This window comes from Myodes glareolus, chromosome 13 (assembly GCF_982192425.1).
Source record: "Myodes glareolus chromosome 13, mMyoGla1.1, whole genome shotgun sequence".
NCBI lineage: Eukaryota > Metazoa > Chordata > Mammalia > Rodentia > Cricetidae > Myodes > Myodes glareolus.
The window spans coordinates 63265093-63553450 of record NC_142038.1 but is presented as its reverse complement, the minus strand read 5'-3'; the positions used below and the strand labels follow the sequence as shown (position 1 = coordinate 63553450).

At 43.6% G+C, this 288358-nt stretch overlaps 3 protein-coding genes and 2 long non-coding RNA genes across 15 annotated transcripts; 2 read left to right on the top strand and 3 right to left on the bottom strand.

The window, feature by feature from the left end:
- Positions 1 to 51692: 51692 nt before the first annotated feature.
- LOC125405859 (uncharacterized) lies at positions 51693 to 55265 on the bottom strand. Of its 3 annotated transcripts, XR_015005427.2 has the most exons (3): positions 54470 to 55265; positions 53619 to 53665; positions 51693 to 52709 (listed from the first exon to the last, which is right to left on the bottom strand). It is a non-coding gene; the product is annotated as an uncharacterized LOC125405859 (long non-coding RNA). The 3 variants fall into 3 exon arrangements; XR_015005426.2 differs by having other exon boundaries at positions 53619 to 55265; XR_007233700.3 differs by lacking the exon at positions 53619 to 53665.
- A 109-nt stretch (positions 55266 to 55374) lies between these two features.
- Mapre2 (microtubule associated protein RP/EB family member 2) lies at positions 55375 to 195679 on the top strand. 3 transcript variants are annotated; one of them, XM_085700060.2, is made up of 8 exons: positions 55375 to 55445; positions 75712 to 75773; positions 138337 to 138464; positions 156141 to 156286; positions 160367 to 160580; positions 179411 to 179550; positions 185115 to 185273; positions 192610 to 195679. In XM_085700060.2, the coding sequence occupies exons 3-8, from the start codon at positions 138344 to 138346 to the stop codon at positions 192682 to 192684; spliced, it is 855 nt and encodes a 284-aa protein (XP_085556186.1). In that variant the 5' UTR covers positions 55375 to 55445; positions 75712 to 75773; positions 138337 to 138343; the 3' UTR covers positions 192685 to 195679. The 3 variants fall into 3 exon arrangements, with proteins under 3 accessions (XP_085556186.1, XP_048298588.3, XP_048298587.1); XM_048442631.3 differs by lacking the exon at positions 55375 to 55445 and adding an exon at positions 56835 to 56965; XM_048442630.3 differs by lacking the exons at positions 55375 to 55445; positions 75712 to 75773 and adding an exon at positions 105860 to 106091.
- Positions 195680 to 244256: 48577 nt separating this feature from the next.
- On the bottom strand, positions 244257 to 259676 carry LOC146891809 (uncharacterized). The gene is made up of 3 exons (XR_014996956.2): positions 259189 to 259676; positions 246111 to 246543; positions 244257 to 245906 (listed from the first exon to the last, which is right to left on the bottom strand). It is a non-coding gene; the product is annotated as an uncharacterized LOC146891809 (long non-coding RNA).
- Positions 259677 to 268538: 8862 nt separating this feature from the next.
- Positions 268539 to 288072, top strand: Znf397 (zinc finger protein 397). Of its 5 annotated transcripts, XR_015734731.1 has the most exons (6): positions 268539 to 268754; positions 270111 to 270586; positions 270799 to 270940; positions 273461 to 273973; positions 278916 to 279044; positions 285021 to 288072. XR_015734731.1 is itself a non-coding variant. In XM_087896225.1 (5 exons), exons 2-5 carry the CDS (start codon positions 270173 to 270175, stop codon positions 278966 to 278968), a joined length of 1122 nt encoding a protein of 373 aa, XP_087752351.1. In that variant the 5' UTR covers positions 268539 to 268754; positions 270111 to 270172; the 3' UTR covers positions 278969 to 279993. The 5 variants fall into 5 exon arrangements, 4 of the variants coding, with proteins under 4 accessions (XP_087752351.1, XP_048298580.2, XP_048298577.2 ...); XM_087896225.1 differs by lacking the exon at positions 285021 to 288072 and having other exon boundaries at positions 278916 to 279993; XM_048442623.3 differs by lacking the exons at positions 278916 to 279044; positions 285021 to 288072 and having other exon boundaries at positions 268541 to 268724; positions 273461 to 275132.
- Zscan30 (zinc finger and SCAN domain containing 30) lies at positions 276504 to 285354 on the bottom strand. 3 transcript variants are annotated; one of them, XM_085700056.2, is made up of 4 exons: positions 284950 to 285354; positions 284496 to 284655; positions 280494 to 280772; positions 276504 to 279585 (listed from the first exon to the last, which is right to left on the bottom strand). In XM_085700056.2, exons 1-4 carry the CDS (start codon positions 285352 to 285354, stop codon positions 279452 to 279454), a joined length of 978 nt encoding a protein of 325 aa, XP_085556182.2. In that variant the 3' UTR covers positions 276504 to 279451. The 3 variants fall into 3 exon arrangements, with proteins under 3 accessions (XP_085556182.2, XP_085556181.2, XP_085556183.2); XM_085700055.2 differs by having other exon boundaries at positions 276504 to 280772; XM_085700057.2 differs by lacking the exons at positions 276504 to 279585; positions 280494 to 280772 and having other exon boundaries at positions 284525 to 284655; positions 284943 to 285354.
- Positions 288073 to 288358: the final 286 nt, after the last annotated feature.

Genomic DNA, 288358 nt, shown 5'->3' with positions numbered 1-288358 from the left:
GTAGGTTTCATCTCATAGAGCAAGCCTTAAATCTAATCAAAAAGTAGTTTATTATTCCCAAAACAATTGTGCCCTTATTATACTAGTATATCTTGTAGTCAGGTCTTATTGTAGGTCTCAGCATTCATATCAGAGAGAGACTGACGATTGCTTTTCTCCTCCAGGAGCATGTGGAGTACCAAGCATGGCCAGTAATATGAACACTAGTCAGTAAATCCCTAGTTGGGCACCAGCCCTAAGTGGACCTTCATCAGATTTGGAGGATAACCAATCGCACTGGCAATAAACTGGGATATTTTGGGGAGTCTAGCGGACCCCTTTGGCCAATATTGCAATAAAACATATCCCATTCCTGGCACTAGGATTTTTATTTGATGGTATTGATATAACTGGAGGTTTCTGGTCCTGCCTGGTCCAACAGCCACTTTTAACATTACTACTCAGAGGCTTAATATTAGTTATACACTGTTTGGTCTATTAGTTTATATTTTACCATGAGGCTTGTGTCTTGTTACCTCACATCTTGCTTCCCCAGCAGCTGCTTACATCTGCTTGGACTCTGCCTTCTTTTTACCTTTATCTTTGCTTGGATTTCCCACCTGGCTCTATTCTGGCTGAGTATTGGCCAAATCAGCTTCATTATTAACCAATGGTAATAAAACAAATTGACAGCATATAGAGAAACATTCCACATCAATTACATAACTATCAGAGGTATTTTCTCCCCACCATATGGTAATTTCATTTAAATTCCTTTTATATATTCTGGGGGAACTTCTAGAGAAGAAGGTTTACGTAGGTTTTCAACAGGCCTTAAGTGTTAGTTATTCCCATATTCCCTCCTTTACTCTGTCCTCCCATTCCCTTCCTCATTAATCCTTTCTATTCTAGCTTCCCCTTCTGAAAAAAAAAGATACATTAAAATAAATTATATTTAGAAATTTTTTAGTGTTTTGTGGAACTTTTTATGTTTTTACTTTGAATTCTGTTTTGCTTGGTTTGGGTATTTAAAAAAAAAATAAGGTCCCAATCTGCAGGCAAGGTTGGCCTATGGTGGGGGACAATTCTGCATTCTGTCAATTATGTTTTAAATAAATGCTGATTGGCCAGTAGCCAGGCAGGAAGTATAGACAGGACAACCAGAAAGGAAGTAAAGGTGGGGAAATGAGAACAGGAGTATTCTGGGAAGAAAGAAGCTCTTCCTGCAGTCCTGTCCATACACCAAAGAAGCAGGATGTGACCTGCCCCACCAAAAGAGGTACCGAGCCATGTGGCTAACATAGATAGGAACAATGGGTTAATATAAGTTATGAGAGTTAATAAGAAGCCTGAGCTAATGGGCCAATTAGTTTATCATTAATATAGACCTCTGTGTAATTTCTTTGGGGGCTTACCAAATGTGGGAACCGGGCAGGACAGAAACCCCAACAAGCAAGCCCACATGTTACAGGCCTGTAACTTACTGTGTAGCCCAGGCTGGCCTCAAGCTCATAGCATTCCAGTCTAAACCTCACAAGTGTAGGAATAGAGGTGTGAGCCACCTTTCCCTGTAGCTGCCAAAGGAGAAGGACACACCAGAATCTTACTAGTATACCACAGCCTTGTGGCGATACACAAATTAGAAATCGGTTAATTTAAGATGTAAGAGTTAGTTCATAAAAAGCCTGAGCTAATAGGCCAAACAGTGTTTTAATTAAATATAGTTTCTGTGTGATTATTCAGGTCTTGGCAGCTGGGAACAAAAGAGCAGTCTTCATTTACAAAATGGCTCCAGTGTGGGACAAGAATTTCCACATAAAGCCTAAAAAAAAAAAAAAACTTTTAAAAAATGCTTCTAGACCCACAAAAACAGGAGTCAATTGGAGCTTCTTGGTAGCTGCATTTTTTTAGATAACCTCTGTTTACTGGCAGCAAGCAGAGGTACGAGCAGCTTCTTTAAGAGCTGGATTTCTGGTTCGCAAGCACAAATGGCTCTGGCTCTTTTGGGAGGTCCAGCTATGGAGTATTTAAATGGAGTTTGTGAGCAAAGTGCTATAGTTTGCTTAATGGCAACATAGACCTGCTGCATCCCTGGAGCTGGAGCAGTGAACATGACTCACAGAGGCAGTGAACATACCTTCACCATGCTAGACTAGACAGAGCAAACAGGCAGGGCCACGGACTTGGTCCTAGCCACACCCACTTAGCACTTTTTTAAAAAAAAAAAGGCACTCCTGGTCAGAAAATGATTTCAGATACATAATAGGGCAGATTCCAACATAAAAGGCCTTTAAACATGTCACAGAGTGTTTTTTTAAAAAAAGTATGTAGCCTTGTAAGAGAGAGGAAAAAGAGTGTAGACAATTATAAAAGGAAGTAAATGGTTTTAAAAAATAAAAGTCTTTAAAGAGACAGTAAAAGTAATATAAAGAGTACAGACAGTCCTGGATTAAAGGGACAAAGAAAATAAGCCACATAAAAGATTGAATATACACAGAGAACCTGGATTATGTATATTATTATGTTTTCTTTGAATTGTTTAACTGCAGGGAGATATTTGATTCTGGGAGATGCAAAGTTAAATTAACAGATATATTTTAAAGATATCTTGACTTCAAAATTTGAGTCTAAGGATATGTTTTTTGGAAAAGAGGTTCTGCCTTTGTTTCCACAGATGAGAACCTGTGGATTCTTTCCAAGATAATATAGTTTGATGAAACAAGAGCCCCTGAAAGGTCTCATTGAGCCCTAAAAATACTTTACTCAACAAACATCAGGAAGCAGTTTGGAGAAAACTACAACCAAATTCCCAAAATGATTATTTATAAATGTTTGTTTTTATTTAAAGGGGCATAGGATATAGAAATGAAAACATTAGTATGGACTTTAATTTATTGGTACAAATTTAAGGACAATTTTGTTATATGTATATTTCTATTCTTGTTTAAGGTATTATGTTTATGCAACTCATTTAAAAATGTAATGAATACTTAAGAAATACAGATTTATAGATAGTCATCTATAATAGCCAACCTGTAGTCATATTAGTTAGGTTTTCTAGATGAACAGAGATAAATTTCAGATGGATAGAAATCTTTCAAAGATATACAGAAAATATGGCATTTAAAATGGTTTAATAACTTAAACTTTTCTCAACAGTGAAACATGTCTGCTTCTGGCAGCCCCAGTTACTTCAGGAGGATGATAGACATCGAAGAAGCTTCTTATGGTGCTTGCTATTCATTTGGACAAGAAAGTGCTCTTTTCTGGACTGTCTGAACTGAACATGCAAGACCCACAGGAAAAAAGTGACTCCTGAACATTCCAAAAGACGGGGTGGTCCTTCAGGATTCCTGCTTCACAGAATAAATGCCAGACATTCTGCAAGACACAGAAGAAAGTGACTGACAAACTGCCAATATAGGCAGAATCGATCTTCAAATTCTCTGCTTTATGGAAAAGTCTGCCAGATACTATGGTCCTGTAGGATGAATGTGGATGCCCCAATGATACAGAAGAACTTGGAGTGACTGTTCAGGCAGCGAGACGTTTCTGTCAATTCTAGAGTTTTGGAAGTTGCTTACAATGAATTTCCTATTTATTTAGGTAATATTATATTCTTCTTGGGTTTTTGATGGAGTTGAAGAATAGATAGTTATAACTGCAGTTTTCCTGATTTATAATAAAAGATAAATTAGATATAAAACTTTAGACCAAAAGGATAGAATAGATGATAGAGTATTTTCCCTAATTTACCAAATGCAAATGGATTAAATATTGTAACTATAATTCTTCTTGATAACTGTTTTGTTATATGCAATTTTACTATGTTAAAGTTAAAACCTTTTTTATTTAAAAAGAAAAAGGGGAATTGATATGGGATGTCCTTCTGTATATGTGTTGCTTTTATTGGTTAATGAATAAAATTGCTTTAGCCTATGCCAAGGCAGAATATAGCCAGACCGGAAGGGATAAACAGAACAGACGCAGGGAGATGCATGCCATGTAGCTGCCGAAGGAGAAGGACACGTGGAATCTTACCAGTAGGCCACAGCCTCATGGCGATACACAGATTAATAGAAATTGGTTAATTTAAGATATAAGAGTTAGTTAATAAGAAGCCTGAGATAATAGGCCAAACAGTGCTGTAATTAAATATAGTTTCTATGTGATTATTTGGGTCTGGATGGCTAGAAATGAAAGAGCACTCTCTGTTTACATTGCCCAATTGCCATCCTTTTTTTAAAAAAAAGATTTATTTTATGTGTATTAGTACTGTCCCAGCATGTATGTATATACGCACGTATGTATGTATGTATGTATATACATATGTATGTATGTATGTGGTGCCTGTAGAGTCAGAAGAAGGCATCAGATTCCCTGCAACTGGAGTAATAGCAAGTTGAGAGCCACTGTGTGGGTGCTGGGAATAGAACCTGGGTCCTCTGGAAGTACAACCAGTAATTTTAGCCACTGAGCTTCTCTTCAGCCTCTGCCATGGTGTTTACTGTTGCTAATTTGTCATCTATGCCCTGGAGGAAAACAGAAACTGCTGCTTTCCACATCCCCATTCCCCTTTGTCGATGTCGCTGCTGTCGTCCTACCCACAACCTTGCAAACCTCGGAACATCGCCTTGACTGACAAAGGGAAGATCCCTGTGGCATTGCTAGCATACTCACTCAGTGACGTCCAAGTCCTAACTCTACATCTCTAGAAATGCTACCCAACCCTAGCTCCCAGAAAACCCTGATAGACAACAGCAAAATCGGGTCACACTTCTAATCCATTATTTATCAGATTATGCTCCCAAATGTGTCACCATCACCTCCACTTTAAAGGAAACAACAACAACAAGATTTAAAGCCTACTGCTAAAAGAGGTATTGATTTCAAAAGTCCATCAAGAACACTTCTCTTAGAAACATAATCAATAGTGCTGCTGGATGAACAGCTCAATCCGATAGCGCCTGTATGCCACAATTAAGTAAGGTCTTGTGGTGTCACTTCCTACTGCTCACAGCAAATTCCTGAGAACTCATATTACTTGGACACCTACCATAGCCAGGGTTCCGCAGGCGAACGGTCAGTAAGTATACTGCCAGAATAGATGTACGCTTGGTAATTAGGCTCAAAGCTTGCTGCAGTGCTGCAGGCAGTAAAGTACCAGTGGATTTTGCTTTGGTTTGCTTTAACTGCTTACATTTTATACGATAGACAATGACTTCAAACACGTCACAATACAGTTTGCAAGTCCTTTCTTTCACAATGTGAGCCCTTTCTAGGAACACAGTTTTTTCTGAACGCAGTCCACAGTCTGACACACCCCCTACAATTTTGAAACTTTCTGGAAATTTCTTTCCAACACGGATTTTTAAATGAAAGCCTGTCGTGTATGTGAATGTTAGGGTTAAGTGTCATTCCAGGTACACCTTGTTGAATATTCTCAATACCCACTTTCTAGTACTTTCGGTTCAAGGCAAATATATTTTTCTACTTACCTTCAATTCTTACCAGACATTTTCCTGTTTTGATAATTTCTACTTCTCGAAATGTTTAATTCATATTAAGAGAAACGGTAATCTCATTTTTACGTTTAAAATATTTTCTCTGCTCTGCTTCTATGGATTTTGTTGTTCTTATTAACTTTGGTGTTTTTAAAGACAGGTTCTCCCTCTGCAGCCCAGCAGCTTAATTCACATCTATAATGCCAAATTAATAACTTGACAGTTTGTCTTCTCTCCCCTCCTAAAGCCTTTTTAAAAGTTTCATTGCTTTCTCTGATCTTACATTCCACTCACTCTGAAAAACTAAGCAACCCAGTGATTTCCACCAACAATGTAGGTAATCTCCCTCTACATTAAATAGCAAATAAAACATGGACAGGATTTCAGTTCAAATTATTAATCAAATGATTTTAAGAACTATCATCCATTTATAGTGATAATGATGTCAGTTTAAACTTGGAACTACAACAGCAGTATGGAGACATTCTGACAGAAATACATTTCTTAGGAAATGCAACACCTATACTTTCTAGGAATCCGTAGGGCCTGTCTTTAACATATGTACAGAGGCACTCATTTAGTCAATAATAAACTTTCAAAGAAAATATTTTCAAAGAAAAATTTCATGTTACACAACTCTTAAACAGCTCCGATGAAGGGATAGTTAGACTATATATTTTACATATTGTTTCCTATATTTTCCCAACAATGTATTTCCACGCTGTAAGTCAGAGAAAATGACTAACTTAATGTGTAACATATATCTATACCACTCAAGGGCATTTCTTTCAAGAATCCCAAATTACTTTCAAACAATGAAGCAGGGTGTGGAAAAATTTTTAGGCATTTAGGCAATTGTAAACTGTCTTAGAACAGAAAGAGTCTGGTTGCAAATATATGTTCTATAGGCAGTGTTTTAACAAAAGCCAGTGCAGAAGAAAGAGAATTCCCAACACATCTGAAACCACTTATACCTCCCACACCACAATCAAAAGACCAATGTAAAATTTACTTGAGTCAAAACACACACGTCCAAGAAGTCCATTCATGAGAATATTTATAGACATGCCCAAGCCCTCAACCAATATCTGTGCTTGTAACATCAAACTTCACCAAGTCCCTTAACATTAAGGTTTGTCTGTTGACAGTTTGTCACAGCCTTCCTTGGGAAAGAAATGCTGGCTTATAAAAAGTGCCTAAGGATACTAAAGACCACTTTAGAAAAGCCAGTTAGTAAAAATGCTAAGTGAGAAATTTACCTCAAATTGTTTCCATATGGCAAATAGATTCTCAAACCATCATTGACAAAGTCTGAAATAGTTTAGTAATAGATGAATGTCTCTTTTCCCTTCTGTATAACATTCGTAAGTTTTAGTGATCTATTATGTTTATAACCAAATTTTAAAGACTGCAACAGGGCTAGGGAGACAGTTCGGTAGGTAAGCACACTTGCTACACAGACAGGAGGACTTGAGTTGAAACCCCCAGCAATAGAAAACCGGACATAAGAAGAACAGATTAGTGCCTAGCCCAGCGTCGTCAAAGAGACTTCATTCAGCAACTGAAGGCAGCAGACGCAGAGACCCAGAGCCAAACACTAGGAGGAGCTTGGGGAAGCCTGCAGAAGATGGGGAAGAAACACTGTAGAAGGACACCAGGAGAACACAACCCACAGAATTAACTAAGCAGGGTTCGTAAGGGCTCACAGAGACTGAAGCAGCAATCACAGCATCTACATGGGTCTAAGCTAGGTCTTCTGCACATATGTTATGGTTCCATAGCTTGGTGTCTTTGTGGGATTCCTAACAGTGGTAGTAGTGAGGGGGCATCTCTGACTCCTCCCTGCTCTTGGGACACTTTTCCTCCTACAGGTTACTTTATCCAGCCTTGATAGGAGGGTTTGTGCCTACTCTTGTAACTTGTTATGCCGTGTTCAGTTGATATCTCTGGGAGGGAGGGAGGCCTGCTCTTTTCTGAAGGGAAATAGAGGAGGAGAGAATCTCAGGGACAGAGAAAATGGGGGTGTGGCAGGAGTGGAATGAGGGATCTACTGTATGAGGGAAGAATAAATAAAATAAATCAATATTTTTTAAAACTAACCAGATATAGTCATGCCTGCTCCTGTAACCCCAGTGCTGTATGGGGCAAATACAAGAAGCTGCTGGGACTTGCTGGCTGAAAAATTAACTCTAGATTTGATGAGAGATCCTGATGCAAAGAAATAAGCTAGAGAAGGACAGACTAGCACACCCAACGGCCTCTTCTGGCCTCCTCAAACAACGTGCATGGATGCACACACACATGCACGTAAAGCACACATGTATACCACATGTATACATATACACACATACATAAAAGTAAATTAAAACAATAAAATGGAAGAGCATGTCATGCTTTAAAAGAGTAACAAATGGAATTCCTGGGATATTGTCATTGGACTTTTAATGACAATTAGGCCAATTTTAATGCAAGAAATTACATGTGCTGAGCATACAGCAGTCATACCAAGCCCTAGTTTTGAAAATATAACACAATAAAAGCCCTAGCAGAGAACAGTGGCTTCGCTTGCTTATGCCCACCTACACACCCAGAAACCACCTTCCCAGCACCAGGCCCCAGGACCTCCTACACCCTTCTCTTGTTCAGGCCCAACCTATACACCAGGAAGCATATGTCAGGCCCAGGCCCAGGTCATCATGGCCTTCTACACCAGGCCCAAGAATTTTGCTTCAGGAACACAGCCTGTAGAGGTCCTCTGCCTAGACATTTATATCCTACCCTGGGACAACATTCCAGACACTATTCATCAGTCATTAAAGCTTCCTGAAGTAGCCCTATCTACTAGGCTCCCAGGAATTTTTTTCTGGTAGCCTACCCCATACACTTCCCTACAACTACATAGGAACCCAGGCTATGAGCTGTAGTCAGAGTTTTTCTTTCCTGTCTGTCAGTTCTCAAATAACCAACAGAGAGATTTAATATTATTCATAAATGCTCAGCCAATAGTTCAGACTTATTACTAGCTAACTCTTACATTTAAACTAAACCTTATTTCTTATCTATCCTCTGTCATGTGACTCATGGCTTGGTACCTCATTTTCTATGTATCCTGTTCCCTCTGCATCTGTTAGCATCTCTTCTTCCTCCCAGAATTCTTCTCCCAAAATCCTAGCTATTGGCCAATCAGCTTTTTATTAAATCAATTCAAGTGATAAATCTTTACAGTTTGCAAAAGGATTATTGCACAGAATTTCACCCTTTTTGTCTAACTAAAAGGGAAGGTTTTAACTTGAACATAGCAAAATTATATACAACAGAAACAGTTATTAAGTAAGAATTACAGTTACAATATCAATTTTGTATTTGACAAATTTAGAGAAAATACTCAATTATTTATCCTGTCTTGGTGAGTCTAAAATTTTGTACTTAATTCACTTCCTATTCTAACTAAGGAAAACTTTAAGTCTAATTATTTAAGCTTTAGTTTCAACAAAGCCCCAGAAGGGTATAATGTTATCTAATAACAGGGACATCTGACTTCCTGGATAGTCATTGGCCTACAGGCCTAGTATAGTGATGTTTCTGAGAAGCAGGGAATTTTGAAGGACTATCCTACCTTGTCTTAGCAAGGTTTGATAGTCGCTTTCTTTTGCATCCTGCTTATCCAGTTTGAACAGAATATTATCAGTAATTGAGGCTAGGTGAGTGTTTTGCTCAAATGTATAGCTTTTACCATAAAGAAAGCAAACTCCACATGGAGTTTCTTCGATGCCCATCATCTTCTTTCAAAGTAAATAGGAGCTGTCAGGAGCAGACATGTCTTACTGTTATAAAAAGCCTTAAGTTATTAATCATATTGAATACCATATTTTGTGGGTCTTTGAAGTGTTTGGTGGCCTCATCTATATATCTGTTTAACTGTGAAAACATACCTAATAAGACTACAAGTTTGATTATTATAGATCTATTTTTATAGAACTATCAAACTGTATTTTTAAATTATACATTACATTTTTAAATGAGCTGTATAAGCACAATATCCCAAACAAGAGTAGAAACAAACATATAGTATAGAGAAATAATTTCAAATTTGAATCAAAAAATAAAATCCATGCCACTGTAAAATATTTTGAGATTGGTAGTTGTTTTTTGGATTAAAGTAGATTCAATAATCTGCCCTTTTATCTCATCATTTCTATATCATATCCCCCTTTTTCCTTTAGAAAGAGGCCTTTGAATTTAACTCTTTTTGCTTAGTTTTTTCTGACTATGATCATTAATAACTTGCAACCAATCTCCCTCCTCCTGTTAAATGATAGCAAACATCCATAACCCTCTTTTGGGAATGTGGGCATTGTTTGCCTCAGAATGCTTCCTGTTGCCTGAGAGTGTTGGCCTCTTTGAGGGAATCTTTAGAAAATTAGGATATTTGTTAAGTCTTAGGGTATTCTGTGAGATCATCTCAGCCAGAAACCTTGAAACTCTTTTGGATGTAGAATTTTGAGAAGACTATAACAGAGGCATTTTAAAATACTGGATCACATGGATCATCTATCTTCATTGGTGTTTGCCCCCTTACTCTGAAAATATGTAAAAATTTAAAAGTAACTTACATTTCTTTATCAATGCAAGTATAGATTGTGTATTGTACACAAGTTAGCCAATTTTTTGCTGTGTGTTTGAGCAGATAAAATACACATTATGTGTTTTGCAGTTTTTCTAGGTTTATTTCTTTGTTTTTGTAGTCAGAATTTTCAGGGGGGTCTTTCTTGATCAAACCTTTAACCTGAACACATTCTTAAACTTGAAATAAATTTACAGCCTCTCATTTTCTGTGGAAATAAAAGCTGAATCTTTCTCCCAAAGTAGCATATCTTTTGACCTTCATTTTGAAGTTTAGACATTTTTAAAATATATAGAATGGTTTAGTTCAGCAGTTTTGATAATCCAATGTGTCTTAGTAGCTATTGTTCCTGCCCTAGCAATCAGAAACTCTAAAGGCAACAAGAAAACATACAGAATCCAAACTCTGTATATTTCCCATCTTTATATTATATTTTTATATTATATTTTTACTCTATTCCTTTTTTAAGAACTTTATTATTTTCAAAATATTTTTAATCTGTGACTATCTCTACCCTTTCGCTTTTCTCTTCCAAACCTATGTATATTTTTAAACATACTGTAACCCATTTAGAGTTTTTCCCCATATAGACCTGTCTTTGCTAAGCATCTGTATTTATTTTATCACATGAGATGAATCTAAAACTGCTGTATTAGTCACCAGTGTGGTTTAGCTTAGCACAAGGCATTGGCAGCTGACTCCTCCCCACCTTGGTTCTCTGACCAAAACTTCAAATAAGAACTTCAGAAAAACCCCACTGACCTACTCAGAGATTATCTGCAATTATACCAGACAGTAATCTTGAAACTTAACCATCATTTTAGTTTCTACAGGATCCCATAGAACTAACATTGTCCTCATGACAGCCGGAAGTAATTCTAGAAAATGACATCTGCTCTCCCAGCAAAGTTTGTCCTTGGGGTTAGAGACAATTGTCATCTGTTAGGGGTTGGTTATAAGTGGTATAAAGTTGGGGGTGAAAATGAAGTAGGCTCAGGGATCTATTTTTTAAAAAAATAAAGGAATGGATGGTATTGGATAATAGGTAGATTAGTGTATCTACTTGTGAGTCATTAGTTATAGACAATTTACATTGGTATAGATTTCTATATAGTGATACAAATTCAAATTATATTTGTTTTGCACCTATTTCTGTTTACAATATTTGTGCACCTATGCAAAGTTATTTTGTGATATTATATGTGTGCATGTTTCTACCTCTGCTTAAGATATTTTGAATATTGATATGATTTTAGGATATGTTTATCATATTGCACTGTATGTTTCTAACTCTGGTCAAGATACCTGGTCAGTATACTGTGGACATCATTGTTTAATAAAGAATCTGCTTTGGGCCTATTGCAGCACAGAATAGAGCAAGACAGGAATTTCAAGCAGATAGGGGAGCAAGAGAGTAGGTGGACTCAGTGAGATATCATGTAGCAGCTGCAAGAGAAAGACGCCAGAACCTTGCCGGTAGTCTATGACCTAATGGTGATGCACAGATTAATAGAGATGGGTTGGTTTAAGATGTAAGAGTTAGCTAGAAATATGTATAAGCTAATAGACCAAGCAGTGATTTGATTAATATAGTTTTGTGTAATTATTTCGGGTCTTGGTGGTTAAGAAACAAACAAGTAGCCTCTATCAACATATTTTGAGGTCATTTTCCTCATTTGCTACACATTTGTTTAAAGATTGTTTAATTTTTTAATGTGAAGCCTTAGCCTTTAAGCTATATAAGTATTAAGAATTACAGGTCACCCATGCCGGTCATACTTACAGTTAGACTAGTCAAGTTCTTTAGATGCATAGAGATTATATTCTGCATAGATAGGCACTCCTCAAACACTTCAAAGAACTGTAGAATGTAGCATTTAAATAACAGGTTTCTGTTGACATGAGACACAATTGCTCCCTCCAGATCCAGCAATTCCACTCTTAGGAATATACCCAAGAGGTGCCCTATCATACCACAAAAGCATTTGCTCAACTATGTTCATAGCAGCACTATTTGTAATAGCCAGAACCTGGAAACAACCTAGGTGCCCCTCAATAGAAGAATGGTTAAAGAATGTATGGAATATATACACATTAGAGTTTTACTCAGCAGTAAAAAACAATGACATCTTGAATTTTGCATGTAAATGGATGGAAATAGAAAACGCTTTACTGAGTGAGGTAACCCAGACCCAAAAAGAGGAATATGGTATGTACTCACTCATAAGTGGATTCTAGCCATAATTAAAGGTCTTTGAGCCTATAATTCGTGACCCTAGAGAAGCTAAACAAGAAGGTGAACCTGAAGAAAATCATATAGTTATCCTCCTGGATATTGGAAGTAGACAAGATAGCCAGGCAACCTTGGGTGCACGGGGGGGGGGGGGTGATTAAGATGGTTAGAGAGAAGGGAGTAGGGGAGGATTGGGGAAAGCTTGGGGGAATGGGATTGGGGGGAGGGAGGAAGGATGAATAGGGGAACAGGGAAGTATATATCTCAACTAAGGGAGCCATTTTAAGGTTTGCAAGAGACTTAATTCTAGAGGGATTCCCAGGTCCAAGGAAAGATCCCCAGATTGTTCCCTGGACAGCAGAGGAGAGGGGGCCTTGTACCATAGCCACACTGATGAATATTTTGCATATCACCATAGAACCTTCATCTGGCAATGGATGGAGATAGAGACAGAGACCCACATTGGAGCACTGGACTTAACTCCCTAGGTCCAAATGAGGAACAGAAGGAGGGAGGACATGAAAAAGGAAATCAGGACTGCGAGGGGTGTGTTTACCCTCTGATACAAAGGGACTGATCTAATGAGAGCTCACCAAGGCCAGCTGGACTGGGACTGAACGAGCATGCGATCAAACCGGATTCTCTGAATGTGGCTGACACGGGGACTGTCTGAGAAGCCATTGATAATGGCACTGGGGCTAGCTTCCTCGGCGTGTACTGGCTTTTTGGGTTCCTAGTCTGTTTGAATGTTCAGCTTCCTAGACCTGGAGGAAGCGGGGAGGAACTTGAATTTCCCACAGGGCAGGAAACCCTGACTGCTCTTAGGACTGGAGAGGGAGGAGGAGGAAGTGGGGGAAGTGGGAGGGTAGTGGGAGGAGGGGCAGAAGTGGAAATTTTTATAAATTAATAAAAAAAACTGAAAAAAAATTGAGTTTGAAAGTGTTGGCTCTATTTCTATTTTGCAGAATATCTTGAGGGGTGTTAGACATCAGGGACTACCTAATACTGCTCTTTTCTTTGCTGAGAAATATTTTGTTGTTCTAAAGCTCAGTATTTGTTATTGATCTGTTCATATTTCATATTTTTAATTCAATTGTATATAAAATTTTAGAAATGTATCCATTTCTTCTATATTTTCAATATATTGAAGGACAAGTCTTCAAAAATAAATCCTAACAATTCTCTCAAAAAAAAAGATTCATAGATGAAAATACACATCTCTATTTTACTGATATAATCCTTTCCTAAGCATGGTAAACACTTCCATTGAAAGAAGAAAGGCAGCTTGAACGAGAGAGAGAGAGAGAGAGAGAGAGAGGGAGAGAGAGAGAGAGAGGAAGGAAGGAAGAAAAAAGAAAGAAGCGGTTTGGATAGGGAGAGGGAAAAAGCAAACTCAGCCAACAAGCTGCTCCAGATGGGCACGTCCCAGCACAGAAAGAACAGGATAACCAAGCTAACATGTATCCTCCTCAAATTACTAACCCCATAATAAGGGCACCTAATGGAAATGAGAAGAACTACTCAACAAAGAATTCAAAAGAATGACCTTAAGTATGTTCAAACAATTCCAAAGTGGGGAAAAAGACAAAGAGATGAATGAAATAAGAAAATCAATCCAGTTGTGAAACATAGATAATTGCTGGTAAAATCCAAATGCTGGATATTGAAAACTCAATAAACCAAATAAATGTAATATAGCATAGGATAAAATGTAATATAACATAGGATAAAGTAGGTATTTTGAAATTGATTTTGTATCTTTGGACCATTGTGTCACCCAGAACACTCCTCTCCCCCATAAGCTATTTCTAGCCAAGATATCTCAGCTTAATACTCTCATCTCTGAACCTTTAGTCTTGAATCCTAACTGCCCTGTGAAGCCTGTGTTGTGGAACTTACCACTCTGACACACAACTGTCTACTTGGTAGTATACTCCAGCAGCAAGAAGGCTCCTTATGGCCAAGCCTATATCTCATTTACTCTGTATTTCTTGCTCCTAGATTCTAATAGGCAGTCAATAAACAACCATCAATTACTATTCAATGGTAGGTGTCAAAAATGCATATCATATTAATATAAGAGCATATGGGCTGCCACCTGAAACATATACCTGAACATATGTATAGTTCACCTGAAAATTAGTTCTGTCGTTACCCATCCAATTTTGAAACAAGTCAAGGACTTGGGGAAAATGGCACTTCAGGAGTCCTCTGACGTCTCAGACACACTCCAAATGGTTCCCACAAACCTTGTTAATAAACTTTGTTTTTCTACATTAGCATAATGAAGCACAGACATAAGCTAAGTTTGTGTTGTGGACTCTTGCATGGTAGATGCCATTTATTTTTCAACCTGAGTTTTTCCAGGTGACTAACCTGCCTATGACTTCTTCTTGGATCCCCTACTAACCCTCCCATCACCTTTAATGGACGATACCAGTTCCTTGAAAGAGGCTTTGCTCAACTTTGCCATTCCACTCCGCCTTCAAGTTGTCTTGCCACATTTCTTCCTTATTCCTTTCTCCATAATCTAAGATGAAACAGTGTCTGTATTGGTTGCTTTTCTTGTGGATGTGACCAAACGTCCAACAAGCAACAACTTAAAGGAGAAAGGGTATGTTTTGTTTTACAGTTTGAAGGCTTCGTGAAGGGGAAGAGGCGTGATCACAAGTGACTCCATGGTGGCACGGTATACAGCTTGACTTCCTCTCCTCATCACAACTTGGTAGGACAGGAAACAAACAGAAAATAGGACCTGGAGCCCGTCTACAAAGCCTCAAAGTATGCCCCACCTCCTAAAGTCTTCACAATCTTCCAGATAACATCCTCAGCTAGAGACCAAGTATCCAAGCCTATCAGGTACGTTTCACATTCAGATCACAGTAACATTCCACCTCCTACACTTTGGACTACTTTTATGTTATCTGGCCTCTCTCCATCAGTTAAAATGACTAAAGTTAATCTCAATGGCTTATTTGTGTTTGTAGTTATATTTTCACTAGTTCTTCATTTTCCCCTGAATTAAGAATCTCCTACTGGGACTGGAGAGATGGCTCAGAGGATTAAGAGCACTGGCTGTTCTTCCAGAGGTCCTGAGTTCAATTCCCAGCAACCACATGGTGACTCACAACCATCTATACTAAGATCTTGTACAGGCAGGCAGAACACTGCATACATAATAAATAAATAAATCTCTAAAAACAGAATTTCCTATTATTCATGATAGATATATTCTATAAAATATATCCGAAGACACAGCACAGCTTTCTCGAGTTGAGAGAAGACAGTACTCCAGCACTACCCTTGGTCAGGTCTTCTAAAAGGAACACTGTGATGATTAATATTAATTGTCAATTTGACACACCTGGGAAGAGACTTTCAACTAAGGATTGCCTACATAGGGTTGGCCTATGGCTATGTCTGTGGGTAGTTGTCTGAATCAAATTAATTTATGTGATGAGAACCAGCCCACTATGGGCAGCACCATTGCCTAGATGTTCTGAATGTGTTCTGAACTGCACAGTGGAGGGAAGCCAAGCCAAGCACAAGTAGGTATGTATGCATCCATTCATTTCTCTCTGCTCTTTAGTGTGGGTGTGATGTGACTAGTTGGCTGAAGTTCCTGCCTTAACTTTGTCGCAACCATTGCTATAATCTGTAACTGTAAGTCAAAAATCAATTCCGTAAGTAGAATTTGGTCAGGGTGTTTTTATAATAATCATAGAGATGAAACTAAGACAGACACTTATCTATAATATGGCAGTTAAGGAAAAAAGGCAGAACTTTGCCTTAGGTGTTCATCTGGGGGCATCGTATCAGATATCAAATTTTTGTGTTACTTAGCACATATCCACAAAGATGGTGAAAACACAAAAATTAATTATTTGAGGATTAAGAATAAAGTTTAAAAAGCATACAAATTTATAAATGTAGAAAGTGATGGGAGGGATGGATATGGGAGCAGGGAAGGAGATATCTTAATTGAGGTAGCCATTTTGGGGTTGGCAAGAGGCTTGGCCCTGAAGGGGTTCCCAGGAGTCCACGGGGATGACCCCAGCTAGGACCCTGGGCAGTGGAGGAGAGGGTGCCTGAACTGGCCTTGTCCCATAATCAGACTGAATATCTATCTTGAATATCACCATAGAACTTTTGTCCGGTGACGGATGGAGATAGAGACAGAGACCCACATTGGAGCACTGGACTGAGCTCCCAAGGTCCAGTTGAAGAACAGAAAGAGGGAGAATATGAGCAAGGAAGTCAGGACCACAAGACAGAGTGCCTGATCTAATGGGAGCTCACCAAATCCAGCTGGACCGGGACTGAATGAGCATGCAATCAAATCGGACTCTCTGAATGTGGCTAACAATTGGGACTGACTGAGAAGCCATTGATAAAGGCACTGGGACTTGTCTCTACTGCATGTACTGGGTTTTTGAGATCCTAGTCTATTTGGATGCATACCTTCCTAAGCCTGGATGTAGGGGGAAGAGCTTTGGACTTCCCACAGGGCAGGGTACCCTGACTTCTCTTAGGACTGGAGGGGGAGAGGGGATGGTATGTGGGGGAGTGGGAGAGAAGTGGGAGGAGGGGAGGAAGTAGAAATTTTGATTGGTATTATTTATAAGGTAATAAGAAATTATATATATATGAGAAATTACATATATATATATGTATATATATATGAGAAAAGAAAGAAAGAAAGAAAGTGATGGGGCCAGACCGATGGCCCAGTGGTTAAGAGCATTTGATGCTTTTGCAGACAACCCAAGTTCAGTTCCTACCACCCACATGCCAGTTCAGAGTTACCTCTAAATCCAGTTATAGGGGATTGATCCAATGCCCTCTTCCTCCCTGAAGGCTTCCCTGTGTGCAGGTAATGCAATCGATACTCCCAGCCCAGGCAAACATATACACATAAAGCAAAAATAAAGTGCATCTTTTATTTAAATGAAGATGATGGTAATTTGTCGAAACGCATGCCTATAATAATAATAAAAAAATTGTGGATCTGAGTCTGGAATGCTTGTAGTTTCTAACTGGATCAATGAAGCTCAAGAGTGGAAAAGATGTTGGGTTGACATGCAGCCGGCAGTCTCGTGTAAGCCAACAATAGTCATCAGATTATTCTCTATGTAAGTTCATTTGTATCCACAGACTGGTGCTATCTAGAAAAATTTTATTCAAAAAGAAAAATAGATATGAATAAGGAGTGAAACTTACTTAGAATTTCACAGACTTAACAGTCGTTTTTCTGAATGCTTTTTGTCACAAACTATGCAGTTCATATTTAAAATTGTGTCCTGTGCCCTTGCTCCCTCATAAACTTCAACACAGTATGTTTGTTCGCTGTGTGTATAAGTGTGTGTGTGCCAGGTGTCATGTACCCACAGGTATGTGAGAAGATACGTGCGGCTAACAATGCATGGAGGATGCTGAGAGTCCTCTAGCTCTTGCTCCCTTGTTCTCTTAAGTCAGGTCTCACCTGGAGTGAGACTGGCAGCCAGCAAGCCCAGCAATTCTCCCATCTCTGCCTTCCTCCCAACCTCCCCACAGCACTAGGGTTACTGTACTCCCAATGGTGCTCAGTTTTCAACATGGGTTCTAGGGATTTGAACTTTTGGCCTCATACCTATACAGCAAGAGTTTTCACCCACACAGTCATCTCTGTCTTTAGGACTTACTAGTATTGATAATTAGGTCTATAGACCTAATACTGACAGGGTCCCACAGGGTCTGTACCTGGAGAAGGATGGTACAGACTTGCCAGCAAGCCAATAGAGTTTCTGTAACACTTCGGAATTGGCTTTGAAGGACAAGTTTAACCTGCTCAGCAAAACCTTGCCCATCAGCTCACATACCTCCTCTTATGAACTTAACACATCCAGAAACTCTTCCAAGTTGCTATAAAGATCACTTAATGTGCCGTCATAACTGTCAAAGAATAGTATGCCTATAAAGAGAGCAGAGAGAATAATCCCACTAATCTCCCATCCATCACCTGCCCAAACATCTATAATATACCACGCTCTTATTTTTACTGACATTGTGCATTTTGACAGCCAAGTAGCATCTCCTCATGTGGGAGGGTAAGGACACTCAGGCTCTGACCTGACTCAAAATCATTTAATCGTTCTTCGTCTCTTCAACTGAAAATAAATGCCGAGGGGAGCTTTATTCATTTTTAAATTTATTTCTGTGACATTTCAAACTAACATGTCAGAGTGGGGGGGGGAAAGTTTCAAGTACACACTCAGAGATAACAATAATGAGACCAGTGGCATTAAGGAAATTAATCAATAGACTTTCCCTTGGTGCCTCTTGGTCAAGAGACAGCCTAGATTTGAGTTCTCCATTTTGCTCCCCAAGTCACCGGTAGTCCTTTGTCGGTCGCTTGTGTGTGTCTGTATCTGTGCCTGCTTGAATGCAGTCCTGGGAATATACCCATGTCCGCATCTGCATGTATCAGTGTGTGTGTGTCCGAGTGTCTGTCTTTCACTGAACAGCACAGAAAGCATCACATGGGGAAGGAATGAGGGATGCCTCACAGAAACCTTCAGCAGAGATTTACAATGGATTAACTCATGGGGCAGAACCGACCCAGATTCTGTCTGTGAGACTTTCCACTGAGGTTTTGTTGTTTTGTTTGTATTTGCTTGTTTGTTTTGACTTATTGAATTTTTCATTTCCAGCTTCATTTCAGCTTGGGTTTTACCTCTCTATTGAATTAAAATTTCATGTCCCACACTGTTTCATTTTTCCAAGGCCATTTGCTTGTGTTTTCTTTGATTTTACTCCATTTACTCCTATTCACTTTAAGTTCAGTTGGGTGCTTATGACCTCTCTGAATTTCTTGAACTTTGTGTGATAGCATGATTTCTATGTTCTACAAGGTATAGATGTATGGTCATCACAGTACCACAAAGATCATAGTTTATGCAAAAGTATTCATATGTTTTATGTAACATTTATGGTGGCTATTCGCTTGATAAGTCTACCTTTGTGTGATTTTTCTGTTTCCTGAAAATGATTATCATGACGCACATGTACTGGTCACGGGAGAGTACCTAACTTAAGATTACAGCTATGTGTTAGCTTGGGTTGTAACAGCTGACCACATGGGAAATTCAAAGCATTTAAGGCTGACTGTTACATTGTCCTCTTAAAAGCAAGTTAAACACCATCTCTACCTTGTCTACCATGTGGTGGTATAGGTGAAGGGAAGATACCACACCCCCCTTGTCACCTGCAGGTGAAAGAGCTGGTCTTCGGGACATGACAGCAGAACTGGTCCTGTTACCACAGCAGCTGCAACAATGAATGGAGAGAGGGCCCTTACTATGTCTGGGACCAGTAGAGCTGGTCCTGGTGGTGTGGGTGCAGGTAAGCCAGACTGGGGGTGTGAGTATAGAACTGACCCCTCTCCTTGCTGCCTGCTGCAGTGGGTGAGCTAGCCAGGGCAGTGCTGGAGAGCTCACCCTGAGGGTGTTGATGAGGAAAAGCTGGCAGGCTGACTAACCTAGCTGCCACCCGGGCCCGGAACCAGGGCTATGAATTGGCTCACAAATAACGATAAAAACTTAAGGGGACACTGTGTGACTCACTGTATCACACTACAGCTTCAAAGCTGAGACTTTTCCCCCTTTTTTGTATGTTAGTTTTTGGTTTTATTTTTGTTTTAAATTGTATTTTATTTGGGGGGTAGATTGCAAGGGCAGAGGGCGAATGAGAAGGGACAGGGAGATGAATGGGATGGGATGCATGATGTGAAATCCATAAAATCAATAATAAAAGACAGGTTAAACAAGCAGAGTACAGTAGGAGGTCAGCATGAAGTCTTCAGTGACCTCAAGATTAGCTCTGGCTGTGAGATTCCACAAAAGCTCCATTCTCTTTGAATGTTAGAGTTATTTTTATAATACTGTATCACCACATGGAATTATTGTGATTCACCTACTAGAAGTAGTTCCAAATCAATTGATTTGTTTTCTCTACTATGACTTCCTATTTGCAAAGCCCTTCTTTCATTACATCTTATCTCCCTACCCCCTCCTGTTGCTTCTCTGTATAGGGCCCTATGCGATGTAATTTGGTTTTTCCAATTTTGTTTTTTCTTCTGAATTCAAATGTTTTTGAGTTTCAAATTAACTGATACACAACTGATCTTTCCAAAATAATTGTATCTAGAAATATAATTTTAAGTAAATTAAATTACCTTATTACATATTTTGGTGAAAATACATTCAAAACCTCTATAATTTAAAATACCAGTTGTGGTGTGTGGGAGAAATGTTTACCTAAGTGCATCACACTGTGAGGAGGTGGGCAGATAATTGGGTGCTCGCTGTCTGAAAGGGGAGTGATTGCTTTCAATTTTTTGTTAGTTGTTCTAGAATTTATATTATAAATCTTTAAGGTATAAAGTCTACTCTCAAGTATCATTATTGCTACTACTTGAGATGGGATTTTGCTATGTAGCCCAGCTGGCTTGGGACTTGTGATCCTCCAACCTCAGCCTCCCAAGTACTAGGGTGCACCACTATGCTAGCTTCGAGTATTACTCTTCAGTCCCACGTATAAGAACTTCACAGTTACATTTTAATTTCCCCGGCCATTATGTTAGTTTGTTTCTCATTTCTTTGCATGTTGAAAACCACAGACTACATTTTAAGTATTTTGCTAAGTACGAAATTACATACCAAACATTTTCTTGTATTTTATTTTGTTCTTGTGCATGGGTGTTTTGTTTCTCGTATTTTATTTTGTTTTTGTGCATGGATGTTTTGCCTGCATGCGTCTCTGTGTAGCATGTGGTTCGAGTGTCCATAGAGTGCAGAAGAGGGCGTCAGATCCTCTGGAACTGGAGCTGCAGATGGCTGGAAGCCACGGTGTGAATTCTGGGAATCAGCAACAGGTGCTCTTACCTGCTGAACCACCTCTTCAACCCCTCAAAACCAAGTGTTAAATGAGAATGACACTTTGCTTGTCCTCTTTTTAATTGGTTGGTTGGTTGGTTTTTTGTTTCTATATCTTATTGAGAACGCATTTTTATCACATAATATTTCCCGATTATGGTTTTTAATCCCTCTGCTACTCCCAGCTTCTCCTTAGCTCCTGATCCACGCCCTCTCTGTCTATAATTAGGGAACAAAATTTCTAAAGCATTGTTGTGACCCCTTTTAGGGTTGAACAATCCTTTCACAGGGGTCACCTAAGAGCATCTGAAAACACAGATATTTATACTATAAATCATAACTGTAACAAAATTACAGTTAAGAAGTAGAAATGAAAATAGTTTTCTGGTTGGGGTCACCACAAAATGAGAAACTGTATTAAGGGGTCACAGCATTAGGAAGATTGAGAACCACTGTTCTAAATGACAATAATAAAATAAAATAAGATAGAAGAAAAACTAAAACATTAGGCTAAGACAAAAGAAGCAGGAGAGAAAAAGCCCAAGAGAAGACACAAGAAACAGGGCAACTTGAATGCATAACCAGTAATCCCATAAAAACACAGGACTGAAAGCCATAAAATATACATAGAGGATCTTCCTGGTAAAAAAGAGAGAAGAAAAATATGAGTAGAATAAAGATAGAAAATAGTAAAGTAAAATTATAAATAGATAGATAGATAGATAGATAGATAGATAGATAGATGATAGATAGATAGATAGATAGATAGATAGATAGATAGATAGATAGATAGATAGTAGGTAGATACACAGATAGATAGATAGAGGAAAGTTGAGCACACACAGGTCTGCACCAGATGGGGTCCTAGAACTGAAGGACAAAGTGGACACAAGTCCCATCCCTAACCCAGAAGCTATCTCCAATTGATAACCACTTGAAAATGCAAATTTAGTTTTCTCCAAGGACATCTCACTGGAAAACAAACTACCCTCAAGGGCAGCCTGCAGGTCCAGCAGTAGGTGCCGACAGAAAAGGAACTCAAAGGCATCTTTACAGGTTCCCTGTCTCATGATATCAGGTCAGAGCTTCACATGTTCTCTTATTGACATCTGTGCTTATCAGATCTCCATATGGATTCAGAATTCCATCTTGTACAACTTCCTCGCTTCACGAAAGACTTCTTACATCCCTTCATGTAGAAAAACATCTGTGACTAATCACTTTAGGGTTTGTATGTTTAGTGTAATCATTTTCTCCAGGATGGATTTCAAAACTGTTTTCACCAAATATACAATCTAATTTTACTCTTTTTTTTTCCATTTAATCCCATACATATTGCTTTTCTATATTTAGGGTCCATTGCAAGCTTTTTGACTGTTAAATTTTCAAACCCTTCAGTTGTTTAATTGCTATTGTTTTTTTTTAAAACAAATCTAAGTTCCCAAAAATTCAAACTTCATACATTAAAGTTACTGACATTTAAATGAACATTATCATGGGATATTGTGTGGTGTTTTCATACTTTTATACCTTGTATAATGTTCAAATGAGAATAGCACACAAAGTTCAGGGGATTTAAAGAGGTCACAAACATCCAAGTAAACAGGAATAAACTGGATGGAATCACAAACAATGCAGACAAACGGCTGGCTGAAGTAATGAAGACAGTACGGGATGTGACATTTTAACTCAATAAAGAGGTAGAAAGACCGAAGAAAATCCAAACTTAAATGCAATTGGAAGTGAAAAATTCAATAAGAAAAATAAAAGAAAGAAAACTTTAGTGGAAAGCCTCATGAAGAGAATGGACCACAACGACGACAGAATATCAAGGCCGGAAGACAAAGGGCGGGAATAGAATCCTTGCGTTGACAACATTCTCATCCTTCCGCTATTATTAACCACAGCAACCCTTTCACCCCCTGCACTCTTAGCCATCTTCATGATTTAAATTGACAGCAAATTAATCCAAACTTCCCACCAACAAATGATTCATGTTTTCCTCCTCTAGTACTGGCTAATAAGATTTGTAGGAAGTATGGAATGCACTTATATTTGGCAGTCATCACAGTATGGAGAAATCCTCTTAAATGTCTCTCTTTGGGGCTACATTAAAGTGAAGCAGCTCAGAGACAAGAGAGGGATCCTCTAAAGTTAGGAAGTGCATAATGTAAGCTTGGAACTTTTAATTAATAGAAGACTTTACACACAGGAATGTCAAATCTATGTCTTATATTTGCATACTACAGTTAGTTGTTCATTTAGTTGACATTAAATTTCATGAGTACATAGGTACCAGGTCACAATATCTTTCTTTTATTCCCTCTGCAGCCAGGAACAAGAACAACATTCCCCCGGACAGCATGAAAAGATGGCATTGTGCTGTCCTCTTACACTTAGCCTGAAAGCTCCTCTGAAGCAAAAATAACCAGCTGTTGCAAAACATGATCTGGTTCTCTAAAGAGTCCTTTCATTGCTTCCAAGAAGTCTGCCAATGATCTCAGCTTACCCAAAGCAGGCTACCACATAACAGCCGGGTATGGAGCTGGCCATGCACACAGGTCACCTTCTGAGAATCATAAAAATGCTGCTTGGGTAATGGGTCTCAATTTCCTTATGAAAGTGACTTCACCGCATTTCAAAGTTTTGAGGGGCATTAATAACAGGAGTGCCCACCACTGGTATCGGGCAGACCAAGACTGTGTCTTAAAGAACATTTAAATGTGTCTGTTATCAGGTTGTCTTGCAAATTGATCACTTTCCAATAAAATATGTGTTATTGGGACTTTGAATGTAGCTCTGTGGTTGAGCATTCGCCTAGCATGTGCAAGGCCCTGGGTTTCATCCCCAGTATTCCAAAAAACATCTGCATATGCAAGCATGTGTCCATGTGTGAATGCATGTATGTCTATACATATGTGTGCATATGTAGAGAGGCATGTGTAAATGTGTGGCTGTTTCTGTGTATGTTCATGTGTTTATATCTGTGTGTGTATGTGCACGTGTAGATGCATGCATCTATGTGTGTATGTATTGGTGTATGCTTGTATATGTGTGACTGTGTGTGCATGAATGTGTGGCATTACTCCGATAAAGAGCTAGATGGAAGAGTCTTCAATTTTAAAAAGCCTTTCCCTGAAAGAAGCTCATGTAGTGAATGGACAGCACAAATTCAAGTTGAAAGCTTGTTTTTGTTGTTTTTTTTTAAAAGAAAAAAAAAAGAGAGAGAATACGAAACGGGTAGGGAGGTGAAGAGAGATCTGGGAGGAGTTGAAGTGGCTATGATCAAAACTCATTCCGTGAAATTCCCAAAGAATAAAAATACTTATTAAAAAAGAAAAACTCACATAAAACAAAATACTTTAAAAACAAAATTGTATCGATTCTCTGAATAAGACCCAAGGCCCTGCAGCCAGGCTTTCTTTTGCTCTCTGGTGTTTTTATTGCTGTGATAAGGTCAGTGGTAAGACAGCCAATAATTACTATTATTTCCAAATGTTTGGTGAAAGTCAATTCCTGTAGAGTCATTCATTTTACATGTGAGTGTCCTGCCTGCGTGTATGTGTGGGCACCACAGGCATGACTAGTGCCCACAGAGGTCAAAGGCAGGGAAGGGGCAGTATCAGATCCCCTGAAACTGGAGTTATATGGTTGTGAACCACCACGTGGGTGCTAGGAATTAAACTCAGGTCCTCTGCAAAAGCAACAAGTACTCTTAAAACTCAGCCATCTCTCCAGCCCCCAAAATAAACATTTTAACAATCTAGGGAATAAGAAGACTGACTATGTTTCTATAAAACTACACCGAAGTAAAAATCAAATCATACTCAAAAGAAAACACAAAAAAGTGGCAAAAAGCATGACGTATATCCTTGTAACAGTGTTTGCTGAAGTTTTGTGATGTTTATGCATCAACTGGAAGTCTTTAAAATTCAGATTCCAATCCTATAGGCTTAGGACCAGACAAGAGCCTGTCCTCTCAGGGAGCTCCCAATGCCTGGGCTAAGGACTCTGCTATGGCGGGGTTGTTTTATCATGCTGGAAGCTAACTTTTCATGGGAAAAATAAAAGAGCAATCCATCTAGAAGGGTCTTATCGCCAATGATTCAACACGCTACCCCCGTCTTCTAGCAATTTCCTTAGCCTTCAGGCAGACGTCACTACTTCTAAACTAACATTTAGCATATGATATAGAAAGAAGTCAGTCAGCTCTGGGGAGAAGGAGCAGGAGTAAAGTTTTCCACTTCTTAGCTTTTAAATGTGTGGCCTGGTTTACATTGCCCAGCTCACACTTTTGAATGGCAGCTATAACCACTTAACTTAAAGACTAAATTAAAGCAGGACGGAGCTTGAGCACCAGCTCATTCAAACTGAGTGGCGTCCCTTACTGTTCCGAGCCAGGGAGACATAATGGCTGGCCAGTTCTTTACCACTGAGGGGAAGGAATTTGGGTCCGAAGCCCATTAAATACATACATGTGTTTACTGACTTGAAATGGAAAGATGTGATGGCATCTTCTACTCTTGACCGTCTGAGCAGAAAGGATGTGGTGATTTGCCTGTCTCTGTTGAGCACTGGCGAGTGTCTTTGTCTCTGTGCTAAGTGCTCCTGAGTCTCTTTGAAGATTCTTGACTACTGCTGGACTTGTTTATAGTTCAGTCTCTATGGATGTTCTCTGAATTCTCCAAGTACAGATTGTAAGTACTAAATACATCCAGTATGACCAGCTGGTGGAAATGTTTTATCTAGGAGAATATGAATATCATGGTCCTGGCAACCTTTGCACTGTTTCTCTGGGCAATATTAATCATTCTAAAAGATAGAAAAAACTTAAGTATATATTTTAAATAAAACAAATAAGCCCATTTTACATTTATTATACTACACTGAAAATTGTATTTTTTAAAATTGGAGAGAGTAATGTTGTCCTATAAATTTGCAAATCTCCTTAAGCCTAACTAAGTTTGTAGATGACAACTGGATTCCAATAACTGTTTCTGCCATCACCCTTTCCAAACTGTGCTTTTCCAGCTGAAATATACTAAGGCCATGTGGACCCACAGATAGTAATTAGAAAGTAGAAGGCTACTTAAGAGTCTTTTCAGATAACTCTGAGTATTCTTTGTGCTGCGCTATAACCCAGAAAATGTTTGTTTCTTAAAGGGCAGTCACCATGTGGAATCCAAAATCCACCAGTAAAATCCACCTCTCCCCTTTAATAAAGATGCACTGGTCTAACTTGCCCATCTAATATAGGCTGTAACTTCATAACATCATGTGCCAGTCACTTGGAGAATGTTATAGATTAATCATCCCTACAGTATTAATTATTTCCTTTTGCTGTGATAAAGACCATGACCAAAATCATCCTGGGGAGGAAAGGGTTTCTTTGGAGCCAAGGCAGGAACTCAAGACAGGAACCTGGAGGCAGAAACTGAAGCCATGGAGGAACACTGTTAACTGACCTGCTCACCATGGTTTGCTCAGGCTGTGTCTTTATCATCCAGGACAACCTGCCCATGGGTGGCACCAGCTACAATAAACTGGGCTCTCCCAAATCAATTATTACTCAAGGAAATGCCCCCAGAGAGTTCCTTCCTACAGGCCAGTCTGATGGAGGCATTTCTAAGTTGAGGTTCCTCTTCCCAGATAACTCTGGTTGTGTCTCGTCAACAAACAAACCAGGACATCTTCAAACGCTGATACATTTCCTTTTATGTTTTTTACAATAGTATTTATAGACATCATACTCATGAGAAAAGTACTAGGAAGCTCTGGTACCATTTCAGCAGATGGGAGGTTCTTGAGGTTCTGATTTGAACTTGAAAGGTTTTTATTGTTGACAACAGTACTGCTTACTCCTTCAGCAAAGCATCCAGCTCCATTCACCAATTTCATTAAAAATTCAAAGGCCAAATCTCCAAGTCCAAATCATGATATTCATCTCAGAGAATTCTTGAAGTAAAATGGTGTATATCATGAAAAAACAATAGCTCAACTCACAGCACAGCCCACAGAAACACTTCCCCTCAAGGTAACAAATTGACTCTCCTCTAACTCCTGCGTTTGGGAGGCTGAGGCAGGGAGATTGCAGTGAATTTGATTCTCATGTTCCACATAGTTAATTCCAAGCCAGATTCCACTATGGAATGGGCCCCTATCTAGAAAAGGACAACAGCAATCTCAGTATAAGCAATAATGGTGCTTATGGGGACTTCGCATTTTGTCATGCAAATGTGATCTCAGGGATCAATAGTTAACACCATAAAACTAATAAATTTTTACTCTGGGATACTGGGAATTGAACTGAGGGCCTTATACACGCGAAGCATATGTACTACCACTGAGCTATAGCCTCAGTTTATTAAAGACATGTTTTGTTTTTGTTGCAAGTGTCTTAACACCATCAGCACAAATGTCCACAAAGTATTATTACCAGATAATGTCACACATTATTGTGAAAATAGTTTTGATTTCATAGACCCCCAAGAGGTCTCAGGGATCCTCAGTGGTCTACAAGCTACCAGTATCTATAACTGCACAATCAGCTGGAGGACTTAACACTGATAGAATTGGGGGCAGGGAAAATATCTCAGTGGGGTACATTATTTGCCGCACAAACTTGTGGAGTACCTGAGTTCAGATCTCCAGCACCCACATGAAAACCTGGACATGCTATCACTTCTCTGTAGTCCTAGTGCAAGGGAAAAGGAAACTGGGGATCCCCAAAGCTCACTGTCCAGATAGGCTAAAGCCCAATCAATGAAATAAAATAAGGAGTAATAAAGGAAGACATACATTGTCACCTCCGGCTTCCATGTTGCAATCACACACACACACACACACACGCATGCATGCACACACACATGCACACACACACACACACACACACCTGAATCTATTTACATAATCCATGCTCTGAAAAAGCTTTTCCAGTAGCCAGTCTGAAACTGGAAGACAGAAAATGCAGCAAGATTGATGACCTGCTGCTCTGGTTTAATAACCACTGTTGCCCAGTGCCAGGCCTGGCCTCTCCAGGGCTAGATGAGACAGTCCTCCTACCCTGTCTGTTCCCAAGTGGTGCAGCAGCGAAGTAGTGGGGTAGAGTGGGGAATATGTTCAAATAGATTATGTATTTGCATGTAAATGACTGGGTGGAGTCATGTATAGTAAAAGAACAAAGGAAAAGTTTTGGATTTTGACTTTGCCTTTTTAAAACTTCACAGTCAGAGGTAACTGAAAGAAACAAGTTTTTCCTTAGAATTAAGTCTAGCTTTGTTTAACTTTAACCTTTCTAAAGCTCATTGGCATGATTTACTTGATCCCTGCCTCCTGGGCATTCCTCTGGATTGTAAAAGAGAAGGTAACCCCCAGAACAGAGAAGGGCTGGGGAGGCCATGATGACAACCCAAAGAACTCCCTGTGGACACACTGCCAGTCTGCTTCATATCATCACACGGCTGTGCAGGCCTTGACTCCTCCATAATTTTACTGATTTGAGACTATGGCAAAAAGGCAAATCTGTTCACTTACCACCAAGCAAGTGGGCCACAATAGTTGACTGTGATCATGTCTAATGGCTCATTTACACTGGCTGCACATAAGCCAAGGACCCAGCAGAGATGCAACAACCATTCATGCAGTTTATATTTGTTAAAACATATACCCAGGGCTGATATGGTATTCCCCTCTGTATACTGTGAATATGTTTTATTACGATTGGTTAATAAAGAAGCAGCTTGGGACCTATGGCAGCACAGAATAGAGCAAGGCAGAAATTCCAAGCAGAGATAAAGGAGAAAAGAAGGCAGAGTCAGGGAGATACCATGTAGCTGCTGAAGAAGACAGAAGACAGAACCCAGTAAGCCACAACCTTGTGGCAATACATAAAATAATAGAAATGGGTTAATTTAAGATGTAAGAGTTAGTTAATAAGAAGCATAAGCTAAAAGACCAAGCAGTGTTGTCATTAATATAGTTTCTGTGTGATTATTTCAGGTCTAGGAGGCCGGGAAACAAACAAGAGACCTTTGTCTACATAATGGCGCCAACATGCCAACTACATCCACATAAAACCTAAGAGATATTGGGAAGTAATTCTAGACACAAAAGAACAGAATTCAGCATAGATTCTTGGTAGCAGCATTTTTTCAGGGGAGGGGGAGCTCTGTTTGCTAGAGGCAAGCATGTCTCATTTAAGAGAGGCTTTCTGACTCAGCTTTAGCTGCAAAAACCTTGCAGCTCTTTTAAGAGGTCCCACCACCAAACACGTAAATGGTATTTGTAGGGAGCCGCGTGATGCCACGCCTTACAGGTGGCCCTGATTCCTACCGTCCACCTTTCCAACGATGAATGCTCTCAGGTGTGTAACAACTCCATCTATGGCTAACGCTAAGATCTGGCTTGCTTCTGCGTTTCTGGACCTATCTGCGCTTCCACGTGGCTTGCTGGGGTTGGCTACCCAGAGGTTATTTAAGCTGCAGGCTGGCTCTGCCTGGGGCGAGAGGTTGAGAAGGAGCAAGAGGTAACGAGAGATGGTGATAGGGTGAGAAGATTCTGAATAAAACTGCAGTTAAGAAGAGTCTGATGTTGCGTCTTCATTGCTGATAAGGCGGACGCAACATTTGGTGCCGAAGCCCGGGGAACGTTACAGGGAAAGGAACATTACGGGGACACAACCTCTCGTCTGGACTCAGAACTTGCTGCAGGAGGGAAGTCTAGTAAATTCCCAGGTAAAGGGGAAGTCCGCATCAAGAGCGAGGGTTAATGACCATGACAAAAGTGGGGTTAATGACCACAAGAGTGGGGTTAATATGACTGTGACAAGAGCAGGGTTAATGTAAATGTGTACAGATGTATATTATGTTGTTTGTGTTGTCTTTTGTGGACAGGAGAAAGATATTTGAATTTAGGAACTGCTAAGAAAGGTATTTTGAATTTAAAATACGGGCCTAAGGATTTGATGTTTTGGAAAAGAGGTTCTGTTTTTGTCTCCACAGAAAATGAGAGCCTAAGGATTTACTTGAGATTTATGTGGTTTGAATCACCGAGACCTCCTGAAATGTTGTAGTAAATACCCCTAAGAATGCAGCGTCCCCATTCAGCAGGAAGTAGCCAGACAGACTGACAACGCCCAAATTCCCTAAAAGATTGTTTAAGTGGGGTCATTTCAGTGGTTGCAAAGCAGCAAGGCTGCTTCCCTGAGTTCCGCTCCACTCCGTGCACCAGTTTGGACCCAAAATGAATGCAGCTGGGGCTAGAAGGCACCTGGAGCAGAACTTTGCTAGGTGGCTGTGGTAAAAGGCACATTGCCCCAGCCCAGTCAGTGCCTAGCCTGGCGGATGCCACAGCAATGCCGCAAGCTATCAAACCGAGAATGGGAGCGGTGTCACAAGCTGTCAAATCGAAAGACCTGCAGTGTGCCTGGAACTGAGGGGCTCTGAGGCTGGAGTGGCTCCGGCTCCGCTGGGCTAAGCTGAACTGTGCTGACTTCAGGCAGGACTGATCGTAATTATCATAATAAAAGCGCAATTAAGGTTTAGACTGGCAGTTAATAGGCAGTACCGTATTACCTCTACATGGTGCAACTTAAGTTTTAAGAACTGCTTAAAACCCTTATATAGGTACAAAGAACCCCTGGATATTAAGGTGATTAAGTCCTTGACTAAACCTGTGAGAATTTACAACCTTTTACTGTGGCACACTGCATGACACCTGGTGATTGGAATGGCTTGCATGTGCGTGTTTAAACCCAGGACTGTATTTAGACTGGAGAGCCCTCGTGATAGATTTTGCTAACGAGGAAGCGACCCTGTTCGCCGCCTCTCCCATCAGCCCCATGAGCTGCAGTGGCTCCTGCACAGACCCTGAAGCGGTCTGTGCCACCTAGGTCACAGGTCCGGCACCTCCAGTGTTGGCTCCCGCCACACTCCCCACCAGCACAGCCGCGGAGAGCAAGGCTAGCCCCGTGGGGAAGGCAGGGAGGCCTGGGGCTGGAGCGGCCATGGGCTCCATAGCCGAGCAAGCCGGGGAACCAGCGGAGTGGTGCAGACTGGCCTAGGTGGCAGCGGGCAGTGCGGCTTCCCTTGAAGGGGCAATGTCTAATGGGGTTTACGCCCTGCCGAGTGTGGCCAACAGAAAAGTAAAGCCTGTAATGTCCAGCACGCCTCTGGTAGACTTCTTGATGCAGCTGGAGGATTACACCCTACGATCCCAGATGTAGTGAATGATTATTACCTGAACCGTGCTATAAATTTGTCTAAGCAATTGTCTAGTTATCTTTTAGGTAATTGGACTGGAGAATTTAATACCATGATGAAACAGCTGAGGGTGATCATCGTCACCATGAACTCTACCCGAGAGGATGCGGGAATGACTGAAGGACTCTCGTGCTGGATCTTCACTGCCATAAAACATCTAAAAGAGTGGGCAGGCTTGGAATATTAGCAGACCTCTTGGTGTTGGTCTCCCTAGTTTGCTTGTGGTGTATATGCAAGATCAGGTTTTTTCAGTAGTGCGGAGCAGCCATGATTATTAAGGCCGTTACAGCCATTGAAGCAGGACAGTCCCCCTACATGCTCAGGATGCAAGGCTACTCTTGCCTGTTGCATCTGAAACAAAAAGGGGGAACTGTAGAGAGCCATGTGATGCCACACCTTACAGGTGACACTGATTCCCACCTTCCACCTTTCCAACGGTGAATGCTCTCAGTTGTGTAACAACTCCATATATGGCTAATGCTAAGATCTGGCTTGCTTCCGCGTTTCTGGACCTATCTGCATCTCCCACATGGCTTGCTGAGGTTGGCTACCCAGAGGTTATTTAAGCTGCAGACTGGCTTTTCCCCCGGGGTGAGAGGTTGCAAGAGGTAGCGAAAGGATGAGAAGATTGTTTTAAGGGCCTGAATAAACCGCAGTTAAGAAGAGTCCGGTGTTGCATCTTCATTACTGATAAGGCGGACATGACAGGTATTTATGATAGCGGACAGCATGCTTCTTGGTGGTGGCAGAAACACTGAAACTCCATAGAGTTGTAGCAAGAAACATGACTCCCACCAGTACCTCTGCCATGAAGCTAGACTCTCAGAAAGCTAAGGAATGGGGTGGATCCAGCCATCAAAAGCACAAATTTAATCCTAGCCATAAGGCTTAGCAAATTAAAAACTCATGTGGTCAGAAAAAGACAGTTATATAGTAAAGATAGATTCAGATGAAGAAAAAACCCTAAATGGTTTTCAGTGTGTTTAAAAATATATGTAGGCTTGGGAGAGAAAGACAAAGGATGAGAGAGAGAGAGAGAGAGAGAGAGAGAGAGACTAGTTGGGTGTGGTAACACATCTTTAATCCCAGCACTTGGTAGTCAGAAGTAGGCAGATCTCTGTGAGTTCAATGACAGCCTGATATACAGAGTGAGTTCCAGGACAACCAAAGATACCCAGAGAAATCCCGTGTCAAAAAACCAAAAATTAAAAATGAAAATAAAAGAAATAAAGTTTAAAATAAAGCCACGTAAAGATGGAAAATACACAGAGAATCTGAATACTGTATGTTACTGTGTTGTCTTTTGAATTGTTTGATGACTGAGGAAGGCTCAGCAGCTGCTAAAAGACATTTGATTTGATTATAAATGCTGCTGGATGAATCCAACATATATATTTTGAAAATGCCCTGACTTCAAAGTTTAAGTCAAAATAAATGTTACTTTGGAGAAAAGGTTTTGCTATTGTTTCAGCTTGGATGGAAAGATTTCCTGGCAGCTGGGAGCCAAGGGAGACCACAAAGTCACGTCACACAGCAAACCTCACACAAGAGATTTATTGAGGGGGACAAAGAAAATGGTGGTTGCCTTCAGGATGAGAAACAGCAGCAAAGTGAACAAGATACAGGGTTTATATAGATTTCTTAGGAAGGGGGTGGAACTCTTCAGGGTGGAGCTTTCCAGGGTGGAGATTGGTAAGATTTCACATCCAGAGATTGGGCATTTTACTCCTGTAAGGTGAGGGCAGTGTCCCGTAATTGGGGCATTAGAGTGTTCTGTGGGTGGAACCTGGCCATTAGAGGTCCTTGTGGGAGTGGCCTGGCCATTCATGTGACTTGAGGGGTTTACATTGACTACTATTTAGCCTATAAGCTGTAGCCATTCAACTTGACTTTATATTGCAGAGTCTAGCAGAACACTTTGCACATACTATATGCTAACTGACAGTATTGATTTCAGTGAACAGAAACCGAATGTTTCATGTGTGAGAGCATAAGCCACCAGTGAATGTGAAATCAGGACATTGATTCTCCCTTTCCTATACACAACACAAATTATAGGCACTTTATTGGTACGAATTGTGCTTCAATATATGTCTTCCATTTGGGTTCTGGATCATCGACCTAGGCAGCAAGCTTTGCCCCTTTACCCACCGAATCACCTCTCAAGCCTCTTATGGTATATTATATGTGGGCTGCTGCAATGTGGCCATCTCACTAAAGTTCAACAGTTGTTCATGTAGAATCAGTAACCTCTCCCCAAATCTCTCCCAGATCTGCTCCTTTACATTATTTCTATCATGCTAAACATTAGAGTAAAACATTTCTAGTTCCTCTGATCCAGTCTTGTGCTACCAAAGAGTCCCAAGCCCCAGGGCTAGATTATTTGTTCTTATTCTGAAAAATACAGTTCCACTCATCCTTGCTAATGCCTCTCTAAACAAATGTCTGCACAGGCATGACTCATATTCTTCCCTTCTTCTAGTGAGCCAAGAAACATGTTTATTCTCCATCACGTCTACCTCTGGCAGTCCTATTAGCAGGCGTAAAAATAAATAACTTAGCTTAACTAGATCAGCTGAACAAATCTGTCTTCCTTAGCAAAGCCACACTTGGTAGCCAACATTTTGAGGATGCTTTTGTTTAAAGGGTTTTGACAATTTTGGAAATTCTAATTTACTAAAATTTCATTTTAAAAAATTTTCATTTTATCTAAACACCTACTATCAAATTAGAGTCAAATCCTGCAGAACAGTGGAGTAAGCCTGTGACCGTGTGTTTTTAATCCCCTTTCACCCCTAACATTTTAATGCACGTGTGTTTGGCTCCCCACTCCTAGCATCTGAATTTCTTTCCCTGGGTGCCTCTCTAGCCACTTCTTCAGGTTAAGAGAGCCATCCAATCAACATGCTTCCTACCCACCAAAGTGGAAGGAAGTCAGGAAGCGAACACCCCAGAGCCCTCTCTCCTGGAGGCCGATGATAAACAATGAGGGGTTTATGCTACATAAGTTTCCAGAGACCCTACCCTACTGTGTTTAGATCCCATTGGCTTACAGTGTAACTGGACAGATAGTACACCTCTATGTGAATCCCAGTTCTCCTCCTGATGTCTGCTTCATCTCTCAAATTAGTTTTATATACTTACATCTTTCTCCTAAGGATATTAGGGGAGTTAGTAATACAGCAAGCCCCGTGAGGCAGATCCTGAGCCCAGAGTCCAACCTAAATGATGCCCAGCTGATGACACCGAGGCCTGACACGGTAACAACCCTAGACTTCAGTGTCCACCTAGCGGCTGACCATCCACTACAATGAGCTGGGACATAGGGCGGAGAAAGGATGAGGTATTAAACAAAGCCACATCTCCATTGCTGATAGATTTGGAAGTAATGGTCATTAAAAACTGTGAAAATACTTGGCTGTTTTGTGCAACTGACATTTTGAAAGACGCTAACAACCAACAGGCTGGTGAGCACACCAGCACAGCTCCTTCCTTTGCTCCTAACCACTGAGCTCTCTTGGCCCTCGCTTTGCAGTAGGTTGAAAGTTCTGGGAATTCAGGAACTTCTACATAAATAACCCTCAGCGCTTAGATGACACGGAGACACATGTTCTCCTATGATGGCTCCCAGAATTTCCCGTTTGGCCCTGATCTCCAATTCTAAATAATGACCTCATAAAGTAAGCAATTATTGTCTGGTTTCTCCTGTCTCACTTCAGTGTCTGTTGTGTCTCCCACTTTTAAACTCTAGTCTTTGTCTTAGGGCCTTCTGTTAGAGAGCACCCAAATAAATCCGAGTGTTTGACGCATAATTAACCGAACTTCAGTATGGTTGCGAAAGAACTAGGCAAAACCATGAGGGATGTGCAGAATCTAATCAATACTGCTTAAACATTAATAAGACTTAGACCCTATTGGATAAGAAAATCATGAAATTGACTTAAGATAGATAAACTAGGGGATTAAAAATTAGAAATAAAGAAATTATTTTAATTTTGTCAACTAGTAGAAAAGTTATGAAGAAAAAATGGATTTTGTAGTAAAAGAATTTTTCAGACTTGAGTTGGCTGTAAAATTCTTTCTGTAAATGGAATAAGTGTTGTTGAAGGTGCAGAAAGCCCACACTGCTGCAGGCACTCAACAGTTCCTCAAACTATATAATTCTATGATTCAAATAAATGAGTCAGATACACAACTTGTCTACGGGGTCTTAGCAGGACAGTCTTAGCCAGACACCCTCGACCCTGGGTAGAAATCTCCTCTTGTTGTGGTTTGAATATGAAGTGTCTCCTATAGGCTCATGGGTGTGAAGACTTGATCCCAGTGGATGGGTGCTCTTTTGGAAGGGCTGGGGAACCTGCACGAAGTGGAACTCCTATGAGAAATGACATGGTGATGGCAGGCTTTGAGATTTTTATATCTAAGTCCTACTTCCTGTTCTCTACCTCCCAACTGTGGACATAGGATAGTAGTCATCTCTGCCGCCATCTGAGGTCCTGGTAGACCACATACCTTCTTATATTATGACGCAAGACAAACCCCTCCTCACTTAAGCTGCTATTGTCAGATATTTTATCATAAAATGGAGAAAGATGACGAATACAACCCCTTTTCCTTTACTTAAAGAAATTCAGATTTGAAAATACTATGAAAATGTACACATTCCTTTTGTATTACCTGCCAGAGAATATATCATAACTGAGACTAAGAGTAATAATTAAGTGACTTATCTATTTGATCTATTTGATGAATCTCCTGATTCAATATTAAATGTGCAATTGAATGATTCTTTCAGGCTTGTGATTTTAAGAAGACATGCATAAACTATAATAAGCTTATAAATAATATAATAACCTTGAGAAAACTAATACTTACATATTCTTAGTGTTTATAAATACAGCTTATTAGATTCTAAGAATAATTTAAAAACTTGTTAGGGGACTGTTTTATCAAATAAAGTAATTACTTTAAAATTTCTAATACAGTACATTTATATTTGCCCTCAAATTAATTTTTTAAATACTCTAGATATGTAAACTGAACAATTAGATTTTTAAGTTTAAATACTAAGCTCAAGGAAAAATTAGAGCTTGGATTTGCAGCATTAATACAACAATTATTAATTTTTAAAAAATGAGAACAATGGCAAGTAGGCTTATGGGAAAGTTGAGCTTAAAGGACATCCTTTATAGGTCTGGGATAGCCTTGCTAGCCTGTGCTTATTCCTACTGTGACTGTCAGTCTTATGGGAGACAATCACCCACAATTTGATGTGGGATTTCCTTCTTATGCTATGATTACCATTAATGAATAAAGAACTGCTTTGAACCTATAGCAGAGCAGGGCAGGGCGGAGCAGAGTTAAGCAGGGAGGACTGGACCTGATGCTGGGAGAAAGGAGGTGGAGTTAAGGAGAAGCCATGTAGCCTGCCAGAGACAGATGCCAGTACTTTATCTGGTAAGCCACAACCATGTGGTGATACACAGATTAACAGAAATGGGTTAAATTAAGATGTAAGAGTTAGCCAATAAGAAGCTAGAGCTAATGAGCCAAGCAGTGATTTAATTAATATAGTTTCTATGTGATTATTTCGGGACTGAGCAGCCGGGAACCAACAAGCGGCCTCCCCACCAACAACAATTGTCTTGGGTTGCCAGTACTCAATGGTGTATATTTTGAATCCCTCAAAGTTGTACCTGGGTCTCAGCTAGTGTATGCATTGTCCAATCCATTGGGGAATCATTTCCTATTCTTCCTGTGAGGGTAACTCCCCTCAAAAACACTGAGATGAACCTGATTAGACTCAGTACCTATCTGCTCTACAGCTACATGTAGTGTAACTATGAACTCTAACGATTAGAAATTGTATTGGTGACACACTTCTGAGTGTGTCCATAAGGGCATTTTCAGAGACAAATGTCATGTGGGAGGGGATGGGAAAAGACTGTCCCTGAACATGGTGGCACCACCAAATAGCTGGGGCCAAGATGGGACAAAATTTAAGGGATGAGCAAGCCAGCCCGCATTACAGCTTGATTCTTCCTGTGTCTGGTATCACCATGGGCATCACTCTCTAGCCTCGTCACCATTTCAATGTGGACTCACAAGGCAACTCTTTCACTCTTCCTGAAACTTCCAGGCCTTAAGCCTTTAAGCCCGAGTCATTGGTCTCTCTTGTTCTGAGGCTTCCAGCTTCTTGAACTAAGAAACTACAGAACCCCCTGCAGTCAGCCATTCAGGGACTACCCACCCTCTAATCATGGAAGTCAATCCAATAAACCTCCTTTTATGATTTCATCCATGAGTGTGTGTGTGTGTGTGTGTGTGTACATGTATATAATTTTTTCCTCTAGACAGCCTTGACTAAAACAGTTGTACTAAGGGCCTTCTCTACATCTCTCAATCCAAACTTTACAGTAGGAAAGGCATTTTATAACTCCATTGCGTCTCTCCCTATCCCCGAACCCAGAATATCATCTCTCCATCTCTCTGCTTCTCCCAATTAACTAAACTTTCACACTTATAAGCAGAGAAGCATCAATGTCTTTAAGTAAATGAAATGGTCTGGTGTTCAGTATTTGGGGTGTATACAAAGATTTTTTTCATTTATTTTTGTTTATTTACATAAACCATTTTCTTACCTCATTAGGTAGAGTCTTTGACCCTGTGAACTTTCTGAATGGTTGCAGTGCCATACCCAGATAAACAATACAAGGCACTAGGTGACACTTAATAGTTATATTTAACATGCACCAATAGGTTTCTAAAGAAAATAAAATACCCAAACTTTAAAAAAATTCTTTCATACCCTTTTACAACCATACTCCAGTAAGACATTTAAAAAGCAAATACATTCCATCTGTCTAGCTCACCGACACTCTTCTGTGACCCGAAGCATCAGCCAATTGATTCTTCTACTCCATAGAATACTAGGGTGCCCCCTTTTCTTCTGTTCCATAGGATTCTGGGGAGTCCCCTTCTCTTCTGCTCCATAGGATGCTGGGGTATCCCTTCTCTTCTGATCCATAGGATTCTGGGGAGATCCCTTCAGAGACTTATCAGATTAGAACATTCAAGATAGCTATTTCTATGTATAGTGTTTAGAGGGTGATTGAAGATGGGGTTCAGTAGAGACACTAGGGTATCAGAAAGTGACTCTCCAACATATTACAGACATAGCAAATGATTACCAGATTGCTTTTCTATTCTAGACATGGATTGAATTTGATTATTGCACCGCAATAACCAAAACAGAAAAATAGTTCTGCTTTGCCAGTTTGCTATCAACAAGAGAAAGATAAACAATGACTTTAAATAGCTACAAATACTCTGGAGAACGATAAATATAATATATAACATAAATAGCAGATGCTTTGAAAATGAGTGAAATGTGTGTAATGGATGCTTCTTGAATTACTGAATGAGTGAGTATTTATTTTTAAATCAGTTTCAGAAAAATAACATCATTACCAAAATGAATAAAAGTAAGGAGAAAGGAAGCTGCAGGAATAGCTCAGTGACGAAGGGCACTTGCTGGTCTTGTAGAAGACCCACATTTGGTTCCCACCACCCACATAGTGGCTCACAACTGTGCATAACTCCAGTTCCAGGAGATCTGACATCCTCTGACCTCTGAAGTATCTTCACTCACATGGTGCATAGACATATGTGCATAAACTTAAAAATAAATTTTAAGGAATAAGAAAAATAATTAACCCATTAGACAACATCTCTCAAAGTGTAATCTCTGTAAACATAACAATTCTTCATATTCACTGACAAGAGAACTGGAGTTGATGGTGACTGATTGTATTTTCAACAAATTTTACCACAGCTGCTAGTGAGCCTGTCAACATAATACTATCCCTAAATCTTAGACATGATTTTTATACATTATTATTTTTATAATTTTGACATGACAAAATAATATAATAAATATAGTTAACAAATTTCATCAAAGTAACAGTCCAAATCATTTTAAAACTTTTAACTTAATCTAAGAAATTATAATAGCCTGAAGACCTCAGTTTCATGGATTGGAGATCCATCTCACTGGTCTATCAAGTCCCTAGGCTCAATCAGTCCACAAGTACTTAAAAAAGAGAAAGAAATATCCCTTGAAATAGATCACCATTAAATTATTTATAATACAGTGTGTCCCAGCACAAAATAAGTAGGGCCTTTGAAAATCAGTGACTCACAATAAGCTGAGCTCACCAATGCTCGATTCTAGTGGAAAGAGTATGTGTGAGAGCAAGCAGGCTGTCGGGAATTAGTAATGATCACAGCCTGGAACCAAACTCAAAGACTCCAAAGCTGTATTGTATCTTTGCTAATGACACAGATCATAAACTCACACTACAGAGCTTCATTTGGCCGCAGTTTTGTTCTAGGTCACTGGAAGCCCCATCTCCACTACTAACTACTCTTTGACAAGTCTCCTGAATACAAAAGGAACATAGTATCCTCCTAACTCACAGAAAATTATGAAAATCAGCTTGTCATAGCAGAGGTCTTTAATTTTAGGAAGTATCTATTCTTAGTACATGTTGTCATTATTAAATATTCAAGTACAGAAGAATTTGAAATTACAGGGATAGTTGGTTTTGGAACCATTTAAATTCAAAGTAATACAAAACCACAGCATTCCAGAAAAGAAAATAGATATTAAAAACTCTATTACTTCTAGACTATTTCAAGCACTGCTTTCATAGTCATACACTTAATGGCTAGTGGAGGAGGGGGGGGTATTTTTCTCTTACATGGTGTAGTCACCGGCAAGTGTTATTTACTCTAGTGATTAGCTCAACACCTACATTCCCACAAAGGAAAAATACATGACAGTATAAGGGGGACTTGTTAGGGAGACAAACAAACACATCTAGGGTTAATGCCAAGGGGACAAGAAAGGGTAACCGAGAATAAGTACCATCTAAGTACAGCATTTATGACCAGAGTAAAAATATGTATGAAACTGTCATAGAGCAGAGAAGAAAGAAAATGAGTTTGTATAACTGAAAACCTAGAGGTTAGAGTTGATTTCTAGGTGTCTGTGTGCCCTGACACGCTTCCTGCGCCTCCACCTAACCCCACCCCCGCTTGCATCTCCACTCTGCAGCAAGACCTTCCATCCAGTACTCCAAGCAGGAATTCAAAACTCATCTCCCAGCCAAGCAAACCTAAATTGTCTCATGCAGGGGGCACAGAGGTCTTTGTGCCCACAGATGTTCACTAGGGTAGTCTGGGATGTTAAACACACAGGGTTGTTCCTTCAAGAGGAGGAATGCAAAACCTATTTTCTGCCCAGAAGGCTGGAGGGTACATGCTTTCTTGCCAGGTGACGTTCCCACAAACTGTGTGGCCAAAGACTTTCCTCACTGAACCCCATCCAGACCCGTTCTCTTTAACTAGTTTCTCTCAGTCAGTCTGTCTACAGAACCCATCTTTATGAAAGAACTCACATGTACTTTACAAAGAACGTCAATGTAGTCACGTCTAATTTGTATTTAGCTACTTTGTTCCTCAAAGGTTTTTAGGTGTGCCTTGCTGTGCGGTCGTGATTGAGTTTATCATCACAAGAATAGTTTTCGCCAGATTGTGCTGTGTTTAAACAAGCCGAAAGTAAGCAGCTCGGTGTCAGACTCCAGGAAGTTTGAGCCCACAGAGGCTACTGAGTCGTGTTGCACTGAGCTGCCTTCTTGCCTCCCTTGGCTCTCATCCTGCTCCTGTGAAGGTCCCAGAGATTCCTGCAATCCCATCTCACCTGAGTTATAACTGTTGGTAAGAAGATAAAAAGTATGTGCAAAAGGTCCTCTCCACCTGCCTACCAATCCAATTGTATATTCTCTCTGTCTCTCTCTCTCTCTCTCTCTCTCTCTCTCTCTCTGTCTCTCTCTCTCTCTCTCTCTGTCTCTCTCTCTCTCTCTCTCTCTCTCTCTCTCTCTCTCTCTCTCTCTCCTATCTATCTCAAAAAATAAAACCCACAGGAAAAACAATGAAAAATCTAAATAAAAAAAACAGACAAATTATTTAAAAAATGAAAATCACTAAGACAAAAAAGACCAAAACAAAACAAAGTGATGTGGGAGAATTGTCTGTATTGTGTCAATCATGTTTTAGATAAATGCTGATTGACCAGGCAGGAAGTATAGGAAAAAAAAACAGACAGGAAGTAGAGGTGATGCAATGAGAACAGGAGAATTCTGGGAAGGAGGAAGCTGATTCCCCCGAGTCCTGCGCAGACCACCGAGGAAGCAGGATGTGATCCGCCAGCTAAAAAAGGTACCGAGCCATATGGCTAAAATAGATCAGAATAATGGGTTAATATAAGTCCTAAGAGCTAACAAGAAGCCTGAGCTAATGGGTCAATCAGCTTATAACTTGTGAAGACCTCTATGAGATCTTCTTTGGGGCTAAACAGTTGTGGGAATCGGACAGGACAGAAAACCCCAACAAGCCAGCCCATCATGTTACAATAAAGTACAAAAAAGGAAAAAAATGTGGAGTCCCCTTTGTGTTGGCCAACTACTCCTGAGCAAGGAACCTGCCCCAGACTAGCTGACATGGCCAGTGATGCTCTATTCAAGAAGACTAGGCTGTGCTTTCCCACCAGGTGTCAATCACAAATTGTTTCTCATGTTCTTCTTCTTACGGTAGATGATAATTAACAGAGAGCCACAACTGGACTGTGTTCTGAGATGGAAGACTGGAGCACTCGGCACTAAGAGGGTGTCCTCTTCAAACTCCTCCCCTCAAGGTTCTATTTGGAAGGAGAGATGGAAGGTTGTAAGAACCTGAGATGGCAGATGACTGTAGTGGTTTATTATTTGTATTTTGATAAATAAATCTTGCTTGAAGACCAGAGGCAAAGCTAATGCCACTAGAGGCCAGGAAATGGTGACACACACCTTTAATTCCAGGATTTGGCATAGGGGCCTGCGAGAGGCCCCTCACAGAGTTTCCTGATGGCAAAGGAGTACCATGAATATTCCTCATTTACCTACATTCATTAGTCCAATGTCTTTGCCAGAACTTCTGCATAATCCAGAAGGGAGGGGCATTCTGAAAGGATTATTCTAAAAAAAAATTGCTTCTAGGAATATCCTGTCTACAGTCCCTTTTAAAGTGACCTTGCTTGCCACAATTATAACATTTGACATTTCAATTTTTCCTCAAACCTCTGGAAATCACCTCTCATATCCATGTATCATCATGTTCATGGGATTCTATATTAACTGTATTTTGGATCCCTTCCTCCAAAGGTGCTGACCTTGCCTTTAAGGGCCTAATTATCCTTTTGCACAGAGAATTGGCATTCTCAAAAGCTAGAGATTCAACTATAATTTGTCTAGCTTCTGAATTTAGTATCTTTCTATTTACTGCTGAAGTCAATCTTTGTAGGAGTTTTGTAAAGACTTCCTTTGATCCCTGCATAACTTTAGTAAATAACTCAATTTTCTTTCCTATTTCTTCAATTCTGTCCTGAGCATTCAAAGCTGCTTCATGGAATAAAGCCAGGGCAGAGTCATCACATATAGCCTGTCTTTCTATAGTAGCTTAGTCTCCTCTTCCAAGAATTTGGTCTTAGGATAGTTCCCTTCCTCTAGCTTTAGTTCGTTGTTCAATAATCTTAACCTCTTCTCTGAACCAGGTACTCCATTGTAATTATGCACCAGTCTCTTGAACTCCATTAACCAAATTTTTCCAGTCTTTAGAAGTAATTCTATTACAAATTGACCACAACTTTAACATTTGCTTCACAAAAGGTGAATGCATGCCATATGCGACTATTGCTTCCTTGAATCTCTTTAAATCTAACAATGGCACAAGAGTCCAGTTCGCTGTAACAGAGCCTCTGCATTTGGCAACTCCTGTAAAGTTAGTGGATATATTAAGGTTGGTTGTCTGAAAAACCTTAGGCTGTACCTCTCTATTCTTATATGCAATGCTTCTGTCTGAATTTGAATCTCTCTGTGATCTGTGATTAGTTTTTTCCAATGCCTGTATCTTAGCACTTAGATTAATCACCTTTTTTAGTGATAAGACAAAAATCAGAATGCTGATAATGTTTACAACTGACATTAGTTAACTGCCATCTAAATTAGATATCCTCTCATTTAATTGTTCCATTTCAAACTGTCTAGCATATCATCATGCAGAGACCCAAATCCCTCCATTATAATAGTTTTTTTTATTTAATCTTTAATGTAGGGGGGGAACTCTCTCTTTTAACTAATTCCTTCCTCGCTTTAAAAATTCCCAATTGTCTTATCAAATCTGCTGATAATGTTGATAAAGATGTGGGGCTAATGGCTGTTGTGTAAAACAGTGAAAGCCCCACTGGATTTCAAGGCCGCGACCTAGTTTGGCAGCAGCCTGAGAAGGGTCTTCAGGGAGAACCTGCAACCCACGGTGGATAGAGAAAGAGAAGGGGACGAGAAAGCCTAGCCTGGTGGGGCTGCACCCCCACATGCAGCCTCTGCCCGTGTTGGTGGCGAAAAAGCCTCAGGCAAATGGCTCTTTTGTGAATTTGTTCCCCAAACATTAGATCTCTTTGAGTTCAAGGCTACCCTGGTCTGCACAAGATCACAGCAGAAACAAATCCAGGTGGTGGAGGATCACAGCTTTAATCCCAGCCTTAGGGAATCACATGCCTTTAATCCCAGCACTAGAGGGGGTATACAATGGGAGGAGAGGCTTAGTCTGCTTAGTTTGCCCTCTCCCAGCCTTGGTAGAGGTAAGACTTCTTTAGTGGCTTGGCTCCCTTTCTTTTCTGGTTTTGGGTTGATTTATTCATTAAAAATACAAATACTATAGCACTAAAGATGACTCCAAAGAAACAGCCTTTTCTGACACAACAGGACTGATGCACATCTGAACTCACAGACACTGTGATGGCAAGTGCAGGGACACAGTACACGCACGTAGAGGGAGGAGAAACTTTCTGTCCTCCAGGGAAACCATTTAAGCTTAGGAAGTACGCAGCACAGTAGCTTCAGGAAGTCCTTGAAACCACCCCAATTCCCTACAAAGTGGACTCTAGGTTCTGCCCTCTTCTTTCTCTTTTTTCCTCTTTCTCACTATGTATATTCAAAATCCAATAAAAAAATTCCAGTTAAAAACTGAAAAGCATAAAAGATGAAATAGAAATCCCAACAACAAGGAGCATCACATTGTATATTAGATACTTCCCTCCTTTCTAGTTTGTGTATCACAGACTGTAGAACTTTAAGACAACTCTGAAACCATTTCTGACAACTCTCAGTACTTCCCCTCCTCTCCTGGGAACCAAGGACATAATAGCTATGCTTGCCCGTACTGAGATGTTGGGAACTTTCCATCTCCCTGAATAGGGGCAAGATAACCCTTAGGTGTTGACCCAGTTACTAATGTTTTGACTTAGTCCCTGGGAAGGGGCAAAGTGATCCTCAGAAGTGTCCCTTTACCTCATCTGATCTGGCAACCACTCTCCAGCCAATTATTGGTAATAGCCCTTTTGAATAAGCCAATCACAATAGTTAAAGAACAACCCCCAGACACCCCTTCCTTCTGTGGTTTTTCCCTTTAAAAATAGCCTGTACCATCCATTCAGGGTCTTCTAGCCTCCCGACTGCTGGAGGACCCTGTCATGATAGAATTAATTAAAATCCTCATGCTTTTACATCAGCTGTGATATGAGAGATGGTCTCTTGGGGCGACTCCTCCTCCTCGGTGATTGGACGCTAGAGTCCAACAAGACTATAGAGGAATTGTTTACTCAAATTGTATCGTACCAGAGATACAAAGTTCAAAACTTCTGAATCCTGTTTTTGTCCTTTATATAGTACAGTGATTGTTTTTATGTGCCTGCAAATATTTAGCATGGTTTTAGGAGTTATCACATAATCCATCACTCAGTTGAACTACAGTCTGCCTAACTGGTAATTATGTCTGGGATTTCTGATGACTTCTCTCTACTTTTGAAAAGTACAGCCCTCTCTTGGGATGTAAAAAGCCAAGTGAGCACTGTGTCTATAATCTAAAGTCTCTGGAGGTCAGGTCACACATGCTGCCCTTGGTCCCGCCTGTGCAGGCTAGAGCTCATTGGGATTAAACAGCATGTTGCCAGCTTGGCATCATCCATAATGGATCTGATCTGGCATCAAAAATAACATGAAATCATGAAGATCTGCACTCAAAAGGCATGTCTTTGTGGTCGAAATGCTCCCTGAGCCTGGCCCCTCAGCATTGCTGTTATAAGCATGCCTCGCTCCAAGTAACACATCAGTGCTGGGGCTTGCCCACAAAGCTCTCTAAGAAGAAAGAAAACCCACAAGGACTATAAGGAGAGGAGTTCTGAATGAGACTGCAGGGAAGCCCATCTATTTTGTTCATTCTTTAGTCCCTTTTGTCCAGTCCTAATTAGGAGACAGAACTATATGTGCACTCATGAGCCATGAACAGTATAGATTTTTTTGCGGGGGGAGAGGGGGAGGAGGTTCAAGATAGGGTTTCTCTGTATAACAGTACTGGCTGTCCTGAAACTTGCTCTGTAGACCAGGCTGACCTTCAACTCACAGAGATCTGCCTGCCCCTGCCTCCCAAGTGCTGGGAATAAAGATGCGCACCACTACCTTCCAGCCCAATATAAATGTTTTGAAGGAAAGAAAACACAGGGCAGTGAGGTAACTATGCTGCTATAACTCCAAAGCAACCTGCTTGGGACTGTCCAGCAAGACTCCCACCACTGCAGGACTTGCTCTCCATCCTTTGTTCTCAAGCTGAGCCAACTCCCCAGAGCCAATGCACAGCCATACGCGGCAGCTGGATTTCTCAGAAGGCCCAAGGGCATTGTTTCTAATTATTCAGAGTTAGATGGAGACAAACATTTTTAAATGGTAATAGTAAAGGCAAGAATTAATCTGAGGATGTGGTTTAATGTACTATTTAAGTGATCTTTTAAGTGGAAAATGGGTAGCATTTTGCTGGAACAGTTGTGAGCTTCCAGAAACTTACGTCAAGGCTGTCAGTTCTGATATTCTCATGTATGTTGTATTTCTTTTTTATCACTTATGTGCCATATTCTAACAAAAACTGTTATTTATGAATTCCAGATTGTGACTTGGCAATTAATCTTCATCTTCCTACCTTAATGTTGCAGGAGACACACAGTGTTGCTTCTGTGGTCTTCAGTATATTCATTAGCTCAAACAATAAAATATGTTTGTATAAAAATACTCTCTTAGAAGCAGGCGAGATGGCTCGACTGGTAAAGTGCTTGTCATATAGTCCTGGCAAGCTGAGTTAATGTCTGAAGCCATATAGAAATGGAAGGAGAGAACCAGCTCCATGGAGCTGGCCTCTGACTTCCACAGGAGCACCATGGCACACCCACACATCCACACCCACACAGCATACACACAGCAATAGTGATGAAAAATATTTCAAAGAAAAGTACTGTCCTAAAGGATGTTAGGGAGAGAGGAGGGAGGGGGGCTAATGAAATGCATGCATTATGGAAGCAGATGGGATAGAGCGGGACTATTGGGGAAGGAAAGGAGTCTTCTCACACTTCTAGAGGCTGAATTTGGTGGTGGGAGGTTTCTGTTGGTCAAGAAGACATCAACTGTATGTCCTACAGTTTAAGTCAGCTTTCCCACTACTTTAAAAAGCTTCAAGTCCCACAGGTCAAGGGCACAATCTCAAAAGACTAAAAATCCCAGCCTCAAATCCAAGGGCAAATAAGAACGAAGTCTAACAACAAGGATGGAAATGTCACAATGAAACCACATCTTTGCATGCTAACCAAAAAATTTCTTAGGAGCAATAGCAACTAGAATTCTTGGTGACATGGTGTATAAACAGCATGTGTGCACACTGCCTGCTGGCACCTAATCAGCAGGAGGCTGTGGATGAAGACAACAAACTCCTCTTCCCTGCGATGGTCCACATCCTCACACTTCTACTCAGCAATTTGGGGGTGAGAGGAATTCCTGTACCTCAAGCCATTCCCCAGGAAGATCAGCTCACGTCTACCATCAAAGTCAGTTCTGACACACTTGGGAGTAGCGTCAGGCCTCCCCGGTAAGAGTGTACCCTAAATGACTCTTTCCTACTTCAGATCTCAGCCTCAAATCCAGGCCTCCAGATTGTAGCTGGGTTTGTTTTGTTTCGTTTTTGTTTTTTTTCACTCTTCGCTCTTTGAGGGGCTACCACCCATTTCCTAAATAAACACACAGTGACTTATTCTTACTTATGAATGCCTGGCCTTAGCTTGGCTTATTTCTCCCCATGCTTTTCTTAACTTAAATTATCACATCTATCTTTGCCTCTGGACTTTTATCTTTCTCTGCCCTACCCTATATCCTTTTCTTGTTGCTCCGTGGCTTACTGTGTAGCAGGGTGACTAGTTCCTTATGTCCTCCTCTCCTCCTTTTCTCACTCCTCGATCTTCTCCTTCTGATTATTCTCTCTGCCTGCCAACCCTGCCTATCATTTCTCCTGTCTCGCTATTGGCCATTCAGCTCTTTTATTAGACCAATAAGGTGTTTTAGACAAAGTAACACAGCTTCAGAGTTAAACAAATACAACACATCTTTGCATCATTAAACAATATTCCACAACTTAAATGAACAGAACACACCTTAAACTAGTATTCCGCAGCACCGGATTCTTTGAACAACTATTTTAAATTAGAAATTGGGTTCCCACCATCTCCTCTCTGGGTTTGACTATTTTCTACAAGGGCTCACAGAGTTTAGAAAAAACAGTTTGCTAACAGTTACTAGTTCCCTACAGAGGAGACAACAAAGGCTACAGATGAATAACCAGGCAGAGGTTGGACACAGAACAAAATACAGAGCAAAGCACTGGAAGCTCCCCTGCTCTCCCTGGCTCATCAGCCTTCTAGCATCCCCATGCATTCAGCCACCTGCTGGTCAACCCTGAACTCCATAGTCCAGGTATTTTTATGGAGGATCCTTCATGAAGACATAATCTTTTATGAACAAAATCCTTAACTCTTCATTTGTTCCTAAAGATGAGAATGTGTCACTGAAAATCCCAATTTGTATTCATGGCTTGGTCTTTTTGTTCATCTGTCCTATCCAGGAGCCCAACAAGAGTCACCTTATTAAAGCATAGATGCTTCTGTCATCCAAGGGATAGATGCTCTGTGTTCATCCCTGGGTGGCAAAGAAGGACTATCAGAACAAGTGCCATTGGTGGATTTAGTGTAGACTCACTCCTATACTAGGAAGTAAGTAGTATTTTAGGGGTTGTCTGCTGGAAGACAAGGGCAGAGACCAGACATTTTAGATCACACTGAGCAAGGAACTGGGGGAGGTGGCAAAACGTGGCATGGGCGTATATTCACAGCTTACCAGCAACAAGTTTCTCATGGGCTATGTGGAAAAGACTGAAGATTAAGGTAAGCATCATGCTTTGGTTTCACAACAAAATAGCAAAATGTCTGCAATTTCTTTATTTATGGTTTTTAAAGATGACCTGAACAACAAGATTATAGTGAGAAAATATAGAGCAAAGTAAGAGAGAGTATCTTGAAATGAATGAAAACAGAGAAAGCCCCACAGAGATAACAAATAGTCACATGGAAACACAAAATAGGACACAAGCTTTCAGAGAGATCACATGCAAACATCACTCCAATGTTAGGTTAAACTCTAAGATTTCTTGTTGGCAATGGGCAGTGAAGGCAAGGGGGGTACTCAATAGTGTTGTCTCATTACAGATGGCAACCAATGTTTAACTGTTATTATAATGTGTCTTTAAAGAAAAAGATTGTCTTATTAAAAAGTTTTCATACATTTTAATCATGTTTTCTCCTCCCCCAACTCCACTCAGATCTTCCTCATCTCCATAGACACCCAAGTTTATGTTTTTTTTACTCTCGTTCTCAAAGGAGAAACAGAGAGAGAGAGAGAGAGAGAGAGAGAGAGAGAGAGATCAAAATAAGCAAGCAAAAATCCAAAAGGCCAAAAACTGCTCAAACAAAGCAAAATGAAACAAAAGTTTACAAAAATACTCTTCAGGTTGCTTTCTCGGCCAGCTATTCTTGGACACAGGGCCTTCCCTGAAGTATGCCTAATACACCCACGGAAATTTCATTATAGAATTTTTTTTTGCCAGTGAGAATAAACTAAGATAGCACACACCAGAACCCATCTGGTTTTAGCCTGTGCAGCAGGTCTTGTGCATTCTGCCAGAGTCTGAGGGCCTCTAACTCTGCTTCCCAGGGAGCTACATATGCAAACAAGGGGAGGATATAATTGGCTGAAATTATAATTGTTTGGTTTTCAAAGGCACAGGTTTTGAAGGACTTCTCTGAGAATTTACTAATGTTCATACCGTTTCTGCTGTCTTTGATCATTTTAAACTATCCAGTTTTACAAGCTGAGTTGGTCAAATTAGATAATGTAATGCATAAATCTATTAAGTGCTTGTCAACAACTGACAAATGGACTCTTCCTTTAAGAACTGGTAGAGAATTAAGGACACGCCTTGATGCTGTCAACCCTCCCCTCAGAGTTCCTTGAGTTTGGTCAATAGATGCCTGTGGCTCCACACACCAACTCAAGTCAGGATCAGTGTCCATCCGTACTCCTTACTGGTAAAATTCAAGTCCTCTCTACAAATTAATGAATTAACAGGACCTCTGTCTTTAATGTGCACTGTGATAAGGCAGGCCTGGTTATTCAAATCTGGGATCCCTGCAGGAGTGTTTGAGTACAAGGCCAAACTGAGTGACTGAGCAAGACCCTATCTCAAAACAACAAAAGGAAAAGGGCTGGGGCTGTAGTTTGGTGGTAGAATCCTTGCCTGGCATGTACAAGCAGAACTGGGGAAATACAGTGGGGGCAGGGACGGAGAAAAAAATCAAACAGCAGCATTAGAAATTATGCACCCATCTTATTTCTTTGTATGTGATTTCCAGCATGTCATAAAATGATAAACACTTCTGCCACAGAATGACTTTGGACCCTTCGTTACACTTTAAACAAAGCCTATGTTTCATAAACACATTATGTAGTGAGCACATTTATTCTGTTTCTTTTTTTCTTTTTCTTTTTTTTTTTTTTTTTTTGGTTTTTTGAGACAGTGTTTCTCTGTATCTTTAGATCCTGTCCTGGAACTAGCTCTTGTAGACCAGGCTGGCCTCAAACTCACAAAGATCCACCTGCCTCTGCCTCCCGAGTGCTGGGATTAAAGGCGTGCGCCATCACCGTCCGGCTTTCCATTCTGTTTCTTTATGAGGGGCATCAAAGTTGATTATGATAGTCAAAGCTAGAAGCTAGGGAGACACTTACACTGGACTTCGTGACACTTTTTAGCCAACTCACAAATATTTGCTCCTAGGTGGGACTGGATGCTGCAGACAACAGCCGGCCGTGATTCCGACACACTGCCATCTGACGGCACTTTTACTCTCCATCCTAACAAAGACCGTCAGATCCTGGTAATAGGCACTTCCTCCTCAGTCTTATTGTTATCAGCCATGTATTATAAGTGATTCTCTACAACATATATCCGGAGCTTACAAATCATACCTAAGACAATATTACAACTCAGCAAAGACTCAGGGGGGTGGAAATCAGTCAGACAGAGAAGGGACTGAGCAAAAAGTTCACAACTTAATAAATTCTGTGTCTCCTTTAGAGCCCTGTGTGTTGGATATTTGTTGAAATATGTAGTAGAAGCTGTCAGAATATTAGGGAATGGCCATATTTTACAAAGGCATTTACTGGGAAATAGTCCTATAGAGTGAAGTCATTGACCTATGTATTCAGAGACAATACAAGTTTGAAACCAGTATTCAGGTACCATGATTCAGTACCCTGCCACATATAATATCTTCTACCTGCATTGCACTCTGGATTTTACAGCAGGCCTTAGTGTTTATCTCTTAAATAGATGAAGTATGGGAAAATACAGGTGGCAGATTTAGCTAATACAGTTTTAGTCCTTTAGCAAAACCCCCAAGGTTTTCTGAAAAGCATTATATTTTCCTCATTTGTGAATGCATTTTTTACTTGAAAGGCTGTAATGCAATGTTCCCATGAACATGACCAGAGAATTCTTGGTCAAAGGCACAGTTCAGACAATCATGTGGATTGCCTGGGATGATTTTATCCTGATGACCTTCCCTCATTTTTTGTTGTTTTAAGATTTCATTCTTTACATACACACATTCATCCAAGTCTTTATTTTTTTAATCTTTTGTTTAAAAAAGTTATTGTGTATACAATAGTCTCTCTGCGTGTATGCCTACAGGCCAGAAGAGGGCACAAGATCTCATTGCAGATGGTTATGAGCCACCATATGGTTGCTGGGAATTGAACTCAGGACCTTTGGAAGAGCAGGCAATGCTCTTAACCGCTGAGCCATCTCTCCAGCCCCCCAAGTTTTTTTTAAAAAAATACCATAAGTGTCATCAAAATCAGAAAGTTGTCTTGTGTTGTTGTAGCCTTACACATTCAAGGCGGGTATGCTACCTGGGGAGCAGCCAGGACAGTACATTGCAGATGTGTCTGGATTGTCAAGGCCTGGAGTGGACTGACCTGACCTGGAGTGGACTGACAAGTGTTTCTCTTGATAATGCTGTATGACAACAGCACATTAGTGCCCCACTCCCCCCAATAAAATGCCCCACAGTACTGCAGTCACCCAACTGGTAATTCTGCAAACCTCCTGCTAAAGCTAAACTCTTTTTAGTGTGATTTTATCCCCAACTTCCTCTAAATGGATCCCTGTGGGTGATATCATCCACAGTCACAAACTCTCTGCTTTCCTCTTTCTGTTGAGTGCACACTTCTTAAAGTCTGAACTTAACATAACTTCTTTTAAACAATGAAACTGGAAAAACTTTGGGTCACCTGTGAGTGAAGGCACGCAGGTTCGTGTGCATTTCTTTCTGCTCCCTTTTCTGCTGGGTGCTCAGGGAGCTGTCCAAGGATGAAGCAGGCTAGAAAGACAATCATCTAGGCCAGCTTCCCTGGAGTCTGTCCGTGTGTCAGCCACTGAGAGTTTGGTAGCATTTGTTACAGAGGCATAGTTTGCCCTATCGTGAGGGACACAGTCTCTCCCCAGTCGTGTTCCCACGGATCATCCTCTGGGCGACAGCTCACAGCCGCTCACGTTGCTCCGACACCAGTAAGTCACATTCACAGACGAGCTGATGACAGTCACGGTTGAAGACAAAGTCTGGAGGAAATATCAAGGAAGAGCAGCAGGACAATGGCTGAGATGAATCACACTGTGTGCTCCCCACCGCCACTGGGTCCCTAGGTCGCTAGTGCGGGGCTGCCCAATGCAGACCATCATCTTGATCAAACATGGAGAAGTTATCGGTTTTATGAGAAGAAAGACTTTAATTTAGATCACACCAAAGGCTATTGGGAAATTCAGTGGAGATGCATAATAAATATTTGTGATCTGTGAATTCGAGGCCAGTCTGGTCCACATAGTGAGTTCTAGGACAGCTGGGCTACGCAGAGAGATCCTGTCTCAAAAACACCAATCCACCTCCATCCCCCAGCAAACAGAATAGTAATAGCAGCATAAATTTAAATCAAAGTTATTACAGGTGTGATCTGAGAGGTAGTACAGTAACAGAATGCGTGCCTGACACCTAAGAAGTCCCAGATTCAAACCTCAGGACCACGGCCAGAGTTTATTTATCATAACAGAATAACAGAACCTAAAGACTTCAGTGCTTAAGCCACAACTGACACCCTTCCCCCATTTTTTTTTCTGACACAGGATTTCTCTGTGTAGTCCTGGCTGTCCTGGAACTCACTCTGTAGACAGAGACTTGGGAAGATGTGAAGGATGTAGCTATGGATTCAGAAGTGATCTCCACACACTTAACAACTAAACTAAAACATGAATTAAATTTTGAAGCAGTTGGTAGAGAGGGGAAGAATTAATCTTAGAAACACCTATATTTGGGGCAGAAAGGAGGGCAAGCAAGGAATGGGGAGTATAATGACACCCCATTCATCTGAGAGCTAAGAATACCAGGCCTTCATTAATAAAGCCATTTACATTTAGATTTCAAGTTTTTTAATGAAGAGGGGAAATGTACAGCTCCTTAACAACCCATTTGCTCACTCCAATATTAAAATAGATTACCCATCCAGCAGGCAGCTGGGCATTATCTGTAATAAAAAGCAAAATGAATTTTTAATTCAGTGTCTGAGAACCAATTCATCACGATTTAAAATAGAAAATGAACTTTTTTAAACAAATGATTTGCTCTGCACTGTGACCAATTCTCATTTATGACACACATCTGCACACCTGCATGTCTGTGTACTGTGGGAATGCCCTCTGTCTGTGGGGTGACTGCCTTACTCCTATATTATCCTGCACCAGACTCCTTCTTCAAGCATGCTTGGACTTCACATCTGCTGTGACTCAGCAGCTAGTTAGCTCACACTTCCTAAGCGCTGGTGTGTTGGGCACTATGCGGGCCCTGGTTTATCCCTCCGGACCTGCAATGAGCTGGGTGTTTATGCTGTGCTGGTTAATATCATCAAACTGACGGGATCTAAAATCACCTAGGAGACAAATCTCAGAGCACAGTTTGTGAGATTGGATTAACCCAGGTAGGAAGACCCATCCTAAACATAGGGAGCACCAAACCATAGGCTGTGGTTTCAGAATGAATAAAAAGGAGAAAGCAAGCTGCCTCACACTCCTGCAGCCACTTCTTCCCTGCCATGATGGAAAATAGACACCCTCCCTCCCCTGAAGTGCATTTGCTGGCCTTTTCTCATAGCAACACGAAGAATAATAAACACCAGTCCCATCTTACAGAGAGTCAGGCAGCCAAAAAGAGCTAGCCAGTGTCAAAGAGTATGCTCTAAGCCTTGTCTTTAACGTGTGTTCCTCAAACTAGCACATCACTTAGGAGTTTGCCAGACACAGAGACTCTTCAGCTCAAGGCTGGATCCACTCACATTCGAATTTGTTCTAAGAAAATCCCCCAGCGAATCCTTCTGAACGAGTGCCGTGCTGAGGTCAACCCCTATAAGGATTTTTAGTGACAGCTGGAGGAGAGGCATTCTTCTCCTTAGTTAGCAGGGAGAGTGGGGGCATCAAGATGAGGCTGACCCTGTTCTCCAGGGACTAAAGGAAGGAGTCCCACAGCAATTTGTTTCCGATGCAGACACTGGAGAGTATTGGAAACAGCGGGGGTGGGACCACTTCCAAGAACAGCAGATACTGAGCCTGATCTTGAGGCCCTAACATTTTTTTAGTTCGTTTCATTAAAAACGGCTGCTGTTCCAGAAGGACACGTGCCCACACCAATCATCTTCCGGAGTGAACTTCCCCAGTCCGGAACCTATTTTCCAACTTGAACCCAAACATCAACAGAAACAAAAGGTAGGTTTGGAACCTTCATACAGTGCACAGTTAATAAATCGTTAATAGCGCTATCCGGCTATGAGGTGCTTCTTTTAATTAATATTCATGGAAAAAACTAGGTTGTCCCTCCCTATCCAGAAGTTCCTAGGAGTGAGTGCAAATAGTTTCGGGGTGCCATGAAGAGTCCAGGTGCAGGTACTTCATTCAGGGTGGAACATCACCTTTGGATTCTCGGCAAGCTTCGCCCTTCTGCTCCCAGCTGGCTGCAGCCATCGGCTTTCTCCATTTCTTCCCCAACCCCCACACTTTCCCCTCTGTCACCAGTTCAGCCTGTCTGACCCAGAGTTCCTCTGCGAATCGCCTCGAACCTGAGGGTCCCTTCTACTGCTGGGGTCTCCACCTGCACCCGGAGAAGAGGCGGCGCCCGGGGGCTCTCTCAAGTGGACGCTGACGGTGGCAGACGGCGAGTCACGTGAGTCTGTGGAGGCGGAGCGTGGCAGGCTGAGGGGGTGGAGAAACAAAGCCCCCAGCTGTCAGCAGAGGAAGGAGGCGACAACGCCGGAGCAGGTGAGTCAAGTATGTTCAAAGCTGTACAGCCCTGGCGCACCCGGACACCCTTTGCCCTGGGTCGGTCCCTCCCAGGCCCGGGATTGGCCGCGCCTCCCCCACCCACGCCCGGGTCTGCGATCTGCAGATCTAGGAGCAAGAGGATCGCGGGGTCTCCGAGCGCATCAAGAAGTTATCCAGCCAGGGTTGTGCACGCAGCCGCGTTCTTACGGGTCGCCCCTCTTCTTTTGTGGGGGGAACTAAAGCGGTATACCCCAAGAAAGGGAAGGGAGTCAGAGCTGCCACGCTGGCAGACACAAAGTGCACTGGCCGAAGAGTGACGGCTGGGGCCGGCCACCTAGGAGAGGGGGATTTGTAGGTGCGCGCCCTCGGAGCTCGGCCCCTCCTGCTGGAGCACTGGGACGCGGGGGCTGAGAGCCCTCGGAGCTCCTAAAAGCTGCGCACTTTGGGGCAGACCAATAAGTGTACCGCGCGCACCCAGTCTGGAGTACATTCCGGGATCCCCAAGCTCTGCTGCTGCCCCTGGTGCGTCCTGTCCGGGGACAAGGGTCGCACGGCTGGGAACGATCACTCGTGGATCCGGGACTCGGGAATCAGATGGGTGTGTGGCAAGAAAAACGGGTTGCTAGTCTGAGCCTGAGAGGTTCTCCAGGGAGCACCGGGCGGGGCAGGGGGTGCTACTTGAAGACCACCACTCTGGTTTAGAGGGGCATTCTTCAGTCTCTCTTCCAAGTGCCCCGCCTAAGCCAAAGTGCTACCACAAAGGCCCAGAAAGCTGGGTGGGTTTAAAAAGACACCACCCCACCCCACCCCGCGCGCGCGTCTCTGAACCTGAGCCTTAGGCAACGCGGACTTCCGACCAGAAAGAGCAAAAGGGTCTGGTCACCACTTAAGTCACTTTGCCAAGCCAGTGTCAAAGGAGCAGCTGCAGCCTCGGAGGAGTGGAGCTGCGGCCATTGGGCCAGGAGCCTTTGTCTTAACCTCCAGTCCCCCTTCTGCTAGCCCTCGTTGGGTCAGTGGCGCGCTGAGTAGTTAATATTCCTAACATTAATTGTCCTTTCACCTCAACACCAGACAGCCCTGCTGTCCCTCCTTCCACCCCCTACCCCCTCAGCGGGTGTTCATTACTTGCTCAGGTCCAATCCTTTCCTGGGGAAAAAAAAAAAAAAAGTAAATAAAGTAGTCCAGACCCACAGGGCAATAAGATGACCGCCAAAAGCACTACAGAGGGGTCAACGCAAAAAATCAAGGGTTAATTAAGTAAATGCCCACACCCGCGCGTGCCTCCAAGCAAGGAGTGGAGGAGTCGCAAGAACTTTCTGGATTAGCTTAAGTATCTGCCCCGCGGCCGCGGCGCAAGGCGGAGGCTCTGCCCTAGCTCAGGTACAAGGGAAGTCCAGTCTTGAGTGAGTTCTGAGCAGGACCGGCTTCTGAACTGAGAGGACAGCAGGGGTGCGACTTGGCGGAACCGGATGGACGCTAGGATGAAACAGATCAGAGATCAAAGGGGGATCAGAAAGGTAATGTGGGGTGCTTCTCTAGGACACCGGGCAAAGTGGAGGCGGTGGTGGGGAAGTGCTCGTCCAGGCAGGTAACTCCTGGCTTTGCTGTCACGTTTGTCTCCCATGCTAACACATCAGTTAGGAAAGTGTCATGTGTCATTGATTTCTGAAACAGGATGGTCTTTAGGTAAGCTTCCTTTGCGCGGGCTCCGATCGCGAAACTTGGCTTCATCATGGACTCACCTGTGGAGATTTGGGGAGTCCTGATATCTACTTCCCGTCCTAAACCATTTAAGTCAGATTGTTGGTGGGGAGGGGGCAAAAACTCGGGTATTAAACAAAACTTCCAGATGATTCCACTGGATAGCAGATCGAGAACCACTTCGATAATAGCAACGTGGTTGTGTTACGAGATATCACTTTAACTACTTGAGTGGGCGAGACAGAGAGAGAGAGAGAGAGAGAGAGAGAGAGAGAGAGAGAATACTGAAACTGGGGTGCCAGTGACTCACACCATACGGCAAATGATTGTCATCTGGAGGCCTGAAAAATTGTGGCATCTCTTTACAACAATCTTTTCCCCTTCCCTGCCTGGGGTCTGGTTATTGCTGGATGTTTTGAAGTTCGCTGTCCATGCCTAGTGTGTGCATTGTTGTTAAGGGAAACGGAGAGAAACTTTCATTCTGGCCATGACATACATGGAGCAGGCAGCAGGGAAACCCAGCAGAAATAAACTGTGAGCAGCTGGGTGAGTCAGCAGACTGCACTCCAATGCCCGCCCTGTGAATGGGAAGTAATTATGGCTTGTTATTGACACACACACACACACACACACACACGCCACTCCTCTGAAAGCACATCTTAATATCTGATCAGGACGTTTGCTTGCCAGAACCTCTGCCCCGTCTACCTGCTTTGAATAATACTAGCTGCTGTTAGCAGGGAAACCAAAGCCAGCTAGACAGCTTGTCCTTTGTGGAAGGAATATTTCAAAAGGCTTCTGGGAAAGTGTAAAGTAGTTTGGGTTATCTCGGTTATAAAAAAGAGAGGAGGGCCGGGCAGGGGTGGCGCACGCCTTTAATCCCAGCACACACGAGGCAAAGGCAAGCAGATCTCTGTGACTGTGAGTCCAACCTGGTCTACAGAGCAAGTTCCAGCCAGGGCTACATACAGAAACCCTGTCTTGAAAAACAAAACAACACAACAACGACAACCAAAGAAGGAGGGAATTTGTAGTATTATGCTTTTAATTTTTTAAAAAGGCCATATGCTATTTGATGAAGTCAATGAGCTGTTTAAAGAGAAATTAGGTGCTATTTCATTTGAAATTCTGTTTGCTATTGATCAAAACTCTGTGTGTGTGTGTGTGTGTGTGTGTGTGTGTGTGTGTACTGCCTGAGTACACCTATGCACACTGGGGATGGAACCTAGAGTCTTGTGTGCCAGGCAAGTGTTCTTCTGCCAAGCTGCATGCATCCTGAGCTCACGGGTGTTTAACTTAAAGAGATCAGACTCCAAGTCAAAAAAGACAAGTTCCACACTTCTCTCTCATACGCAAACCTTAGGCTTTAATTTTTATGTGTGTGTGTATATATGGAGGGCAGAGACATGAAACTAGAAAGGTGAACATGAGAGAAAGAACATCTTAAGAGGGGAAGGGAAAAGTGTAGTAGACTACATGGGACGTGAAGACAAGAGGACTTCGTGGGAGGGGGAAGTGTAGAAGATGCTACAGGAGGGGCAGGAGGAAGATGGGATCGAGGACCAAAAAAAAGTATTATGAAAATACCATAATAAAACCCATTATTTTGTAAACTAAAGAAAAACCATATGCTAATTTTTTAAAAGATGACAAAAAAATAACAGTCTTAAACCAGGTTCACATCTATAATCCCAGCACTCTGAAGGCTGAGGCAGGCGGATTGCCATGGAGTTTGAGACAAGCCTAGGTTTTCCAGCAAGGACCTGTCTATGAACAAAGAAGAACTAGCACCCGAAGGGTGACTCGCGGATGTTTTACTAAAATATATTGACTTCCCTCTTTTTTGTTGCTCTTAACTTTCCTTTCCTTGCTGCCATTGTGCCCCTTACGTCACCGTCATTACGCCATTGACCAAATGCTTCCTTTCCCTCTCCTCGGTTTTCAGGGGCCCAGCCTTGCCTGGCACTCCGCAGGCACTCGGCACGGTCAGATGGTGCCCTCCACCCGAACCTGGGTCACAGTGCCTGTGTGTACACCGCTTGGGACTGTGTTTTCTCGTTTAGGACGACAGGCCTTCCAGTGCGGTCACAGTGCTCTTTGTCTGAGAAATCGGCACATTTGTTCTCGAGACGATCAGAACGTGAAGGGCAGCAACACCTCCTAAGTGCATTCAGCTTCATCAGTTTCCAAGATGCATAATCTCGATATGGAGGAGCCAAGAGTCTCTTGTGGCTCTGAAATGCTACCAAATGAATAATATGGGTCATATTAGCTAATATGTTCCATAAGCTCCCTTAAGTACCAGTGTGCTTTGGGCATAGCTAATAATTGTTATAACATTGGAATCACACTCGTGGATCAAAGAATTATTTTACAGAAGTTCACCCTCTTAGAAAAAGAGCATGTCCAACTGTGAGTGCCTTAAGGAATTCATTAATCGAAGAGTCAGTTCAGAATTGGTTAATAGTTAACCTGCTTTTATTCTCGTCTGCCTACTGATTGTAAAATAGAACGTGAATGTAGCTTAGTGGGAAAGCACTGCTTAGCATATTCAAGGACCTGGGTTCAGTGACCAACACACACACACATACACACACACACACACACACACACACACACACATATATACACACACACAAGAACAAATGCATTTCAGTATATTTAAAAGTAGGGATTCCTATTTATTTTGACAGGTACTATGCCAAGTAAATAAAGGCTTATAGGATTTTCCCAAAGCTGATATGATGCAAATAGATCCATTCTTATTTTCTGAAATTTTTACTATCTTTTGGGGAGCTATAAGAAATTGAGGGGTTGAAGTGCTTAAGGATCTATGCAGAAGATGGGGTGGAAAGATTCCAAGAGCCAGAGGTGGTGTACCTACTAAAGGAAGCAGCATTTTCCAAACACAACTGGGTAGACGCCCAGATGAACTCAGAGACTGACAGCACCGACATCTCCCGCACTGGCTCACGCCAGACCAAAGTCCCAGCACAGAGAAGAGGAAGTGGGCACAAAGTCTGACCCCTAGCTGAAAAGCTGTTTGAAAGTGATAACTGCTGGGAGAGGAATAACTCCATTTTCTTCAAGTGACACTGGGGATATCAATCGTATCCCCGGGCAGTCTGCGTGCGCATGCGCAGGAGTAGTTGTCCAGCAGAAAAGGGACTCAGGCTTTCGGCCATTTTGCTCTTTTGCTGGCTTTGTTTTTTGGTTTTGTTTTGTTTGGTTTTTGACAGGGTTTCTCTGTGTAGTCCTGGCTGTCCCGAGACTCACTCTGTAGAATAGACTGGCCTCAAACTCATCGAGAGCCACCTGCCTCTGCCCTCAAGTACTAGGATTATAGGCGTGGCTCCACCATCACCCGGCTGGTTTTTTTGTCTGATGTTTGTTTTGTTTTGTTTTGTTTTGTTTTGTTTTGTTTTGTTTTGTTTTGTTTTGTTTTGAAAGAGAGAGATAACAAGAAGTTGGATGGGTGAGGAATGGGGAATCTAGGAGGAGATGGGAATGAAAATGATAAAAAAATATACTGTTAATGTTAAAAATAAAAAGTTTTCAAAACATAAATTCAATTTTCTAAAAAGAAAAAGGCCCACATAATTACTGTTAGCCGACTCTATGCCCTGGCATAAAGATTGAAGTGAACTTAAATTCACGGCTTCACTTCATTCAGGGACCCACAGTCCGTGGCCCACCATCTGTTCTTATAAGATTAATCTTTTCAGCTTCTCATAGCTAAAAGACACCTAAAGAAAAGTGTTTAGAGACCTTTGAAAATATTGTGAAACTCAAAATGTTGGATCCAAAATAAAGTTTCATTGGACTGCCTCTTACCTGTTTGTTCACGTGTTCCCAGTGGCATCTGTCCAGCTCTGCCACAGTGGGAGTTGTGTGAAGGGTGTGTCATCCACACGGCCTAACGGGAGAACATTGCAGACAGACTGGAGTTTACAGTATCTCTGTTCACTCCAGTCTAAATGAGCGCTTGTTCATCAGATCCTTGCAGCTTAATTCTTTCCTTCTGATGAGGCAGACCAAACCTACTAAACCTAGGTCAGATAATCACTAAAGATAGAAGAGAGTGTATTTTCATATTTTTGTATGTATATTTATGTTGCAAGAATGGCATATTCCTGAATAATGTGGACTTCGTTAATACAGTTAAACACGGAAATTCTAACCCTAAATAAGCCTGAACATACAATATTAACCTGCTGTTGTTCCTAGAGTTCTAGAAGAATGTAAAACCATGTCCCCTGTCCCCTTGTGATGTCACGCTTTAGCCCTTTAGTCCTGGGGACTGCCCTTTCTCACCGTGAAGTCTTGGCTGACCTAGAACTTGCTCTACAGACACAGTTTCTGCCTCCCAGTGCTGAGATTCCAGACATGCCCTACCGTACCTGTCTTCTGTGGTGTGTGTATGCTTATTGTTTCATCATGGCAGGGCATAATTTTTGAGATTTGTTCAGCTATGGACAATTTTCACCATTACTTTATATACTTGAAGTGTGGTGGGAAGCTTGGGGAAATAACACTGCTTTTCTGAAGTCAACAGTAAACATAGAAAATAATATCTGCATAATGTTCCTAATGCTGCTGAGGTTGACATTACGTTACATCATGCCAGGAACAATTGCTTGAGGCTTCAAATTCAACAATAGATAAGATAGTGTGATCCAGGAATTCATACCAGCCCTCTACCAGGGCTGGACCAATTACTTCTGATTAGGACTCTAGAAGACTTATTGAAAAGTGTAACTTCATTGATAGGAATTTGTCTCCACGCCTTATTGTGCTTCCTGACATGAGACTTCCTTCAGTTAGGGGACTTCCTCCTTTGGATGACTTGTCATTGTCACAGGTGAAGAATTTGCAAATGAGTTTCACTTCAAATAGAGCTATCATATGGTTAACTGGAGTCCTCTCTATTCCTTCCAGATCTGTCCACCTGCGATTTAGGAAACAGAGTGTCCCCTTCTTTGTTAAGTGTTAGTGTAAAATTTGGGGTGACATGAGTCAAGTCATTTCTAAAAACAAAACAAAATGCTAAATTCATTTACCCCATCTAGAGTCGTTGACAGTAATGATTGTATTCAGAGCAGCCGTACCCATTGGCCCTCCTGAAGTAAATGAGGAGCTGCCCTTCAGTGAGATCCCCAGGTGGTCCTTTAGAGACAGTAACCCTGTAGAACTGGGCTCTGAGAAGCACTTCCTAGCCCCCTAACCATTGTCTCCTCACAATGATCCAGACCCACTCATCCCAAGAGTGTAAGGCCTGTATTGTAACGCCCTTCACGAATCATTTGAAGGTCATGATAGTCTCTGCTATGCACTCTGGCGCATCCGTGGGACTTGACAGGCAAGAGTTCAAAGTCCATTGGTAGGCCAATATTCCTTTAACTAAAATATCAATGCCTGTTAAATCCCAGGATGTTTGAGGAATCAGACTTTAGGCTGATGTGAATGCTTTCAGGTGACAGGCTTGAGTAGGGGTTATAGGAAGAATATATACATAAAGGTGGTACAACAGAAGAGAAAGAACACTTTCCAGGCTTGAGCATCTAGGGACTGGAAAAGGTACACAGTAAATGCCTGAGAGATGCAAGACTGCTTCCTTCTTGAATCATAATATACAGCTTTTCCCCTATTTAAAAAACCTATTCATAAACCAGGCAGAGGTGGCACACGCTTTAATCCAGGCACTCAGGAGACAGAGACAGGCAGATCTCTGAGTTCAAGGCCAGCCTAGTCTGTAGAGCAAGTTCCAGGACAGCCAGGGATACACAGAGAAACCCTGTTTCGGAAAAAGCAAAGCAAAGCCCTACACATTTTCTACCTTTAGAATCCCAGACTGTGACTTCCTTCCTGTGTTCTGCCTCTCATCTGTGGCAGAGAGCCTCACCCTGGGGATTTCTCTCTTTCCTCCTAGGCTGTCAAAAGTGCTTTTACAGTGATGCTTCCACATAGACAGTGAAGATGCTAACCAGCAGAGCTGGAGAAACGCAGCAGTTAGGACCATTTCATTTGCTGCTCTTACAGAGGACCCACATTTGGTTCCCAGGCTCACAACCGCCTAGAACTTCAGTCAAGTTACCCAAGCTTTACTCCAGCCTCTACAGATGCTTGCATGCATGTGGTACACTAACTCACAAAAGCCCCCATACACACGTGTATCAGCTTCACAAAAAATACTAAGCAACAAAAGATCACTACGTAACTTGGCTTTTTGCTGTAGGATGAGTGTTGTGTGGACTTAGAAACACAGAGTTTGAAAGACCGGGGGGGGGGGGATGGATCAGCCCTTAGCCCCTTTTGAGTAGCAAGGGGCCAGCTTTGGAATCAAGTTGTGTTCACAAACAAGAACCATCTGTTGGATAGAGCTATTGTCCATCTTATTTGAAAGGAACCCGGGCCTCCTGGTACTACTTAGCAACATCCCTCACAATCAACCACACAGACTAAGCGGAGTGTAATTATATTCGAGGAGCCGTGGCCATTTTTTTCCTTCTTGGAGTCTATTGCTGTCCATGTCTCACTAGGGCCACCAGCCGCTGCCCATTTGTGCATCTGAGTCCAGTTCACCACCATTGGGAAAGAGAGCATTCTTTGTGTCCTCAACTTTGTCTTCTCAGAGCGTGTGGTGACACTCTTCAGGGTAATTTGTTCAGGCCTGGGACCTTGGGTGGAGTTGGGAAGAGTCACCTTGCCATCTTTCAAGTGTGCCATGTTGGGCAATCAGATGCAGGTGAGCCAGCAGCTTGGGCAGAACAATGATTGTGTTCTATACCCGGAACCAACATGCTGAGCTCACCTGAATTATATTTTCCCATGGGGTTAAGTGCCCATCCCAAGAGAAAGAAATGTTTAACTGACCACTTTGCGGGTGGCGGTATTGTTTTGGAGCTTGCTATTGGACTCTGAAGCCTCTGTGGATGTTTCCATTTTTATTTTTTACACTTTTTAGGTTTCTTTGTAAACCCATAGAGTTAAGGTTTCTTTTTAGACCTAATAACGTTGGGTTTGCCTCTAAGTTGTTGTTACCCTGATAATAATTTTCCTGCCTTTGCTTGAGAGACTTTGTACCTTCATTTCTCTGAAAACTATGTTTGTTGATCATAAGTGGAGGTACTAGAGATTTTAAAATATTGAATATCGAATATTGAAGAGTGGGAAAATTAGGGAAATGGCAGCCAAAGGGGCAAAGGAGTCTTCTACTAAAATGTCCTAAACCAATCAGGAGTCAGAATCATAAATGATCATCCCTAGCTCCCCCTCTTTGTTCAAAATACAACTCTAAACAATGATCTTGGTTAAATGCTTACTCGAGTCAGACACGAGACATTCTATCTGTTTGTCTCAGTCATGGTGAGGCAGTTTGCACGTGTGGTCCTGTAGCATGAGGGGGCCGGCTTGTTGGAGTTTCCATCCCGCCCGGTACCCCACAACCGGCATGCCCCAAAGAGAAAATCAATCACGTAGAGATCCCCACAACCGGCAACTCCCAAGGAAAATCACACACAAGACTCCATAAGATTATAAAGCTGATTGGCCCATTAGGTCAGGCTACTTATTAGTTCTTATGAGATATATTACCCCATTATCCTTATCTATGTTAGCCATATGGCTTGGTACCTTTTTCAGCTGGGCAAGTTACATGCTGCCTCTTCGGTGGTCCGCGCAGGAGTGGCGGAGGGAGCTTCTGCTTCCAGAATACTCCCAGTCTCTTTTCTCCACCTCTACTTCCTGTCTGGCTTTCCTGCCTATACTGCCTGCCTGGCCAATCAGCGTTTTATTAAAATATGATTGACAGAATACAGATAATTCTCCCGCACCATGGTCCGGAGACCTGGTTCTTGCTCTTCTGTGCGTCAAGTTGCAGCTCCAGACAGCCCAGGCACTGTGGTGGGCTCCAGCTGGAGGCGTGGGAGCAACATGCCTTTGTCGCTCCTCTGTCCACAAAGCATCTCTGTGCTCCACACGGTGGTTAGTAATTCATTTTTATAATACAATATAATGAGTAAGGTATTCTTTCCTTTGATGAATTCATAATTTATTTTCCAAGCATGAGAAAAACATGTAGTTTTAATAATCTGCTAGTGTATTGAATTATTTAGTTATACTGGAATAGGCGCAGTAGCAATAAATTTAACTATCCAGTAATGTTATATATGTAGACTGCCATGTCAGGTCCTGAAAACCCTAAAGTAGTGGGATTTCTGGCAGAGCTTATACACTGGTGTTAACATCATCCACTCATAGCCAGATGTAGCGACATGCACCTTAACCCCAGGTATTTGGGAAGTTGAGGGAATATGGTTCCAAGTCAGTCTGGGCTTCATAGTAAGTTCCAAGCCAACATGATTTCCACTGTTATAAAATATTAATCAACAATAATGCAAAAAGTCTTCTCTGAAACCTCCCAGCTCTTCACACATTGATGCCCATGCAATGGTTTCCATTGAATGGTTACCCTTAGGTCCTCCTTCATCATTCAGCTGGGCCTAGAATAAAGACACCATCAGCATTATCTCACTGAAGCCCGGGGGAGATAGGGAAAATCAGAACTAGTGACCAGGTCTAACACTGTGCTGTGTTCCCTTCATCCCTGAAGATACAGAGACGGCCAGAGAGGTTGTGTCTCATTGCCTCCTGTTACTGCTTGCTTCCCAGACGCTAACATGTCCCCTCTTAAGGCACCAGAGCATACAGGGACAAGAAGAAACTTTAAACATAGGAGTAAACCAAGCTTGGAGAAGCATTTCCTTTAGACTAGTAAAAAGGAAGTTTCATCTTTTGAAAGCTGGAATTGGGTTGTCCTTAGTTTATAGATGCCCCACATCAGTAGTGTGACCAGAGGGATAAATGGTTGCATTTTCTGTGGTCCAGAGACCTGAAAGTTCATGTCTAGTGGAGCTTAGCAAGGACATACGATGAGCCATCCTTCCCTTCCCAGGGCCACCTTGCTGCGCTCTGACAACTGTCGGGGCACTTTGCTACTTCTGCTGGGCCCAATCAGAGCTGGTGCTGTTGTGCCTGTCTTAATGACCAGCGGAATCAGAGTGTTCAGCAGGATCTCAGGGCCAGCACACAGCTCTGAGTCACACACCTTGCATTGTTCGTGGAAGAATGAAAGTGTTGGGGAGCTGCAGACAACTTAGCAGACTATCTCCTACTTCCTCCTTGTCTTCTAGATAAAAACATCCGTGGAAACACTTAAAAGTTGCCATATCTTTGCATTTTTAGTTCCTATCTTGGTTTTGTGGGTGCTTGGTAAGCCATCTTAGATTCTCCCTAGCTCCCGTGCACCTTGAGAAAAGTCAGTAAGGGTCCTCCTGTCCCAGGAATTGATTAGGGTTCCTTCTATTAAAGCTATGTCTTTAAGATCTCTTAAGATCGAGTGTTCTGGAGTCAGAGGTATAGCTTAGATCCCCTAGCAAGCAGAAAACTCTAGGTTCAATGTCCCCTAAAGGAAAAAATTTTAAAGAAATTCTCTTAATCTGTTCAAGTTATTGGAATTCCCTCAAGTTGATTCTTTTTATTACTTCTGACTCTGCAACATTCTGATCCAGTGAAGAGAGAGACAGACAGAGAAAGAGAAAGAGAAGCCAGAAGACAACCTCAGCTGTCCTTTCTCTGGGGATGTCCATCTTGTTTGTTGCTGTTGATTTGGTGGGAAGTAGGGTTGTTTGTTTGTTTGAAACAAGGTCTCTCTTGGTGGTCTAGAGCCTAAGCCAGCAGGCCTGGGGGATGTGCCTGTCTCTACTCCTTCAGAGCCAGCATTGCAGGCATGCAGCAGCACACCGGCTTTTTATGTGAGTTCTGCAGCTGGACCTCAGGTCTTCATGCTTGTGCGGCAGGCAAGCACTGTACCAACTGAGTTATCACCCAGCATGTCAACTGTTTAATAATGGCCATAAAGTTGTCTTTTCCACTTCTGTAGTCATTTATGGTTGCTAAGGAATTTTTATATACGGCAGCACAGCGATTCTTTATGTGGACACTTTATAGACCACTATAAACACAAGAGCCCAGAGTTTAGATGGCATGCCCAAAGTCACATAATTGGAGAAATGTTGAGCCCAGGGATCTTTACTGCAGTTCCGATGCTTCTCTCAGGCAGGTTTTCAAATCTCAGGGTGTCCTCGGAAGTTCTGTTAATCCATGAAGATACTGAACTAAAGCCGTGACCCAGCCTAAAAAGATCTCATGTTTCTCTCAGAAAGATGGGTAATGTTTTAAAATTGAGGAGACCATAAACAAGGGGGCCCCTTGACATTCTGGAATTCATAGGCACTTCTCTGTTTCAAATTCCCAGTGCATCAAGAGAGGGCATGATTGATTAGCTGTTCCAGATGTGGCTGAAGCACAGGCCATGTCAGAAGGCATTTGGAATCAGAGGCTTTGGGGGAAGGGTGGTGGGTCAAGTCTAGCATTCCAGGTAGCTCTGTGGACAACCTCGGCACAACTGGTTTAGAAACAACAAGGTGAAGGAGTTGAGGTTTTACTTGTTTTCTTCTGACAGATCAGCAAGTCACCTGACCATGCTCCCGTATCTCACACACTGGATATCTGTGTGGTGGTTTAAAGATGCCATTGTCCACACAAATAAATGTAAAAGAAACGACTCAGCTCTGAGTGCTTGCCTCACAAGCTTTAGGAGGAGAGTTTGGATCCTCTGCACCCTCATTAGGAAAAACAAAAAAACAAAAAAAACAGAGCCAGGTGGTGTTGGCACACCCTTTTAGTCCCAGCACTTGAGAGGCAAAGGCAGGCAGATCTCTATGATTTTGAGGCCAGCCTGGTCTACAGAGCAAGTTCCTGGACGGCGAAGACTACACAATAAAAACCTGTCTCAAAAAACCAAACAACAGCAAAACAGGCACATGCCTTTAAGCCTAGCACTGGGAAGGCAGAGATAGAGGCACAGGGCCCGGAGCCTATTGGCTAGCTAGGGTAGATAAATTAGTTCAGTGATAAGCCTTGTCTTAAGAATAAATAAATAAGGTGAAACATTGAAGACACCCATGTCAGTCTCTGGCCTCTAAGAAAAATAACAGCTATTTCATTGAAGGTACTCATATAATAAGATCCAGAGCTATCTTTTCTGGTCAGCAAAGGGGAAAGCACAGAAGTGTATTATAATCAATCTCGGTGCATTTGCAGAGTAATTAGCTAATTGAGTCTGTGTCACCTTAGACAGAAGAGAACTTTCCCTAAGGATCTGGGATGCTGGACAGATCCATTATCCTGAAGGATTAGGGATGTGAAGGACAGGGAAAGAGGCAGGAAGCTAGATGCCCCAAGGATGGACTTTCCGTCTTAATGTCTTTTCTTTCTCGGTCCGTTGTAAGGTCTCGGCTATGAATGACTGCATTTGAATCAGGATCGACTGAGTGAATGGGCCATCTGGCTGAGTATGTTAGGTTGCCATAGTAGCAGGTTTGGGAAAGAGTCTTGAGAGAGGTCATGTGCCTCGCAATTCAAGGGGTGGTCCTCAGAGCAGCAGCACCAGCGTCCCCTGGAAACTCTTAAAAGGCGGGGAGAATGCTGGGCTCCCACCCCCACCCATTGCTACTGAGTCACAGTCTGCAGTTTTTCAAGAGCCAAGCAAGTCACAGTCTGAAAAACACTGCCTTAGCTGAAACTGAGGCGCAAGATGCTCACTTTCAGAGTGAAGAACACAACACTCAGTCTCTGCACACTAGTCGAGATAATAGCAGCGATGAGTGTTTCCTGTTAGTGTGTCGCTCTCCCTGTTAGCAGTGCACTCACAGCCCTGGATTATGACTATTAAGTGTTTGTCGCCTAACTCATCTGCATGTCTGCTGGCACTATACACATCTCCTTCATCTAGCACAGCGCCTGGCTGCCCAGACCAACAAACGTGGGCTTGGGCCCCGTCCTGCCACAGCCTCAATCCACACACCTATGAGACATGGAGACGCATGCCCCTCCTGGGGTTTGGAAGGGAAAGAACTGATCCGTGTGCTAACATGGCACATGGTACACACTGGCTGTTCGTGAGCGGCACTGATTCATACGTGACTGTCAAACAAATAACATTTTAAAAAAGGGAACCTAGTGTGCAGGTCTTTTTGTTTTGGTTTGGTTTTGGTTTTGGTTTTCAAGTCAGGGGTTCTCTGTGTAATCCTGGCTGTCCTAGAACTCTCTCTGTAGACCAGGCTGGCCTTGAACTCAGAGATCCACCTGCCTCTGCCTCCTGAGTGCTGGATTAAAGGTGTGCGCCACCACCTTTCAAGGTGTTTTTTTATTCTGCAAGTAGGTAGTAATTTATTTTGTCTTAATACCTTGAAACTAATTGGAAGGGTTGATGTTTTTATTTTTACATTTTCATACATCACTGTACTGATTTCCACAGCACCGTATTAATAAAAGCATTTCATAAAGTGTGCAGTGTGTGCTGAGATGTCCCCCTGGTCCCTGCCTTGCCTCTGTGAGCCCTCCTTTCTGTTGTCCACTTCCCATGATGTTCCGCCAGACAGCTTCACTTCTATACCATTCATAAAATTTTCCTTGCAGATGAGATTTTTAATTTTTTATTAGATTTATTTATGGATTTATTTTTTTTTAATGCTGATATTGGGAGGCAGAGTCAGGAGAATTCCTGGGGTTCGTTGGTAGGCTATCTTAGCCTACTCAGTGAAGTCCAAGCTAAAAGGAGACCCCATCTCAAGAAATAAGAGAGATGGTTCTGGAGATATGACAATATTTCACGTTGACCTCTAGGTTCAGTATACATATGAACATACAGACACATGTGCCCACAGGTGAGCATATACACGCAGGCAAATATTTTCCCACTGGACGTTTTGGTTGGATTTCCTCTGTAAAACCCCTTCTCCCTCAAGTGTGACTGGAGCGTCACCTCTGGCACATCCTAGACTATTTCCTAGTTAGATGGAGCTCAGGACATCTTCCACTCAAGGGGTCGAGTTACGGATACAACTCCCAAACTTTCGGCAGTAGGTTCCTCTACGAGGAAAAGTCCACAGCAGAGGCACCAAGAGCAACCCAGGGCTCTTCACAGAGGCTCAGGCAGGAAACTCGCGTCCAGAGGCTATGCCAAGATTTCCAAGGTCCATTCACTAGCACATTTTACACACTTTGTTGAAAATAGTAAGAAAAAAAATGAGAGTTTTACAAGATTTTCCCAAAGCACAATGCAAAAGGGGAAGGCCATTAGTGTTTTAAGGGAGATTATGGCACCTCGAACACCAGTGTCCTGACATCTGTTGACCTGACAGAGCCTGTGGAGTGTTGCCCTGTAACACCTTTAGCATGCTGCTCTCCTAGCGGGCCAAGAGAACAACAGGCAACAAAGACGGGACACATGGAAAACATGTCTTTAGTTCCGGCCATGCCCCAAACACTGTGTTATAAGCTGTGATATCAGACATGAAGCTGAAGCCCTCAGGGCAGTTTTCCTGCTTTGCTATATTTTGGTATCAATCACACAAAGAACAAGGGCTATTCTATACCTACCATGTTTCCAATGTCAGATGATTAAAGATAGATAAAAGGTTTGGTTTCAATGGTGCAATTATAGAAAGCATTTTGTGGGGTTACAGTGCAGGCAACATTTCTCATGGATGCAGTTCACATTTCTCATGGATGCAGTTCACATTTCTCATGGATGAAGTTCACATTTCTCATGGATGCAGTTTGCCTGGTCTTTCTTAAAGGATTTTTCTTTCACAGCATTACTCTTTAAAAAACAAATTCTAAAATAGAAAGGGAAATCTTAAAAATTATTTTTGTCCTGGTTCATGTGGGAAGCAACAGATGGATCAATGCGGATTCTAGGAAGAGCATTATGCTGTGCTTGAAGGAGAAGAAGCCAACTTTGTAGCTATCATTTGGGATTGTCCTTTCAGTGTATGGAAACCAAATCATGCAACCCTGAGACGTTTATACCACCATTACCACCCTCAGTATTTACCGCCCAAATCCCTTTATCATAGAGTAATTTTTTTAAAGTCCTTAAATACATAGCACGGATCATTTGGTAATTTGTCTTTCTTAAGGAGAATGAGTCATACCAGACTTAATATCCAAGATCCTGTGGAACCTGACCTCCTTTGCCAGCACATACCCTCCCCCACTGGTGTTTGGTTTCTCTGGTGCGTGCTGAGCCCTGTGATTCCCGGCAGTGAGCCCCTGGCGGCTCTAGGCTTCCCCTAGAGAGGCCACAATTCCAGCCCAAGACCACTAATTGATGTGGTGCTTGCTGGAAGTTGGTATCAAGCAAGATCAGTCTCAGGATTAATAGCATGTGCCTCTCTGCTAATGTTTATAAGATGTCCTGTTCCTAGAAAGCTGTGGACCTCCCGCATGATAGACTATGATCTACAGCTGGAGCCCTTCAGCATCTCAGAGAGGAGGAGGGAGTTTAGAAGTCGGATACAGTTCATTCTGAAGACCCGGGACAGCCAAGTCAAACCCTGAGCGGAAACCCAGACTCAGGACCCAGCTGTGCCACCTTCTTGAAAAAACCAGGAGCAGCTGGGGAGACCTGATGCTGTCTCTAAGAAGGGAATGGTTTGATCTTGTGTAGATTGGAAGCTATATTGCCCAGGTACAAAGCAATAAAAGAACAATAAATTAGCCAATGGCATGCATGATTAGAAATACTTTTACATCCATGTTTCTATCCTGATATATCTCTTATGTTCCTGAGGTTTTATGGCCAGGCATAAAGACAGCAGTCATTTGGGCTCAGGGGAGGGAAAATCTTCCTAAGTAAAACAGATATTCTGCTGGCATATCTTGGATATGAGATGCTAGAATTCTGAGTTTGTTGAAAAAAGGATTAGAAACTTCTAGAGGGTATACTATGAAAGTAGAGAATAGGCTTGGTTCGATCCTGCTTATTTCTCAAGAGTTCTCAGGTGCTCAGTATCACGGAAGACCGAAAGTCTGTGTGATCTGATAAAATGAGAGTCATGTTGTGTCCAGTTTAGAAACACACCACCTGCTTTGTCCACAAAATCCAACAGAGAGTGAAATTCTATTCCTATGCAGCTAGATGTGAAATTCAGGAATTCCTGCTTGGTGTGAACGTCAGAAAATTTCGATCCATTAAGTTGCATGAAGTATCAAACTGATGTGTAGAACTCACTGGTAGCGCTCACTGTGTGGATTTGTATTGATGTTTCCACTTTCAGTTAAGACTCGCACAGGTGAGAGGCTGGACGGCTGGCTCAGAAGTTAAGAGCACTTGCTGCTCTTGCAGAGGACCTAAGTCAGGTTCCCAGCATCCTCATAGTGGCCCACTACTCTCTGTAACTCCAGTTCCAGGAGATCCAACACCTTTCTCTGATCTTCATGGGAACCAGACAGTCATGTGCTACACAAACACACACCTAGGCGAAACACTCAAGCATAAAATAAAAGAAAATAATAAAATAAAAAGTTAGAAAGGTAAATGTAGGCAGAAATGGGATTACACCAGAGAAAACTTTAAATTATTCTATCAAGGAAATGCTGGGAAGGTTCATCCGGGCGGCTTTTCTGAAAAGCTGGGCCTTTTTATGCTGAGTCTCACAAATGTCACACAAGCCATCCAGTCTGACTCTCTGCCCTCATGACGTATATTATTGCTAGCTTTCATTGCCGCTAGCTTATTCTCGTACTTGTGTCTTATTTAATCTTCAGCTGCTTGCTACCCAGTGGTACCGAGTATCATTTCTCGTGCTTCGTTTGCTCCCTGCCCTCCTTCCTCAGTTAAGTGTTCCTTCTTATTTCTTGCCCATTTCCGATTGTTTTTTGCTTGCTGTTGAGACATAGACAAAATGTCTCTCCTGGTTCATGCTTTGCGTTTATATCTACTTCACATGAGCAAACGTCTTTTTTTAAAAAAAATGGACTAATTTATCCATTTTCTTTTGGACTGTAAGTTTGACATCAAGATCAAGACTCTTGGCTAGGCCCTGGATCCTGGATCTCCTGTTTGCTTATGACTCTTTTTCCCAGCTCTTTCTAAGATATATCAAAGGACTAGCTTTTAAAAAAAGGATTTATTTGTATCGTATATGTATGTGTGTTTTGCCTGCGTGTATGTATGTGCTGTGTGTCTGCAGAGACCAGAAGAGGGTGCTGGATCTCCTAGCTTTACCATGTGGCTGCTTGGGTCCTCAGCAAAAGCAGCCAATGCTCTTAAGCATTGAGTCATCTCCCAAACCCCACAGGATTGGCTTTTAGGATTCAAGACATGAGAAGTGGAGTGAGAAGATGGTAAATAAAGTCGGTAAGGTACAGTCCCCTGCTAGCTATATATCTGACTGATTGCCCCACTCCTCTGAGTCTCCATTTTGTTTATAATAAGATGGCTTTATCTAATGAAATTAAATTAGACAAAAATCTGTGTACTGTGTAGCACATACAGGGCTCCAAAGATGACCTCACGACTCTCTAAGCTGATCTGACTCAGCTGCTAAGCAATTAACAACTGGCTGTTCTGAATAAATAGAGAAAGGTCACTTGTGTACAGATGAGGCAGAATCTTCTAAGGGCTAGTCGTCTGGTTTGTAGACACACTTGTGCTCCTGCCTCCAAGCTTGGTAGCCAGCCTCTTGGTTGGTAACTACTGGGGACTAGTTAAATAAAGAAGAAAAATGAAAATTTAATTCCGATTCAGTTAAGATTTCTGAAAAATTGGAAGACTTTAGAATGGGAGTCAATATTGGTAAGAGCTGAGTTTTGTAATCTGAATTTTAGTTTACTAAACTAGTATTAAATTAAAGAAACATATGAAATACCATCATAGAAGTAAATTCTGTTATAAAATAAAAAACAAATAAGGACATTCATTCTATCTGTTCAATATAAAATTATATATATATATTATACATATAATATATATATATATAATTATAGTGAGTTTACCTGAATTCTATTCTCAAAATCATTAATGTGAAATATTCAAACTTCCAGCACAAAATTCATTGTGCTTCGTATACACCTTGGGCATGTAGACCCAAGGTCATTTTATATATTTTAAATGGTCGTCTGATGTGGGATTCCCCTCTGTATGCTGTGAATACCATTGGTTAATAAAGAAACTGCTTTAGGCCTATAACAGGGCAGAACAGTGCTAGGCGGGGAGAAACTAAACTGAAACTGAACTGAGAGAAAGAAGGCATAGTCAGTGAGAAGCCATGGAGCTGCCTCCAGAGACAGACATGCTGGAACCTTGCTGGTAGGCCACGAGCCTCATGGTAAAATATAAAATAGCAGAAATGGGTTGATTTAAGAGATAAGAGTGAGCTAGAAATATCTACATAAGCTAATAGGCAAGCAGTGTTGTAAATAATACAGTTTCTGTGTGATTATTTCGGGACTGAGCAGCTGGGAACAAACAAGCAGCCTCCTCCAACAGCTGTTGGCATGAAACCGTGCAAGGATGTTTAGGTTTTGAAGACTTTGGGGTTTCTGACCCCTAGACTGGGGGATGCGCCCTTGTGTAACCTTAACAACTGAGCTATCACCAAGTTTTTATTCATTCAACATTTTCATTCTTTTCTTCACTACCCTTACATAAACTGTAAAAATTTGCCCATGCCCCCTTTTAAAAATCAACAGTAGCACCTTAAGAGCCTCATCCCAGATGAATCTCACTGTGTTAGATTTGCTGTATATGTGTTATTTTGTGCATGGTTGGTTCTAAATAAGGACCCAAAGCAGAGCCAGGCAGTGATGGTGCACACATTTGTTCCCAGCTCTTGAGAGGCAGGCAGATCTGAGTTCAAGGCCACTCTGGTCTATAGAGTGAGTTCCAAGACAGCCTGGGCTACACAGAAAAACCCTGTCTCGTGGCCGAGGGGAGGGGAGAGAGACCAAAATCATTCCTGAGTTGGTCATAGACAGAAAACATAACAGATGAATCTTCAGGGAGAGAATCCAGGTGGAAGGTGGGAGGGGTCATCTCTCACTTGTTGCTGAGGATGATGGGAAAAATGGGTAAGCCATGCACACATGCATGGCGGGTCACTTAGTAGTATTTAGTGGGACCATTAGCAGTCTCCCCTATAGCCTCCGCCGTGGGCCTCGAAGCCAGGACCTCCCACATCTCTTGGACTCCAGAATCGGGTCTATTCCTCATCGACTATATGGTTTAGCATGATAGTATTTTGGAGGGAATAGTGAACTCTTAGAAAGCAGATAAATTTCTGTTGTGTGTATTTTTTTCAAGTCTAGCTTGGCATTGTTTATAATGTTTATGTTGTCCAAATTAGCCAGAAATGTTTTTAGCTAAGCCCATATTGATACTAGACTTAAAATAGTCAAGTTTGAGCAAGTCCAGACTGCAACTGATGTTGGCACATGACACCCCAGTAGAGGCCCTGCTTCTGAGTTATCTGGTGGTGTAGAACTTTTATTATATCACACCATGCTAGGGAGACTGGGAGATCTTTTCTAAATCTGTCGTTATACTAAAATTTCAAATTTTCAAAGTAAAATCAGTTGGTTTTAGATATGGGGGGAGGCAATTCTTTGAATTCCTTTTTCATGACATTACTTTCTCATTCTTTTCCTCCTCCAGGGCCCCGTTTCCCAGAGGAACCATTCATTCCAACAGCCAGGGAGAGCGCCTGGATGTTCAAAGTAAGGTTTCAAGATGATCTATCTTGTAGAGTCCTTGTCTGTGGCTTAAATTGAAATGACTGGTGCTACTGCCTGAGTGACCAGCTTGTCTTCAAGATTCCGCTGCGTGGTTGGAGGCAGTGTTTGAATAAGCGTGCTCCACAAGGGTGCTGCTCTTCAAGTGATAAATCCACAAAGTCCTCTGAAGCATGGCCGCGCTGGTGAAAGCTGAATTTGGGAGACCTTATTAGTGGCCACTGGAGGGAGACATGTCAAGACATGGTCAAAAGAATCCTGTGACATTTCTAGTTCTTTTTAATAGAGGAAAGTGGTGAACTTCAGTCTTTTCATTTATTTGATTAGTTAGTTAGCTACTTTTATTTTATGTGCATTGATGTCTTGCTTGAATGTATGTCTGTGTGAGGGTGTCAGATCCCCTAGAACTGGGGGTACACACAGTTGTGAGCCGCCATGTGGGTTCTGGGAATTGAATCCAGGTCCTCTAGAAGGCAGTCAGTGCTCTTAACCTCTGAGCCATCTCTCCAGCCTCCTCTGGCTATTTTTACATAAATATCGTTGTATTTGTTACTGTTGAGAGTATAAGGTGAGCCTCTGTGAGGAGAGAGGGCATGGAGAAGAAGGAAGGCAGGGATGGAAAGAGGAAAGAGAGGAAGAGGAAGAAGGAAAAAGGGAGGGAGATGAGAGAAGGAGAGAGAGGGTCATGGGGTCAATGCACATATCATGACAAAGGCAAAGGCTTCTTTTTGTTTTCAGTGTCTGGTTTGTTTGAGACAGGGTCGTTTTGAACTTCAACTGTATCCCAGTGGTACCCTAAATCTCTGCCTGACAATGCCTTCCAAGTTCGCCTCCAGGGGCTCCCTAGAACAAAGGAACAATTAACTAAAATTCCACCAGATGGCAATATTTGGAAAGTCATTCGGAGAGATTTCAAAGCTATACATGCGCCTTGTTTATGTGGAGACTGGTCTCAGGAAGCATCAGGTTCTACCTAGGCTTCATCAAAAATGTTTTCTTTTCCTTCATAATATCAAAAAGAATGTGTAGAAGTGTAGAGGATGTGTGTGGAATTGTATATGTTATTTTAACTTCTGGAATGCTAAAACTAGAAACCCCTAGTTTTGAATGCTAAAACTTCAAATAGTTGGCTCTCTCAAAAGCATTGGTGTATGTGACTCAAGTCTGTGAATAATTCTCCAACAGGCATTAGTCTGCATTCAAGGCTCAAATCTGTGAGTGTGGCACTTTTGCTATCACCCCACTGTGAGAAGTGCTACAGGGGTGACAGACACTGTTAAGTGGCTCCTTTGAGAAAAGAAACCTGAACTCTGCCCCCACACACACACACACACACACCCAGATTACTTATCAGGTAGTCCCCTTGGTTTTACACCAAGAGAAATGTGCGTGTCCAGAACTGCCATTTGTACTGGTTTGGGATGATTAAGAGTTATCAGAGGGGATGAGCAAGCCCTTTCACCCTAGTCAAGTAGCCACCCCGACCCTGAGTGGCCCAGGGCCCAGCAGACTTTAGAACAAAGCTCATGAAGAACAGCACCTGCTATGCAAGCATGAGGACCTGATTTTTGAGTCCTAGAACCCAAGCAGAAAAACAGACATGGACTGGAATGATAACTCAGCACTTAAGAGCACTTGTTCTTGCAGAGGATCTGGGGTTGTTTCCCAACATTCACATGGTGGCTCATGACCGTCCCTAACTCCAGTTCAGAGGGATCCAAAGCCACCTTCTGACCACAGACACCAGGCACACATATGTTGCACAGACACACATGCAGGCAAAATATCCATACATAAAATCAAGTAAATTAAATGTTTTTGAAATTTAAAAACAAAACCAGCTCATCAGTCTTTAAAAATCCCCAAGGGTAGTGGTCCACATGTGTCGTCTCGGCACCGAGAAGGCAGGAAGAGGTAGACCCCTGGGACTCATTGGCCAGTCAGCCTCGTTTACTTGAGAAGCTCTAGGCCAATGAGAGACCCTGTCTCAAAGATGGATAGCTTCTGAGCAACAGTATCTAAGGCTGGCCTATGACTGCCGCACACAGGCATACCTGCACACACATGCACACTCTCCTGCCCCCCATTCTCTCCACCCCTCCTGCTGCTATTTTGTTCCCTTAGACAGTTTCATGTGTGTTTTCACATCATATACACATAAATGATTTACTGTGTCTGAATAAGACACACCCACGGGAGAAACACCTGGTATTAGTTTTTGTGAGGCAGACCTAATTTGATTAATACAATGACTTCAAAGCACATCCAGTTTCTTGCAAATGGCATAGCTTTGTCTTTCCTTCTTTTTTTAAAACTTTTTATCAATTATTTATGGACTTCACATCATGCATCCCGATCCCACTCATCTCCCCTTCCCCTCATGTCTGCCCTCTGCTTTTGCAGACCCCCCACCCCCCATACACACACACAAAACAAAATTTAAAAGTCAAACTAAGAAAAATCTCAGCCTGGAAGCTGTAGTGTGGTCCAACTTTGTCTTTCTTCATGGCTAAAAGAATTCTACCGTGTATATAAACCACATCTCCTTTACCTGCTCCTCCATTAGTGAAGAACTGGTTTGGTTCCATAGCTTAGATGATGTGGATTCTGCTGTAATAAGCGTTGAAGCACAATATCTCAATGATCTGGACCTGACTCCTTCACGTAGATGCCCAAGAGTAAGCACAGTTCTGTTGTACGGCAGATTTAAGTTTTCAGAAGCTTCCCACTAGCTTCTAAAGTAGTTGCACTAGTTTACAACGCAACCAGTGGTGTGCTGATGGTTCACTACTGTCTACATTACACCACATCTGTTGTCTGTGCTATTAGTGACCATCTGACTGGGGTGAGATGGACATTTACATTTCTCTGATGGTTAGTAAGTTGCAAATGTTTTTCATATGTTTATTGGCTATTTGTATTTCATATTCTAGCAACTGTTTGCTTATTGAATTAGTTCATTATTGATTTGCTGTATGCTTTCTTGTTGAGTTTTCGGTTCTTTGGATGTTCTAGCGGTTGGCAGGGGGGGCTTCTGGAAAGATGGCTCAGTGGGCAAAGTACTTGCTCACACAATGAGGACCTGGGTTCAGAAGTCCAGTATCAATATTTTAAAAAGTTGGCACGATGGTGGCATCCTGGGGCTGGTCGGCAGAGACAGGAGTGTGCCAGGATTCAATGACAATCAGGTTAGCCAATCAGTGAGGGGCTTCAGGTTCGTTGAGAGATTGCCTCAAAAATTAGATGGAGAAGAACAGAGGAAGATCCTTGACGTAGACCTGTGGCCTCCAGTTGCACACACACAGGCACATATGGTCATATACACACATAAGCACACACACACAAATGAAAATAAAAAAGTCTACATAGCTGGTGTGGATTTTCTCCCACTCTTTAAGCTGTCTCCACTCCATTAAGGGTTCTTCTGTAGTGTAGAAACTTTCTAATGTCACAGCGTCCCATTGGTCAATTTTAGTCTTATCTCCTGAGCAACCAGAATCCCAATCAGAAAGTCCTTGCCTACATCTGAGGTCCCTGGTTAGGTCTGATCTGTCAGCTTTATTTGTTTCCCAAGGGCAGAATTCTAGCATTGGGATTCCCAAGTCTTTGACCATATCTATAATTTTGAATCTAGTTTACCACATTTTTTTTTACCACAAGGAATAGTTTTCAAACATACAGTGGGAGGTTATTATTTTCACATTTTTAAAATGTGAAATCAAAAAGGCAATTTTATCAGAAAGAGTAAAGAATGTATTAGTAATACTATTTTGACATATATATGTATAATTTGCGTATGAATGAGCAATGTCCTTATTGCACATTTATCATGTACCTAATGTAAATGACATAGAGTTTCAATCATTAATAAAAAATATACACATAAATGGCAATAATAAAATGTAGAAAATGTGACTCGCTACAGGAGAAGCCCAGTTGAAGGATTACAGACATTTGAGAGAGCATAAGAGTGAACCGAACTGAACCATGAAAACTAGTTGGTTTCAGATACACAGGGATGATGGTGCCCGTTTCCCATTCCCTTCATAAACCTCTACGGATGCCGGCTGTTTTCCAGGCTCTATGCTAACAGCTGGGGATTGAAGGTAAACAACAGAACTTTAGCACATGCAACATGCTCTTTAGTGGAGCAGAGAATCTTAAACAAACAAAACCCTGGTTTTGGGGTGGTAGCTCAGTTGGTAAAACACTTGCTTTGCAGGCATGAGGACGTGGGTTTGATCCCCAGCACCCACATGAAAAGGTGGATGTGGTAGTGCACACTTAAAATCCCTGCTGGAGAGGTGAAGGCAAATGGACTTTTAGGGCTTACCAGCCAGTCAACCTACCCTGAGTTGTTTCAGCTCAGTGAGAAACCTTATTCCCAAACAGTTTGGGACAAAACCCAAGAATGACATCCAAGGCTGTCCTCTAACTTACAAACACACACACACACACACACACACACACACACACACACACACATACAGAGAGAGAGAGAGAGAGAGAGAGAGAGAGGGAGAGAGAGAGAGAGAGAGAGAGTAATATTCCTTAAAAAATTACTGACGTGACTGCTGCCGCTAGTCCAGGCAGAGACGGCTGCCAGAGTGTTGCAGATTCCCTGTGGCGAGCGGCAGAGCTGGCTGTGGGCAGGCAGGCAGGAGACAGAGACATGGACATGTAAAATGATATTAAAATATTTATTCAGGGGGTTATGGAGGAAAGGGGGAGGGGGAAGAGAAAGAAAGGGAGAGGGAGAAGGAGAGGGAGAGAAAGAAAGACAGAAACAGAGAAAAGGAGAGAGAAAAAGAGATGGGAAAACACATGTGCATATGGCAAGAGAAAGAAAGGAAAGAGACCAAGATGGTGATGAGGGGTCAGAAGTCACCGGGAGTGGGAGTGGCTTGTCCCTTAAAGGGACCAGAGACAAAAAGGAATAACAGAGAGAGAGAGAGAGAGAGAGAGAGAGAGAGAGAGAGAGAGAGAGATGATCCTATAAGCACATGAAGTAGGCTAGCTGTATTAAAGAAGAGAAGTGATTGGGTGAAGGAGAGTTCTTTGGAATGCGAACTTTCTGCCACTCCTTTGGAGTCAGCTGACCTGGGCAGGGAGATCCTCAGTAAGAATGCACAGGTAGGCATAGGGTCAGCAATATCTAGGATCATGTCCCTCATCAACTGATAACTGCCGAAGAATTGCAGTGTCTCTTGTGTTTTGTGTTTTATATGGCAGAAAAACAAATCTCACTTGGCAAATCAAATGGCAATCTAACTTGCTCATTTTTGAGATCAGCGTTCTGGACTGAGGAGAGCTGAGTGACTTGCCTAGAGTCTGAACTCTAAACTGGAACTCTAAACTCTGGAACTCTAAAGTGGAGCTTTAGGTTCTTGTTTCTGGGTCAGTTAATTTTGCTTAAATAAAGAGAAGTTTCTATCCACAGTTCCTTACTCTCTTTTTCCTCAGTAGTCCTGTTGGCAGGACTGAGGATTTCATTAATAATCTCTGTGATTTACTTTGAAATGGTTTATCACAGAACTTTGGAAAGATGGATGAGTAAATAAAGACAATGTGGTTAAGTGGTAAACAATTTCTCGATACAGCTGTTGGGTATGAATATACTTTGTATCCTTGTATAGTTTCCCCCTTTGTTTCAGGATATTTAAAATCTTCCAGGCCAATCTTTGAAGAAATATGTATTAAGTGTTCATAGACCTTTTACTATAATTCAATCGCCGCACAGGGACTGAAGAATATTTTGGGACTAGTCAGAGTCTCTGACCTCATGGAGCCTTAGAGGAGATGATTATGAGACAGATGGTCCCATTACCAGCTGCTGAGTGCTGGGGTGCCCCTGACAGAGGTGACTAAGCCCCAGCTTATATGGGAAGGTCAAACAAGGCTTCCAAACTCAGTGATATCCAACCTCAGTCCAAAAAGAAAAGAAGGGTGTCCAGGTGTGGGGGAGGGGGGCATTTGGAGAAAAAGCAGGGTGGTAGAAAAAGCAGCAACTTTAGAGGGCCTGTGAAGACAATGGGAGGACCATGGAGTGTGATCGAGGTGGGAAGGCAGCAGGAATGGAAAGTTAAGAAGCCCACTCTATCTCAGATCTGCCCCTCTGGCAGCTGTGTGACAAACTGGACCATGGAGCAACACAAGAATAGACTTGGAAATCCAAGTGAAAGTTAATGAGCCTCTAGCTATGGTGGCTGCCTGGAGCAAGGAAATGGATGTGAGCTAGGATTGAGTGCTTGACCAAGGAAGAGGTCAAGGACTCATGTGCATGGTCAACAGAGGAATATTCTTTAATTTAAAAAAAAAAAAAGGTTTACACTTATATTGTGTGGGCCCTACTATGGCACTCATATGGAAATCAGAGAAGAACTTGTGAGTATTGGATCTCTTCTACCATCTGGGTTCCAAGGATCAAACCCAGGTCATCAGTCTTGATGGCAAATGTGTTTACCTGCTGAGCCATCTCACTGGCCCAGCAAGGGGAAAAGTTCAGAAGATGCCTGGTGACAATGGTTGCACAATGTGAGAATACCTAATATTACAAAACTGTAAAGCTAATAAGCAGTTAGCATGGCAAAAATGTATGATATATATACCATATATTCACATATATATATGATATACATATCATATATACATACATATATATATATATACACAAACACACACTTGTAATATGCACAAACTGATTACAGTTTTAGAGAAAGACAGAATAAGGCAGGAAGAAAGACTGACTTGTGAAGATTGGCTGGAAACAGAGAAAGACCAGAGCCAAATTTAGATTATGAAAGTCAAGGAAAAACAACTTTGCAACAACGAGCAAAGAGAAGGTGAGTCCAAATGGTGCTCTGGGGCTAAATAAGATAATGACTGAAAGTGCTGCTGGTCTAGTGACAAAGAGATTTGCTAAGTGTGATTTCAATCCCGTGATCAGAGTAGAAGCCAGAAGAGAAGTTGAGACGTGAGGAAGAAAGCAAGACACAGAGGGCACAGGACCGGGATTATATGGAAGAGGAGGTAGAAAGATTGTCAGAGCCAGAGGACATGACACCAAGGCAAGAGTCTTCCAGACACAATAGAATTAATCCACATATGAACTTACAGACCGAAACACAGGACCTGTACCAGTTCAAGCCACATGGGGTCCCAGCACTGAAATGGAGAAATATACACAGGCGCCCACCCCTAACCAGAAGCTCTTTTCAATTGGCATCCACTTGCAAAGGAAGAAAATACTTTTCTCCAATTGAATCTCACTGAGTACATTAACCACACTTAAAGGTAGGCTCCATGCCCAGCAGTAGATGGCTAACACAAAGTGAATTCAATGATATTTTGTAAACTTTTTTTCTATATGTCTTTGTTTGGGCATGTTTTGTCTTACTGGCCTTTTGCCTGTATAGCATAGTTTCAGATCTTCTGTTTTTATGGGATGTGTATGTGTTGCTTGAATTTTTTCTTTATTTTTTCTTTCTTTCTTTTTTAACCCTGGTTTGTTCAGTTTTTGGTTGTTTGCTTGTTTGCTTTCTAAAGGGAGAGAGAAAGAAAGGGTGTTGAGTTGGATGGGTATGGGAGGTAGGAAGAATATAGGAGGATTGGAGAAGGGAAAGGCCTGATTAGAATATATTATATGAAATAGTTCTCATTAAGAAAAGAGATAGAGCAGGGGTTCTCAGCCTTCCTAACACTGCAACCCTTTAATATAGTCCTCATGTTGTGGTGACTCTTCCAACCATAAAATTATTTTCATTGCTACTTCATAACGTAATTTTGCTACTCTTATTAATCATAATATAAATATCTGTGTTTTTTCAATGGTCTTTGGTATCTCCCTTGAAAGGGTCGTTCAACCCCCAGGTTGAGAACCTCTAAGACGGGGGTAGATTAAAATTATAGTCAGTCTTTCTTTTGGGGACTACCAACTCCCAAATAATGACATGGAGACTTATTATTAATTATGAAAGCTTGGCCTTAGCTTGGACTTGTCCCCAACTAGCTCTTAAAACTTAAATTAATCCATTTCTATTAATGTACATTTTGCCATGTGACTTGTTACCTATCCTTCATAATGTACATCTGACTTCATAATGTACATCTGACTTCCTCAGTGTCTCCCTGGTATCTCCCATGTACCTAGATTCATCCAGAATTCCTTTCTCTGCCTAGAAGTCCCGCCTCTTCTCTCGTGTCTAGCTATTGGCCATTCAGCTGTTTTTAAACCAATCAGGTATGTTAGGCAGGCAAGGTAAAACAACAACACATCTTCACACAGTATGGTAAAATATCCAGCAACATAAGTACCCCTTAAGATGTTTGATTACAAAGATGAGGATGGTGGGGGGCCCTTAGAGAGGAGCCAGTTTAAGATGGAAGAGATCTGAGCTATTCAAATGAGACATAAAGTCAGTAGAAGAGGCATTTAAAAAGTTATGCACCGGGTCTCCAAGAGGAAGAGGCGGTGAATGAGGGCATGTGTCGCTGTTACAAAGGGCAAGAAACAGTGAGATGACTGTCCTTTGATATTAGAGCTGTTAATTGGGCAGCTGGAAACTTCAGGCTGGTCCTAGTGCCTTGAGTGGCTTCTGTGAAGTCAGAGGAAGACCTTGTGCTGAGGAGGAGAGGGTGGGAACAGGGAGAAGGAGGGTATGGGGAGAAGGTGGGTACGGGGAGAGGGTGAGTACAGGGAGAGGGTAGGCACAGGGAGAAGGTGGGTGCAGGGAGAGGGTGGGCACAGGGAGAAGGTGGGTGCAGGGAGAGAGTGGACAGAAGGAGAAGGAAGGGAAGTTCAAACACACTGAAATGAGGGCAGGACACTGACTAGAGACGAGGCGCACTGAGCCCTGGCTTCGGAGTCCATGAGGTCAGTTGTTCTGTTCTTTTGGACTGTGGCTTCTCCAGCTGGGCTCAGCAGTCCCCTTGAGAGACACACAACTAGCAGAAGCAAACTTTATAATGCTCATCTTAAAAGAGACATGAATTCTGATCGTGTGTGTGATTTAAAGTAGCCTCATACTTTATCATTTTTTCTTTAAAATTTTGTAAGCTCAAACCAACTGATTAAAGAGTTGCTTATTTGGACTGCAACAGGATTAATAATGGGGATTGAAACTAATTCACCTGAGTCCTGTGTTGACTACAGAGATTATTGAAAACTGTCTTCACATGTCTCTGAAGTCAGGCGTGCTAACGAATGTTTGTAACCCCAGCCCTCAGAATCTCAGGCACCCTATTTCATCCTATCAGAGGGTTGGAGCAGGAGAAATGGCTCAGGGTTTAGAGCACTTGATGTTTTCTCTGGCAAAGGACCCAAGTTAAATGCCCAGCACTCAACATAGGGCGGCTCACAACTGCCTGTTACTCCAGCTCCAGGAGATCTGATGTCCTCTTCTGGCTTTCTCAGGGACCCACACACATGCAGTGCGCACAAAAAAGACATAAAAGATTAAAAGCAAGGGCTGGTGCTGTAGCTCAGTGGTAGAGTACTGGCCCAGCGTGAGCAGCCTTGAGCTTGGCTCTTAACACTGCCAAACAAAACAACAACAAATTACTTTTCATTCACTGGAATTAAGCACACACGACATCACTTCCCAGTTTGCAACAAGTTTTTAAATAGTTTGCTGGGTAGCCTGGTGCTATCTCCTCCATTCAGAAGTCTGTTTGTACAGGGACTTGTGGCCTCAAAGGCACCTGCTGTGTGGCATATAGAAATAAACTTGTCAGCCGCTCAGCAAACTTTCAGTGCCACAGGTGCCCCTGTAGATTTTCTTTTGCAAGCGGAACCAGGATTCAGGTAAGCAATAGTCTGAAGTCGCTGTCATTGGCCTCTTATATCCAGGTTCTCCTCCCAAGTGAGCTGCAGCAGCAGAGAGAATGTCGCTGATTTTCACCAGCTGCTGCCTGGGTGGATGCATCTGTAAAAGCCCCATCCAAAAAAAAAAAAAAAAAAAACTGTCTCCTTTTATCTGACCCCACTTTCTGATTTTACTGTCCTGGTTGAGAGTCGGTAAAAACAAAAGAAGCAAGGGACAAATATGATAAACACTAACCATATGATGCTTGTTTTCCCCACTGGTCCCCCTAAAAGGTCAAAGCCGAGTGGTTGAGCTGGCCTGCCATGATAGTGAGCATGTTCTACGTCTGTGTTATCTCATTCGATGACCACTAGTCATGCATGGCCACTGGGGATGCCAAACGCAGCTCTCACACCTGGGAATCGTAGTTTAGACTTTTTTATATAATGATTAACTCAGTGTGATCCGTATGTGACCAGTGGCTCCCATTTTAGAAGCTATAGAAGAATGTGTGTGTGTGTGTGTGTGTGTGTGTGTGTCTATGTGTGTCTGTGTGTGTCTGTGTGTCTGTGTGTCTGTGTGTCTGTGTGATTTCTCTTGGTTTTGAGATATAATCTCAGCCTATCCTTATAGGCCAACCTGGCTGGTCAGTGCCCAGGGACCTGTCTCCAAGAACTGAAGTCCTAAGGATGCATTACCACACGGCTTTATGTAGGTTCTGGAGATCAAACTCAGGTCCTTGTACTTCTATAGGGAAAAAAACTTGCTGACCAAGCTCCCTCCCCAACCACAGAAGCAAGCTTAACTAGAACTGGAATTTTGAAAATGGATTGTGAATATAGTGCCAACCCAGGAAGATCACCCCAGACTGTTGGCCACAGAGGTCTGACCCGGTCCTGCCATCAGCACAAAGAATGGTAGTGAAGGGATCCTTGCCATATAAAAGTAAATGTCAGGGAGAGCGGCAGATCTGAGAAGCAGTATCACAGTGGGCTCACCTTCCTTTCTGCCCGAATGCCAGAGTGCTATTACAAAGGGCTAAGCGTGGGAGAACGAATTTATCTGGTGCCTACTGTGTGCTAGCATTCTGTTAATAGCTGGACGGACGCTACCCCATTGTTTCACTGACCCTACATATCTTACATGAAATCTTTAATGCTTTTTAACTGTGGAAATAGAGTTTCAAATGGATGAGTAACTTTGCTGTTCGAGGCTTGTCATTTTAAATAGTAAGTCCCGCTGGGAATCCAGGTTCGAACCCAAGCAGAGACGAATCCACACCTCATTATCTCCCACATGTACAGACAGACAGTGTCCTCAGCTAGATGCCCATGTTAGAGATGGGGCTTCTAACCTGGGACTGAGGGAGAGTAGGGAAAACGCAGTCCGGATCATCTTCCTGCCCTCTGTTCCTGTGCCTCCCCATTCATCTCCTGTCTCCTGTTCTCCCTCCTTTCCCTACCACTTCAGTCCTTATGTTAGCTCTTCTTTGCTGTAATAGAAGATGCACAGCTGATTGCTCTATTAGGGCTACTCAAGAAGCAAAGTCATATTACATCACCTTAGTTTATATCTAGGTGCTTCCATGTACTTATGTATTTCATATATATATATATATATATAATATATATATATATAGTATCATCTGTAACCATTTAATTAAGTGTCTCAAAGATTCTACTGGTTTTTTTTTGCACTTTCTCAGTGTCTCCTACATATAGGATTTTTTTCTGCTTTTATAGTGTTTACAATTTTTTTTTTTTCGAGACAGGGTTTCTCTGTAGCTTTGGAGCCTGTTCTGGAACTCACTCTGTAGACCAGACTGGCCTTGAACTCACAGAGATCAGCCTACCTCTGCCTCCCAAGTGCTGGGATTAAAGGCATGCGCCACCACCGCCTGGCTGTTTTCAAATTTTTCACTAATAAAAATAGTATAGAAGGGCTGGAGAGAGGCTCAGGGGTTAAAAGCACTGGCTACTCTTCCAAAGGACTCAGGTTCAAGTCCCAGCATCCACATGGCAGCTCACAACTGTCGGTAACTCCAGTTCCAGGGTATCTGGCACCCTCTTCTTGCTTCCAGGGACATCAGGCATAAATGTCATGCATAAACATATATACAAGGAAAACACTCACTCATACATAAAATAATGATAGTAGATTTTTAAAAAAGAACATATCCATCGTCTTAGAATTGGTTATTTGTTGCTCTTTTGTCCAACTAGCCATGAACGTCTACTCAGTTAGCATGACCTCCTACACCGTACAGCTGCATCCGTGGACTCCTGCTGTACATCACTTCTCTAGAGCCCTTTGTCCCTGCGTCTGCTACAGTCATGCATTGCATCCCTAGAGCCGCCCATCCCCTGTGTCTGCCACTGTGTGGCCTCCACTTTATGTTTGTCTTTTCACTCCATCCTCTTCCACATTCCCCTCAGCTGCTGTTAGACCTTGTGCCCATTCCAGCACTTCACTGTTTGCTTCCTGTTGTATCATGGGTAATTCTGTGTGCTGCTATGCACGTTGACAACTGCAGAATGAGACATGGTTTACAGCATCACAAACCACCGTTTAACCAGCCTAGCACTGTTTGCTGTAGGAAGTCTGTTTTAAAGTTAACTTTTATGTATTATAAACATAGGTTGTAAATAGTTACGTAATACCCCTAAGTAGGTTCAGACCTGTTCGTCCCCACATCCCCTGAGAATTCAGTTTTTATTATGCTATGAACTTCCTGATTGGATATTACTTCTGACTTTAAAAACTCTTCACATGCCTTATTTTTACTTTGCAATTGTAATATTCTCCATAGCCATAAATGATACATCCTAATGACTCTGCAGACACTGGGCACTTGGTATGTGTTTCTGAGTGCTGTAGCATCTGCACAGACTCAGCATCACATTGGCTGCTGCTTGTACTGTAGATGACACGGGCTGTCAGCATCCCTAACCTCAGATATCACTCAGCTTCAAGTGAGCACGTTCACACGTTTGTCTGTGCCCTGGCATTAGCTGTGCCTCCGTGCTAAGACAGTACTTCACAAGAGTCACAGACTGTCAGGTTAAGAGCCAGCTGCTCTAGAGGACTTAAACAGTAAAGGTTAAAAAGAGCCTGTGAGTGCCTCCTGGAAAGACTTGATTCTAGGTCGCCAGGACTTCCTATCTGCCTGCTGAATTCTGAACCCCTGCTGTGAGTGCTGGCTTATTATTCTGTTATGACTCTGTATGTGCTTGCTTGCATTGCGCTCAGGGAATTCTGGTGTCTTTGTTGTTAGTTTTCCTCCCAGGGAGTGATATGTCTCAGGCCCATGTAACATTCATTTCTTTGCTTTATAAAGTAGACTAGACTATTAACATCCTTTTCCACACTTGGTCTAGAGAAAAACTTGCCTTAATTTCCATAAAATGCAAATTGAGTGCTCACAACATTGTGTAATGGCATTATTACTTCCAGCAAGGAACCACAGACATCACTAATGGTGTCTTGGAAAGAAACTGTCCAATCGCTTTGGGTTCCTGCTTAGGGCAACACAGTCCCCAACAATAAAATAAAACTTACTGGATTTCATGACACTCATTTAAATGAGTGACCACAAATGTTGACATTTTCATTGTATATTAAGATATCAAAATTTAAAGCATTATTTTTAAATTTCAAATCTATTTAAGAAAAGTTATTTTGGATTACACTACCATAAAGGGAGAAAAGAGAATTGTGGTCAGGAAACTGGCGTTTGCTAGCGTAAAGATTGAGCTCATATGCCTAGAAGCTGTTTCACCACGCTTTTAACTGTAGAGAACAACCAGGGTTATTTTATTACAATCTTTGAGCCCTGGCAGCCTTTGTAAAGTAGCAGGTAATGAGGAGAAATGACAATCTAGGCAGAAGTCATCCAAAGGGTTGGGAAAGCAGGGAAATAACACAGGATTAAGTGAGAAGGAGAAGCTAGGGTGGGATCTAACTGTATAGAGTCTCAGACACCAGACTGTCTTAAAGTTTGTATTTTAGGGCTTGGGGTAAATTATCAAACAAAATGCAAGTGCTCTCCCTAATGTGGTAGTTTCAATGTAATTGGCCCCCATAATCTCATAGGGAGTGGCACTATTAAGAGTTGTGGCTTTGTTGGAGCGGGTGTGGCCTTGTTGGAGGAAGTGTGTCACCGTGGGGACAGGCTTTAAGGTTCCCTATGCTCAGGATACCATCCAGTGTCTCATTTGACCTCCTGTTGTCTTCAAGATGTAGGACTCTCAGTTCCTTCTCCAGCATCATGGCTGCCTGCATGTTGCCATGCTCCCTGCCGTGACGATAATGGACTGAACCCCTGAAGATGTAAGCGAGTCACCCTCAATTAAATGTTTTCCTTTTAAGAGTTGCCATGGTAGAAAAGCAAAACAAACTGGCACACACCTTTAATCCCAGCACTCAGGAGGCAGAGGCAAGCAGATCTCTGTGAGTTTGAGGTCAGCCTGGTCTACAAAGCAAGTTTTAGGACAATCAGGGCAACACGGAGAAACTCCAGTCTCGAACCGCCACCACCATCTCCCCCTGAAAAAAAAAAAGAAGAAGAAAAAAAAGAAGAATTGCCGTGGTCGTGGTGTCTGTCTCTTCACTCTTGAAACAACAGAAACCCTAAGACACCCAGCCAAACTGGCTTCAGTCTTGTCAGGTGTGGCGGCTCGGGGTACAGCAGCAGGCTGTACCTACAAGTCTGAAATCGACCTGATCTGCCGTAAGATCCTGTCTTAGACCAAAGTAAAGATAAAACCAGAGAAGTTCCATTTAAATATGGTCTTGCGTCCACCCTCTGCAGCTCTTCCACTGGGTTTGCTTTGGTCACACTACTGTGTACAGGTGTGGGAATGCCACACTGAACCACGTTAATAGTTGCATGCTGTGGAAACTCCTTCAGCCAATAGCCTTTAAGATACTGTGAGTGTACCCCTAAACAAAGACACCTTTATTATACTTCATTCTGAGCTAGTGTGGGACTATTTTGTTATCATCTACAACGGTTATAGCGAGTACATGGCATTAAAATTAAGGCAATTACTGAAAAATAATGAACCTGGGTATCATGATGCACACCAGTCACAAAGACACTACCATGCCCAGATAAAGCATCATGTTTAGCGAAAACAGCAAAGCTTCAGCGCCTCAGGTTGGCAGTGTCTGGTATGCAGTCATATAGCCTTCGTTGATTTGACTTGTGAGTTGGGACAGTACCCTGTCTCCCTGTAACACAGGCCAGCGTGGAACTTACGATAGCCCTCTTCCTTGACTTCCCTGAGATTACAGGGGTGTGCTTCCACCAGTGCTATGACTGATTCTTAGGTTTGGCTCCTCGTTAGGTCTTTTTTTCCTGTTATAAATGACTGAGGGATAAAATTAATGGACGGAAATACATGGTTCCTTTGCTTGTCAGAAGAGAAAGGAAAAATCAAAAGAAAAGCGGCAGGTCTCTGGGGACACTAGGAGATTGCCTTTCTATCTGTTTAGACACACTCAGCTGCTCACCTTGACTTCGCTCACAAAGCTGTGTTCCTTCTCTTAGTCGGAATGTGTCCTGTGTATTTGTACGGGGTGTGCCTTAAGCACAGATCCGCAACTGTTTCATAACCACTGTGAAGTCAGTTGGCTGCACTCCACAGCACCATGTCCAAACGTCAGGAAACGGTTTTCAAGTGATGTTAGCGTGGGAGGAGCCCCCTTTGCAGCGGCTTGCTTAGCCAGAGCTGAGGGCCTTGCATGCAAAATGTGAGGCTGCTGAATTCCGCTGGTTCTGTCCAAAGGGATCAGCCAAAGAAACCGGTTGTTTTGTGTTTTCGTTTTGTTTAACTTGCCGGCTAGCCTAAGCCTCCGTGGAACTTAAGTGGTCTAGTCCCAGAGGAAATAGCAAGGTTCTGAGTCCTTATGTCTCCCAACCAATGGTTCCTATGAAGTTTCAAGCTGTTTCAGGCTGCTGGGAACCTTGTGAATCTGCCTTTAATGATGTAATCTGGTTACATCATTATAGTTGTAAAGATGAGGCTGTGGCGGCGGAACAGTTCAGGCTCTCTTGTCCTCTCTCAGGAGAAAACACCGCTGTCCTGTGACGTGTACATCATTGCTTTGTTGTGTTGGTTCTCAAGACAGGAATTCACTGCGTAACAGCCCTGGCTGTCCTAGAACTTGCTCTGTAGACCAGACTGGCCACGAACTTACAGAGCTCCGCCTGCCTCTGTCTCCTGCGTGTTAGTATTAAAGGCATGCGCCACCACACACTTACATCACTGCAATTCATGTGACTAATTTGCTGTCATCTCCCTTGCTTCATAATGGAGCAACTAAAGTTCTTTCCAAATGGTACTCAGCTGACAGGGCCCAGTAGAACAATGAAGAACAATTTCTACCCAAGGACTCTTGAAAGATTCAAATAGAGGAGTCTTCGCTAGTGCTGATGTCTGGAAGTAGATCTAATGTCTCCCATCCAAAGGCCACCAAATAGTCACTCTTAATCCTATGTAGTTGGGCAGGAGGAATAAATTCTAAGGTAGGTTACTTAGGGCCAAAAGGACTAAGGTAAGACTTGGAAAGTTTATCTTGAAATGACAGGAGACCACTGGAGATTTCTTAAAAAGGAGGGAAGAGATGTAGAGGTGATGTGTAGATTCAGTCAGAAGAAAGGAAGCAGCTCTCCAGAAGGACTCACAAGCTGCAGAAGGAGGGGTTGAGGAGTAGCCTGTGAGGTGTGGGAGAGGGGAGGAAGGGATATCCAACATTAGATAAAGGAAGAGCAACAGTGATCAAATAAGGGGGGCGAAGGAGGACTGGGATATGGCACGTGACTGGGGACAGGATACAGCCTGAAAGATCAAAACTGAGCACTGGTTCTAAGTCCAGCTCAGAAGGTCTGGAAATGCCAAGGGGAGAAGAAGCCTTGCCAAATGCTGTAGAAGTCAGTGTTGCTGAGCTAACTCATGCGTCTCTGTCTTCAGAAATGGGAAATGGTAGTTAGAAATACAGATGTTGTAGCCCAGGTCCCAGGTCCGTGTTTTTACTACGTGCCTCTGGAAAGCCAGATGGAGCCTTGATTTTTCCCTCGCTGCTGTGGCAAGTCACTTTCTTGGACATTGCACATCACCAACAAGGTCTGTTTTCTGCTGACTTTCCAGTTCCTGCTACCGTGGTATTTAGCAGCATTGCAGAAAACTTGGTGTGGCCCGCAGCCCTTCACCTGAACATGGGCCCCATGCTAAGGTGACTCAACAACCTCCCAGGGCTTTGGCATTCAGACGCAAGCAGAAACGTTTCTCTCTGACTTTAGACTCTGAAGCTGTGAGGTGTGGCTGGAGAGGGAGAGAGGCAGAGCAGGGCTCTCCCTTGATGACACAGCCCACACTTAGTCTCCAGCCAGTCACGGAGTCCTGTGGCTCACGCTGGCAACCTTCAGGTCTAAGTATGCCAGTGATTTCAAGCTTGGCATACTTGAAAGTAGGACTTTTGAGGCTGACAGGGTTTTCTTCTGCGGGTTGTTCTGTCTGGTCTGAGCTTATACATCAGACTCAGGACTCAGTCTCCAGTGCGAATTTCTTTTCTTTGATATTTCCGCTTTAAAAGGCCTATGCTCTGGGCATAGGAAGGGGAAGGCAAGTCAGAGTGTGTGCGGTATGGCAGAAAGCCCTTTCCAAAGATGGCCGCTAGGGTCTCCTCCTGTTGTGGGTATCTAGGGCGTTCCTCTTTGATCCAACAGGACCTTTCCGGTTGCCTGGACCAGGTGTGTGGAAATGATGGGCTGTGATTTCTGGAATGCCCTTCTGCTTGTTCTCACCCTCGTTGCTGTGCTATGAGGGAGTCCACGCCTTGTAGAAAGCCTTGTCCAGGTGTTCTAACCACAGCTACAACTAAATTCCCAACAAGAAGACATGACTCCTCACTGTGAGTCACGAGACTGAGGAAACCTTAGCTGACTTCAGACGTCAGCTATCTCTGGACTACAACTGCGTGAGAAACTGTGGCAATCTCCCGGCTAAGCCCAGTCAATGTCAAGACTTAGGGCAACAGCAAAATGCTGGCTGTCTTAACCCGGCAGAAGTATGGTGGAACCAACGGGGTAGTGTGGCATAAGAGAACACCTCAGAGCTGGCTGGTTTGACATAAGCATTATGTAATTCTCAGTGCACAGCTCGGCATGTGTCCCTGTAGGTTGGCCTTGGTGACAGGCTTCTTCCTCAGTCACATCTTTGACTCTGTGGCACTCTGTGCAGTGTCTCCCCCTTCTTTCCTCCGTTTCTTTATGGAGTCTCCTCTTCAGGGTCTCTGTACACAGCGTGGCGGTCCCCAGGGAATCAGGCTTCTTGAGGAGCGAATGACTGCTGAGGCACTGAAGTAAAAACTGCCGCCAGGTCTTGGTCTAAATAAGGAAGAGGCTGGAATTATATCTATAAAACTCTGTTGGTCAAAACTGTAAGATCCTTCCAGATTCAAGGAGATGGAAAAAACAATCCACTTTTTTGAGGGGATGAGTTGCAAAAAAGATAATTATGACCACAGGGGACAAAGTAGAACCAAAGCTTACGTGTCAATGTGTTGCCTCACTAGAAATCTTACTTTATGGATGAAGATGCTAAAGTTAAGAGCAGTTAAATAGTTTGGCCAGGGTTGTATAACTTGCAAGTACCGGCACTCAGACTCAGATGTAAATCTGAAATCCAACCATGAATTTTCTCTACTTTGCTATTCTTTCTATCAGAAATATGAGCAATATATTATTTATGCTGTTTTCTTAATTCTATAGTGCTGTCTTTCATAAGGAATAACACACACACACACACACACATTGCAGCTCTGTACATCTCGGGCCACAGTTCTATCACTGAACCCACACTCAAAGTCAAGCTGTGCTAAACCACCAGATGCTGTGAAATATCATTTTACCTGAGCAAAGGTGTGCTGCATCTGTTTATGCTGCATTTGTTTAAGGGTATAAAGATGTGGTGCTCTGCTTGCCTAAGGCACCTGATTAGTCTACTAAAAGCTAAATGGCCAATAGCTATGTAGTAGAGTGATAGGTGAGACTGGAAGGCAGAGAGAATAAGTAGAAGGGGAATCTAAAAAGAGAACAGGAGAGAGAAAGGCCCCATAAGCAGATAGAAAGAGGAGGGGAGGAGAGGGGAGGGGAGGGGAGGGGAGGGAAGGGAAGGGAAGGGAAGGGAAGGGAAGGGAAGGGAAGGGAAGGGAAGGGAAGGGAAGGGAAGGGAAGAGAAGGGAAGGGAAGGGAAGGGAAGGGAAGGGAAGGGAAGGGAAGGGAAGGGAAGAGAAGAGAAGAGAAGAGAAGAGAAAGGGAGAAAGGGAGATACCTGGGGCTAGCCAGCCAGCCAGCCAGCACACAGACACTGAAGAAGCAGGAAAGTAAGATATTCAGAATGAAAGAAAGATTAAAAAAAAAAAACCCTGAAGCAAAACACAGATGAAAAGAAACAGGTTAATTATATTTAAAAAAAAACTAGCCACAAACAAGCTTAAACTAAGACTGAGCATTCATAACTATTAATAAGTCTCTGTGTCATGATTTGGGGGCGGCAGCCCAAAGAGAAAGCCTCTCCAATCAGGTTCAAAGAACTATTTAACTCCACAGAAGGGTGGGACAGTAATATTCTCTGCACACAGGCCTAGTTCTTATTGGTGATGATTCCTTGGACGCCGACGAGAGGGCTCAGAACTGGCTGGAATGCGGCCTGGAGGGCATTGAGAAAATGGTTGAGTTACAGTTAATCCTGAGAATTGAGATTCTGGGCTGGAGAGAAGGCTCAGTGGTTAAGGTCACTGGCTGCTCTTCCAGAGGACCTGGGCTCTGTTCCTAGCACCCACGTGGCAGCTCACAGCCATCTGTAACTCCAGCTCTAGGGAACCAGGCTTCCTCTTCGACCTCCGCAGGCACCACACACACACATGGTGCACATACAGACCAAACACTTGCGCACATGGAGTAAAAGAAAGCAATTCTTTTTTAATTAAAAGATTGAGATTCCGTCCGATTTCCAGGTCTGACTTATTTAGATAAAAGTGTGACGTGGAACCTTCTTGAAGGTAGCCCACTGTTTTTGTGTGATCCCCTCTATGAGTAGACTCTCGCATCGATGCTTACAATTTATATTTGTGTTCTGTAATGCGGGGTCAATACTGATTAAAAACACGAAGACACTGGGTGGTGGTGGCACCTGCCTTTAATCCCAGCCCTCAAGAGGCAGAGACGGGTGGGTCTCTGTGAGTCTGAGGTCAGCCTGGTCTACAGAGCGAGTTCCAGGATAAGCTCCAAAGCTACAGAGAAAGCCTATCTCAAAAACAAACAAACAGACAAAGCAGAAAACATGAAGACACTGGGTACTTCAAGATCTAATTAAAGCCATTTCTGATGAAACAAGCTATGAACACTAATTAAAACATTTCTGGTAGAAATTTAGTCTTACTTCATAATTTCCAGTTGCATTCCTTTATTTTTCCATAATGAAGTAAGATGCTTTAATTTTCTTCTCACGGATTTCATTTGGATGAGGTCAGGAATTGGGGGATTCCTCCCCCATTACTTGTGCTTCCAGCCGCCTGCCTCTTGTGGCCTTGACACACTGTAGGGGAGGCGTCCCAGTCACAACTCTGCTGAGGGCTCCACACCAGGCTCCACAGAGGGGCCCCAGGCTCACAAAGCCCTTCCCTCCTAGTGTCCTGCTCTCTTGCCCTGGTCTTTGAGTGGTTCTGAAAGTCTACAGACTGGTACCTGATACTACAGCTGCTTCCCCACTCCTCCGGGCTTCGTGATTGCATCAAGGAGTCCCTGCTCGGTTTCAACTTTGCAGGATCAGATTTAACAAATAAAGCTCAATAGGTTGGCTGACATTTGAGAACCCCTGAGGAAATCGTCTCTTGAAAGCCTTGGAATCTTCTGGAAGATTATTGATTTGTTAATGGTACTTAGAACCTCTTCATTTCTCTCCCTATTGGACTGAGCCCTGCATGCTCCTACCACTTTTAAGACGTCCTATCTAGTACCTCCATGAAGATATGTCCCTATGTTAGCATGGAAATGAGCGGGAGGAGGAAATGAAGGAATTTCATAAATTCAGACACAGGCACATTTTAGTGAACACACACATTTTAGTGAACACACTCAAATAGCCATGTCTAGAGCTGATGGGTGCATGACAACATCTTGGCGTAGTAAAAACGAAAACAGATTTAAACCTTGCCTACAAATACCAAAAAGTGCCTGTGGCCTCCTCTGCTTTCAGAGGCATCCAAGAGATGGACACTGCTAGCTGAGGCTCACACAGAAATAAACTCATTAATCACAAGAAATCAGGGTAGAAAAATCTTTCTTTCTCTCTCTCGATCACAGACACTGGTTACCCAGAACCCTAGTGTTTCTTCCTCCTACCCTCTAGCTTTTTGCTCTCTCAGCCATAGCTTGTTTCTGTCCTCATTTCTTCCAATCCCTCATCCCCTGGAGCATTGGTCTCCTGCTTAGCCTCCGACTTCAGGGCTCTCTGCCTCTCAGCCAGACCTCACTTGACATTCCTTGCTTGCTACATTCCTGGGACCTTCTGCCATCTCGCCCCTCCCCCTCCCTGACCTGGATTCCACATTCCTCCTCTCAGGTTAACCAGACCCCAGCGAAAGGTGAGCCAGGCAAGCCAGGGATGACTCTCTGACATATGACAGGCTTGTTCATGCCCAACTCTGCCACATCCTGGCTGCTGATCTCGCAAAGTCATCTAGCGAGTTACCTCCTTGACAAAAGGGACTTCAAATAGCCCGTTTCTTTGACGTTTCTTTGAGGATGAAAATACTGACACATTGTAAAGCATAACATTTGGCCCATAAAAAGCACTGAAATATTAGGTGCTGTTCTTACTACAATTTGGGAGCATTCCACATGTGTGCCCACACTGCTAACGCTACTACATATGAACGGGCTCTAGCGTTGGCGTTCAGCCAAAGACTTTTACAATGAATTTTCAAAGCCCTGCACATTGTGGCCTCTCTGTGATTTTTCTGACCTCATTTCCAACAGCTGTCTCCCCGCTCTCTGCACCACGCATGAACACACACTCCCTCTGCCACAAAGGCACCTGATTCTCCTCCTGTTCGTCACGACACTCTCCCACCTCAGGGCCTTTGCACTTGCTGTGGTCTACACCGCTCTCCCTCACTTCCAAGTCACAGGATCAGTACCATCATTGTGGCAATGCTGGCCCCGACCAGCCCATTTAATATCATACCATCCTTTCTCCCAGTTTTATATTTTCCTGTAGCCTTTACCACCGTCTGACACACTGCTTCTAATCTCTCTTCACCCCCCCAATGCACATCCTTACACGTCGGTGCAAGTTCATGAAAGCAAGGGATTTTGTCTGTATATTTGTTTCTCCAATGCCTAAGTTAGCCTGGCACATAGTAAGTCCTCAGTAAGTATTCTCCAAAGAGAGGTTAAGCCCTCAGACAAACACTGGCATCACAGTGGGCTTTCCTTGGTTTCTGCAAGCATGGTTGCTTGGTTTCTGTATTCATGTGATAATAAATTTTTCACTATGTTTATTACTCTGTATTTCTCTAGAGAATGTGTTTAACGCTCTGAGATTTAACCAGATGCTATAGTTCAAAAACACATTTTATTTAATGGACTGGAACCTGACATTGTAGATTTGATTGGATGACTGCAAAAATTGTAATGTTCTGCAAATGTTTGAAAACTGCATTCACATCGTGTTCTGTAAGTTACTCCAAAAAAAAACCTAAACCTTTTGAAAATTTAAGAAAAAGTAAATTAGAGAAAACTCAACACAGAACTCTTACCATCTTATATGATGGAATGAATAATGTATATTTTAACATCATGCAAATCTTGCTATTTTGCTGGCACACTAGAAGGAGACCTGCAAAACCCTGCCTTCTGGATAAATCCACTAAGCTATTGGCATGACTCATAACCTACATGCAAAGATCAGTGATCTCTAAAGTTGGTACTAGGGGCTGGAGAGATTCCTCTGCACTTAGGAGAACCTGCTGTTCTTCCAGAGAACTTGAGTTTGGTCTGAGAAAGAGGTTAGTCATTTGTTTGGGTCTTTTAAAAAGCACTTGTGAGACAGAGGTAGGCAGATCTCTGTAAGTTCGAGGCCAGTCTGAACTATGTAGTGAGTTCCAGGATAGCCAGAGCTACATAGTGAGAATTTGCCTCAAACCAAACCAAACAAAATGCCAGTTCTGGAGGAACAAACTCATGTAGGTTAGTTCTGAAGAGGTCTTTCCGAATCTGGGAAAGAACATTTATCAACTTTGATTAAATAAATTGTATTATCTAAAGCCAGGAGACATGCTTGTATCATGAAATTCTTACCAAGCCCATAGGAAACACCAATCAAATCCAAATTCTCTTCTGTATCACTAATGTGATTTCAGATACAGCACCACTGGCTCTCAGACCATGTGCTTACTCACTGATGTAATGTGGGGTGTGTAGCATATTTTAAGTCACTGGTAAACAGAACCTCCCATTTCCCATTTGATAATATAATAGAGCATACACGTGTGAGAAATGGCCTGTCCTAGGGCAGCAGAGGCAACTGCCAAGTGGATTCTCCTGTCTGTATTTGGAGAAGCCTCCCTCAGAGGTGGTGCAACACCTGTGAAGACCTCCTCCGATGGTGATGAAGATCAGCTTCCACAAATATGGAAAGCCTGGAAAAGGCTTGATGAGAAGGCGCTTCCAGGATGGAATCGGGTTCCTAGCCAGTCCTGGTTCACCTGGCGGGTTATGTTATATTTTGGATTTTTTAAATTTTATTATTTATTTATTTTTCTAATTCTCAAATCCAACACAATGTAGAGAGAGAAGAGGAGGGAGAGAATAGTTTCTGCCAACATGCAATTGTTGATGTCCCTGTCCTGAGAGAATAGCTTGGTGTCCTATCCGGTCATCTCTGTGTGGGTCTGGTGGATAAAGTTTGATGATGGTTCTTTTCTCCCTTTGGCTATTATCCTGCCTCTGACTCTCTGGCCTCCGGGTCTGCCTGAGAAACCCTGCTTGCCGAGCATACATTTCAAATACCTCGAGTTTTTATTTGTTTGTTTTAGCTTTTGGGGGAGTGGACACTGAAAAGGTTTTGTGCCTTGATAAACCTCTCAGCCGACACAATAATCCAAATCAGACCAAATCAAACCAAATTAGAAAAAACCCAGTGTTAGGAATATTTCTTAAAATTAGCTCCCTGCCAACGCAAAAATTCCCAATCAAGCCAAATTAAGAAATGTCCAGGTTTAGTGGGAGATATGCGTTCTTGGGTGGCCCCGCGTGGGAACCGGGAAGCCGTGTGTTCCCCTGGGGAAGGGGGGGCGGGAATCACTTAAATACCCTGGGGAAAAAAAGTGGTCCTGACCCCACTCCCAGGGAGGAGTCAAGACCTGGCCTGCTGGGATTTGGAGTCCAGACCAGGCCTGGGGGCTGGTGTAGGTGTGAGGGACAGGGGCCTATGCTCCCAACTTGACATCCAGGTTTAATGGATACTAATGCTTCCAGGCCCTCAGAGAGAAGATGGGAAGGAAGACCAGAAAACCACGTGTTTATTCTCAGGGGGCAGTTTAAATACTCTGTGGGAGTGGTCTTGAGCCTCTCTGGGGAGGGGTCATCATTTGGCGGGCTTTCTCAGAGGTGGAGTCTGGATTGAGGCAACTCCCAGGGGGAGGGGGCTTGGGATGGAACTTCCGCCCAAACACTCCAGGCCATTTGGATATATGGGTGCCAGGGGCAGAGGTGAAGCTTCCACCCAAACAGTCACTGACTCCTCTAGAGTCTGGGAGGAGTAGCAATCCAGCTGTGTGAGGCATATAAGCTGTGTCTGCGTTAGTCCCTTCCAAGATTTCAAGGAGGAGCATTGTAAGGCAAATGTTCACCAAGCCCCATTAGCTCCTGAGTCTATGCACATAACACCTTTTTCTTCCCTTTGATACTGGGTTCATTGCCAAGCTCATGAAAAATTTCAACTTTCCCTCCTCCTGGAAAGACGCCTTTCTTCAGCCAACATTGACGGGTCTGGTCTGAAATCTACCCTTTAAAAATATCTTGAGAACAAATTCCCAAATGGAATAAATGCTTCTCTCTTGGTTCTTATCTTATGCAAACTTTCTGTGACATTTGGCCCTAGAGACCTCTCCTCCACGCAAAGTCTAAGCGCACTTTCCTAGGATGTGTAGCCCTAGGCAAACTCCTTCCTTTCCTACTTTTCTCTCTTTATCGCTCAGCTTTTAAAAAATTCCGAAGGGTCTTATCTTGCTGTGTGACTGAGAGCAGCTGCAGCAACACTTTGGAGACAATTATCTGCAAATTAGTGTGTGTCCACATCAAACACAGATGATAAGATGACACACACACACACACACACACACACACGGTCAACCAATGCTGAAGGACTCACCCGTGGACTGACAGCTAATAGCATGTCCTGTGAGTTTTTTCTCTATGACTAAAACACACTTTGAGAAACTTTCTTCCAAAACAGTAATTTAATCTGCGTTCCTAAACTTGCTAATTGATATTATTATCTGCTTAGTCACAAGGCCACATGCTTGGGACCTATGTGAGATGTTTCTGTTTTCCTTCTCTGTCTCCTACCCTCAACCTACTCCCGTCACCTGGCCTGTTATCTACCAACCCCTAACTTTTATTTGAATTTCCAAATGTGTGCTTGCTTCTAAAGTCCTTTGATCGGTTGGTTTAAATCCTCACTGTTTTGGTCTTGTTTGTTATAGGTTTGGGAGCTGGGTTTAATCTTCTTCCATACCACCACCGTCATTCAGCATGCAAATGTCATTATCAGTTGCCCTCGTTGTACTTCCTGCTTCCAGATCACTTCAGATTTCAGCCAAGCTCTTTCAGCACCGCCAGCCTTAAGAGCCTCTTCCTGCTGGCCCCTGCCACTGTGCACTCTGCTTACCCTTCTACAGAGCAGCCTGCAGTGTCCTGCAGGGAGCGCACCCTTTCCTGCCTCTGTCAAAAGCCTTTCGCCTCCATCGTTCCTCCCCACTCCATTCCTCATTCTAATGACAACACTGCCTCCAGGATAAGCATCTCGGCTGATGGGCAAGAGTTCTGGTATCCATCCAACAGCTAACAAACTGTTCTTCCCCTGAAACACTCATTGAACAAATGAATGATTGCATTCATTTAGTACCTACAGCCTGCCGGGCTCGGGGAACATAGTAGTGGAGGGGTTGCCTGGCAAGTGATCAAAAAAGGTTACTGTTGTTACCACTGGTGATGGACAGCCGCCCAGAGAACCCAGACCCTCCTTCCCAGTCCCACTGTGAGTTTGGTGCTGATCTTAGCCCTTGTAAGGTAACTGCATTGTACCTGCTCATCACCCTCAGCCCCGGAAGTGTCTTGAGGTCAGAGCCTGAGTATTTTGCCAGTTTCAGGGTCAGGGGCTTTCAGGGCAGTCTGTAATCTAACCCCACAGCAACACAATGAAGCCAGTATCATTACACTGCTTTATAGATCGGGGAACAAGATCGTAAAGATATGAAACAGGTTGTCAAAATGACATAGCAGTGTATGTGTGTAAACCAAGCCCAGCCCCCACAGCTGCCTGAGCCAGAGTCCCAACTTTAATACCTGCTTGGTGAGATGAGTGCCCCCCCCCCAACCGTGGGCACCTGGAGCCATGGGATTGTAGTCTGCACACAGTTTTTGGTAATCCTCTGGGTACACAACAAAACTGTAATCCACACTTAGGTATACATAGACACTTCCTTTCATCCTTGTGACCTCCCTTAGCCTATTGGGGACTAGGGAACCAGAAAGTTTGAAGCTTGCCAGCTCCCTGTATTACAATATCTTCCAGATTAGGGACCTTTGAGCTCCATCTCTTGGGTAAATAGCCAATTTCTAAGTGCCTACCCCCCTTCCCCGAGGTCTGGGGACTGAATGGATGTGAAGGTCTTGTAGAAAGCCAGAAGGTGGGTGGGGTGGGACTGCTGGTCCCATACTACTCCTTGGATTTGCAAAATGTCTAGTCCGGCTGAGGTGGTCTGGTCTGGTGCCATCCACAGGCATTCTGTTAGCGTGTGCATTGGTGTGAAGGTGTCAGATTCCCTGGAACTCAAGTTAGGGACAGACAGTTGTGAACTACCTTGTGGGTGCTGGGAATTGAACTCGGGTCCTCTGGAAGAACAGTCAGTGCTCTTAACTGCTGAGCCATCTCTCCAGCCCCCATGGTGAACTTCTTTAGCAGCACCTACACCCTTGGCTCTGACACTGTGTCCCTGCTCTCACAGCTCTCTCTCCTATTGGAGTTCCTGTGAACTTTTAGCGTCCCTCAGTGTCTGCTGTGATCACACCCTGCCGTCACCACTATCACAACCTGAGCTTCCTGAGTGTGGTGACACTGTGACAGGCCACACCTTGTTAGGAAAGGGGTCCTCACTGTGTTACACCCATAGCTTGTAAGCATTCTGGAGTGCAGGGCTGGACCTTGTCAAGCAAGGAGGCCTTCACTGGGACAGGCTGCACCTCGCTTGGGAATAAATAGGATTAATGAGACGTTCCTTTAACGATAGCCATTTCCTAGATTTCTCAGTATGAAATGAGACCAAAGGAAGTCCCCTAGATTTTGGCTGTACCTTCAGCCTATTTGATGTCTCTTCTAGGAGACAGACTGGGAAACTAGTTGCCTTTTGATTGATTGGTTGATTGATTGATTGATTGATTTAACCTTTATCCCTGCATTCATTTGATTGGGCCCTGAAAGGATGGGTTTTTCTCTGCCTCGTTCCATCTTTTCTGTATTTTCCAATATTGAATTATCCTCTCCCAAAAGTGGAATTTGCCTTCCTCTTTCCCCCAAGGCTAGATTGGAGACTAGCTGCCAGGTAACCTGATTTATGTGAGAGGAACGAAAGGCATCTGTTTAATGTTTTCAAATTATTACCCCTGTTACCCCTGCATCTTAGAGGGTAATGACCGCTCTCAGGAACTCTCCGGGTCCCTTTATAGTAGCATGGCTCAGAGCGGTCATAGAGGAAGATTTACAAGAGCTTGAGAGTCCCTATCCCTCCCTTTTCAGCCTACCAACTACATTTTTGGCCATTGCTCCCTCCTTCCTGAACAACCGGACCAGGGTGGATAGGCAGGGACGGTGACTCTGCAAAGCAAACGGTTGGTAGAAATGGGTTTAAAGCAGTGGACTGGACATTCAAATTTTGACCAAATTAATCCTCACCATAGTACTAATTGTATCTAACAAATTTAAATATGAGATCATGCCAAAGTGAGCTCCATGAAAGAGCCCCCATTGAGAGGGCACAGTGGGAAAACAGTGCATTTGATCCGCGGGCAGCGGTATCTTTAAAGTTCAGACTACAGGAAAGGGAAAGCTTCTGAGGGAGGAGAGAAGTCAGTGGAGAAATTAGCAAGTGGGTCAAGTAACAGAAACAGCAAAAGGAAGTGTGCGTCGAAATGCCTCCTAACGGCCACAGTCCCAGCTTCCTTTAGCTCCCTTTAGCTGCCTGTTGGATGTGAACGAGACCTGGTGTGCCTCTTGTACTTAAACATGTCTTCGTGCTCCTTAGTAAGTCTTATGTCAGAATCGGATCCTGCTTGGATGAGGAAAAACAACTATCATAAGATGGATTCAGAGGAAGGAACCAGCTTTTGTCCTGTGGAACTAACTGAACAAGCAGAGAAATAAAATTATTAAAATCACTGGCCAAAAGTCGAGTATAAAATAGAAAGGAAATGGGGAGGGGCTTGCTCGAGATTATCATTACCATCTGTGCTGTGGAACATTTGATTCCAATCCCAGAAGGTTGACACAGAAATAACTTATAACTGGGGACACATGCTGCGGAATTTTCAGGAATGACAGAGTTTTTGTTATTAATATCTGTATCACACTATGGGGATGATGATAGGCCACATAGTGGCCAATGGTGGAGGAAGCCGTAACTGGGAACTTTGCGCTTTATCCTCACTCATTTGGGGCCTTTTACACCCCCAAATTTTCTTCTTCATCCACTCTACGGATGTCCAGAGAGAGCTTCTAATGAGTAGAGAATCCAGACTTTCTTCACTCCAAGTGACAGCGCTGGTCCTTGGTGGGTGGGAGCTGTTTATTATCGAAATCTCAGGCTTTGCAAGGCACTTGCAATTCTGTACACATTCATCTCTTCAGAATATTTTGGACACGTACTGAAATACTTCTTACCTAGGTTTATAACATCACAGGTCACTTGTGGGTGGTCACACTGGTAAAAAAAAAATGTGTCATTTGCTAGTCTGCTTCATCACTTCCGGTGTGATCTTTTTCTAGCTTGCTCATTTTTAAATTGGGGATAATGGTTCCTGACTTACAGCAAATTATTTGCAGATAACATTTACACTGCTAAAACAGCCTGAGCGTTGAGCTTCCAAATGTTAAATGAGATGGTCACTTGTTTGAGCCATACATTAATAAAGGACAGAGAATTGGTGATAGGAATCTAAGGGCAGGGTAAAGAATTAGGCGACAGCTGAGCCTTGGGGCATATATAATCCTAGAATTTGGTAATTTGAATAAGGTGATCATAAGTTCAAGAACAGCCTAGTCCTAACACGAGCCTGCTTTTATAAAGGAAAAAAGGTTTACACTAATGGTGATATTATAAACTGGTAATTACATAAATAATTTTTTTTAAAAAATCACTCTTGGGAAATTATTTTGCACAGAGTCATTTAATTTGTAACGGTCGTCCTCACGGTATGGTCTCAGATGTAGTTTCCATACAGGTTTTATTTTTCTGCTTCTTTTAAGCAGGAGGTGGCTGCTTTGGAGAATAGAGGACAAGGGAAAGCTTAACCCTTTTAGTCCCCCACCTTCCCTAGAAGCTAGCCTCCAGGTCTTTGTGGATTTGTCCTGCAACCTGACCACATTTCCTGTCCTGGGCCTTGGAGCTACCCCAGGCCTGGGCATGAATCCTTTTGTGTGTACAGCTGCAGGGGCAGCTTGGTCTGAGAGGAAGCAGCTAAAGGAAGAGCCGGTTCTCTCTCGGGCTCAGGGCGGGTCCATGGCAGATGCCGGCCAGCCCCTTGCTCTATAGCCTGCAGCCCCGGGCGCTCACGCTGAGCCGCTCTGCGTGAACCTAGGCAAGTCTACGAGTTAGCGGGTTGCTATGGCGACACTGGGCACGTGATCAGTCGCTGCCGCTGCTGCAGGCGCCCTGACGTGAGAGGGCGTGGCCTTCGAGGGCGTGGCCTTGGGAGGGCGGGGCCGGGCGCGAGCAGGAGCAGAGCGCGGCTGCAGAGTGAGCAGCAAGCAGCGGGGAGACACAGCCCTTCGCCCCAGCCAGCCTCCGCGTGTGTTCCCTCTGTCGGGAGAGCGCCAATGCCTGGGCCGACCCAAACCTTGTCCCCAAATGGCGAGAACAACAACGACATCATCCAGGATAACGGGACCATCATTCCTTTCCGGAAGCACACAGTGCGCGGGGAGCGGTCCTACAGGTACTGGCACGGTGGCTGCGGACGGTCCGTCCCGTTACGTAACGCGGAGGCCGGGATTGCTTGATTGTAGGGTCCTGTGTCGGTGGGGTGAGCATGGAGGCTTCCGCGGGTGAATAGGTTTGTTGCCTGCAAGAGGTCTCCCTCCATCTCTTCCCTGCATGCCATCTTCCCGCATCCCCGAAGGGACACAGGCTCTGCACTTCCTCTCCTTCTTCCCTTTTAGCATTTAAAGGAACCATTAGGTGGCGGGCACTAAAGGAGCAAACAAACGGGAGAATGGCGAGAAAGGGAGGATGGTGAGGAGCGCGCTTGCGCTTAACCTGGGAAGCATGCAGGAAAAGATGGAATCCTCTAGATGAAGCTGCAGTGTGTGATGTTAAACCGCCAGATTGATGGAGCTTTGTAAGAATTCTGCACGCTGATTGGTGCAAGGATTGACAGCAGAGGTCACAGTGTCAGACATTCACCAAAATCTCTCCACGGAAGCCCAGGCTGATTAGAAAGAGCCTAGACTGTTTCAGACCTGGGGGTTAAAAAAAAAAAAAAAAGGAAAAACAAAAACAAAAAAAACCACAACGACAAAAAGAAAGCCCACCAAAACCCAGCACTGCTACGCATTTTCTGAAGAGTTTTATGGCCTCTGCATGGGTGGAGGAGCCCTTCCTTCTTATTTACACTAGAAAGGTGATTCCTTATTTTTTTGCTGAGGTCTGATTTGAGGATGGGAATGCTATCGGTCATTGTATTGTGAGCCTTTTGATTAATGAGTTGCCTGTGTGGTTGGCATCATTTTTGCATTAACATATCTGGCAATATGTTCCCATAGATAAGCTCATTAAAATTGTTTGCATTGTTTAATAAGGATAACAATGTGATGCAGAATGTAGCTTGATCTTAGGCAGCTCAAGGCCAGACGTACAGGGAGACGGATAGCTCAGATTGTATTTCCTCTGAAGTTCTTTTGTACTGAGGTGGTTATTTTTAAATGTAACCTTCAAAACCACCAGCGATGCTTTTGCTTTAAAGTAGAGCACACGTACCTGCAGGATGCAGCCTCTGAGCCAGTGAGCAACAGGAAATAACTACTTTGAAAAGTAAGCCTGCCATCTGAATTCTCAAATAATATTATGGGCAGAATATTCTGTGTTCAGATTCTATGTGCACATCATAAAGGAGACTCCCAAACTCCCCACTTTTATTTCCTTATTGAGTAGAGATACCATTTGTTGTCTCAAAAGGAGGGAGGTGAAAGCAGCCCTTTGGCCTATTACATCTCTGGCAGTTACATAAATACTTGAAGTTAATGTTGGCTGCCCCCTCCCCTCAGATCACCAAGTCTCACATCTTATGGTTCCAATGAATAGAATTGGCACGGCACCCTCACGGATGTCAACTGATTGTTACTCCCGTAATGTAAGCCACAATTGGTCCTCTTCTGGAACTTCTGGAACTTGCCTTTTGGGAATCCTGCAGTTGGAAGGTCCCTCTCTTTTTCACCTTTCTCTTCTGGGTGAACCTAAAAAGAGAATTTAAAAAAATGAACAAAATCAAGTTGCTTTGAAAGCTCACTTATTTGAGCTATTCTTGTAGGCAATACATTTGAAGCCCTCATTTCCTGAGCATCTTAATCCCTGCTATGTCAGTAGCTGCTGCTCCTGGGATGGAGCACACATTTTACCACGTGGGCCGGAGGAAGTTGCCTCGTTGGGCTTTATTACTCATGTGAACCAACTCAACATGGTAATGGAAAACCATTTGCCAAAAAGGTCAACTGGCCCCTTCTTGTAGGGGGAAAAAAAAGATAGTGCTTTATAATGTTGTGTTTTTAATTCAAGTTATTCCTTCTAATTATTAAATGATTTCCGCTTTGCTTTTTGATGTTTTATGGTAGCGCCTTAAATTCGATACAATTAAAAAAGAGAAAAGCCTAAATTTTTGGTGAAGATCCGATTACACTGTTGACTTCTCTGGAAACCCTGTGTTCATATTTTATAGACTAGGATTGCTGGGCGGTGTAGTGAGAGATGCGTTGGCTCCGTGAAGAAAGCTGCCAGCACAGCTCCATTCCTGCTGTATAGCGTACAGGACACCCCCGGAAACAGACGCCCTGGGTGTCTCCCTTGGTCTGCTTTCTTTCAAAGTGAATGAGCAATACAATATAATTACTGCATATTTCTTTGGAGAGACCTAAGAGAAGGGAAAAAAATGTGACACATTTTTCTATCCAGGAAGCATTCCGTCCTTATTTTGGCATCCTAAGACCGGAATAATATAGCTATCTGATTGCTGAGGAAACTTGGAAGGCAATTTGGAAGCCACAACAGAGGTTTAACCAAGCAGAAGTTTGACCTTGGCTGTAGGCGAGGTAGCTTTCAACAGTGAGATATGCCTGGAAGTTTTCGGTGAGGTGCCTGGGAGAGCCTGAGTGTACTGAGGGCCCTGGCAACACCAGAAGCAATTCTGGTCCTGGCTGTTTTACTGATTCCTAGGTCGACTCCAGCAGCCTGTCTCTCAGGCTTTATTTCCTGACATGGCTTCTTACCATGAAGATTATGTAGTCCTAGTCTTTTTGGTTTTGTTTTTTGTTTTTATTTTATGTCTATTTTGCCTGTATATCTATGTACTACCTTCATATAGTGCCCTCCAAGGCCAGAGGAAGAAGGTGTTGTATTTCCTGGAACTGGTGGTAGAGACAGTTATGAGGCTCAGGGAAATGAATCCAGGTCCTCTGTGAGAGCAACCAGAACTCTTAACTTCTGAGCCATCTCTGAGCCATGTCTTAAGTCCCTTTAATTCTACTCTTAAAGAGATGTAAGGCCTAAGAGCATACGTGCAGGTCTGTAAACAGGGATGCTTTGTTACCAAAGAGGAACACTTTGGGGAGCTTAGACTGGAGTACACCTCACTTTGCTGGCATTGCAGGCAGGAGAAGGCAGGAACACCTAGGAAGGACAATGGCATTCCTCAAGGACCACTAATGTGCAGGCGGTCGCTCTGTCTTCTTTTAGTTTCTTTTGCTGTTATTTATTTAGGGTGGGTGGGTGCACATACCACAGATGAAATTTGCTTGAGTGTGTTCTCTCCTTCACCATGTGACTTCTGGAGATCAAACTCAGGCCCCTGGGCTTGGAGGCTAGCTAGCGCCTTTACCTGCTGAGCCATTCCCTAGGCCAAGTACCAGATTGTTCACAAAAAGAATGAGATGTGATCCTGGTCCAGACATCATAAGGCAGGTATCAATGCATGTAAATAGTGCCCATTATTTACAGCCTGAAGTTGAATAGGTAACAAATCATGATCGAAAGCCCTGTGCACTTTAATTAGAAAGCAGGATTCCCTTTTTTTTTTAAAAAAAAAAAAAAAATCACGTCTGTGTTACAAATTGCACTGAAAGCAGTCAGGTATCAGAATGACCCAGTAAAGCCATCCGAACACTTTTCTATACCCACTGCACAACAGAGCGCCTCCAACCCCAGCCTCCCCACTGCAGTTAGGAGCCCAGATATTTTAAGAGCAGCTTAAAAAATAAATGTGGTGAGGGCCATCCAAGGTGACAGTCTTAAATTCAAAGAGCAAATGAGTCGTGGCCTGGACCTCCCTGGAGAGGCTACTCCCTGCAAGTCTGTTCTACGCAGATGCCGGTCGGAAATGAGATTTATTAACTGGCCTTCTTCCCACAGCATCTTTGTTTGCATACTCCAGGCTTTTGAGAGGGAGCATATAGAGAGGACTATCTCAGAATTGGTTTTCCAGCTTGCAACTCGTGTGTCTGGATACTTTAAGGAAAAAAATGACTTGGCCCCAGGAAGTGAACTGTAAAGCAAAGCAAAAGCGAGCTAATGAGCCTCAAATAGTCACCTAGAACATCCAGCCTGTTTTGTTTTGTTTTTAAGTGAACTCTTGTTTAGGAGCAAAGAAAAATATCCTGTGTATAGATCTAGAAAATATAGGATTGTGACATTGTGTTCCCAATCGGTAGAAGCTGTTACAGGGTGTAGATTTCAGATGATACCCCTGCAAGAACACCAGTTACACACACGAGAGGTCTAGCCTCACCTGCCTCCATTTTCTATCTGTAATCTAATAGATTAGTGTCAAAGGAGCGGTTTACAAATACACTGATTTTGTGTTTAGTATTTGACTTAGGGCTCATAAAACCCAGGAGGCTACTTAATGTTGCACTAGGCACTCAACTTTGAGACTTCTTTTAGGGGGGCCTTCCTCAGAGCCTCTATGAAAGGGATGTGGATGCTTCTGACTTCCGGGGGAGGCTGGCCTGCGCTGTGGTGTCCATTTGTGGTGCAGGAAATCAACAGAGCCGCTGAATGAGCTCACCCTCTAGATTCAGGTTCGCTTTTCGGATGCAGCATCTTTTCTGTTCTTAGGGACCATGTGTAGGTGAAACAAATAATCTCTCAGATTCCAGGAGAGGCAGCTACTGAGTGATATAAACATTCCATTTGGATGGGGAAATTCTATAAATGTTTGATTGTCTTCTCTGGCTGTTGTCCGTGCTGGATGCCTCTTCAAGATCTCAAGGGCTAGCGAAGTTACAGGTTGGAACCGCTCATCCTCGGTCTCATCCAGATTTTTTTGTTGTCAGTATCTTGCTCAGTCAGCTAGGAGTAGTGAGTGGTTTGCATTTCCTGAGTGACTCAAAGTAAGAAAAAATATCCTCAATTTGCCATGAGAAAACTCAAGACTTCTACTCAGCAGCAATCAGGACAAGGGAGATGCGCCTCTCCTGGTGGAGAAGCAGTGAGCGTAGCTTACCTCATGAAGGGGCAGACCCTGGGGTCACCTTCCTAGCCAGCAGTTTGATTCAGGGGCTAATGTAGAGAGAGCCCTTGCACTGTCTCGATCCTCAGAAGCTCGAACAGACTACCTGGTCCATCAGTGTGAGGGATGCAGGGCGATAGGTGTGGCCCAGGCAGCTGCTCAGGCTGATCCCAGAGTCCCTCATCCTGACTGAGGTTCCAGAAGTGACCTGAAGGTTTACCATGGCTCGTCTGAGCCTGTCTTAAATTGTGCTCATTTCGCTTTCAAGGACAAATAGATTCGCAACCACTTCCTTTTTGAAGAATCATGTTTTACATGATGAATTATGTTAGAATACTTAAAACCTGGATGTGGTGGCACATGCCTGTAATCCCAGCACTCAAACTATAGAAAATAGGAGGATCAGGAGTTAAAGGCTGGCCTACCTTCTGTGAGCCCCTGTCTCAACATGGAAAAAGAAGGCGGTGGTTTCGGGCTGTCTTTTAGCTGTGTGATTATGTAATACTGATCCTGACCTGGTAATATTATATCCAGCCGTGTCACATGCACTGTTTAGATGCCTGTCTCAAACAGCACTGCATGCACACCCCACTAGTGGTCTTTGAGCTTCTTGCCCTGCTTATCTTGAGTCTGATTGCTTATCTTAGTATCTTTGGCCCTTTGTATTTATTACTATTTTGAGAAAATTCTTCCCAAGTGGAAACCCCCAATTACATATGCAATGAAAACGTACATGTTATGCAACTTTTGTTTAATGAATCAAAATTTTTGTTACTTGCATCCCCAAAGATAAACTGTTTACTTTAATGAAAACAATCAGTAAGGCTGAGCAGACTTTTATAGACCTGCGCAAAATAATTTCTCAATAAATTACCCAAAAAAGGACACGGTATTTATTTTCCATCCGATCACTCCATTTTAATTAGGATTTTGCTCACTCGAATCAAGACAGATGTCCTTAAAAAGCCTTTTCTTCCTTCTGAAGGAGGAGGGGTTGGTGGCAGCTTTTAGTGTCAGTGCCCCTCAGTGCTTAGCTAGTTAAGAAAACAGGGTTCAAATCCAGCGTTCCTCGTGTGTCTGCCCCTAGCGTGACACCATCAGGTTGGTCTTGACTTTGGGATAGAAAAGAATGCAGGTGAGGGATTTAAGAAGGAAAATAATTTGTATGCATGTGTGCACATGCATAGGAACATGTAGCTGCACATATGTGCACATGGGCAAAAGTCTGCATCTTCAGTGCCAACAGTATTGTTTCTTAAGTCACCGGCATCTGTAACATTCTATGGGACAGAACTTGGGGAAATCTAAATTTTAATTGTGCACAGGGGGCCGTGTGTGGAAGTGTTCCCTGTAATCTTGGCACTAGGGATCTTGAATTCGAGACCAGCCTGGGCAACATAGCAACTTTTAAAAAAAAGAGGAAAAAATTCTGCACAGAATTGATCTTGAGGGTTCCGGTCTGTGCTTACTGTTACAGGAGCCCAGGTGACAGTGCATCTCCCGAGAGCGCCTTGAGTGTCTGTAACACCTCTTATTTTGTTTTACTTCACTTGGAAGACATTAATTCCTTGTTCTTTATTTAGTGCCAGCCTGCCCGGGCAAAGCCCTGAGAGGTAATTTGTCAGAGGTGGCAGAGGCATTGACATCTCTGGGAGGCTCTCGTATGCCCACTGTTAACTCTGAGTAGGAACAGAGGCAGCCTTTTCTTAGGAGCCCTCCGTGATGACTACAGAGTTTTCACTTGGTGCCGCAGGAGTCACAATCAAGTGGCTCTGCTGAAATGGGCTCCTCCGCTCCGCCCTAGCGGCTCCACCGCAATGGGCTCCTCCGCCACCGCCTTAGTGGCCCTCCTGAAATGGGCTCTGCCGCCGCTGCGTTCCTTACCACTCTCATCTGGTCATTCTAGAGTGCTCAAGCACGTTTCAGCCTGGAAAGAGGGAACTATTTTGTCATCAAGTTTTACACAGTTGCCATTATGTTAATATTTAAACCCAAATTTCCCCTTTAGCAAACAAACTTCCTTCTGTTGCCAGTTTGCTCATGAGGGCCCTTAGAATACAAGGGTAAATAATGACAGTACCTCCCTGTAAGGGAGAGGCCAGAAGCCTAGGCTGCAACAAGGAGAGAGTCTTGGTGGAGAGGCCCAAAATGGAGAGACACCCCAGAGAAGACCCATGTGTTTGTTTTATCTTGGGTATGGCTAACATTGGCTCACCAGATTCAGCCAGACCTGGCCAGCGAGCCCCAGGGGTCTTCTTGTCTCTTTGTCCTCAGTTCTGAAAGTATAGGCACTCGCTGCTACACCCTACTTTACCCCATGAACTGTCTCTTTGCCTCTCCCTCTCCCCCATTTTGAAGCAAGGTCTTATGTAACCCAGGCTGGCCTGAAATCGCCATATATCCAAGGCTGGTCTTGAATTCCTTGTCCCTTGGTTTCCTTAGTACTGGAGTTAGAAGCATGTTCCATTCAGGACCAGCTACAAGTACTACTTTAAATGCTTCGTTCATTTGTTTGGTTGGTTTGATTTTAATTTTTCTAGACAGGGTTTCTCTGTGTAGTCTGGGCTGTCCTGGAACTCTCTCTGTAGACCAGGCTGGCCTTGAACCCAGAGATCTGCCTACCTCTGCCTCCCAAGTTCTGGAATTAAAGGCATACACCACCACTGCCCTGCTAAAATTTTATTTGTTATTATGATGCATGCGTGCATGTCCATGCACATTTGTGGAACTCAGAGGACAATTCTGTATAGTCTATCAACTCCTTCCACTTTTACACAGGTTCCAGGGATTAAACTTAGGAAGTTTAAACAGGGAAGCAGCAAGTGCTTCCCCAACCGAGCCGTCACACCAGCTGTGTAAGCACAGTTCTTACATTAGAGCCTCCCAAGTCACAGATACACAGTGCTCCTCTGTCATCGCCTTGAGGTCTCACACTCACTTTGTTCGGCTTTCTCCAGTGCACACTGTGCTGGTTTGGGGGGTGTGTCCAGCCTGCTTAGTATGCTCAGTGACTCTTGGCCTAACTGCACAGTCGTCCTCCGTGAGGATTGTTTTTCAGTACCCTCTTTGCAGTTTCCTTTTCTTCCTGTTTATTGAGCACCTGCTGTTTGTCAGGTGCTGTGTGGGGTCCTGACGTTGTATGAAGACAAGGAACTGCCGGTTTTCAGTCAGTCTAACCACAGTCCTCTGACCTCTGACCCACCTAACCTCCCACTTTAGGACAATTACACACACATACACAGAGAGAGAGAGAGAGACAGAGACAGAGACAGAGACAGAGAGAGACAGAGAGAGACACACAGAGAGAGAGAGATAGAGAGAGAGACAGAGAGAGAGAGAGACAGAGAGAGAGACAGACAGAGAGAGAGAGACAGAGAGAGAGAGACAGAGAGAGAGACACAGAGAGAGAGAGACAGAGAGAGACAGAGAGACAGAGAGAGAGAGAGACAGAGAGAGAGACACAGAGAGAGAGACACAGAGAGAGAGACACACAGAGAGAGAGAGAGACAAAAAGAGAGACAGAGAGAGAGAGAGAAGGAATATCAGTATCTGCCCTTAAAGTAACCCGCAGGCCCCGTGATGCTGGCCGGGCAGCCAGCCATCCACAAGGAGCATGCCTTCCTGCACAGGCAGCCTCCTCACCCAGCAGGCTGGATGAAGTCTGAGAGCACCCGAGGGACACTGCCAGTTAAGAAGGAACAAAGGACAGCTTCGCATGCAATAACTTCACCGTGCTATAGCCTTGAAGTAAACAGACTCTGGGGTGTGTAACCAGACGGACTCTGCTAGAAAAGGAGGAAGCAGAAACAGGGGTCCCAGGAGGGCCGGCTTCTCAGAGGCAGATGTGTGCAAAGTGTGGAGAAGAAGGAGGGTTTCTGGGGTGAGTGTCCGGCTCTCCTCCCCTCTGTTTTTCTTTCCCTCCAGGCAGAGTAAATTCGCTCTTCCAATAATTCTCGAGTAGCAAGTGCTATAAGCACTAAGTGAACCTAGGCTGGCTGTGGCCCCAGCAGTCGGGATTAAATGGGCCTCCTCCAGATCTCTTACTGGGGCCTGAAACTCATGATAAATCTGCAAGTACGTGGTGTTTGGGGAGTTGACTCTCTCTCCCTGGGGTTTCTGAAACGCGCACAACAGTGACTTCAAGATGTCCCCATGAACTGCACTGGCTGCTTCTGCTTCCTCTGTTCCTTTGCATTTTCTGTCCAGATCCGGCACCTCCTTCCTGCCGTGTATTGGGGTCTGTTGGGTGTTCAGAGTGCCCAGCCAGAGAGCTGCTTGGACTCTAGTGAGCAAAGCTTGGCTCTGGCATAAGACATATGTTCTCTGCCTCAGCCTCAGTCCAAACCGTATGACAGGGCAGATGCTCCCTGCCTCCTCAAGCGTCATTTCCCTACTGTACCTAGGGAGGTAACAGTGCCAACCCCACGGGGTTGTTTTGTGGACTGAATGAGCCCGGAGCATGAAGAGCTCACACTGTTGCCTGGGGCAAAAAGTCCCGTACAGAAAGCTAGCTACTAGTTAGCATCTGTGACTTTCTACCTGCCTTTATAATCTGTGATCTTTGTGTCCTAAGTACCTGGCACAATTCATGACTCTTGGCAGATGTTCTTTAAAAATCCCCTCGACTTCATTAAGAATTCATTTAGAAACAATAAACTGAATCTATTTTAAGCATGTAGCTCAGTGGGTTTGGGTAAGGTCAGTCCTGAACATTTTCATCACTGCCCCCCAAGTTCCTTGTGCCCTTTACAGCCCGTATTTCCTCTCCCCACAGCCCCGGGAACCACTGAGACACTCTCTGTCACAACGGTTTGTGTGGAATGGGATCAGATGGGATGCACGGCTCAGCATCTGGCTGTTTTGACTCAGTGTCAGGAGTTTGAGATCCAGCCACAGTGGCCGTATCCACGGCTGTACAGCTCTTTCCTCTTTACTGCCGAGTAGTATTCCATCATATGGCAAACCATCTTTTGTTTATCCACTCACCAGCTGCTGAACATTAGCATTTTCAGTCTGGGGTGGTTAAGAATAAAGCATCTGAATATTCATGTGCAAATCTTGGTGGGGACATGTTTGCTTTTCTCTGAGGTTAATGCCTAGGGAGGGAAATGGTTGTGTTTAGCTGTGTGTTTGTGGGGGTGGGATGGAGGAGGGAGAGTGTGTGCCCAAGAACAACCTCAAGTGTCCTGAGGTGCTTTCCAAATCTCATTTTTTTTACAACCGAGTCTCTCTCACTAGCATGAAACTCACCTAGTAGTCTGTTCTGATTGACCAGTGAGTCCCAGGGAGCCACCTGTCTCCACTTCTCCAGGGTTTGAAGCATGTGCCATGCCTCCATGCCTGGTCCTCTATGTGGGTGTTGAGAATGCTGGTGCCCTTTTTACCAGCTGAGCCCCCAGCCCCCAGTGTTTAACTAGAAGCATCTGAAAGCAGTTCCTCAGAGTGGTTGTACCTTCTCCCGCCCTCATCAGAGCCCTGGCCAATGTGGACTGTCCCTCTCTCAGGTTTGGGCATTTTTTGTGGGTGTATAGAGGTGTCTTGTTAAGATTACAAATTACAGTTGAGAATCTTTGCATGTGCATATTGACTGAATACATTCTTTAGTGACATGTCCAACTCTTTAGCCCATTTTTAAAAGCCGTAATACAAAAGAATCATTAAAAGTGTGTTCTAAGCCAGGCGGTGGTGGTACACACCTTAAATCCCTGCACTCAGGAGACAGAGGTTCTCTGAATTCGAGACCAGCCTGGTCTCCAAAGGGAGTTTCAAGACAGCCAGGGCTGCACAGAGAAACCCTGTCTTGAAAACTAAACAAAACAAAAAGTATATTCTAGGTGTTTTAATGTAGTCTCAGTTTAGATTTTAATGTGTGTGAGTCTTATGTGTTTAACCTGCACAAAAATCCTTCAAGAGCAAAGGATGCTCCTTCTGGCCTCTCCCCACAGGTCTGCAGTAGTGCTCATAGTCACTTTCTAAGTGCAGAGTAAAATGCCCTCAAACAAAATGCCTGTAACTAGAACCGTTTCCTGTTTCCGATGTGTTCAGATCTGGGGGTGCCTCCAGAGCACACTGCGAGGAGCATCCCTAGTCTGAGACTCTTATCTTTCAGTGCCCCCAAATGTCAGATCCTGGAGCCGTTTGTATTTGAGATGTGGGAATTAGGGAGTGCGCAGCCTGTGCACATCAAATGGTATTGTAACAGAATAATTATAGCTGTTTAGAAAAACGACTAAATCCATTTTGAAATGCCATGTGAAGGTGTTAGGTTTGGAAGCTGGCCTTTCTTTGCCGTTTTGATAGACATGAAGTGCCCTTTTACCTCTGTAGAGAATGCTGTAATTATGTAGATAATCTTCTCTTTGTGCCCTGGTTCCTCTTGTGCTAGATCAAAGGTTCTGCTATTAAGATGAAGAATAAAATGTGTGTAGAAACCGTTCAGAGACAACTAGGAACATTTGCCTGGTTTCAGAATCTCACCTGGAGAACCAAACAGTGGACGCCCCCTCATTTAAAATTCTGTGGCAGGCACCTACCCCTACTCCGTTTCCCTTCTCTCTCATTTGACTGGGATTGCTTGTTGGTTTTGTGGTGCTCGGGTTCGAACCCTTCCTATGCTCATTCACAGTGTTCTGGAAACATCCCCTCTGTACTCGGCCGCCCTTCCCTTCCTACTCCCCACCCCGTAGTCTTCCTTTTCCCCTAGACGGTTTGACTTTTATTTTCATGTCATGTGTACTCACGGATTTTGTATACGACTGACTTAATTCACTTATCACGATTCTCTGTAGTTGCATCCATTTTCTCGCAAATGATGTAGCTTCATTCTTCTCTGTGGCTGGACATAATTCCATTGTGTATATAGACACATTGTGTGTATAGATTCCTTTGTCCAGTCTTTTGCTGCTAAATGCCTAGGTTGGCTCTATCATTTAGCCATTGTGAATTGTGCTGTTTGTTCACTGATGTCGACTTTAGGATAAATACTCAGGCTTGATATTTTCAGTTTTGTAGACGAGAGCTCACTAAGTTGTCAGGGTAGGCCTTGAACTTGGGACTCTCCTGCAGCAGGCTCTTGAGTAGTTCAAACCAGAGGCCTATAGGACCAGCTTTGGCTTAATGTGGCAGCTCTGTTGTTGTTTGGCTGTCAGTTTAGCTCTAAGCCCCTGGGGGAAACTCCCTTTAGTTGACTCTGGAGAGGTCAACTAAAGAGGTCCGCATGTGCTGTTTTGAGAGGGTGAGCTTGCTTCGCCTCAGAATCCACTCACACCCAATTCCATGCTCACATCTGTTTCCAAGTCCAACGCTACAATAACGCGAAGTTCACCGGGACTTCACAGATGCCCCAGGCCTACTAAGTAAATTTTGTGATTATAACTTACGTTTTTAGTCGTTTTACATTTTGCTGCCAAACCTTTGAGGTCAAATTTCAGCAGTCTCCCCTGAGGACAGCCATCTCTCACTCCCCAGCATACAGAAGGTGGTTCTCTTTGTCCTCATTGGGACTGAGCTGGCCACAGCTGGTCATAGCCACTTACCAGTGAGTGGAGAGCTGAGCCGTCCATTCTATGAGAGGAAGCTACACTCTATCAGAAAGGACATCCTGTGATTCCCCTGATTTACTACGGACGCTTTATTTAAATACTGGGCTGGTCTTCGTTTCCTCCCTTCTGTGAAGCAGGAAGCCCTGAGTGATAGTTTCTCTTTCACTTTGAGTCTGCAACAAACAGCACACTCCCAGTCACTGCCGGACTCACAGAGAGAAAACAGTGTGGCTTTTACTTGTGCTAGTGATGATTTAACCTTCTACCATTACCAGTGAAGTAATTAATTCACTGGACAACATGGGAAACAATTAAACATATCAACATACAGTACCAGAACTGGGTCTATTGACCTACCTAGTTTGGTCTGTATACCTACACTTGAGTATAATACAAACACGACCTATGAAGATCTGAAACATGTTCACAGCAGAGACAGGCTGGTGTCACGTGTCTTCTCAGGCTCTGGAAGCCTCCACAACAGGATGTTATATGCTGGGTGCTTGAACCTTTATCCTCTTCCGCTGGTTGGTTAGATCTGCACGCAAGCCTTTGCGGTGCCACGCTCCTCCTTAGGCTCCAGGAAAGTCTTTCCTGTCCCTCCCAATTCTGGTGCCCCCATGTGTTCTGTGGTGTGCAGCTTCAACACCCAGCCTCTGCCTCTTGTTATCCTGCCTCCTTCATCTGTGTGTTGTTCTTGGCCGCCTTTTAAAGTATCAGTCATTAGACCCACCCTAACCCAGTATCTTCATCTTAACTGGTTCATTTGTAGAGACCCTATTTACACATAAAGTCACATGCTGAGGGTCCAGATACATGGGACCTTAGAAGAGGGACACTCTTCAACTCTGTGTGAGTGCAGAAGACTATATGTATGCATTGGTTATGTAGTTATGTGCAGAAGACTATATGTATGCATTGGTTATGTAGTTATGTACAGAAGACTATATGTATGCATTAGTTATGTACTTATGTGTAGAAGACTATATGTGTGCATTGATTATGTGTGTGAACCCTTTTTAAAGTTCACACTTTAAAAAATGATACATATAGAGTGAAAATGATACATATATCCTACTATACATACACAAAATTATTTATTTTTTGAGGTAAGGTCTCCTGTTGCTAGGTTCACTATGAACTGACAGTGTAGTCAAAGACCTCATTGAACTCCTGAACATCCTCACTCTGCCTGCCAAATTCTGGGATTACAAACTTGCCCTACCCTGCCTGGCTACTGAGAGAAACTTAGAAAGATAAGGGTTATGACTGAGTGAGGAAATAATAGTTCTTTTTTCGTGTTGGAAATTAAACTTTCGATTTAGTATGTGGTTAGATGCCAAGCTAATCCCCAGCCTGAATAATGGATATTTAAATTTTTTAAATCTTACCTTTTCTGTATTTTCTGCTTTTTTATAGTTCAAAAACGTATAAAATTTTTAAGGTAAGAATCTTTTTTAAAATAAAAAGCACTTTGACATTTAAAAAGTCATTTGTCCTTTGCTTTAGTAAATAATTAATTATTTTAACTTATTTAATAACTTAATCTTAGTGAATATGTTCACATATAAACATGTGAATAAATCTATTGGTGTTTTAATGAAGTGGATATTTATCGCTCTTAACATTATATTGACTGTAACAGTGACTAAGGCTGAAATAATGTAAGATAATATAGTCATTGAAACCTTGCCACAACGTCTTTGACATCAAGTCTTTGGCTCGAATTTGAAAGTCAAAGTAAGGTTTGGTTTATTAGTTAATGGTTGAATTCAAAACGAATTTCCAGAACATGTTCTAAGATTTCTAAGCCAAATGAATCCTGGAAATCTAGAAACTAGCCATGGGAACCGGATGTGACTCCTTCCAGATTGTTATGTCTTATCAGTCCACATTGGCTCTAAAGTTGAGCAACAGTTAGCACACAGAGCCACACTCCAGACCTGAGTTTATCCTCACGCCATTCTTAGGCAGGCCGGTCAGTAATTGATCCCAGGTCCTGAGGCTGCAGAGATGGCGCAGTGGCTAAGAGCACCTGCGTAAGGACCTAAGCTCGGATCCCCTGTACCCTTGTGAAAACACCGGATGCAGCTCTGATCCGTTCTTCCCCAAGCCAAGGGTCTTACCATGTGTCTGTTATTTTTGTACCTGATCCAGTTTGAAGGTGGCTAGCTCCTGCCCTCCCACGTGCTCAGTTTTAGCTCTCCTTTCTGAAAATGTTAGTGGTAATACACCCTTGCTAGGAATGTTGTAATTCTGACCTATAACTAAAATAAGAGAGAGGAGAGGAAAGAAATACTGCAAGGTGTGTGTGTGTGTGTGTGTGTGTGTGTGTGTGTGTGTGTGTGTGTGCAGGCTTACGCGCTCACGCGCTCATGTGCACATGTGTATGTGTATGTTTTACTTGTTAAATAATGTGTAAATTTTGACCTGTAGCAAGCCTAAAGAGAGGAGAGGAAAGAAATACTGTGAATCTCTCCTTCCCTTCCTTCCTCTCTCTCCCAGCCTCTGGTGTGGGTGAATTGGTGTTTCTCTACATAATACTGGTGTAGAAAGAATATTAGTGTGTTCATTCTAGTAATGCTAAATGAGTTTGTTTTGAAAGAAAAAACTTTTCTGTAATACAAAATGGTATTTGATGTCCTAAGCAAGAGCACTAAGAGGCTGGGCTAAGATGTAGTGTTAGTGGCAGAGGCCTAGTCTGGCATGTACGAGGCCTTTGGTTCGATTCCCAGAACTGCAGAATGAACAGGAAAATATGCTGTTGGTTTCCTCCTCTTCACAGTCAGTTTGACTAGAGTTAGAATTACCAAGGAACCACACTTCTAGGTAAGTCATTGGGGCTGTTTCCAGAGTAGTTTATCTGAAGAGGGAAGACCCACCCTGACCAAATGTGGACAGAACCATCCCAGGAGCTGGAGTTCTAGGTCGAATTAAAAAGGGGGGTGGGGGGAACCAGCTGAGCACCTGCATGCCTGCACGTCTGCCTCTTGGCTGCGGTGTCTTCACAGCAGACCGCGTTGAGGGAAGGATGCCGAGGTGGGTGAACTGGCACCCCCCCCCCCCCCGGCTTCAGTGCTCATCCCCACAGCTCCAGCAGTTTGGCTGAAATCCCTTACTTTGGCTCGGCTACCTCAGTGACTAGAATTTCCATTTGCTGGCGTGTTCAGGAGAGATCTCTTTGTTCATATATGTAATATGGACTGTGGTCCCTGGGGTTGTGGAGTGGGTTTGATGTAGATTATCATGCAAGGATGTTCAACCTGCTTCCTGCTGGTGACACATGGCCCAGGACGGCTAGAATGTGGCCCAATGCAAAACTGCAGCCTTACTTAAATCTTGCTTGAAACATTATGGGATGTTTTGTCTAGTTCTCTATTTCTTTCGGTAACTCGATTGCACAGGTGTCAATCCTGAACTTTGTAGATGACAGGGGACTCGGAAGCCAAAGGGATGCTTTCTCTCTCCAGGTTGGAGCTGAAAAGTTAATAGTATTCTGTTTCCTAATTTGAAGTTTTCCTTTTTGATTGAGCCTACTTTGGGAAGAATTAAGAGAGGATGGGCACAGAAAAGACTTGGGATGAGAATCTGTTACCCAATTTGGACTTCAATTTGCTAGAATATCTTTAAATGTTAGCCTGCACTTTACCATCTCATTAATAGTCTCAGTTTTATTGATACTTCATTTTCATTTCCATTTCAAAATGTCCTCACGTGTTGAAGTCATTTCTACCACAATGAAGGTGTAGACATTTGGATAGGCACCGGTCTTTGGGACAGAGATACCAAGGCTAGATTTTTTTTAAGGTTATGTTATTCTAAACACGTAGTCAAGATACCAATCTAAAGTCTTTTATTAGCTTTGAAAAAAAATGATAAGCAGTAATGTCCATTTTTACTAATCTACCACAAAAAGTAAGTTGAGAGCCTTGGCAACGAAATCCACGGTGCTAGAAATGTGAAATGTGGCAGTTCCGAAAATACTAGCGTGGCTTATGCGTTCCAGCTGCCAGGTGCTCCGGCCAGAAAGCGTTCCCAGCAATAAACTGAGAAATTTCACTCAAAGCTCCACTGTTCAGGCCTTTCTTCATGGAAACATATGTTTAAAAATCATTGGGGTTTAAGTCCAGAATGAGAAACTGGGTTTAGTGGCTGCCTGGGCTACAGAAGGAGTTCAAGGCTATCCTGAGGAATTTAGCTGAGCTACAGTCCCCAAATAAAATGAGAAACCTGGGGATATAGGTCAGTGGTGTAGAACACTCTGCCTGCCATACCCCAGGCCCTGGGTTTGATCCCCTGTACAAAAATAAGGATTTGATACAATTCCACCACCGCCTTATTAGAGGCCGCAACTCTGTCTTCACTTCCAGTTCTTCCTGGAACTTTAAAGTGTGGCGGGAAGAGGGGGGCTGGCCTGCATTGAGAGCTAAGGTGTGTGGGGGGTAGGGGGGGTTGGGCTGGCTTGCTTTGAGAGCTAAGGTGTTCCCTGGGAGCTGGCTTTCATTGAGAGCTAAGGTGGGGGACTTCTGGTTTGCATTGAGAGCAGCCATCACCCCCACTCCACACAAGCTCTGCGGCTTGATAGTTGCGACCTCACAGAACTGTAACTTTTCCAGCATCGGCATGAAAGCAGTTGTGTGGCACTGTCGGGAGGACAAGTGTGTGTTGATGATTCACTCTCAGTGGACAAGGGTGACTGCCGAGTACTGTCATGTAGTGTCTCATCCAGTTCCCATGCTTCTCCATCGTCTGCAGGCACAAGGTGACCAAGGTTGCCCAACCATTGGTGGGGGTTCTGGGTCTTTAAGCTGGTGCTTTTGGCTCCGAGGTCAGAGCCCTTCCAAATCTGCAGATTAGCAAGTGAACATTTCAGAGCTGGCGTGAAGAATACTCATGTTTATCCATGTTTTTCTTTCCTTTTCTCTTCTTTTCTTTTCCTTTCCTTTTTTCCCCAAAAGACAAATTCCTTTCTTCCACTCAACCCTAATTCGTTCCCTGTAGACTGCCTCATAACACAGGGGTGTGTTAGAACAGTTGCCTGCCTGGTTTGGTTCTGAGCATCCTGTAGCTTTCTTTTCCCCACAAAACCCTCCCACTTACTCGCTCGTTTAGCATGGACATAAAGTTTGGTGTGCTCCCTGGAGATGGGGCAGTAAAATAAAGTTCCTGCCATCACAGAGCCTTCGTTGGGAGGCAGGAGGTGGTAAGAAGACAAGACACAAGCCGACTAATCACAGATTGTGTAATGTAATAGAGTCGAGGGCAGAACGATGTCTGAGCAACTGGAGAGGCCGCCTCAGCAGGTGGGCAGGGAGAGCTTGCTGAGGACCTGAAACATGAGGTACAGGTGATGGGGCTTTCACCTAAGCCTCGGTCATCCCTTCAGGACGAGCTGGGAGCTGCCGTCCGTCACTGGTTCCTCATTATGAGACGGTTTAGAACAGGCCGCCTGAAGATGCTGACGGAGGCGGAGCAGCAGCACCTGAGCCGGGTCCCATTGCCACACACTCTTCTGCGGTGTCCTGCACACTCCATTTCACATGGTGTGGCCGAACAACTGAGCCTGACCACCCAGTGGTACCCAGTGTGCCCATGACCTGAAAGGTTAACCAGGGGCCATGCTGGGCGGGGCCGACTTGGGCCCTGACTTAAAATTACTTGGGATCCTGGGAGAGAGCAAAGGTCAGAGTGCCTGGGAACAAGGCCAAGCAGGGCTGGGAAAGTAAACAGAAGGCGTATGGAGGAGAAGAAGTGGATGTAGGGGGAGCCAAGAGGGGTGGGTGGGGCTGCTGGGCAAAAGTTGGTGCCCTGAGGAGACCAGCCAAGTCTTGTGGCATGGGAACAAGCGCTGGGTTATTAGGGTTATTTTCGGAACATGGGCAAAGCCGCCCGCTGCTTGAAACAGATGGATATTTAGGCAAATACCATCAGCTGAATGTCAGAGCATATGAAGAAACATGTGTCCGCTGTGTGTGCATGAAGGTATGCACGTGTATGTGTGTGAGACCTTAGCTCCGTTCTCACTGTGTGAAGTCAGCTTCCATTCATAGCTCTGGACAAAAAACTTTGTTAGAATTCTAAAATTCTCAAGTTTCTTATTCATTTCAGGGTCATAGGTATCAACTTAATTCTGAGTTAAAAATTCAAACAACAAAAATGTCTCCCAATATTTGGCACCCAAAGGGTTCCTTCTTTTGTGTCAGGAACCAAACAGAGGACGGACATACATGAACAGGAGATACCTGATAAAGCTGCGGGTAGCAGCAAGCCACTGAAAGGTGGAGGGCGCATAGTCAAGGCAAATTCGGGGGCCTCCTTTGGCAGACAGTTACAGAAATCTATGCATTTTAATCATATTCCGTTCTAAAGGGGGCAGGGCTGGAGAGACGTCTCGGCAGGTGAAAATGCTTGCCGCACAGATACAAAGACCTGAGTTCAAATCCCAAGCACCTATGTAAAAAGCCAGACTTTGGAGGGGGTGGAGGCAGGAAGATCGCTGGGTCTTGCTAGCTGCCAGCTGATCCATGTTCAATGAGAGACCTTGTGTCAAGAGAATAAAGTGTAGAGCTGGGCATCCGTATCATCCTCTGGCTTCCACATGCATATGGGCACATACATATGTTCATACAGTGTACACACAAACACACACACACACACAGAGAGAGAGAGAGAGAGAGAGAGAGAGAGAGAGAGAGAGAGAGAATAAAAAGTTAAAAGTAACAGTTAATTCTCAAAGGGGCAGACATCCTTAAGTTACTTTCTATCACTCTCTCCAGGAAGTGGCAGTTATTAGCAGGAGTTGTGGGTTAAGATGGCCAAGCTAAGCAGAACCCCATGCTCACACTGCTAGCATCAAGCAGATAACACAACCACCTAGAAAAACCTGGAGTGTGGCGGGCAGCCCAGCCCATCTGAAACTCGATTTCCTCCTAACGTTTGTCCTCAAAGCCCTTCATGTGGAAGCCCTTGCGCTTATTTTCTTTGCTAGTTTTGACCACAGGTGCCCCGTCTGAGAGGGAAATGTGTCTCTGTGTCTGTGGTCTAGTATTGTGCGCCGTGCCTGCCACTTCCGTCCGTATGTGAACTCAGCTCTGGGCTCAGACCTTTGCCACCTCGGAGGCGTCCCTTCCTTCCCAAGGAGTTTGATTTGCCTCTTGTAGCTCATCCCATTACAGGACCATAAAACCCAGGAAAGTAAAATCTGGGAATCTGCCCATAGCTGTGTAATTGGTACAGAGAGGCAGGGTGGTATCCTTAATTTCCTCCCTCATCATACATCAGAAGGCACACAGAATCTTTACTACCTCATCTTCAATGAAACACCCAAGGCTTTGTATCCTTTTTGGGGAATAATATGTCTTGTCAGGGTTTTTCTTTTTATGAACCCCTTTTAACCCCCTCTACTTAGTTCTGATTTCTCTCTGCCTAGGACAAATCCTCCCCCCTCCCCCGCCATGTGGGTCGTGAATGAATGAAGAGAATGTGATGAGTGAATTAATGAATGAAGAGAAAGTGACAAATGAACGAATGATGAATGGGGCATGGTCTAGAGATGCTCTTTCCTTGGTGAAGCCCCTTGGTCCCGCCTCTTCCAGCTCCTCATTTGGGGAATGCATTATACACAGCTGAATTATACACAGGGGAGTTTCTAGTTCAAGGCACACATTTACACCCTTGCTTCCTTGGAAGTTCCAGTTTATCATGAGGGATGTTCTGGGGGAGGTGGACCTGTGTGTGTCACAGGGCTTCCCACCACCCTTAGATAATAGACAGTAAAATAGAACTCACCTTGGAGTGCAGTGTGGGGGTTCTTCCATGGCCATTCTCTGATTTTTGTTATTTGAGGGGTTTTTTTTGGTTGTTTTTGTTTTTGAGACAGGTCTTAATTGTGTAGCCCTAGTTGGCATGGATTTCCTAGAACTCAATAGATCCCCCACCTCTGCTTCCAAGTGCTCAGCTTAATGGTGTGTTCCACCACGCCCAGGTGACTAAGTATCTTAATCTGTGGGCAGAGATGTACTTTTTCCTCTTTAAAATATTTATGTTAACATTATTCTAGAAACTATAACTGTAAGCATAGGATCATTATTGTATCACCTACTTGATAAATCTCTTTTAAACATAGTTGTGAATGCCAAAAAAAGTTCATAAAAGAGCTACTTTTGTTAGAATAACCCCCAAAAGACCTTTCTGAGTAAAGAGTTCTGCTGCAAATTTGAAACACAGCCCCTCTCCCTACCTCATTTGTGGAGTGCTCTAACTTTGACAGTCCTACAGTCTTTACCAAAGAATAGCCTATGGTGTGGGATCTGACAGTGCTGCCTCTAAGTAAGCCAGTGACTGGGAGAGAAACGCTGTGCTTAGGGACCACAGGTGCTTCTCTCCCTCATCACATATGGGACACTTCACAGGGCTCTCACACCCGGTCTCCCTAATTAGCCTGCAGCCAAGCACTGATATTTAAAGCTATAGTTGAGCTGTCCTGGCTTCAGATCCTGATACAGCCCTGGCAAATCTTTCTCTACAGAAACTCAAATGTATAAATTGCTCACATGAAAGAAAAGTAACATTCCCCTATATCTTTTCCAGTCTGGTCTTTGTTTCATTTATGTAAAATAGAGAGAAATTTATTTTCCTTAGACCCTTGGTGGTGGGTTACTTCTCCCAGTGATGAGAAAATTGCTGAAAATAGAGATTGTTTTAGGAAACCAAAAATGGTCCCAGGTACAGACACTGTCAGCACAAAATGTGTGAATGGAATATGTTGGCGTAGCTGGCTAGAATTTCTGAACATTTTATAGTAAACATAAAGATTCCAGTTGAATATAGACTCCTTAAGAAATAACCAAAGAAGGAGATTGAAGACCTTCATGTCTTTAACAGATATTTGTTTGTTTCTGCATCAATGTGTGTGCCTGTGTGAGTTTATGTGCACCATGTGCATACAGTGCCTCTGGAGTCCAGAAGAGGGCATCAGATTCCCCTGGAACTGGAGTTAGAGCAGGTTGTGAATCCTCTGCAGCTGTGGTGAGCACTCCTAGCCAGTGAACCATCTTTCCAGTCCCCATAATAACTTTTAAAGATTTAGCTTCAGTGTAGGCTTGGGGTGAATGTAAGCTAAACTGGGCCTCTGCACCAAGCCACAGGCGAGAGTTCATCGCATACAGAGAGCTGTTGTGCAGATGGCCGTGTCTAAACTTGGGAAGACTCAAGATTCTTTTTAGTTGTTAAAAAGAATCAAAGTAAATTCAGCATACCTTATGCCTCAGATTAATTTCTTAAATCATTCTTTTGTGGACAACCCCTTAGCAAGACCAGAGCTAGGATCCTGGAACACCTGGTGTATCATGGATGCCACTTTGGGGGAGCTGTGAAGCAATGGGGTGTCCTTACAGAGGGTTGACTGTGCATGTGAAGGAGAAAATGGGACAGTGTGGCTGTAGTGGTCCATTTGGTGGCATTGGATAGGGTAAAGAGACAGAATGAGTGACCTAAGAAACCATTTCATTTAGTATACAGTGCTGACACCGACATTTTATATATTTGTTTATATTTGTAGAACGCCCAGAAATAATTTAGAAACCTTGCCAGATTGATTCTTGGACAAACCTACAGATAATTTTGTAATTGGGTTTGAAGGTCCATGACTAGTAAGGTGGTAGAATTCACATTTTTTTTTCCATGTTTGGGGCTTGCCAAGCCTTAATTCAAGCTAGTTTGTCTCATCGACTCACAGAAAATTCCATTTGTTTTAGTAGGCAGAAATGCAATGACTAATTTATGTGGTTCAATAATTGCTACAGAGCACCAGCTTGCTGTGCCTCTCTGCCCAGCACCACCACCACATGTCAAATGCAGGGGAAACTGAATAAATCAGCAGGACATTGGGCCTTGGGGCTGTCCTTTCTCTGAAGTCGCTGTTCACAGAGAAGCCAGGATTGGAACTTTGCTTTCTGGGAATAGGAAGGGATTTCTGTTTTTGTTTATTTGTTTTTTTCTGTGTGTGTGTTGGGGGGGGGATTCTTTCCTGTTTTTAGAGGGGAAAATTGCCACCTTTCTAGAAGGACATTTATAAAAGCAATGTATAAATCCCTGATCAGTAGCCGAGGCATCTGTCTGTTACTACCTCATCAGGGCTGCTGGGGTCACAAGGTGTGCACAGCACCTGGTTTTTTATGTAGCTTTTGGGATCGAATTCAGGTCCTTATGTTTGCACGGCAAGCACTGTACCAACCAAGCTCCCCCCCCCCCCCCCCCCCCCAGCCTTCCTTGCCTGCTTTCCATACTGCTGAAGTTAACCAGGTCCTGAAGTCATAACATGGACATGGTGCTTTGACCCTTTGTTTGAAAGATTGGCAAAGAGAGCGGATTCTGTCCCAGAGGTCACATGTTACGTCATCTGATAATCAACTGACATTTCCGTCTAAAGGACCCCCTGAAGGCCCAAACTGAGCACCAGCCCTCTGCTGCCATTGCCTCTTTGTGCCGTGGCATCCAGTGTGATCTTGCTTCTTGTGGTTTGGCATTCATCTTGATGAAAACCTAAGAAGTGAGTTTACAAAGTGATATCTTGGCGCTGAAGAGATGGCTCGGCAGGCAGTTAAGAGTTTCTGTAGCTGGCCGGGGCACAGGTTCAGTTCCCAGCATCTGCATGGTGCTTCTCAACCATCCCTAACTCCAGTGCCGGGGACTCCAGTGTTATCTTCTGACCTGGTTCACATGACATACCTGCAGGCAAACACACGTACATAAAATGAATAAACCAAATGAAAAAATTAAAAACAAAATTGACCTTTTTAATTCTTATAATTTCTGTCTTCGTTGGAATGTTTGTATGTCTCTTGATGGTCCAAAGCCAGGCACATGGGCCTGAAACTTGTGTCCCCTGGTGAGCTGGAACGGTGGCCCTTCAGGTGGCATGCAGCATTCTCATTTGTGAGGGAGGACCATGACTCCAGCCCTGCTCTCCTCCCAGGAGCAGCATGGAGTGGCTTTGTCTCTAAGATGATGTCACGCTCCCTCGTACGAACCACACAACTTTCTGCTAGGCAGGGGCAAGTGCTTTCACCTTTACATTGCCATGTAGGTTACGAAGCAAGAAATTATAATGAAACCTTAGAAGTTCAGAATGTATCCATGGAAAGTATAGACTATTTAATTCTCATCTGAGGCTAATGCTTAGAAAAGCATGAGAAATATTCTCGTCTTAGTCACCTGGATAATTTCGGATTGAATATATTAAAATTGTGTCTGTAGAAAATAGTGGGACTCAGTAGAGCAAAGATGACGTCAGCGTGGAAGTAGAATCACACACACTCAGGAGACACACACAGACACACACAGAGAGATTTACACACACACGTGGTGGGGAAGGGGTACAGACACACAGAGACTTTGCACACACACGTGGTCGGAAAGGGACACAGACGCACAGAGAGAGACTTGCACACACATATGGTGAGGGGAGGGGTGCACACAGTGATTGGCTGAGAGTTCACAGGGACACTTCCTCCCAGGGCAGAGGGCACGCCAAGCCAAAGCTGTCAGGCCTAAAATCGGAAAGCTGGCGTGTCTGACTGGACAGTTAACTAACGACACCACCAAGTCACGTGATCACAGAGGTGTCTCACTGAAAGAGACTCTGAGATTCCATTTCACCCTGGTCAGCATGCCTGCATCAAGAAGACGGATGTCAGAGTGTTAGAGAGGAATGGGGTGACTGTGTTCACTAGTGGCCAGAGTATGAACTGGCACAAACATGAAGGTTTCTCAGAGGATTACAATTGAACTTCCAGCTATACCACTCCTTGACGCTCCACATCTTACCACAGAGACATGTGCTCATCCATGTTGATTGCTGCTCTGCTCATAGCAACAAGAAAATGGAACCAGCCTAGATGTCCTTCATCAGATGGGTGGATAATGAAAATGTGATTTAATACACACACACACACACACACACACACACACACACACAGCAATTTTATTTAGCTATCAAGAAAAATTAAACTTTTGGGGAAATGGATGGATCTGAAATACATTCTGTTAAGCCAGTTGGAACACACTCGCACAAATGTTCTGTTGTGTAGACCCTACTTTCAGTGTTTACATGGTGTACACATATATGTGGGTATGAGCAGAGGCTCTGAAACCAGACAGGACCATCAGGCGGGCAAATAGAAGTAAGTATTGACAAACACGGCAAAGGCAAGAGAACACATGACATGAAAATCGCTAGGAGGCCCCTGTGGGAGGAAGGGCAGTAGGGAGGGCAGGGAGCTGGGGAGTCAAGGTCCATAGGAGAATCAGCAAAAACAAATCGTGCTTGAAAGTACTATAGTGAAGTCTAATCCTTTGTATGACAGTGAATAAATAAATCCCCCCGAAGTTTGGAAGAACATAGATTATGACAATGCTCCAGTCAGCATAAATAGCTCATAGGCATCCCTATTGATCCTGTTGCTGTTGATTCGGATACTTATTGGAATGTGTTGAATGTGTCAGCCATGCTTTCTTTTAGAAAGGCTGGAGCACTCCTGCCTTTCATTGAGTCATCTTTCCTCTTGTTCCGTCCACTTACCGCTTTCCCCCACAAGGGCGTACCATGGCAGCATTTCCAGCAACTGTAGGTGTGTTCATTGGAGACCTGCCACCAGAAGAGTTAGAGGGTGGGACTGATAACAAGTTAACCAGAGATTTCTAAAGCTCACACCTGACACTATTCTCATTGTTGTGCCTTACTTGTGACTGAGTGAATGGTCAGGTTATGAAAGGGTGTTTGCCCTTGGGAGAACCTCATTGCCTAGGGCCTAGAAGGAGGTGACTCATGGCTGGGCTGCAGCAGCCCACCTGATTGTTCCCATGTATTGTTCAATCTCATCTGCCCATCATATTTGGTGTTCTTCACCTTCTGTAACTACAAACCATTTTTACTCAGTGGGATGTATTTGTCAGACATAGATCTTCCCTGCTTTGTGTTTAGTTTTGATTCTCAATCACCTGGAAGAAAATTTTCATCTCCCTGGTTGGATGCCACCGAGTTCTGGGCCTTGACGCTTCACCTTCCATCTGTCCCTTGCTGGGAAATGTGAAGGCTGCTTATTACTACGTGAAAAAATCATTAGGAAAGTACATCGAGCGCCAAAAGTTACGTCAGTATGTAAAAATCACATCAAACAGTCCAAAATGCTTTCAATTTTGAATTATTTATCCTTAGTAAGGTTTTAGATAATTTATTAAAGGTGGTGAAAGGTTGTACAAGTAAATGGTTTCACTTAGTAAGTGGTCATTAAAGAAAACAGTGGAAGCTATTGACTGAAAAACAAAAGAACCTTTAATAGAAGTATAGTCAAGTCATATTCACGGTCGCATTATCTGGGATCCAGTGCTGGCAGGTTGTTCTCAGGTCTTCGGGGAAAGAGAACTTAGACGATGTGTGGATGCTGTTTTCATGACTGTAAGCTCAGTTTAATACCTTGAAGCGGGAAGCAGAGTGGCATCAGTTAATGAAAATAAACGACTCCAAGCACAATAAACATATAGGACATTTGCAGAGAGCCTGTAAACTTTAGATTTCGGTATTTCATCTAGTCATGTTTAAAACATTTATTTCTATATAACCAAATACTGTCTGTTAAAGAAAGGAGTTGGAGAAATAATTGGTTTTAGGTCAGAAGTAGGAAAGTTACCAGTTGAGCGTAGAATATTTTGTCACAACAGAAAATAAGGAAGGACTTTATCCAAAGAACTGAAAGGCCAACTCAAATAAACACAGACACAGGCCATGCACATGCAAATATGTCTTTATCAGTCAAGATAGAAAATGCAGTAGGCTAAAGCATACCAAGTTTGCTAAAACTCATGGTTATACTTCATAAATAAAAATCATGTTGGCCAGAGAATATTCAGGATGCCCCATGACATGGACCTAATCAGGACCTGCTCGGTGCTGTGGCCATGATCTGACCTCAGGCTCTCTCAGAACAGAATTCCTCCTTGTTATCTCATCACACGTAACAAGTTAAGAATGACCAGCAGACAATATGTTAGAAGTCACTGATGAACTGTTGGGTCTACTGTCTAATAGCCTGACAAAAGGAGCCAGACAGTCTCTTGATTCCTAGTGGAATTTCAGATGCCACAAGAGGACTCTTTCACCTCGCTCCCCAGATAAGGGCCTGAAGCAGACGCAGCATGCAGATCAAATCATAGGATATAGGAAAGCAAAGACCAAGGCAACATCAAACCACACTTGTGTGTCAGTTAAACACAACGGTCATTTCAGTGTAGTAACACTGTTGTGTTGGTTACTTAGTGTTTTCTAATGTCTTCATCTTTCCAAAACTCTGAAATATCTGTAGCTGAAATGACTCAATACTTGGCACTAACTGTTAAATAATATGGCCTGAGCCAGAAATGAGGTTGGCCAAGGGCAGTTGATGGAACTATAAGTAAAGCAAGCTTGGTCAAAATTTGATTGTTGCTGACTCTAAGAAGCAGACTATCTTAGGGTTTCTGTTGCTGTGAAGAGACACCTTGACCACCTTTACTCTTACACGGAAAATATTTAACTGAGGTGGCAGCTTACAATGTCAGAGGTTTGTCCATTATCATCATGGCAGGGAGCATGGTAGTTCTGAGTAGGGCGGCATGCGGGCAAACATGGTGCAGAAGAATTCAACATCTTGATCCAAAGGTAGCAGGAAGTGCACTGTCTTACTGGTTTTGGCTTGAGCATATATGAAACCTCAAAGCCAACCTCCACAGTAACACACCTTCTCCAACAAGATCACATCTGCTTCAACAAGGCCACCCCTCCTATCAGTGTCCCGTTGGGGGCCATATTTTTCAAACCATCACATTCCACTCCCTGACCGCAAAGACTTGTAGTCATATCATAATGCAAAGATGCATTCAGTTCAACTTCAGAAGTATCCATAGTCTTTAACAGTTTCAAACTTAATTAAAAGTCTAGTTTCAAAGTCTCTTCTGAAATTCATACAATGAAGGGGCAAGGTCGATCAGTAATTAAAGATCCGCCAGACTAGCTTAATACAAAAGATACAGCTTTAATAAACAGAAGGAAAACTTACACCAGCATCCCAACGGTCCATCCATCGGGAATGTAAGGAGCCAAGTGAGAGAGGGCGGGGAAGCGCACCGCCAGGTTTATAGGTAATTTTTTGCCTTAGGGCAACACGCCCCACGGACAGAATATGATTGGCTGAACTCCCCTATCATCTCCCCCTATTTTCTAAAATAAGACAGAACAAAACAAAATACAACTATATACAATAGAAACAAATAATAAATATAAAATTACAAACAACAAACAATATTAAGCAAGAAACATATAACAAAAGACGCCATGCAGCCAGCCGCCAGGTCAGACAGGCTGAATCTCTCCCGGTAAGCCACGATCTCGTGGTGATATACAGATTATTAGAAATGGGTTGAATCAATATGTAAGAGCTAGCCAATAAGAAGTGGGAACTAATGGGTCAGGCAGTGTTTAAAAGAATACAATTTCCGTGTAATTATTTCAGGTAAAGCTAGCCGGGCAGGCGGTGGGAAGCAGCCCGCCGTTCCTTCTACAATACGATCTCTTAACTGTAATTGCCTATAAAATCAAAAGCAAAAAGCAAATCACATACTTCCGACATATAATGGCACAGGATATACATTCTCATTCTATAACACAGGGGAGGGAGCATAGTGAGGAAACACTGGACCAAAGCAACACTGAAAACCAGCTGGGCAAACTCCAGATTCTGCCTCTCCATGCCTGATGTCAAAACACTCTTCAGTGGAACCGAATAGAAGACCCAGATATCAATCCACACATCTTTGAACATCTGATATTTGATAAAGAAGCAAAAAATATCAAATGGAAAAAAGGAAGCATATTTAACAAGTGGTGCTGGCATAACTGGATATCAACATGTAGAAAAATGAAAATAGACCATAATCCCAGAGAACTTAGACAGCAATACGAACACTTATGAGAGACTTAAATAGATATAGTCTACATGGGAAGTATAAAGTAGAAAAAGACAAGATCTCCTGAGTAAATTGAGAGCATGGGGGCAGAGGAGAGGCAGGAAGGAGAGCAGAGAAAAATGTAGAGCTCAATAAATATCAATAAAAAAATTTATTAAAAAATCACCATGCACAAAACTCAAGTCCAAATGGATCAAAGATCTTAACATAAAGCCAGCCACACTGAACCTTATAAAAGAGAAAGGGGGAATGCACAGGGAACCACTTCCTAAATAGACCCCCAGCAATACAGACACTGAGAGAAACAATTAATAAATGGGACCTCCTGAAACTGAAAAACTTTTGTAAAGCAAAGGACCCGGTTAACAAGACAAAACGACAGCCTACAGAGTGGGAAAAGTTCTTCACTAACCCTACATCAGACAGAGGTCTGATCTCCAAAATATACAAAGAACTCAAAAAATTGAACACCAAAAGATCACATAATCCAATTAAAAAAAATGGAGTACAGACCTAAACAGAGAACTCTCAGCAGAGGAATCTAAAATGGCTGAAGACACTTAAGGAAATGTTCAACATCCTTAGTCATCAGAGAAATGCAAATCAAAACTACTCTAAGATTCCATCTTACACCTGTCACCTGTAAGAATGGCCAAGATCCAAAACACTGATGACAACTTATACTGGAGAGGTTGTAGGGAAAATGGAACACTTCTGCATTGCTGGTGGGAGTGCAAGCTAGTACAGCACCTTTGGATGTCAGTGTGGCGATTTCTCAGAAAATTAGGAAACAACCTTCCCCAAGAACCAGGAATACCACTTTTGGGTATATATCCAAAGGATGCTCAATCGTGCCACAATGACATGTGCTCAGCCATGTTCACATTAGTTTTGTTTGTCATAGCCAGAACCTGGAAACAACCTAAATGTCCCTTGATTGAAGAATGGATTAGAAAAATGTGGTACATTTACACAATGGAGTACTATACAGTAGAAAAAAATAACGACAGCTTGAATTTTGCAGGAAAATGGGTGGAATGAGAAAACATTATTTTGAGTGAGGTAACCCAGACACAGAAAGACAATTATCACATGTACTCACTCATAGGTGGTTTTTAAACATAAAGCAAAGAAAGTCAACCTACAAACCACAATCTCAGAGAACTTAGACAACAATACGGACACTAAGAGAGACTTAAATAGATATAGTCTACATGGGAAGTATAAAGTAGAAAAAGACAAGATCTCCTGAGTAAATTGGGAGCATGGGAACCTTGGGGGAGGATTGAAGGGGGCAGGGGAGAGGCGGGGGGAGAGCAGAGAAAAATGTAGAGCTCAATAAATATCAATAAAAAATTTATTAAAAAAAAAAAGCTCTTCAGATCTCCAGCTCCTTTCAGTTTGTTGATTGAACTTTGTTAACACACTTCTTTCTCTTGGGCTGGTTCCACTCCCTGGTAGCAGCTTTCCTCGGCAGGTATCCCATGGCTCTGGCGTCACCAGACATCTGGAGTCGCCAAGACAATTCAGGCTTCAACTTCATAGCTTCGCAAAATGACCTCTCTAGACCCCCATTCAAGGACACCCCTGACACAAGCCTGATCTCAGTGGCCATCCATAGTTATAGAGGCAAATTCCATGACCTGTTTCTTCTCTCCTTAACTTTAAAGCCTGAATCATGGGCCCTCCGTTCAATTAAATTTTCACCAGCTTTCTGTTTTCAATGGATTCCTTCAGTATCTGAGCTTGGCTGTCCTGACACTGGATCTATAGCCCGGCTGGCCTTGCACTCAGAGATCTGCCAGCCTCTGCCTTGCCTTTGGAGTCCTGGGATTAAAGGTGTGCACCACTGCCCCTGGCTCTAATCTTTTTTTTTTAATTTTTTTTTAAAATTGGAAATTTAACAGGTAGGTGGCAGCTTGCCCTGAAGTCACCCCTCCCTTTATTCCATTTCTTAATCTGTTTATCTCCTTGAACACAGGACTTAGCTCTATTCCACTTCCTGGTGCTCCTTTTCTCCGCAAATTTTACATCGTCTTGCAGGAGCAAGATGTCTTTTACATCGTCTTTTCATTATAAAACTTTATAAGCATGAACACTAGTGACCACGTGACGGAGTCTGTACTAGGCTGTTTTGGGAGTTCCTCTGCCAACAGAATTAATCTAGAACTCTTCACTTTAGCCTCAGGCAGACTCTTTGGACAAGGACAAAAACCAGCCACATTCTTCACCCAGATATCACAAGAGCAGTCTCTAGGTCACATACTAACATTCTTCTCCTCTGAAACCTCCATGATCCAGGCCCCCATGGTTCAAATCACACCAGCACCACGGTCTTCCACACTCCACCTAGGATGGCCCATTAAGCAGCACTTAAAGTGTTCAATTGCTTTGCTAATCCACAACCACCTCTAACTCATGCTTCAGGGATCCCAGCAGCTTTTACTGTCCTCTATGGGTATTACACTTACAAATGTGCGCGTTTTTCTTTTGTTTTGAGACAGTTTCTCTCTGTGTAGTCCTTGATGTCCTAGAACTCACTCTGTAAACCAGGCTGGCCTTGAACTCACAGAGACGGGCCTACCTCTGCCTTCTGAGTACTGGGATCAAAGCCGCGCACCACCACCATCCTGCAATATAAATCTTTTTTTTAAAGAAAAAAAAAAACGAAACGAGATTGTCGTGGTGCACAGTGTTGTAAGCCTAGTAACTTAATGTCCCATAAAGACTTAAAGTCAAAAGTGAGGCTCTAAATTCTTTTAGAAATGAAGAATCTCAGACCTTGAAGAACTTGAGTCTAGATGGGAGAAATATGAAGTGGACACAGGAAAAAATTACGTGAAATGTGGTCCAGATAAAAAATTAACAAGGAATTGAGAGGAGAAAGGACAGCAGGTGGGTTTGGCCGAGTCAGGGGCCTGCTGCTCTCTCTAGAGCAAGGCCTCTGAAACTTCCAACTCCAAACCCTTTTCAACTCCAAACCCTTTTCACCTGAGAATTTTTTACCTGAGCTCAGCTCGGTAGGTAAGTAAAATAGGTATGTGACTCAGACATTTATGACAGTAAATCATAAAAAATTTTAAAATAGTCCATTGATAAGCATGTGCTTTTCACCACAAAACTGGGCAAAATAGCTCACACCTGTGATCTTAGCAGTGGGAAACAGAGGCAGAAGTTCACTGCAGGTTCAAGTCCAGCCTGGCCTACAAATCAAGTTCCAGGCCAGCCAGAGCTAAATAGTGAGACCCAAGTCTCAAAAAATAAAAAAGACAAAAAAAAAAAAAAGCTGAAAGCAAATTTGCATACTAGAGATGGATGTGCTTGTTGGTCTTAGCACAATACAATCCAAAAATGCATTGTTTTGATACTTACGTGCTAAGACCGACAGCGGGAAAATATTAAAAGCCTTGTTTTCTATAATGAAGCCAGTATGTTTCTGTAAGAGCAGCAAGCTTTGTATGTACATCCAAAATAACGTCACTTAACAAAACACAGTAGTCTGAGATTCCAGCCAGGGTGTCTCAGGCAGTGCTCGCTGGCTGCTGGCCTTTCGAGGTGTCACAGCAGGCAGCCCGGAGGACGGGCAGTCGGGAGGGGCGAGGTATGTGTTCAGCATGAAGGCTGTAGCTACAACTCCTGAAGCAACATGGCCAGGCACTGCCGGGCGTGCTGTGGGTCCAGTACACAGCCGATTATGAACTAAGTGTTGGTTGTTGCGTGTTCCGAAGCCGGTTACTGTTGGCCAGATTTTTACCACCTACGCCCTTCTACCGCTGCAGGTGGGGGGTGAGGTCAGGACCCACATGAAGAAGCTTCGTTGTAAAGCTCCACCAGGAATGTCCTTCATGATGGCATGCTTTTTATATTTCTAAGATAATCTTTTCTCTTGGGAGTAAATAAACTTATCTTCATTTGTTTTATCCTAGCTGGGGAATGGCGGTCAACGTGTATTCTACCTCGATCACCCAGGAGACTATGAGCAGGCATGACATCATTGCATGGGTTAATGACATCGTCTCTCTAAACTACACAAAGGTGGAACAGCTCTGTTCAGGTAAGAGGCTGTCTTTTTAGTATTTACCCGATGTGGTCACTGGCAATCGAATGTGACTTTTAGGAACCACGCATGACATATTTGGGGTAAGACAAAAACATACATATAAATATAGCTTATGCTTGGAAAACTTGGCTATACCTTAAGAACATTGTGGGGGCGGTGTCTGAGACCATCTAAGAGCACACAGCTATCCAGATGTGTGTGAGCTGCTTCTAGCTTATTGCCGGCCATACCCCTCTGGAATGCTGGCTCCTAGCCTCCTTTCCGTGGCCCTGTTGTCACCATGCATGTGGTTTCAAACACAGTGGAGCTTGGGCTGGTGATGCAGGGCCTGAATCCCAGCTGCCAGGAGGCTGAAACAGGCTATAACAAGTTCAAGGCCTGCCTGGACCCTACAACCAGTTTAAGGTCAGTCTGGGTGACCTAGTGGGACCTTGTTCCAAAACAAAAAGCAGCTGGGGGTAGAGCTTAGAATGCTTGTCCATAGGAACGAACAAACAAACAGCAACAAAATGCACAGTGGATCTTTAGGGCTTCTTACTGCCCTTCCCGGTTCCATCACACACATCTCTCTCCCTGGAGCCTTAGCACCACGTAATACTCTGAGTTCTCCTCTTTGTGTGTGTAGTAACATCCTGTTCACAGTTTCCTCTGCCTCGCCTCCTGTTGGCTCTGGGAAGCGGTCCTGGCTCAGTAGTTTCCCTCCAACCCCGCCCCCGTCCAGGATCACACCTATCAAGCTGTCTGTGGACTCCCCAGACCCCGGAGGCACCAGGTTCTTAAGAACGGACCTGCAGTTACTTTTTGCCTAATGCCCGCACCCTACTGTACCTGACACTGAGTAGTTCTGCGGGAATGCATACTGGGTTAAACCTGTTTGGAAGGAAGATGCAATTTCAAAAAATAAAGTCTGAGTGTGTTAAAGTAATGTGCCTTTAGCTTTGAGTGTAAATCAAAATAAAGTATTGTCATTGGCAAATTAAATACTCTTGTAAGCTAATAGAAAAAGAGACGCCTTCTTTGCCTGTGGCCCTAACATGGACTTGGTATTAGGACATATAGTATTATGAATTTGTTTTTGTAAAGGTGTTTAGATGCAGAAAGTTCTGTTTTTGCCGGCTCATTGGTATCGGACTGTGAACTCTTTCCAATAGTCATACACACACACACACACACACACACACACACACACACACAAAATGATTTCATGAAGTACTATCAGAATTTGCAAAGTCCCCAGTAATAGATTAATGTTTCCTTTCTGCTTTGAGACACACTTCTGACTGGGAAACAAGTGTGAGTTCCTGTTGTGGAAAGACAGGGTCCGGCACCAATTGCATCTTCTTAGTTTAATTTTGTCTTCAGCAGTGGCATTTGGCAGGAAGAAGTGGTCTTTCTATTTATTTATTTATGAATTCGTTTATCTGCTCTCGTTCTAGAAGACTCTGAAGGCAGGTAGGACAGTGCCTCTCAGATGTGAAAAAAAATCCAAGACCAATGACCTAAGTGATTTGTCCTTATCATGCTTAGGAATGCTCAGATTTATGGAGTATAATGTCTCTTGGGTATTTATTTTGGTTCCTTGTAGCTTATTACGTGGTATTTGATTTTCGTACTGTGCTCTGGAAAGACACTTGAAGGTTACCTGTATGCGTTTCTGCAGATTATTTTCCATGCTGTCGTCTCCCCACCCCCACCCCTTGAAGACTTAAACTCCACACCTGGTGATTCCCGCTCTGCCCTTCTCCCCTCTGTTCCCAGCTAATAGATCTCCCTCAAAGCCCACGCTAAAACAAACATCAATTAGAATGGATGGAATTCTAACTGTGCAGAAGTTCACTGAGATGTATAGACTTTGAGACTAGTTACTTTGGGGGGGAGTGTGTGTGTGTGTGTGTGTGTGTTTAATTTGGAAGCTCTTTACAATAAAGTTTTAATAATTTTTTTTAAAAAATATAAGGCAAAGTAGAAAAAAAAATGAACATCAACTTTTCTTCAGTTTCCAAAAAACTGAAATAAAACTACAATGCATTTGCTTCTGAACGTTTTGCCTTTACCTGACATCTCTTTCTTCCTCATAAACATTTTTAAATGCTCTGTAAAGTAAGAGTACTGGGCTGGGGTAGTCATAGCTCAGTGGTAGAACACTTGTCTCATGTGTGCAAGGCTCTGGGTTCAATGCCCAGCACCATAATAAGAAAATAAATAAGTAAATCACATGGAAATACCTTGTAATACATTCAAAATAATGAAAATTATTCACTCTTATTTCTTGTTATTGTATCCCAAGGATGTAACTTTATGATCACTTTCTTTGAACTTTAAATCTGGGTCATGGATCTGTATGCATATTTGGATTGCATTTATTTCTTGCAAAAAACAATCTGTTTCAAGGAAGGCAGAGGGCTGTTCCATTTTCTACTGCTGGCCGCCTAAATCTGCTTTGAAATCTCGTCATGTTGATTTCCCCTCGTGGGATGGAGGTTGGGACATGAGCACATCACACTAGTTCAGCTCAGGGATGACTGTCTGTTTTCATTCAGTTGCTTTGTAGAATGTATAGGGCTTTAAAGGGGGGAATTTTGTTTGAATTCTAGACCAGTTTAGTAGATGGTTTCGAAGGTACTGAAGATGGGAAAGGTCGGTATGGTGCTAAAAGTTCTTAAAGCATCCTCCTCGACTTGAGGTGACAGAAAAGAAGTGGGCCGTGCGCAAAGGGTGGGGGGGGGGAACGGGGCAGAGGGTTGCCTCTCTTCCTCACCCTTCACCCTGCCCTACCGCCCCATGCTTCCTTTAAAACTTAAACCTACACCGTCCAACCCACACACACCCTTCATGGCTGTGTCTGGATCTTCTCTCCTAGGCGGGGTGTAACTGCAAAGCTAGCCTTCCCAGCTGGCCTTTTTCTGAAGCCTGTGCAGCCTCCCCCTCTCCTTCCCACCCCCTCACAGGACAGGAAGCCCTGGCAGCAGAGACCAGCAGGCCTTCCACACTGAAGGGGACCACTGCCAGTCTCATCTCTCAGCCTATACTGGCACCGTGGTTAGTGGAAGGCTGGGTTGTTTGCCTGAGCATCTGGGTATTGAAATAAAATGTCATTTAGATGAAAGCAGTTTTGAAATTTTAAAATATTTTTCTTGATTGACTTTTTGTAAAGGTAGAAAAATGATTAGGGTTTGGTTCGAGTTCAATATGTGTTTCTCCAGATTGGTTCAAGCTTTGTGTTGGATCAGGTTTCTGGATTTTTTTTTTCTTTTTTGTTTTTCTTATTCTGGGAAAGCTTCTGAATTTGGCTGATGAAATTGTAGTTGCATTTACAAAATCAGTATATGAGCCAGTAAAAGGGAATATGATTTGTAACACGCACTGGGCTTCTTGCAGGTGTGGCCATCAGGCATGCTTGGAACGTGGAGGATGAGCCCTCTGGGCCTTACACTGATTGGTAGTCATTCCTGTGCTAGGTAGCAGGTTCTTTGTGACCATTTTTGGCTACAGATCTGTGCTTGTTAAATAGGTTGGTTCCAGCCTAGCGCTGTGTCCCCTGGGCCTTCTCTCTTGTGTCAGCAGAGAAGCCGGGTTAGTGATGAAATCAGCTCAGAGGCTAAATTTAGTAGGGCTGATCTTACTGACTCTCTCTTATTGAAACCAAGTAAGGATATTCCGTCAGTGTCTGCAGGCCCAGGAGTTCACTTAGCTTTATAAAATCAGAGGTTTATTGTTTTCTCGAAGAAAGTGAGCCATTTCAGAATGACTGTGGTTAGGTATTGTGTGCTAATGGAATATTATCTGTGCTTAGAGGCATCCTGTAGATTTTGTTTAGGCTAGATATTTCTTTCTCCCTAATTTTATTTGACTAGCTAATTTAGAAATCCATTTACTTGGTTTCAAGCATACCAAATAATTGGAGAAGAGAGGGGTAACACGTGATGGGCCATGTCTAGGTGTGGTTCAGCCAGAGGGTGAATTGCTGCAGTGGGTAACATATTCAGGTCTCCACCAATTCACTGGCTAAATACAGCTTCTTTTTTTGAGTAGAGAATATAGAATATAAGAGGGGTCTTCCTCCCTTATAATTTTGTGTATTTCTATTATCTTGATACTTCGTTATTGAAGATAAACATAAATTGGTGGGATTGTAGGGTGTTTGTCTGGGTTCGTTTGGTTTGGTTTGGGGTTTTGCCCTGGAATTTTTGTGAGCATGCTGGTCTGCTTTTGTAATGCCCAATGCCAGTGCACCATGGAGTATATACTTACCTTGGCTTACCAAACTGCTACCTGGAATTTCTGATTTTTTTTCCCCCCACATTGGCATGTTTGATCCTGGAAACAGTTGCCACATCTCCTTGCTGTGCTCCTTCTGATCGGGAGGGTAGCTACACAACAAACACGTTTGGGCCCTGAGATAAATAGATAAATAAAAAAATCGTTATCCTTGAGGGCTTCAAACTCTGTTCAGCCGACTCCTGCCCTGCAGAAGATGAGACCACGGTGGTAAGTACCGCTGAAGAGAAATGGAAATGTGCCTGGGAGAGTATAAAATAAGGGAGGTGAGGACAGAGAGAGTCAGCCGGAAGGACATCCGACTCTCAGGACCTGGCAGGGTGCTCCCGAGTGACAGAGTGGCGGATGTTCAAGAGGTACCCCAGAAAGGTTGTCCTTCTAGTCAGGTGGGATGCCCAGGGTATAGGAGCCCACGGAGGATGCTGAGCTTCTTCAGTGCACAGCTCCCCACAGCAGGGTAGCCTGTGCCCCTGCCTCCAGGAGTGCACATAGTCATACTCAGTCCTTGGATTCATGCAGTACAGAGCACGTGAACGCGGGTTTGAAGCCACTGTGCATGTGTAAGGTACCTCCGGGAACCAGAGACTGGCTAAATTCTCTGGGAGGAACCAAACAGACCCATCGACGTCCCCGAAAACTGGGCAGGTGTCAAATGAGTGTTAGCTTTGACACCGTGTATCCCATTTTCAGCCTCCACTAGAGTCCCTTCAGCGTGATGATAAACCCCATAAATAGAGACAGATCAAAACCAAGCAGCTAAGTGAAAATAGACGGCTTGAGATACAGTATGTGTTGTATGGAAAGCTTCGTATGTGTGTGTGGTGTGTATATATGTTTATATCGTGAAACGTCAAAGGACACACATTCATGTCAAACTTAATAACATCACACAGCTAACAGGAATAAAGCAAAAATGATGACATATTATTAGAAACTTAAACTAATAAAATGTGGATTCTTAATAAGATCACAAAAGTAACTTGAGGAATTAATTCAAAGCAATGTCCTTAGTGGTGCTCTGTATTTTGTTCTCAGTATTTTCTGTTACCCGGGGAAATTACTAATGTGCGGTCAATATCAGGATTCGGTTGAGTGTCTTACAGATTCACAACTGTCCTGTGTCTGTGCTGGGCTCCGCCTGTTCCTAAACCACCCACTGTCTGATTGTGCTTAGAGAAGAGGGGCATGCTCCTTTACAGAACAGCGTGGGTTCTGGAGCTAACAGGAGCCCTGCATCAATGCCATTGACTTTCAGGCCTGAGGCTCTGACTCCAGGGCCCAGGTAGCTTCTTTAAGGGGTGTGGGAAGCCTTGGTGGAGCCAAGTACCTGTGGGTTTTGAGACTTGCTGGGTACGTAATAGTGGTTACCCGTAGGGCCCCTGCCCTGTGATTTTGTCCGTTTTGTAACATGCTTACTTTATTTGGTTGCATTTTGTTTTGAGACTGTCTTCCCATTTAGCTTAGACTGGCCTCAAACTTTGAGTTCCCCTGCCTCATCTTCCCAAGTGTGTCCTGGTGATCTAGTGGTTAGGAGTTAGTGATCTCCTGGATACTTCAATTACAGTCATATACCACCATACATGACCCCAAATACTAATTTTGTCTAGTTTTGTTTGTTTTGTCTTTTGGTTTGGGTTTTGACTTTTTTGTTTCTTTGTTTGGGATTTACTGTTGTTATTTTTGTGTTGATTTGTTGAGACAAGATCTCACTCAGTAGGCCAGACTGGCCTTAAACTTTAGGTCCTCGCATCTCTGCCTCCTGACTGTTGGAATTACAAGTGTGAGCCACCAAGCTTGACTTACAATGAAGACATTGCCTATTTTTAAATCATTCACCAGGATCTATAAAAAAAAATAATATCCTTACAAGAAAAAAATATATTCTAATATAGTGAGAGTTATTTTAGATTTTTAGAAAAATAAACGATCCAAGTTTTAGAGAAAGTACATATGTCAACTTTAAATAAATTAGAATTCACGATTTTTTTTAAAAAAAAAAAGTTCTTTCCTACATCTTCCCTACCCCATCCCCGTCATTAACTCATTTCTGCTTTGGTCATCTGACTAAACTCCTGAAGTAAATGCTGGGCAGTCCTCACGTTTACTTGAGTTCCTTTTTTTTCTGGAATTGTGCTTAGATAACAAGGTGTATTGGGACGAACCTGGGAAATGTCAATAAATCTGTTCATTATACAGCGATATTCTGTTGTGTAGTGCAGTGTGCATGGAACACCTGTGGTAGGTAGCTGCTCCCAAGTTCTCTGTGGCTGCTGGTGGCCTTTCGTGCCGAGCAGGGTCTGCTGAACTATCTCCTCTTGGGGAGCTGTGGGGAAAGGAGCATCCTTCTGCAGAAAGTGGCTGCTAGGGACACTATTGGTGTGTGTGACCCTGGTGAGCTGGACTGGGGAGGGACACTATTGGTGTGTGTGACTCCTGGTGAGCTGGACTGGGGAGGGACACTATTGGTGTGTGTGACCCTGGTAAGCTGGACTGGGGAGGGACACTATTGGTGTGTGTGACTCCTGGTGAGCTGGACTGGGAGGGACAGCAAGAGTGAGGAGCCCTGACCTGAGAGCAGAGGATAGAATAGTTCCCGCGTGAAGAGGGATGACAAGGCGCCCAGTTCCAGGGACAGGAGGAACCTGTCACTAGAAGAGCCGCCTGCAAAGGTGTGCTCTGCCGAAGTGAACTGCAGGCTTGTGCTGGTTCGTGCACACCACTCCACTCGCATGTGCTCAAGCCTCTCCGTGGAGTACCACACCTGACCCCATGGTGTCCCTGGAGTATGCTGGCAGTTTCAGGAGAAATCCTCTGAGAAAATGGGGTTCTTACCCTTAATAGACACATTCTGAAAACCAAAGCTTTAAAATGGCATCTTTGAGGCACCCTCCTCGGAGGATGCTTAGAGTCAGAAGTCAGCATTGGTCCCAGCAGCCTGCCTTAGTAACTCACGCTGACGCTCGCTGAGGCACTTCCAGCGTGCTGCTCACCTGCCTGTAACTGACACGTGTCCATACACACCCTTCAGTCTGCTCCCTAGCTTCACTCCAAATGGCCTTTGAGGGCTCCCACACGCCCACTTCCTCCTTGCTCCTGACCTTGGGGATTGAAAAAATGATGCTGTGAGTTTGATTGACGCCATCTGCGGGATGATGGCCTTTTCCTCCCTAGACGTTTGTCCTGACTCCCGTAGTATGTCTGTATCCCAGCGTTTGTTTTACACTTGGAGGGGCTGGGTTTCTGCTGGGTTTTCTGTTGTATTTTTTTCTTTTTCTGAATTTCATATTGCAACATTTTTCTGACCTTTCAGAACTCAGTTACTTGATCCTTTAAATGAGATAATTTCCTTGGGAAGAATGTTATAGGGGACTCACTATGTTGCCCTGCCTGTCCTGGAACTCATTATGTAGACCAGGCTGACCTTGAACTCACAGATCGGCCTGCTTCTGCCTCCGAGTGCTGGGATAAAAGGTGTGCGCCCCTACACCCAGCAGTGCACTAGCTTTTCATTCACCAGTAAGCAAAGGGGTGTCCCCATGTGCCACCTGTCGACAGGCATGTGCTTAGAGGTGACCTGTCACCATAAAAGTTAGGCATGGATACGCACATCTTCAGAGTCTTGCCTCCACGCCAGGTTTATCTTCATTTCAGTCTGTCTCGTAGTTCAAAAGCAAGCAAACAAAAATAGGCAAATAGAACAAACCCTTGCCCGTGAAAGTTAGGAAGCAGAACTAGAAACAAGTGTATAAAAAGCCCTTCCTAATGTGTGTGGGTGGGAAAACTGTACCCCTGATGTCATCATCGCTGTCTAGAACTTTCTTTCCTCATGGCCCCAGTAAGAAAACTCAGTCTCTACCTTCCTAACTTGTTTTTTTATTTGTGGTAAAAAAAAAAAAAAAAAACTTGTTTTAAGTCCCCCTTCCCCTCTTGAGACTCGGACTCAGACCTCTGCTTCCCGTTTCAGTACCGAGCTCCGTGGACGCCAGTGACATTTTGTGTGAGCCCCACTCCCTTTCCCCTTTCTGGGCTCGGCTGTGGAAGCCAAGTGTCACTACATGAGGCAGGATATGTTGCCCCAACGAAAATCACGTGTTGGAAATGGTGTGGAACTAAATACCTAGGACTGGCCCAATCCTTCGCGGGTACAAATTCTGCTAATGTCTCAGGCCCACAGGCTTACTCTTGAGCTGCCGGAATCTTCGTCTGTGTCATTAGGCAAGCTTGAAGCCCTGTGTTTTTCCCTGAAACATTAAGACACGAGTTTAAACACAGGGGTTGTGGGGTAGTATGGTCGTTGGATACACCATGGCGGACAGACAGATAACACTAGGGCTAGAATTGGGATGCCTGGCATGGATGTGCCAACTTTCAATGCACCGTTTTAATGGTGAGTTTCTGTGGAAGTTGGTTTTCCAAGTAACACTTACATACACAATGGCCCTCGTCCACACTGCAAGTCTCCAGCTGTGGTACGCTCTAGGTGTTTCTCTACCGTTTACCTTTTAGTGAAAATATTTATCCTACATCCCAGACAAGGACTGTTGGAGTTTGATTTCGACTGCTCTGAAATTTCCATCTGGGAGACAGAGGAGGTGTTCTGTCTTCTGTAACCTAGGCAGCACTTTAAACCACTCAGAACTCTCACTGACTGTCACATGTCACCAGGTTCACTATTGCCCGGCTAGCTGTTAGTGGCCCTCTGCACATCTCTTTGTGTTGAGGAGGAATGGGTGGGCATGCATGTACGTATGTGTTTGTATGGAAGTGCGCAAGCCCACACAGGGATACACATTCCTGTGTATGTGCAGGTCAAAGGTCAGCATTGAATGTCTTCCTCTATTTGCTCCCGATAGTTTCTGAGGCAGGGTCTCTTAGGCTGGCTACTCAATGAGCTCCATCCACTTTCCTTTTTGAGATAGGGTCTCTCTCTGGGGCTGAAACTCACCAATTCAGCTAGGCTGGCCAGTGAGACCCAGGGATCTGCCCGTCACTGCCTCCCCAGCACTAAGATTACAATCTCATGCCACAGTACCTTGGCTTTTACATGGGTTCTAGGGATTAAACTCCAGGTCTCATGATGTGATTACCCCCTTCCCCAGCTTCACCACTGAGCTCTTGAACCTTGGGTTTGTGCGTATAGAGGGTTTCTGCTGCCCTGCTGGAAATAGAACCCTGTATATGCATTATCACTTTCTGTTTTAGTGAGCCCTGGTTTCCCACAGGGACACTTCCTCCACTAGGAGGCTTGGGCTCTGGTGGCAGACACAATCCTGCAGGAGCATCAGTTTCGAGAGTGACCAGGCAGACACAAAGGGATAGCAGGCTTCTGTGAGTCTCAGAATTCCGCTGGGCTTTATCATGAGAGCTATCTAATTGTCAATATGCAACTGTTGAGATGCCGGGAAACAGTTATATTGTTAAGTATGAGACTATCAGAAGCTCAAAGAGGAGTGTGTGAAAAGAAGTCACCAGAGATGAGAGGAGCCAGTGTTCCTGGGAGCAGCACACAGGGCCTCTTGACTTCAGCTACAACAAAAGATGAGAGACCAGAAGGAAGAGTGTTGGAGAGAGTCTGAGACTTGGGAAGGCGAAGCTTCACTGTCTTCTCCGTAGCACAAACTTCAAGTAGCCTTTAAAAGAGAAGTTAACGACAGCCTGAGAATTAGATAATCATCTAATATTAGAGCTGAGGGCTTTGTCCAACCCTGACGTTTTGCAGATAAGAATATTGTTGGCTCAGAAGTGGATGATGACCTACCTCGACCTATTCAGGATGGCGACAGCTTGGGAGCCAGGGCCCAGCACCCCACTTCTCCTCCTCCCTTGCCTGCATCCTTGCTGTGCTGTTGCTTTAAGAATCCCTTTAGCTGTTAAGATTCCTCTAATGACAGATGGGATCACGTCGGTATGTCCATTTAATAAAGGCTCTAATTCTTTCCTCTCATCAGTCGTGAGGGTAATGGAGAGCCGTAGCTCAACCCCTCAGTGACTAGACTGGGCACCACTGCCTAATAGTCCCTTGGCCGGTGGGAAATTAGATGGACAACTTAGGTGGCTGCTTGTGGCAGAACCCAGTGTGACTCGATGTCATCTCGACGGATCGTGTCGCGTTTTGGCAAATCGTCTGTGAAGTTTGTTCTCAGCAGTGGAGTGGGGAGAAGAGAAGAGAGGTGGGAACAATAGGAATAAATAAAGACGCGATGTTTATTTGATCTTCTATACACACTGTGTATGCTTAGGATGGAACGCTTATGAGTCTATAACACTGAAGTAGATTTACAGTATGTCCAGTCTAATTTCCTGCCGTACAATAAGCAGACGCTTTAGCTTGCTTCCTATTGCTGTGATAAAAACCACGCTCAAAAGCAACGTGGAGAGGAGGGTTTATTTGGCTTACATTTCCCTGTCTCAGTCCATCACTGAGGGAAGCCAGGGCAGGGACTCAAGCAGGAACCTGGAGATGGGGACAGAACAAGAGACCCCAGAGGAAGGCTGCTTGCTGGCTTGCTCCCTATGGCGTGGTCGGTTTGCTCTCTTAGACACCCGGGACCCCCTGGCAAAAGTAGTACCACCCAAAGTGGGCCAGGCCCTGTCTGTCACCCCAATCATCAGTTAAGAAAATGCCCCGCAGCCTTGCCTACCTCAGTCTTACACGGGCATTTTCTCACTTGACAGTCCCTCTTCTCAGATGGTTCCAGCTTGTGTCGAGCTGACAGGAAAGTAACCAGCACAGGTCCCACACCAGCTTGAAGGATGCTGGACATTGACGTCCATGCCCCTATAATCTCAGCGAGGAGGCCGAGGCAAGAGGATTGGTGTTTGTGCCAGCCAGGCCTATGTAGTAGGACCTTGTCTTAAAGAAAAGAAGTCTGTGTGTTCTCTTGTATTCCCTTGTAATCCCTCTAAGAATCGTAATTTACAAGATTTACGGATTCTTTGAACCTTTGAGTTTTTGCTTGAAAGTGATGTTTCTGATACGCTATACATATACACACAGAGAGAGAGACACACACACACACAGATACACACATACATATACAGAGACACACACATAGACACACAAGGAACGAACGAATGAATGAATGAAACTTAAACAAAAATCCTACAGTTCAGGTCAGAGTTTAAATTTCACTTTGCTGTTGATAGCTGATAATGCCCTGAGTTTGCCCCCAAGTTGATAAGACGGCATAACCAAAAAAACAACATGTCATAAGGGTTCTGTGAGGTTTTAGGATGATGAACATCCATGTGCAGTCACTAACAGATTTTATATAAATATGCATGTTGCATCTTATATTCCTGGTATAATCTGTTCCATAGCTGTGCTGTTCCATGCTGTTTTCTCTTGCCTGAAAATTTCCATCTAAAAATGCCCATTTGCTGTGACGCGTGTTCTGCTCTTGAAGTCCAGGATCGGGTGACCGCCAGGTGGCCATGTGTCTTGTCATCTCACAGATAAACAATGCCTATCATAAATTCCCAGATCTTGTGCATAGAACTGTTCTTTTTGAATTACGGTCCCCAAACCAGTCAGTCCCACATCATGTTTGATGGCCACAGCTAAGACCCTCCGAGGACTTCAGGTTTGGCTGTAGCCTAGCACCGTGGGAAAAGCGGGGCGGTTTCCTTTATTTCTAGTGATTTCCCGACTCCAGGAGCAGTGAGCTGATGGGTTCTGAGGGTGAGGGTGACTCCTATACTCAGCCACTCTGTGGACGGGGCACCCTCCCGTTTGACTGCTCTGATTCATTTTGTATTTACATTTTCTGAAGGCTTGGTCTCTTGCAGAGGAGAACTTGCATGAGAGGAGGAGGGTCGCTGCAGGAGTCACTTGAGAGAGAAAGCAAGCCGAAGTGTGACCCAGAGCTCAAGTGCCCATCACATTGCCGTTTGATAGGAACCTTGTTTGGGTTATGCCACGGTGACGCTCCTGTCCCTGTGATGCTCTTCGTGACCTCACTGCCCTCAAGATATCCCTTTCATGATGCATTAGCGGCATGCCCCTCAAAAGGTACAGGGAACCAGGACCTGAAAGTGACCGAAGGCACGCACCCAGCTGTGACAGCAGCCTGACGTCTGCACAGCTCCCATGCCAGCTCAGGGTCCCCTCCGACGCTAGAAAAGCTGACATGTGTCATGACAATGCAGTGTCCGCATAGCACGTCCTCGCTGAAGGTGCTCAGGTGACGCTCATGCTCCTGTCCATCAGTTCCCACGGAGCATTTACCCTTCCATTCCGATGGCCACACGGTTCTGAGACGCAAAGGAAGGTGTGAAAAGCTCGGGCCTCGCAGGCAGTGAATTCCTCAGTCAGGATTCCCACCGCACCGTCTATTTTTAGCCTCTGCCTCGAGCTTTTCAAAAATATGAAATGCTTCTCAACTTATCTTTCCAGGGTAAAGGAACCTTGGTAAGAAGGTAGTACACAATGCCTCAGACAGCTCACTTGTAAATATATCCATCAAATCCTGAGTGCTGGTGAATATAAGCCAGACTGCAGGGAAGGCTCAGCAAGTGGGAATTATTCCAGAAATGCAAAGAATCCAAGACTAGAAAAAAAAAAATCAATGGATATGATTGGTCATAGCAAATTAAGAGGAAAAGATTTTTATCTCTGTTTGTAAAAATAGTAGTTAATAAAATTCAGTGGGATTTAATTACTAGGAAAATTTAAGAGTATTTCCTTAGTATTAAACATCTGTGGTCAGTAGCAGACTTGAGGGAAGAACACAATATATATATTTAATATTGGTTTATTTGAGATAGGGTTTCTCTGTGTAGTGCTGGCTGTTCTGGAACCCAATCTGTAGACCAGCCTGGCCTCAACTCAGATATTTGCCTGCCTCTTCTCCTGAGTCCTGGGATTAAAGGTGTGTGCCACCATTACCTGGGTAGAACACAGGATAGTCTGATTCCCACCAGAAGTGTATAAAGGTTCTCTTCTGGGCACCCTCATCTACATTTGCTAGGATTTGTTTACTTAATGATTACATTCTGACTGAGATGAGGTGGAATTACAATGTGACTTAATTTGCACTTCTCTGATAGCTATTGAGATTGAACATCTTATTCATACATTTATTGGCCATTTGTACTTTGGTTGTCCAGTTCGCATACAGACCAGCAGGCGACTAAGAACAGGATCCATCTATTCCCTCCAAGAAATGCGCCCCACCATCACAGACAAAAACTTCGAGATGAGAGTGACCAAGGACATAAAGGTTGTTGGAACTAGAAAGCAAACGGGCATCAATGAATCTCCACCACCTTGGGTTAGGCGGTGTAGGTGTGGAGCTCCACCACCTTGGAGCAATCAACGGTTTCTTAACTGTAACAATAAAAGCACAAGCAATTTAAGGTTAACTTGAATGAGTTCAAAGTTTAAAGCATGCACTCTGGCGATAGGGGAGCGGGGAGTGTGTGCACATCACATGCCTGTTGATAAGAGAACTGTGTCTAGAGCGTAGAATTCCTACAGCTAAGTAGAAGTGCAGCTCGGTTAAAAACAGGCAAAGGATCTGCAAAGATTCCTCCAAAGACAGAATACAACTGGCCCACGAGCATTTTAGGAAGCTATTCAGTGCCATTAGTGATTAGCGAAATCCTTCGAAACCCTCTGCCAGGCACCATGCACCCTCTAGGACAGCTAGGATCAAAATAACAGACAATAGCAAGTGTGGAGTTGAAGTCCATTGCTGGTGGGAAAATAAGATGGTGCCCGCTTTGGAAAACAGATGGGCAATTCTTCAAGATGTTTATCACAGAGACCCCACGTGACTCAGCAGATTCCACCTTATGGCCAATGAAAACATATGTCACTCAAGAACTTGCAAATGTTCTTAACAACTTTATCCAGTAGTCCCCAAATGGCCCAGATGCCCACTGACTAATGGAAGGATTGATAAAATATGGTGTATTTTTATAATGAAATATTATCTTAAAAAGGATTTGAGTTCCAATGAGCCTTGAAAGGTTTTTCTGAGTTAAAGAATGAAGCTCAATGGTCAAAAAGAATGATCCCTTTATGTGAAATCTGGGGAGATGCAGATGGATGGAAAGTTAGAAGAGTAACAGTTGCCAGGGCGGGGGGTGGGGGTACGGAGAGCAGAGAGTGGCTGCCCGTGGCTGTGAAATCTGTGTGTGGTGATAAAAATCTTCTGGAATTAGTTACCTGCTATTGGATGTACAGTCCTGTGAATGTATTGTAACCCACTGACTGAATCACAGGTTTTCAAAGGCTGCATATATGAATTGCATCTGAATGTTTCTAATGGGCTATTTTCTGTGTGCTTTTTAAAATAAATACCTTTTTTAAAAAAAAAATTTGAGAGAAGGGAAGTTGTTTGATTGTTTGGTTGGTTTCGGTTTTTCAAGACAAGGTTTTCCTGTGTAGATCAGGCTATCCTAGAACTTTCTCTGTAGATCAGGATGACCTCAAACTCAGATCTACCTACTTCTATCTCCTGAGGGCTAGACTAAGGTTTCACCATGACTTGGCGAAAGAGAAGTTGTAAAACACAGGATTTATTAATACAGAACATAGAGTTTAGGTAATTTAGAAAATAGGGCAACCACACAGTTCACGGCCAAAATGACATATTTAGCAATATGATATTATAAGTGAGTATGAATACATATATAAGAAAATATAGATATGTTAATTCCCTCTTATTTTGTTTTTAGTTTTTAAACAAAATGTATAATAGTAACAGCAGTAAGACTTCCAACTGTATACCCAGATCTCTTGTATCTTGCACATTGTGACAATTAAAAATGAGTTTCCTAGATGAGAGAGAGAGAGAGAAGGAGCCTTCAGCACATGCATTAGGAAAGTAAATCTAGTAAAGACAGTTTATTCGGTGGTGTCAGAACCTGGCTAACTTCATCGGTTGTCAGTTTGGGGCGAACATTATAGAAAGTACTCTTAGCAAGCTTATGAAGTAAAGAATTTCTAGGGAAGATGGGTTGCTCAGCATCCATGGAAAGCCAAGGTCAGAGGTGAAGGAACCTCCTTGTGCTGGGGGAAGGGGATAGTTAGACTAGGATGCTCCATTCTGTCACTTCACAGTGTCTAGCCATACTACTGCCACGGCAAACTCTGTCTCTGTATTTCTCTCATTCCCTCCATCTGATGGAGGCAGGAATATCCACAGCAGAGCTCAGGTCATGTGGAGGTAGGAAAAGGAGACCCACCTACATCCAGCTACTGTGGTATGAGGTGGGGCCCTGAAGCATCTCCCTAGGTAAGAAAGTGCCCAAATGAGAGGAGTCAAAAATGACAGCTTCCTACTAACATTTGGAATGACTAAAATTAGAACCATACTCTCTATACAAACCAAAATAAATTCCACATGGATCCAGAATTTGAATGTAAAACTGGAGATCATAAAAGCACTTACAGAAACTATGCATGCATATTTATGGGATCTTGGTTGAGGGAAATTGCTAAGCATGATGTAAATACCAGAGTGCCATTAAAGCACTGATAGAGAATATCAAATGGCCCAAAGGACCCGAGGTGTGGCAGATTGCTTGCATAGCATGTACAAGGCCCTGGGTTTGATTCCCAGCACCGCAGAAACAAGTGTAAATAAATATAGAAATAATTGCATTTAAAAACTTTTGTTGCATTTTAGTAAAAATAAATAAATAAATGTCTAACCCCACCCCTTAAGAGATCAGAATGGCAAATGCCACAATACAAGCAGGGGTTAGCTAGCCTTAGGTGACGGATATTAAAGATGGTTTTTCAACTTTCCTCACTGTGTGCTTCCCCCCCCCACAAAAGTGTTATTTATTTTTAAATTTGAAAAGTGGAGCATTTGGGTGTTTAGTTGATGAGACTGTGTAGCGTCCAGGTCTTCAGAGGCAAATTTAATGCTAAACTCTAGAAAAATGCAGCTAGCTTTACAGAGCGGGTCGTGGCAAAGCTTCCACACCTGTGTGATTATGTTGCAGGGGTTGGAGTTTGCTCCATCTGGTGACACTTTTAAAAGGACTGGATAATTGTATGTCCCCCCTCCACACACACACACACACACACACACACACACACACACAGAGAGAGAGAGAGAGAGAGAGAGAGAGAGAGAGAGAGAGAGAGAATCCTAATGTTTTCTCTTACCTCCCCAGTGTTTTGGCTTTGGATTTGCTATGCCTTGTCTTATTTTTAAGAGAAGCCATCTGCTTAGGAAGAAACTCTTAATTCACAGCCCTGACATCTAAGGGAAAGCCAGATGCCCATTGCGTCTTCTATTGCCTTACCTACAAAGAATGAGTTAGCACAGCATTTCCGGTTCCACAACCTTTCAGTTCCCAGCCTTTTGTCCCCTCTTCTCTGGGACTCCATCTCAGTAGAGGGTTTAGCATAAATTTAGCATAAATCTAATGTCCTAGCCAAAGGGGGGGCTCTCGCTTGAAAGACAAGGCCTCCCAGAAGCCTCCACGATAGATGATGAGGGAGGCCCTTCATGGTCCAGAAAGACTAATCAATAGCCTGTCATGGAAACAGAGCAAGAGAGAGCAAAGAAAGAAAAGGTTTTAAGTGTCGTGCCCCTTGTTCCTGCTCTTGGCACTTGGCTGCTCTTCTTCTGAGACAGGACTCACTATGACAGTTTCTCGTGTTAAGTGCCCTAAGTCTTTACCTTTAAGGGCCAAGGAAATGCCATTTTTCTAGCTGAGATTAGCATGTTTCAGTAGTTCTTCCTTCATGTTTAAAAGTAAACACCTCTTTGCTAAGACCATCTCCTGTTCAACGGGGTCCTAGCGAACATTTCTGGGTACTTTTCTCTCAGTCGTAAACAGCGTGACTCTGGATGCCTGTGTGTCTCAGGTGATCCCTGACCTTCCTCCTTTATGCTAATGAGGGAAGCCTGGTGCTCTTGGGCTGGAATGATTGTCAAGCAGCTGCTTCTGGTCTTAGACAACTTAGTGATAACCGTTTCCAGCCCCGTCGCTTCCCAAGATGGCTGTAAAACAGCATGAACATATGTCTTTGCGCCACACATCCCCCAAGAACCTGTGTACCTCTCTCATGGTTACATGTCCTGTGCTTTTCCTTCAGTTGATGTTGATGACAGGGAGCAGGACACTAGCTAGACAGAAGGGCAAGGTTGTGTCTCTTTCCTCTGATAGAAGCAGCAAGAGTCTTACCATGAATCTCCAGTGGAGGAATCCACAGTTGGGGCTGAGAACTGAATGCACAGTGGCCTTGGCGGGGGATGTACTGCTGCGGTGGGCTCTCTTTCCCTGGTACCCAGCCGCTGTTCTTGTAAGTGCAATGATAAAAGGGATATGTGTGCAGGAGGCGCCGCTGTGTCTGGTGCCGATCATGACCTCCATCACATCCAGGTCCAGCTAGACTCATCCCTGCCTCTCATTGTCTGTTTTCAGGAGCAGCCTATTGCCAGTTCATGGACATGCTCTTCCCAGGCTGTATTAGTTTGAAGAAAGTAAAATTCCAAGCAAAGTTGGAACATGAGTATATCCACAATTTTAAACTTCTGCAGGCATCGTTTAAGCGGATGAATGTTGATAAGGTAAGAAGCTTGCTAGTATCCCCTCAAATGTACTCTTTTCAGAATCGCTTTCGGTATTTTATTGTTTTAAAATTGTGTGTATGTGGGTTTGTACTTGTAAGCGTAGTGTCTGCGGAGGCCCTAAGAGGGCATGGGATTCCCCAAGAGTCAGAGTTACCCGTGATTGAGAGCTACCCCATGTGGGTCCTGGGAATTGAACTCCAGTCCTCTGGAAGAGAACTACCTATATCTTAGCCAGCACCCCTGTAGTAGTAAGCAAAAACGTAAAAATCTGAGACCATATCTATGAGGCATATACTGAGATATCTCACCATGTGGGGTCTGTCCATACATATACAGCAGCCCTGAGTTCCCCCATGCCTGTGAGGTTTTAGTTTTAAGAAATCCTTAACCCAGTAGCCATTAGACAAAAACCTCTTAGCAAGAGTCCTGAATGTTATAATAGTAGGTCATTAGCTTCTCTGGGTTGCAAATGAGACATTTTCTGTTTACCAGAGGCCTCAGGGTTCTTTGGATATTTTGTTCCTTTGGAAAAAACAACTTGTTAACAGGGAAACCACTCTGGGTTTGACTGTCTGGTCCAGGACATTTTCTAAGTGTCTCAGCTGGCTCCTCTGAAAGAGAACCAGGCTCTTCCTTCCTCATGGTTATGACACAGTAGTGAGCGGGTGTCTGTAATAGTGTCCAGCATAGCGCTCCTCTCAGATCCCAGCGTCCGTGAATGTTGTTTTTCTCTTTTCAAGTATAATTTTGCACAAGGTGACACAAATGGAAGTCTTGGTCCTCACGTCTTGTTCCTCCCAATAAGGGACTGAGGGGCTAAGACCTGCTGGTCTCTCAGCGAGAGCCGGGTGCTAGTCAAATGTTTGTTACTAATATGTGTTCCTTATTTAGGGCATTTCTCTTACTGGCCATGCCTCTTAGAATGAGTAAGCATGACAAGTCATGAATCTCAAACAAGGGGGAAAGAGAGAAACCAGCAGAGGAGAAACATAACTCTTTAAAAAAAAACAGTATTAATAAAAAGAATAAATAGGCTACAGGATAGAAAACAGACACTAGGTTATGAGATAAAGGTTAAAGAAAAGTTTAATAATCCAGCATGGTTCATCACTTCCCTAGGTAAGAAGCATTCTCACCAGGATGTTGAGAAAACCTGGCTTCTTCTCTTCTAGAAATGCTTGTTTTAAATTGCACAGCCTTAACCAGGTGTTAATCCCAGCTTCTCCTAAGGCTGAAGCAGGAGGATTGCTCAAGCCTAACCATTTGAGAACATCCCAGACAGCACAAGACCCCTTCTCAAATCAAAGAGAAACAGACAATACGTTTCTCTGAAAGATCTTCATTTTTATTCCTTCTGCTGAAGCTAATCTCCAAGTAACTTTTACCCCATACGCCCAGTTGTGTGGGCTCTCCTTACTTTTTAAGAGTTGGAGTAGCTAGGCGGTGGTGGTGCACGCCTTTTAATCCCAGCACTTAGGAGGCAGAGGTGGGTGGATCTCTGTGAGTTAAAGGCCAGCCTGGTCTACAGAGCGAGTGCCAGGACAGGCTCCGGCCGTAGGTTTCTGGCTGGAACTTGCTGTAATCAAATCAGAAAGCTTTGTGCACCTTTCTATAAGTGAACACACAGAAAATGACAGAGCTAAGAATATTGACAGACAAGTTTGCATGGCAAGAGACTGGCCTTGGCCTCACCAGCCTGTCAGCCCCAGACGCATCAGGACTCTGTGATTGCCCAAATCCCTAGAGACATCCTGTCATGTACCCATCATGTCTGTCATACCCAGTGCGTTACAGGGCTCACTTGAAGCTTCTGTCCCCGAAACCAGAAGTCAACAGAAGTAAGAGCTGCTGGGCCACTGCCGTGTAAAAGCCTCTCTCACACGTAGGCAGCGGACACATTGCTTCAGTTGTCGTGAAGGACCCTGTGCTCCACATCCCTTACCAGTTCAGTCTCTCCAAAAGCCAACAGTAACACTCAGCAGACGTCAGCTGTGATAAAACATCCAGCCAAGTCAGCGAAGTGCAAATGGGGTAGGGACTCTTTCCCTGAGAGTCCAAGGGAAGCGAGAGGAGGGCTATGGCAGCACCGAGCCTCCAGGGCCAGCAGCAGCTTGATGGACAGTGTCCTTCCAGAAACTTCTGTTTATTTTGTTCTGCATCTTGTATCAGTTTCTGTTGCAGCTGCACTTAAATATTTTTGGAAAATCCATCACCGGTGACCCAGCTGAGCGTGTAGCCTAAGGCGCTTCCCTCACTTTTTCTTCCAAGTTATGGTTGATACACAAGGGTTTTCTGTGCCCCCCATTGTTTCTCTTGAGATTATACTATAATTATATCATTTTCCCCTTCCCTTTCTTCCCTCCAGTCCCTCCTATACTCACCCCTCCTTGCGATCTTTCAAATTCATGGCCTCTTTTTTCATTAATCACTGTTCATTGTGCCAGAAAAGTCTCATGTAAGTTCCAAAGCGGGGAGGCAACCAACGCCAGCATGGCGGGCTAACCCCAAGAGCACACCAGTGGTACAGATACTTTTAACAATAGGAAAAGCATGCCTGATACAGGAAACCTAGCCACCTGCTCAGAGCTAGGGAAGTCAGTGATCGTGGAAGAGAGCCCCAGCCACCATTTTCTGTTCTTTCTAAAGTGGTCCTCTTGGCTTCTGTGACATCAGTGGCATATGGTTTCCAAGGTGGCAGAGCTTTGCTGCAGGGTGAGTCTCTTCTGTTTCCATTCATGCTGTCATGCTACGAAGCTGCGTTTCCTGCACACACTGGGCTCCTGTCTGAGTCACACACACGCACGCGCCTGCTTTCTGACTCACAACTTAGTTCTGCCACTCTCATAGTTCCCGATCAGTTGTCACCCTGTGTAAAATCTAGTCATTGTGCTATGTGGGGAGAATGCTGGGAGAATTCCATTTTCCTTAATAAAAACAATAGCAGTGCACTGAATAAGCTAAGCAATCAAGTCCACACACACACATACACACCTCTTTTGCTTTGTCATAATCCCAAAGATTCCTACAAGAGTCGGCAGGGAATCCTGGCTGACTCTATGGTGGAAGGTTACCCTGCAAAGCTGGTACGCATGCCATGTGCCTTCTTTGTATGCTCCCACGACCCCCTTATTGAGCCCCTTCTCTGTCTCTGCACTCCCATGAGCCTTAGCTCCAGGGCCCTGCACTACATTAGTTGGGATGCTTGTTGCTCTACATTTTAATGAGCTCTGTTCCACATGACCCATAAACTCAGTATCCGTTTTCCCTGACTTGCCCCTGGTTCCTGTGTTGTTAGCGCTAATCCTAACAAGAATTTATCTTACTGCGACTGGGCCAGGGTTTTACAAAGAAGTGGGAAAGCGCTTCAGGTTTGAGACAGCACAGCATCCCAGGCTTGTAAATTTTGTAGGGAGACTGCGAAACTATAAATATCCTTCACACAACAGAAGTCACCCGTTTTGTTTTCTCATTTTGTATGTTGGCTTTTCTGAGATGAGGCCTCCCTGTCTAGCCCAGTTTGATCTGAGACTCTCAATCCTGACCTGGCAGGTCGCCCCCTCTCGACGCCTAAGGATATTCCTTTTTTAGTTATTCGGGAAGAATTAAATTTTCCAGTACAAGCAACTCTGTTGAATTGTTTTTCTTAATCAGGTCTTGAAATAGTTAAAATTGTGTTAATTCTAGAATACTGCTGAGAAGACAGGTAGGGAAACGGTGGTCAGGAACTGCAGGCAATGGGGCCAAAGAGACAGCTCAATGGTTAAGAGCGCCTGCTACCCTAACCCTACTGAGGACTCTGGTTCGGTTTTCATCCCCAACACCTGGCGGTTCACAGCCATCTGTAGCTTCAGTTGCAGGAGCATCCTGCAACCTCTTCTGGCCTCAGCAGGCTCTCTACACACATGGTGCACAGACAGACAAGCAAGCAAACACACATGCACATAAATGCACATAAATTAAAAAATCTTAAATTTTGTTCACAAAAGAATTGCAGACAAACAATTCTTAGGATGTAATTGCACAACACTCTTAAAGAAACCTGAGATTCGTGACTTACGTAGTGACCTGACGTTGTAGGTAATTCCAGTGGAGAAGCTGGTGAAAGGGCGTTTCCAAGACAACCTGGATTTTATTCAGTGGTTTAAGAAATTCTACGATGCTAACTATGATGGGAAGGAGTACGATCCTGTCGAGGCGCGACAAGGGCAAGATGCAATTCCTCCCCCTGATCCTGGTGAACAGATCTTCAACCTGCCCAAGAAGTCTCACCATGCAAACTCCCCCACAGCAGGTACGTCTTCTCCTCGTAGCGGGTGGCTCCAACTCTGCCATGCTTCAGCCTGTACCTGTCTACAGTTGTCAGTATTTTCCTACCTTTGAATGGTGTTCAGTGTTGTCTGTGTCCATGCTGATCTTTCTGTGACCCATATGTCACGAGTCTAACAAGCTTGATTTCAGGTATTAAAAAGGCACATGCTATGTCTCTGACTGTTAAGATAATACCCTGGGGATAGATTTTGTTTTCTCTCTACTTTTTCTAAAAAATTTTGAGTAGTCTATTTAGATTTTGATTAAAATATTTTTATTGCTTAATAGCTGGCAAGGCAGACCATAATATGAACTGACATGTGCTGTTAAGTGTGCATCATTTTCTATAGGCACTCAAAGGAAATCAGTGGTCACTTTTGTATGTTAATGTAGACCCTTTGTTTATTATGCATCCCTGTCCTAAAAAGGAAAATAATTGAGGATACATACCTAGAACTTTAGGAGGTTTTTTTTTAACTTTTTTGTGGATTAAAAAAAAACTCTCTAAAATATCTTAGAAATATTCTTGCCATAAACTGCCAACTTTACTAGATAAAGTATGCACTTGGGAAATGGGGTCATGGTTATAAACACCAGCTGTCTGCTAGACCATCGACAGTGGCGTTCTCAGAAACCTTTTTCTATCCCAGATGCAGAGCCTCTTGTTCAGACCTATTACAATGCAGATTTTTTTTTTTATTCCTGCCCATCCTACTCCCGTCAGCATGGACTAGGCAAGATTAATACAGCTGCAGGTAGCTTTAGCCTTGCTTTTCCTCACTACATAGAAACTTTTCCCATCTTTTCTGCCTCAATTCATGGCTATGTCCCTGGCAATCTGTATCCCTTGGAAATCTGACTTCTTCAAACAATTTTTGAAATCTTTGTTTAAAAAAAAAAAGAATTGGCTTGGCAGTGGTGGCACACATCTTTAATACCTGCACTCAGGAGACAGAGGCAGAGATCTCTGCAAGTTCGAGGACAGCCTGTTCTATAGAGTGAGTTCCAGGATAGGCTCCAAAGCTACACAGAGAAACCCTGTCTGGAAAATGCAAATAAATAAATAAAGTTGGCGATAACAAGACCAGCGCGTATACTTCCTGCCTTGTGATGAGGTCTTCCTCACACACTGTGGAAGAAAGAATGCATGCCTCTAGGAGGTATTTAGGAAGTAACAAGCTTGGGTTTTGGTAATGGGTGGATCCTGGAGTGAGCAAGTGAGCTGCCAAGTGTGACTTCTTGGTGTGTTTTCCACACTTGGAAGAATGAGGATATCGTTCAGGAAGTACTGAGAGAGCTGGATCTAAGAAGAAAGTGTATTTAACATACTGAGTTTCAGATTTCTTTGTAACATCCAAATGATGATCTAAATAACGTGTGTGTGTGTGTGTGTGTGTATAGTTCAAAGTGTGGGCAGGAGATAAAGTTTGTATCCCCATACCTTGAAGCTGGAAATAAATACAGAACGATAAGGAGAGGGTGCCTTTAGGAATTCCTAACAGTTGCGAGTGAGTAGAGGAGACACTGCCCTGGAATGCAGGGAAGACGCCAAAAAGATTGGAAGAAGCTAAGGAGTGGTTTTCAGGGACGCAGAGGAAGGAGGCAGAATGATCTACAGTTTCTAACTCTGCGAGGAGTTAAGTAGAATGAAGCCTGGAAGAGTTTGCTGGATTGCTCAACTTGAAAATCATTCATGGAATGATGAGACAAGGACTGGATTAAGGAATGAGTTGGATAAAAGACACTGAGTGACTATCCAAGTCCAGTTTTGGAATGAATGAGCGCAGAGATAAAGAGCCCTGAAGAACAAATCGTTGGGAGTTAGACGTATGCGAAGGGAAGACTCCTCTTTTAAAAGGATGAGCATAGGCAAGAAAGTCAAGAGACCTCAAATCATTATCAGTGTGAAAGTTGCATAGACCTAGGCTATTTTTCTTTCTTCCACAATCATACTGTGACCCTAATTTTTTTGGCCTCAGCTCCAGCACTTCTCTTCCAAACAGGACTGCAGTATGTTGCCTTGTCCTCATTTTCTAAGAATTCCCTCATCTGTGGCTCCCAGAACAAACAGTAGGAAGTTTCTAGAAAGAGGGTCATGAATATTAATTGTGGAAATATGGTTTACAATGGAACTTGAAAAGAGTATGTAGAAAGCTGACTCCTAGGGCGTGATTAATAATCCTTTGGAGAACTGGTCCCCTGAGACACTGGGCATTGGAGTCTGGATCGCAGCAATTGAACAAGGCCACGTGGGGTCTGGACACGAGGAAGATCCAACCTCTAACAGCTTTATCAAGGATGCAATTGATTTAAAAAAAAAAAAAGCATTTGGTTGTTATTCAGGAGAGAGACGCTTAAGGAGGGATAGGAGGACGGTGCTCCTAGGGTTTGCTTTAAGGACAACACAAAATCACCAGATTTGTAAGGTCAGAGAAGAATCTCTAATGAGCCAATGGTGAGAGAAAGAGTGGAGACTAGAGGACCATGACCCTGAATGTGAAGGAGCAGATGAGGTGGGGGTTTAAGGGGTTAATGGGAAAGGGAAGATGTATTTTCCTGGAGCAGAAGCGAAGGGAGAGGTTGGATGAAAATTATGCCACCAGGAGACTGGGAGACAAATTTCATGCAGTTCAAGCTGGTCAACCTACTTTTGTCAGCAGCTTTCATCAGGCTAAGAGTTGGAATAGAGCCGATGCTGGTGGCGAGTAGAGCCGATGCTGGTGGTGAATAGAGCCGATGCTGATGCTGGTGGCGAGTAGAGCTGATGCTGATGGTGTGTAAAGCCAAAGCCATGGCTAGCAGAGCCGAAATTGATGTCATATTCTTAGCTGGGATTTGGGAGGCATGTGAAGTGACAGGACTCTGGTGAGAACCCAAAGCACGCTATTTCCCTTCTTAATGTTCTTTTTGTACCTGTTTCTGGTGGACAGAGTGCCTCTGAAACTCAGTTGCATTTTTTTGAAATTCTAATAATAAATCAGAATGCTTTTCTTCCACAATCATAATGAATTATTATTTGTTTGTTTGTTTGTTTGTTCAACCTTTTTAACACTTCTACTCTTCCACCCAGAACTAGGCTACACTGGCCAATCCTCTCACAAAAGCCACAGAGGAACTTGTGCTGTTTTGACAGAATGCCATGAGCCCCAAAGAGAAATCTATGTTTCCCAAAGCTTAACCTCTCAGGTGATAAAACTTGGGAAACATACTAAAGTCAATATTTAATAAATTTGGGGGTTTTATGTGTGTGTGTGTGTGTGTGTGTCGCAGAAGGTAGTGATTTCTGATACTGCTCCCATGCTTTGGTGGTGTTTATTTTTATTTAGGGAGGAATGGTATTTTTCAGGAGGCAAATTAATCATTTCCCTTTTAATCAAATGTGTCTTGAATATTAGACATTTGTGGGGCAGTAAAATTTTATTGGAGATAAATTATCACAAGACATACATTACATGTGGGATATCATTTTTAAAGGCCATATGGGAGAAAGGCCCCTAGAAATGCAGAAGGCTCTGACTTTCACCAAGTCATGCATCCAGATATTGGGAACATGGCCAAGAAAATAAGTCAAAAGTTCTCGGAAAGTCAGAGAGGTGCTGGAAAGACTGTTTATAGAATTCACGCACTTTTGTCAAGATTTCTAGGGACGTTTACAGAGTCTGTGCCTTTTTCATCGTGACATACATGTCGGAGAACATGAGGCTATCAGCTCCCAGCACATGGCAGGACAGGGCACACAGCACAAACAGCAGTGGAAGCTCCACGTCTTCAGCTGGAAAGTTTGCCAGAGTTTGGCAGCCGGGATATGTGTTTTCAATCCAACTGTTGCCTGAGTACCACAAGTGTGGGTGAGTGTGATGTCTCAGGGTTCTCTTAGAATTCTGTCCACAACTCTGAGCCATAATCTCTATGATGTGATTGCAGTGTATGACTTCTCCTTCACCCAAGACCACAGGTCTGACTTTTCTGTTCAAGACTTGATATGAATCAAAGTGTTGATAAAGTGGGTGATGACCTGTCTGGTGCTAGGTCAGTACATACAGCCACTATTCTGTTTCCATATTGAAACCTGGATCTCTTCTTAACTCTCTGTATCCTTGGAAGTAAATACTGGCTTGTCTAGTTGGCGACAAGGGGGGACTGGCACTTTGAAAGACCTAATTAATTTTGCCGTGGCTGGATCTCTCCTCACAGATATGCCCGAGGCTGATTTAACTTGCATGCCTGGCAGTTTCAAAGCATTTTGTATGACAAAGGGACCAGATCAGAGTCAGGGAAAGTGATGAGTGTAATGCCCATGTAGTGGTACTTGAGAGGACACTGGCTAGGCCAGCAAGGAAAGAAAATCCTGCTTTTCCAGCATCCATGCTTTGTGTTGCCTCGCACCAGAGATGGTTTTCTGTATAAAATAAATGCTCTCCACACATTTGGTGCATTTTTTTTTCTGAGAACATGCTAGATTTCTCTGCCATTTGAATGCAGATTAAAAAAAAAAACTCTTCTTCGTTGATATCCGTATGAGTGGGCAGCTTACCTCTACTATAATCAGCTGTAATAGAACCAGGTGTGATAAGAATGAATCACCACTGTCAGGTACTAGCAATTCTGACTAAATTTGAGAAGTCGTGTTTTCAATAGATTTGGCCTACCATCCATAGCCATGTTTAAATGCACTTGTCACAGTGATAGCTGTCTGTTAAGTGTGTACAGCATCATGAAACGTGATGTTTCTAAGTGTAATAGCTCTGGTCCTACCTGCAATGCGAAAGCTGTCTGGGGAGGTAGGCTTTATGTCTGAAGACTCCCAAAAACTTCAAAGGAAATTCAACGTTATGGTTTCCATAGCAACTTAGACACATTGCAGATTCACATTCGCTAATGTATTTAAATCAGACTCCAAATATAAATATAGTGCGATGGATTTAGAGTTGCTATGGGAATTGAGCTTTCTCTCTTCCTTAGAGACCAGTGTCTCAGCCTTAAAATCAGGTTAGGAGAGATGCTGGAAAAGTGATTTCAAAACAGAAGGTAACTAGGCAGAGTCCACAAGGTGTCAGAATAATACTCATTCAATCCACAGATGTAGACTTCAGTAAATTCTAATAGTATCTTAAAGGAACTGTATTGAGCATTGAATACTCCCATTCGGTTACTCCAGGCTGTTGGTGCAGTCTTACAATGTGACTGTGCTTCTCCGTGTATTTGCTTAGCAATGTACAAGCACGGGTTGAGCATCTCAAACCTAGATAGACATTACTTCTCGCCTTTGGGGAAAGAAGTGTTGCTTTTACTTCCTTGTGTTTTATGTTTCGTTTCTTAAGAAAGGTAATGAAACAACAGTCACAGTGTCCCTTTTACTTAAAGTATCACATGCCTGTGAAAAGAAGGTGTGTGTATGCTCTTCATTTGAGCAGTGCTTTACAAACATGTAAAGCCAAGGTGCTTGACTGTGTGCTTCAGATGATCAGTACTTTAAGGGGAGGGGCTTCTCTAGCTTAAATAATTGTTACAAAATGATTTTTAGTCTTTCTACATTGATTATGAACTTGTCTGTTCCTCCTTTTTTTCCCTTTTTTAATTGATTTCTATTGAGCTCTACATTTTTCTCTGCTCCCCTCCCTGCCTCTCCCCTCTCCTCTTGAACACTCCCCCAAAATCCCCATGCTTTCTTATACTTACGCTTTGAATGCTGTATTTTTCTTTATAATAAGGCGCATACCCACCTATCTGTCTTTATATGTAAAGTGTGTTTTTAACCATTATGTGATTGGGCCCTACCTTTTGACTCATTTTGGTAATCTCTGCCTTTTAGAGTGACCAACCCGTTTATATTTAGTGTAACTAGCAGCTTTTCTTGATTTAGATCTACTAAATTTTTTCTAGTTTCCTGTTTCTTCCTCTGTTACTAAAAAGTTTAGTTTTATATTTTACCATTTCACTTTCATTTCTGAACATTTAAGTTTTACACATAGTCTTTAAAGTGAAGAACATTTAACATTTCTTATAGTAACAGGCTGTGTGGCAAAATACCACGTAGATTTCCTATTTTCTGTAAAGGTCTTTATTGTGTACTCATTCCCAGTATTTTCACTAGACAAAGCACACCTTTGAGTACCTTAGTGATGCTGTAGCTCTAAACATGAGTGCACCACCTGACCCCAAGCTTCTTCTTCTCTTTGGTTTTGTTTTTAACTGTGATGCCTGGGTGTGGTTCTACCAGGGTTTGTTTTAGTTCCTCACCTTTCCTGACTCTCTAAGTCAGGAAAGCACCGTGAACATCTTGTCACATAGCTGTCAGGAGCCCTCGTTATGTATAGACCAGGGCTTGTGTTTCACTCAAGTCCCGACCCTTGCCGCCATGCTCTTCCATTGGCCTGCTCACAGTAAGCCACTACATTGCTAAGCTGTATGTGGCTGTTCCTTAGCTATGTAAAGGCCTGGAGAAAAAAATGTAAGGAAACACTCTAATGGCTCAGCTAATTAAATTCCTAGAGGGAATCCCCCTACTCTCTGTTAGGAAGGGGTATCCGCAGTGTGCTTTCCATTATACACATATCACATCAGAGATGACTAAGACATACCACTGAGCATCAGAATTCTTTCTTCTTAAAAGCTAACCACGCCTGTATTTTTCTAGTGTCTGTGTTTGTTTCTATAGTTAAGTAGCATTAACTCAGCTTATAACAGAAATGTATTCCTTGCAGACAGGAGGGCCAGTAAGGCCAAAAGCAAAGTGCTATAGATTTGGTGTCAGATAAAGCCTGCTTCCCACCAGCATTCTTCATAGATGACACCTCCCACTGTGTCCTGAGATGAGCGGCGGTTCCCAAGGCAAACCTGCTTGAGTGAGCTTTTTTTCTGAGAAAACTGCTTCCGTTCTTTGGTCTCTGCCCTTGTGACTTCTTCGCCTTCAAAAGGCCTCGACTCTTAGGACTGTCATATTAATGGTGCGTTTAAACATGAGGGTGCAGGGATGGGTGACAAGGTTTTACAACACAGCACCTACCTGTAATGGTCACAACACTGCAGCATAGATATGAGTAAAACTCTGCCAGACCACACTTCAGGATATCTGTGAGTTTAGACTATCAGACGTGAGAAGCAAGAACTCGGGAGTGTCAAACAAGATCACCTAGTGGTGTCTGATGCTATGAATTCATTCAGTTTGTGTTTTTTAATTATCTGGCTTTCTTGAACCTAATTTATTTACATAGTTTTTTTTTAAAACTAGATTTTTTTAAACCTGGGGACCAGAAGCTCTAAAATGTCATAACACTGTTGTCCTGTAACTCTACAAATCTCAATTTACTATGAATCAAACTTTTCCTTGAACTTTAGGAAAGTATTTACAGTATAGAAAGAACATGCATATCCATGGGTCTTGCACAGTGCACAGTGAGCACCCCTGCTACATGTGTATCCATGGGTGTTTGTACAGTGCACAGTGAGCATCCCTGCTACATGTGTATCCATGGATGTTTGTACAGTGCACAGTGAGCATCCCCGCTACATGTGTATCCATGGGTGTTTGTACAGTGCACAGTGAGCATCCCCGCTACATGTGTATCCACAGATATTTGCACAGTGCACAGTGAGCACCCACTGCTCTAAGAGCTCTATTTAGCTTATCGTCACAGCAGCCCAACAAACATATGTTACTATCAGCCTCCCCGTAGCATCTAGGAAACTGGAACCAGAGCTGCAGTAACTTGCCACCATCACTTAGGCAAAGTGAGGGACACAAGATCTGAGGTGTGACCCTGATTCCAGACCCCTTGCTCCTCATTGGACCTGCTCTCTTAGATTCACAGACACAGCCTTGGGCTCTGTATTCTGCCTTGGGCTCCACTCTGTTGGAGTGACACTCACATTTTTTAAGTCTAAACTATCCCCATTTATCTCTGCAGTCATTTTGAGTAAGAAGTATTTCACCATGTTAATAAATGCAGGAAATGTTAAGTCACTTGTTCCTAGATGTTTATTTCTCATTTCTAAGTTTTTCCATCCAAATACATCTCTGAAGTAAAGAATAAGCCCATAAACAAAATTGGCATGTAATTCTGCCCAAGAGGACAAATCTGCTAAATATACGTACGTACGTACATACATACATACATACATACATACATACGTACATACATACGTACATACAAACATACATGCAAAACAGCTCAGCTTGTTCCTCTGATACGGAGTCCGCAGGCAGCAACCCAGTAACTATGGGGCTAGGCTCTCATCAGAGGCTCCCTGGGGCAAGAGTCGCCTGTAATTGCTTCTTGCATCTATAGAGTTGAGTTTCCCTTACTTCTTATCGGCCACTCTGGTTGGAAGTCATCTGTACCATTCCATATGGGCATTTCCACCAAAATTATTGCTCTGCAGCAGCCACTTCTTTGTGAGCAGGAGGAAAATCTGCCTAGAGTTTCTACTGGCAAGAGTCCTAAATATAGCGACCAGAAGGTGAGAGTAGTGTCCACCTTCACTTTTGCCATAGACACTTGGTCACCACTCCTGCATGTTTTAGGATGAATTATACAGATGTGTAAGCACCAGAAGACAGAGATTGTTGGAATGGGTGTCGTGTTCAAGACTGTCACAGAGATTTATAGAACTCCTAATTTATAATGTGGCCGACCTGTTGGGAGCCATTGGAAGGCTGAAGCAGTGTTTGCTCTGCCTCATGAAAGCATATGTAGAAGGGCCATGCTTCCGTGTACCCTAGCCAGCTGTGGAGAAGAGAAAACGGTAGCCTGCGAAGGTGGTTGCACTGTGTGCTATCGGTACTTCAGCGAGGCACGGTGGGGTATGGGAAGTGGAGGGAAAAGGAAGGGTGGGCAGCTGTTCATGCAAACGTGTAATGGGTTGGTAGAAGCAGCAAATGCTGGTATGGAAGCCAGATGTGATGAATAGAGACCGGGTAGCTGAAGTGTGTTCTGCCCGTCCAGGTAGCTGAAGTGTGCTCTGCCCGTCCGGGTAGCTGAAGTGTGCTCTGCCCGTCCGGGTAGCTGAAGTGTGGTCTGCCCGTCCGGGTAGCTGAAGTGTGCTCTGCCCGTCCGGGTAGCTGAAGTGTGCTCTGCCTGTCCTCTCGCTTCCTGAGCTCTGACTCCTTTCTGGGAAGTCCCGATAAGATTGTATTATTGGAACACCACAGGCTCGCCACCATCAGAAAAGGGACGGTGCATGCCATCAGGGACTCAGGCTGAAACTAAAAGGCAGCACATCCAACGTAGCAGAGTGCAGAGGTACCAGAAGCAGCCATCTTACTTTATGAGCCTCCTTCTTAAACAAGTACTGCATGCCAGCAGTACAGTGGCGCCCACGATGGTGTCGTCATGGCAACGCCTATGTGTCTTTATTCTCTGTGGACTGGCTCAGTCTGCTCGCCCCATCAGCCACTCCCTTCCCTAGAACTGTAGAAAACAGGCAAGGGGCTGCTGCTGTCAATTAGTGTCGGGATGGGATGTGGGAACCATTTATTGGGGTAAAAGGAGCCCCACTGTTTTTATTACTCTGAGGGCAGCTGAAAAATACAATTTTAAACTAAGATGGTGATTGGATTTGGCATGTAATATGTTTGAAAGCTGGATTAGTCTCCTACCAAGGTGTGAGAAGCATGGAAAGTCAGCAGTTTATTGCAAAATATACATTTCACGTTGGAACGGCTATTTAAAAAGTTATGGTTTTTAAAACCTGAGCCATTTCAAGACATGAAGCACTTTCTTGCATTTTTTTTCTTTCCTCTTATGAGAAATTCTCTGAAACCAAAGTGAGTCAGTCAGAGCCCGGAAAATACCGGAGAATCACATGGTGCCTAAAAATAAAGCACAGCATCCCGAGCGGGGACAGTGAGCAGGCTGGCCGTGGCTGTATGGAAACGCTCCTACTTGGGCGTGCTCCATGAGCTCAGCCCTCCGTCCATCCCAGGGACTGCTTTGTGCAGGCTGGCCAGCTGGGGAAGGGGTTCCTGAGGGGTCCTCAGCCACTGCTTACTCCTCCATGGCAGCCACACCCTCAGCAGCAAGACTGCCTGCTTCTCAGGGAGCCTCTATGGTAGGCTTTCCCAGGGCAGAGCCGTTTGTCCTGTTGTCCAATGACCCCACAGCAGTGCCTGGGAGTGGTTGACTCTCAGCTCGGTGGTCTGGCTTCCCTTCAGCTCTCCTCTTGGAATCAATAGCACGTGCTGGCCATTTAAGAATGTTTCCGTTAACATTAACATTACACAAAATATGGATTGTGTAAAAATGGGCACCTGGTGACTGGGGTAAATGGTGTAGAATAAGGTTTTTAAACTATAGCATCACAAATACTGCCCCAAACAAAGCAAAATCCATGGTGCTTGTGTCCAAAGAAATGATGCAGTGACCTCCTCCTTATGGGTGCTTTGTGAGCCTGCCCTCATAGTCTGTTCTGAGAGCAGAAAGGTGGCCTTTGAAAGCCAGCATTAGGACATGTCCTTCTGCCCAGGATCCCGGATCCAGGCAGAAGCCCGGGAGGAGCTGGGCACCCACCGTCTAGCGTCTCTGTATTCTCTACCACAGCAACCTGATCTGGCCCCAGCGCTGGTGAGGCAGAGCCTGCATGCATTAGGCCTCCACACAGCCTGGTCTCTCCCTGCCTGGTCAGATGGCCACATCCCTTGCTTCTGTCACCTCCTGGTTTAAATCTTACCCTCCTGTTGAGGTCTTGAGAAACACAGGTGACTTCTGCCGCTTCTGTGTACTTTGCAGAGATCCTGGATGCTGTAAATTGACAGTTCTAAGAGCCATTAGCCTCTGTGAGGGGTGAAGCTTTTTTTTTTTTAATTCTTCCTCCATATATCACATCCCAACTGCACTTTCCCTCCCTCTACTCTTTCCATTTCCCCTTCACCTCTGCTGCCCCTCAGATCTACTCCTCTGTCTCCTGTAAAAGCCTCCCATGATATCAACCGGACATGGCATAACAAGATGCACTAAGACTAGGCACATAATCTCGTAACAGTGAAACTTTTAATACAAGGTGTCTGCTCCCCTTCCCCAACACACACACACACACACACACACACACACACACACACACTCACGACTGATGGCTTTTGCTGCCCCGCTGGTGCATAGGGTCTTGAGCACCAGTGACCTGAGCAGACACAGCTCTGGTGGCCTGTGGAAACCCTGTGGGTCTTAGAGAAGACCTAAGACTGAAGAAGGCCAAGGGCCTGTGTAAAATCCCTTAGCCACCCAGTTCAACCCTTCTCACACATGCAACTGGGCCTCCTTATCCATCACGCTGTACTTTCTCCCAGAGCAGTGATGTTCTCCTTGGCTCTTACTTAGCAGCGTATTGTGCTACTGTTGGGTGCTGTGCTCCCAGGTGAAACATAAGCCCCACACAGACAGACATCTTTTGTGTTTCCTTCACTGTTTGATGCCAGTATCTGTTTAGCTTGCCAGCTACATGGTGGAGTTCAATAAATGTTTGTTGCATGGAGGGATGGATGGATGGACGGACGGATGGACGGACGGATGGAGGTAGTTTAAGAGCAGGCTTGCACTGTAGCACCTTGGTTTCCGTGCAGTCAGAGAATACCTAGAGGAGGGGCATCCTGTGCCTTGCAGTTCACTGGTGGGTATGGAGGTTGGGTAGAAATGAGTGAGTCTCTCCGTTCAGCACTGCCGTTTTGGTTTGCTAGTGTCCGGAACAGAAATCCATTCCGTTTGAATGCTTTGTTGAATCAGATCTCATTTGCTGAGAAATGGCAGTAAAAACAGAGTGAGCACTGTGTACTAGCCTTTGGGGTAACAGTGTCCCATGTTTTAAGCCAGATGTGGTGGCATACACCTTTAACCTCAGCACCTGAGAGGCAGAGACAGGTGACTATCATTTCTAGTCTAGCTTGGTCTACAATGTGAGTTCCAGGATAGCCAGGGCTACACAGAGAAGCCCTATCTGGGGAAAAAAAAAGTTTCTTATGTTTTAAAGATATATTTGTTTGTTTAATGTATGTGTGTGTTTACATGAGTTTAAGCACACCACATGCATGCAGGTGCCTTGGGGGACCACAAGAGGATGACACATCCCTCTGGACCTAGAGTTGCAGGTGGTAATGAGCCTCTTGATGTAAGAAGTGCTGGGAGCCTGGCCCTCTGCAAAAGCAGCAAGCACTCCTAACCACCGAGCCAGCTCTCTACAACCCGAGTGTTCTGTGTTCTTCCCAGGTCCTCCTCCCAACCTTGGACAGTACACTGTTCTTCCTGTCTAAGGTGGCAGTCAGTCATCCCACTTAGCAAGCCCAGGTCCAGGGTTCTTTGGACCCATGGGGCACAGGGCTCTGCTAGTAAGTGCCAAATCCCGCTGTCACCCCGAGAGGAGCTGAGGGATGCCTAGTGGCGTGCCAGGTCTTTATTCCCACAGGTCAGTGAGGTTCCTGCTCTGTGAACTGCTCTGTTACAGGCAGGTATTGAGCTGGAAGGGGAAGCAGCCAGGTTTGGCCGCGGGCTGTGTTAGTGAAGACAGAGCTAGAGTTTGGAATTAATTGCTGCTTGCAACCTGTCGATGGACTCGTGACCAAACCCCCCCCCCCCCCCGTCCCCGGAACCCTGCTAAAGTCCCCTTGGGATTGAACCCTGGCCACCACTGAGATGGTGACGTTTCTCCGAGTAAAATTAATGGCAGTCTACCAAGTGAAGGGATGCCACCATTTTTGAAAGCAAAGACAAATTCTTTAGAGCTTGGATTTGTAGAAATCAGTATTGTACAGAGTTGCTTGTCTCAGCAGTCGATAGCTCTGGTACCAGTTAATCACAGGGAAGGCCTTCCTGCACCCATGGGGCTTCTCTCCTCAGCAGTGCAGCCCAACTGGTTTTATTTGACTGTAAAACAAGTTCATTATCACAAGTAAAAGACAAGGTGATGGGGGACGAGGAAGTGATGTCACATTCATCCAGGAATGACTGATCGGTACATTTGTGGTGTGTTATCTTCCTGCTGTGCTTCAGTTGCCCTGTGGGGTTTTAGTGAATGAAGATTGTGGGGGTGGGGCCGGAGAGGACCAGTCTCTCAAAGTGAGGAGGAGGGAGCTTTGTGCGCAGGGGTGTGTGTGTGTGTCCATACACTGGTGTTAGCATGGACGTGGTCCTTGTCAAGCATTCTGATGTGTCGTTAGCTCCCCTCAGCTTATGATTTTGGTGAAAGGAGTACAACGAGTCATGAGACGTTTCCAGATTCTAGAGTTGCAGTCCTGGCTGGGAAGGGCATAGACGACTCCACCGCTTTTATTTGTGTTTCCCTTCTGAACCTATTCAGCCTCCTTGCTCCAAAATGCAGCCTTTTCCACACACATCAAGCAGGCTACTAATTACAGACATTAGACACAACCATGCTCGGGCTTCACCCAGGCCCTGAGTCAGACCTCTCACTCCTTTTCACAGCGATGGTTAAAATCCCTTAGAATCACATTTATGCCCCAATCCTAAAAGCATAAATTAGGATGGGACTGCTCAAAGTCAGACATTGTGAATCATGTCCGCCTCCAGTGGGGACATTTTTGAGAATTACAGGGACTTGAGCAGAGTTTATGTCCATTTTCCTCTACTTCTGAAACCCCTTTTTATTTTGAAAGGGAAAATTAAGGGGGAGGAGAACAGCTTAAGGGCAGAACAGTTGCGTATAAAACAGGGCTACTGCTAATTGTGGTCTCCGGACATCATCAAACGCAGCTTGAAAGAAATTCAAGTGTTTGATAGCTGTAAGGAAAAAGCTGTATCTGAATTGTAGCCAGAGTGACTGCCTTGCCTCTAAAAGCCACAATGCCAGTGTTTTCCACGTGTTCATCCTTGAAGCATGAGACCTGGGAAGACATAAACAGAATCTCTGGTAGAGCTGAGTGTTTGGGTTGCTAAGAAAATAGCCATTGAGGACCTTCATCTTTAAAGCCAGGATCAGACATGACCTGGGTCACTTGAGAAGATGGAAAAACAATTTGTAATTTACATAAATGTCTTACACCAACACTAATTTTACAGATTTTTTTTTCTTTTTGGTTTTTCGAGACAGGGTTTTTCTGTAGCTTTGGATCTTGTGGAACTCCCTCTGTAAACCAGGCTGACCTCGAACTCACAGAGATCTGCCTGCCTCTGTCTCCCAAGTGCTGGGATTAAAAGCATGTGCCACTACCACCCGGCAGTTTTACAGGTATTGATAACTACATTTTCTTGATAACATCCTTAGGATGATTGGTCCTGGTAAATAAGAAAAAAATACCTGGCCCCAGAAGTTAGATACACTTTAGAGTGTAGTTCTTTGAAGGAAGAAGAAAAAGGAGAGAAAAGCAAAGGCATGTCTAATAAGGAAACAGAAGCTGTTCTGAGCTGACAGGGGATGTGCAGAGATTGAGGAGACTGCCTACTCCTACATACTCCAGAAAGAAACGTAGATGCCAGAGAGTTCATGTCAGCGAAGGTGGAAGCCACAGGTTGTGTGCACCTTCTTTACCTGTCACATCTCTCTGGGTGTTTGAGCTATGTGAGGGTAAGTCTGTCCCTGTCAGCTATGTCACGTGAGGTGTTAGTGTACTTGCTCTGCATCCTTCTGAAGGAAGCTTTCAGTGTAGCACTCTGATGTATGAGAAGATGCTGAAGAATAAGGTGTCCTCATTCTTAACTTTCTCCCTGTTTCTCCCTCAGTGCTTCGTCCTCACTTGTCATTGATTTCTCTCTATTTGCTTCTCTCCTAACAACCTAATCTGAAGTGTGTGTGTGTGTGTGTGTGTGTGTGTGTGTGTGTGTGTGGTAGAGTGTTGGAGAGAGGTCGCTTGTTGGTTCCCAGCCGCCCAGCTAGCTTAGACCCAAAATAATCACACAGAAAGTGTATTAATTAAATCACTGCTTGGTCCATTAGCTCTAGCTAATTATTGGCTAACTCTTATATTAATTTAACCCATTTCTGTTCATCTGTGGCTTACCAGGTAAAGTTTCCAGCATCTGTCCCCAGTGGCTCCATGGCTTCTCTCTGACTCCACCCTTCTTTCTCCCAGCATTCAGCCTAGCTTTCCCTACCTACCTAAGTTCTGCCTTGTTATAGATCCAAAGTGGTTTTTTAATTCATTAATGGTAATCACAGCACACAGAGGGGTCTCCCACATCAGTGGAGCAACTGACACCCCAAGTCTGATTCTCATGTTTTCCTCTTTCTCACCTCAGGGATCCCTAAGAAATGTTCATGTAGCTAGCATGAAAGACCCAAGAAACCGGCATTATTTTAAGGCTGAGCCCATGGGCTTAGAAAATCAGACCCGCAGAGAGGTCTGCTGGGCTCTGTCCACAAAGAAAAGACAGTTTTTCTGAGAGGTTGTGTGGCTGTAACTACACAGCCACCAGCTGTGGCCTCTCTCCTATGACATGTCCATCATCACCCCAGCCTCCATCACCGGCAGATCGGCTTCCCATGCCCCCTCTCCTGTTTATCTAACAATTCAGTTTGTTTCAGATTTACATTTGGTAAGATCCTGCAATCATAATTAGTATTGGCTCTGTGTTGACAAGCTTTAACAATCTTCTGCCTTTTTTGTATACTTTTCTCTCTGAACTGATGTCAGAATGTGAGGGCATAACTACCTAGTGACCTGAGCTTAGTTATCTTCTGATGGCCTGCTTAGGAGAAACAGCCTCACATGGAGAGTATGTATGGACTCTCTTAGGAAGGCCTTTCTGTGGTCCTCAGGAGGCCAGTAGCAGAGATATGCACAGCCCAGCACCAACGACCTGGCTCCTAACCCATCTCGACATCAGCTGGCCACACTCACTCTCTCAGTGGATTGGCCAGATGCCACATGAAAGGAGCCCCACACTGTAACTTACAAAGGGGACCTGGAAAGAAACCTCAGAAGAGCCCAGCTGGAAGGCTGACGCCCAGATGGTTTCGCTCATGTTGGCTCTTGCAGCCAGACTTTGACGTTGGCATCAGTGCCTCAAACCTCCCCGGGTGTCATCGCTGACTCACTGCCTCTGCTGGATACCTATCAACTCTGACAATGCCCAGCATGCGTCCAGGTCAGGAGCTGCACTTGTCTTTGCTGCTCTTGCTGCACTTATCAGTGGCAAATGAAATAGATGCAGCTCCAGTGTCCTGAAATTATGCCCCGTGCAAGAAGAAGCATCCAGTGTCATCACATTGGTGTGGTTCGTACAGCCTCTGAGGAAGTGTTCGGGGCACCGTGGCCTCCAGGGGATGAGACAGCACAAGCTGAGACCTGAAGGTTGGAAGTCCTAGTTACTAATGGGACGCAGGGTTAACTAAGGGGGAGGAGAATGCTAGATACAGAGGAAAGACTGCCTCACGTACACTCTTGGCAGGCACGGCATCCCAGAACACTGCCTTGTTCCCAAGAAGGCCAAGAGGGCACTGTGTCTGGGCATCGTAGGTGACTGTCAGTCCGGGAGAGACTGCATCTCCATCACTTTAGCAACCCCTGTTCATGGCTGTGGTGGACCCCTTCGTACGGGTTCTTAGATAAGAAGCTCTGCTCTTTGCAATCTTTCCATTAGACTCCCTGTCTAGTAAAATGTCTTGCTTTTTAAAGTCACCTAAAAGGACTCGACGGTTGCAAAAGTGGCCTTCCCTGATAATAGACTAGTGGCTGTCTGAAGAGGGTCACTGTGTTCCCTGCCCTCTCCTTCATAAGTCTGTTTACAGCCAGAGAAGCTGTGTGGTAGAACTGAGAGGTTAGGTACTGGAAGAATTCCGCTTGGGCTTCAACAAAGAGGAAAGGTCTCACAGCAGTGTGCGCATTCCAAGCAGCCAAAACTCCCTAGAGTCCCTCATTCGCTCTGTGCATAGGAGAGGTTTCTGGGCCCCACTGATCTACCCTTTCCAAACACAGACCAATTTAAGTCATTCACAGCCTGACCATTTCAAGTCTTTTCGCCCTTCCCCGGTGTCTTCAAAGAAGATTCTTTCCCCCTGTTGTAACAAAGGAGCATGTTATTTAAAGGCCGTGACACTGTTAAGGCTTCCCAGAGGTGCGTAAGACTCCCATCTGTATCCCGTGTCTCCAGGCACCTGAAGACACACCATATAAATTTTACAGCCTTCCTGCTGGCTGCATTGTAATTAAGGTATTGGTTGGAACCTGCAGCTGCTGTTACAAGCCTGCTTTTATAATCCTTTTCCTCTGTCGGAAAAACTGGGAACTGAAGTTGGAAACCACATAGCCAAGTTTTAATTGCCTCTTTATCTATTTATCTAAAGTGGTTCCTTTACCAAACATATTTAGCCTAACATTTTACAAGGCACTGGGGTTGCTGACGTGACGAAGACTGCTCCTTGCCCTCTAAGAACCTTCTAGAAGGGGAGAGGATGAGAGATTGTGGTGGAAATTTTAATTGGGCAGAGGGAACCCACGGGAGATACTTGCAGACGGGAAAACCAGAACTCTTGCCTGTCTGGGACTGTGTTCAAAACAAAGGGGTGGGCCCCAGGAGTGGCTCAGCTCTTACTCAGAGGCACATAAACTCTCTCTACATACCTAGTTGCTTCTGTTTTGGCTCCAGAAGCCATTCCTGTGGTGTCTGTGTTGTGTTCTGGACAGTAAGTCCACTGTGGGTTGAGTGACAAGCGGGTGACCTCTCACCTGAAATAACTGTGTCGTGATCAGGAACTCGCTAACCCTGTGGCTATGATGCTGACCCCAGAACTCCCCCTGTGAAGGTTTCTCCCCTTCCATGTCACATCTCCCATCAAATGCCTCTGCATCCATTAAGGAGCAGCTTGGGGGGTTACTCTTTATTAGGGGTACTATAGATCTGTGTTTCTTCTAGTGTTTCCTCGGCATTCCCTGGTGCTCAGTCTGTACACCCTTTACACCCCTCTCGTCCTTCCCCTCGTGGACTTCGTGTCCCCAAGGCATTTCATAAGATACAGCCATCATTCCTTGTGCTAAGCAGACTGCCCCCTCCAAGCTGGTCCTCGTGCCCCTTGCCTTGAGTGTGTCTTTGCTTCTTGCCACAAACTGTCCTGAGCTTACCTCTCCAGTTCTGCGCCATCCCTGGCACCAGCAGTTTCTCGAGAAGCCCTTTTGTTGAAGAGTGACATTTAGAAACCGAGATTGGGCATCAGGGTACTCGTTGCCACGGAGATGTCCTTGCTCCTCCTCTGTTGCTGGAGCTACAGGGTGTACTAAAAGGAAGCACACACCTTGAGCCAGTGTTTCTTCTACAGTTTGAACCTGTCATGGGGCCTTTGCTCTTAAAAACACACGTACAGTGATGATGTGTGATGACTGAAGATCATTTCCTATCATTCATGTGTATGTGATATGTGAGCACATGTTTGTGTGCAAGGGGGGATACATGCATGCATGTGGTGGAGGACAGAGTACAACTTGGTCTTGGTTCGCTCACTCTCAATGTTTGTCCCTGAGTGAGCCTCTAGGAAGTCTCCTGCCTCCACCCCTCATCTCCCAGGAGGAGCCGTGGGCTAGCATATCTGGCTTCACAGGGGTGCTGAGGATCTCAGCTCCTCAGGCTTGTCCAGTGAGCACTGACTCACTGAGCTGGCTCCCCAGCCCCCAAGGCCTTTCCTCTTAGGTTCGCTGGAGCTGTAGTTTTAGGCCCGGAGGGAAGGGGTTAACCTCCTCTTGAGGAGCGGCTGTTCTTCTGAGGTTCATGGTTGTCACAGGACATGGGCTTGGTGGTGTACCTCACTTCTGACTGTACCAACGGGGGATTGGCACATTGCCTGTAGCATGTAGGAAGCTCATTTTATATCCTGCGTTTGCATTCTACCAGAAAGTCTTTTTTAATGCCGGCTCTACTCATAGTATACTCTGCTTGCTTCTAGGTGCGGCAAAATCAAGCCCAGCAGCTAAGCCGGGATCCACACCTTCTCGCCCCTCATCTGCCAAAAGGGCTTCATCCAGTGGCTCCGCATCCAGATCTGACAAAGATTTAGAAACGCAGGTCATACAGCTCAACGAGCAGGTAACACATGGTCTCCACCCAAGTCCTTGGGAACAGTGCTGTGTGTGAGGGGTGAGGAGGTCACGCCCACAGGCCTGGGGGAAGGGAGAAAAGGTGAGACCAGGAGGACCTGCTCAAGAAGGGAGAGACACCACGTGTGAGGATGTGGAAGATGATGCGTGTTGCAGGCTCCCCTTCCATCCCGAACCCCAGACCTGCTCTGCCCGCTCCTGGCCAGTCTGAGAAGTATTATGGCGGTATTAGAGTTCAGCTGGCTCCCTCTCCGTCCCTTCTTTCTCAGCAGCTCGCGGTTGAGCCTCTTTTATGTGGTGGACACTGTGCTTGTTCTGGGGGCATAATGATAGCAAGATGGATGATACTGTCCCCTCACTCAGAGCCTACTAACATCAGAACTTAGTACTAAAATTAAACAAGTGAATAAACAGACAAAAAAAAAGCCCTCTCTACAATGTCAGTACTGCGGTGCCTGGGAGCCCTGAAAGGCAACATCTGTGTTTTAAATAGAAATTTTCCCAACTTACTAGCCCTCTGACAATTATGGTAAACCTCGCTACATCAGCTGACATTTCCAAGGTGAAACCCTAAGTAAGGGGTTGGGGTGTGACTTTGTGGGAGAGCACCAGTCTAGCCTGCAGGAGGCTCTGGGTTTGATCCAAAATGTCTTCTAACTCATAATACCTCATTTTGCCTAGACTAATACAGCTTAAGATTATTAAACCACTGGGCAGTGTGGTGCCCATTGTAAAGCTACCCGCTTCCTGCCCCAAGTCAACCCCCTTTGGGAAGGAACCTTTCACTGCAAATCCTTGGGCTGTGCCCAGCTACGTGCTGAGCCTGGCCTAGCCCCTAATCTTCTGCTTGTTAAGGCAAGAGTCTGAGAACAGTTGTTTTGTTTTGTTTTGTTTTGTTTTGTTTTGTTTCTAAATAATTGTGTACTCTCAGTCAGGATTCCAGTGCAGAGTCCCACAGGCTTTGAGTTGATCACATTAGCACTTCAGGTAAAATCTTAAGTCCCCTTAGGACTCTGATTGGATAACCAGGGCATGTTCTAGTTACCTGCTGATCGTCTATTGGAGGCCAGGCAGGTTTTAGGTTGGGGGGACAGGTATTGATGAGTTCATTCTCCTTTGCTAACGTATCAGGAATGCCAGCCTGAGCCAGCTCACATTGAGTGTTTCCACAACACTCATAGTTAAAGAAAGGAGGGAAAAGGCAGTTAATGAGCCTCGGGCCGTAAGCTTAAGACTTCTTGAAAGCCCGAGTGGACGGTGAAAGTCAGGCCTGGGTACATCATACTCTAGAGCCCTAGATTTATGCCTGTGCCCCCAAAGCAGCTCAAGTTTTTCTTTGTCATTAGCAGCTTGCACTCGGGTCTCCTGACCATCACTCCCCTCCCACACACACACACACACCCTCTCCTTCCGCCTCAGCATAGTTCCAACCCAGTGACCCAATTCTGACCACATGGAAAACTCCAGTTCCCTAGATATCTCCAGTCCTTCGTGGCCTTCGCTAGTCAGCTGCCTACTCTCCATGTGGCTGCTCCGAGGTTTCCTTCAGCTCTCAAATCACATACAGGGGGTCTAGTTCCAAAATGCCTTGCCGGTCCTTAATGCCAATCAAGAGAGGACAGAAGGGGCAGGAGCGGGGAATGGTCTACCTGCTGACCTTCCAGGAGTACTTCTAACAGAGGCCTTGCTCCCCTTCTTGTCCCCAACACCTTCACACTTACGTCCACTCTGTCCTTCCGAGGGCAGGTGAAGTACAACCTAAACTGGACAGATATTTACCAAGTCCTCATCCTGGTTCATTTCCCTGGTGACTTGAGTCCGGCTGCAGGCTCTTGAAGCCTCCAGGAGGAAGACCCTGAGGGTCATGGGTGGCAGCAACACAAGGGTCCCAGTGTTGGAGTGGAGAACACAGGGACCAGGAGACGCCTAGTGGAAATGCAGAAGCAGAAGCATGAATTATGGTGGTAATAGAGAAAGTGACAATGGCCATAAACTTAAAGAATTTTCATTTACTTGGCCCCGTTCCATTATTCAGGCAGTCTCCCATGATATACGGCAAGAGCACACTGTGCTCCACAGTCGCGGTGATAGCAGTGAAGCAGAAGAGACGGGGGGAAGAGGCATAAATGAGACTTTCTGGACAGAGGGTTAGCCAGCAGGAAAGGGTTGGAGCCACTCTGTCACGGGGCCTCTGGGGCACCCAAGACCGTGGACACTGCTGGGAAGTTAGGAAAGCAACTTCCCCCTTTGGACATGACTTCCTCAGCCTCTGTCACTTAGGCATCTGTGACCTGTGAGGAATGAGGCTGGCCATTTGTCCCTTAGTGGCACCCGAATGAAATTGTGTTTGCTAGCTGATCTGTGATTGTTTAAAGTAGCTACTGCCCGAATTTTAGGTTTTTTTTTTTTTTTTTTGACTTTGTAGACCAATCTGGATCTGAGCTCACGGCGATTCACCTGCCTCAGTCTCTTGAATATCAGAATTACAGGTTTTAGGTTGGGGGGAGACAGGTATGGACGGGTTCATTCTTTGCTAACATATCAGGAATGCCAGCCTGAGCCAGCTCACGCTGAGTGTATCCACGGAAGCCTCAGTGTGCTGTGCAGACCACTGTCCACAGGCACAGCCTGGATTTTGTAGGTTGGCTGTGCCTGCTGTGAATTGGATGTGAAGAGCACCCCATCCTCCACTGTGTGCTTTAACACTTGGTTCCCAGCCGGCTGTGCTGTCAGGGGAGGTTGTGGAAACCGGAAGTTGAGGCCTCGCTGGAATGTGGTAGGCCTCGAAGGATGTAGCTCAGTCCCGCGTCTCTTCTGGGTTGCTACTTCCTGGCCAGCACCATGTAACACAAGCAGCTGCAGCTGGCTCCTGGCGCCACAGACCATGCCCTCTGACCCCCCGATCTGTGGGTCACAATAAACCCTCCCCTGCGCTGCATCTGTGGAAAGGAGCTAAAGCAATACCTCTGCTTGGTTTGGCGGAGCCGAAGGTGTGATCCTTCCTTCTGCTGCAGCGCAGGGGCTGGGAGGGAGTCTATGGCCGCGGTCAGAGATGGGATCAGAACCAGGGAGGTTTTCCTGTTTCTGAAGTGCAGGCTTCACCGTGTGTGTTTGCAGGTGTGCAGTCTCAACAGGAATAAAAAGTCAGGCCTAACTAACTGAACCCACACTTCTTTGGAAGTGCTGGTGTGAGGACATCCATGAGACCAGCACTAAGGGCCCCTCCCAGCATAGATCTGTTTGTCAGATATGGGGTAAAGGAATGGCTGCGTGTACCAGTATGTGTTTGAATGTCAGTAGTTTCAGAGATCTTGTACCAAAAGCCTAACTTATTTTAAAAAAAAAAAATAAACAAAAAGGAGATTTTTTTTTTGCACCTCAAAAGTAATTACTAAAAATAATGTGCAGGGTTGGTTTTTTTTTTTGTTTTTGTTGTTGTTGTTGTTGTTTTGTGTGTGAAGCAAACTTCACCTAAAAGAAACCCTGAGATTTTGTTTATTCCCTAATGTTTGCTATGTCAAGGTTTCTTCAACTGTCTGCACCCACAACCTCTTTTCCCTCCAGAAATTTCAAGCAACCTCAGGTTCATAGGACTATAAAAGGGGAAAACAAAACAAACGACCTGGTCATAAATCATAAGAAATTTTATCTTAAAATAGTTCTTTGGAGCCAGCATGGTAGCACACACCTTTAATCCGGACTCAGAAGGCAGAGGCACGTAGGTGGATCTCAGTGGGTTCTAGGCCAGACAGGACTGTCTCAAAAAAAAAGACAAATTTGCACACTAATGACGTGGTGTTTCTTTGCCTGACAGTACCAGACAAGCCAACTAATTTGCTGCTTGCTTGTTAGGGAGTGACAGTGGGCCAGCTAGTGTTTTCTGCCATTATACCATCGTGTCTCTGTAAGAACAGTGTGTGCAGTGAGAGCCTTGGAAAGCTCCCCTCTGAGGTGAGGCACCTCAGGCACCATGTGGTGGCCATGTGTGGCCTGACAGCATGCATGGTGCAACGTGGCAGGTGCTCCCAATCACGGCTGCAGTGACGTCACAAGGTACCGCACAAGAAAGCTGTGCCAGAAACACCTCGAGTCCATTGTACATTCGATTTCTAATCCGTCTTTAACTGATGAACACCACAAGCTTCTGCTGTTGCCAGATAGTTTTTGTAATCCCCCTTCCGTTCAGTCATACAACCCAGGGCAGTGTCACGACCCCACATTTAGAATCTTTGCTCTACATAACCATAAATGAATAAAGTAATACAAAATAGAAGGTTCTGCAGGAACAGGGAATAGTTTGGACCTGTGTGTGACTATTATACGTGTCAGAGAGTTGCATCCTAAGATCTGAAAGTCGGCAGGCCTCTTCGGTACAACATCTCCCCCCTCCTCGCCCCCCACCGTCAATGTTGTGGTCCTGCCTTGGCTGCTGGCTCTAGCCCATGGCTCGCACTGACCCAGAAGTTTGCAACTTCACAGCACTCGAAGGTCCCTAAGCCCACCTCTAGGGCATGGGGGAACTGTGAGCCTTGTTTGTCTGCAGCCTCCACCACCCTGCCCTTCCAGGGATACACACAAAGCCAGAACTGGACAAATGGAGGCGGATTGACCCAGCCAGCCTTCCACTCCTGCCCCATGTTCTGCGTGCACCAGGATCTGCCCTCCCACAGGACATCATTTGTCTGCTCTGACTCACATCTAAGGAGTGGCTCTTAGTACCAGAGATCTGAAGGAAGGGTTAGTTCAAAAACACAACTCTCAGTCGGGCGGTGGTAATCCACACCTTTAATCCCAGTTCTCGGGAGGCAGGCAGATCTCTGTGAGTTCGAGGCCACCCTGCTCTACAGAGTGAGTTCCAGGACAGCCAAGGCTACACAGAGAAACCCTGTCTCGAAAAACAAAACAGAAATAAACAAACAAAATACAACTCTCTTATCTCCCTCCCCAGTAGGTTACAAAAGGAGTGTTTTGAGTCTGTTTGGGACGTTCTAACAAAACACCTTAGGCTAGGTGGCTTGTGAACCACAGAATTTTATTTCTTACCATCCTGGAGCCTGTGAAGTCCAATATCAAAGTGTCAGCAGATCGGTTGTTTAGCCAAGACCCAGTCCTCTTGGTCTTCTCATGTTAAGAAGGTGGACGGATCCCGTAGGCTTCTTGCATAAACAAATCTCGTTCAACCTCCTAAAGGCCCTGCTTCCTGAGGCCATCACATTGTAGGATTCCAGCATAAGAACTGGGGGAGGTGCTGACATCCTGGATCATAGCAACAAGACGTGGTCCAGCCCATGTTACCGAGAAAAGAAAGGTTGTGTAAGCTCAGATACAGCTATGCAGGTGCGCAGTCCACCCTGACTGACTAACGGACACTCGACAGCAGCAGAAGTGGCCAGCATGCTCGTGACTGGACGCCGGACCTGTTGGCTCTCCCTTACACTTCTGTCTCCACTCATTTCTGTGTCCGGCTCCATGTAGCATCGTGGTGCGTAGACCTAGCGGGTCACACTTCTTATCCTGTTTCGGGGTTTTCTTCCCCACCCCACTCTCCTGCAGGTACATTCGTTGAAACTTGCCCTAGAAGGTGTGGAGAAGGAGAGGGACTTCTACTTTGGGAAGCTGCGAGAGATCGAGGTGCTGTGCCAGGAACATGGGCAGGAGAACGATGACCTCGTACAGCGACTAATGGAAGTACTCTACGCTTCAGACGAGCAGGTGCGTGCGCGAAGCCACAGCAAGTCCCATCTTTTTTTTTTTTTTAAAGTTATTTATATTACATCCCAAAGCTCCTGAGTTCTGGAACTCTTCTTGTTCAAAGTGCAACATATCCTGCATCGTAAGTGCTTCCCTGGGATCTTGACGAGGCTACAACTTAGCTGGCAGCCTTGATGGTCCCAGAGAAACAAGTCTGTTTGTCATCAAGATCTCTGTTCTTTCTCCCATGCCTGTGGGATGAGCATCCTCAAGTTAGCCTGGGAGGCGTCTGGCAGAGGTGGGGCTGTGAAACACGCGGCCAGACCCCAGGCGCTTTTCAGCTTTGAGCAAACGAACAGGAAGGGGTTGTACGAAGGTCTGCTTTCTGAGAATTGCTGAGTGAGAAGAAAACTTTCCCCATCCCTTTGAGCCCCACTTCTGTCTGTTTTACTCACATAGCTGGCTGCTTTGTTACTCATTGCCAGGACAGACCAGACCGTGGGAGAGGCCTTATTGAAAATACTTCTTTGTAGGGAGGGCCTGCCACTGAGCAAGGGTGCAGGAGGAGACCCGGGATGTGGCTTCGTGAAGGCAATGAAGAGGTGTGCTGGGCATGGTGGGGCGCAGCTGTCATCAGAGCGTTTGGCAGGCAGAGGCAGGAGTGTCAGGAATGCATAGTGAATCCAGGGCTATCCTGGGCTACGTGAGACCCTGTTTTTAATAAAACAAAATGGAAACAAGGCATTGTGGCACATGCCTTTAATTTCAGCACTCAGGAGGCTGAGGCCAGTTGGATCTCTGTGAGTCTGAGGCCAGCCTGTCTACACAGCAAGTTCCAGCCAGCCAGGGCTACATAGTGAGACATTGGAGAGAGAGGGAGAGAGAGAGAGAGAGAGAGAGAGAGAGAGAGAGAGAGAGAGAGAGAGAGAAGAGAAGAGAAGAGAAGAGAAGAGAAGAGAAGAGAAGAGAAGAGAAGAGAAGAGAAGAGAAGAGAAGAGAAGAGAAGAGGAAATGGAAAAGAAGAGGAAAAGGGGAAGGAGAAAGGAATTGAGGCAAGGGAAGAATAGACACGGGTAGGAAGGATGCTGCAGACCAAACAGTTGACAGGCAGGATAAACGACAGAGACCTCGGTGAGTCAGTGCAGTCTGTGTCTGCCAAGAGGTGAAGCCTGGCCCCGAGGCAGAAGTCAGATACCAGTTGGAGCTTCCCCTTTCTACAGAGCTGAGCAGTGGGAGGCAAGATGCCAAGGCTGGGCTTGAGGGTCTCCTTACCCCAGGCCAAAGCTGCTCAAGTGTTTGGCTCTCTGACCTGGAGGCCTGTGGGCTGCAGAGGGAACTGAGGGAGTCACATGTAATACTGTTTCCACAGACCACAGCAAGCCACCGAAAGTTTATTTAGTCTTATTCCAGTCAAAGGCAGATGTTTTCTCCACATCTGGCTTAAAATCCTAGCATTGGAACCTCCACCAGCTACAGTTTGGGAACTCCCCACCATAACTTCTCTCTCTCTCTCTTTTAACTTCTTTCTCAGTGACTAGTAGCTCGATATGTGGATTTTGAAGCCTTGGGACTCCGCCTAGTTAAGTCCCTGAGACCATGATGATGTCACAGAATGTGACTCTCAGCATGGAGGCTGGTTTGTAGCGTGCCTGTGGCCATTGAGAATGTACGTAATGTGTTCTGGCAGGCACACATCGGTTACAGGGGCTGCCTCTGAAGCTTTACTAGAGATGACATCAGATGAGCCCTTCAGATCCTGGGAGGCCAAGTGCGTGGGGTTGCCATCTGTGGCCGTGGGTGCTGGCGGGAGGGAGCAAGGCCAGCAGGCTTTCTTGGATCTTCCCATCTGTGCCCTCGTAGCAGGAAGGAAACCCTTATTCAAAGCCAGAACTGGTCCCAAGAGGGAGACCTATGCTGGGATATGGCCTGGGGCATTGTATGAATTCCTGGCTGAGGACCGTCAGGTGAGCCCAAGGCGAGAACTCTGGAGTGTGATTGGAGCAGGTCCTGCCTGGATGTCCACACTCAAGTTTCGCTCTGCTGTTCCAGTCCCCCCACACCCTGGCACACCTTGCCACCCACTCGAACCACAGAACAGTTCTTGTACTGTGGACACGGTCACAGAGGTTAAAGCTCCTTCACTGAGTCAGGCTGAATGGGTTCACTGGTGCCTCCCTCAGACACCTGAAGTGAGGCCTTTGTGCTATGTATAATACTTTATCAGACCCTTCAGCTCCCTTCAGTAGAGAAACTGAGGCAGTAAAATGCCTCAGCACTTTGTAAGCAACTAGAATCTGAATCCTGAGCCCATGCTCTCCCATCTCTGTTTGAGGAATGTGTGGGTGGGGTTTGCTTTCTCGTGGGGTGTTTGGAGGAAGCAGACGTTATCCCGAAGGGAACTAGGCTTCATCCCCTTGTGCTGCTGTCTCCTCATGCAGCCCCTGGCTTAGTGTTTCGAGTTCAGGATATATTACGTTTGCAGTTCTGTGTCTGGAAAATTCCCAAGAGGCATCAGGCTGCAGTGAGATTCCCATGGAGAATAAGGCATTTGATCCACTTTATACCAGAATCCTTGCTTAGTGCAGGACAAGACCTGAGACCTGGGTTTCTAGACTTTGTTTCTACAGTAAGAAGAGGAAAGATTATGTACACACACCATGCTGGGCTGGTATATACTTGTCATGCGTGCATGCATGCGCACGCGCACACACACACACACACACACACATGCACACAATACATGCTCTGTGAAAAGGCTCTGGCACAGCTTGCCCAGTCTGTTCTGCTTCCTTTTTGGAGGCTCAAGGAGTCACCTAAGAAATCTCAGAGACTTCAAACATCCACCCCCTTCTCTGAGGAGCATAGCTGCCTCCCTGAAGGACAGACAGCCCTAGAGAAGACTAGGTCTAAGACAGGGCTGCCTACCCTTGAAGGGCGGGACTTTGGAAATGCATGCTCAGTGGTCTCTGTGTCATGGCACGGTACCACCCACACCCCCCGATCTTCCGTTAGTCCCACCGTGCTTGCCCTGATACTGTGGGCCGTCTGTGTTCCTGTGTGAGCCTGATGTGTCTGGGATGCAGGAAGACACATCTGTATTTTGTTTGCTCAGTATGAGTGTATATAACCGCCTGAGGTGACAGAGGTGTCCAGCTGTCTGGCTTTCCCGGAGGTGGATGAAAGATGGGCTGAGGAATCAAAGAGTGGATTGTCATGAGACCTCTTTGTCTAAGCAGTGTGAGTATGGCTTGGCTTCCCAGGATGAGGATTTGCTGGGTGATCTCTTCCCATAAGTGATCTTCATATCTTTTTCTGGTGACTGGTCTCTGACTCTGATAGTCACGCAATCCCCAAATATGATGCTTAGAAGATGTGAAGATCTAGCTTAGAGCAGCACGGTCAGGAGGTTATTCAGTTTGGAAGTGTGGTAGCCTAGTTAGTGGAAGGCTCCAGAACGGCTTGCCAGCCAGGTGTATAGTGTCTCTTTATGGTTCTCATTACGTCCTTGTATCATTCTCTGACACTGCATGTGTCACTTGGGCTGCAGGTATCTTAGCTGTATCGCTGTCTGCCTACTGCCATGTAGATCCTGTCGGTAGAGGTCTACCAGCTAATAAACAGCTGCTCGTTTTCTGAGATACTGACGGTCATGGAAGCCACTGTTAAAATGAACCAAGACTTCCTTTCTCCTCGGCGCTTTTCAGAAACGACCTGTGTTTCTGTCACTGGGAAATCTGTGCACTCCACTGGACTTGAAGTGCTAGGTATTCAGAGACAGGCACACCCACTACCTCAGAACTCACAGACCTAAGGAGGGAGACAGCCAGGGACAAGGCTGACTGGAAAGTGTGGCAGATTGTGATAAATGTGCTAACAGAGACATAAATAACGTGTGTGGGACACACACAGCCTGGGGAGCCCAGCAGACGTCACTGTGAAGATGGCATTTGTGTTGGAGGTTGGACTGACTAGGGACATCAGCCGTTACAGAGCCAAGCTGGGAGGGAAAAGCACAGCTGGCCATGGCTGGCACCCAATGGGGGATAAGGCTAAGTATTTCCCATGTAGGGAGCAGGAACATCAGGTCCTGGTGACCTTTGACCTCGTTTTCCATCAACCATGGCCAAGATCCTTCTTTGACATTGTCTCCCAACTTTCCTCTCTTTTTATGGTGATGGCAAAAGTAAAAATAGTAACATCACTCACAGCTAAGCATTTAAGGAAGTGCAATGGGTTACTATGGAAATGTCAGTATCTGTCTGGTGAATCACCAGTGTGTGGGTCCCGTGTTTGGCATAGGTTTCACCTAGACACCTACCGGGAGTCTGTGGTAGCATTGTGAACCTGAGTCAGCCGTGCCCAAGCTTTAGCCAAGCAGCTAAAAGGGCACGTTTGCTGTCATTCCAGTCTTGCCCAATAAGCTATCCCAGAGATCCGCAGCCACCGTGGGCGTATGGCGTCTCCAGCAGTCTCCCGTGGCCCATGACTGACACTTGAGCCTGGTATCAGAACCACCCCCTTGCTTGACCCGGTCTGAGGAGAGGGGCCTGACTAGGGGCCAGGAATCACAACCTGTCGCTTGTTCCCAGCTGCATGCTTACTGGAGCCCAGTCCTCCTGCTTTCGGTCACGGAGTAACTGTTATCCCACAGTTAACTCCCAACAGCAATGAGATTGTCTGTAAAATGCAAAGCGCATTTCCTGTCTGAGACCGCTCACAGAAACATTATGTTAGAAAAGTGTGCTTCAGGCCACTGAGGGCTAGCTGCAATATGAAAGACAGCACAATGGACTGAGGACTCGGTGTAATTAGTAAGTGAGCATCTCCAGCATAGTAGGGCCAGAGCCTGGCTGCAGAGGAAGCTGGATAGTTGCCCAGTAGAATACACACAGAAGGGAGAACGAAAGATGGATGCTTAGCCAGTGGAGCCATTAATATGGGAGTAGGGGTAGTGAGAAAAGCTTCTAGAAGTATGTTTTCATGTGGGGAATGAACCCTGTACTCTCCCACATATCCCCTAGAGCAGAGAGCCCCCTGCTCTGAACCAAGGCCAGCACCTGCTGCCTGATCTGTGACCATTCACATTGCCGGTTAACCTGACAGTGCCACTGTTGACTGAGGCCCTAGTTCCTTAAACCGAGAGGGCTACTACCATACATGTCAAGCAGTGGGCAAAGTGGCTGGCAGAGGCTGCTGCCAAAAGTGCAGCCATACCAAAGCTCCGGGACACGGGGTGTGAGTGAGGGTCAGAAAAAGAGAAGACAGAGAAGGATATTTGCTTTCACTTAAAAGATGCTTTTACAGCCGGGCGGTGGTGGTGGTACACGCGTTTAATCCCAGCACTCGGGAGGCAGAGGCAGGTGGATCTCTGTGAGTTCAAAGCCAGCCTGCTCTACAAGAGCTAGTTCTAGGACAGCCTCTAAAGCTACAGAGAAACCTTGTCTCGAAAACCAAAAAAAAAACAAACAAACAAAAAAAGATGCTTTTGCTAAAGACGGGACGGTTCTAGGAGACGAAGACGGTGTGGTCATAGGCATAGTCAGAGCTCACGTTTACCAAATTGTGTGGCCTTTGACCCAGAGCCAGTAAGCCGTAAGTGTTAGAATCAGTCTCGGGTCTTCAACTTGATGTCATTTTGCACTTTTGGCTGCTATAGAAGGAGTAACTTTCTTTTAATTGTTTGTTCATCTGAAATAGATTCCAAAGTGTTCTCCCACTAAGAAATTCTTAATGGCAGCTCATACTTAATATATTGACTATGGAAAAAAAATCCAGCTAGGCATGTTACCAGTTTTAACTCACAGGTTTCTCTGTTGGATGAAACGGATGTATTGTTGAATTGATCGGTAAGACACACTATGAACTCCACTACCTGAGTGTTCCTGTTGCCCCACATTATACAGTCGAGAAGCCTGAGTTCAGCTGTTGCACTGTAAGCCCAGAGCCTCACAGGTCACAAATTGCAGAGCTGGGCAGAGAACTCCATAGTCAGTGCAGACAACCATAACATGTTCTCTGAGAAAGTGCCGCACAGCCCTGGCTTGTCTTCGGTCCTGGTCAGCCATTCTGGAGTCTAACTTCTTCCTCTTGACATGGCATACATTGAATGCTGCAGAGAATGTGCCATGAGTCACTTAAACAGGGCTCCTCTCCAGAATGCCAGGCTCCAGCAGAAAAGGCTCCAGACAAGCAAGATTCCGAGTGAGATTTGTTTGGGGAGTTGAGGGAGATGGCTGGCTTCTGTTGTGCAGTTCTGGGGATCCAAGCTTGCGAGTGCTGAGCCCCATCCCCAAGTGAGTTTGGCAGATGCAGGAGAGAAGGAGGTGTATGTCTGACTCAGGGAGATGATGAAGTCCTGTCTGACTTGGGTCCTGACAGGTGTGCCCCAGGCTACAGGCGATAGGGCCAGATAGGAAGAATGTGGGCTTGGCAGGCCAGGAGTCAGTGTGTCACGTGTCTGTGCCAGTGTGCATGCCACACTGCATCTTGAAGTTCTGTGCCATTCCTGAGGGGCAGTTAGCCACTATCTATTTGCCTCACTGTTTCTGTTTGGGTGATAAAAAACTAATTATTCTTTGTGACATCAAAAAAAAAAAAAAAGGATTTGCAGTTGAGGCTGAGGTGAGGCCTGTGATCCGCTTCACTGAGTAAATAGGCCTCGTGGAGCCAAGTAAAGGAACGCTGGCCCTCTGCTTCCCAGTCAGTGAGCAGAAGGTAAGCAGATAGGGCCTCACATGCTGCAAAGAACATGGCAGGGCTTCTGAGCTCAATGCTGAAAGGGGCCTCTTTGCCTACGTCAGCCTGTGAAATGCCCATCACCCATCTCCTTCCCCTCAGGAACTAACAAGTTGCTTCTCTGGTGTCTTAAGTCCACTTCATGCTGGCTTTAGATGATAGAAAGAATCTGCTCCAGGCAGACCCCACCAGGCATGAGGAGTGACGGCCTCATAGGGAACAGTAAGTCACGAGCCATCGTGGGCCACTAGGGAGGGACAACGGTCCTACACATCTGCAGGGGCCTGGGGTCTTTGCAGTTATGAGGCTGTTGAGACACTGTGTCTGACACAGCGACTCTTGCTGAGGGTAGGAAAGTGCAGTGTGTCCTATGACGACCTCCTACAAAGCAGTTGTGAGAGAAGATGGGTCCGTAGCACCTGATAGTGACGCTTTGCAGAATGGTCCTCCTTGGATGGCACAAGCGTTGACCCCTGGAGGCTAGGAACATTGGCGTGTTGAGTTGTGCCTGAGCCTATGGTACTCCAGAGCCTGGCATTTTGGCAATGCATGGTGATTAGGAGTGGCACCTCACAGGGTCTGACCTAATCAGTTTGGCTGACACTTGTCCCCTCCCCCACAGGAGGGCCAAACAGAAGAGCCAGAAGCCGAAGAGCAAGCCCCTGACCAGCAGCCCCAGCAGCAAGAAGAGTACTGAACCGCCTCAGCAGCTCTTGACACTTCCATCGTGTGTAGGGACTTTTCTTCTGGAGAATTGGAACGTGTGTGGCCTGGAGCTCAGTAGAAACCAGCTGTTCCCAACCTGCCGTTACTATCCATCCGCCGCGATGTCGCGTCGCCAACCATTGCACTTGGTTTCCATTTCCTTTGCCAAGATGCGTTAGCAGATGGCCATTCTGGTCATCCACCTGCGAGGTCATAGGGTCACATACCTTCAACTTCACCACTTGGCTGCTTGAAATTGGTTCTACTCTTCCCTTGTTTCTTTCCAGAACAGCTCTTTCCCACCCCAACACCACCACCACCACCATCACCACCGCTACCACCACCACCCCTTTTTATCCTGGTGTGAAACAATGGTAATTTGATATTTGGTATTTATATTGGCATTTCTCAACCCAGTGTCACTAGATGTCACACGCATTTGTGGTGCTTTGATGTTTGCGAGTCTAACCTCCTGTCATAAATTTGGTCAGATAAGTAATTGGGACAAAGGGAAACAGATCCTTGATATGAAAGCCATAAGACAGTAGCTTGTGTCATGGGAAAACACAGTTTCTCCCTCTACTCACAACACTAAAGGGAAAAGAATGGATTCAGAACTAGGACTTCAGGGCCCAGCAGTGTTGATAGAGCAGCATATTAGACAACCACACAGACATTCACTCACAGACAACACCATCTCAGCTTCGCCTCGGCTCCGTGTGCCCCTGCCCGCCCTCCCCACTTCCAAGCTTCTCATGTTGTTTTCTTTGCTCAGGGTCCTCTTTGGTGGGGGTCCATCCCCCGCAAGATGTTGTCATTGGCAGTCTGCAGTTGCAAAGGCGAGGGGGAGTCTCAGAAGGCACAAGCCTTCCTGCCTCATTCCTCTTCCCCTTTGTGAGGGCGTCAACCCAGGCCCTGCAATTCCCATTAGTCAGGGGATCTGTGCTAAACTTGAGGGTGGACTCGGCGTGCCAGCCTTCCGCATCGGGTTGGGACTGGCTGCAGAGTTGGAAATGAAGACTTGATTGGAAGCATGGTGTCAGTGACTCCCATTACCTTCTGGAGTACGGACCCTCCCCATCTCTGAAACACAGGGGCCCTCCTTGTCATTGACATTTGCTCGACCACGGCAATTCATAAATAAATAGGAGACATTAGTGAATTGAAAGCATTCCTTGTTTTTGACTAACATTTGCACATTTTCTTAGTGTCTTTTCCTGACCGTTGCCTGTCTCCCCCTTTTGGCAGATGGCACCCCTCCTAGCTCCCACCTTTCATTTGGTTTTGACCTTCAGTTTCCCTGTCGCTGGTCATTCGGCCAGCAAGTGCAGAAAAACAAGAGACAAATGTGCCCGCCCCCACCTTCCACTTTAAAAAAAAAATCTCAAAATAAATTTCTGAATTATGCATCATAAAGCTTCGAAAGTTCTTTATTAACTGATGAAATGCTAACTTTAAATTCTAGCATCGAAGTTTGCACCAAAAGAAGGCTTTCCGAAATCACCCTTTCCAGCAGTTGTATGTAATGAGGTCTTTGTGGGAAGATGGCTTGCATCCTTGAGATGGTCACAACACATGTGCAGACGTGGACAGATGTTCCATGGAGTTTGGTTCCCCTTCCTTCTCTCTCCTGCTCACTCAGCCCTACAGCAGCAGCTCACCTCTCTGAGGCTGGAAGGCCTTGCTCCTTGCAGTGACATCCTCCCATGCCTGACTGTGACAGTGGTTATGCTATAGGCAGCATCGGGCTTCCTGGTTCGTTGCTCTTCGGAGTCCGCTTTATTCACTCGCTGTGTTTTTGTTTGTTTATTTAATAGCTTTTATAAAGAGGTACAGTGAACAGCTACTTATGGATACCAGAGAGGTTGCTTTACCTGCCCTGGAGATCTCAGTAATGCCTAGGGTTGGGTGATCTTATGGCAATGCTCCTGTAAATGGGTACCAGGGAGTCAGGCGCTTGTCTTCTCCCAGGCCTCTTGAGGCTGGTAAACTTGCATAAAGCTCTCCCGGTGACTCTTGCTGGAAGCACCCCGTTCCTCTTCACCTCCCTGGACTACTTAGCCGGAGACCTGCTGGCCACATGTCTTAGCCTGAAATAATGTTTCCCAGCTGATATACTTCCTTCTCCTTCCCAGTGGCTCAGGCCAGACCGTTCATCCATTTAGAGACAAGCTGTACCTCCTCTTCCCATACCCATCTTAAATATCTTCTCAAGTGCTATGTCCCAGACAATGCCATGGATGCTTGGGGAAAATCCTTCACAGCTATTTCCAAGGGTTCCAAGGCTGGAACCCTTGCCTCTGGGCACCCACCGCAGGTGGATGGTGGGACACATTCTCTTTTCTTGGCATTCAGGGCACATGTGCCTCTAAGCTCTCTCCCAATCACATGACATCATATTGGGTCCAGAGGTATCCCAGCATGTGTGCCCTGCTCCTCCTCCCTCAGGAAGTCTAATTTTTTTTTTTTTTGGTCACCCCATGCCCACTGATGTCTGATTGTAGCACTTCCCTTATCACTGTTAGATTGGAAGTGATCGAAGCATGGGACAAAGAGAAAGCTCATGTTCATTCTAAGTAGAAAAAGCAGGAAAAAAGGTAAAAAAAAAAAAATTAACATTCTGTTGAACTGAGAGAAGGAAACCCCAGAAGGGAACCAAGACTCCCTCCCTTCCCTGGTGAGTGTCTCCATTATTCCGTTAAGGTTTAATATGCATTCAGATTACTTTCACTCAATAGTACACCATAAAGCTTTTGTTATATATTAAATGTAAACTGAAAGGAATGTAAACATATGTATTGTTAATTATAAATATCGATAAGTAATGGCATTCTAGATGAAGAGGTCTTATTCAGATGCTTCACATCCATTTACATCGCCCACTGTTGTCGCATGGTAGGATAGCTCTTTGTCTCTGAAGATGTGAATAACTTGACTTGCGTTGACCTTTTTACATATTTAATAAAAAAAATATATGTTAAAAGCTGCCCGGGCTTACAGATTCCTACATTCTTATCCCAACAGTTGTCTTTCCAGTGAGCATGTGTCTGTGTCACAGGATGTGGTTGTGCGTTTACAGATCAGTCCCCACTCTGTTAGGGACTTACACAGGGAAGGGAGGGCGTCTTCGTGTTTGTTGATGGATAAATGTTTTAGCAGGAAGTACAGATTCTTATTTGAAGTCAAATGTAGCAACTGTAAGATCTGAGGAAACAATTTTACCAAGTGTCATAGTTAAGGTTACTATTGCTGTGAAGAAACACTATGACCAAAAGCAACTTGGAGAGGAAAGGGTTTATTTGGCTGATAAATCCTGAGTCCACAGTCCATTAAGGGACGCCAAGGCAAGAACTCAAACAGGGCAGGAACCTGGAGGCAGAAGCTCATGCAGAGGCCATGAAAGAGTGCTGCTTACTGGCTTCCTCAGGTTGCTTTGCTATAGAACCAGGACCACCAACCCAAGTTGGTACCACCCACAAGGACTGAGTGTACAGAGGTTTCTTGCCCCAACCCCCAGTTCCCCATCCTAGTAGCTTCTCCCAAATTACCACACAGAGGCTTAAATTAACTGTAAATGCCTGATCGGTAACTCAGACACATTACTAGATAACTCTTTCACTTAAATGAACCCATAATTCTTATCTGTGTTTAACCACGTCTTAGTACCTTTTCTCAGGAGTGCATTCTCATCTTGCATCTCTGTGTTTGCCAGTGACTCTCTGGCTCCACCCTTCTTCCCATCATCTGTTGTTTGGTCACCCTGCCTATATTTCCTGCCTGGCTACTACTGGTCAATCAGCATTTTACTAAACCAATTCGAGTGACAAATCTGTGTAGTGAAAACGAGGATTATTCTACAGCAACTGGGCCTTTCACATCAGCCACTAAATAAGAAAATGCCCTAAGGCTTGCCTACAGGAGACATTAATTGATGTTCCCTCTTCTAAAATGATTGCTTGGCATAATAATTGGCATAAGACTATTCAGTACACCAAATATATATGTGTATGTGTGTGTGTGTGTGTGTGTGAGAGAGAGAGAGAGAGATAAAAATACTCCCTTAAGAAGCTTTGCTCATGTAAGTAATAGCTTGCCCGATACCCATGGGTCCAGCCTGCCCCACATGGACAAGACAGTCCTGCAAAAACAGCTGCAGAGAGAAACCAGCTGTGGTGGCAATTCTTGGTTGTCAACTTCACTACACCTGGGATTAACTAAAACCTAAATGGCTGGGCACGCCTGCGAGAGATTCTCTCTTAATTAAATCATTCCAAGTGTGAAGAGCCGCTTCTAATCTGGATCTTTGGGGTGGAAAGACCCACCTTTAATCGGGGCCACAGCTGCTGGCTGCCTGTTATAAAAGATGAGGAGGAAGAGAGCACTGTCTTTGCCTGCTTGCTCTCCTACAGCAAGCCCATTCTTTCACTGGCATTAGAACCCTCTTCTTCAGAAACCCACTGTATACTGAAGAACGGTTGAGACACCCAGCCTCGTAGACTGAACGACTACTGGATTCTTGGACCTTTCATTCATAAATAGCCATTGTTAGATTAGCTGGGGCACAGCCCGTAAGTCATTCTAATAAATCCCCTTTCTATACATAGAGAGGGATTCAGTAAGTTCTGTTCCTCTAGAGAACTCTAATACACTGGCCTTCTTTTCTAGCAGAAGGACCCAACTGGAATGAGCTCTTTGTGTAATGTTTTTGTCACATTAATGACTGAGTCTCAACAGTGATTGAGCAATATCAGCTATAAATGAAACACGGAACTTAACTGGAATGAATGAAAAAGAAATGTACTGAAGTTGGCCCAGCAGAGAAGGAGATTCCTGAGGCATCAGGGTCAGGATAGATAAGAAACCAATGACAGAGGAAGACTGGGGACCCCATGACTTCGGGCTACATGCAGCAGAACAGAGCTGTTTCTCAGAGAACCCAAACTAAAATAGTTCTCTAAAATTAAATAGGCAGCTTCCTTACACTGAGCATGAAGGTTGCCACTAGTAAACATAGCTAATGCTGTTCCAGTGCTGAGACTGTGCCAGAGGTCATAGCAGTTGGATCTGAGCCTCTCTGGGCCTCCAGTTCCTGTTTTGCTGAACTCAGAAGAGCTTTGCAGTGTGTGCCTGAAGGGAAGCTGAACTGAAAGAGAGAAACTAGTGATGCCCCCAAGGACTTCTGGCATCCAGCACTTGGACTACCAGTGTGGGCCCAGGCTCTGGCCCACCCTTATGGGCAGCATGGCAGGCCCAGCTAAAGTTAATAGACTGGCTGGCTTTTTATTTCCTCTAAAAGAAAGTGTGAAGGCTATTCAGCCTGCCAAATTTTAATCTCTTATTCATGTTTGTTGTAATATTTTGAACTCCTTTATCAAGACTGGGTGTAAATTCTGTTTTTCTGAAAAGCAATGACACATTAATATATCTTTAAATGTATCAGTAGGAACCAACCCCACAGTCCAGAGTATTCCAGATAATTAAAAGCTAAGTACACACTTCCTCTTGAGCAATAAGTAACCTCACATCCTCACAATATAGCATTGCCTCAGGTCATGAAGGTAACAGGTACAAAAGAAAGGGGTTTTAAAGCAGGTTTCCAAGGCTGAATGTTATAGTTCAACTCCAGAGTACTTACCTAGAATGTTTGAGGACTGGATTCAATCCCCAGGAGCAGATTTCTCGTGGTGGTAAAAGGTTGTTTAGTACGCCTATGGAAATTAGGAAGTACCATAAAATTCTCATGTGCAGAACTTCACCCTGGGCAGAACCATAGCTTACTTCTGGTGTGCTCTCTTCCGGTGTAATATAGTTATATTGGACAGATGACCTGTGGCCTCCCACTAATGGAAAACTTTTTTTCTGAGACAGGGTTTCTCTGTGTAACCCTACTGTCCTGCAACTCAGTCTTTTAGACCAGGCTGACCTCGAATTGACAGAGATCCGCCTGCCTCTGCCTCCTGAACACTGGGATTAATGTGCACCACCACCACCTGGCTGTAATGGGAAACTCTTAAGCATCTTGGAAGGCTACCTCCCCAACAAAAAACGATGACACAGAAAGCGAGTTATGGTAGTTTCTTTCAATTTTTAAAAATTTATTTGTATTGCCGCTGCTGTTGTTAATATTCTTTAAAAAAAAAATGCTAGCGGGCGGTTCCCGAGCAGCCTTCCCAAAATTCCCAGGCAGTTTCCGCGTCCCGGGAGAGACGGCAGGCAGCATGGGCTCTAGGAGCAGCCAGTGCGGCGGCAAGCAGACACATGCCAGGCGGTTAGGAGACAGAGACATGGACATGTAGAATGAGATTGAAATACTTATTTAGGGGGTTATGGAGGAGAAAGGGAGGGGGAGCAGAGAGTGAAGGGGAGAGGGAGAAGGAAAGGGAGAGAAAGAAAGAGAGAGAAAGACAGAGATGGGGAGATGTGCGCAGCCCCCAGAAGAAAGCAGAAAGAATGTGTGTTCCAAGATGGCGGGGAGAGGTCAGGGGTTGCCGGGAGTACTCGTGGCTTGCCCCTTAAAGGGCCAAATGAATACAGTTGTTACACTATTGAAATGGGATCTTGGCTAGCCTGAAGCTCACCGCATAAACCAGATTGTCCTTGAAGTCACAAAGAGCCACCTTCCTCTTCCCTGAGTGCTGCAATTACAGACGTGTGCCACCACGTCTAGCATTATCTATCATCGTCTTCACCAGGGGACTTGTGTCACAGCACACACGTGAGGTCAGAGGACAGCCCTCGAGGGTCAGCACACACGTGAGGTCAGAGGACAGCCCTCGAGGGTCAGCACACACGTGAGGTCAGAGGACAGCCCTCGAGGGTCAGCACACATGTGAGGTCAGAGGATCGCCCTCGAGAGTCAGGTCCTCTCTTTCACAGTGGATTCTGGGGATCAAATTCAGGCTGTCAGGCTTGTACAGCAAGTAAGTACCTTTATCTGCTGAGCCATCTCACCAGTCCCCTGGTTAGTTTCTTGTGAGTTAAATTATGTCAAGATAGACTCATGGATGTCATAGACATTATCCAGGCACGCTAGCCTTAAGAGAGGGGAAAGAGAAAGGTAATATAAATTTTTCCTGGGAACATTTTTTCAGTTTTCTTGAGAAAGTAGTTCTGAAGTGAGACAGAATGCTTCCTAGCCATACCTAAGATGCCACAGCAGTCTCAGTTTGGCTCAGCTTTGATTCTGAGGCCCTGCTAAGTGGCTGTGATTCCAGCCCCTGTAGATCTGTCTCATTTGAAAACACCATGATGGAAATCAAGCGGTGTGGTCTAGCAGTCTAATTTTTACTAAGACTGTACTCCAGGCAACTCCTAGTAAGTACACGTGATTTTTGTTACTTTATACCCAGCTTACATTTTAGCTTAACTATTTTGCCTCCAACTACAAGCTATACATTACCCTTATTACATGGCATTATGAAATGACGTTATTGGCCACTAAGAAGTATGGCAATTTCACATGCCTATTGTATTAGTTATGGTTTCTAGTGCTGTGAAGAGACACCATGGCTGCGGCAAATATTATAAAGAGAGCATTTAATCGAGGAGGCTCGCTTGCAGTTTTAAGGTCCAAGAGTCCTGTAGCAGGCTTTCTGTTTGGGCTGCCACCCAGCTCCCAAATAAAGACACAGAGACTTCTTCTTAGTTAGAGATGCTCAGCTGCAGCTTAGACCTGTTTCTAGTCAGCTTTTCCAACTTGCATTAACCTGTTTCTCTTCCTCTACATTTTGCCTCAGGGCTTTTTACCTTTCTTTCATTCTGTATGTCCTACTTTCCTGCATCTTCCCTGTCTGTCTGTCTGGTGTCTGCCTGACTGGCTGGCCCCTGGAATCTCCCTTTCTTTCTCCGTCATTCTCTTCTCCTGTGAGCTGAGATTCCTCCTACTTATTCTCTCTTCCTGCCAGCTCCACCTATCCCTTCTCTGCCTAGTTATTGGCCATTCAGCTTTTTATTAGACCCAATTAGGTGCCTTAGGCAGGCAAGGTAAAACAATACACCTTTACATAGTTAAACAAATATTCTATTCTGCAACAGAGTCCTACATCTTGCAGGCAACAGAAAGTCAACTGAGACACTGGGTGGTATTCTGAGAATAACAAGCTTCAAAGCCCATGCCTATAGTGGCACACTTCCTTCAACAGGCCATACCCACTCCAACAAAGCCACACCCCCTAATAGTGCCACTCACTATAAGATTACAGGGACCAATTACATTCAAACTATCACATTCCACTTCCTGGCCCCCAAAGGCTTGCAACAATATCAAAATGCAAAATGCATTTAGTTCAACTTCAAAAGTCACCACAGTCTATCACAGTCTCAACAGTGTTTTAAACTCCAAAGTTCAAAGTCTTTTCTGACATTCATGTAATCTCTTAACTGTAATCACCTGTAAAACGCAAAGTCAAAAAACAGATCACATACTTCCAACATATAATGGCACAGTATATGCATTACCATTCCAAAAAGTAGGGAAAGGAGCATAGTGAGGAAATACTAGACTAAAGCAAGACCCAAAACCAGCCAGGCAAACTCCAAACTCTGCATTTTCATGTCTGATGTTGAAATACTCTTCAGATCTCCAACTCCATTCAGCTTTGTTGACTTTTTATTATTATTATTTCCACTCCCTGTTAGCAGCTTTCCTCAGCAGGAATCCCACGACTCTGGTCTCTCTAACATCTTGGGGTCTCCAAGGCAATCAATCCAGGCTTCAACCTCACAGCTTCACACAATGGCCTCTCTAGGCCTCCATTCAGGGACACCCCTGACACATGCGTGCCTGACACAGCTTTCCTTAGGCACAGACACAAATTCTATAACTCATTTCTTCTATCCTTAACTCTAAAGCCAGAACCATGTGGTCAAAACTTCCAAGTTCTACTGCTAACTGGGGATGGAACATGGCCCCCATCATTCAATTACATCTTCACCAGCTTTCTGCTCTTCACTGCCTAAGCTTGACTGTTCTGAAGCTGAATCTGTAGATCAGGCTGGCCACTAGCTTCTGCCTTCTCAGTGCTGGGATTCAAGGTGTGCTCTACCACACCCAACTCTAAGTTTTTCTTTAGTCTCTTTCCACAAGTCGGAAACTTAGCTGGTGGGATCTTGCCCTGAGGTCGCCACACCCTTTATTTTATTTCTTAATCTGTTTATCTCCTTAAACACCTGATTTAGCACCATTCCACTTCCTGGTGCTCTTTTTCACCTCAAAATTTACATTTTGTGATTGATTCTGCTCAGCTTACTCCTTCTCATTATAAATCTTCATTAGAGTTACCATTAATAACCACACAACAGAGCCTATAGGATGTTTTGAGATTTCTTCTGCCAATGGAATTAATCCAACACTCTTCTCTGTAGCCTCAGGCAGACTCTTCTCTAAAATATCAAATCACACTCAGCACCACTGTCTTCCATGCTCCTACTAGTACGCCCATTAAGCAATGCTTAAACCATCCGGTGCTTTCCTAACCAAAACTCCCAATGTCCATATTATTCTAAATAAAACATAGTCAGAGCTATCACAATACCCCAGTCCTTGTTACCAACTTCTGTCATAGTTAGGGTTTCTATTGCAGTGAAGAGACACCATGACCCTGTCAATTCTCATTAAAAAAAAATAATTGGGATGACTCTCTTACAGTTTCTGAGGTTCAGTCCACTATTATCAATGACAGGGAGCATGGTGGTGTGCTATGATGTAAGAGCTGAGAGCCCTACATCAGGTAACAGGAAGTCAACTGAGATACTGGACAGTATCCTGAGCATAACAAACTTCAAAGCCTTCTCCCACAGTGACACACTTCCAACAACACAGCCATACCCAGTCTAACAAAGTCACACCTCCTAATAGTGTCACTCCCTAGACACTAGAATGTAATTGGGAGACAATTTTACACTCTAGTTTACATTTAAGCTAGAACACCTATTCTCCACCTGGCTTACAGGATGCTATGAAAGCCTCCTCTGTCATTTTTTTTGTATGTTTTTCCTCTGTGCCACACTCCACAAAGCAGAAAAAATAATGGAGGAGGTAAATGGATGCATAGGAACATCCCCAAGTCTACCCAGGGTGTTTGGTAACATGAAACTTACTGCAGACCTTGTGAGAGCCATACTAGGGTTCAAAGCTGTGTCCTTGAGGTTGGGTGTGCCCTTGAGCAATCCCCCTATGCTATGAGCCTCACCATACTGCCTTCTGAAAGAAGAAGGAGTGGAAAAGGTGACATCAGTATGAGAGATAGTCCCCTCTTTCTTATAAAATACTTATAGAATCCTCCTGTGGCCTTCAGTAAGTTGTACCTGGTTTTACAATCAGTCCATACTTGGCCCAACAAGAACATCCCTCATAAAATGAGCTTAGTCAGTGACTGGACCTGCCTTCATAGGGCAGACAAGGTGAGAAACCAGGTCCTTCATGGGAGCTAAAGGTCACAGAGCCAGGGTAAGAGTGAAGGTTTTAGAAGCATCATACAAAGACTGTACCATCTGCACTAAAGAGGCAAACGTGCCAACTTCCTTCTCCATCAGGTGACAGTCATTGGTCATGTGACTATTCTGGCAACCCTGTTTGACAGACCAAAGGAGAAGTTGGTGGCCACTGCACAGATACAGTGTTCATTTGTGGGCACAGTCCTTGGAGGAAAGGGGCATATACTTCCAAGTGTTGACTAAGCTCTCATGGGAGACAGCTTAGGAGTCTCCCCAAGAAAACACACGAAGTGAAGATCACCGCTCCAACCTTCAGTTCTGTCTGTTTGGTTCTGCTTTCCTGAGACTGACACTGTAGCCCACGCTGCCCTGAAACTCACTATGTAGGCCAGGCTGGCTGTGAATTCACAACAACGCTCCTGCCTCAGCCATTCTAGCATGTTTGATGAGTCCCAGATCAGTGAGAAACCATGTCTCAAACTTAAGTGGTTGGCTCCTGAGGGCTACCACCCAAGGTTGTTGTTCTCTGTCTTCTGCAGGAACGTCCATCTCTCTCTCTCTCTCTCTCTCTCTCTCTCTCTCTCTCTCTCTCTCTCTCTTTCACACACACACACACACACACACACACTATCCACCGGATGAAAATCAATCAGGAAGGTCACCTATGCTTAGGCCTGAGAAATTTCTGCCAAAATCCTGCTAGGTGCCATCCTCCGATGACTTAGGGAGCCTAACTTTAACAACTCTCTCGGCACATAAAGTGACTGTCCCAGCTAATCCTGGGGACACACCAACAAGATGCAGTTCAGTAGGATGCAGTCCAGCAGGGACCAAACTTCGGCATGTAACAGCTCCTGGGAACTGGCTTGCATCCCAGGACAAAGGCAGAGTATTCAAGAGTGGGTGAGAGGGCCAACCCTGCTGCCTGCTGTGTCAGGTCAGCTGGATCCTGAATGGCAGGGTGTGGCTTACGTGGCCCAATTAGTACTAGAGGGCAGACGCTGAATGATGCTGATTAAGGGACCCGTCTTTCCCAGCAGTCAACAAATCGGGTGGAGCCGTTCTCAGGATGATGCTGAGGTTCCTGGCCAGGCAGGCCACCTCGCCCTCCTGAGACTGAGGGAGGGCTAGTCTCACGGGGACACAGCTTGCCATGGCAAGGGTGAGATTTCTGGGAGTTTGCTTCTGCTCGTTTGGTTTTTCAGTATAAATTGACTGATGTTTACTCCCTGAAATCTTAAAGTCTGGCCGGAGAGGCATGGGGCATATTTCAGAGCTTAGAGCGTTTGCTTAGCGTGTGCAAAGCCCCAGATTGCCATCCTCAGCACCAAAGAGTTAAATTAAATCTGAAAGTCTATCCTGGAGAAAATCCTCTGACAGCTGGTGTGCTTCCCAAGTCTAAATATGAAAGGAGACAGCAAATCACGCTGTATCTGTAAAAACCACTCCACCGTGCGGAATGGTTTCAAATGTGATAATCCTGCAGAGGAGGGAGAGGACTTGAAAAATGCCTGAACTGGACTCTTCCCAGCTACCCCGCTCCTAGCTGCATCATTTGAAGTAAATTGCCACCCATTCTCCCTCCTGTCATTTTAACTTTTATTCATTGATTTGGGAGATGCCTGCGTGCCACAGTATGCATGTAGAGGTGAAGGCCCTCTCTTCTCTTCCCACCGCCTGGGCTCTACAAATGCAGGTTCTGTGCCTGGTGGCACTCCCCTTCACCCACTGGGCCACCGTGTAGGCCCTCGTCATTGGAATAGGTACATTTTACCAATCTTGTGCAGTTGTTTTGAAAAAGAAACTAAAATGATGGCTATAGAATACTTTGCAGGGAGGAGACGACAAATGGCAGCTATCTTCAGTAATCTTGGCTTCAATAGCAGTCCTGCGAGGGAGGTGGTATATAACAGCAAAGATAATGTACTACATATATTAATATGGACAATGTTTCATTATCCTTGTCCCAAGCATTTCAGCACCGCTCCAGCCTGCAGCTGGCACAGCCCCATGTGTGAGTCATACGATCCCGAAGGTACCTATCAGCTAAAAGTGGTGTTAGGAACCCAGCAATCACATGACTTGACCCTCTGAGGTAAGGGCTCTCCATCTCACCTCTCTCTGTGCACGAAGCATGGGGGGACCTTCAGGGTGGGAGCTTGCTCCCCCAGGCTGGAAGGGCAGGGAGCCGCAAGGAAGACTGGTGAGCAGGAGGTAAACATAAGCAGCTATTCTGAAATGGAAAGATGAAAATGGTCAATGCACAAGGGCAGACCCTAAGGAAAGACCAAGAGAGTATTTTAGCTAAGACTTTCTAATGCATTTTCTAGAGGCCGTGTGTACGTGTGAGCCGGAGACTGGGGTAACTTAACTTCAGTTCTCTCCCTTGCCACGTAGGACCTTGTAGTGAGGTAGACCTGGAGAGAAACTCAATAACTATCTGTAAAAGAGGGAAATGGTGTGGGAGAATTGTCTGTATTCTGTCAATCATGTATTTTAATAAAACGCTGATTGGCCAGGCAGGAAGTATAGGTGGGTCAACCAGACAGGAAGTAGAGGCGGGGCGATGAGAACAGGAATATTCTGGGAAACAGGAAGCTCCCTCCGCCATTCCTGCCCAGAACCCCAAAGAGGCAACATGTGAGCTGACAGCTGAAAGAGGTACCAAGCCATATGGCTAACATAGATCAGAATAATGGGTTAATATAAACTATAAGAGTTAACAAGAAACCTGAGCTAATGGGCCAATCAGTTTATAATCTTATGGAGTCCTGTGTGTGATTTTCCTTGGGAGTTGCTGGCTGTGTGGTACTGGGCGGGACAGCCCTCATGTTACTACTATCTGAGTTTCTAGATCAAGGAGTACCTACGGAAAGACCACTGCCAAGTCCACCGGAGCCGCTAACTAACTAGTAGCCAGCTCACCTGCTGGCTCTATGCCAAGTCCCCGCCACCCTGCAATGGGGTCTGAACATCCAGCCATGTGACAGCAGCCTCAGCAGGGACGCTGAGTGGGCACTGCCCAGCTATGCCATGGGGCCATGAGAAACTGTGATGACTAGGGCGGCTTGTTAGGCAACCACAGGTAATTGTGGAAACATGATTATTATGAAGGGCAGATTTTATTTTGACGCTTACACAGGCATCATGCAAAAGGAATGTGGTTGCTGTAATAGATACCAAGCTTATCATGTTAGGAAGCGTCACGGACCAGAAACGTGAAATGAGAGAATTAGACCACTGATCTCTCAGTTACCTTGGAGGCTTAAGAAGTGTGTGTGTGTGTGTGTGTGTGTGTGTGTGTGTGTGTGTCTGCACGTGCGTGCGTGCGCGCGCACACGCGCGCGCATATAAAACTTTTGTAGACTGCTTCTCAAAATGTAGTAGGTTCAAAAATATTGTTTGAATAGAAAGGTCGCTTTCATGGATAATTTAACTCATTTTCCTCACCCAGTGACTTGATCTGAGGTCACCCCCTATGCAAATGAGCAAGGAATAGAAAACACAGACAAATGGTCCAAAGTGAACTTTCCACGTGAAGTTGTTTAGTTCTGTTTTAATTTCTAAAGCTCTGTGTAATTCCTTCTCTCTTCTCCATACACATATGCCAGAATTCCCAAGGTTTTTCCACACAAAGTCCCACTGAACAGGGCTGCTGCCTCCTGTTTCTCCTCCCAGGGCTGCCACCCAGGTGGAGGCCACAGGCAACTGTTTCATGTTACGTTCATCCTTCATGTCCCCTCCTCCACCATGAGGACACAGCCTTACCTGCTTCCAACACGTTTGCCCCTTTCCTCCACTCCCAGAATACATACAAGACCACGTATTTGCCGTGCGGACTCTGTCGAGCTGTGACACCGTAGCTGGACCTGTGGTGCTCTGGGTTGACTTTCTCCACCCTTTCCAGTGGCGCTGGGATAATAAATAAGACTGAAGGGCCAGGGGGAAACTGAACCAGAGAAGGAACTCTGATGTCAGACTCATCTGGCTAACATCCCTCTGCATGGATGATTAAGCTACCGTGTGTCAGGGTAACAGGAAGACCACATAGGCTAAAGAAAGCCCATTAGAAAGTTCCTTTATCTATAAATACTTCCTCTTCCTGCCCTGCTGTCTCCCCCAGACTTCCTCCAGAAAACACCTTCCTTTTCCTGAGGGCTGGCTCTGTGCTGGGAAGAGGCGATAGGAAGTGTGTCCTTTGAGTAAATTCCTTTCATTTGTTGTGATTTTATTTTTTTCTATTTATTTATTTATTTAAGATTTCCGCCTCCTCCCCATCTCCCTTTTCCCTCCCCCCCCCTTCTCCAGTCCAAAGAGCAGTCAGGGTTCCCTGCCCCATGAGAAGTCCAAGGTCCTCCCCACTCCATCCAGGTCTAGGAAGGTGAGCATCCAAATAAACCAGGCTCCCACAAAGCCCGTCCATGCAGTAGAATCAAAACCCAGTGTCATTGTCCTTGGCTTCACAGTCAGCCCTCATTGACAGCCACATTCAGAGTGTCCAGTCTGATAACATGCTCCATCACTCCCAGTTCACGTGGCCTTGGTGAGCTCCCATTAGATCAGTCCCACCGTCTCAGTGGGTGGGCGCACCCCTCACAATCCTGACTTCCTTACTCATGTTCTCCCTTCTTCTGCCCCTCATTTGGACCTTGGGGGCTCAGTCCAGTGCTCCAGTGTGGTTCTCTGTCTCTATCTCCATCCATCACCAGATGAAGGTTCTATGGTGATATGCAAGATATTCATCAGTGTGGCTATGGTACAAGGCCAGTTCAGGCACCCTCTCCTCTGTTGCCCAAGGAACAATCTGTGGACCTCTCCTTGGACTTGGGAACCCTTCTAGAGTTAAGTCTCTTGCAAACCCTAAAATGACTCTTTTAATTAAGATATTTACTTCCTGCTCCCATATCCACCCTTCCTCCATCCCACCCATCCCATTCCCCCAAGCTCTTCCGAATCCTCCCCTTCTCCCTTCTCTCTACCCATGTTCCCTTACATCCACCCCCCCATACCCTAGTGCACCCAAGTTTTGCCTGGCAATCTTGTCTACTTCCAATATCCAGGAGGATAACTATATGATTTTCTTTGGGTTCACCTTCTTATTTAGCTTCTCTTGGATCACGAATTATAGGCTCAATGTCCTTTAATTATGGCTAGAATCCACTTATGAGTGAGTACATACCATATTCCTCTTTTTGGGTCTGGGTTACCTCACTCAGTAAAGCGTTTTCTATTTCCATCCATTTGCATGCAAAATTGTTGTGATTTTAAAAACAGATTTGGAGCCAGTTGGTTGTGGTGCACACCTTTAATCTCAGCACTCGGGAGGCAGAAGCAGGCGGATCTCTGTGAGTTCGAGGTCAGCCTGGTCTACAGAGTGAGTTCCAGGACAATCAGAGATACAAAGAGAAACCCTGTCTTGAAGAAAAACAAACAAACAAGCAAAACAGTTTTAGGGTAATTTAAAGCTCATATTTCACCAGGCACACTCTTCATTTTTAACATAGAAATCACACGCCCTTTCTTCCTTGGGACTCCCGACTTCTGACCATTCCTAAGAGACGCTGGCCCCTGACTCATTCATTAGGACAATGGCTCTCAGTAGCCTGGTGAGAGCCCACAGCACACTGCTTTAGCCACCTGTGATGACACGCAGTGGGGACTGTGGTGATTGTTATGGGTTCAGTCTGTCCCACAACAGTGTCTGCTAGAAACTCAATCCCCAACACAAAAGTGACGCCAGGTGCTTAGTTTCCACCCCAACCCCCTACTGATACAAATAATAATCAACAATCCCTAATAGTGTTCCCAACCCTGTGAACAAACTTTTTTGGGAGAGGGGACGTTGTCCTCTAGAATTGCGACCAGCTGTCATGGGGCCAGTGTTCTCATTATGGGATCCTGCAAAATTAAAGTGATAGTTAAGTTTCAAGATTACTGTCTAATATAGTTGCAAATGATTTCTGAGCAGTCGATAGAGTTTTTTCCAAAGTTCTTATTTCGAGTTCTGGTTAGGACATCATGAGAACCTGCACCATTTCAGCAGCTGGTACCCAAAAACCCGGTCTTAAAGTAGCGCTGTCAGCATCATGATGTTATCTCAATCAGGTGGAGTTGTTGCAGTGGGGCCCCATCTTCTTCCTGGAAACTTTAAAGATTACTGCAGGAACTCTATTGTTCATCATGGAAAACTTAATATTATCCATATAGATATACATTCAAGGAAGAATACGATATAGACAAAATAGACATGGAGAAAGTAAAATTTTTCCTAAAGTCTTCTTCCTTCCCATACCAGATGGCTCCCAACATGAGACAGAAACTCTGAATGTTCCTTTTAACAACACACTTGGATTTAGAGAAGTACAGAGCCATTGTCCAACTCCAAAGCCAGCTCTATATATTCATAAATCTATATTTAAATGTATATGTTTTGATCACCTGTCCTCATAAGTCATATTCCTTTCTCTTGATGATCCTCATTGGATAGTTATGCTTCCTTCTGTCAGCATCAAACATCCAGGGTCTCTTGAATTTTTGAAGATGTGAATTTTCCTGTACAGACAAGAGCAGAACCCTGCCCAGCCCTATATGGTTTCCTTACCACCTGTATGGTTTTCACTGTTGTGGATGAGCTGCCATTTCTCTTTCTCAAGAGGTTTCTCTTTTTAAAAGAGAACCTTTATTAATTTTGATGGTATCCATAGTTTTTCTTCTCCTGTGTAAACAAGAGCAAATCCCTTCCCCCAAAGTAGCACATCTCCTGGTTTCCATTGTGAAATCAGCACATCCTTAAAATACACTGGTTGATTCAATTCAGAAGTTTTTTCCATTATCCAATGTCTCTCTGCTGTCATTGTTCCTTTCTCATTAGCATCAAAAAATTCAAGGTTAATAAAGCATTATGAAATAATTTCTGGGGGTATTTTCCATCCCTTTCTGTTTGTTTAGCATATCCTTTATAGTTTGATTTGACTTTTCTATAACTTCCTGACCCATAGGATTATTTGCTATACCTGTAATATGCTTTATATGCAAAAAAGTTTCATTTTTCTTAGATATATATGCTGGACCATTGTCTGTCTTTATTTGTGCAGGAATACCCATGATGGCCATAACTTCTAATAAGTGCGTGATTACTGAATCAGCCTTTTCTGAGCTCAAAGTAGTTGCCCATTGAAAACCTAAATACATGTCTATGGTGTGGTGTAGATATTTTAATTTTCCAAATTCTCTAAAGTGGAACACATCCATCTGCCAGTTCTCATTCCTTTGAGTACCCTTTGAGTTACTCCCTACAGGCAACAGTGTTTGGTTACAGAAAGAACAAGTAGGACATCTCTTAATAATCTTCTTAGCTTGTTGTCATATAATAGGAAATTCTTTCTTTAAACTTTTGCTATTGACATGATGTTTTTTTATTAAATACTGAGGCCTGCAACACACTTCCAATCAATAATTGATCAATTTCTCCATTACCTTGTGCTAGAGGACCTGGCAGACCCATATGGTATCGGGTGTGTGTTATGTATATAGGACAAAGCCTATTCCTGATTATGTCTTGCACTTGAAAGAATAATGAAGTAAATTCTGTATCATCTGGTATAAATTTAGTGGTTTCAATATGCAAGACAACTCTTTCTGCATATTGTAAATCAGTAACTATATTGAGAGGTTCTTTAAAATCCCTTAGTACCATAAGGATAACAGATAATTCTGCCTTCTGGATAGAATTATAAGGGTTTTGTTCCACCTTACTTAATTCTTCTGATTTTGTAACGTGCCTTCCCTGATTTATTTGCATCAGTATAAAATGTACAGGTTCCAGTTATTGGTGCATCATGTACAATCCAGGGAAGAATTCAAAAAGTTCTCTTTATAAGATTAAGTCTATCCCTTTGGGGATAATTGCTGTTAATTTCTCCCCAAAAATTAGCACAAGCACTTTGCCATGGTTCATTGTCTTCCCATAACTTTTTTGTTTTATTAGTAGTAAAAGGCACTATAATCTCTGCTTGGTCTATATATGCTAATTGACAAAGTTTCAATTTACCTTTTATAATTAATTCAGAGACTTGTTCCACATAAGTTTTAAATTTTTTACTTGGTTTATGTGGTAAAAAGATCCATTCTAAGATAATATTGTCCCTCTGCATTAAAATCCCTGTAAGAGAAATTCTGAAAGGCAATATGACTAGAATACAATTAAGATTTGGATCCACCCTATCCACGTGTGCATAGTGTGTTGTTTCTCCTCAACAATTGTCCATTCCTGTTCCACTTCAGCTGTTAATTCTCTGGGACTATTCAAATCTTTATCACCATCTAAGGTTTTGTTGAAGTGTATTATTAGATCAGGTGTTATCCCAACAGCCAGTCGTAGACTGGAAATGTCTCCCAACAATCTTTGAAAGTCATTAAGAGTCCACAACTGGTTTCTCCTAATTTGTGCCTTTTGTGTTTTAGTTTTCTGCAAACCTATTCTGTAATCGAGGTAATTAGCAGAGTCTCCTCTTTTAATCTTTTCAGGATCAATTTGTAATCCCCATTTAGGCAAAAATTTCTTTACTTCAAACATTTCTTCTAAAGTATCTGCATTTGGATCAGAAAACAAAATGCCAACCATGTAATGATAGATTATAGATTTCAGAAATTGCTTACATACTATTTCCAATGGTTGACTGACAAAGTATTGGCACAGGGTGGGGCTATTGAGCATTTCTTGTAGGAGGATAATCCATTGGTATATCCTAGTAAGCTCAGAATTATTATAAGTAGGCACTGTGAAGGCAAATTTTTGTCTATCCTTTTCTTGTAAAGATATAGTGTAGAAACAATCCTTTAAATCAATAACCATAAGAGGCCATCCCTTTGATAACAGAGAAGGCAGAGGAATTCCAGATTGTAGAAGGCCCATAGGTTGAATAACCTTGTTGATAGCTCCAAGATCTGTCACCATTCTCCATTTTCCAGATTTCTTTTTAATAACAAATATAGGAGAATTCTAAGGGCTTGTAGAGTCTTCAATATGGTGAGCATCTAGTTGCTCTTGTACCAGGTGTCCTAAAGCCTGCAGCTTTTTTCTGTTAGAAGTCACTGTTTAACCCATATTGGTTTCTCAGTTAACCATTTTAAAGGCAGGGCCATTTACCTCTGAAGGTTTGTCAATTGCTTTGTGTTCTTGTACAGGCTGAATGGCCAGTGACCTTTGTCTACAATACCTTCTAATATCTTCCCCAGAAACATAAGTTTTGGGGGCTGCAGGAATGTTAATCTGGGTATTCCATTGTTGCAATAGGTTGTGACCCCACAAATTCACAGTAATATTAGCTACATATAGCCTCAGCCTTACTCTTTGTCCTTCTGGCCCTATGCATTTGACCCATCTCATGCTTTGTTTCACTTGAGATAGGGTTCCACTTCCTAGGAACTGAACAGCTACCTCTTGAAGAGGCCAATTCAGATGTCAAGATTCTGGAGTAATGATACTTATATCCACACCTTTGTCTAGTAAGTCTTCAATAAAAATGCTATTTATACACACTCTTAGCTTTAGTCTCTGATCATTTATAGAAGTCTGCCGGAATATATGTTTCCTATGTCCTACTGGATTGTTTGTATGTCCTCCACATCTATTCCATCATCCAGACCACTATGATTTTTTACAGTAGGTACTGGATTTTTTGATTTTCCTTGTGAGACATGTTCTCCACAGTAGCTGAGAATGATTGGACCACATTTGTCATGGGGGCCTGCAAGAGGCCCCACCAAGGATTTTCCTAAAGGTATCAGGTTGCCTTGTCTGTCTTTTGTTGAACTGTATTCATTGGTACAATGTCGGCCTTTGCCACACCTCCTGAAGGCTGAGTCCTCCTATTGTTGCCATTTCCAGAGGAGACATTATTCCTAGGAATTCCTTGTCTACAATCCCTTCTCAGATGTCCTATTCTACCACAATTAAGACATTTGGTATTTTGATGTCTCCTCATACCATTGGAAATTGCTTCTCCTACCCAAGCTTCAGTACGATAGTCAAGTGTCTCAACATTCACTGTGTGCAAGATCCATTCATCCATTTGTATTGATCTGATCTTTAAAAGTTCAATGATCCTTTTGCATTCTAAGTTGGCATTCTCAAAAGCTAAAGATTCAATTAGTAGGCATCTAGCTTCTGAATCTGTTACCCCTATCTGTACAGCCCTAGTTAATCTTTGTAAGAAGTCACTAAAAGGCTCTCTCTGACCCTGTTTAACCCTAATATGTGATTCAATTCTCTTTCCTAGTTTCTGAATCCTGTGCCAAGCATTTAAAGCTGCTGTGCTACATAGGGACAAGGTGTGTTCACTGTAAAGAGCCTGATCCCGGGAACCACAGAGAGAGCACATCTGGGCCATGCACCCATTTTTCTCCAGGTCTCAGAAAGCCATACCCTAACTTGGTTCCACCTCTTGAAGATAATTGGTTAACAAAGTTTCCCTATCAAAATGTAATTTTAAAATGAAAAGAAAAATATGTTCTTTATAACATGCCCCATCTCAGTCACTCCTCAGCTATTTACTTGAGGCCAAATTTAGTGAGCTGCACAGTCCTGTATTCTGTGAAGGTCAAAGACAAGCTCAGACAGGGATGATCACCCTCAGACATCCCTATGTTCTTTCTCAGTGACCCTCCAGGTAGTACAGTAAATAAGGTCCTGCCTCCACAGTCTGGCTACTTACCATGTAACTCTCTGAGACCCATACATGCTCCTCGTCTGTAGCATGGGGCTTATAGCAGTATCCCTCATGAGTGCTCAAGGCCTGGTTCATAATAAGTGCTCCTTAAAGGTTGCACATATGAGCAGGGTGTGACAATGCACACCTCCAATCCCAGCATCTGAGAGGCAGAGGTAGGTGGGTCTTTGTAAGTTCCAGGCCAGTCTGGTCTACCAAGTGAGTTCCCGGCCAGTCAGGCCTACACAAAGAGACCCTGTCTCCAAACCAAACAAAACTGAAAGCTATGCATAAACACTCAGCATGATGTATTGTGTGCATTTTTTCCTGAGATTATTCCTCTGATTGTTATACTAATCATTTCGCTTCCCTACTCCATACTTATCTAGACTGCACCTGTTCAGCTTAGCATCTCAACCCATCACCTAGCACACAGCTAACTGATAGAATAAAGGAACACAGAGCCCTGGGGAATGGAAAAGAAACCACATGTACCCTGTTAGGAGGATTTAACAAAAGAATGGCTGCTGAGTTTAGCAACGTGCACACTGTATCAATAGTATTTGCTACATCCCTCCCTAGCAGCTGGGATTGATTGCAGTGGGGACCTGGGACTGTCTCTCTCCGTCCATAACTACATGAAAGTGTGGCGTGACAGGACAGGGAGTGCCCTTCGAAGACAGTCCCTGCACCCCTGCTCCCTTTCAGAGCCCTCCCACCACCATTTCACTTCTAACCTCCTCCCCTCCTGGGAACTGACCAGCCTTCCTCACACCCCAACCCTTCTGGCTTACATTTACACCACTGGAAAGTGGTGAGCTTTGGTCTCTGTGTGGAGCAAAGGAAATCCCTGGACCCCCACATCCTACCTAAATGGTTTCTGTTGAGACAACTGGGACTGGAGACCCCTGGCCACCCTCTGCTGTCTGAGAAGAGAGAAAAGAAGCTGGTGAGATGGGTTATCACAAGCCTGGTAATTTGAGTTTAATCCCTGCAGCCCACCATGGAAGGAAAGAAGTGACTCCCCAAAGCTGTCCTCTGATTTTCACAGGTATGGTGTCACGGCACACCTACATATCATATCATATCATATCATATCATATCATATCATATCATATCACACACACGCGCGCACATACACACACACGCATGCACACACACATGCACAAACACACACGCATGCACACACATACACACACATGCACAGCAATAAATAAAGTAACATAAAAAGTATTTAAAAGAAGGGAGCAACACCCGCCTAGTTGCTCAGACTTCACATGAAATACCTAGGCCATCAACACATTACATGTGACCACTGCTGTTGAAGCTGTTCTTACTGGGGTACTGCTTTCAGATGAAACAATTTGGTCTATAAATATAATGACCCCAGCCTCTGGCAATATAGAGCATTTATCAAAACTCGGTTTACTAAATAAAATTTGAAGCAAGGTAAGGGGTCACAGCAGAATTTCACATCAGTGTTATTTGCTGTAAATCCATTTTGACCTCCATTAACACTGAGAGCAAAATGTGATTTACGTAGAGAAAATGACAGTCTAAGAGGTCTGAATGGGAAAGATGAAATCATGCACAGGAGGAAGAAATGAAGTATGGCTGACTCTGGGCATGGAAGGCAAGCATCACGATTGCTAAATCTACTTTATCCACTTTATCATAGGCTAAAGCTTAGAGACTGAATCAATCCTATCAACAAATATTACACAGCACTGTTTAATTTAGACTTTTCTTATGTAAAACCACAGGGCTACAACCAAAAGGTCATGAACAAGAAAAATAAAACGTCAAGTTAGAAAAACAGCAATCTTCTACATGAGTGTTCTCAAAATGCAGCCCCCGAGTCTTTGAGGCTCCTTAAGCACCCTCCACCGAGTCCTTGGAATCAAAATCATCTTCATGATGATGCAAAGATATTGTTTGCCTTTTTCACTTACTCTTTTGCAGGGATATAGTAGATCTTTCCTACATCTATATGTGTTGTCAGGGTGCTGACAAGAAGGCCACACACAGATGTCCTTTTGATGCTGCAGTTGAAATACACCTCTCTTGGATTAGGCAAATTAAGTCTGCCAGCCAAACTGGGACAACTTAATAACTGATGGCATCCTATTACAGAAGTAGTTTTGCTAGGTCCTCCATAGGTAAATTTGCAAGACACCTTATAATTATTAGCAGGAATGAAAGTCAAAACACCTGATTAACTTTGAGTTCTACATGTTCAGTCCTCCCAGTACCTTTATCATGTAAATGCTGTTATGACTCACCCTTACTTATAGAAAGTAAGCAAGGTGTAGACAAGATCAGTTTTACAAACAAATCTAGAATGTGGTATGTTCACAATTCATTCGCAGACAGTCTGCATTGAACTGGAATGTACAACCACTATGCATTCTCGCTTTGTAGATCAAATTTTGATTTCTCCATTGCTATGACAGTGAACAGAAACTATGGCAATCACAGCCAAAATAAATAAATTAAAAGTAAAAAGAAAAAGAAAAGAAGCCAAAATATAAACAAAAAACAAAACATAAAAAGCTTTGAGTTTTATAGATCAGAAGTCTTCAGTAATGAACTGTATTAGTCACTTTTTTCTCATCACCACACAAAGCACTTCACAGAAGCAACCTTAGAAAAGAGGGTTTAATTTGGCTCACAGTTTCATGAAATGCTAGTCCATCATGGTGGAGAGAACATGCCGGAAGGAGAAGCTCAGTTCTTGTGGCAGAAGTACGAGGCGACTGGTCACATCATGGTGGCCACAGGAAGAAGAAAGTGGGACCAGAGGCAGGGTCAGTTAAAAGCCTCAAATGTCTCCCTTACTTTTGCCAGCCAGGACTTCTATCACAAATAGTCCCCAAATATATTTTCAAAATAGCGCCTCCAGTTGGGGACCAGATACTCAAACACATGATCCTTTGGGGGATGCTTCACAATGACACCGTAAGTATCGTCTGTATACATACAACCCTAAGTTTAATAAGATCCCGAAAGCACAGAACGTCCTGAGACAACTTTAACTACCCCAGTCCACCGAGGCATGGCCTGCTACTGCCAAAAACAGACAGCTATGGAATATGCAGAGTCAAAGATGGCCAAGCTGGTCAAAGCAGTCTTGGGCCAAAGGCTCACACCACCACTTCGGAAGAGCGTTTGTCAGAAATATGACCTACTGAAGTCTTGTGGTCTTTATTCTTGCTAGAGAAAACACCCCAGATATGAATATAAACCCTCTAATTTGCCTAACCTCCATGTCACATGGGATAAAGCCACCAAGAGAGTAAGGAGAGAAAATAAGAAGGTGTGAGGCATTGAAGGGAGCAAAGCTTTTGAAAAGTTCTTTAGGGTCCTCTGTAGCATGAATTCTAATTGATCTTAATAATAAAAGAAACCAAACTGGGTGTCAACAACCAGGAGCGAAAGCTAAAGGATTCCAGAGAAGCAGTGCAACCGGCTACGAGAGGGTTCTTACCTCTAACAATGCTCAGACCAAATGGACGATCCTGTCTTTACGAGTCCTCAGACTGCATACTCAGGCTAAATCCTCAGACTGCCTTCTTTAACTGAATCCTCAGATTGCATCTGAGCTCCTGTCTCCTCCTGCCCTATATTCCTCTCTCTGCCTAGTCATATCACTCCTGTCCCCACCTCCCTAAGGCTGGGATTAAAGGTGTGTGACTGCCAAGTACTGGGATTAAAGTGTGAGTCACCACCACCTGGCTCTGTTTCTCTTTGAGACTGTATCAATCTAGAGTTGCCCGGCAGTCTTGAACTCACAGAGATCTGACTGTCTCTGCCTTCCAAGTGCTGGGATTAAAAGTGTGAGCCTCCATCGCCTGGCCTCTATGGTTAACTAGTAGTTTAGCTCTGCACTCTGATCTTCAGGCAAGCTTTATTTGTTAGATTATAAACAAAATATTACTACAGTCCTCTTTAGATCAGCCTTGCGCATGGGCACACAACAGATTTCCCACTAATTCTCAGAAGTCTGATACACACTCATGTTCCCTACACAAAAGCATCTGAGCTAAATCCTACCTTACAAAATCATCACAGTCTTCGCTGTTGAACACACCCTGATCTTCCTGATAGTGGGGGCCTTGCTGCTCCTTCCTCCCCCATCTCTGATAGCCCACCACCCACTGGATAAGGGCCAAAGTCAAAGCACATGTGAGAAAAGAGGAGGCAAGGGTTTGCTGTTCCTTCATTCCACTTTCCCACCTCTTGTTCTGCAAGTGCCCTGAGTCCAGTAGAGAGCAGCCATCCCTCTTGAAAAAAAAAATGTTCTCAGACAGGTAGGTGGTGGAGGCACACACCTTTAATCCCAGCACTCAGGAGGCAGGTGGATCTCTGTGAGTTTCAGGACAGCCTGGTCTATAGAGTAAGTTCTAGGACAGCCAGGGGTACACAGAGGAACTCTGTCTTGAAAAACCAGAGAGGGAGTTGGGGATGTGGGGAGGATGTTCCTCTCTAGGCAGAGGACAATGAAAAGTAGAACTTTGGAGATCCGACGTATTCTTCCAAAGACTCTAAAAGGCAGGAGACTCACTGGCCACACAGCTAGCAAGTTTCCCATCTGGCATTCTAACTCAGGCTTTTCTCAACCAATAGCCATTTACTTTCTCCATCATGCATTCTATTTATCATCTGTCCTGCCATAGAATCTGGGCAGAGTCTGCCTAAATGCAAGGATACACAGATATCATCTGTCCTGCCATAGAATCTGGGCAGAGTCTGCCTAAATGCAAGGATACACAGAGGCGTTGTGCATGACAAGCAGGAGGTAGGGAGAAGGCAATTACAAATCATACCAAAGTAAAACTTATAGAAACATTTTATTGTCTCATTATGAAATAACCGTTCCTTACCAGATACACTAAGCTGCTGCCCGCAGTGACTGTAGCACCACCGACACAGTAAATGCTGTCATTACTATGGTCTATAGGTGTTGTTTTAGAAGTACCAGCTGGTTGGGGTTGTTAGAGATTTTTAAACCCAGATGCCTACCATTCCCAATGAGCACATGGTAGAAACCTTAAATTTAAAAAAAAAATGTCAGTACCAAAACAATAAATGATTTAAATGTTGCTTCCCACAGATTGCTGATTCTCCACACCAAAGCTATGCATCACATGTAACATTGACATGTTTCCTGGTACACAACTAAAAAGATGTGAACAGCTTTTCAACTGATTGAATAGTCAGGTTCTACAGGTGCTGCCAATCCTAAGAGTATGGAACTAAATGCTGCAAGTTCATTTATAAATAATATAAATGGAGGTTATATAGACCAGTCGTCCATTCAAGTTACTGGTACCTTGGTTAGATCCTTGTTGTGGGATGCAGTCCCCTGGATAACATGGTTATTATCCTCTTAAACTCTCAGCAGCCATAATTACTTGCAGAAGACCTTAAGAAGATTGGGTGCATTAGCTGCCCACCATGGAGTGGGGGAGGACATCACAAGACTTTGCTCATCTCAGAGGATGTCTAGGCAGTGAGCAATTGCTAGTAGGGAGAAGCTCATGAGGTCTCACCCCTTCCTGAAGATAAATAGGCAGTTAAGTGTTGTTGGATGTTACTGTCCTGCCCAGTCCCACAGCCATTCAGTCCAAAGAAACACATTAATCTTAAACTGGTTGGCCTAATAGCTCAGACTTCTTATTAACTCTTACATCTTACATTAACCCATAATTCTTGTCTGTGTCAGCCACGTGGCTTGGTAGCTTTTATCAGCAAGGCATTCTCATCTTGCTTCCTCTGCATCTGGGTTACGACTGCAGATTGACCTTTCCTCATCCCAGAATTCTCCTGTTCTCGTTGCCCTGCCTATACTTTCTGCCTGGCTACTGACCAATCAGCATTTTATTAAAGCAACACAACTGACAAATCCTTACAGGGTACAAGACCATTGTCCTACAGCACTTAAGGTTTGCTGAGGAAGAGAGCAATGGTTTTATTTCTTCAGTAGTGTACCTGTCTCTAAGTTGTCCAAGCTTCTCCTGGGAGGAGCTCCATTATGCACTTAGGTAGGATTGTTTGTCACTGATGCCCTATCCAGGCTGAGTGGACACTTGTTTGTCCTCAGGAAAAGGTCACACAACACATAAGGTTACCTGGGCACATGCCAGAATGATGCCAGTCACCTAGCTGCTTTGACCAATCACTGCTGCGTCCTGGAAGAAGCCACCTTTCCATCTCTAGACAGTTCTGATTAGGACGAATAGTCATAACCAATAGAAGCAAATAGAAAAGTCTGTGATGCCTGAAGACATATGTATGTGTTTATTTTCCTCAGTAACATAATAAACAAAAACGTCTGGGATTATATAAATCTAAAGGGAGCATACTTTGTGATGTATTTTATAGACTATTGGGAGATCAGGTCACTAAACCAATAAAGATAATACATCAACCACATACAGAGGCTCATAGTATGTGTCCGCATTATACAATGTTTTTTTTCCCCCTCTCAAATAAACTTGGCACTAAAAACCCAGATAGTTGATTAAGCATTGACAGGTGAATGTGGCTGGGTTCACTAAATCCCAGAGTTAGCAGTCGCATGCTGTTCTCTGGAACACTGATGAGAGCGGGTTCTACACTGAACAGTCCCCGAGACGTCCAGACGACCTGTGGAAATTTGTGCTACACCGAAATTTAAAAGAGAAAGTACAGGTAGTGTGAGCACGGAATGTGCTGGAAAGTGATATCCCAGCCATACTGCAGACCATCTGGATAATGAACAGACCTGGCTCAAAACAAGAACACTTAGGAGGGGCACTTCTCCAGCAAACACTTTTGTTTTTCTGCTTGTTTGTCTGTGTCTTCCCCGCCCCCTCCCCCCAAGGGAGATGTTTTTCCCTCAAACACTGCAACAGTTTAAAGGTTTGTCATCTATGTAAATAGCCTAATATATCCCCTCTCCGTGTAGTACTCGAGATTACAAGTTGTGTTTTCTGAGTTTACTGAACACTGAAGTTAGACTGTTTCTCATTACAAAAAGGGGAGTAGAGCGGAGTCAGCGAGTGTTCAGCTCGAATGAAGCCATCCTAACATCTGCGTTACATTACAAGAGACACCAAACAAAACACTGGCTCTTGAGATTAAATCTAAATTTCCTGCTGGAGCTCTGGAGGAGCTTGAAAGTCTAGATCCCAAAAGCGACAAGGAAAAGAGAGCCAAACTGTCCTTAACCCCAGAGTCTAGAGCTACTTAGCTATTTCTCTAAAGCACTCACTTAGTCAGCAATTGCCCAATAGCCACACAAAGAGAGTTCGGTAAGAACTGTGCCCTGTGGTCAAGCCTCTCTGCACCTTGCCGGATACACACCTGGAGGTTGTGTGTCACGGAAGATGCCGAAGCCTCCTCCGGTGCTCCTCCCAGGTGTTCCTGAAGTCCTCCTACACCTTCCTCTCCAGGAACTACTCAAAATACAGTTAAATCTCTGGAGATACGACTTCAGTCTCCTTAGGGCCTGTTGGCCTTTACTTTCATAACATACACGTCTAGCCTTCCACAGACCAAAGCAACAAATTAAGCCGCTTGTCACAGCAAAGCCTAAAATGCATAAGGCCAGACTGTACTCAAGGCACTGTTTTTAGGTCTACAGCTGCAAACATACAGTCTTTTCCTTGTTGAGCCTTTAAGGAAGTAATGCTAACCTACTGCAAGTGATTGGTTGTATGGATGCTCCTGTAAAATGTTACTGTTGCATGCACACTGTCATGTACATGCACACAGGCACACGCACATACACACAGGAGTGTAAACGTTCTGTAATTTCACTGTGGTTGTGTTTACTAATGGAATGGTTGTCTTAGATACTTTTCTATTGCTGTGAAGAGACACCATGGCCAAAGCAACTTATGAAAGAAGGCATTTAATTTGGGCTCATGGTTCCAGAGAGTGCTGGAGTACATGAGTATTGTGGCAAGCATGACAGCAGGATGGCAAGAAGGCATGGTGCTGGAGCAATAGCTGAGAGCTTACATCTGACCCACATAGTAAGAGAGAGAGAGAGAGAGAGAGAGAGAGAGAGAGAGAGAGAGAGAGAGACTTGGGATGGAAACCTCAAATCCTACTCCCAGTCACATTCTTCCTCCAACAAGGCCACACCTCCTAATCCTTCCCAAAGAGTTCCACCAAATGGGCACCAAGCACCCAAACATATGACTCTGTGGGTACCATTCTCACTCAAAATACCATAACAATTAACCTTCATTTTTGGCTTAACTATATTTAGAATCATCATGGAAACATACATCTAAGTGTGTTCATGAGGCTATTTCCAGAAGGATTTAACTGAGTTACCTGTCTATAGTTCCTTACTTTTTGAGTTAGTAAGCAATTGAGTTTTTGGCTTCAACTGCATCATTAAAATCATATCCTTTTTTATTTTTTAAGATTTATTTATTATATATACTATATTTTTTTCTGCATGTATGCCCTCAGGCCAGAAAAGGATGCCAGATCACATTACAGATGGGTGTGAGCCACGACATGGTTGCTGGGAATTGAACTCAGGGCTTCTGGAAGAACAGTCAGTACTCTTGACCACTGAGCCATCTCTCCAGCCCCTCAAAGCATATTCTTTTTTTTGGGATTTATTTATTTATTATGTATACAACATTCTGCCTTCATGTATGCCTGCACGCCAGAGAGGGTGACAGATCTCATTACAGATGGTTCTGAGCCACCATGTGGTTGCTGGGAATTGAACTCAGGACCTCTGGAAGAGCAGCCAGTGCTCTTATCCTCTGAGCTATCTCTCCAGCCCCCTCAAATCATATTCTTAAAAGGGGGGATGTGAGCTACTGTTTTTTGTTTGGTTGGTTGGTTGGCTGGTTGGTGGGTTTGGTTTGGTTTTTTGAGGCAAGGTTTCTCTGTGTAGCCATGACTGTACTGGAACTTACTATGTAGACCAGGTTGGCTTTGAACTCACAGAGATCTGCCTGCCTCTGCCTTCCGAGTGCTAGATTAAAGATGTGTGCCAACACTGCCTGACTACAAGTTGCTGTTTTAAATGTATATTTCATTCGTAAACCAAACTCAGTTTCCTTGGTGACTGATAAAGGCAAATAACTAAATTTTTTCTTACACATAAGGATGAGAAAAGTAACTGATACATTCTTGTAATCCCAGCACTGGAGACATGATTAGAAGGGGATTCCTGGGACCTAACCTAACTAGCAACTTTCAGGCTAGAGAGAGAGACCTTGTCAAAAAAAAAAAAAAAAAAAAAAAAAGGTGGACAACTCCTAGGAAGCAATGCTAGAGATAGTAAAAGAGAGCGAACATGGCTCCCTATCCCCCCCCTCTCTCTCTCTCTCTGTGTGTGTGTGTGTGTGTGTGTGTGTGTGTGTGTGTGTGTGTGTGCAGGTGCACTAGGTAGGGTCTTTTACTGAACCTGTAGCTTAGCTCTGTGGCTAAACTGGCTGGCTGGCAGCCAAACTCTCCATCTGTCCTAGCTTCCCAACCCTGGTGGTTATAGAGAGGAGAGTGAACAGAAGTCAAACAAAGTAAATAAGTGAATGATGACGGTGACCTAGAAGCCCATGGAGAAGAGTGGGTATCCAAATACCACACTGTGGGGATATTTTGTTTGTAATCAGACAAATAAAGCTTGCCTGAAGATCAGAGTACAGAGCTAGTCACTAGTCAGCCATAGAGGCCAGGCAGTGGTGGCGCACACTTTTAATCCCAGCACTCACAAAGCAGAAGCAGATGGATCTCTGTGAGTTCATAGCCACCTTAGGCTACACTAGATTGATTCAGTCTCAAAAGAAAACAGAGCCAGATGGTGATGGCTCACACCTTTAATCCCAGTACTTGGGAGTCACACACCTTTAATCCCAACACTACGGAGGTGAAGACAAGAAGGGATAAGGCTGGGCAGAGAGAGGAATTTAAGGTGGGAGGAGACAGGAGCTCAGGGCATTCAGTCTGAGGACTTGTAGAGACAGGATAGCACATTTGGTCTGAGAATTTCTTGAGGTAAGAACTAGTGGCTGGCTGCTCTGCTTCTCTGATCTTTCAACTTTCACCCCCTAATAGCTGACTCCTGGTTTTTATTATTAAGACCAACTAGAATTCATGTCACGTTCACATGACACTGAGTCATGGTAAACAGAATACCAGGGTAGTGCCTGGAAAGTCAGAGAAGAGAGACATTTCAGAATATGCCAAATGATAAGCATGCTATGATCAAAACATGCCTATAAACAGGACTATTTATTTTAAAGATGCATGTGAACTTCTGTTTCCAAGTATGATAGATGATTAAGAGCCATATTTACCTGCATACCTGAAAGGACTCGGGGTAGGGGAGACTACAAATATGAAACAGTGGTTTGGGAACCACCAGATATCAGGTAATAATTCCTGATAAACGTGGAACAAATGATTTTCCCAACACACCGGCTTGAAAAACTTTTTAGGCTATGGTACAGAGAAGAGGAACTGAACTCCATCCCAACTGTCAGTGGTCCCTAAAGTTGTATTTAAAATGAAATGTATAGTTTCAACAACCTACGAAAGAAAGAAGTGTCTCAAAACAACTTCAGCTCCTGCCTTAAATTAGAGAAAAAAAGAACAAGTTCAAAAGGTCTTATGTATAAATCCTAGTGGAGAAACTAGACAGCAGACTACTGCACAGAGAAGACGAAGGTGGGGAGGCCAGAGCCTCTACACAAGGCTTCTGAGTGCCTTGGCCTTCCTCCCAACATGGTGGTTCGTCTCAAGAGAGAATCAGCCAAGAGCTCTGTCATATCTTCTAAGCTGGCCTTTTAAGTCATGCAGATCGCTAAAATCAAGTACCAATAGGTGGTCCACACTAAAACAAAAGGATTTAGTAGACTCACCTTTGACAAGAAGAATGTGGAAGAGTTGGAAGTGGTTATACCTATGGTTCGCACAGACTCTTCCCATCCCTTCCCAATGTTTGACTGTATCAGGAACTCTGCGAAAGGAGTTAAACACTGTAGTCTCAAATTCTAGTGTGTTTGAAGCTCTTCATGTTTATGAACACTAATATTCTGTGTCCAAAATACAGGTAGGAGTCTGGTGTATTCCAGTGAGGTCGAAAGCGACAGAAAAGAAAAGAGACAGAGATATATTGAAGTATTTATCTTCAAAAACCCAGTGGAAGCAACAGACGAAATATAGTATCTAAACTCCATAAAGAATATTTAAACTCACTACGGGTATCAAGAAAGAAAAATGGAGAACAGAAAATGGTAGGTCATCGGCTACTAACAAGGAAGTTTGGCAGTAGGTTATCATAGGAAGCTGTAAGGGCTGGACTGGGTTTTAGTAACCTATTCCTAGGTATGGTGGTTTGAATGAAAATGTCCCCACAGACTCAAAAGGAGTGGCATTATTGGAGGTATGGTCTTGGAGGAAGTATGTCACAGGGGTGGACTTTGTTCAAAAGCTCAACTATACTCTTCCTGTTGCTAATCCAGATGTAGAACTCTCAGCGACTTCTCCAGCACCGTGTCTGCCTGTATGCTGTCATGCTTCCCACTGCAATCACAATGGACTCAACCTGAAACTGTAAACCAGCCCCAGTTAAATGTTTTCCTTTCTAAGATGTGGCGTGGTCATGGCATCTATTCACAGCCATCAAACCCTATCTGATTCACCAGGCCAGCTTGTGTTTCCTCTAGACGCAAGGTTTTTGCCCTTGGTGCATCAGCTCAGCTGGTGCTACCACTGCATTTCAGTATGGCCAATTCTACTAAACCAAACACTCTGCAGAGCAGAGAACAGGCTTTATTCTTTTTTTTTCCTTTTCCTCCATACTTGAGGTGCTTCTAGTGACTGGGACTTAGCAACTGAGCAAGAATGGATTGACCTGAGCTCTTAAAAAGAAAGTAAAGAGCTAGTCTCAAAAAAAAGTTTAGAACAAGGGATCCAGAGAGGATGTAGAAGTTAGAAAACAAAAGTCTAGTTACTGAACTGTATGGTGGTCTGTGACCTACAGCCAAGAAGTATCAGTTTTCCAATTCAATTATTTTTAAAATAAATGTTTGTGTGTGGGGGGGGTATGTGTGAGTGCCCTTGAATAATGGCACACCTATGGAGGTCAGAGGACAGCTCTCTCTTTCAGCTGTGTGCTCCAAGATCAAACTCAAGTGGTCAAGCTTGGATAATGAATGCTTCTATCCCCTGAATGATCTCACTGTCCCCAGTTAAGTTCTGAAGTGCTGAGTGTGACTGGCCTACCTAAGCTGGACATTCCCCCCCAAAGACCTAAAGGCTGGGAATTCCCACAGGAAGGGAACAAGGAGCAGGGATAAGGAGAGCTAAGACCTAGAATCAGATGGCTTCAGACATCCGAGCACCAATTGTCTTGGATTCCTTAGTAATCTGCCCCTGAAGTCTTCCCCCTCCCCCATCACAATACTCTATTTGTTGCCTGGACAGTCTATTAGGTCAGCTGCTACAGTAGCTACCAGAAGCAGCCCTTCCCATCTCAGCATCTGGAAATCTCACTTAGAAAGTATTTCAGACCTTATGAGCCAGGAAAAAAAACTTTTAAGTTTAGTGACTACAAAATGTATTTTTAAAATACATTCATAGAGAAACCACTTGGGACTTGAAGTTTCTAATGTTTGTCAAAAATCTGAGACCTAGAAAATGTAGTTTCGGGAACTGTGAAATTTTGGGTTACAATACTAAAACAGTAGTTGTGAAATCATATTTATTTCCTATATCAACAAAACCATCTTTTACTTATAAAAATTCTGTTCCATTAGGTTTTTAAATTTCATCAAGGTTCTCAGAGTCCACTGAAGTGATTTGTTCATGACGTTATGTTTAAGAAGGGAAGTGGAGCCAGAGAGAGAGCTCCACATTTGAAGGGTTTGCCTCTCAAGTGTGAGGACCTGTGCTGGGATCCCCAGGAACAGGGCAAGTGAGGCAGCCTGTCTTGTTATTCAAGCCTCAGAAAGCAGAGCAGGAGATCCTTGGAGCAAGCTGCTTAGCAAGACCAGCCACATCAGTGAGCTCTGGGTTTGACTGAGAGACCCTGACCCAGTGAAGAAGGAAGGTAAGAGTGATAATTCCAGAAAACAGTCTCAGGCCTCCATGGACACACACATACACACACACACATACACAAATCTCAAGCCTCCATGGGCACACCACACACACATACACACACCACACACACACATATACACACACCACACACACATACACACACCACACACACACATATACACACACCACACACACATACACACACCACACACACATACACACACCACACACACATACACACACAATTTCAAGCCTCCACGGGCACACCACACACACGTACACACACCACACATACACATACACACACAATCTCAAGCCTCCACGGGCACACCACACACATGTATACATACCACACATACACATACACACACAATCTCAAGCCTCCATGGGCACACCATACACATATACACACACACACACAATCTCAAGCCTCCACAGGCATACACACACACACACACATGAGTGAAAACAGAAGAAGGGACAGAGAAGGGAGTGAGAAAGTATTTTGCATATGGCAGACACTTTAGATCTGTTTTAACCGAGATGCAGGTGTAACCACGCCCATTTCAGAACCACAGGGATTCCTGATCAGAGTGATTATATCTAAAATATTTTAATTCATACAACAATAACAACCACAAAAGAACTCTGATAGTACTATAGCCGAATGGTGAGCTTCGCAATGAGAAATAGTGGGAAGCAGGTGTTCCAGTGTGATTCTCTGTGAGCCTGCGATACTGAATAATAAAAACAAATCAACGGCTGGTGGTAAGAGTCTCCCATGACACAGTGCTGGTTAGGGGCAGAGCCTCAGCCCGTATTCCCGTCTGTTTGACTTAAAAGTTCATGTTTTTTCCACAGTGCTGTGTTGCCTCCCTCAGAGGAGGAGTTTGAGCGTCCTCTATGAGCCCATAACCAAGTTCGAAGACCTTTCTGAGGTGTCGCTCATCACTGAACGGACTCTCAGCAGCGACACTAGTGACTCAAATGGGACAAATATTTTGGATTAACCTGTAACCTTCTCACCCCAGTGTTTTCCCAATTAAAATACAACTCCATCATTTCTCCCTTCTCTTTATTCTCACCAAACCCTGCCAGGCCCCTCCTTGTTCCCTTCAATCCATGGTCTCTTTCTCTGTAATTGCCATTGTTACATGTCTATGTATTCATATGTGCATAAATATGTAAACACAGTCTGTTTGGTCCAGTTTAGTGTTCCTTCTTTGCACATGATTTCAGGGCTGACTGTTTGGATTACCAATTAAATTGCCTGTATTTGGGGGGAAAGATATCCCTGATTCCTAAGAAGCATTTTAGGATATAGTCTGCAAGCTTAGAAGTGTCTCTCTTTTTTCAGAACCCAAGGAAGAATTTAAATTAAATAGTATCCAAGGGGCTGGGGAGATGGCTCAGTAAGAACAGTGTCTGCTGGCCAAGCATAAACAAAAGAGACCTCAGTCCTGCCTCCACAGTGACCCACTTCCTTCAGCAAGGCCATTCCCACTGCAACAAAGCCACACCTCCTACTAATGCCACTCCCTAAGAGATTATGGGGGCCAATTACATTCAAACCACCACACAAGGGAATGCCGAGACATGAGGATCCTTAGGTCTCTTTGGCCAGCTAGTCTAGCCAAATCAATGACTCCGGGTTCAGTGAGAGGCTCTGTCTCAAAGTACAAGGTAGGGGAAGCCATCCAGTACTGACCTCTGGCCTCCACACGCACACACATGCATGTGTACCCACGCAATCCATATGAGCACATACATAACACAGATACACAGAGAGACAGACAGACAGACAGACAGACAAAACACACAGACAGACAAACAGACAGAACACACAGAGACAGACAGACAGACAGAACACACACACACACACAGAGACAGAACACAGACAGACAGAGACAAACCAAACACAGCAAATACTGTGAGGAAAGAAGGAAAAACAAGAGAAAACAAAGATGAAGTTGGGAAGAGGCAGCTGAACAAGCTTGGAGGAGGAATGCGAGAGAACGCGAAGCCTGCACAGCTAAGAGAAGACGGGACGGGAGTGATTATATGAAGAGAAGTATAAAAATAAGCAAGATGGGGTAGATTCTGGAAATAAAGAGTTACAGACAGCAAAAGGAATATAAAACAAGAAAAATGAAAACTCACTGAAGAGAGAGAGAGAAAATTAGGGAGGTGAGCTGAATGGCTGAAGAGGAGGAAAGCCTTCCCGTCAGCTCACACGTGAGCTCTCTGTCCTGCCTGCCATGTGGCGTTTTCCCTCCCTTGTCTGACACTAACAGGAGCAGCAACTCGGAGTGGTACATTTTACTATAGCAGGGTAATAAATTGAAAGCATCAGTGAGCAAACAGACCCTCAGAGTGAAGATTAAGCGCTGAGGAATGCAAATTAAACTCTCACATGACATAATGCTTCAGACTGCGGCACGTGGCGCTGAAACAGGGCCCCGCTCCGAATTGTTTTCATTCCAAAGTGAGCTTCCACACCACAGGCTCTGCTACAGATTGTATTTCTACCTTCCTTTGTCCACCAAGCTGGAGACTGGAATATTCTCCATCTACACTACGGAGCCAGCAGGAAGGACTTACCATAGAATCCCTGGAGCTCAGACATAACCCTACCAGCGTGTTTAACCACATGATGCCTGAGTTATTGCATCTACTGACTGTTCCGAAAGGCTTTCCTCTATCTGATTATAAATCACACTCCCATGCAAACAGACTATACATTGTTGATGTATTTTTTGCATATATATATATTGTATATAGTCATTGTACTTATTATATATAGTCTTTTTACAAAAAATAAATAAATAAATCACACTCACAGTGGGCAGATCCTGCTAGGCCTGCAGTTGAAGCAACTTTCTTCCACACTCACTGGTCTCCTCTTTGAAGATAAATATTTCTTTCTTCAAAGGTAGAAGTTGAGATACAGAATACCGTGTCTAGAGGTGTGCCTCAGTGAGAGAGACACTTCCCTGGCGTGCCTAAAAACAGGAAAGGTCCAACCACAAGCACAGCAAAAACGAACAAAACTCGTGAGTGTGTGTGTGTGTGTGTGTGTGTGTGTGTGTTCGAGGGAAATTTAGTAAATACATTGGTTCTTCAAATGGGGATAAATTTAAAAACAAAAAGAAAACCAAGAAGTAGGCCCAAGGATAAAGCTTACAGGTAGAGCCCTTGTCTAGCTTGCTTGGGCGCTGGATTGGATTCCCAACATAGAAAAAGAAGGGGTGGGGACTGGGGATGAGGGAAGGGAAGGGAAAAGAAAGGGAGAGAGGCAATCAGGAAAGTTATTAAATCCAGAAGTATTTTATTAAAGGATTCAGACCAAATATTTAACAAGTGGCAGCTTCTAACAAGGCCCTGGGACCCGAACTACTCAAGATTCTATGTGCTATAATCTGCTGAAGTAAAGATCAACTTTATGGACCGGCAGTGTCGTGAGCAAAAGCCCAGCAAGAACAACTCGTCCACATGGCCACTGCTTGCCACCGCCCGGAACTGCAGCCTCCCCCATCTCACCGGCTGTCTCCACTACAATCCACAGAGCCCACGGTCCCCAGTCCCAGCCCTGCTCCTCCTGGACTGTCAATCAATACTGCGGCTTCCTTAGCAGATTCCAACCAACCCCACAATGCACCAGCCTTTCTTCTACCTACACAGCTATATGCTTCTTGCATGAACACTCTGGCAGAGATTACGGACTCCATGCCCACCCAAAGTCGATGGAGGAACAGCCACTGACCTCCAACCACGACCGACTGAGCTTTGATTCTGAGTCCTCTACCTACACATTTTGCAGCACCTTCCAGGGCTTTGCTGTTTTCTTTGTGGGATTGCTTGAAGGTGTTGTGAGCGTAATACATGAGAACGCATTTCCCAAAGCCTAAAGTGACAGCTACTTATTCAGAAGTGATCATTTTCAGTGCTGTGCTGTGGTAAGGAGTGGTCTGATTTTATAAATCATGCTATACTGGGAAAGTGACAGACCTAAAAAGTCAGAAATTGTAGACCCAGCCCTGGCTCTGCTAGATAACACTAACCAAGTCACTACACAGCCTAGTGATTTTACTAACCTGAAGGTCCCTGAAGATCCTTCAAGTACTAGTAAACTTGGTTTTAGTAACTTTAGTCAGTACACTTAAGTGTTTTTTTTTTTAAGTGTTTACGAGCAAGCCTGGGTATACTAACACTAACAATACAGTACTGTCTATACAGAAATAAGTTCTGAGTTCTGGCAACCCACTTATAAGTAAAGTTTTGGAAGAAAATCAGCTCTCAGTTTGGAGACTGTTTGAGTCACGATAGTAGATTTCCATAAAACTGCAAAAAGTCCAAAACACAAAAAAACCTTGAAGTTAAGAAATCTTTCCCATGCTCCTCTGGGGTGAATTTCCACATCTGTGCTTTCATGCTGGACAAGATCCAGGTTGTACTAGGTTTCTTGGTTAACCAGATACTACTGATTTTGAGGACAAAAGTGATTTCCCTTTGGCACACAGTAGGTGCATGCATGTGCGTGTGTGCGTGTGTGTGTGTGTGTGTGTGTGTGTGTGTGTACACACGTGTGCCAACCTCTGTTAGTTCAAGATGTAGTTCAGGTCACTTTTCGTACTTCCTTCCAAAATCAAGAATCCAGTGAGCAATGACAAGGTCACAAAGGCAAGACAAAGAGACTTCCCTGGGAAATGACTTGCTTTCACCGTGGAGCTCCATCCAAGGTCCCGTGCGCTTCCAGCTCTTCTTGTTCTCCAAATTCATCATGAGCAGAAGTCATACTGGGTCAGGACCCAGTGACTTTATTGAACATAATTGCCCCTTTACAGGTCTTGCCTCCAAATACATTTTCTAACACCTTAGTCAACATGCTGAGGTTCTAGGAATGCTAGGACATAACATGTGGCTTTCAGAGGACACACTTCAGCCCATGACAGATGTGTTACAGATGCCCTTGTTCCAGCTTTCTGTCGTTACAACAATGCTACTATTGAGCGTGTATTTTTGTGCATGTGTGAGTGTGTTGGTAGAATTAACTCCTAGAGGTAGATCTGCTGAGTCAAAGGAATGCATTCATATGCACACTGCCAAGTTGTCCCCCAGATTTCGGTGTGATTGAAACTTCCTGCGGCAGTGAATGAGCGCTGTCATTTCCTGTCACACACGACACATGGCCTGCCATCAAATCTGCCACTTTGAAGTTCTTATTTTATCTGCTTATTTTGAGTCTATATTATGGAATATACACAATGAAGTTTAAGCTGTGTCTATTCCATAAGATGAAGAGGAATATGGGGTGTATCATTGTAATAAGATGCTGTTCTTCTTATGGTGATTAAACACCCACATTTTAGATACCAAATTAATGAATAAACTTGAAGTGTCTACAGTGGTTAATCTCGCCCACTTGACAGGATCTAGAATCTCTCAGGAGACAACCCCCTGGGCACGTGTGTGAGAGTGTTTCCAGGGAGTATTAACTAGAAGGGGAAGACCTACCCTGATGTAGGGCCATCATCCCATAGGCTGGCGTCCCAGAGCGAATAAAAGAGAGAAATGAGTTGTATGCCAGCTTCTGTCTCTCTCTGCTTCCAGACTGTGAATGGGCCGTGACCAATGGCCTCCAGCTCTCTCACCATGCCTCCCCCTACATGAGGGACTGCACCCTTAAACTATAAGCCAAAATCAGCCCCCTTCCCTTCGGGTGTTTCTGTCTGGCCTTTTGCTGTCGCTATGAGGAAAATAATCAAAACAGTCTTTATTGAAGTTTACAACCAGGCATGGAACTATGATTCCAGTACCATCTTAATAAGAAGCAGAGCCACACACGTTTTGCAAAAGGGCTGTTGTAAGTACCTGCCGAGGGAGACTGGTCAACGGACAGTCCCATCAGCCTTCAGTACCAGCACTGCAAACCCTAACTATCTGGGCCTTGCTGAAAGGCTGCATTCATGTCTTTAATAACTTTAAATCAAGACTTTCCTTCTAATCTTCCTCCAGTTGGTATACTTGCTATGATTTGACCTGACGTTTTTAGACTAGTTTGAAAGAAACAGTTGTCTCTCATTTTAAGCTTCTCTGGAAAAGTTTGGCAAATAAGCCAAACTTAATTTTTAGTTTCTGATTAGGATAGAGCTCACTGAATTTGTACACTACCACACTTTCAAAAACTATGCAACATGGCCCCGCAAGCGGGAGCTGCTGTCAGACACATTGAATGAACATAGAAAGTTTCAAGTAAATAAACAAGATGCTGGAAGGAGATGAGTATGTTTGGTATTAAACATACATTTTTAGGGGCTGGAGAGATGGCTCAGCAGTTAAGAGCACTGGCTGCTCCTCACAAGGACCAGGGTTTGATTCCCAGCATTCACAAGGCAGCTCACAACTGTCTACAACATCCACTTTCAGGGAATCAGACACCTTCACACCAATGTACATAAAATAAAAGTTAAATAAACTTTAAAAAAACATACATTTTTTTAAATGTACAAAAATGACCTACAGGTCGTTATGAGTCTCCTTGTTAGGCTGTGGAGTCCTCAATGAGAAGAAGGTTCTTCTGTCTCGAAGGGAACTGTCTGTGTTTCCCGAGCACCTTCTAATAGAAGCAGCAATATTTATTAACACATACCCCAGTGGATTCTGCAGGCCACATGTAAATCTGAAGAGCACATTAAGGTTTCCGTGCCTCGGGATTTCATCATGCTTTTGGCAAGGGTCTGTGCACATAAGGAGACCTTTTGTCAAACCACATAACTCTGACTTGTTTACGAGCTCTAAAATTAAATTATCTTGCGTAAATGCTCAGAAGGTAATCTTCATATTACTCTCAATGGTCCACAGTGCCACCACAAAAGACGCAGTCACAATTCATTCTGTGACACTGGGCAGCCCTTCAGCTTCCTTGGTGGTACAATGTGCTGCTTCATGGGAGTTTTGCGACCTACAGACTCTCATGAGTTCAGGGAGGGAAAGCGTAGCTGGAAGCGCTTCTGCCAGATCTGTAGCGAAAGCATTCACTATTGAACAAAGAAAATATATGAATGTAAAAGAACAAAAACACCACTTCAGAGCCTGCAGACCCTTTCTATGTGGGACCAAAGAGTAAACATTTTACATCTTCCAAGTCATACAGTCTAGGTTTATGGGCAACTATTAAATTTGCTGTTGTATCATAAATATCACCATAGGTAATGCATAAATGAACAGGCACTAGCAGTGTTCTAATAAAACTTTATTTAAATAAAACAGATGGCCAGCCAGATTTTACCATACACTCTTCATAAACATGCAAATTGCTCTGGACAGCATTGGTCTCCCTTTATCTATGTTCTGCTTTTGTAGATATTCATGGTTAATGCAGGCCAGACCCTTCTAGAGTTAGAAGAATATTTAACGCCTGATGTAGTGGCACAATGTGGTAATCCCAGGACTCAGGAGGTAAAGACAGGAGCCGGAAACATCAGGAATTCAAGACAGCCTGGTCACATAGCTGGTTCAAGGGCAGCAGGCTCCATGAGACTCTGTATCAAAGTAATAATTGTTACTGGGGCTAGGGCAATGGCTCCACAGGCGAAGTTCTTACTGTGCAAGTATTAAAATCTGAGTTAAGATCCCCAACATCCATGTAAAAGCCAGACCTGGCTGTGCACACCTGTGACCCCAGTGCTGGTGGCGTGGAGACAGGTGGATCCCTGGGGCTCTGGGCCAGTCAATCTTACCGGTATCTTTTTCAATGAAGTACCTTGGGTTATATACTATGCTACCAAAATGTGCTATGTTTAAAAAATAAGAGTACAGTAGAAAACAGTGTATTTTGGGTGAAATGAGTGACTAAAGGGATAAAAAATGGAACTTTGCATTGCGTGATGACATGCCTAGCAGGTACCCTGGCTAGCCCAGCAGTGGCTTCCACCAGGCACCAAATCTGCCATCACCTTCACCCCGAACTTTCATTACAGACTGGTAAATAGAATTTTTAATATTTGCAAACTGAAAAAAAAACCACAAATACTCCCCAGAGTTCTACAGTACAAAATTATAAGTCACAGAGATTAGAAGATATGATCTCTTCACCGTAAGTGGTGGACATTCTGAGCTGTGGAATTTGTCCAATGCTGTGTGGAGGGAACCATTCTGACCACCTGTGTTCTGGTGGCACTAGGGACAGGAGTTGAATTGTAAGTTGTCACTTACCTAACCTTCTGCACAGTTTCAATTTCTCTTGCTATGCATACTGTCATACCAGCTGGAGTTTTCTTTTGATCAAAACTTACCTCCTCTGCCAGGATTAAAGTCACCGGCATCCCTCATAATTAAAGGAGAAAGCAAACTGATCGTTCAGCTTGGAAACACAAGACATTTTCTACAGTTGCCAAGAAGCATTTGAAATGTTTGAATATTGAGATTATACATTCAGTCAAATCAGCGATTTCAAATTACCAGCTTTGTGCAAAAACAAAACAAAAGGAAAACTACAAAACCGGTTGCAAATGGCAGAACTTATCAAACCAGGGTCTCCTGGTCGGTGGGAATGAAAATCAGGCCCAGGATGGGTCTCAGCAAGAATGAAGCTGAGAATGTTTATTGCAAGCAATCAGACTTCTTATACCATTGTCAGAACCAGAATATAATGGTAGTTGCCAGGAAGAATACAATTGTAGTTGCCAGGATACAATGACATTTGCAAGCCGTACAAGGTACACTAGGTTAATGTCTAAGACTAATTGTCCAGCCAAGCTTCTGAATGCTTTGCTGACTTCTAAGGAAAGCAGAGATACACAGGAACCCTGAATGTGTCACTGTCTGAGGGAGTGCCTCTGTTTCTCAGGAACTGAAAGGCACACAGTGCCCCAGGAGGCACAGACTCTAACCTGAAAAACCTGTGATCCATGCCTCTCCAGGCAGCTAGACCAGGTCAACTCCTTGATGCCCTTATAAGAGATTATTCTCTAGAAGAATCATACTCCACTTCATAGACCCAGAGAACTTAGATAAAGAGGAGAAGGCTAAGGGGATGCATGGATCTCCCTGGAAGGAGAAATAGAATAGATTTTGTGGGTGGACTGGGGGCAGGTGGGATGGGAACAGGAAGAATCAGGTCAGGGAGGAAGGGTGGAGGGAGAGAGATTTGAGAGAGAAGACTGGAATAGGTGGGTGTAGTGATGAGGCCGCTTGTTCATTTCCCAGCCACCCAGACTTCTGAAATAGTCACACAGAAAACTGTATTATTTAAAACACTGCTTGGCCAATGACTCTAGCATACTCCTAGCAAGCTCTTACATGTTAAATTAAGCCATTTCTATTATTTTATATTTTACCATGAGGTTTGTGGCCTATTGGCAAGATTCCAGGTAGCGGCTTGTGTCTTTCTCCTCTGGCATCTCCATGGAGTCTGCATGGTGTCGCTTTGACTCTGCCTTCTTTCTCCCAGCATTCAATTTAGTTTTCCCCACATAGCTAAGTTCTGCCTTGCTATAGGCCAAAGCAGTTTCTTTATTCATTAACCAATAAAAGCAACACATAGATAGAAGAACCTCCCACACCAGGTGGGCATTTAAGGAACAATGCAAAAACCTAGTGCAGTGGAAACTTTCCGGAACCTGTGAGGGGGACCCTAGCAAGGACTCCTGATAATGGAGGATATGGAGATTGAACCAGCCATCTTCTGTAACCAGGCTAGGCTCCCAGTGGTGGGTCTGGGACACCAACCCAGCCATAAAAACCTACAACCCACAACATTTTCTGCCTACAAAGTGAACTGGAGAAACAGTAAGTCAGAGCTTGTGGGAGTGACCAACCACTGACTGGCCTAATTTGAGGCACTAGCCATAAGAGGGAGCCCATGCCCAACACTGTCTGGAACTGTCTGGATGGCCAGGATCCTGAAGCTGGATGACTAAGACCTAGGGTAAAACCAAAAAAAAAAAGTCCATTAAATGATTCCTAATGCTCACAGCTCAGTACCTAGCCCAATTGTACCCATCAGAGAGGCTTCCTACAACAGCTGATGGGAGAAAACACAGACACCCACACCCAAACATTAGGCAAAGCTTGGGGAACCCCAAAGAAGAAGGGGAGGAAAGATTGTAGGAGTTAGAGGGTCAAGGACACTAGGAAAACGAGGTTCTCAGAATCAACCAAGCAGGGCTATTGGAGTTCTTGGAGGCTAAAGCAGCGATCACAGAGCTGGGACGGAGCTTCCCTGACTCCTCTGCATACATGCTGTGGTTGTTTAGCTTGGGGTCTTTGTGGGACTCCTAACAGTGGGAGTGGGGGTGTCTCTGACTCTTTTGCCTGCTCTTGGGACTCTTTTTCTTGTCCAGCCTTGATATGAGGGCTAATTCTTAGTCTTCTTGTATCTCGTTACACCATGCTCGGTTGATGTCACTGGGAGGCCTGCTCTTTTCTAAAGGGAAATGGAAGGGCATTTTCCTGCAGTTGGGTTATATCGTATACGAGAATAAAGCTGTTCTATGGCCTTTACTACAGGAAAAGGACAACAAGACCCTGTTTCTACTTTTTAGAATGCTTCAGCTCTCATGTCCTGTAAAAACAGAGAATACTTGACCCTAAAAGATTCCCCAAACTTTATACAGATTATAAAACCTAATACAGGTTAAAAAAAATATCTTCTCAGAGCTGCAAAGATGGATCATCAGTTAAGAGCATTTGTAACCCTTACAGAGGACCCAAATTAGGTTCTCAACACCCGCATGGCAGCTCATAGCCATCCATAACTCCAGTTCCAGGGGAACCAGAATCTTCTTTTCCACCATGAGCATCAGGCACTCATGCAGTGTACATACATACATAGATGCAGGCAAAACATAAAAAATAAAAACGAATAATTTCAAAACTATATTGTGTTGTGTTAATGTGTTTTGTCATTCACTAGGAAATAAAACACTACTGAGCTATTATGACCTCAGCTCCTGAGACGCTCTGAAGACTTCGGGGTTTGTTTAAGTACAATATTTTTAATTAATCCTTTGAGAGTTTTATAGTTCATAAAATGTACTTTGATCGTATTTAGTTCCCACTCCTTCCCTTATCGCCTCCAATCCCCATCAACTTAGTGTACTCTTTTCTTATTATAACCCACCCAAATCCCATTTGTGCTGCCCACGTACATATTCATGGGTATGGCGCCATCTCTGGAGCATGGCCGACCTACCAGGGGCCACACCCTTAAACAAAATTTACTCTCCTACTCCCTGAAGTCATCAAATATCAATAGCTCTCATAGGAGTGAAGGCTCATGAGCCTCTTCCCATTCCTTGCTGGAAAGCTGACGGGCTTGATCATGTGTAGGTCTTATGCAGGCGAGCGCTGCTGAGTGGGCACTACAGCAAGCCTGTCACGCCCAGCAATCACTGCCTCACTGACTTCCAGCACTTACAGGCTTCCTGCCCCCTCTTCTGCAATGGTCACTGAGCTTTCTTGGGGTCAGGGTGTGATCTAACTGTCCCATTTGCAGCTGAGGACTCCGGTGACAATTATTCTCTAGACTTTGATTAGTTGTGAGTTTCTCCGTAAGTCATATCCACTGCACCAGAAAACAAGTGAAAACTTCTCCAATGAGGTCTGAGAGCTGCACCAATCTATCAGGACAGAGACACAAATTTAGGGAGCAGTTTGCTATTATGCCCTTTTAGCAAAATAGCAGCAGAAAGTTCATCCTTGGGGCCGATGAGCTCTCCCTGGGTTTAAGGCCAGATTTACAGTAATATTTCCTCCTGTGGTATAGATCTTAAGTCAAATTTGTAAAAGTAGTTTGTTACCCCATAGTGTTCATGTCACTGTATTACACTCATATGTAATTATTATATTACACCGATATTACATATCCTGACATATCAGTCATTGTAGCTCATGGGGTTCATAGCTAGATAATACTCTGTGTGTGTGTGTGTGTGTGTGTGTGTGTGTGTGTGTGAGAGAGAGAGAGAGAGAGAGAGAGAGAGAGAGAGAGAGGAGAAAGTCAATACCATCCAGATTTCTCTGTGTCTTGTGACTACAGTGTGTGACATCTTCAGCAATAATCTCTGAAGTGTTTATTAAATGAGAAAGACATTTAAAAAGTAGAAGAGAAAACATGGGAGCCTTGCTATGTGTTTGGCTCTCTGCTAGAAAACATAGCTGTCTCACTAAGAAAACAGGTTCAAGTTTAGGAGACTGTTGATTATTCTTCGAAACACTTTCTCATTTTAGTCTCTGGAAAACTTTGACGGGAAGCCCTTCTTCATTTTGACTAACAACTTTATTTGAAGGCTGCCAAGATCCCTGTCTTCTGTTTGAGGCCAAGGATTGTGTCTGCTCTCTGTAACTTCCATATGAGCAATGGGCCCTCTGCATCATTTCCAGTTATCCCTGCTTTCTACCTGCTACTCTCCATCACAGGCCAATACATGTTCAGTACAACTGGACCCAATATGTGATCCGTAAGGCATGGGTAGAGTGGCTTGCCAGCAGCAGGGACACCCCTGAAGAAGTCATTTCTAAAACTGAACATGGCAGCTCCTGACTCCCTTTTCTGAAGAACTGAGTCCTTCAGAGTGGGCTGCTTCTCGCAGATGATTCACCCCACTGCACATCAGCCCTTGGCTCGCTGTGTCTCTATGGGCTTAGAGAGCTGTTTGGACATCGGGGCTGCTCTGTCTTCACATTTCCCCCTTGTGTTTTGATGCAAATGCACTCAAAACTAACTCAACCTTTTTTTGTTGTTTTCTCTGTATCTTGGTCTTGCTTTTGTCAACCTTAGCTTGGCTGACACTATCTTAACTTTTAAGGTATAGAAAGCTTGTGTCAGTTATTTTTCCCATCTCTGTGACCTGACAAGAAGCAACTTCATGGAAGAAGCGGTTACCTGTGTCTGAGAGGATACAGGCTGTCCTGGTAGGATGGGAGCTACAGCAGAGGCAGTTCCATCATAGCAAGCTCACATTCTGTGGAACTAAGGCTAGCTAAAGCTCTTCGGCCCCACTTCGATGGCCCTACATCCGCCAGCTAGCCCTCAAGTCCAGAGGGTTCTGCAACCTCCAAAAACAGCATCCCCAGCTACGGACCAAGTGCTCAAACACATGAGCATGGCGGAAGTATTTCATATCCAAATCATAACTGAGCTCTGTATCATCACTTATAAGCACCCATGAATTGAGCATAATACTCTTAGCTCTATGTAGATAATCTACACTTTACTCTAGCAATGCCATTCTAGTTCTATCCCCAGAGCCACCCGGTGAGGCACATCCATCCCACCTCACAGAAGTGGAATTGGAAGCTTAGACATTAAGTTCTGAATGGATAGGATGGTGGTAATGAGTCAACCGCTCTTCACCATGAGACTAAAGCAGCTAAACATAAAATGACTAATGTATTCTCTTATAGTTATTCTGTCTCTTTAAACTTTGTCTTTTTTGGAAAATCACTTTTTTATAATACTAAATTTATATATACTGGTTCTTTACATTATTTTGGTTGCAGATGCCACAGGGAATTAAATGCTATGGGCCCTCCACCAAGAAATGGAATGCACATGCCACGTGTCTAACATTGTAGAGGCTGCCAACTTGGATGGTGTCTTCCTGATGTATCAGATGCCTTTCCATCCACACACTAACAGTGCTAGTCATCTCCCCGTGGAAATGACTGATATGAAATGTCACGCTGTAGGGGATGACTCCGTGGACTCCCGTACTGTAGATCCCATCTTCATCAATGATGGGAAGGACGCCATGGCCCTTTCCCCATCAACCTCGGTGATGCGGTGTTGTTTTGCTACTGCCGCTACACTCCCCCTGAAATAGTCTTGACTTGTGTATTACATACATACACTGTCAGGCACAGTCAATTTTCTTAGCATAGAAACACTTAAGAAAAAGAGTTGACAAAAAAGACAATGGAAACACTTAGAAGAAGTTAGGTATGAAGAGCAGCCTCAAACTGTGCAGGAGTAAATAACCTAAGCTTTACTTTCTTTTTTAGATGATTTTTCAAAAGGCATACACACACACACACACACACACAACCGCAAAAATATGTAAGCATAAGAAGAATATGTATATGTATATATATATATATATATATATATATGATTTATTTACTTTTATATTAAGTGCATTGGTGTTTTGCCTACATGTATGTCTGTGTGAGGGTGTTGAATTCCCTAGAACTGGAGTTACAGACAGCTGTGAGCTGCCATGTAGGTACTGGAAATTGAACCCAGGTCCTCTGGAAGGGCAGTCAGTGCTCTGAACTGTTGAGCCATCTCTCCAGTCTCAAAAGATGATTTTTTTATAGAAAAAATTTCAGACAATATATTCTGATCATGCTTTTCCCCTCCCCAACTCCTCCCAGATCTTTCCCAACCACCCAACTCCATGCTCTTTCTCTCTCTTTATAACACACACATACACACACACACACACACACACACACACACACACACACACACACGAAACCACAAAAATATGTAAGCATAAGACCAATAAAACCAAAAATGCCCAAACAAATCAATACAAGACAAAAAGCTACAAAAATACACTGAGTACAATTTACTACTCTTGGGCATGGGGCCTGCCGCAAAGTGTGGGTTGATACACCCAGTGAAGATGCCACTGGAGAAAACGGATTCTTCCATTCCGCGTAGGTGCCAATTGTAGACAGCTTCTCAGGGAGGGGGTGGGAGCTCACGGGAATTCACACTCTCAGCACTAGGACTCCATTTGACTCGACTGTGCAGTCCCTGTGCACGCTGCTAGTCTCCATGAATTCGGATGTACACCAGTTTCCATCACCCCTGGCTCTTCCAATCTTTCCTCCTTTCTTCCACACAGATCACTGAGTCCTGAGTCCCATCCTAGTGTGGTCTCTTGGGTCCCTGGCAGAAAGTGCTTCTGGAAATGAGAGGCTGACCAAATGGAGATGGGTCAGAAGAGAAGGCGGAGAGGGATAACAGGTGAGAGCTAAGTCCTCACCTAGAGGCAGAATCCCCCAGAGGGTAGGAGGAGGGGCTCCAGCAAGCAGGCTGCTACAGTACTGAAAATGGACCCAAGCTTTGATGGAGATGACTTTGACCTCAGATGTGGGTTGTGCCATTTACTTCCTGTGTGGTCTTGAACAACTTCTCTCCCTCCCCCACCTCTTCTGGGTTTCTTAAGGTACCAAATGAAGATATTATTACACATTTTTATGATGTGTGTTAATAATGTTAAATGAGATCAGATGAAAATTCATAGTACTTGACATTGGATAATGCATGATACCTTTTATAATTTACAGTGTTCTAGCTATCTAGGATATGAAAAAAATGTTTATGCCAATAATAGATTGGAGCCGGGTGGTGGTGGCACTTAGGAGGCAGAAGCAGTTGAATCTCTGTGAGTTCTAGGCCAGCCTGATCTACACAGAGAGTTCCAGGACAGGCTCCAAAGATACAGAGAAATTCTGCCTTGAAAAACAAAACAAAACAAAACAAAAACAAATAGTAGATAGGTAGGTAGATTGATCTACCATTGATAAAAGCAGTGTGTAGGGGCTGGTGAGATGGCTCAGCAGTTAAGAGCTCTTCTGTTGGTCCAGAGGAGCTGAATCAGCTGCCACCACCCACATCAGGCAGCTCACAGTGGCCCATCACACTAACTCTGGGAGGCTGGAGTCTTCTTGTTTCCAAGGGCACCCACATGCATATTTACAGACTCACACGTGCCCAAGCATGTAAGATTAAACTATGGAACTTTTGCCCGTTCCCAAAAGGAAACCCAACCAATTAGATCTCAGATTTTTATTATGATTTTGGATTTCTGATTTTTAAGCAGTTCTAAAAATACTGAGCCGATGTAAGTGTCACAACCTGAGCTCCATTCCTGAAACCCAAGTAAAGGTAGAAGGGGAGGACCAGCTACACAGAGTCATCCTCTGACCTCCACACTGATGTCATGGTGTGTATGCATCCTCACACATATCAGACTTATTATCATAAGTAATAATTAATGAAGACTCTTAATAATAATAATGCTTAAAGGTAAAATTGCATGACTTAAACTATGTTTAATCATTGATAAGAATCCTTGTGGTTATGATACACTAATAAATATCCACCATTATCACTATATAGTAAACATGCAGATTGTGGCAATTTGAAAGAAAATGGCTCCCCCACCAGAGTGGCACTACTGGAAGGTATAGCTTTGGGGTGTGGCCTTGTTGGAGGAAGTGTGTCTCTGTGGAGGGAGGCTTTGAGGTCTCATACATGTTCAAGATACCACCCAGGATCTGAGACCACTTTCTTTTGCCTGCAAGATATAGAACTCTCAGCTATTCCTCCAGCACCGTGTCTGCCTGCAGGCCACCATATCCTGCCATGATGATAATGGTGAACATCCAAACTCCAAGTGAGTCACCACAATTAAATGTCGTCCTTTATAAGAGTTGACGTGGTCATGGTGTCTCTTCATAGCAATAGAAACCCTAAGATACAGATGTAGGGAGTAAGAGAAAGTGTCAAACCATAAGCTATCAATTATGCGTTACTATAGTCAACCATTTTGTGACCTATTTTCTATTTTTATAATATATTTATTTATTCTTTGAAAGTTTCAGGCATGCTGCCTTAGTTAGGGTTTCTGTTCTATGATGAGACACCATGACCAACAGCAAGCTGGGGAGGAAAGTGTTTATTTGGCTGACACTTTGACACTGTAGCCCATCATCAAAAGAAGTCAGACAGGGCAGGACCCTGGAGGCAGGAGCTGGTGCTGAGGCCATGGAGCAATGCTGCTTACTGGTTTGTGCCCCATGACTTGTTCAGTCTGCTTTCTTATAGACCACCAGCCTGGGGTGGCGTCACAGAAAATGCCCTGCAGCTGACTGTTATGAAGGCATTGTCTCAATTCCTCCTTTCAGATGATTCTAATTTATGTCAAACTGGCAAAAAACTAGCCAGTATACATGGATACAATGTATATTGATCATAGCCACCACTTCCCCCAGGACCCCAAATACATTATTAAGAAGTCATATGGAGTCAGGTGTGCTTGAAATCCCAGCCCTAGGGAGGTTGAGACAAGAGGATAAAGTATAAAGTTGTCACCAGTTACATAGCAAGTTCAAGGCAAGCCCTTTATAACAAACAACAAAAATGAAAAGAAGTTATCCGGGAAATGTGATTTTGAATGATACTGAGACAGTGTTGGGTACTCAGTGTAATGTCCCATGTTAAATTAAAAGCCAAACTGAAAACCAGCAATGCCAGGTAGTGCCCAAATCCTTTAGGTATTTGCTCTTACTGTTTCCCCTACTCTACAGTGTTGCACAATTAATAAAAACACGGAGACAAAAATTGGGGTTTAACCTGAAGGTCAGAAAAGCAAAGCAGCCAGACACTGGCTCTTATCTCTACCTCAGTCTGAAGTGGCAATACTGCCTCCAGGAATCTCAGAACGAGACTGAATCTGAGAGCTGTCTCCTCCCATTTTATAACCCTCTCTAGTTTGGGGATAAAGGGCGCACCCCACTACAACCTGGTTTCTCTGGCCAGCTAGTGTGACTACTGGGAATAAAGGTGTCTGTCATTGTACCTGGTCTATAAGGCTGGCCAGTGTGGCTGGTTTACTTTTCTGATCCTCAGGCAAGCTTTATTTATTAAAATACAAATGAAATGCCACCATACTACAGATGAGCCAACTGCATGTTAAAAAGTTTAATTTCCAATAGATACATTAGCTACATAAAAGAACTACTAATTAGTCCACCAAGATTTTAATCCTGGCCTAACTTCAAAACGCAGGTTGTTCATACCCTACTCTGCAGCTTGCCAAACAGAGAAAGATAAACAATTTTCAAACCAGTTAAGAGCTCTGCCTACAAAATATCTACCTCCCACCACCCCCCCCCACACCCAACTCCCACCATCTTCAGGCAGATAATTCCTGGTGGGGGATAGCAAGGAACAGATATACAGAATCTGGTCCTCTAGAGTAAACAAGATTTCAAATTTTAAAAAAGAGGTTAAAAAAAAACTCAGTAGCTCTCTTATATGAGACAACCATTTAATTAAAAATTACAACCCTCCTTTTGGCTTGTAATGTGGCATCATATAAACGAACTACATCCTAAACTAATTAGAACTCCAAGTTATATAAACATAACTTGGCAATTTGATTACTTACTAATTTGAATAAGGCATTGCAAAGGGCATGTGAAAACTCTACGCATAAATCAAGGGAATTTCTCCAATTCCAGTGAATCGAATTTTCAGGAGTTAAGCCACAGTTAAAAGTTAGTTTAGATGCCAATTAAGGGAGCTATAATTTCAACAACTTGCTGTGCCTGGAGTGAGATGGAATCAATCTAGGATCATTTCCTTTTCATCTGTGGCAGTAACTTATTTGTGTGATTATAAGCAAGGAACTGAAGAAATAAAGTATTAGAATCCAAGGAATAGAACACAAATCCATGGGCACGCTGATGTGAGTGGACACTAGGACCCCTCGGAAGTGTCACTGTGAGAAATGGGCACCATCACTCATACTGTCCTTTGTCATCTTCTTGGGGAGTCTTCGCTTCTCGTGTCTACAAAGTTCTTATTTTTTTAATCCAGTAGGCATGTAGTGCATACAAATTTCTCTTTTTCACTTACAGTACTTCTCAAGGCTGGCCTCGCACTGGTAACATGACAGTCTTTCACTCTTCCTGCCAAGCATGTGGTGTCTCAACACATGAGCACACCGTCATTTATTTACTTAGTCCCTACAGAAAACTAATGATTTTTTGCTGTGCAAACAATACAACAGCAACAGTCTAGAAGTTACTTCTACCAAGAGATATGCCAGTACATTAGCAGACAAAGTCCTTGGCACAAATCCTAAGTTTCCGTTCGGTTCAGAAGTCTGGTTATTTCATGGCGGAAGCTGCACACAGCCAACATTTCCATATGCTCCAGAGCAGTGATTCTCAAGCTGGGGGTCAAATGGCCCTTCACAGGGGTCGTCTAAAACCATCGGAAAACACAGATATTAACATTATGACTCATAACAGTAGCAAAATTACAGCTATAAAGTAGTAACGAAAGTAATGTTATAGTTGGGGTCACCACAACATGAAGAACTGTATTAAAGTGTCCCAGCATTAGGAAAACTGAGAACCATTGCTTTATAGCCTCTAAGTTGGAAGGGTTAATCTTCTTATGACTTACCCAAGGGACATGCTCAATCTCTCTTCTGTTGGGCTAAGTCTTCCCAATAACTTACTTCTATGCCAACTGCAGAGGCCTTCCTGGGGCCCTGTCTCTCCTGTTACTGCCCTCCTCTTCAGGGTGAGAGGCAGCTCCATCCTAGAACATGCTCCAGTGGTTTTGGAATTCTCTATGTGATCCCCAGCCCGGTTTCTGGACACATATGGTCTTCCTCCTTGGGTGTCAGGGCAAATAGGGCAGCATGGAAGGGCTGCAGGCTTGGTCCCCACAGGATACACATATGGTCCTTGCCTGATAGGACTAAACCATGGAGCAGTCTTGCGCCTCCATTTATACTGGCCTACTCCAGGCTCCCCAAATATTGGGATGGTTGTCATGATGTCCAGTATCCTATTCTCAGATTCCATGGAGCTTCCCGAGTGGAACCACTAGCCTAAAACCAGAAGAAACAAATAAAAAAAAAAACAAATCAAAACAAAAATGCCTCTTCCAAATTATACGTAACTTTACTTCTGCACCCCAGTTGTCAAAAATTTTGATTTGGCAAATTTAAAGCTTAAGCCTTGAGGGACAAACTGGAGATGTGAAGGAGTGGGGTGGGAGCAGGCTGGCTTTGCTTCAGCCTCTCTCCTGCCCAGACACAGGGAAACAAAGCTGATGTATCCCTGGCTTCGTCGTCTTGAGAAGAGAGCCTTCCTGTGCCATCCTCCTACAGCTGTATTTGTTCCTTGCATTCCACACTTAGTCACGCACAAGAATGCCAACCCTGGTGCCTAAACTTCACCTTGTCCTCTGGCTGGATCCATTACAACATACACATATTGCTTAATAAAGAAAGAATACTGCCGGGCTCTAAAATTAAATGGTGAATTGTAAACACATCCATCCTCTCTGCCAAGCTAAGACAAGAAAGAACATAAAACACTTCATTTGGGAATGCTTGAAGGTTCCCAGCGAAAGTCAAATGTCAATCCAGATTCTAAATAGCCTCTAAACTTTAAAATAATACCAAATTTGGCTTATTGCCTCTCAGATTGTTTAACCAAATGGAATAACCCATACTCGATTCCAGGTAAAATTAGCCTTTATTTAACCAATCTTTATTCATTCAAGCTTATTCTAATTAGTAAAGAGGTGTCGAGACAGTGATGGCTAGTCGAAGGAAAGAGACACGTGATCAAGCAAGCAGATGGCCCCTTACTGTTTAATGAACAGACAGTTTTTTATTTAGATTGACGACCCAAGTAGAGAAGGTATTTAGTTTCAGCTGTTCCCCTGAGAACTCTAGATGGCTGGACTCCAGTGATCTGTTCAGATTCAAGTCTTCCTTCTACCAGAAGTGGCTTCCATAATTCATGTTTCCATCAAGCAAACAGAGAGCAGATAGCCACACTCCTTCAGATGGCATGCTAACTTACTCTATTTCCGGCCTCAGGAAAGCAAAGTAGAAGAGGAAAAGCCCTTTCCGTCTCCAAAAGTCACTTCAAAAAGAAAAAAAAAAAAAGAGAGAGAGAGACCAAACACAAGTGTTCCTCATTTAATCATTTTCAATGAGTGACTTAAATAGATGTTCATAAAAATTTGTTGAAGTTAAATGACGAAAGAAGTGAAACTCAGGGCAGGGCCCAGAGGTGGACACAGGGCACTGGTGGGTGGTGCTTTCCTGTGCTTCTCAGTTTACAGCTTGGGCTGTCATGATCAGCTTTAAGGGCTTTCCCTAGAAAACTTCACAAATCAAAGGGTGCTTCTAAGTCTGACAACTATATGATGACTCCTACGAGCACACTAAGGCATGCACACACACACACATATGCATACATACACACACAGACACACACACACATACAGAGACGCACACACACATGCACACACACACATATGCATACATACACACACAGACACACACACACATACAGAGACGCACACACACATGCACACACACACATATGCATACATACACACACACAGACACACACACATACAGAGACGCACACACACATGCACACACACACATATGCATACATACACACACACAGACACACACACATACAGAGACGCACACACACATGCACATACACATGCACACACACACATACACACAGAGACACACACACATACAGAGACGCACACACACATGCACACACACACACATATGCATACATACACACACAGACACACACACATACAGAGACGCACACACACATGCACACACACACATATGCATACATACACACACACAGACACACACACATACAGAGACGCACACACACATGCACATACACATGCACACACACATACACACAGAGACACACACACATACAGAGACGCACACACACATGCACACACACACACATATGCATACATACACACACAGACACACACACATACAGAGACGCACACACACATGCACACACACACACATATGCATACATACACACACACACACACATACAGAGACGCACACACACATGCACATACACATGCACACACACACATACACACATAGACACATGCATACACACACAGAGACACACACATACACACAAAATATGCATTCAGACACATACGAAATATGAGTGTTGTAAAAAGGTTTTATTAAGTTGTAAGAGACCAGCATATAAAATAGGAAAAGATCTAAAAGAAATAGATGTTTCTAACAAACTAGATTAGATAGAATAAATATGTCTTTGCGTATTGTCTTTTTCACATAACATCTATGAAAACTAGGTGGAGAAATGTGAAAAGGGAGGGTGTTGCTCATTCTACCTGTTTTTCATGGAGTCACAACCCAAGAGCTATTTAAATAAATAGAAAAATTGTTAGGAGTTGTTTGGTTTAGGGTTGGGGTCTTGTTTGTTTGAGAGAGATAGTTTTACTCTGAAACCCAAACTGGCTTGAACCTCCCAATGCAGCCCAGGTTGGCCTCGAACTTTCAATCTTGCCTCAAATTACTACTCACTGGAGGAGAAAATGGTGGTTTTCCATGTTAATCTGAGGTTACTACCATAATCTATTGGGTTTGGTTTTGTTTTGTGTTTTCTTTCTCTAACTTAAAAAAATTACATATTCTAAAATTCAGACTTTACCAAATATGACTTTCCTCAGATTTACTATTTTGGAAAACAATTCTAAATTGGAGATTTAGATATTAAAACTTAGTCTTTTTTTCCAAATGCCTTTACAAATAGATCAACAAGAAAGGAAGGCACAGTTAAGAGGCAGGAGGCCACAGAAGGCTTTTGCTGTAGGCTTTGGTGTGAATGCTAACAATATCACAGCGGTTACTCCCCAAAGGAGGAATGTGATAGTGACTCTTGGGTAGAATCATTTGGGCTGGCCTAGATTAAGCTGAAGCTTAAAGTTTAGGCAGAGCAGCTTGGGCTGCAATGTCTTGTCTTCATTTTAAGAAATCAAGCTGTATTTGGTCTCCCAGCCACTTCGCCAGCTTCGGGTCAGTTGGAGCCCAACACTCAATTAACCACTAACAAAGGCAGCTGTAGTGCCGGCTGTAACTCGGCCTGTAAAGCCCGTGCTTAACACACATGATGGAACTTGAGCAGAACAATGAGCGTGTGTCTCCCAGAAGCTCCGATCCAATGGGCTGTGAGCTCTGTTCCTTTCGCAAAGGAATATTTTATTATTAAGCTCCCAGAAGTGGATCAGTACTACAGCAAATGAGTGGCTACAGAGGGTGGGCTATCTATGCAGCCCAGGCTGGCCTTGAACTCCTGATCTTCCAGCTTCAGTTGTTCCCCAATGCCGTGGTGATAGGTGTGAGCCACCCTGACTGGCCTTAGCTGGTTTATTTACAACTATTGTTATGTTGTTTTATTTAACCCTTTGAGTAAATGAGTCCCTTTACAGTCCCTTGAAGTCTATTTAGATCTTGCATCTGCTATCTTAATCTTTGTCCTTGACATTTTCTTGTGACTCCAGAACATAAAATTATAATATCACTGGTGATAACTATAGAACACTTGAAAGGAAAAAAAAGTCAGCTGTAAGTTGGCAGCTCCATGAGTCGCTGTTTTCTAAATCTGAACACAAATACTAAGACATATTTAAAGCTACGCCATGAGTTTCTGATCTCAGTGCAGGGCGAGGTAAACAAATTCTTCCTGCAAAGTCAGCTAAAATCGTGTGTGTGTGTGGTGTGTGGTGTGGTGTGGTGTGGTGTGTGTGTGTGTGTGTGTGTGCATACATATGTGATATGTATATATGACAAAAGGCAGACTGGCTATGGTCTTTAGATTCTAGAGAGAGACACAGTGGTGAGTTCTTAGTATTCATAAATATTAGGCTTGGAACCAAAAAAGCATCAACTCAGAAGTATCAATGAGACCAAACAAAAATAAATAAAGGAGGAGGAGAAGAAGAGCAAATATATTGGCAAAGAAGTTTTTTGCTGTTGTTTTGGATTGGGGAGGTGTTTGTTTGGGGGTTTGGTTTTGGTTTCAAGCACTCAAGAGACTGAGGCAGGAGTGTAATGATTGTTCTGTCTCTTTAAGAGACAAGCCACGCCCACTCCTCCCCTGTCTGCTGAGATAGGCTGATCTTCAGCTTCCAGCCTGAGTTCTCTCTCTTTTCCATCTTCAACTCAAAGAGGCAGCTTCCATCTCTCCCTTCTCTGTCTCTCTCTCTCTCTCTTCCCCTCTCCCTCCCTCTCTCTTCCCCTCTCTCTGCTCTTCTCTCCTTCTCCCTCTTCCCTTCCATAATCCATTAAATAAATATCCAACCTCACTCTGCATAGCATACCTATCTGTTTGTCTCTTGCCTTCTGCTGCCACATGGCTTGCTGCCCAGGACCACCCACCTTCGGAGACCTGCCACGGGACTGCCTGTTCTTGGGACCCGCTGCCCCCTGCCTGCCACATTGCCCGCTGCCTGCCACTGCCAGGGATCCTGCAGCATTTTTTTATTTTTCCATTACAAGGAGGATTGTACAAGGAGGTGATCACATTGTTCACCGGCCAGTCTGAGATACAGAGTTGGAGGCTAGCCTATGCTACATGACACTCTGTCTTAAATAACAGCAAAAAGGTTGCCCCAGTCCTGCCTACCACTGGACTGAAGGCAGAGAATCGGTAACTGCTACTACTTTACGAGCTGAAACTGTAACTGAGCCTTGGTGGCACACACCTTCGATCCCAGCACTCGGGAGGTAGAGTCAAGCAGATATCTGTGAGTTCAAGGTCAGTCTGGTCTACAAAGTGAATTCTAGGAAGCCAGTACCGTTTCAAGACAGTTCTTGAAAACTAAAGGGGGAAAAAATGAGTAGAAACTTTTCAAAATTTCCAGGGTGTAAGCAATTTCTGAAGCATGGATGCCATCAAGAGACTCAAAGTTTCCAAACAGGCACATCAGACAGCTTCTGCCAAAAGGTACTTGTCTAGGTGGGGAGACTGACCCCCGACTTCTAGTCGGCTGCATTCCCAGAAAGTTCCACAAAACAGCAACACATATCACAACACTCACATCTTGCGCTGCTTTTATGTGCATGTTTGCATTTGATCTAATCTTTGTGGACACAGGACAAGGGTACACACAACTTCTCTCTGCATTTTTGCAGCTTTCCATAAAGCCAGAGTTGAATAAATAAAGATAAAATCAAAACTAAACTAAAAAACAGAAGGAAAATTGTCTTTCCATCACTCCCTGTGTGAGCTGAAGTTCATTTAATTTACCCCCTTTGTGTCTTAGTCTTGACATCCACAAACATGAACTAACATGACACTCTCTGCCTCCTTGCAGGAAAAGTACGTAGAGTGCTACAGAAAAGGAATGGCTACCCTGTGGACGCTTGCTGGTCGTTCCTGTTGGCAGAACTGAGTAAAATCAAGGCTTCCTTAGGTCTGTAGCTATCTGCGTGGTCTAGACCAAGCATACACAGCCAATAAAACATTTTAAGCATACATAAGAAAACTCTGGGCTGCAAGATGAACAACAAAAGAACAAACATGGAAAATATCCAAGACAGACAGAGGCAGCTCCAGCATCTAACTTTAATCTGACCTGATCTTGAGAATCAAAATAGTACTTTCAAAGCACAAGGTGTTTACAACCCTGTGCTATTCATCAGATAGACAAAAAAACCCATATTAATATTTAGTAAGCAAAATGCCAGTTAAGAAGCCTTCCATGTTTTGAATGTGTATAACTAGACAAAACCAGAGGGACAGAAAGTCAAGAAATAAAGCACATGGCCTAGTAGCAGAGTGCTTGCTTGCCCAGCATGATGAGGCCCAAAGTTTAATCCTCAGTACTACCAGCAATGAATAAATATAAATAAATAATCACATGTATGTGGGGATGCAGCATATGGATAGGATGCTGATGTGGGACTCCCCTCTCTAGTCTCTATGCTGTGAATACCATTGGTGAATAAAGAAACTGTCTTGGCCTGTTGATATGGCAGAGTAGAGCTATAGGGGGTGGGGGAGGTAACACTGAATGCTGGGAGAAAGGAGGTGGAGTCAGAGAGAAGCCATGTAGCCCCACCGGAGACAGATGCTGGAACTTTACCCAGTAAGCCACAGCTTCATGGTGATACACAGATTAAGAGAAATGGGTTAAATTAAGATGTAAGAGTTAGCCAGAAATACGTTTAAGCTATTGGCCAACCAATATTGCAAATAATATGGTTTCTGTGTGATTACTTCAGTTCAGGGCATCCAGGAACAAACAAACGACCTCCTAATACAGGGTGTCACATAAAATTAATAGGGGAAAGATGAACTATTTGATAAGTAATACAGAACAAATTGGATAGTCATTTGGTGGAGGGGGGTAAATTTTAGATTCCCTGGGCGGCTTAGCTATCTATCACTGTGACAAAATACCTGAGGGAGAGAAAAGATTATTTGAGTTTATGGTTCTAGAAATCATGGTCCGCAGTCACTTGTTCATGGGGCCCTCGACGCATGGAGGGAGCAAAAACACGACAGCTATGCACACCGAGGAAGGCTGCTCATCCCGTGGAAGGAAGCTAGCTCAATCTTGTGCATAACAAAGGTCCCCGGCTCCTCGAACCCCAGTAAGCTATGAGTCGCTAGCTGGATTGATCTGATCATGACAACACAGTGTGAACGTTTATGGGGGGGATAAGAAGAAATGCCAGAGTTAAAACAGTGAGAGCGAGAAGCAAAGGCTTGCTCCTGGTGTAAGACAGCCAAACAGACTCGGTCAGAGGGCAGGAGGGCAGCAGGGCAGCAGGGCAGCAGGGCAGCAGGGCAGGAGGGCAGGAGGGCAGGGTGCTGATTCCCTGCAGCCACCCCGCCTTGAGGATCATGACTCGGGCACTGTGGTCCTTTCTGGTATTCTTACTTCTAAAGCATCTCCTGTGTCAGTCTTCACTGGAAAAGGCTTTTAATAAGAAAGAAGACCACTCTCACCCCACGGACAGAGCCCTAGAGATGAAGTAACCAATCACGATTTCAGAGACATGTTAGTAGCTGCAATAGAGTTAGCTCTCTGCCATCAAAAGTGGGAGCTGGTCATGTAGACGTAGAAAAAAAAAAAAAAAGAAGATTGCTGTATGCTATGCAGCTATCAGACCCTGCCAAGGCCAAAGAGCAGAAACACCGGCAAGGGCAGTGTGCCTGGTCACACTGGCGGGAACTCATGACCAACTAACCGCAGTCAGTGTCAAGAGCTAGCAAGGTGAGTCAGAGGTGGACAAAGGGATGCTTCAATCATCCCTAACTGAGTGACTGTGAACAACCAAAGCAATGGGACTCTGAGGCCTACCCATGCCACGTGATATGAAAGAAACACAAAATACAAGAAAAAGACACAGAAGGCACACAGCTGGCAGCGGGGAGCAAGGAGCGTCTGCAGGAGACAGATGTCTACCAAGAATCTGCTGGCTGCTACAACAGTACAGACACTCCGGTAGCTTGCACATATATGTACTGGTACACATATTCCAACATCTTGCACATGCATGTACTGTATGAGTGTTGTGCTTGCTCATTTGTTCACTCATTTTATTTATTATTTATTCTTTACAGGATGGAAACTTGGGATCTCATTTTAGATTAAATATTTAAGGGAAGAAGAGAATTACAGTCTCAAAACAAGATAGGCCTACAGAAATGAAAATCAATTTAAGGAGGCAATTATTTCTACAGAACATTAACCGAAATTACAAGATTAGGAATGGGGTGATTATAATGAGCAGTTATGGAAATCAAAAGTGATCATTGCCAAGACACTGAATGTTGCTTTCAGAGAGATTTTGAAAATATGAATTTTCAGACCTCTCCTGACTTCCTGACTCCCGCCTAAGCTTCCATAGGAAACTACTGACATCGAAACACTGGAAATGTGGGAAGAGACCACACACAGCTTTAAACTTTAAGGCTTTTTTCCTCAAGAGATGAAGGAGGGAAAGTTGATAGTGGACATTATTTTTATATTCTGCCTGCTAGAGGCCAGTCTGTTTCATTCTTCATAATCCCAACCCCGACTGAGAACCTCTTCTCCATAACCCCCACACTCTCAATCTACCGCACTCTCCTGTGTGTTAGGTTCTGTTGCTGCCTGTCTTGCCTGCTAATGGGTTTCTGGACAGGGCTCCTGGTCTTTTGTTTACTCTGATGTCAAAGAACTGAGTAGTATGTCTGGCTCCTTGGTGCTTAGTAAATTTTTTTAACTTAATAAAGTACCAAAATCCTAAAAGTTACAGCATATATTTTACATATCAAAGACTCTTTAAATATATAACAGCTTAATTTTGTCTGAATTTATTTTGTTTTCATATAGTCTGTCAATTAAATGCCATTTTACAAGGTGAGCATGGTGGCACATTCCTTAATCCCAGCACTTGGGAAGCAGAGGCAGGAGGATCTCAGTGAGTTAGAGGTCAGCCTGGTTTATATGTTGAGTTCCAGGACAGTCAGGACCACAGAGAAAACCTGCCTCAGAGAAAGAAAAAACAGTCAGGTTATGAAGCTAATAAGAGAAACTGAATGGGGAGGGCTTCGCTGTCATCCTTCACACGCATATCATGGCTTCTGGTTGGGAGTTTATATGGCAAAACAAAAAACCCAGGATAGCCAAAACAATCTTATACAATAAAGGAACTTCTGGAGGCATTACCATCCCTGACTTCAAACTCTATTACAGAGCAACAGTATTGAAAACAGCTTGGTATTGGCATAACAACAGAGAAGTCAACCTATGGAATTGAATAGAAGACCCGGATATTAACCCACAAACCTATGAACACCTGATTTTTGACAAGGGGGCTAAAGGTATACAATGGAAGAAGGAAAGCATCTTTAACAAATGGTGCTGGCATAACTGGATGTCAACCTGTAGAAGAATGAAAGTAGATCCATATCTATCACCAAGCACAAAACTCAAGTCCAAATGGATTAAAGACATCAACATTAATCTGACCACTTTGAACCTGATAAAAGAGAAAGTGGGAAGTAGTCTACAAGATATAGGCACAGGAGGCCACTTCCTAAGTAGAACCCTAGTAGCACAGACAATAAGAGAATCAATGAATAAATGGGACCTACTAAAACTGAGAAGCTTCTGTAAAGCAAAGGACACTGTCAGTAAGACAAAAAGGCTACCTTCGGACTGGGAGAAGATCTTCACCAACCCCTCATCAGACAAAGGTCTGATCTCCAAAATATACAAAGAACTCAAGAAACTATACACTAAAACTCTAATTAACCCAATTAAAAAATGGGGTGCTGAACTGAACAGAGAATTCACAACAGATGAACTTCGAATGGCCAAAAGGCACTTAAGGTCATGCTCAACCTCCTTAGAGATCAGGGAAATGCAAATCAAAACAACTTTGAGATACCATCCTACACCTGTCAGAATAGCCAAACTCAAAAATACCAATGATAGCCTATGCTGGAGAGGATGTGGAGTGAGGGGAACACTCATCCATTGTTGGTGGGAATGTAAACTTGTGCAGCCACTGTGGAAATCAGTGTGGCGGTTTCTCAGGAAGCTGGGAGTCAACCTCCCTCAGGACCCAGCAATTCCACTCTTGGGAATATACCCAAGAGATGCCCTATCATACTACAAAAGCATTTGTTCAACTATGTTCATAGCAGCACTATTTGTAATAGCCAGAACATGGAAGCAACCTAGGTGCCCCTCAATAGAAGAATGGTTAAAAAAGGTGTGGAACATATACACATTAGAGTTTTACTCAGCGGTAAAAAAACAATGACATCTTGAATTTTGCATGCAAATGGATGGAAATAGAAAACACTTTACTGAGTGAGGTAACCCAGACCCAAAAAGAGGAATTTGGTATGTACTCACTCATAAGTGGATTCTAACCATAGTTAAAGGTCTTTGAGCCTATAGTTCGTGATCCTAGAGAAGCTAAATAAGAAGGTGAACCTGAAGATAGTCATATAGTTATCCTCCTGGATATTGGAAGTAGACAAGATTGCCAGGCAAATTTGGGTGCACGGGGGGTGGGGGGTGGAAGTAAGGGGAGATGGTTAGAGAGAAGGGAGAGGGGGAGGATCGGGGACAGCTTGGGGGAATGGGATGGGGGGAGGGAGGAAGGATGGATATGAGAGCAGGGAAGTATATATCTCAATTAAGGGAGCCATTTTAGGGTTTGCAAGAGACTTGCAAGAACTTGGGTTCCCAGGCCCAAGGAGAGGTCCCCAGATTGTTCCCTGGGCAGCAGAGAAGAGGGTGCCTGAACTGGCCTTGGCCCATAACCATACTGATGAATATTTTGCATATCACCATAGAACCTTCATATGGCGATGGATGGAGATAGAGACAGAGACACATATTGGAACACTGGACTTAACTCCTTAGGTCCAAATGAGAAGCAGAAGGAGGGAGAACGTGAGCAAGAAAGGCAGGACCAGAGGGAGCCTTCATCCGACGATGGATGGCAACACAGACGGAGACCCACATTGGAGCACTGGACTGAGCCCCCAAGGTCCAAATGAGGAGCAGAAGGAGGGAGAACATGAAAAAGGAAATCAGGACTGCGAGGGGTGCATTCACCCTCTGATACAAGGGGATTGATCTAATGAGAGCTCACCAAGGCCAGCTGTACTGGGACTGAACGAGCATGTGATCAAACCGGAGTCTCTGAATGTGGCTGACATGGGGGCTGACTGAGAAGCCATTGATAATGGCACTGGGTCTTGTTTTGTCTGCATGTACTGGCTTTTTGGGATCCTAGTCTGTTTGGATGCTCACCTTCCTAGACCTGGAGGGAGAGGGGAGGAACTTGAACTTCCCACAGGGCAGAAAACCCTGACTACTCTTAGGACTGGAGAGGGAGGAGGAGAGGGAGTGGAGGGGAGAGGGAGTGGGGGGAATGGGAGGGTATGGGGAAGAGGGGAGGAAGTGGAAATTTTTATAAACAAATAAATAAATATTTTTTTAAAAAAAGAAGCAGAAATGGGGAGGGGAAGAAAAAACTGTAGTTAGAACATATTGGGGGGGTCTATTTTCAGTAGAATGTTTAAAAGAGTGTCACTGTAACATCATAAGGAAGTCTCCAAGGCTAGTTTTGTTTTTGTGACTCAAGCAGCTGTTTAAAAGCTAACTTTTCCCATCATCTCTGTATTCAAGTTATAAAAATTATTGCAGTTTATTTGATTCCTTCAAATGCTATATGCTTTTCCCCTTTTGATTTGAATATTGTGTGACGCCTGACACACACAAGAGAAATCTAAATTTCTGTGTCCAAAAGGTGTTATCTGTTAGTGGAAATGAGACACTTCATATACAGTAGGCTCTACCTGCAGTTCTGGAGCAGCCCTGTCTTGTGTAGCCAGGAGGTGGCAGCATGCTCCAGCAAAATGACACCAGATTGCTGTGAGCTGCCCCTAACTCGTGGCCACTGACAAGTAAGCTGAACAAAGAGCTTCTGGCTCCAACAGACTGTTGTCAAAGCAACTAGGATTAGGGATCTAGGAGTGGGTTCAACCAATCGACAGCCCAGAGCCACTGCTACTAACCTGTTTGCTAAGAATAGAAAGAAGAGGACCTCAGGGAGGGAAGAAAGGAAGGAGGAGTAGAGGGAGGGAAGGAAGAAGGGAGGGAGGGAGAAAGGAAGGGAGGGAAGGAGGGAGGGAAGAAGGAAGGACGGAAAAAGTTCAAAGAATTTGGAACCTCATACGTAATGATCTTTCAAGCCAATACACATGATTAATAATTGATCTGTTTTGAAGGATAACCCTTTACCTACTAACATAGGGTTAGTATGTTAGTACATACTGCTGATTGTAATGAAATCAAAAAGCTACAAAAACTAATGGGGATTTTAAGTTGGTTATCTTACTAATTCTGCAGATATGTAAGTCCTCCATTTTTGCCAAAGACTATCCCTGGAGGGGGGCTCTTCTGTTCAGACTGACAGTCAATATCCTCACACCATGGATCAAACCTATGTTTCTGACATGTAATAATGAGATGATAATTTTAGGCAAACAGATTTTAAAACAGATATACAACTAGTTGTCTATTTGATTGGGTTTGATGTGGCCAATAACAAAATGTATTAATATGTATACCTCCCTAATCTGTTTTATTCTGCCAGGCTGTCAGGTTTACCTACAAACCATTAGTTAATCAACTGAATTAGACCCTCAAGAGTTCCTGGCGTGCTTTTGAAACCATTTTTATTTGAGTGCTTCCTTTCTGTGTGGTCTCCTAGGAAACGGAAAGATGAGTTACTATTTAAAACACAAAACTAAACTGATGGCCTGCCGGCTTAGTCTTGTCTTCAGGAACAAAGAGCAAAAAGGTTCTAAAAGAGTCTCGGGGATGCCGGGACGGCTCAGTGGGTTGAGCACTCGCTGTTTTCCAAGAGGATCATTTGTTCAGTTCCCAGAACCAGCATCAGGCAACTCACAACCACCTGTAACCCCCGCTCCAGGGGATCTGATGCCCTGTTGGGCCTTCAAGGGCTTCCTGAACACTTGGTATAGATACACAGAGACACATAAATTAAAAATAAATACATAAATAAATAACATCTTGTTTTTAAAAACATTCTCCAGAGTGAAGGCAAAGAAATGGGTAGAGTGAAATGAGAGAAATAGGTAAAGAACGAACAACTCACCAAAGATCTTCATTACTCGCTCAGTTACGATGCAGTCAGCAGTGTCTACATTAATGCATGCAGTTGCATGTAGAAAGTATTTTTTTCTTCAAGGCTACTATCAAAAGAAAAAATATATCACATATCAATTCTGTTACCAGATTGCTGGAAGTTTATTTAATACTTACTTGAGACTATAAGGTAGTGATCCCTACATTTAGAAATATATCAAGCAATAAATAGAGTCTAAGCCAGGTTCTGGTCTGGTATTTCACATGAACCCTGAAGCCTTGGTGAAATGTCCCTGTCCACAGGTCAGCCAGTGCCCTACAGTGACCCAACCGCAGAAGTGCAGTTGCTTAGCCTCCCCCACCCAGTCTAGCGTATGGTTCACTAAGTTACTGAGTGCAGAGCTGCTGGCCTCCCCGCAAGTCTAGTTCATGGCTCACTAAGTCACTTGTTGGGTCCACAGGTGATATAGATATGAATAATTTGCATTGGTATAAATCTTGATTTATTGATGCAAGTTTAAGGCCAATTTTGTTATATGTATATGTATTTCTGATCTTGATTAAGGTATTGTGATTGTGTAGTTCATTTAAAAAATGTAGTGTATAATTAGGAAATATAGGTTGTTAATGGATAATCATCGATAACCGTCAAGCTTGTAGTCATGTTAGTTAGATTTTCTAGATATATAGAGATATAATTCAATTAAATATGCATTCTTCATATCTTTCAAAGATTGCAGAATATGGCATTTAAAATGTTTTAATAACTTAGGGCTTTTCATGACAATGAGACATGTCTGCTCCTGGCAGCACCAATCTACTTCAATCTGGGAAACAGGAAGCTCCCTCTGCCATTCCTGCCCAGATCACTGAAAGAGCAACATATGAGCTGACAGCTGAAAAAGGTACCAAGCCATATGGTTAACATAGATCAGAATAATGGGTTAATATAAGCTATAAGAGTTAACAAGAAGCCAGAGCTAAGGGTCAATCAGCATTATAATTTAAAAAAGCAACAACCAAAAAAACCCAAATATACTTCAAGAGGAAGATGGGCATTGAAGAGGCTCCTTATGGAGTTGGTTAGCCATTTGGGCAAGAAACTGCTCTTGCCTGAACTGTTGCATAAACTGGACATGAAGAACCTGCAGAGAGAGGACTGCTGAACTTGCCTAAAGATGAGATGGTCCTTTGGGATTCCTGATTCATGAAAGAGTCTATGACATTCTGCAGGATATAGAAGAACGTGATTGAAATGTCTTTAAATTTTCCTGCTTCATGGAAATGTCTGCTGGATACTGTGGGCCTGAAGGCCGAAGATGGATGCCCCAGTGGTACAAAAGAACTTTGGGTGACTGTATATGCAGCGAGATGTCTCTGTCATTTCTAGAGCTTTGGAAGTTGCTTACTTCCTATTCACTTAGGTAATATTATATCTTTCTGGAGTCTTTGATGGAGTTGAAGAATAGATAGATAGTTATAGTTTTCCTTTGTTATGCTAAAAGATAAAATAGATATAAATAATGTAACTGTAATTCTTGCTTGATAACTGTTTTGTTATATGTAATCTTACTGTATTAAAGTTAAAGCCTTCCTTTTTGTTTAAACAGAAAAGGGAAAATGGTGTAGGAGGTCCTTCTGTGTTTGTGTTGTTTTCAATGACTAATCAATAAAGAAACTGCTTGGCCTGATAGGACAGAACTTAGATAGGCAGAAAAGATCAAACTGTATTCTGGGAGGAAGAAAGCAGCAGATGGAGCCGAGCCGCCATAAAGCTGCCAGGTCAGACATGCTGAATCTTCCCGGCAAGCCACGACCTTGTGGTGACATACAGATTATTAGAAATGGGTTGAATCAAGATGTGAGAGTTAGTCAATAAGTAATTTAATTAGTACAATTTCTGTGTGGTTATTTCGGGGGTTAAGCTAGTCGGGTGGCAGGATGCAGCCCGCACCTTCTACAACATACAGGGGTCACACAAGGATGGGGGACAGACCACCAAAGTCTTGTAAACCAGGAGCAAACTTTATTCCATAAAAAAAATCTCCATAGGACACAAAAAGCTTATCAGCTATAGCTGAGACCACAGCCAGAGATGGGCTTGTTGTAAGCCTGTGGCCATGGGCTGTTTCCAAACTCCCCTTTTTATCGCAAGAAGCAAGTGTCAGGCATGAACAAAAGAATTTTTATAATCTCGAGGAAAAACTCAAATACAAATTGTTTCTTTTACAGTTTCCATTAACAGGGTTTTTCAGTTAAACTGGTATTTAGTCCATTGTTTCTCTCTGACACTTTCTGATGGTGTTTACCAAAGCTCTGCCCTCCCCTGACACTGCCAGTTTTGCATAGCAGGGAAGGGTATGAGAAAATGCACAACCAAAATGTCACATACATATTATCATTTAAAAGTTAACTCAGGGGGCTGGAGAGATGGCTCAGTGGTTAAGAGCATTGCCTGCTCTTCCAAAGGTCTTGAGTTCAATTCCCAGCAACCATATGGTGGCTCACAACCATCTGTAATGAGATCTGGTGCCCTCTCTGGCCTGCAGGCACACATGTAGGCAGATATTGTATGCATAATAAATGAATAAATATTAAAAAAAAAAGTTAACTCAGCTCATATCAGTTGCTGGTCATGAGTGGCCAGGGGGTTATCTAAAAGCTGACCCTCAGTTAGCAGAGGGACTCTCAATTTGCAGAGAGCCGCTTCAGCCTTGTAGACAGAGCTATGGGTTGTAAAACAAAGTAACCCACTGTTAATAGTCAATTCTAAAGCTGTTGAAAAAGCTGTTGACAGACTGCTCTCATTCTCCTAGGCTCACAACTTTATCTTTCTTTATTTCTACATTTCTATTTCTGGAACCTACATCTCTATATTCTTATTCTTAGACTCTTCATTCCTCCCTTGGATATGTAACTAGAATTGAATCTTTGATTCATTTTGACTATCTTAAAGTCCATGACTTGACCTTTTCTCGGCCTGTTTTGGAGACAGGAACAATGTATTCTCTTCTATAGCTGCTTCAAGCTGAAACAGGTCAAGGCCCAGAAAAGCTGAAAGGCTAGTCAAAGGTAAGGAGGGAATTTTGGCAATGGGGCACTTATTAGAAGATCCAGACCTAGCTGGAGACAAGCTGCATTCATATTGACTGGACTGATCCAAGGTAGTTTTTAGCAATTACAGAGCTCACAGGTTGAAGTCAGCAGCTGAAGCCTGGACATGTCTGTCAGCCAAGTAGAAACCTACTGAAACAGATATAGACTAAAGACAAAAATTAAAATTTAAGAATTTAAAGGAAAAATTATAATTGGAACTTTCAGGGAAGGGGCAAAGTCTCAAGACAGGAGAGGGAGAAAGACACCATCCTTAGGAATAGACAGATAGGGAATTTTAGGTTATACTTATCTGGAGTTCTTTTTAATCTGTGAGAAGTAGATTTAAGTCTCAGGACTTCCTTGGTTCTCTGAAGCTTACATAAATTTTTTTTAAGTTTATGAAAAGTTATATGTTTTAGATATATTAGCATCCCCTGTTTATAATCTGTACTGATATTTACATTGTAGAAATGGCAGTATACTTGTGCCAGAAATGAATCTGGTTGGAAACATTAACATTTTTTTTCAATATCCAAAAAGCTGTGAACTGTGACAGAAGTGTTCTGCACAATGAAAAGCATCTTCGAGGTCTATGGTTAGGAAACAATGAAAGGGAATTTGAAATCTTGAGCTCGCGGCTATGATGGTAGTGGTGGTCCTCTGCCAGAGTACATTAATAGCTTGTCAGAATTTTGCCCAATTAATGTTGAGACTATGAAATTTTGGAGTCTTAATAGAACTGTATCATAATGAGAGAAATCTGGAACATGTTTTATTTTTAAAACATCTCAAATCATTTTTTTCCTTATCAGCACTTAAGCCTCTTCATCCTCAGACCTTTATAATGTGCGTTTATACACCTTAAGTCACTTTCTTGTGCCCTGAACATTCTTATCCTCAGACTTTCATAACCTGCATATCTTAATAACTTGCATTTGCACACCTTAAAACACTTTCTTAGACCTTCAAAAAATCTTAGATCTTCACATCTTAAGCTTTGCATCTTAAAACACCTTTTCTTTAATTTGCCAGTAGGTACAGGTGGCTGACCACTGAGAGCAGTCACTGCAAGGTTCCTTTAAACAAAGGGATGTAAGAAGTTATACTGAAATCTGTTTTGCGAGTCTCTCTCTCTCTCTCTCTCTCTCTCTCTCTCTCTCTCTCTCTCTCTCTCTCAAGTTTGGTAGCGAGGTGACCTGTATCTAGGCCTAGTTTTGGTTCTACGTGAGTGAGACCTGTGACGGGAATTTTACAGGGAACTTAGAAAGCAGCTGAAGCCTTTAAGGTGGCAAAGCTATCATTGTCTAACAGCTCCAGAGTTCTGAGAAGAAGAACTTTTACCTGAGTCATTGATTTAAAAAAATGATAGAGACTTACTTGCTGGCTGCCCAGACAGCTACCCTGGGGTCCTCCACGGTTGGTGAGGGCAGGTTGTAGGGCAACATCCGTCTTCTGGTTGGCAAAGGTAGGCTTGCCAGGTGCCAGAAGATCCCACAGGCTTCTGTGAAGTAAGGGCTCCAAGGAGGACCAGCCAACCTTTTGACTTACGTGACTCAAGGCAGTCAATCTTCCAGGGTTCTCTTTTCTCCACCAGGGCCTTTGCAGCAGTTGAGTAAAAGGCAGGTTTGCTCAGTGGCTAGGGCTACCATTTTTGAGGCCAGTTTTGGGTAGAGATTCTTCTGTCCCAATCTATCTTCTTTGGATGAAATAGGGGAACTGTCTGGAGCTGGCATGTCTCTCTATTACGAAAAGCTTTGTAGTAAAACATCTTAAATGCTATTTTCTGCAGATCTCTGAGCATTTGAGAACTGTCTCTGTCTCTCCATTAGGTATATCTGAGCAGACACCTTTGCCACCAATTATTTGCCGTTAGCACACAGGGGACTAGGTAAGATTTATCCCTGCAATTAACCACATCAGTATTTAACATGACTATAACCAAAGAGCTTGAACATTTCTTTTTTTTAATATTTATTTATTTATTATGTATACACTATTCTGTCTGTGTGTATGCCTGCAGGCCAGAAGAGGGCACCAGACCCCATTACAGATGGTTGTGAGCCACCATATGGTTGCTGGGAATTGAACTCAGGACCTTTGGAAGAGCAGGCAATGCTCTTAATCTCTGAGCCATCTCTCCAGCCTCGAGCTTGAACATTTCTAAGATGACTCTTAACTTGTATCTCCTTACAGTCTATTATATGTTAGCAGCTTTCATAAGGCTAAGGCTTTATATTACATTCCTGTTAATAGTTAATCCTTAAACTGCTGAGAAGGCTGCTGACAGCCTGCTCTCATTCTCCTAGGCTCACAACTTTATATTTCTTTACGTCTACATTTCTAGTTCTGGAATCTACATTTCTGTCTTCTTATTCTTGGCCCCTTCACGCCAATAAACGGCAGCAGAACAGGCCAATGATTCGAAGGGTTCTTAATTCAAGCATCACTTCCATGTCAGTGGGGGACTTTAACCACTGCTCTCTTGTGTTTCTCAAGCATATTCTATCATTTGAGTCAAGAATGTCCTCAGAAACAGAGCAGGTTTCAAAGAGTCAATCCATCATGGTGGGGGCAGGCATGGCAGAGCAGCCTATAATAAGGCAAGAAACAGATGGACCTGGTCTCATCTTGTAAGGAACGCTAAGAGCCTGACATTTTTCCAGTGTTTCATCTTGTATACTCAGGAATCTGATGACCCACGGAAATGGATGCTACTGTTGCACACACAGCAACTATCTATCTATCTGTCTGTCTGTCTGTCTATCTATCTATCTATCTATCTATCTATCTATCTATCTATCGCACTTCTCTACCTTTCTCACATAATCTGAATTTCATGCACCCTTCCCAGAAGACCTGTGTCCTTCAGAAGAGGCTGGCTTCCCCACTCAGTGCTGGGGTGTAGTCCTTAATTGACATAAAGCTATCCCAGACGCCTTCCCTGTACCCATTGCCTAAGCACAAGCAATTACAGCAATTTCAACTAATGAGACACAAGGAGAAAATCTGATTAACAAGCAGGTCCCTTAGCCTTGAAACAGAGAAGAAAGCCGTGCACCCTTTTCCTGCTTCAGACACCATCTGTCTCCTGGACCTGCGAGCACCATGTGGGGGCCAGAAAAGGAAACCAGAACAGAGAACAACCCAGCGCAAAGATGGCAGACCTCAAATAGGCAGATGTCTGGAGACTTACCAGCCTTTGCCGGGACACTAAATCCATCAGCCCTGGGAACGGCTTCATGCATATAACTATGTAGGTCAAATGCAGAGGAGACTTCTACAGAAGGATACTTAGTAAGGTCCCACTGTAGCAACTGAAAACTTTACTGCAGATAATACAGCCTTGTCTTTCAGGGGTTCCATTCCTAAACAAAAGCTTCTCAGTATAAGAATATGCAATAGGTTTGAAGCAAAAATAACTGCTAAATTTTCCTCTTATGCTCAAGCTGCTGCTACAAGCCAAAGGAAGAACCTGTACCCTTTTCCATGAATCTAGTTCTCTATCAACAAAGTACAGCAGAGGTGATGTAATGCTGATTCCAGGTCTACGTTTTCCTTTCTCTTTCACTCTTGTGGAAGCCAGACACCATGTAAGTAAGAATGTTCAGGCTGACCATCATCCTAATGATGGGTGAGACTAAATGCATGTGACATTCTTGAGTGGAGAAGAGCAGGTTGCTCTAGCAGAAAGGTAGCACCAAGCCCAGGAGTGTAAGTGAAGTCACTAGACCATCCAATCCCAGTTCAAGCGCCAGATCTGACATCTCAAAGCAAGGCCCAGCAATCTCTGCTAAACACTGCTTGCATTCCTTGCCGTGGAACTGTGAGCAACAAAACATTTGCTGCAATATCTATGCCTTTAGAGTGGTATGTTATCCTGCAATAGACAACAAACACCAAGCAATATAATTCTGACAGAAAAATCACAAAGGGGATAAGAGATAGTTTATTTGGGAGCCAATTATGAGTGGTCATGGTCAGGGAACACAGATTTAGGCCACCCCAAAATTAGATGTTTCAATGTGGAAGCTGTTTCATGAAGTTTCTATAGTAACAGAAAAAGAAAGTAGTGAACATCAAGACACATTTTCAATAGATTGGTGGAGACACCAGAATCAGGTTATAGGCCAGAGGAGAAAGCTCAGCCATAGGCTTCAATTCTATTCTGAAGAGTCCAAATATAGGAATACAGAAATGTAGATTCCAGAAATAAGAATGTAGAAACAAAGAAATAGAAAGTTGTAAGCCTAGGAGAATGATAGCAGGCTGTCAGCAGCTTTCTCAGCAGCTTAAAGATTAACTATTAACAGTGGGTAACTTTGTTTTACAACCCATAGCTCTGCAAGGCTGAAGCACCCCTCTGCAAACTGAGAGATCCTCTGCTAACTGAGGGTCAGCTTTTAGATAACCCCTTTCACTCATGACCAGCAACTGATGTGAGCTGAGTTAACTTTTAAATGATGGGATGTACGTGACTATTTGGTTGTGCATTTTCCCACACCCTTCCCTGCTATGCAAAACTGGCTGTGTCAGGGGAGTGCTAGTAAACACCATCAGAAAGTGCCAGAGAGAAACAATGGGCTAAATACAAATACTAATTTAACTGAAAAACCCTGTTAATGGAAATAGGGGGAAAAAAGGCAATTTGTATCTGAGTTTTACCTCAAGTTTGTAAAAAATTCTTTTGTTCATGCCTAATGCTTGCTTCTTGCTATAAAAAGGGGAGTTTGGAAACAGCCCATTGCCACAGGCTTACAACAAGCCCATCTCTGGCTGTGGTCTCAGCTAGCTGATAAGTTTTTTGTGCCCCACAGAGAATTATTTTTTTAGTATTTTTTTCCTGGAATAAAGTTTGCTTCTGGTTTAATAGACTTTGGTGGTCTGTTCTCCATCTTTGTACAACCCCCGTGGACCCAACAGTCTGACAACACTTAGCTAAGTTAATATATTTCAATGGAAAAATCAGTACATTCCAAATATCTAATGGTCACAAAACTACTAGGTCCCACAGAAGAATAATAAATGGCTACTGAGGAGGCTAAAGATGGCCCAAGATCATTTGTCTCTGGACCTGCAACATCCCAAACTCTCCAAATCACTGAAGTTATGATCAGTTAATCAGTCTTGCAAAGGTCAATTCAGGTATAGCTTCTGTCTGGGAAGTTTTGTTCAAACTTATCTGTTTGCTATTTCTAAATTGCTATCATTTCACGATGCCTATGATTATTGAGTTTTTAATAGTTCTACCTACAGCCCAATGGACATTGTTTCCAATTATCTGATTTAAGTGTCAGCTCACAAAAGAGAATTTACTTGTTTCTACATTATCACCTTGTTACCCTTTTAACATTTTAAAAAATAACTACAAATAAATGGAAAACTATTTGTGAAAAATAACTGACGTCCTTAACATATACACGGCATTTCACAAAGTAGAGTACCCTAAGTTTTCAAAAGAGACAAGCTGGGGCTGGAGAAATGGCTCATCAGTTAAGAACATTTGCAGTCTTCCAGGGAAGCACAATCCATTCCCAGCACATGGAGGCTCACTTCACCTGAAACTCCAGTTCCAAGGGATCAACGCCCTCTCTGATCTCCGTGGGCACTGCACACACATGCCATATAAACAAAGACACACATGCACATACGTAAAAATAACAAAGGTAAATATTTTTAAAATGAGGACAGAAGAACCTGGAAAGATGGCTCAGAGGTGAGGAACACTTGGGGCTTTTGCGGAGAGCCAGGGTTGGGTTCCCAGTGCCTACATGCACAACCACTACCACTGCAGTCCCAGGGGCCTCGACTGGCCTCTGCCTGCAATGCATGGTATAAATAAGCGCGCAGGAAAATCATTTATAAGCATAAACAATAAACATTAAAAAAAAAAAAAGGAGGAAAACCCGACTTTGAAGACGTGTCTGGAAGCCCAGTCTGTCTGAACCAGACTGGAGCGCCCGAGGCACCGCAGCTTGACTTTGTGCAATAACTAGGGCTACAAAGGGGAGGGACGAGGCGTGGGACTGCTACTTCTTGTTGATGCATTCACCCATAAGTTTACTCTTGTCAGAGATCCCGGAAAACCGCTGTCATGGCAGGAAAACATGAATAGGGAACGGGGAAACAGGGAGAGTGAGAAGGGACTGACGGGACAATGGATCTGGCGGGTGGAGGCCGGAGAAAGACCTCCATGTGGGCGGGGCCTGCACGCGAGCGGAAGGGGCGGGACAGACGGAGTCAGCCGCGCGCGAGCGGAAGGGGCGGGGACGCGCAGCGGGTCTATTGTGGCTGCTGTGCGCCGCCAGGGCTGCTCCCGAGCGGGCGCGAGGTCGGAGGAGAGGCTGTGCACGTCCCATTGAGGCCCTCGACCGCTGCTTTCCGCGGGACTGCCCGGTGGTGCCCCTAAGGCCCGCGCTGACGCTGTGCTGTAACCCGGAAGCGAAAAGCAGGGTGAGAGCTGCGGGCTGCCGAGGAAGCCAGGTTTGTGGCGGGTGTTTGGTTAGCCTGGACGGCGAGCGGCGGTGTCTTCGGAACCGAGGTGCAGTGAGAGAGCCCCGGGCGACCGGGCGTGAAGGCCGCGGCAGGCAGTGAGGGGAAGGGAGTTTCAGGCTGAGTTAATGGGTGGCCCGTGCTCCGTTACCGGTAGGGGACGGGAGTGGTGTGACTTAAGCTACTTGTCAGGGGTCGGATCCTCTGGTGGGCATGGGGCTGGGTTGATGTGTAAGCTGGGAGACAGGACGGTGCGCTCGCTGCCTCCGTCCCGTGGGGAGGGGGCTCAGGGCCGGGTTTTAACAATTAAAGGACATACAGGACTCTGCATATACCCGCTCACATCATGTCATGTTCGTTCCATAGCCCCAAATCTAGGGCGTGATTACTACTATATTTCGATTGAATTTAGAATACTCAGCTTTTGCGGACTTAAATTGACTTTTTGCATCCATAATAGCATGTTTTTTAACCCAAGTCAAGTATTTTACAGCTACTGAAATCCTCACTAAATTCATTCATAAGCCAAACCTTTCTATAATACTAGCTCAAAACAAAGCCCACACACAGTAAGTTCCTCCACATTCGCTGAAAACTTCAGTATACTAGTGGAACCAAACGGCAAGTATACAGCAATATTTTATTTAAACAAACTCATGTTTAATGCAAATTTTTAAATATTGCTACCTTAAATATACACCAACACTACGTGCTATAAAAAAACAATAACTAAAAAGATAATTAGGCTAGCATTATATTCTGCCAAACGCTGGGCATAATGTTACATGCCTTTAATCATAGCACTGCAGAGGCAGGAGGATCTGTGAGTTCAAGAGCACCCCAATGTACATATCAGGTTCCAGGACTACATAGACCCTGTCTCAAAAAAGGGGGGAAAATCTGCCAAAGGTTTCTGAATCTGAAACCTGTATTTTATTAAAATTTTCTATGACTGGGGATGTAGCCCTGTGATAGAATGCTGTCTCACATGGCGAAGGGCCTGAGTTCAAGTCCCAGCACTGTTGAAGGGGGACAAGGATGCAGCTTAGTAGACTGTGAGTTTATTACCAGCACTGAAAAGAGTTCTGCTTTATATATGGAGTAAAGAATTTAATCAGGACTGAAACATGATTGAAAAGGAAATAATCTCACAATGTAATTCATATTAATATTGCAGTCTTACACTTCTAAACATTTTTTTCTGTAATTAGGAGTTCTACACAGTAGGGGTATGATCTTAATTCTTTGTCGAGTTATTTAGTTTAAGCCTGTTTCCTTTAAATATTACAGGTTTTTAGAGATTTTTCTTTCTATGCTGTAAGTTAATAGTGTTTTCATATCTTGTAGGATCCTCCCCCAAGCACAAAGCTCAGTTATACTAAGGTTTTTATAAGCTGTTTCAGCCCAGAATGGCTATGGAATCCAGAGCAATTTCAACTTTAAAACCTCAGGATCATCAAGAAGAAGAATTAATACTAGTAAAAATAGAAGATAGCTTTTCTTGGAATCAGAACTGTAAACAGAATGGAAGCACCCAATCTTGCCAAGAATTGTTTCGCCAGCAGTTCAGGAAGTTTTGCTATCATGAAACACCCGGGCCCCGAGAGGCTCTGTGCCGACTCCAGGAACTTTGCCATCAGTGGCTGATGCCAGAGCTGCACACAAAGGAGCAGATCCTCGAACTGCTAGTGCTGGAGCAGTTCCTGAGCATCTTACCTGAGGAGCTGAGGGTATGGGTCCAACAGCATGGCCCAGGAAGTGGTGAGGAAGCTGTGAGTCTGCTGGAGGATCTGGAGAAAGAGTTTGATGATCCAGGGCAGCAGGTGGGAACAGAGATACGATGGGTTTTTTTTGGGGGGGAGGGGGGGAATGCAACCTAGATTATGTAGTATCTTATCTGGTTAAAATTCTCTCAGGAACCACAACCTTAATATAACAATAGCACATACCTATCTCTACCACCCCTCCTTCATCTGTGACAGTGACCTCATTAACCTGTTCAAGATTTTTACTAATCATATTTTACTGGTTTCAGGTCCCAGATAGTCCACAAGGACCATCAGTGTCATGGAAAGATTTGACATATCTCAGAGAATCTCAGGATTCCACAAGCATCCAAGTCCGGCCTTTGAAAACACAGCTGAAATCCTGGAAACCTTGCCCTTCCTCTAAAAGTGGTAAGAAGAGAAATTTTATCCTCAGATTTATGTAAGTTAGGCCTCTGGTTTTGAAAATGCAGACTTACATTTATAAACGTGTTGCATGTGAATATCACTTGTATTTATCAAAACCAGAGGTGCTCACTTCAGCAGCTGTGTATTCAGTGACCCCCTTGTATCTTCCTTGTATGACCCTGTCATTGATTCACTTAATCGTTTTATAACTTTGAAGACTGCTAAAAATGTCTATTACTGTGGTAGATAAGTTTTCATCTTCAAGTAACTTTGAGGCCTCCGTGAGTGGTTCCCACAGAGAAAAGCAGATGCAGCCTAGTGCAGTAAATTATGGAATGCATGTAGGCACTGTGTGGGTACTGTGGCAGCACATTAGTGACACCAGACCTACTGTGAGATTCAAGGAGGGTTGAAGAGTTGGCTACTCTTGCAGGGGATATGAGTTCATGGCAGCTTACAACCAACTGTCTAACTCCAGATCTCACACCCTTTACTGACCCCTCTGGCACCATATGTGCACTTGGTACATAACATACATACCAGCAAAACACCCATACACATAAAATAATAAAATAAATCTTCAACAAAATTAAATATTTAAGGAATACTTTCTGGAGGAAGAAACATCTAAGCTGTAATTTGAACTAGAATAGAGAAAGCCAGGTAAATAGGTAATTAAAGCCATTAAGGTAAGAATACAAAGCATTATGGAAATTATAAGTACTTTGACTGGAGAATTGATAAGGGAAGGTATAATGAAAGAAAATCTAAAGGAGAAAATGAGGCACAGTTGTTACAGTCTTTATGTCACACTGGTCCAGATCCTGTGTGTAAAGGGTGCAGCTGAAGGGTAGTGGACAAGGAAGTGTAGTTTAGAACTCAGCTGCAGAGTATAGAAATGATTTGAGAAAGGCAAGACTAGAAGCTTATTAGACACTTGGCATCCAAGAGGCTATAGTGAATGATGAAACCTGTGCTACTCTGAGGCATAGAGAAGATTAAAGCTGAATCTTATTCCTCAGCATTCAAAGTGCATTACAGTAGATGATCATCATTAAAAGCAGATCGTGAATGAGAATAATCTGAATGTGATCAAGTTTCAGTCTTGAACGACGTGGTTAATAATGGTACTGTTTGTAAAAGAAAAAAAAACCTGATGTATTTGATATGGTGCATTTGGGTATAAATATAAGCAAAAATTCAATATGACAGTCTCAAGGTAGAACTGAAGATCTGAGAAGACATAAGCCTAAGTGCAAATACTAACTGAAATCCAGGGTAGAGAGTTTCAACAGTGAAGATACAGAAAACTCAGGGTAGACTCTGAAGGAGTATAGTTTCCAAGTGACTAGCCCTAAAATCTAAAACAACAGGGAGAGAAGGAGGGGCACTCACATTTTTAATTCCAGCCTTTAGATGACTGTAGGGTTGCCCTTGGTTGGAGGCCAGCCTGCTCTGTAGATTGAAACCCTGTCTCAAGAAGAAAACTAGAACAATGGGAGGTGTGGCTCTCAGTAAGATCCAAAAGTACCCATTCAGTTATACAGTTATGATGTGGTGACCTTGACAGGACTGCTGCCAAGGAGCAGTAGAGTTCAAGAGAAAGGCAGACTAGAGACCAGACTGCAGAATGGCAATGATTCTAGACAAACCGTTTCAAGAAATTTTACTGTAAATGTGAGGCCACTCAACAGATACATAGGCAGAAAGCTTGGTTTTTAAGGAGGGCGGGAGTGACTTGAGCTTAAGCTAGTAAGTGGGATTGTCTTAGGTTTCTTTTGGGTTTTATGGTAAGATATCCTGGCTGAAGCAACTTAAGGGGAAAATGGTTTATTTTACCTCATGATTACAGATTATATTTCATTGTTGAAGGACAGTCAAGACAGCAAGAACTTGAAGCAGCTAGTCACATCCACAGTAAAGAGCAGGGAAAGGATGAACACATGCATGCTGCTGCTATACTCTTTTTCTCCACTCTTACACAGTCCAGGACCCATGTCCAGAAATGATACACTCCACAATGTGCTGGGCCTTTTCACATTAATTAACATAAGACATCTCCCCCAGACATGCCCACAAGCCAACCTGATTAGACAGCCTCACTGAGACATTCTTCCCAGGTGACCCTAATCATTATGGGAAGTCAATTTAGAAAGAGACTGAAAATAGTAGAAAAGTAATGAGCAATTGTCCAGCTGATGTCTTGAAAGAAAAGATGAAAGTTAAAGGAAGATGTAGGCTTTAGCACTGGGAAAGAGAAAAGACCCTAGGGAACAGTGACATCTTTCTAAGTGGACCCTTAGAAGGGTCTATTTTACCTTACATAAAAAGTAACTTAAGTTAGCCATAGAGGAGATGACATATAATCCCAACTACTTGGAAAGTTGGATAGGAAGAATCCTTTGAGACCAGAAGTGTCAGGCTAACCTGTGGAACACAGGAAGACTTGAGAGTAGCTGAAGCAATGTAAATTCTGGAGTTTTACTAACTTTATTTTGTTTTGTTTTGCTTTTACCATGTCAGATTCTAAGAATAATGAAACAACAGCAGAAGATGACATTTCAGAAGAAAAATCCCCGGGACTCTGTTGGGAGCCTCCACTTAGAGGTGTTAGTGAGCACAAAGGCAGTCTAGAGTGGCAGCAGAGAAGCTCCCCTCTCCATAGGGGTAGCTTTAGTCAGGTGATCTTCACACACAAATCCTTATCAAAGAGAGATCATGATGAATCTCAAAGATGCTTAATTCTAAGTGCCAACTCTGTAACATGTCAGAAAGTTTCTCCAGAAGAGAGACCTTACAGATGTGATGTGTGTGGGCACAGTTTTAAACAGCATTTCTCTCTGACACAGCATCAGAGAATCCATACTGGAGAAAAGCCCTATAAATGCAATCAGTGTGGGAAGGCCTTTAGCTTGAGGTCATATCTCATTATTCATCAGAAAATCCATAGTGGTGAAAAAGCTTATGAATGTAATGAATGTGGAAAAGCCTTCAATCAGAGCTCAGCCCTCACTAGACATCGGAAAATTCATACAGGTGAGAAAGCTTGTAAATGCAATGAGTGTGGCAAAGCATTCAGTCAAAGCTCTTATCTAATTATACATCAGAGAATTCACACTGGCGAGAAACCCTATGAGTGTAATGAGTGTGGGAAAACCTTCAGCCAGAGCTCAAAGCTTATTAGACACCAGCGAATTCATACAGGAGAGAGACCCTATGAGTGCAGTGAATGTGGAAAAGCTTTCAAGCAGAGCTCAGAGCTGATCACCCATCAGAGGATACACAGCGGAGAGAAACCCTATGAATGCAGGGAGTGTGGAAAAGCCTTCAGTCTGAACTCAAACCTCATCAGACATCAGAGAATTCACAGTGGAGAAGAACCCTACCAGTGTAATGACTGTGGCAAGACCTTCAAAAGGAGCTCAGCCCTTGTTCAGCACCAGAGAATCCATTCTGGGGATGAAGCTTATATATGTAATGAATGTGGGAAGGCTTTTAGGCACAGATCAGTGTTGATGCGCCATCAGAGAGTCCACGCTGTTAAGTAACTTAATACAGTGATTCATAAATAGTATATTTTTCTCTATATTAGCCAGAACATTGACTTTGGAACAGGATTCCACAAAGGTAGTTTTTAAAAAACAAACGGTCTTTAGTCAGTCTAACTTGCTATGTGCAGCACTTCCCGATGCTACTGCGAATTTTCTTTGAAACTTCCTGTGATTGACCAGAGCAAGATAAAGGACCATTCCTTTGAGCTTTGCTCTTAACATTAGGAATACTCAGGAAAATAAAAAAAAAGTAACGTAATATTGAGACCTCATTTTCTATGAGAACATCATGGGAAAAGGCTTCATCCTGTCTGTCACTACATCTGATTCTATCAGATAATATGGATGGCATGAGAGACTGCTTAAGAAATTCAAAAGTTGTTTACTCAGCAGTAGCCAATCAACAAGAAAAGTGAGCAAACAATTTCACTGATGATTTGTTGATCCCAAGACAGGCCCAAAATAAACTGAGCTTCAGAAGAAAAAGATACAAATTAGTTTAGACAACCTGAGGGCCCTGTCCATTTCCCACCCATATGCTGGGTATTGAACTTAGGGCCTCACATGCTAGGCAAGTGGTCAGTTCTGTTATTTTTTTTATACCTGCTTTGTGCCAGTGACTAGAAATAAAATGAAAAAAGATATTTCCACAGTCTAATGGCCATTACCAGTCAGGTAATGACACTTTAGTATGGTCATCTATTACAACCTTTAGGGGTGGAGTTCGGGTTTCTCTGTGTAGCCTTGGCTGTCCTGGAACTCACTCTGTAGACCATGCTGACTGGCCTTGAACTCAGAAATCTGCCTGCCTCTGCCACTGCATCTAAAGTGCTAGGAGTAAAGGTGTGTGCCACCACTGCCCTGCACTTTCCCTATTTCCTTCTTGTGAAGAACTCTGGATAAAGGATACTGAAATGACATGAAAAATGAGTTAACTAGGAAGGAAGGAAGGCCAGGTTACAATGAAAGAGGTTGTTTTGTTTGTTTAACACTAGGAACAAAATATGGAACATTACCTATTGAGTTCAAAATTGGCATCCTATCAGTGAGAAATATGATTACAGCCAGACTCTCAAGCACTGCATGTGAGTCTATGAAGTTTCTATTAATAAATTAGTAAAAACCTAGAGTCCTTGGTCAGTGTGACCTAATGGTAAGGGCTAATCAGTAGTTTCTCGGCACAACCTGAGACAATGTTTAAACTTCTACAGAGAATCCAATATATAAGAGAACAGCCTAGATGCAGATTCTTTGGGTTCTTTACACAATATTGGAGTTGCTGCATTAAAAGATGCCATAGCAACTGTTTCTAATGCTGCCGTTTCTCCACCTAAGCACAATTTGCCTTGCGCAAGTGCTCAAAAATTCTCCGTTTCTGGGTCTTTGGCTTTTTCTCCAATTACCCTGCACATATTTTGTCTTATGTCAGCAATATTTAGCAGTATCCTGAAAATTTTAAGGGCAATGCTAGAGCAGTATAGATGCTGATTTTGGTGGGCCTTGCAATGCTAGAGCAGTATAGATGCTGATTTTGGTGGGCCTTGCCCTCTTCTGAGGAGCCCCGCAGGAAGAGTATCCTAATGCTGGTGCATGGTGCAACGTGGAAAGCTGATCAGCTCGAGAAGCCTTGTCATCCCTGCAGTCTCAACAGTGAGACAAAAGGCATACCTAGTCAGTTTGAGCTACATGATGGGACCACCTCAAAAACACTGGGTAAAAAAGTCAATTCAAAGGCCTAATGGTTTGGAGGAATAATATACCTTAACAAAATCAAATCTATGTAGAAACAAAAATAATTTTTATAAGGATACAAAAGTAATGCTGTCTTGGACATTTATAGGTGAGTATGTACTAACCAATAGAAATGTAACAAACTAAATGCCTAATGTAGATGTTCAGTAGATAATGTTAGAAAAGGGAAAAATACCCTAGAGCTCTTACATAGGATCAGAAGGAAATGTAACGGGTATTTGCCAAGGGTTTTGTGTATGTGTTAGTCATTAGTACAAATCATATTTTACACGTAGGAGATGATGTTTATCATAGCCAAAAGGTCCAGAGTTTTAACTCAACTACAATATATACACTTTATACAATCCATGAAAAAGTCCCACTAACATTTAAATCACAGATGTGCTAGTGAACAATACACATATGTCCAGTCATAGAATTTACAGTCATATTGGATTTGTTTTCCATATAAAATTAACAAGAATTTGAACATACTAGGACTCTTGCTGCTAATGAACTGTGAATGCATTACCTCTGGCAATCAGTACCAAAAGCCTTCAGCACTGCATTGGACTTTGACATTCTATCCAGAAATATACTTAAGGATGACAATGCAGCCTTACAAGCTGTTAAAACATGTTAAGCATTCATGATATATTAAATACACATATACAACATGAACCCATGTAAAATATTATGCATTAAAAATAACAGACATATACAATGTCAAGATGTTATACTGGTTACTTCTAGGTGGTGAAATTACAGGTAATGTGCTATGTTCGTATTTAAAATCTATTTAAAATTTATGCAAAATCTAGCACTGCTTATAGAGGGAGGGGCAAGAGAATATAGTTCAGTTATAAAGCATAAATTTACCATGTGTAAGGCCCCAGGCTTAATTTCTAGATTCCTAGCCCTCGGCAGAGCAGGTAGTGAACAAAAGCCCAAAATAGTGAAAATAAGAACTTCCTTTCTAAGACATCCCTGTCTCAAGTTTTAACTAACTTAACTCTGATCTTTCATTGTTGATGAAATCAATGCAGACGTATTTTCATAATATTAAAAGAATCCCCTTCAAATTCTAAATTCCTGTGCAAGTTAACTTTCCTGCATAAAGATTTATGGCTCAGAGAAGCAAGTTGTAAGTATTTAAGAGCTCCTGTCATTAGTGCTTTCCCATGAGTTCAGCAGGCATAAACAAGTGAGCTCATCTGTATTCTCACGTTAGAGGAGCTGAAGATGATCTTACAGTCAGTGTCAGTCTTTATGAAATGAGTGGACACCAACAGCAGCTGAGAGGAAGTTCTGAAGGAAAACAGCCAGTGCCCTTCTATCTCTGCTCTGCTCTTCTTGCTCCAGGGCAGTCTGTAAAGCAGTGCTTGCCTCACATGGAACTTACCTTCCTCCCTCATGCCACAGCCTGCAACTAGATCTGAGAGGACTGAGTTTCCAAGTCATCTGACAGTGACCTAATAACCTACTTCTGTTTGTGAACCGCTGAAGAGGAAGTCACATCTTGGGCCAGCCTAAGCTTCATATGAAACCGTCTCAAAATTACCCAAAACATAGGACTAGAGAGATGGCTTAGAGCAGGTACTGCTTTTAAAGGGGACCAGAGTTCCATGTCCAGCACCCACACTGGGTGGTTTACCTCCTGTAACTCCACTCCAAGGGGATCCAGTGCCTGCTTCTGGCCTCTGTAGGCATTTGCATTCACATGCACATAATTTGAAAATGATGTCATACCAAAGGTCTCTCTCAGCACTTAGCACTGCTGAAGGAGGCTGTCTTGGTGGACTTTGTATATGTATGAATTGAAAAGGGTCTTGGTTTTTCACTCCAGTACTCCAGCAACTCAAGTCTGGCTGTCACAGCTCCATGTTGTTTCATTTAATCCAGGAACTAGAAACTTAAGTGTGCTACTTCCCTTTTTCTACACTCCTTCCTACCCTCCAGCCTAACTCCACTCCTATTGTGTTTTTACCTGAATGATTTAAAAGCAAAACTAAAATTTCAATTTTATTACAATACATTCCATTACATGCTGATACTAAGCAACTGGAGTGCATATTAAACAAAATATTAAAATTATAAAAAAAATTGTACTAGAGATTTTTACCAGAAATGTTAGGATTATAGAAAAACATTAGTAGGAAGTATTCAAAAGTTAACTTTGCTATGGGTAACAATTATGGATGATTGATACTTTTCAATGTTCGCAATTAGAAAAAGGGTTAAATGATACTAAAAACATTGACTAATTCGCTTGTCACCTATAAGAAAGAATTTACTGTCCACTTGAATTATCCCTTTAAGTCAGATCTTACATAATTGCACATCCTTTGGAAGTGAGAACCATATCCAATTTTATCTCCTCTATTCACAATAGCTGTTATTACCAAACCTTCAAAAATGGTGCATTTTCCTAAGTAAAAATTACCCTCAGCAATTGTGGGTTAATTAAAACTGCCAAATTAAAGTTTTGTAGAGTCTGAGAGATTGACTCAATGTGTATTTCCCTCAAGTGGCTTACCATCTGCAAACCTAACGCTGAGAGACTCCAGATTTCACTGTCCTCAGCTTCCAGTGTATGCCTGTTTCCTTGGTATACATGTCTGATTTTACATTAGAAACACTAGTTACCGTGCTAACTGAATACTTCCAGATCATAAAAGTCTTGTGATCTGAAACAGGTTATCCAACTCAGGCTATTACAAACTGCAAAAGAAACCAACATGGCTTCTAAACTGGAATCAAAGAAAATTCCAGCAGGAATTGAAGAACCAGGAATGTCTCCAGATCCTCTCTTCTCATCATTCCACGTATGTATTATATGAACTCTGCCTCTGTTCTGCCATTAGCCAGGCTAACTTCTGTATTTTAGGTCTCAAATGAGATATCACACCCAAGGAAATATTTAGTTAATTTGTAAACCAGGTAAAGCATCTCTGAATATCTTCCAACATTTATCTGGCAAAGTTATTGCCACACTCTTATCAGAATTACTTGATTAATAAATTTGTATATTCCATTAGCCCTTAATTTTGAGGGGACAGTGATCAAGTCTTTCTCCCAATGGTTAAGCCCAGGAGGTACCAATAAGGAAGTAGACAACAACAGGAAGCTCAGGGTTGAAAGAACTGGCAGTGGGGCAGACAGCTTCCATTCCTCAGATATTAGACCGATCCAGGACATGACATTCCATAGCCTCAATTCAACATTTCAGACTTCAGTAATTTAAAAAAATGCACTCCTGCCAGACAAAAACACTTTGGCTGGACAGTGATCTTTGCCATTTTATAAGGAGATCTTGCAGGATCCGCAGTAATGGACTCACATGAAGGTGCTCAATGACAGTTCTATCTGTAGTGGGGAATGGATGAAGAACATATTGGTGAGAGTCCTCATTCAGAAGTGGGTCAGTCTTTTTACCAGTCTTTGCAGACAAGATCTAGATAAAACTTCCAATATGTAAGCTGTTTGTGTGGATTTCTTAACAGGATTGAACTAGGCTGGAAAGAAAAAGTCTTGCTGTCAAGAAACTTATAATTTTTGTGGAATCTCCCCTTCAAAGTGAATTCCTTACATTTCATAATTACACAACTCTTACCCACAGAGTTGAACTCTGGTGTGTGCTCTCTGATGCTGCATAAGGCCTGACCTATGCCTAAATATTTTCCTACATTCATAGCATTCATAAGGTTTTTCCCCAGAGTGGGTTCTCTGGTGCTGGGTGAGGGCTGAGCTTTGATTAAAGGATTTTTCACATTCGTTACATTCGTAAGGTTTCTCACCAGTATGGATTCTTTCGTGTTCCCTAAGAACAGAACTTCTCCTAAAAGCCTTACCACATTCAGTACATGCATAGCCTTTGTCTCCACTGTGAATCTTCTTATGCTGAATGAGAGTGGAGCTCTGGCTGAAGGCTTTGCCACATTCTTCACAACCATAAGGTTTCTCTCCAGTATGAATTCTCCTGTGCCTAATGAGCCCTGAGCTGCCCCTGAAAGCTTTCCCACAGTCACAACATTTATAGGGTTTTTCACCACTGTGAATTCTCTGATGTCTAACAAGATCTGTTCTGAAACCAAAGGCTTTTCCACATTCTTTACATGCATAAGGTCTCTCTCCGGTATGACTTCTTTGATGTCTAATCAGCTTTGACCTATGGCAAAAAGCTTTCCCACAATCCAAACACTCATAGAGCAGTTTCCCTGTGTGAGTTCTGGACAGTACAGTACCGTGCAAGTTTAGACTGAGAATTCCTTCACCTTCATCACACTCGAAGGTATTCTGTTCTGTGGGGGGTTTCTTGTTAAAGCTTGCCAGACTGAAATAGCTTTCCTGGGAAGAAAGTGGACTCGTTTTGTTGCTTGCATCATCACTTCCTCTTTGCTTATTGTTGTCCAGACATCCCATAGTTTCTTCAACTATCTGTACTGGAGAAGAGTCCCTAGGAAGTCTTCCTGGAGATGCCATGGCCACTGATGTAACACGGTCAATAACTTCTTGCTTTGCTGTCAGTACTTTGTCAGTCACCATCTTGCTATCTAAAAATGTGAATAGGGTGTGTCATTCTTTTATGTTAAACCAAAGGAAAAGGGGAAGTGCTGCTTCTCAAGAGATGGCTTGGTGATTTTTTTCTTTGAGACATGGTTTCTCTGTGTAACAGCCCTAGCTGTCCCAGAACTAGCTCTGTAGACCAAGCTGGCCTTGAACTCACAAAGACCTGGCTGGTTTGGTGATTTAAGAGGGCATACTCTTGGAGAGGACCCTGATTTAGTTCCCAGTACCCACCTGGTGGCTCATAACCATCTCTGACTCCAGTTCCAGGAGATACAGCACCCTCTTCTGGCCTCTGTGGGGACCAGGCATGCAGGTAGTGCATATGCAAACATGCAGGCAGACACTAATACGTTTAAAAAAAAAATACCAGGGCTGGACATACAGCCCAGTGATTTTATAGTGCTTGCAAACACAAGGTCCTGGGTTTAATCTCCAGGACTGGGGAAGGGATATGGGTGGGAGAATGACAATTCCCTATATAGAACTCGAGAGTAAAATGGACAAAGAACATAAGTAAGTATTGGAGACGTTGACGATTGAATAAGAAAACAATACTTAGAGTTGATAAACAGTAATACCAGTCATAAACCAGAAAGGGAAGAGATGATTCTAGGTTAGATAACATAAAAAAGGAGAAGAGGTTATACAGAATCAGGAATAATATGTCTTAAGAGTTGTAGATCAGCAGTACATCTAACAAAGTAGGAGGGCATGTGATAATATAAAATGTTTGGGGGATAGATAAATATTGGACACAGGGAGGTGGGCAGGGAATAGAAAGCAAGATAGCATTTGCAAATTCTGGCAGGTTCCAAATAGGGCAAATCAATATAAGCAATAGAAAAAGACACAAAGCATTTAGAAAGAAATAACAGTTATAGTGACACTTATTCAAGGTGGTGCTTATCTTTAAAAAGTTATGGAAAAAGGCTAGGTGGTGGCATACACCTTAAATCCCAGTGTGCAGGAGACAAAGACAAATAGATCTTTGAGTTTGAGGCCAGCCTCGTTTACATTCTGAGTTCCAGGCCAGCCAGGGTTATATACTGAGACCCTGTCTCAAAAAAAATACATAAATAAAATGCCCATCAAAACACTAGTATATAATAAAGACATAAAAATAGTGCACTTGATGGGTATAGTGGTGCACGCCTGTAGTCCTAGTATTCAAGAAGCAGAGACAAGTGGATTTCTGTGAGTTTCGGGCAAGTCTGGTTGGTAGACACACTGTGTTCCAAGACATCCAAAACTACTTAGTGAGACCCTGTCTTGAAAACAAAACAATAAAAATAAGTATTATTTTAAGTGAAATGATGTGACCAGGGAACATTTGCATAAATCAGAAAAACAATTTTTTCCCTGTTCCCAAAAAGACAGCAGGCATAATGGATAAGGGACACAGTAACCTTCTGTCCAAAAAGTACAGTCACATCCTAAAGTACTAAGAGCAAGAGCTTCAACCAATGATACAATAAAGGAAATTAGACTCTGTCAAGACCTTAATAAAACTAAGTAGAGGGCCAAGTGTGGCATACACCTTTTAATTCCAACACTCAGGAGGCAGAGGCACAGGCCTTGTCTACATATTGAGTATCAGGTTCAGGACAGTCAAGGCTATGTAGCAAGACTCTCAAAAAAACCAAGACAGTGATAGAAAGGGATGTGGGGGAGGGGTGGATATATCTGTTCTAAAAGATTTAGACATTGTTAGGTTTGCATGCTGTTTGTTCTCTAAAGCTTCTTTGTTGGGAGTTTGGTCCCCAGTATAGTGATGTAGCAACTGATGGAGCCTTTACGAGGGCAGGCCTACTAGGATGATTAAGATGTTTCTCATGGAAACTGAGAACTGGTTAGTTCTTGCAAGGACTGTTCTAAAAACCTGAGCTTAAGTTGGTGTCTCTGCTGTTGCTCTTATGTGATCACACGTTTCTGTCTGTACTCTCATAACCAATATCATGATAGATGTTACAGAAAGGACCCTAACCAGAAATGAGCCAATGAAGGTAACACAACCCTAAATTTCCAAATGTATGAGCAAATAAAGCAGTTTTCTTTATAATGCTAACTGCTTAAGGTATCTCATTATACTGATTAAAAACTAATACAGATTCTGGGCTGTGGTGGTACATGTCTTTAATCCCAGCACTTGGGAGGCAGAGGCAAGTGAATCTGTGTTTGAAGCCAGCCTGGTCTACAGAGTGAGTTACAGGACAGCCAAGGCTACAGAGAGAAACCATGTCTCAAAAATAAATAAATAAATAAATAAATAAATAAATAAATAAATAAATATCTTTATCAAACAACAACAAAAAACTAATACAGACAATCTATTAGTAGATAGTTCCCCATAAGGCAATATGATAAGACCATTTTTTAAATGCATTTGAATGTGTAAGGTTGAGTGGGTGTTTCTAAAGTAACCTCAGTAGATAACTTACATGATTCCTTTGGTGAACTGCCAAGGTCTAAGGTCAGGCCTTCAGGCTTCTGTCCTCTTATATCTAATTCTATCAGCATACAACACATTTACCTCTTAGGGTGGACTCATACTAGCCAACCTCTTGTAACTATATAATATAACTGTAATAAGAATAATGTAAATTACATAGATTTGACTGAATAAGGCATTCTCTTAATAATTAAGCTTCATAGGACTGTAACAAGATTGCTTGGTGAAAATGAAATCAGAGGCAGATGTAACAGGCATCAGCTACCTGGGATGGCTGATATCTATATGGATGTTGTCAATAACGTAAAAGTCCTTTTGGCTCTTATCCTTGGCATCTCTGATACTTTGATTTATTGCCTCCTTATTTCAAATCTATCATTGTCCTATCTATAATACTGGCATTATGCTAGCATGTATGTTTTATCAGTTGAGGGAGTTAGAAGGACAGTGAGGAAGATCTTTCTGTTCATTCCTAGAGCATGCAGGACACCCAACAACAAACACTTTAATACATTTCAAAGAAACTGTCCACCTTGGCAGCTTCCCAGAAAATTTTATGCTAAGTCAAATTTCCTGGCAGGCTTTTAGTACCCTAAAGGTGGTTTCTACTGGATCTAGCCTGCTGAGCATTTCAGAGCACATCTCTTCCTCTGTCTGTGACTGTACCTCTCTAACAAGATCAGATGTCAGCCCTAGCAGGAGCAGATGAAACATGGCACCTCTCACACGTGTGTTCTTCTGAGGACTTCCCACCTTAGTCCTGTATGTTCTAGAGTGTGACTTTTAGTGAGACTACATAGTGATCAATGCTCTGTTACTTTTCTTCTTGAGACCATCTCGTTGTGTAGTCCAGGCTGGCCTGGGTCACGCAGCCCTCCTACCTCTCAGCCTTTCAAGTCGGTCCTGGTATTATAGGTGTATGCCACAACATCTGGCTTGCAGTTTACAATCTGTAATATTACGTTTTCCCTTTTCCAAGTTATTATGAGACTTTAGTCACTGACAGTATTCTTGTCCTTCTTAGATACTTCCTTATAAGTGTGACAAAAAATACTTTTGAAAACAGCATCAGGCTTGGAATATGGCATCAGAAAATCTTATGAAAGACTAATTATTAATCCAAATTTTAAAAATTATATTGAAATTTCAGATTCTAGGCTGAGCCAATAGAAGAATATTTCAAAGTCAGCAGGATTTTCCACAATACTTAGTGACAGTAGAGATGACAGAAAGTCTTGGCACATTTGATAGTCCTCACCTTCATCCTCAACCCTAAATGGTAGGGTTGCCTCATCTCTCTCATGGAAAACCTGAGACTTCTGGAGTTCACTCCTGCAGTGGTCCTCCAAGGACTGCAGTGGGCTACTCAGAGGTTTCTGTGTTCCCATGAGTGTCATTTCTTGGCCAGCAGCTGTGTCCTAGAATAACAAGTACCAGCACTGTGACTAATGATATACAGGAGAATCACCCAACAGTGATGGACAAGGCAGAAGAGCCAGAAAACTCTTCAGATGACTAGAAAAAAAACAACACTACAGACCCCATGACTTGAACTAATGGGTGAATAATTAATTTACCAAGAGGCAGAAACTGGCTAAGTTCCCAAGAGCTGAGTCAGTGCTACTCATAATGGCTTCTCAAAAAACCCACACTAGATCAAAACCAACAACAACAACAACAACAACAACAAAAAAAAAACCCTTACCTCTTACCTGTTGTTTAGGTTCATCAAATTCTCTCTCCAGCTCCTCCAACAGGGTAACAGCCTCCTCTCCGTTTCCAGGTCTGTGCTCCTGCACCCAGGCCTGCAGCTCCATGGGCAGGATGGCCACAAACTGCTCCAGCACCAGCAGCTCCAGGATCTGCTCCTTGGAGCGCTCCTCTGGCCTCAGCCACTGCTGACAAAGCTTCTGCAGTTGCTTCAGAGCCTCCCGAGGCCCAGTGAAGTCAGAGTAGCCAAACTGTCTAAACTGCTGGCGGAAAACCTCCTGGCTCTGGAGGTTTCCCTGAAGACTGAAGTCCTGCCTCCAAACATTTTCTTCTTCAACTTTCACAAAGCTGAGTCTGTTTTGTCCTTTTGGAGCAGGACAGGCCAAGGCTGTGGCCTCTCTGAACATCCTGGGCAAGACAATCTGAAAAGACTACCTAGCTGAGGCAGAGAGGAGGTGGACAGTGTTCACATTACACAGGGAAAGCATATGCTCAGAATGTACCTACATGTTTATGGAGGACAGCCACTGGGTATACACCACTGGGGGTGGGGGGAGAGACTGGCCTGCAGAGTATGCAACTCGCTAGTTACTGTGCCTGTGTAGAAGACAGGCTAAATGATACATACAAATGATAACCTATAGATTATTCAAGATTGTTTTCAGAACATGTGACAAAATTTTAGTATAGCTGCAATCATGTGACCTTCAGTAATAACATTAGGGATAATAAAATAGTGCTCCTTAAGGACAATCATGATTTGTCCATTCTCCGAATGAGGCTTCTGAGGACCATAAGATGACCAAGGCACACAGCTAACGAACAGCAGAGCTGGACTTTGCATGCAAAGTATTTAGCCCTGTTACAGTCTCAGGAACTCATGGGCCAGGCAGCTGACAAGAGCTATTTTATTGGATTTCAGCAATACCACTGTGCAGTAAATACCATCCCTATGTTTTACAGATGAAGAAGTCAAACATCTTGAATTTGCCTGACATTCAATCACTAGCTGTTTTTATTCTGGAATGGACTGCCCAGATCAAGCTTGGTTGTTCTTGCAAATTAGTAATGACAGCAAAAATGTTTGGATGGGGTCACAGGAAATGTCCATGAATGCACAAAGAAGGGAAGATTATTCCTTACTGAAAGTCCCAGCAGAAAATTCCCTTCATTTTTTCACAAATACTTAAAAATCTACTGTGTGCTATGCAGACTGCTAAACAAGTCTCACGTTAAAGTTTTCTTCCAATGGCCTCTGAGTTCAGTGTGGAGTAACGACAGGTAAACAGCATGAAATCAGAGGGACGTAAACACAAAGAAAATACCGACTAAGACCAGAGAGAGGGGCCAGAAGAGGTAGGGAGAGCAGCCTGCAAGATAAATCTCAGAGGAATGTGATCTGAGTGACACAAATGGGTAAGAGGACATGGCCCACTGCAGAAGCTGACGGTGGCTTAGGGCTAGCAGACCAATGGCTGTCATCTCCAGGTATAGCTCAATTAGCCACAGAAGATGAACCCTATGAAAGATTCCGTCAAGATCTCCACGGCTTTAGTAAATGTCCCAGGTATTTGTATGCACCCACATTTAAAAGTCTATGCCAGACCCTGGAACACTAATGGATACTAAGAGAACACATACCTAAAGCAGAACAGCCAAATTATCCGTGGTCTGAGCCAAAGTCACAACATGGCTGGAATGTCTGTCTCCCAGGCAGAGTGGTATGCAGAAGAGACAGGACCACAGTCATTCAGGTGAGAGACTGTAATGGCTTGAGGAATAGGACCCAAGATACAGAAACTGAACAAGACTTAGAGACCTACTTGATAAAGGTTTGGAAGATAGAGGAGCCAAGACCAGGTATAGTTTCTCAAGCCTGTAATCCCAACATTTACTAGCCTGAGGCAAGACTGAATTCCAGGTAGCTCAGGCTACATAGTGGGTTCTAACCTACTGAGAATCTAAAGAAAGAGAATTCAGGTTTCTGGGCACCTCTAGTGGCTAGAAGATGATTGTGCCATATATTGAATTATTCAGTAAGAAAGTTAGGTCTGAGATACCTTCAAAGCAGCATTTCCTCTGTGCTGTGACAAATATTAACAGATGCTTCAGAAATAGCCAGGGATAAACAACATGCACACATACACAAAAAGCCAGGGATAAATAACATGTATGTGCACACCATATAAATAAATATATATGCATATACATATATGCAGTGAGTGTATAGATGTATGTGTGTATACATACATACACATAAATGTAAATACACACATATATTTTTATATATTTTAGTTTTGAGACAGGGTTTTACTATGTAGCTAGGGCTATTCTCAAAACTCACAATCCTCCTTACCTCTGCCTCTTAAACGCCTCCCAAACTCTTAAATTTTAGTACGAGAGAAATAATAACTACTTGTGTTCTTACTAAGTCAGTCAGGATTTAAGAAATTTCAGGGCTACATAGTGATACCTTGTCTCAAAGAGGGGTGGAAGGACAAGATGGCACAGTAGACACTTGCCACCAAGTCTGATGACCCAAGTTTGATACCTGGAACACAAAGAGTAAGAAAAGAACCCCTGAATGTTTTCCTCTGATCTATACACACACCTCAGAGAAATTCAAATGTAAGCAGAAATGCTGTGTGCCATGCTGTCAGATCTGTTTATGGTGCCACAGCCTTTGCCAGGGTTGCACACTGATGCATGCTCTTCACTTGGTGATCATGAGTCTGTTACTAGTCTCTAGCCTTTTGATTCCAGTGTTTGGTATATTACTCAGTTTTTGAAATGTCATGATTTATTTTTAATTATATGTGTGTGTGTGTGTGTGTGTGTGTGTGTGTGTGTATGTGTGTGTGTATGGGTTTGTGCTCATGTGTGCAGTTTCCACAGAGGCTAGAAAAGGATATTTGATTCCCTGGAGCTAGAGTTACAGGAAGTTGTCCACCAGCCAACATACATGCTAGAAACTGAACTCAAGTCTTCTGCAAGAGCAATATAAGCCCTGAGCCACCTCGTCAGCCCTCACACAATTGTACTGCAAGTCCTGTGCCTGAACACCTTGTCCTTCAGGTGCATGTGGCTGATGGGAGTTTATAATAATAAAGAATATGTTATGATTATCCTCCAGTTCCTTTCCAGTGTTCCCCATAAAATTAGTCCTAGCATTTCCCTTTACTGTCTCTCTTCATGTCCCACGTTCCCCAAGATTCCATACCTTCACTTTCCGCTAATATCCATCTGTTAGTCTACAATTTCTACCTGATTTCCGAGACCTAGTTGCCTACAGTTGCTCATTCTCATCATGAATTCTCCTGAAACTCTCGAAAGGACTTTAGATGCAGCATAAGTCATAGTATTATACCTCATAAAGTCATGGGGTAACCACCAAACTGATTCATGCCAGCT

Excerpts from the sequence above, each read along its gene's own strand:
- Mapre2 (XM_048442630.3), top strand. The coding sequence starts at position 105,973 with ATGCCTGGGCCGACCCAAACCTTGTCCCCAAATGGCGAGAACAACAAC. Across the intron at positions 179,551-185,114 it reads TCATACAGCTCAACGAGCAG|GTACATTCGTTGAAACTTGC; the intron begins GTAACACATGGT and ends ACTCTCCTGCAG. Across the intron at positions 185,274-192,609 it reads TCTACGCTTCAGACGAGCAG|GAGGGCCAAACAGAAGAGCC; the intron begins GTGCGTGCGCGA and ends CCTCCCCCACAG.
- Zscan30 (XM_085700055.2), bottom strand. The coding sequence starts at position 285,354 with ATGTTCAGAGAGGCCACAGCCTTGGCCTGTCCTGCTCCAAAAGGACAA. Across the intron at positions 284,656-284,949 it reads TTGATGAACCTAAACAACAG|GACACAGCTGCTGGCCAAGA; the intron begins GTAAGAGGTAAG and ends TTGTTATTCTAG. Across the intron at positions 280,773-284,495 it reads ATTTAGGGTTGAGGATGAAG|ATAGCAAGATGGTGACTGAC; the intron begins GTGAGGACTATC and ends TCACATTTTTAG.
- Znf397 (XM_048442623.3), top strand. The coding sequence starts at position 270,173 with ATGGCTATGGAATCCAGAGCAATTTCAACTTTAAAACCTCAGGATCAT. Across the intron at positions 270,587-270,798 it reads TTGATGATCCAGGGCAGCAG|GTCCCAGATAGTCCACAAGG; the intron begins GTGGGAACAGAG and ends TACTGGTTTCAG. Across the intron at positions 270,941-273,460 it reads TTGCCCTTCCTCTAAAAGTG|ATTCTAAGAATAATGAAACA; the intron begins GTAAGAAGAGAA and ends TTACCATGTCAG.